We start from the raw sequence: 276,911 nt of genomic DNA on the forward strand, positions 1-276,911 counted from the left end.
AATCCCTTTGTCTTGCATTTCCAATTTGCGAGTCAGTTCTCATGCTGGACGAGGCTCTGACATTTCTTTTGGATGGTGAATGTGAGCCATAATGACAGTGTTCATTTCAGAACCACCTTTCTTGTCTTTCTGGAATGATGAGTACATATTGAATGTTCATTGCATCTACATTTCGTGTGTGTGTGTGGGGGGGAGAGAGAGAGAGAGAGAGAGAGAGAGAGAATGAATCATAGTTTTGTTTATTAAAATACTTTCAATTAATATTTCTTTCAAAAAAATCGCAAGAGATGTTTAAGTAAGTAGAACTACCCACTGAAAGTTCAAACTCTTAAGAAAACCGCAACTCTAGAATAGCATTCCTAGGATAGTCAAGAGGAACAAAGAGTCTTGCTGCATATAAAACCAATGTTAATAGCTATAGGACTGGTTTTGTATAAGAAATTTCAGTCTGATTTTGTAGTGGGCACCGGTGGCAATTTTATCCAGGAACTATTTCTTTCTTTCTTAGTTGCCATTGTCATCATCATAATACCATGGAAGTTTTTCTAGCTTTCAGTTCAGTTCATTTGCATCTGAATGTAGTTTGCAGTAGTTCTGATCTCCTATCCTATAGGCACCTTTGGCATATAGTCATCTTCATAATTATATTATTCTAGTAGATGGAATAATGCAAAGATATTTAGGGAAATAGACCCATACATGCATGTGATGGCCTTCAGATCCTTTCCAGACTTATTAAAGTCTATAAACTTTGCAACCACTCACATATTCCTTGACTATATGTTTCACAGGTGGATATTAACTATGTAGAGTTTTTACATCTATTCCTTATTCCCCCATGAAAAATATTTTGTAAGCTCCAGGATGTAGGTAACCACTTAGCTCAGTAACTTGAGCCAGTCTAGTTCTTATTTTAGAGTTTCTACCTTCAGCAGAAGCAGAAACCCCTGGATGCGGGTTATTCTCCCCAATGACAAAAGTGCACTGCATCTTACTGAAGCATACTGGTTTCACAATAAATAAGCCAAGGCTCTGAAATATTTCTTGTGGTTTAAAAGAATCCTTTAAAAAGTAAGGATGACTCTGCCCCCCTCCTTCCCTGGTTAGACATCTGCAGTCTTGTTTTGAGCACTCCTATTGGGAATCCAGGTTGTTTTAACACCCAATTAAATTAGAATAATTGGGATAGAGTTGCAATTCCTTTGCCTCCAGCTGTGAACCATAATCTGTTTAGCACCTGAATATTATTTCACTTTATTTTTAGTAGCCAGCCAATGGCTTGAGAAAAGTGGTAATGAATCAAAAGTTTTTAAAGGTGAAGATCACTTATCATTAGTTTCAGTGAGGTATTGCTAAAAAAATAACCTGTCTGTGCCAAAACTAAAAAGCAGCAAACTTAAAAAAATAAACTTAACAGATGAGTTTTTAATGAAGAAAAATGATGGGGGCTGAAGAACAATAACAATTTGTGAATAAAAATAGATTGTGCTAGATTTTCAGCTAATACATGAAAAAAATCTCCACACTTTGGAGCATAATCCTAGCCCCTCACACTGTATTAATGATGGGGTGGGTGGGATCAGGGCCTTTTTTCAGCCGGAACTCAGCAGAACCCAGTTTCAGCACCTCTCAGGTGGGCATCATTGCCATTATAAGAGAACAAGGGATGCATTCATGGTGAGTTCCAGCACCCCCCCCCCCCGCAAATAGCACTGGATGGGATAGCGCATAGATGAATCACCTCAACTGGTGGAGAAAAACTCGACTGGTGGTGATGGGGCTTGCTGTAGTAGCTCTCCTATTAGTGGTGGAGTGCAAGGAGGGCATTTCAGGGCATGTAAGTATCACCATCTACTGTCATGGTCTGGTTTACAGGCGATCGAAGTCCCAGCTGGGGACATCAGGACTGGGGGCAAGATGGCGGGGTGGGAGCAGGAACAGGAGTCCAGAAGCCAGGAGTCAGAAGGCCAAAAGTCCGAGGGTCAGAGAGCCGGGATTCAAGAAGCCAAGTGTTTGAGAGTCAGGAAGTAAGGAGTCACGAAGTCAGGGGTCCGACGATCAAGAAGCAAGGAGTCAAGGAGCCAAACACAGCAAGGCAGGGAACGTGTTGCTGTGGCAAAGAGCCAAAGGGAAAATGCTGACCATATATCCCTTCACGGCTCTTGCCACCAGGTGCAGTGAGTTAGCAAGCGGCCTCACCTTTGCGGCCATGCCTTGCCTTTCCAGAACAAACTTAGGAAGGCCCCAATCCTGCAAAGCCCTAATAGTCACAGGGTCCGGCTCCTGCACACATTCCTGACATCTACTATATGGCAGTAAGACACATACAGTCTGATATTATGTATGGCCTGAAATCAGTCTTACTGAATATACATAGGACTGCAGCCTGAGGATAACAAAGAAGATTAATTATCATAATCATGTTTACTGAGCCCTAATTATCTGCCTGCATTATCTATTCAAAGACTTGAACACATTTTAGTAGCTTAGCCAAGCATTCAGGAAAATTCATGTGGTAGATGGAGTCTTTTACATAGGCTCATACCATCGCAGACACCAGGCATTAATTACTGAGAAGTATCTGCTTAGATTCACCCTAGAACATGAACAATGGCTTCAAAGGTAAATCAACAAAAAATCATGCTTTGAGCTGATGTCTAAGTAAAGCAGGCAATTATTCTTACTGCAGGTAAGCACATAGAACTCGCTAACCATAGACTAAAGATGACTAAAGACCTCCGCAGATTTCAGGTTTGCCTTTATGTAAAACTACACACAATAGCACATCCATTGGACCAGAAAGCTGCCAACAGGAAAAACAATGGATGCTTTTGAACTTTGCTTTCTAAGCAAACTGATTAATCAAATTGCAACATTGAAAGGGAATTGACACTGTCTTAATGGCTAAGGCTCAGTGGGGCCACTCCTAGGTTCGGTACCAAGTGTTTCATTATAGGAAATCCCTGTACCGTGTGAACTCTTGATTAGAAAGCTTGCAATAATATCTTAACCTGGTGTCTGAAAAGTTACTTGTGACAGAAGGTAGTTGAGAGCATGGTAAAGGTAAAGGTAAAGGGACCCCTGACCATTAGGTCCAGTCGTGACCGACTCTGGGGTTGCGGCGCTCATCTCGCTTTATTGGCCGAGGGAGCCGGCGCACAGGTTCTGGATCATGTGGCCAGCATGACTCTGGCGAACCAGAGCAGCACACAGAAACACCGTTTACCTTCCCACCGGAGCGGTACCTCTTTATCTACTTGCACTTTGAGGTGCTTTTGAACTGTTAGGTTGGCAGGAGCAGGGACCGAACAACGGGAGGTCACCCCGTCGCAGGGATTCCAACCGCCGACCTTCTGATCAGCAAGTCCTAGGCACTGTGGTTTAACCCACAGCGCCACCTGCGTCCAAAGAGCATGGTAAGAACAGATAAATGAGATTGGGCTCTTGCCTGATGGTAAATGGATAGCTTAGTTGAACTAGAACTCTGTGCATGCCCCATGAATTTGTGTGCAATGGGCTTTGCTATGAGCAATGGAAGCAGAGTAGGATTTAGGAGAGTGGGACCGGTTTGGTTGTGCTGGGCACAGAGCCTCAGGGACACAACTATTATTTAGAATGGAATGTGAGAGGTGGGTGGGTGCCACATTTTGACAATGCACAGGGCGCCACTGGAATTTCACACCCCAAGGCCCACCTATGATGGAAGAGCCACTTAAGTTAACCAAGAGTTCATTTTCTGACGAGGTTCAAGTTTTCCCTCTTTCAGCCATGGCAATTGCATTTTATGGAAAGGAGCCCCCCTCCCCCGGTGACTTTGCTTTAAGCCAAACAAGGGAATCACTGGTCCACACACCAATCCTGCTCCACCAGGAGGTCCAGATTACCCAGTGAGGCCATTTCCCCAAACTACACCCACCTGTCAATCAACTGTCACTTGGTGGTATAAGCTGATGGGCAGGGTGTGGGCTTCAATCCTGTGGGGAATGCACTTGTGAAGCAGACTGATGAAGAAAGCAGGATTGAACCCTCTGCTCATCAGCTGGTGAACACATAGTTCAATCCTGCTTGGTGCTGACTGACCAGTTCCCTTGTTGGGAACATACTGGAGAAGCAGATTCCTGCATAGAGCAGAACTGGACTTATTTTGACAAGTTTTGATAATTAGTAGTCCTTTCCAGAATTAATTCCTAGAATGGTTGTCGATGGCTCAACCTGCCATGAAACAGCATTGACTGAAGGCAGAGGAAGTCTTGACATTACCCGGCATAGTCAGAGGTTGTGAGGATTGCAAGAGGCTAGTCAGTGGAGACACATCGCGCAAATATAGTTTAAATTTAGTCCAAAGGTAAACAATTTATTTTAAAAATAGAACGCAGAAGTAAAAATAATTTGCTAGTAAACTGGTTTTTCTAAAACACCCAGGAAAAAATTAAAATAGATCTCTCTTTTTTTAAGTGTCTCTCTCATTTTAGTTCCCTTTGGTAGAAAATGTTTATTTCAGTCCACAGATGTGGTTATGTCATGTTTCCACTGTGTTTTCATTCAGTACTTGTGGTTTTCCTTATTTGTGACAAGTCTAGTAACTGGAGCCATTTGTACCTGAACAAATAATATCAAATCTGAATACTTTATAAATATTTACAATATTTGGTGTGTGTCTCTCACACATCAAATGCAAAGGAGAAGAAGGGGGGGGGAACCAACCCTGTGTGTTACCTTATAATAAATATTTACTGTACGTATTACCGACTAAACTTTCCCCTAGAGCTATTTAGGGAAAGCCGGTGGCATTGTTTATGTCAAGTTTCCTATATTAAAATTCTTTAAATGAAACTGCAAGAAAATGAAATGCTATATGTTTCGCAATGATCGATGTCAAGGGATTCCACACACCCCCTCACCAGCAACAAGAAGTGTATGTGTGGGTGGGTGTGAAAGGGTGGCGGTGGGATTGTACATATGGGTAGTGAATAAGGCAGAAGTTTGAGGTTTTCTGGTACAGCTGCAGAATTCATTGGAGCAAACCTGGAAACACCATGACCCTTCTTGCCCTCCCGTTTCTTTTCCTTCTCCCTCCCCTCTTAAGTACAGAATCTAATTGCAAACATTCTCCCTGTCCCCTGCTCGTTTCCTGCGCTGAATGTGGAGCCAGCAGAAGAACCGCTCTGTTCCTGGTCTAAAAACAAAACGAACAGCATTTGAGGAATGTAAGAATGCTCCAGAGTGAACCGTTTATTTGTTCCTAATAGTTTTAATACAGAGATGCTCACTCAAAAGAGAATTAAAATATCTCTGGTATTTTTAAAAACAAGCAAACAAACAAAGTCCCATCAAGTGATGCTCTGAGAACTTGATTTTGCACCTGTGGGCTCAGGACTTCATTATTATTATTATTATTATTATTATTATTATTATTATTATTATTCCCAATGTGTGACTGCTGTTGCATGCTGACAAATTCTAGGAGCCACAGGTGAGAGCTGAGTACAGGGTGGGGACCAAAAGTGAACAAACTACCCCAGAAGGAGCATGGTGTGTCCTTCAACAGAGGTGCAACCCTTCCATCCATCTCAAATCATAGAATTGTAGAATTGTAGAATTGGAAGGGACCACAAGGATCATCTAGCCCAACCTCCTGCTGACAGTTTGGGGCCAAAGGAGATTTTACATGCAGTTGCATGTCTCTCCCCCCCCCCCAATGGCTTAATGTTTCAAAAACAGGCAGACAGCAGTCTTGGAGCCGGCAATCAAGCGTGGAAGTGCGCTATTGAACCCTTTTCTTTCCAGTTGTTTGTGCATACAACATTGACCCTCATGCTGCTTTTCTTGCTATGAGGAAAAATATTTTTGGGGACGGGGAGCCTGTATCTTTTCTTCTGCTGGCGGAAAAGCAACTGAGGCAGGGAGCGGTTTTAAGCAGACAAATAGTTGGAGGCAGGGCTTTTTCAGCCAGAGCTCACCGAAACTCAGTTCCAGCACCTCTCAGGTGGGCACCATTGCCATTACAAGAGAACATGGTGAGTTCTGGCACCTCTTTTTCTAGACAGTGGCGTAGCGTGGGTTGTCAGCACCCGGGGCAAGGCAAGTAATTTGCGCCCCCTAACCCGTGGATTTGCGCCCCCTAACCCGTGGATTTGTGCCCCCTAACCCGTGGATTTGCGCCCCCTAACCCTAACCCCCAGATGTTGCGCCCGGTGCGGCAGGCCCCCCCTGCACCCCCCACGCTACGCCACTGTTTCTAGAGAAAAAACAACACCTCTGGTTGGAGGACAAATGATTGTGCTGATGTTCTATCACTTTTCCTGATTGCTGCCTGAAAGCCTGCCTTTCGTTACAATCTGTCCCGTCCCCCCCCCTCCCTCTAATGTGGCTAAAACCCCTTTCCCTCCCTTTTCATAGAACTGGATGAAATTTAGAAGCATAGCAACAAAGAAGTCTCCACCAGGTATGTGCCCACTGAGATTCCTTTGTGTTGCACTAAGCTGTCCCCCTGTTAATTTCCACACGTTATGGGCACTCACTGTGCATATTTGTATAGGACTACCATTCATATAAAAATTGGGACACTGTTCTCTTTCTGCTTATGATACCGTACTTGGTCTAGCAAATAGATGCTGACAGCATTTTTGCTTACTCTCCATCTCCCCACATAGATAGATAACTCACTTCACCCACAGGGAAAAAAAGAGTCCAATGGAGCTTTGGGACCCTTAGGAAAGGAGAACTCAGCCCAGAGAGCAGCTGTCAGCTATGTTTTTACCCACGGACTTCAATTTTTCTGTGATGCTAGGATTATGTATCTGCCTTAGGCCTCACACACATGGGAAGGTTGCCCCAGAGATAGATACCTGAATAGCAATGGCTAAGTATTTACAGAATGAATCTTAGTACCCCAGAGCAAACTGGCACTTGCCTTTGAGCAGTTTACTTGGTAGTTGTTAAGGAGCAAGTTGCCCCAGGGAAGTTGCTGTAGGGAAGTTGCCTGTGTGAGTGCCATTTGCAGAGAAGTCCAGTTGCCCCCATCAGAAAAACTGGAAACACTCAGAACACGAAATACTGGATGAATTCTACAATTCAGAGGAACAGGTCATTGAATTTGTGCTTACGAACTTTGGAGCAACCTTAACGTATGGTACAAAAGGCATGTCTCAGGGGACCGACTGAACTGGATAAGTGGATATTAAAACCCAACATTTGGATCATTTGGGTGGTATTCAATATGGCCACCTTCATACAGCATGTTCCTTCAGAGCCACATCTTCTGAACTATATCCAAATAGCCAGTGCTAGAGATTGCTTCTACACTAGTTAATTCTGGACGCATTCATATTAATTCTATTTCTAAACCAGGACCTTTAGCATCCAATTTCATTCAATTCTCCCTCTGGAAAGAATCATATCACTGTAAACGTTCATTCATTCCTTTTGCTGAAAGCCCAGAAGACAGAAAGGAAGAAAAATGAACAGTTAAGCTACAGGTGTCTCTTTCACTGCGGTTTTCCTTCCTTTCCTTCACCCCCAACCTCTCCCCCCCCCCAGCAAATCTTTCCTCCTGAGACACCCAGCTGAGTTCCTCCTACAAGTCCTTTAATTCCCTTGCTGTCAACTTGAGGCTTGCTGATTATGTGGGTCTGGTTCAGTTTGCAAGAAAACTTGATTCAGCAAGTTCGTATTCTTCTACCCTTGGACCTTACATCTCCAAAGCTGCATTCCCCACTGAAACAGACCTCTTTTGTCTTTATCTAAGGCTGATAGCTGTTCATTCTGAGTAGTAGATGGGAATTCATAAAGAAAGGACTGGGAACAAATCAGGTTGTCTAATATTGAGGGTCTCATTTTAGATGTCAAGAACATGCGAAAGAGACGTTGAAGAGGTTTAGCATATCTTGCAGGTTGTTGTTGTTTAGTTGTGTCCGACTCTTTGTGACCCCATGGACCAGAGCACGCCAGGCACTCCTGTCTTCCACTGCCTCCCACAGTTTGGTCAAACTCCTGTTGGTAGCTTTGAGAACACTGTCCAACCATCTCGTCCTCTGTCGTCCCCTTCTCCTTGTGCCCTCAATCTTTCCCAACATCAGGGTCTTTTCTAGGGAGCCTTCTCTCATGAGGTGGCCAAAGTATTGGAGCCTCAGCTTCAGGACCTGTCCTTCCAGGGAGCACTCAGGGCTGGTTTCCTTAAGAATGGATAGGTTTGATCTTCTTGCAGTCCATGGGACTCTCAAGAGTCTCCTCCAGCACCATAATTCAAAAGCATCAATTCTTCGGTGATCAGCCTTCATGGATCACTTCATGGATCACTGCCTTGTTGTGGCCTGGGGCTTAAATAACTCTGAGGAGCTATGAACTATGCCATGCAGGGCCACCAAAGATGGACAGGTCATAGTGGAGAGTTTTAACTAAACGTGATCCACCTGGAGCAGGAACTGGCAAGCCACTCCAGGATCCCTACCAAGAAAACTCGATGGACAAAGACAAGCATCTTGCAGGTATTTGGTACTAAACCACAGTGAGGAGGAGGACCAGCAAGTTGAAATCTCTTGGATATCTATGCACATGCTGAGGCTTAGAGATCCAGGCCCTGATAGTATGAATGCATTGACACAAGCTCCAATAAAAACAATAAACATCCAAACTCCATTAGCCTTCCCAGCTGCCAGGGCCATAGCTCCTATTTCTCAACTGGAAGCATGCACAAGTTTCATCAGTGACATCCCAAATATTTTCCTTTGCCTTTTGCTGGTACTTTTGCGCTGTCATTATTCAGCCAGGGTAATCATCCCCCACCCCCAGAGCTCCGAACCAGGGAAAACCTACATCTCCTTAATTTCATTTCATTTTCTCTCTTTTGGCACTATAAATGGTAAAGGCAGTTAAACTGAATTACAAAGAAGTTGCCTATCCAATTTCTATCTTGATTTTTAAAAACCTTTTTGATTGCATAAATATGCCACTCAGGCAAGCAAAGGAACTGATACATAATGTGTTCTTTTAAGTGCAGTTGCTGATTTACCCCCTTCTGAACTTTGTTCCCCAAAGCCTTAGTATTAATGCAAATTAATGCCAATCCAGAAGGGCTGGAGGAGGGAGACTCTTAAATCTAATGCACTAGTGGGCTTGTGCTGAAAGGGGGAAAGGTGGTGTAGTGTTTTCCAGGGTTTTTTCTTCTTTCATGGTCCAGTGTTTCCCCACACCCATATACAAACCAAGATATTTTCTCCCATATCCCATGGAGGATGCAGAGCCTTACCTGTCTCTTTCCCTTTTGCTGATACCACCATTGGAGCACTGATGGCAGAGTCGCAAAGCCACTGGTGGTTCCTATGCTTGCAAAAGGGACATGTGTGAAGATAGAGCTCCTTCTCCATCCATGGTTCTCCCTATTGGTGGGGGGAGGAGGACGACCAAGATGATAAAGTATCTGGAAACCAAGCCTTAAGAGGAACAGTTGAGGAAGTTGGGTGTGTTTAGCCTGAATAGGAGGAGACTGAGAGGAGATATGATAGCCATCTTCCAATAGCTAGAGGGCTGTCAAATGGAAGATGGAGCAAGTTTGTTTTGTCCTGCTCTTAAAGGATAGGACAAGAAAGTTACAAGAAAGGAGATTCCAGCTAAACATTAGGAAGAACTTTTTGACAGTAAGAGATTTTAGGCAATGGAATGAACGAATAAACCACAGGACCCGAAGAACTACAGATAGGTATGCTGTTTGTATGGAGTGTTGGAATCGACACTTCTGGAATATTCCAATTAAGTTTTAGAAGCTATAGTGAAATAGGGCTATTGGACAGAAATCAATAGGTGATATTTCCTCCATCCTTAATACTCCTTGTAGGCTAAAAATTCACTGCTTATGGATGTCTCATTCATATCTGTTAAAAGCCCAGAGACATTTTCAGTGAAAAGTAGAGCTTTCTTTCTTTCTATCTATATCTATCTATCTATCTATCTATCTATCTCTATCTATCATCTATCTTTCTTTTTCTTTTTCTCTTTCTTTCTTTCTTTCTTTCTGTGTGTATATATTAGGCATTGTTTTCCTTCCTTCTTCTCTGTCCGTAGAAGTTCTCTGTATGTGAAACTCTACACACAGCTGCACCCCTGACATACTTTCACATAGTTTCTGACAGAGTGTGAAAGGTTAACTTACAGTGGCATGTACAGTATGCGAGCCAGATGTTCCTGCCATCTCTTGATTTGTTCTCATGCAATTAGTTCCGTTAATGAGAAAGGTTATGGACTGGCAGACTGGGTAAGGGAAGTAATATGGGAGAGGTTAAACAGAGGCCATCACAGACCTCCATGAGCTCAGCTTACACTCTTGCGTGTTCCTGTTTGAGAATTTCTTGGGTGTGTGGAATATGCTCCCAGGGGTTAGGAATGTCTCTAGTTTTTTGCCAGGTGCCTTTCAGAGTTCTTGTATTTAGAAGGCTTTAGGAATTCTCCACATCACTTTTTAGGGTTGATAGGAAACAGGAAATGGTGCATACGTCTCATGAACCCTGACATGTGATAAGGGGAAGTTTATCTGGCTATAAACAGAATGAACATCCTAGGCCACTGGTAACCAACCATTTGATCTGGACTTGTTTGGTTGCACAGTAACCTCAACTCTGATGATGATCCGAAGAGGCCTATGAAAGCAACTGATCAGTTTGATTGGCATAACAGTAAGATGATCATCTTATATTTGGGGTGGGTGGGTGTGATTAATATAGCATTAATATAAAAAAAATATGATATGGAGTGGGAAGACAGGACACTTGGATTCATTTAGGAATCTTATAATTGCAAACATAAAGCAGAAGACTGTAAACAGAGCATTCAGATGGCCACAATTAGAGAAAAATATGTTGAGAGATGGAAAAGACTGGGTGCTAAGTGCTGTGAATCACCGTTATTAGCCAGTAAAAAGACCAGGTAACAGAAACCTGAAGCTGCTGAATGAGAGAGAGTTCTATAGCTAAAATTGTCATTTGCTGGTTTTAGAGGAAATGCATGCAAGAAAGACTTTAATGATTAAAGCTGTAGCAATATTAGATCAGCTCCACATGGCAGAGTTTCATCTTTAGCAGAATTTCTACAACATGTGATCTACACTATCCACAGACACTGTATTGGATGCATCTTGAAATCTATGTGCATCTTTTGACTCAACGTGTGACTCATCAGATGCCATTCCCCTGATAAGTTCGGGGCTATTGGTTGCACAGAACATAGAAATAAAAATCTGATCATCTCTATTCTGAATGTGAAAATCATGTTCATCCTACATTGGTCTGCATTAACAACTGTAACAAAAAGCCTTCAGAACTATTTGGGCAGTGTTTTAAACAGCCTCACGCTATAAGGCCTATTAGAGACCTATAAAGACCTGTCAATAGTCTGTAAAGACTATCAGAGCACACAAACAGCCACCAGGAAGAAAAGCTTGTGACAAGTTGTGGAGTGGTGGTGGTTATTGTTGTTTTTAATGTAGAAACTAGAAGACACTCCACTCAGCCACATCTTAATTGTTTTAAGGAAAGGCAAACACAAAAATAGCCCCTCACTCTCTCCAAACAAATATCATGGAGGAAAGTGTATCCCTTTTACGTTGCTCACAAAATGACTCTGTGCCTATCTGTCCACAATTTGGCAAGCTTAATCAACTATGGAGGGGCTCCAGTGCCTATATATTTTATCTACTTTGGTCAAAAGGATGGAGAGTTGTAGCCATTTTTTTAAAATTCCGGATTGTAGTGAATATGGGAACATGAAACTACATTTCAGTCAGAGCTGCTCAGGAGCCAAATTGCAGATAAAAATGGAGACTGGACAGTGCAAGTCAAAATCAGGTGGGAAATTTTAGACATGCATGGATACAAGGTGAATCTTGGGGCCAGAGCAGAAATCTGCGGGATATTAAGATCAGGATAGCCATACACAGTGGAGACATGAACACTAATGTCCTATTCAGGCATCCATCCTCCTCATGTGTAAGCAATCATGCAAGGGGGAGCAAAAGTGCTCTGAGAAGTCCTGCCTCCCACAGCATACCTCCTCTATCCTGTTTAGGGCCCTGCAAATGTTTGAGGGCGAAGATCTGGAGCACAAACCCTCCCTTACCTATGGATGTTTGCTGTGCTGTTCAGAGCAGGAAGTTACAAGTAGAGGATGATCTTCACTTTAGACCATTGCTGTCAAACTCATGGAAGGTTGTTAACATAATAAAGGTAATGCCCCAGGGGGAGAAGATTGGATGTGTATTCCTGCACCATTTCATGTGTTTGCTTCCATGTGGGGTGGACAAACACCCAAACAGGGCTTTTGTCTCACTGCTGTGACTTCTTTAGTCCACTAGTTTAGGGCAGTCTTCCTTAATGCAGTGCCCTGTAAGATGTTTTGGACCATCAGTCCCAGCCATCATGGTCAATGGTCAGGAATTCTTGGAGTTGTGGTTCAAGCCCCTCGTGGGTTCAAGCTCCACATTGGGTGAAATATTCCTGTACTGCAGGGGGTTGGACCAGATGATCCTTGCAGTCCCTTCCAATTCTATGATTCTATGAAAACATTTATAGGGCAAATTGGCGAGTTGACAAGTTTCAGACATCTATAGCTACAAGGCTTCCTCTGAAATACTTGATGCCCATGTATATCTTTTTGCTTGGGTTTCAAAAATCATAACAAATCTACTTTCTGAAGAAGAATGAGAATGAGTCCAAAAAAAGAATTTATCTGAGTAAGAAACTTATATCTAACATTCAGATTGCATTATTCATTTTAATACCACAAATCAATATATTTCCCATTATTTCCTCTCATATTAAGCCATCCCAAGACCTACTCAAATTATTGAAATTTCATATAGATATAGATAGGATAATTTAGCAGGAAGAATTACCAACAAAAGAAGAGTGGCAGATGAAATTGATAGATTATGCCGAGCTGCCGAAATTAACTGGGACAATTCAGAACCAGCAAGACCAGACTTTTGTGAAGGACTGGAAGAAATTCACGATATATTTGAAGGACAATTTTTATCAATTGACATCGCTTGTAGGGTTACAAGAAGTTTTGTAAGGAGAACTATATGAATTATTGCAAAAGAGGACTAAGAAGGAGTTTATTTAGGATTTGGATTTTATAGCAATAAGTATTAAAATAAAATGCAAAATTAGAAAGGAAGTTAGAAAACCATCAGTCAAGGTTGATGGAAGTCCTAGGCTGTGATAGCCAAAGGTCTGTTATGTTGTTTAAGATAGGATGCTATGTTTGGAAAACGTATAAAAACCAATAAATATTATATATATATTTTTAAAAAGATATAGATACGATAATTTAGCTGTGCATTGAAAATCTTCATCTCATTTATGAATGTCCAGACTTTTTTATAATAAAAAATAAAACACTTTTCTTTAAAGAGAAAATGAAGATTTGAGTAGTAATAGAATGTATTTTAAATCCTCAGTGACCCTTTGCTTTCAAATACAAAACCCAGCCATTTTCAAAAGCCCCCCCTGAAGTGCTGAGGACATGCCTTGACTCTGGAGTGGGAGAGAATCCATTTCAGCAGCGCTTAAGCAGAGGAAACACCCAATTGATTCAGAAGCAGAAGTGTGAAATAATTTACATCGCCAAGAGCCAGCGGAGGCCATAATGCCACTGTTCCTGAAGTGTCCATGCCTAAAAACAAGCCCAGCTGGCCATTTATAATCATTTCCCACTCTCTCAATAGGAAAACACCACATTTGTCAAAATCGTATGCTGATGCTTTCAGATTTAGTTCATTAGCTCTCATTGTGTCAACGGGGATGGATCATTTTGAACAAGCACCAAACAGCCTCCTTGCGCTATCTTAATTATATGTCAGCACCTCTCCAGCAAAAGAGTTTTCTCTCTCTTCTGTTTCCTTACCTATGCAACTTCCAAGAAAGAAACAATGGGAGGCAAAGACAATACATCTCCCCAGTAAATTGCAGGGGCTGGATCCCCCCACCCCAAATTAGACCCCCCTGCTGCCCTGGTTTCCTTCTTTATGTGTCATAATTCATCCCATTAAAAATAATTTGCAAAGATCAAATTCTGGACCCTGAATGAGTCCAACTTCCTAGGTTAGCACCAAGGAATTGGGTCATCTCTGCTAGTGCAGAGTCTGTCATCTGATAGGGAAGATAACCTTTTATTTTTAAACTGGATCTGGATCTAGGTTGAATGGAAAAACTATTTTCAATATTTGAGGAAGATCAGCTTGCTTTGAGAGAACAATCATACAGGACTAATCATAATTAGAATTAAACTGAAATTTCAGTATTCCATATTGAAATGTTGACATTTGAAATGCTGATTCCTTCCTCAGTTAAATGAAGGCTTATTACACACTGTGCATCCTTTGGATGTTCCACAGAACAAATGCTTTGGTCTAGGCTGATAAATTGGGAATGATTTTACTTCTTGTTGTTGTTGTTACACAATGTTTACAATTTCTAACATGGTTCGAATAGCTGCTATTGCAGGACAGACACTTATTGTATGCACATCCAGTTCTCCAGCTTTGCTGAGTCGATCAACCAGAAAAGTGCTGAGCGATTTGATCCAATTTCCTCCAAAATTGCTTTGCCTTCCCCCAAGTTTTGGGAGCAATATGTCTCATGAATTGTGCAGGGCTGGAGAAGATGGAGAACTAGGAAACCAAACAAATGGTAGAAATGCATCTCCTAAAATTTGAGTCGCTAGAATCAACCTAAGGAAGCACCTTTAATTGTAAAATAGAGACATAGAATTGTACAATATATAATTGATTTTATACTAGCGGTTAGCTTCGTAAGGAGGAATTGGGGAATCACATGGCCGACAGAATTCCCAACCCACAGTCCCAGCATGTTCGCACTCTTTTCTTAAGGGAAGTGAAACACTTGCAGATCTTATCTGCTTTGTGCAATGTGAGACTTCTCTTGGATAGAGGCTTGGAGGGAGGCCGTATTCTTCAGGAACTCTATTGTCCTCTATACATGCATGGGAAATTAAGGTGTTACACAGGCCTAGAGTCTCTGCATATTAAAGAAACAAAGTCTAGATTACTGGCATCACAACATGCAAGCTTGTTCACACCTCAAATTTTTTCAAGATGGTGAGTCAAGATTGGAGGTGCCATTTCAGTCCCTGTAAGGTAAAACAGTCTCTCTTGTGCACTTTTCTAACTAAAAATAACATTTATGCTATGCATTTGCTGGGATATTTGCTGGCTATAGGAATTTGTTTCTTGGCTGCCCTATTATCTTTCAAGGTTACTGCCAGTGAGCTGCAAGGCTTTGTTATTATGCTAAATTTCCAGTCTATCTGGGTTACAAACTTTAAAGTGAAAGGAAGTGAGAGCTGGACCATAAAGAAGGCTGATCACTGAAGAATTGATGCTTTTGAATTATGGTGCTGGAGGAGACTCTTGAGAGTCCCATGGACTGCAAGAAGATCAAACCCATCCATTCTTAGGGAAATCAGCCCTGAGTGCTCACTGGAAGGACAGATTGTGAAGCTGAGGCTCCAATACTTTGGTCACCTCATGAGAAGAGAAGATTCCCTGGAAAAGACCCTGATGGTGGGAAAGATTGAGGGCACAAGGAGAAGGGGACGACAGAGGACAAGATGGTTGGACAGTGTTCTCGAAGCTACCAGCATGAGCTTGACCAAGCTGCAGGAGGCAATGGAAGACAGGAGTGCCTGGTATGCTCTGGTCCATGGGGTCACGAAGAGTCGGACACGACTAAACGACTAAACAACAACAAAAGGACAGAAGAAGAGGTTTGTGTTTTAAAAGCTTACATCATAAACATAAATGTTCCAAACATGCATTGACTTACTGGGTTGCCAAATATACAAGCTGGCCATGGTGTTTCTGTTGTATTGTAGCACCCTGCTTGTGGTTAACGCTTAGCTGGAATGAAATATTCAACGCAGCAATAGAGAAATTAAAATAATTATTTATTTGTCAGACAAATAAATGAGAGGCACAGTGGTATATGGTTACCAAGCTCTGGCCTGGCTCCTGCCATTATGGCCAGCCCTTATATTCCCTTAATCCAGCCCCCTTTGCTCCTCCTGTGGCTGCCTCTGTCCAATCAGCCTGGTTGGATTTCCTATTGGCTGATTGCTATATCCAATCCTAAAAGATACACCCACATCCTCCTGTCCTTATAAGGAACACAAAGAGCTATATATTGTTACATCTATAAATGACAAATAAGTAGTAATATATCTTACATGTGTCTCAACAAGGAATCTTAATTACCAGCTCACCTCTTGCCCTCCCTGCCCTATTGCCTTCTAAAACAAATGGTTAATCTTAAATTTTTATCTTAAACATATGTCAAGGATCTTGAGTTTCACATCAACATTGAAAGATATCCTTCATTTGAAGGTTTCTAAACAAATGTCTGACAGCCATATATCAGGACAGCATTTGATGGCGTCTTCTTGTCTGGCAAGAGGCTGGGCTCAATGGCCCCTGTAGTCTATTCCAACTCTAGGACTCTATGATTCTATGAAATAAGAATCTAACATCTAAATCTGTTACTTTCTAAATCCTTTGCATAGTTACATTTAAGCCAATATATTTAAGCTAATATATTTCATACATTATCATAGGTAACCTTTTAAAAGGAATAAGGCCTTTTTAAAGTAGAGAGAGAAAGAGAAAAAAAAAAAGAAGAACTCAGTTTAAAACAGTTTCAGAAGAAGGCTCTTCAGTTTACATCCCCCCCCCCCCTTCAGCAAGCTGCTTTTCCCATTATCTGTTTAAGGAAGAAACAGCTTTAAAAAGACTTCCCAGCTAGATGCTTTAAAAAGACTTCCCAAAAAGCCTCTCTTTCTGCCAGCTAGATGTTTTTTCTCCCATTTGCCTCTGGCCTTGGAAAATACAGCTCAAGGTTTAAGAGAGGCCCATGGTATCATTTTACTATTTGCCCATTCCTAATTATATTTATCTCTGCCTTTGTTATCTTCTGTAACATGTAGGGTCAATGTCCTGCTCTTAGTCTGTATTTTCAGCTTTTACGACTTTGAGAATTGTTTTCTGCTATAAATCAAAAGGGGCCCCTTGTCTTAGGAGAATGGCCAAGGTTTTCTTAAGCAGCTAGCCTTCTTGCCTGGCATGAATCGTTTGAAAATCTTTTAAGCTCACTCTTTAATATACAAGTCCTGATCAAACATTAATAAAATGCAGGCTTATGCCTGATGCCTCATTCCCCCCTTTCAAGCTCAAGGACCTTCGTCCCAAGTGTCCTTGATAGCTTGACCTTCATCATATTCCTGAGGTAAAGCTCTGTATAGGGCCATGATATGAGGTAGAGTTTCATTTGAAACCATCTTGCTAATTGTACTTCTAAAACATGAAATGATACATGGCATCATACATAAAACCATTACCACTACTGTCAAGAAAAACAAGCAAGACAATAGTATCCCTTTGAGTCCTGTGACATTAGGTAACCAATTGGTGAGCCATCCCATATCCCATCCTTCCCATGTTTGTACTGGGACATGTGCTATATTCTCCATCTTTGTGGCCAACACACGGATTGCCTCACCATTATCTGAAATGTTAAAGCAACAGGCATTCCCTGTCAAGTTCAAGACTCCACATAGGCCTCCCTGCTTGGCAAGTACATAATCCATTCCCATTTTCAGCTGCAAAATGGCGGCTCTACTTTCATCCAACTGTTGTGCAATAAGTCTCAAACTCCGGGCCGTTGCATTGGTTACAAGTTCCACTACTGCTTGCAATCGAATTATTCTGTTTAGATTATAAATAGGATCCCGTGCCCCTTGTATGAGCTCACCAGGATTCCAGGAGGCAGGATCATAATAGGCTATAATGCGCTCTGGTGGCCAATCATCAGTACCGCTCCAACTTTGGGTACTTCCTCCTGCTATATGAGAAATATCAGCGTTTCTTCGTGTTCGCTTGGGCGAACTAGTGGGCATAATTCACATTGGTGGTAATACCCATCCCAGGAAACAAGTCCCACTCCATTTGGAGGGGAGTTTCTTGTATGCCCATTCTCCACATATCCACCACAACCATCGTGTCTGAGGTCTTTGGTACGTGGAGTACAGAAGGCGAAATAGCAAAAGAGGTAGAGAGTTCACAGTGCAGTATGTTAGATTGCCTTTTTCTGTCACAGTTATGTTCCATACTACTTTCCATGCATGAATAAAAGGAGGTGCACAGGGCAAGGCATCCCGAGTTCGATAGGTAGTATCGTGTGCCCAGGTATTCTTAATATTATCCCAAGTATAGTGACAATGAGAAGAGCCTATCATGGTAGAATCAGCTGCATCTGATGATTTATGTACACAGAATTCCCCTTGTACAGGTATAACTCGTAATGGTTTAGTTGAGTTCCATCCGGGGAAATTCTGTACTTCTGTTTGGTGTGGTATTTCGCTTACCATACCAATGGCATCTAATGGTATCGGTAATAAGGGCATACCTCCCTCTGAATCATCTGGCCCGAGAGAGCAAACAAGGCAATTGGTCCTATTTGCAACATTGGCTACCATTTCAGCTAAACCTACCCACATATTGTGGTCATGGCGGAATCCATATTTAGTCAATTTGGCCAGATTCAAGGACCCTTCCCCTTCCCAAGGGATCAGGATTAATAATAGAATCATGTTGATGTCTAGCATATGCATTCCTTCCACAAAAGATTACCTTATAGTGATAGCAAATAAATATTAGTCCCAATATAATTCCCCCAGTGACAGGAATGGGGAACCACCAAGACCAAAACATATATCCCGAGGATCCCCAATGTGTAATATCCCTGATAATTGTTCCACAAGGGGGCAGTCAATCAATTGTATAAGAGAATCTTCCCGCTCACAGTCTCTGGTTCAGACGCTCCTCAAGCTTCAGGCGTGCGCAGGTCAGCCAGCTTCCAGGTTGTGGCTGCAGCAGGCCGGTCGTCTAATGTTGCCCGTGACCTAGCCCGTTCCCGGTAGGGCTAGATACAGGGGTTTTTGGAGAGAGTCAGTTTAAGAGGATTAGAGGGGTCACCTTTGCACGTCCAACTGCCTTCGGACTTCTTCAAACGGGAGTGATGAATCCAGGGGGTCACCTCAGCTACCTTCACCGCTGTTGGAGTAGAGAGCAAGACGGTGTAAGGTCCACGCCACTTAGGTGCAAGTGGATCACGTTTCCACTCTTTCACCCATATGCTATGCCAGCCTGGAGCTGATGAATCGGCACGGCAATGCTGCACGGCGTGCGCTCGAGGACCCACCTGTTAAGAGAAACAAACAAACACGGGAGAGAGACAAAAACACGGGAGAGAGATTGCACTTGTCCCTGTATCGCATGGTCTCCTATTTGTTTGAGGTCAGTTGGAATATCCTGAACAAAGGAGGGCGGTCTCCCATACAGGAGCTCAAAAGGTGACAACTTAAGTCTTTTTGTGGGTGTGCACCGAACACGAAACAGTGTGTTATGGGTAACACATCACTGCTGTGGCTAGCATCACCATCTTTTCCTTCTGCCACTTCTTCTTCTCTTGTTTCTCAGCCTCATCCCTATTCCGATAAACTCGGCGTGCAATGGCCATAATTTGGCTCATCAGCATCCCTTCCCATCCTTCTGATTTCTGAATTTTCTTACGAATGTCAGAAGCGCACTGGGCCACAAATGTAGCAGTAATCATTCTGCTGTTTTCAGGGGCTTCAGGGTCAAAAGGAGTCCATATACGATAGGCTTCTTGCAGCCTCTCTAAAAAGTCTCCTGGACTCTCATTTGGTTTCTGTTCTACTTCTGAGACTTTAGACATATTAGTGGGCTTCTGGCATGCCCTGCGGATACCTTGCACAAGCGTCTGGCGGTAGGTGGTAAGTCTGGCCAGGTGAATTACATTGTTTGGATCCCAATTAGGATCTTCCAAGGGAAAGTTGTCTTGGAGATGACGGTCAATATTATAAATATTTCCCACTCTGGCCTGCTCACGCAAATATATCTGTGCCTTTTCAATTATGTCTCTCCTTTCCTCAGTGGTGAACAGAGTATTCAGGAGCTGGCGGCAATCTGTCCAAGTAGGACTATGAGTATTTATTATTGAAGTCACCAAGTCCATCATAGCCTGAGGTTTTTCTGCAAAAGATGGGGTGTGTGTTTTCCAATTCATCAGATCTGTAGTCGTGAATGGAATATATTGCAGGGTCGAAGTTCGAGGTGGCCGTGGTCCGAGTTGCCCGTTAACCAGCACAGGCTCCTCAAGTGCATCAAATACTCTTCTGAGAGGGGCTACTACGTGATCTTTCTCTTCGCTTTGCTCTAGAGGCCTCAAATCATAGGGGATGGTATTTGTCCCAAGGCGTTCTTTTAGCAGCTTTATACGCCTGGCTGTATTGCTTGCTGACCGATTAAGGTCTCCCTGTAACTTCTGTAATAATTCTCTAGGACTTGGATGTACAGGAGTTTGGGGTAGGCAATCAGTTGTTTCACTAAAAGAGACTGTAGATGGAGTTCTACTGGGACTCACAGGTGGAATAACCACTTCTGCTTGGGCTTTATTATAGGACTCCAATGCCTCCTGAAAATATTTTTCATAATCTATCAAGGAATCAAGTTCTGTGACTCCAGCCCCATTATTCATTCCACTTTCTTGCCTTGGGGTTACAACTGGTGGAGTGTTTGGATTAGGCTCCCTTCGATGTGGAGCATAAGGTGGAGGTGGAAGCAGCTCTTCCTCTGGTCCCTCAAAAATGGGTTTGAGTTTATTTGGCAAGATTCCTTTCCTAGCTTCGGCTTTTACAGCCAATAATTTGCATCGTTGGACTTTGCATTCCCTTATCCATGGAGGATTTTTATTTAATGTGCTCAGCCAGGAATCTATATATGAAAATTGTTCTGGGCACCCTCCAATTTCTTTGGCGATGTTAGGCCAAAGTTTGCTTACTAAATTTATATCAAAAGTTCCCTGAGATGGCCATCCAGTATTTTGCTTCGGCCACTCTAATTCACATAACGTTCTCAAGCGCTCTGGCGTCATTTTGACTCCATATGCCCCTGAGAAGGCTTTCTTAAAATTATTTAACATACATTCAAGAGGTGTATTTTCCCCTTTTGAACCCCCAACTCCCATTGTATGGCCCTGTGAAGTATCCACTCAGTCACTCACACACACGCTTCGTGGGTTTCCTTGCCCAGATGGAGTCGCCTCACTGGGAACCGAAGTACTACCCACTCCACACTCAGGTCAGCTACAGATTGCTCTGTACTTTCTCACACATACAATGCGTTAGATACTTCACCACACACTACCTCCCATTCTTCCCTTTTCCCCCACCAGATCACCATCTGATGTATCCAACCACCTAGCGTACTCAGTTCCCACTTACTGAGACGCAGAAGTTTGATCAAGACTTCTCTTCCTCCCAGTTAATTGGAGGGCCAAAAATCCCTTTGTGCACTTACCCTTGGTTGGTTCCGTTTCCCCCCGGTCCGTCGCCGCCAGTGAGCAGGGTATCAGACAGACGAGACTGCTGCGTTCCCCTGGAAAAAATTTTTCCAGTGCGCGCTGGGTAGGCACAGTTGTCCTCTCTCTTGTACCCCGTCCAGTGAGGCGAAGGCGCTGCGTTCCAGCAGACCACTTATCCGAGTCGCAGGCACCATAAAATGTAGCACCCTGCTTGTGGTTAACGCTTAGCTGGAATGAAATATTCAACGCAGCAATAGAGAAATTAAAATAATTATTTATTTGTCAGACAAATAAATGAGAGGCACAGTGGTATATGGTTACCAAGCTCTGGCCTGGCTCCTGCCATTATGGCCAGCCCTTATATTCCCTTAATCCAGCCCCCTTTGCTCCTCCTGTGGCTGCCTCTGTCCAATCAGCCTGGTTGGATTTCCTATTGGCTGATTGCTATATCCAATCCTAAAAGATACACCCACATCCTCCTGTCCTTATAAGGAACACAAAGAGCTATATATTGTTACATCTATAAATGACAAATAAGTAGTAATATATCTTACATGTGTCTCAACAAGGAATCTTAATTACCAGCTCACCTCTTGCCCTCCCTGCCCTATTGCCTTCTAAAACAAATGGTTAATCTTAAATTTTTATCTTAAACATATGTCAAGGATCTTGAGTTTCACATCAACATTGAAAGATATCCTTCATTTGAAGGTTTCTAAACAAATGTCTGACAGCCATATATCAGGACAGCATTTGATGGCGTCTTCTTGTCTGGCAAGAGGCTGGGCTCAATGGCCCCTGTAGTCTATTCCAACTCTAGGACTCTATGATTCTATGAAATAAGAATCTAACATCTAAATCTGTTACTTTCTAAATCCTTTGCATAGTTACATTTAAGCCAATATATTTAAGCTAATATATTTCATACATTATCATAGGTAACCTTTTAAAAGGAATAAGGCCTTTTTAAAGTAGAGAGAGAAAGAGAAAAAAAAAAGAAGAACTCAGTTTAAAACAGTTTCAGAAGAAGGCTCTTCAGTTTACATCCCCCCCCCCTTCAGCAAGCTGCTTTTCCCATTATCTGTTTAAGGAAGAAACAGCTTTAAAAAGACTTCCCAGCTAGATGCTTTAAAAAGACTTCCCAAAAAGCCTCTCTTTCTGCCAGCTAGATGTTTTTTCTCCCATTTGCCTCTGGCCTTGGAAAATACAGCTCAAGGTTTAAGAGAGGCCCATGGTATCATTTTACTATTTGCCCATTCCTAATTATATTTATCTCTGCCTTTGTTATCTTCTGTAACATGTAGGGTCAATGTCCTGCTCTTAGTCTGTATTTTCAGCTTTTACGACTTTGAGAATTGTTTTCTGCTATAAATCAAAAGGGGCCCCTTGTCTTAGGAGAATGGCCAAGGTTTTCTTAAGCAGCTAGCCTTCTTGCCTGGCATGAATCGTTTGAAAATCTTTTAAGCTCACTCTTTAATATACAAGTCCTGATCAAACATTAATAAAATGCAGGCTTATGCCTGATGCCTCAGTATTAGGGGTACCAGCTAATTAGAACCATATCTAAACAATCCAAGATGTATTTTGGTCATAACAAACATGCTTAGGGAGATACCTAGAATGGGAACAAGGCCGATTTCCTCTGTAACACCTGTCAGCCTAAGTATCTTGCCAATTTGTGAGGAACAAATGGAAAGCCAGATAAACTACCTTCAGTGCTAAGAATTTCTTTCCTTTGTTCTCTAATGGCCCATCACCTAGGCAATCTCCCCGAAACAAGGGAGGTAGCCTGGCTTACATTTTAACACTTGCTGGATCCAGGGGTTAGAAGGATCTAGCATATAGCATACATCTTTCAAACCCAAACTCGTAACAATATTTTGTGTATCTATTATTTGCTTGGACGACCTTTTCCCAATAGACTCTAGCAAACGAGATGGGAGCAGAGAGAATGGCCGCATGATGTAAATGGTTGCCTTTTGTGTTTTTTCATATGAAATCTAAGCTCAGCTTCATTTACTGACAATGAATTAGAGGATGTCCTGTTACACATTTTAGGCTTGTGAAACTTCATACTGCAATAAAGTTTGGTCTTCGTTAAGACATGACCTCAGCAATATGTAGTTACACAGAAATTTGCAGCTGCAGTTCATGATAGGAGGGGGGATTCCTTGCAGTAAACATGAAGGGGAGATTCCTCCCCCCTCTGGTTTGCAATGAAATTGTAAATTGGGTTGGCATTTTCTTAGCATCTTCTATTTCTTCCCAAATAATAGCTAGTTCTCTATTCTTTCTCAGTTGTGCATCTCTCATTTCATCCTGCTGGAGAAGGGCCTGTCCCTGCTCCAGTTCAGCTCTGTCTCTAATTAGGCTGAGCTACCATATCTTTAGTTCCATCTCATGTCAAGGCTGAAGTTATAATTGCAGGTGACACATTTGTGAATTCCCATTGTCATGCAGAAGAGGGCTGTGAGCAGGTTATCCTCATGGCTATGCTTGGATTATTGAAAAGCAATTTGTAGGGGAAGTCTACAGGGGAAAGGTATTTCACCTCACTAAGCCTAAAAAAAGAGAAAAGAAAGAAAATCACTCTGGTGATAGATAGCTTGAGGTCTCTGAAGCAAATGTGTTTAACAAGGTCTATTAAAAAATCACTTAGCATATCAACAATCATATTTCTAATGCATGTGCCGCTAAAGGCAATATTAGCTTTTGTAACATGTTGTTGCAGTAAAGTGCTGTTGCAGGATATGTCGTCTCTTTTAGAGAGCTCAGTGGGGAAGTCAGGAAAGATCTAGTCATGTAGCCAATGGCTTTATAGCACACAGTGCAGTTCTTCTGGCCAGCATAGACAGTTTCCTGCATCTTCATAAATGGTGCATCTAGTGCTAATTTCACTTATTTTATTTGCAAGAGAAAATGCTGGAAACCTCTTGAAAAAATACGGCCTACTCATGTGCAGAACAATTCCAGGTTAAGCATACACAGGATTGCAGCCATAGTTTTTGTGCCTTAAAAAACATGCTTAAGAATGAGTACTCCTAAGTACCCAGGTGAGTAATGAGAGCAAGGGCAAAGGGAATTCTTCTTACTCAAAGAACCCCAATTCATTATCAGGGTAAATGCAATGCTCCTCACACTTCTCTACACCCATGCCACACCCATGACTGGTGTACAGAGCCTGGGCTAAGAAAGATTCCCCAGCCTTGGCCTAGGCACAAGGGTATATTATTTAACTGGAGGAACTGTACCAGTTCAGAGCTACTGGAACAAAAAAAGGATATTTTTATTGATAAGTAATGAATTATGGATTCATTACCTTGTTGTGGCGAAGGAGCTTGAATAACTCAGAGAAACTGTGAGCTATGCTGTGCAGGGCCACCCAAGACAGACAGGTCATAGTGGAGAGTTTTGACCAAACGTGATACACTTGGAGCAGGAACCGGCAAGCCACTCCAGTATCCATGCCAAGAAAACTCCATGGACAAAGACGACAGGCATATAAAAGTTATGACACTGGAAGATGAGCCCCTCAGGTCGGAAGGCATCCAACATGCTACTGAGGAAGAGCGGAGGACAAGTACAAGTAGATTCAGAGCTGATGAAGCAGCTGGGCCAAAGAAGATCAAACTTATCCATTCTTAAGTGGAGCCTTGAGTGCTCACTGGAAAGACAGATTGTGAAGCTGAGGCTCCAGTACTTTGGCCACCTCATGAGAAGAGAAGACTCCCTGGAAAAGACCCTGATGTTGGGAAAGATTGAGGGCACAAGGAGAAGGGGACGACAGAGGACGAGATGGTTGGACAGTGTTCTCGAGGACCAGCATGGGTTTGACTAAACTGCGGGAAGCAGTGGAAGACAGAAGTGCCTGGCGTGTTCTGGCCCATGGGATCACAAAGAGTCGGACACGACTAAACGACTAAACAACAATGAAAGATAAAAGCACCAATGCATTTTCTAAAAGGACATACACACAAATCCAAGTTTCTAATCTGGCTCTGTATTGTTTGAAGTTTGCTGATCCAGCTCTAAACTCAGACAATGGTTTCCCAGGACTGACAATTTCTGGCACATATAACCTTCATTAGGTAAAAAACTATCTTACCCAAAAGGATGTTTTTGAAAGTGGAATTTTGCTTTGGGACTCTTGGTTAATCAGACTAGGGTGCTAGTCTGGTTTGTTTCTTGGTTTGTTACCAAGCACAAAAATGCCAGGAAAGGAATAGCTAGCAATTAGGATAGTCATGTCCTTTAATGGTACTTAACTGGGAGCTTATTTCTCAGTGTGGCTTCGGGAAGATAGGACATGTATTTTGCTTGAAGAGACAATAAAACCATAAAACCTTTCCTGCTTCTGAGAATGTGAGTCATGCAGCACCCTCCCATGGCAATGTTCAGGGCAGCTCTTGAATTATAGCTAGCTGGGGACTAAAAATGTATCCAACACAGATTTCCCTATCATCATCATCATCATCATTAATTTATTAAATTAATTTTATATACTGCCTTTCATCTGAAGATCACAGGGCAGTTTGCAGTATAAAAACACAACAACAGCAGCAACAACATCCCATTGCAATATGAATGGCAATAACGTTAGAATAATCAATCTTGAAAGGTGTTGTGAAGTCAAGTAAATTATAATGGAACAACTCACAATTCTTTTTGCTTTGTCTGGATAAAGACTCACAAGTACAGATGCTTATGAGAGGTTTAGCTATATTGCACATAGCTCTTGAGAAGCAGCATTATTTGGCCCAAGTTCTTGCAATAACCAGTTTGTCTTCTCTTTCTCAAATTTCCTTGTTTTCTGGTTCACAGATGTTCTGGGAAGGCAGGCAAAAGAGCCACACTGTATGGCATAGCTACACTGTTTGCTGGCTAATGCATTATCTGGAAAAGAGAATGTTCTTCAGCAGTTTAGCAGACTAGGAACTAGTTTAGAATAAATCATTGTTATATCCTAAATCCATGAGCAGAGAACATAATGGTAACTATAATGAAAGTATGGGGGGTGAGCCTTGGTTGGTGACTGTGTAGTTTATTCCTCCAGGGACTCTGTCGAAATATTTTAAAACTCTTTTTAAACCTCTCAGTCATTCAAGTACAGTCTCCTCCCCCAAAAATATTTCACACGTAGCAAGAAAGCATTTTCAGTAACTGTAATGTGCAACTTGGCTATGAAGTGTAAGAAATGTGTTGCTATTTACAAAGGCAGAACTAACAATAACAAGCACTTAAGTAAAATGGGAAATCGTTTGAAAATAGGGTGGTCAAGGGCAATGAAATGTACTTATTTGTCACTGAGAATGCTGCTCATCCTTGTCACAAATATTCATGACATCTCCTGTGACATTCTGTATGATTGCTCTCCTATTTTACTGCAGTGTATCCTGAAGTGCCTCCGACTGTATGCTATTAGCCTTTTAGTCTGTTGTAGTAGTCGCCAATCACTTCACTGTATACTGGAACCTTGACTTTGTTGGGTGACAAGATTCTTTTTCCACTTCCATTCTAGATTTTTAAAAGCTCTACTCTAACTTCAGCCAACAATAACTTTCTAGCATCGAGGCAGCAATTCCCAGGCCCACGCTCCATGGAGCAGTTATGTGGCAACTTCCTCTGCTCATTCATTTTCTTATTTTTTTTTAAAAAAAACTTTTTTATTCAAAATTAAAACAAAACACATTATCCAGAAACATAATTTTTCCTCCCTCGCCCCACCCTCCCACACAAACCCCCCAACCCCCAGCTTCCCTCAGTTCCAGTCTTTGATTTCTCTGAGAATGCTGTTTTCTGCATGTTACAAAGTTGTATAGATCCTCAAACTATTTTGCTGATTATTATCATTAAAAAGTTTGTGAATGTTTATTCAAAGCAAGCTAATAATAATAATTTTTATTTATATCCCGCCCTCCCCGGCCAAAGCCGGGCTCAGGGTGGCTAACAACAATAAAACAGTACAACAGTACAACACAACACTCTAAAATCATTCATTATAAAATTAATTCAAAACAAACCACTGGCAACCATTGGACCAGAGCTCCGCGAAGATTGCCGAGGGAGGGAGTCAGGCTGTGCCCTGGCCAAAGGCCTGGTGGAACAGCTCTGTCTTGCAGGCCCTGCGGAAAGATGTCAAGTCCCGCAGGGCCCTAGTCTCTTGTGACAGAGTGTTCCACCAGATCGGAGCCACAGCCGAAAAAGCCCTGGCTCTAGTTGAGGCCAGCCTAACCTCTCTGTGGCCTGGGACCTTCAAGATGTTTTTATTTGAAGACCGTAAGTTTCTCTGTGGGGCATACCAGGAGAGGCTGTTCCATAGGTACGAGGGTCCTATGCCGTATAGGGCTTTAAAGGTTAAAACCAGCACCTTAAACCTGATCCTGTACTCCACCGGGAGCCAGTGCAGCTGGTATAGCACTAGGTGAATGTGATCTCGCAGCGAAGACCTCGTAAGGAGTCTCGCTGCAGCATTCTGCACCTGCTGGAGTTTCTGGGTCAGTCTCAAGGGCAGCCCCACGTAGAGCGAGTTACAATAATCCAGTCTGGAGGTGACCGTCGCATGGATCACGGTGGCTAGGTCAGGGCGAGAGAGATAAGGAGCCAACTGCTTAGCTTGGCGGAGATGGAAAAATGCCGCCTTTGTTATAGCTGCAATCTGCGCCTCCATGGAGGGGGAGGTATCGAAGATTACACCCAAACTCTTAACAGACGGTGCTGGCACTAATTGCGTCCCCGCAAGAGATGGGAGTTGCCCCCCCCCAATCCCATATCGTCCCGTCCCAGCCACAGGACCTCTGTCTTCGAAGGATTTAGCTTCAACCAGCTCCCACGTAACCATCCAGCCACAGCTTCCAAACATCTGGTCAGTGTGTCTGGGGCCGAGTCAGGATGACCATCCATCAACAGATAGAGTTGGGTGTCATCAGCATACTGATGGCAACCCAGCCCAAAACTCCGGACAAGCTGGGCGAGGGGGCGCATAAAGATATTAAAAAGCATCGGGGAGAGAATCGCACCCTGAGGCACTCCACACACCAAGGAGTGGCGTGATGACAATTCCCCCCCAAGCGCCACCCTCTGTCCCCGACCAGAGAGAAACGAGTGCAGCCATTGAAGGACTGTGCCCTGGATCCCCACGTTGGCAAGGTGGTGGTCCAGGAGTTCGTGATCGACCATGTCAAAAGCTGCTGACAGATCTAGAAGAATCAGCAGCCCCAACCCGCCTCGATCCAGCTGTCTACGAAGATCATCTGTTAGGGCAACCAGGGAGTCCAGTTCAGTCCAGTCCAGGGAAACCAAGGAGTCCAGTTCGCTTTGTTGTGTCTTCAAATACTTTGTAAAAGGTTCCCATTCATCTTTAAAGTCACAGTTATCCATGTCCCATAGCTTATATGTCACTTTTGCCAGTTCTGCATAGTCCATCAATTTTTCTTGCCATGATTCTTTAGTTGGGGTTTCTTCAGTCTTCCATCCTTGTGCTATTAGAACTTTCGCGGCCGTTGTTGCATACATGAATATGTTTTTCAGCTTTTTTGGCAGATCTTTCCCTACAATCCCTAACAAAAATGCTTCAGGTTTTTAAACAAATGTTAAATGGAACATTTTCTTCAATTCATTTCCCCCCAAAATTTAATTACATTACAGTCCCACCACATATGATTAAATGTCCCCTCCTTTTCCTTACACTTCCAACATATATTTGAACTAGTTTTGTACATTTCCCCTAGCTGCACTGGTGTCGTGTACCATCTGTAATTCTCCTTCAATAGGGAACAATCTGTAAATTTTAAATCAGTTTTCCACAATTTTCCACAATTTTCCATCATAATGTTGTGACCTACATCTTGTGCCCATTTAATCACAACTGATTTTACCTCTTCATCTTTCGTATCCCATTCTAATAGTGCTCATTCATTTTCAATCCCCTGCTGGTTCTGGGAGACAGTGGTGCAGGAGAAGGTAGGGTAGCACCTGGCCCTTCAATTACCTGACCTGCCTCTTCCTACTTCTGACCCATCCTGTGCTCCACCTTCCAGCTCTGAAGCCTCCCGGGCCTCTAATTCTGCCTCTTGGCCGGTGCAGTTTTCCCCAAATCACTGACCCCCTCTCCCGTGTGAGACTTTGGTCCCCTTGTCCGCATCCTGTCAGTCCCTGACAATCAGTGACTACTAGTCATGATACCCATGTACTAATTCCAGTATCCAAGGCAGTATGCTTCTAAATACCAGTTGCCTCGGGACGCACACATGTTGGGAGAGCGCTGCTGTGCTCATGTCTTGCTCATGGACTTCCCATAGGCACCTTGCAAGGCATTCTGAAAGCAGGATGCTAGATCAGAGGGTGCTTTTCAGCAGTAAGTAAACTGTTAGTAAAGTGACTGGAATCTACAAAAATAGATTACAATGTTCATCTTTTGTGTTAGGATGTAGCACACTTTCACTCGTAAAATGTGCATTTCTCTACTTTGGCACATCTATTTTCTTGCAACCTCTGAAAGCATCAGTTTTCCAGTCTGTATAAGGGGGGGGGAGAGAGAGAGAGAGAGAGAGAGAGAGAGAGAGAGAGAGAGAGAGAGAGAGAGAGAATGTCCTGAAAATGATTTAAATATATATATATTAAAAATTACATTGAATTTTCCATAAGGCTCATCATCAACATCTAGTGTTTATTGAACATAAAACACACTTAAAACATTTTATTTGCAGCAGTATAGCTGAGTCCAGAGAGAGAGAGAAATTGCCCACACAAGATGTACATAGCTGTTCCTTACTGTATATGCTCTGCACACATCCTTTCCTATAAATTAACCTGAACACTCTTATACTTGCCCCCAGTCTCAAGCGATGCAGTCTCATTTCTTGCTCAGATTCATTCACACTGAGCATATAAAATCCCAACACTTCAGCAGTACAACTACTTCCTTTTGTAAGGTTAGCAAGAGGATCATGGTCTATCTCTTTTGAAGACTTTAAACCAGGGATGATGAACCTGTGCCTTCCCTCAGGTGAACTCCAAGTCCCATCAGGTCCAGCCAGCATGGCCAGTGGTAAGGGATAATGGGAGGTATCTGAAGAACCACAGTTTCCCACTCCTCTTATAAAACATTAAAGCTATTCCAGGCATGAAGATTCCCAAAACTAATCTTCATGAAAACCTGGCTGAAATCTCTAGGGCAAGGCAGATTGTTGTGGCGGCCTACCAGCTCTATGGCAGTACCAAAGCCACAACTCAGAGCTTAGTAGCAAACCCTTTGAATGGCAAATCAGGACCTTATTCTTATTAGAACTTGAATAAATGGTCTGTATTTATAAAAAAAAGAAGGAAGGAAGGAAGGAAGGAAGGAAGGAAGGAAGGAAGGAAGGAAGGAAGAAAGAAAGAAAGAAAGAAAGAAAGAGTAATGTTCCATATTCTCCTCCTAAAACTCGTTTTATCCACTGGTGTTTCCTGGTCCTTTGACAACAGCCTTTTGCCATTTAGGATGACTTAAGTTCTTCAGAAATAACTCTTTAGGTCACTGTAACCTTGGACCATAAATTGTTTTGTCTTTAATTCAGCACAAACAACAGAGCACCAGTAGCTCTCTCTCCCCCCTCTCTGCATTGATGCACACTGAGGTTTTTGGGGGTGGGGGCAGGGGGAGGTCATAGGCTGTATGCAGGATCCTGGATCCAGCAAGTGTTAAAATATAAGAGAATAGCTTCCTGTTGTTATGGTAATAGCCTGGGTAATGGGCTATTAAGGGAAACAAAGGAATGGGGCTCTGAGTGAGTCAGCAAATGGGTTGGCCCCCCCACCCCTCCCCCAAATTGTGGGCCCTCCCCCAAATTGTGGTTAGTTAGAAGGAAAAGCCAGAGTTGAGCTGCAGTATGTAGGCCAGAAGAAAAAGCAGCAAGTTTCAGAAAGAACAATGTCTGATTTTTGTTTGAATGCAAGGATGTGGCTGTGGGAGAAACAAGACCCTTTTGGGGTATTGATGCTGTGAACATCTCCATCATAGGCTCAGGTTGTATATATGTGTGAATAAACCAGATATCATAAAGACTCCACAGGAAGCACAAACCCTGGGTAAGAACCCAGAACCCTTGTGATCTCACACTGTTGGGAGGTTGGGGTGGTGTCCAACAATTTCATCTTCCTACCTCTTTCTGACAGTCAAGATGTTGTTGGTGAGGCTTTTTAAGTTTAAGAGAAGGGAGTTCACCATAATCATCCCTTTATTTGTAGCTGCCTTTCCACCCAAAATTATGGTCCAAAGCAGCCTACTACAGTGAGAACCATACTCAATGCAGGTAAGCGCTATGGTTGGTTTTTAATGTGAATGCTGATATCGAGGCATCGAAAGTTGGCATCCTCGTACTGCAATACAGCCTGCTGTAACATTACTTGTGTCCAAATAGCTGAGGGTTAAGTCCTGCACTTTAAGAGAAAGAGCGAAAACAAACAAACCTTCTTCCTCTCATTTAGAAGAGCACCTGTGTTCATGTAAGCGTAAAAAAAAAAGATCTTAGATCATTCTGCTAAAAAGGAAACTATCATATTCTCTTTTATCAGAAAGAAGAAAAGATGTTTCACCGAACTCTTTGACAGAGACACTCCAACACCTGTCCAAGCCAAGGTGGGTTTAGAGCTCCTAAACAAAGCCTTAAAAGACCAGACCTGGGGGTACACATTCCAGTGTATATCCTGGGGTTTTGTTTTTTGTTTTTCTCTTCTAAACAGGGAAGAATCACAAACAGACACACAAGAATCAAATTCCAGCAGCGAAAACAATCACCGTTGGTCCACCTCAGAAAAAAAAAAGATTGAATGCAAGCCTGTCAAGGGAGACTCACCCTTTTTGCACCAGAAGGGCTTTAAAAGATATCTGAGCTCTTGCTAAGTATGGTTAGGGATGTTTTTGTACATGATCTTTCTCTTCAGAGAACTAACTGATCATTTCTCCTATGTCTCTGGCCTTCTCTGTGTTGCTGGGATTTTTGCTCTGTTCCACTCAGCCCAATGATCATGTGGTTTGGGGTGGGGAGGGGGAAATGAAGAGCCAAGAATGTGAAGATTCCTTTTCCAAACAACAACTCTACTGTTCTCCGATAGAAATCGTAAATCCTAAGTATATTTATCTAATGTTATACTGCACTACATCCTGAAAACTCAGGGGTTGTAATAAATTCTTAGCATAGTTCAAAAGTCAAAAGAATGCTACAACATTATGTATGCTACAACAGCAGCAAGAATACTCATCGCAAAGTATTGGAAGACACAAGATCTACCCACTCTGGAAGAATGGCAGATGAAGGTGATAGACTACATGGGACTGGCTGAAATGACTGGCAGAATCCGAGATCAGGGAAAAGAGACGGCGGAAGAAGATTGGAAGAAATTTAAGATCTATCTTAAGAGACATTGTAAAATTAATGAGTGTTAAAATGTTGCAGCCATAGAAGTAAGCGGATTACAGCTGTAAAGATTAGGTTAAAAGAAAAGAAAGGATTATAATTAGATTAAATTAAGGGTGAGGATTTGCTGAACTAAACATTTGAAATTGGAATGCAGAAAGGGGAGGTATGAGGAGGTCGGTGAAGTAAGGTTTAGGAGAATAAGGACTTGAAATTATACTTGTTTGTTTTTGTGTGTGTTTGTTTGTATTTTATAATTTGTGAAAACTTAATAAATATTAAAAAAAACAAAAGTCAAAAGAATTTAATAATAGATGCTCACTTATCCTCCTTTGCCTATTGCTTACAGAGCACACCCTCTTTTGTTCACTGAACTAGTAGTAAAACTAGTAATTAGATATCATGGTAGTCAACAGAAGCCTGATCATTGCAGAAACAACAATCACATACCCGTAGTGTTATGGCGTATGTGCATTACACTTTCCAGTCTGGGTGCAACATAATTTGGGGTTTATAAAGTTATACTATTAATTCTAATGCAGGCAAAGGCAACACAAAAGCATTGGGGTGTGAAATAAGGCCAGTGAGGGATGCAGTCTGAGGGGTAGGGTTGTATGGCTTGGGGGAAGTTTCAAGAGTCAGATAGGCCTAGAGGACCACATTCGGCCCCTGCGCCTGAAATTATCCATCTTTGCTACGCACACTTGGAAGAAAGTTCCATTATACTTAATGGAATTTCTGATTGGACATATATAGCATTGTATCTAAATTTGCAATCCCAATAGAAGATTTTTTTTAAAAAAATTTCCAGGCAGTACATTAGAAACAAAATAAAAACAGTGCCCAGAAAGAACACCTTTGTCAGAACCAACTAAAATTCACAAAGAAACTTTGCTAATGTAAGGCGTGTCGCTGAGTCATTTACCCATGGGTGGCTGAAACTACAGTGGTACCTCGGGTTAAGTACTTAATTCATTCCGGAGGTCTGTTCTTAACCTGAAACTGTTCTTAACCTGAAGCACCACTTTAGCTAATGGGGCCTCCTGCTGCTGCCACACTGCCGGAGCACAATTTCTGTTCTCATCCTGAAGCAAAGTTCTTAATCTGAAGCACTATTTCTGGATTAGCAGAGTCTGTAACCTGAAGCGTATGTAACCTGAAGTGTATGTAACCTGAGGTACCACTGTACAGCAAAAGCTGTTGTAAATAGACAACACCATTCATACCCCTGTGTATTCCTCAATTCCTCCCCCCACCCTTTTTAATCTGCCTGTCTTTCTGGGTTTTTAATTTTGTAAGGCATGTGGGCTAAGCATTGAATTCTCTGTGGCTACAAGGAATGGGGTCTGACTGATTGTAATAAGGAACATCTAAATGAAGTGCTTGGACTTGCCTAGGGCTCTTCTAACCGCAGGTGCTGGGGAGACCTCGCCAATAAGAATAGCTCCTTGGAACATAAGTGATTATTTAGAGCTGAGCCAAGCCAAGGGCTGTGCTTTCCCTCGCAGCTCACAGCCCGTGGTCTCCAACAGGAAATGTATTTTATTTTCAAATCCCGCTCAGTGAAATCTCATTAGAATAACAATAAACATTTGCGTGTCCGCCCTCCCCATTCGGCAGAGGTGCTGGTGCTGGGGGGAATGAAGCTGGGTTTAGCTACAATTTGCTACGACTTTCAACCTTAGGAAGGATTGGGTAGTTATGTGTGAGACTCGGAGAGGGGATTCACCTTTCCCTCCCTTTCCACCTCCTTCTTTGTCAAAAGTCAATGAATCACTGATGTGATGTTTTCCAACAGTGATCGCATAGGGCTCTTTGTTTGATCCTCCTCTTTTCTCAATTTGTCATTGATTTCCCCATCAAAATAGCTTGTGCAATGACGCCCAGCTGTATCCCTGGCACTCCTCTAGCCGGTAAATAAAATCCAAATGTTAATTCTTTGGAGTAGAAGCTTCAATGCCAAGAAATGAATAATCTGTGTGAGGCTGAACAAGCAGTATATTGATGGGGAGGAGTTGGGGGTGCAGGTGGGGGGTGACTCAGGCGGAGAGAGAGACATGCAGAAGCATAAGGGCTGCAACTGATGCATCAAAGCATCTTCTGTATGAAGACCAGCCCACATGCGATTTGTTTTTTGTCCAGTAATCTGGTTACATGTTAAACTATTAATATCTACAAACGGCGACTTGGGCTTTCTTAAATAGAGAGACAGCAGGAAGGAGGGAAAGGCTATTCTTCTGCATGGCAGTATTCAACAGTGGTGTTTTAAGCAAAGAAACAGCAAGGAGAGACCAGTGCTAGGATCCTTGCAAACACATGCCTCGGCTTCTTTTGCAAACTGGCTGACTCTTAAAATTTGACATCTTCCTATGGGCAAATGTAAGGAAATTGCCAACCTAGTTCTTGTGGAACAGGGTGCTGAACTCATGTGAGGACTTTGGAAACTTCAGTCTAAATTCTCCAGCCATTTATTCTGGAATAACATGATCTGGCTGAGGTCCAGTGCCGAGGGCCTTCTGGCAGTTCTGTTGCTGTCAGAAGCCAAGTTACAGGGAACCAGGCAGAGGGCCTTCTCGGTAGTGGCACCCACCCTGTAGAATGCCAGACTTTTAGCAGACATCTGAAGGCAGCCCTGTTTAGGGAAGCTTTTAATGTTTGACGGACTATTGTATTTTAATATTCTGTTGGAAGCCAGAGTGGTTGGGGAAGCCTGGCCAGATGGATGGGCTGGGTATAAATAAATTATTATTATTATTATTATTATTATTATTATTATTATTATTATTATTATTATGTGACCACAGCCATGATCATTTGGCGAAAAATTCAGAAAAAAATAATAGAAGAAGAGAACACAAACATCTGATTCCAAGTTTAGTGTTCTATCTCCTAGACTCATAAGTGACCCATTATTAAATTAGATAAAGGACTCAGTGAACTCCTGCTAGCTTTACTAAGGTAAGAATATTTCCACAATCTGATCCACACAGGAGACAGCTAATTACCAGTTTACTCTAATAGTTCTATGTGTATCTACAGATGTGCGGCATATTGGTGAGCCTGTGGACCATAAAGAAGGCTGATTGCCAAAGAATTGATGCTTTTGAATTATGGTGCTGGAGGAGACTCTTGAGAGTCCCATGAACTAAGAAGATCAAACCTATCCATTCTGAAGGAAATCAGCCCTGAGTGCTCACTGGAAGGACAGATCCTGAAGCTGAGGCTCCAATACTTTGGCCACCTCATGAGAAGAGAAGACTCCCTGGAAAAGTCCCTGATGTTGGGAAAGATTGAGGGCACAAGGAGAAGGGGACGACAGAGGATGAGATGGTTGGACAGTGTTCTCAAAGCTACCAGCAGCAGTTTAACCAAACTGCGGGAGGCAGTGGAAGACAGGAGTGCCTGGCATGCTCTGGTCCATGGGGTTACAAAGAGTCAGACATGACTGAACGACTAAACAACAACAACAACCAACAACACTCTATATGTGGTAAGGTATTGGAGTAGTACCTTAGCTCCTTCTTTCAGGTCCAAGTTAAAGAGATAAACAGGGCTGACTCCTATGCCATTAGGCAGATACAGCCATTATGTAGAAAATGGGTCTTAGGTGCATACCTTCATATGCACACAAACACTGATCTCAGAATCATAACACCTCAAAAAGAAAAGGGTAAAAATATACACTTGGCAACTGATTGTAGCAAGACTAAACAGGACTGAGTTCTCTTGATATGTTTGGCCATTCAAAGGTTGAGGCTGGAGACTTGCACTTCTTTGCATTGTGCAATGATGATACACACAATCACTTTCTAAATGCAAGTCAAAATGTGCAAAGGAATAATTCCTTTCAACTGTACTTGAAATAGAATAATATTTATAGATTCATGTATAACATTACCACATAGAAGAAGAAGAAGAATCTTTATTTGCATCAGCCACTAGCGATAGCAATAAAATAAAATGTACTGAAGATAGAGGCAAAAACTTAACTATACAAAATATATTCTGAAGGTTTAAATCAATACTCAAATATCAGATCTTATTCTAATTGCCCTTGCTTAAGAAATTGCAGTTTTTGCTGTCACCTGATTATCTTGATCTGCTAGAAAAAAGGACACAGTAGCAATGGTTGAACGACCTGGTATGGATAATAGTAGCTGTCAACGTGTCAAAATAGGTGGGAAATAATCATACCATGGACAAAATGTCCTTATCATGGCCAAATTATTCTGTCGCTTGGTATCATATAGGCACTGAAGCCCAGTGTTAATAACTGTTGTGGTAATAAACCAGAAAAGTAAAACTTTTGGTTGACAATTTTAGTGCAAGCGCTCTCATGACAATCTTGCAATACTAAGGGTAGTAGACCGGTGGGGTTTAAATTTAGCCTAAGCAAATAATACATCAGTATTCATGTATAACATTACCACATACTTTTCACACATGCAGGATAATACTTTGTTGCCTCCAGAAGCCTGAAGAATAACACAGCTCTGCTCTTAGCCACCCAAAGAAGGTGCATGGATGTCTGGAATTCATGAAAAAGGAGTATGTCAGGGTGTAAGCTATAACCACAAGCAGTGAGGCACATTTGTACATTCCTGAAAAGCTGTGCCTATTTTGGCTTATCAGCTTCCCCATGAAGCCTACAATCCTGTACAGTACTCAGTTATCCAGGAGTAAATTCCATTGTCCCATATGTACCAATCTGGAACCTGTGACCATTCATATTCTAAGGCCCTTCTTTGTGTGCCGCTTTCACGAGAGGTTCAGAGAGTGGCAACATGAGAACAAGCCTTCTCTACAGTGGCTCGCCACTTGTGGAATGCTTTCCCCAGGAAGGTTTGCCTGGTGCCTTTGTTACATATCTTTAGATGCCAGACAAAAACACTCCTCTTCTCCCCAGCCTTTGACTAATTAAACAATCTATGGTCTTCTTAACTGGGGGGAGTTGTTATAGTTTTTGTTTGTTATTATGGTTACTATGGGATGTATTTTTTTGTTTTTATATTGTAGACCATGCTGTGACCCTCAGATGAATGGCAGTATATACATTTAATAATGATGATGATAGTAGTAGTAGTAGTAGTAGTAGTAGTAGTAGTAGTAATAATAATAATAATGGGGCAAACTTCTAAGTAGAGATGTATAGAAGTGCACGATCACACTGCTACTGTGGAAATAGACAAAGTTTTTTCTATCCCCATTAAAGTTTCTCCATTCAAACTTTACAGAATCCAAGCACGTGTTCCAGAGAAGTGGGTTAGAACTTGTCTTTTGCACCCAGGGGCAAAACTCACTAGGAGTTTAAGTCTTGGGAAAAACACCACATATGATAGAGTGTTTGAGCAATAACTTCTAAAACGAAGGGTGCTGGAGCTAAAATGTGTTTGGAAATCGTACACCGACGACACTGGGAGCTGTTTTTCCTAATCCCAGATATGCAGGAAATGATTGTGGTTTTGCAGCAGGCAAGGAACTCCACTCGTGTTCAATTGCACCCTCTTCATTACTGCTTCATATGTTTTGTGACTGAGTCTTAGGACTGAAAACACGTCCCAGCGCTAAATACTGAACAGAAATTAGAATCTTCTGCATCAAACCCTTAACCTCAAGATAGATACTCAAATATTCTTTTAAGCAGACTCTTTGCCCATCATTTTCAACATAGCCAGGCTTGAAATATATTGAATATTGTCGTTTCCCCTCATTAATCACTGCTAGTGGGAAATCCTGATGAAAATGCCTCTTCACGTACACCTTCAGCATAAAGGCCTTACTACAGTTTGTATCTTTTGGAGGCAAGTGGGAGTTTGGGACAATGTGTAGCCTTAGCTTCCAGATTATGTTTTTGTTCCTGGGGCCCTGCTGAAGCATTCAGCACAAAGTAGAGATGCTGTGCAGATACTGGGGATTCCTCATACGCCAGTCATCCAATAGCATTCTCACCGCACACGCTCAAGAAAAAGAGCCAGAGAAATACATGAAACTACAGCTCTTAACAAAAGCCAAATAATATGCTGAGCCAGGGATCCTTGTGATGTACTCTTTGAAAGCAGGTGGGCACAGAGACACCGCTACCAGCCTCTGTCATTTGAGGGCACCCTGTGCTTTGATGTGGGCTGCAATTAGCTGCAGGAAGAGCACAGCGGCCACCTCTCTTGATGGCAAAGCTGCCTCTCGCTGAAATGTTCTCTTTCCATCCCGGCCCCCTCCAGGTCAATGCTGCAGGGACATGCTTCTTTATTGATGGCAGCGGCACACACAGGGCTCATAGATCACCAGACTTATTGGCGCACGGGGGATTGGAGTTGAATTGCCTAAAGGAGGGATGCACTGGCATGCCAACCTCACTATTGATTAATGCTAATTATCATTTAATTTAACTTCCAATTAGTTTGAATCAATTGTCATACTCTAGCTTTGTCACTCTCTCGCTGACTTTTCTCGCAGATATGATTTACAGCGGTAGGGACAATTGTCGGGAGCCTTTCCCAAATGGCTAGTTGCCTCCCCCCCATTCATTTTAATAGTGTTCAGTGAATAATTCATTGCCTGAAATTAGCCTTCAGGTCTATGCGTGAGCAGCTTTGGATTTATTCATTAGTCACAAATTATTTGTAAAATAATTGAGATGAATCATTGTTCAGTATTGTAGTGGCAATCTGTTGGCAATAACGAACTAGCTGATGTACCGCCTAAGCACATGTTTTGCTTTTTACTTAGCTCTTGCTTTAGACACATGGCATAATTTTGGCTTTCTGAGTGGACATGCAACTTCGAGAGAATGGGAAATGGAATAATTTGTGGTTTTGAACTGGAAAAAAGCGTTCTGCAAAAAAAAAATCCTTAGAGTTTAGCCAGCATGTTGATAAAAACAAAGCAAAAGAAACAAGAATAGCATCTTCTGCATCATTCACTGGCAAGGGAGATGTACATTCTTTCAGTTCTGTAAGAACCAACCAGGTCCCATCCACACTATACTTTTAAAGTACATTTAACATACTTTTAAAGTACACAGCTTCCCCCAAAGAATCCTACAGTTCCAACAGGCCTACAGTTCCCAGCACCTGTAACAAACTGCAGTTTATCTGGTTCTTTAGAGGAAGGTGTGTGCTTTAAATGTGTTTGAAAAGTTACGTCATGTGTGTACCATTCACAGAAATGTGAATTTCTGTTTTCAGCTGCATTCAATAGTTTCATAACAATGTAGACACTCAAAATAGCTGTTCTTTCTTTCTTTTACACATTTCTCTTAATTGTTATTTCTTAATTTTCTGTATGTCATTTAGCTAGTGTACCATATGTAACAACGGACAATTCAATCTCAGGTGAAGTTGACGCTGACGCAGGAAATCATGATGTTACTGTTGTTTCCAGTCTTATTTTCAGCCCTTACCTAGTATTTCCTATCAGCCCAGGGATTTCCCAAATTCTCATGCTATTCCAAGTGTCTCTTAGCCCCTGTGCCAGCACTGCTACACCATCTTTGCAAGTTCACTGTGATGAAAAGAGGGGACTGAGCCAGTGAGGACCAACATGCAGACAGTTCTCCCATTAGGCCCTGTCTTCCTGACCCATTTATTGAGCACTTATCCTGATCTGCTTGCACAAAGCTTACCGGTTAGTTAGATTATATCCAGTCTTCATTGAGTACTTCTGATTTGTTCATGAGGAGGTTATAAGACAATGAATATTCATCCTGCATTCGTCTTGATTAGCTTGTGGGCCATTTCCCCATTCATCATTGGCTTATTCCATACATTCCAATGCCAATGCATTTCCATATCATTTTCATAACTGCAAAAAATATTGTTTTTAAAAAAAGTTTGTTGTGCTAGGGAATCAGAAAGTTTTAAACCTCCTTAATCATGCCAATCCCAGATTTCCAGGTCTGTTCTTGAATACTTCCCACAAAAAATTGATAACCTGGAGGCACCCGTAAAACACACCAACCCACACCCACACCAGTGATATGCCACCTTTTAACCACCCCATCCCCAAACTTTTAAGCCTGTAGAGCAGACAACTTGTAAAGGATCCTAGTAGGTTGCTATGATACTGAGCTGTTGTAACCTTTTACCCAGCACTCTGAAGAATATTGTAACAGTGAAAAACCTTCATGGAAACTTCGCTGACACCACCTCTTCTGAAAGCAGAACATTTTCAGTGCTGAGAAAGCGTCTACTGTGCTATAAGTATCTATCTCACCTCAGTTAAACAACTCAAATGAGGCTATGACTCATTTTAAGAAACAATAAACAGGCCTCGGAAATCACTGACTTCATTATAGTCATAATTCTATGTTTTTGTAACCAAATCTTTTTATAGTTATATTTCAGTGACATCAGGATAAGACCTATGGAAGCAATAACAACCGCTGCTACCTTAACTGATCTCTTTTGCTGGACTTTTCTTATTTTCACTCTATACAGTACAATTGCTCTAATGACAACAGCGACCATTGTTGCTACTAATATGAGAAGGTGTATTTTGTGCATTAGTTAGGTAACAAAAACCTGCTAATATAACTACTACTGTAGCAATATAACTAAATCATCTTAGTAACACAACTTTCTCAAATAAATTACTAATATACCGTAGGTCTGGATGGGTGACCTCTTGTGACTCAATGAACAACATCTTGGGTTCCATGACAAAATAAGGGCAGTATATAAAATGTAAGAAAATGACTTAATGGATATTTAAATACCATTCGCAATTAACATTACAAGACATGCATTGAGTTATAGAAGCAGAAGGCTGAAAGCTAGGTTAATAGAAACAGTGTAGTTGGTCCACAGTTCCCGGTAACAGTATGTCTAGTATCTGTAGTACCAGCAGTGGTGGTGCCCATTACTACTTGTTGATGTTGTATCCAAATATTCCCATGTAGAGGAAGGCATTTCTAGTCATTTATTCAGGAGGGAGGTGTTGCCAGCAGGGGCAGAGGAAGGGGTGTGTGGTGGGTGCAGACCGCCCCGGGTGTCACCACTGAGGGGGGTGACAAAATGCCAGGTGGCACTCACCGCAGGGCCTGCAGCACGCCCGAGCCACGTGTCTCTCCTGGGAGTGACACAGTGGCTTGGGTGCCCACAGGCTCTGTACTGCCCCAAACAGCCTGTCTGCCACCTCCCCCTCAGCTGTAGGGCAGCTGAGTGGGAGGAGGCAGGCAGACTCCTCGGAGGCCCCGTGGAGCGTCCTGCCCTGGCTGGTCCTGCCCCGCAGGCAGCTGCCCCTGCCCCAGGCACCCAATCGGCTTGCTCTGTCGCTGGTTGCCAGTTAAACCTCCTCCCAGGCAAGAGTCTTTCACACAGTCCACTGTTGGGGGACAGTCTGAAGCAGCCTGTGATGCAGCAAACAGGAAGACAATCAGCCAGGACACACACACATTTTATAGGACAAGAAGTGTCTCCACTGTGCACAGAGATCTTTGGAGTCTACCCATAGTGTCCCCCCATCTTCATAAATCTATTTTGAGTCTCCCTTTTTTCCATGCAACACTTTTAAAAGATCAGGTTACATGGAACTGTTAAGGCTTAGAAATTAGAATTCACCTAATCTGACCAAAGAAAGTAAATAAGCAAAGGACTACAATCAAAAGCAGAATTGCATCCAAGCAAATCAAACTACTGGTCAACAGAAATGAAAACCGATCCTGTATTTGACCTTAAACATGATGCAAGAAAGCGGTAACACTTGTTTTGTTCAAATAAACTGTTGACTTTCAGACTGACTTTTCAGAAAGCTTTGACTGGGCAATAGAAGAAATGTGAGCTTTTGTGCAACATTCCCTTGGCACAGCACGGTGCTTTCAGTCTCATTATTATTGCATTATATGTAGCACATCTGTTGCTGGTCAGAAGCCAAACTATTTAATTCTATTAGATACATCTATACAGCTAAGTGATAATCTATACCAGGTTTATAGAACAAGCACTTAATTCTTGGCAGGGAGCAGTTGAAGACTTGATACAAGAGCAACAGAGTATAAGCAGCACAGTTGTAGATCAGTGTCAGAAACTGGCCAGAAATCACTTCTGCATTCCTTGGCATGCAGGCATTCCAGTGTGGGAAACTATTCATTCAATTTATTGTTCTAACATCTGTAAGTTTTGGGTTGGGGAAAGCAAGCAAGACAGGGGGAAACATACGGAGGGGAAAACATTTACCTAACATAATACTAACTCTTTCAGGGACTTTCACGTCAGCACTCTTTAAATAATGTCATTTTTCCAATGGACATCTGGTAATATTTAGCCAGAAAAGGTACACAGACACATATTTTGGTCCATAACATCTGTGGACATGTAGCTCATGGACATGCACTTTCTTGCTTGTTGCACTGTTTTATTCCAAAACGGCTTACTTTGTGCATCTTCCAAAATGTTGGTTCTGCTATACTAGCTGTAGTGCTTGTCATGCACACATACAAATAGTGCATTCTAATCTCATGATAACACAAAGATCTTCAGCCTGTATACCTTGAATTATGACTAACGATTACAACTACAGATGCAGGCCAAATGCCTGTCTTCTAATCCAACTCTGTGGGTTTTTTTGAGGGTCAAACCTGCCACTCCGCAATGAATTCATAGAACCATTTTAAAGCAGTGTGATGCCTAATGGTAGGGGCCAGCCCTGTTTCTTCTGAGTGGGTTGTGTGATTGCTTATGCACACTCACAGATGCAAGTTGTCTAGATTTTTAAAAGGGGGGTGTGCTTTCTCAGAATTGTATATTTCAGCCCTTAACAGTTTAAGATTTAATCATGCTGACTTAGATGAGAATCCCAACAAGGTAAAGCTCTATGGATCTATATATCACCCACACAAGAATTAAGGATGAATATAGCAAACAGAAATTATATTTTGACATTTGGTGTATTACTCTAAACTGAAAATCCTATATTTCCTTCTGCTGTGTAACTAATTTCCATATGGTTTTTTTATTATTATTTACATGCTGATCATGGCAAGTTTGTGTATTCGATATATGCACAAGGGACAAATCACATTTCATGCTATTACCATAGCCACTATTGGAATCCCAAGCTGGATAGCTGCTTTCTTTCAAAAGGTGCCCACATTGACTGGGTCAAACCATAACTATAAAAGGAAAGTAACCCATTTGGGGAGAGGTTTTGGGTGGATGGGCATGGTTAAAACAACAGCAGCAGCTAATGATGCAGTGTGTTACCCAAGTAGTAGCAGGATGCCTGTGGTGCCCACGCTGATCTTATATGTGACTCATCAGCTTGTATTTCTATGATTGAAAATCTCTGTTTGGCCTATTATTTGGCCAGAAAGGAATTTTTTTATTCAAAATGGGGGAACAAAGGATGTGTTATCTGAACACTGGTGCACAGAGAGGCAGAGTGACAAGCATTTAATTTCCAGGACTGTTCAATGGATATGTTTTCATCCAGTGGGAGAGATGATGTTGTAAGTGGAATCCCCCAAGGGGAGTAGCTTGATATAACTTACCATTAAGCCTGGATACCAGATGGAATAGCTGTGCTCAATGTTCCACTCCCTATACTGATCTTGAGCACATTTCCTTTCCTCTCTTTTTTTCTGCTGCTCCCTTTCTCTTCGACTTACATGGTTGCGGTGCTGAGCTGATTGATGCCTACTCCTCGTACCACATTTCCAAAAAGGAAGGTGTTTTGGACACTCCTTGCTGTCAGTCCCAATCTATTAAGACAAGATGTAGGAACACAGAAAATGAGGCAATTTCTGCAGAGTTCACTGAAACTGTTCTCTCAGCATGCACAATAAAACGTTCCCAGTGATAAAGTACAGTGGTCCCTCAGTTTACGAACTTAATCCGCTCCTGAAGTCCATTCTTAAACCAAATCTGTTCTTAAACCGAGGTGTGCTTTCCCTAATGAGGCCTCCCGCTGCAGGTGCCCTTCCACCGTTCAGCTTCCATTCATAGATCAAGGTAAAGTTTGCAAACTGGAACTCTACTTCCGATTTTGCAGAGTTCGTAAACCGAATAGTTCGTTAACAGGGCTGTTCATAAACCAAGGTACCACTGTATGTCCAAGAAATGTTTTGTGGACTCTGGTTCCTAATATAGCTTGCTAAGCAGCAAGTGTCAATTATCCATTGGGGTTGATGAACTATGAAAGTGTGTAGTACTTAAATAAATAAATTGTGCTTTAAACAGTGTTGCCTATGTAAGGTAACTAATAAGTAACTAGATCATTAATTGGAGGCTCTGAGCCAGTGCTGATTCACAAGCTCATGAGCTCAAATAAGTTCGTAGGGCTAACTCCTAGCCTGACTGTCCATGTGAAGGATGCTTATGCAGTGCTCAGGTGATTTCTTCCATATCCATCCTTTCTAAAGTCACTAAGTCAGTGGCCATCACTTTCTCTTGCAACAGTAAATTGCACAAATTAACCATGCATTTACAGGGTCTGCCCTACCATTAGGTAGAGTGAGGTGGCCATGTCAGTTAGCATCAACTATTTGGAAGATAGAGATCTGTGTGCCATGTAGCTTTTGCATGTGAGATGGTGTGATACCATCTTGTTTTTCATTTCAGTTGCTGGTGAAGGGCCTGAAGTTCCCAGTTGGTGGTCTGTGGACCCCAGGGGGATCTGTTGCACCATTCACATAACAAAAACTTTCATAGAGATATAAAAATTTTCAAAAGTAGGGCTTTTGAAAAACAAGGCGTCTGTAGTACTTAGCTCATTGAGAACCACTGGTCTACCTCACTGATTTGTGAAGGTTCTTCAGTTAGGTTTTCCTGGAAATTCTAGGAGAGAGGATGCCATGGCACTGCAGAAATGTCAAATCAAAGGAGTGATATAATTTTTATTTGGAATTCAGTGCCCACCCCTACAATATAATAAATTTGAGCCCTTTGACAAGTCACTTCTCTCTCAGCCTCATTCTGTGAAATGGTGATTGGTCTTTGGGGCTCAAACAGCATATCTTACCTGACTCTCACACTCAGTTTTGCTTCCTTGGCTTTCTAGCCCAGGATCCTTTTCCCAATGGTATATGGGTAGCTTCCAATCAGGGCATGAAGGCAAACCTCCTCCTTGATTGTATGCCCATAACATCTGTTATTCAGAAGTATACTATTCAAATTAATTATCATGTTGCATAGAAGGGCCTTCCATGGTCAGAACAGAGATAGAACAGGCAGGAGAACCTATGGAAGGGCAGGGCTATCATGTGTCCTACTTTACAAAAGACAATAGTCCTATATTTGAACAAGTGTTCAAGGACATTCTTCTGTTTGAAAGATTGTCCAGTCCCAGTTCAAAACCATTCACAGATAAAAATTGTTAATTAAGTGAAAGCAGAGGTTTGGAAGTTCCCCATCAAGAGTTAGTAAATGGACAGGAGACCAACAGACACAAATACTTTTTTGTTGTTGTTGCAAATCTATGTCATCTTTTTGTGATGGATTTTCTTTTTTTCACAAAGCATAATTTGCCACCCTAAAGCAGAATGAGAGAGCTGCCTTTTAACACTCTCACTTTGCAGGTTGTGGCATCACCAACAATTCCCAGACTTTTGTTTATGGATGATATTTGTTTTACAGTGGTACCTCAGGTTACAGACGTTTCAGGTTACAGACTCCGCTAACCCAGAAATAGTACCTCGGGTTAAGAACTTTGCTTCAGGATGAGAACAGAAATTGTGCAGCAGCGGTGCAGCAGCAGCGGGAGGCCCCATTAGCTAAAGTGGTACCTCAGGTTAAGAACAGTTTCAGGTTAAGAACAGACCTCCAGAACAAATTAAGTTCTTAACCCGAGGTACCACTATACTCTTGTTTTTTATTACTGTTGGAGAAACAGGTGGGCCAGGAAATTTAAACATAGATATAAAATTAAGAATGGAAAACCACACCAGCAAAGGTTTTTTGAGCCTTTGCAATGTGGTAAATAAATGTTCGTTTTATATTGTTCTGAATTCTGGTTTGAGTGGCTTTCAAACTCAAGGTTTAAGAGCTTTAAAGTTAGCATTGACTTTACAGTACACTTCAGTCCAACCTTCCAGTCACTGCTTGAGGAGAATCTATCACGGAGCTATCAAAAATATAGAAGTTTACAAAAGGCAGAACCTATACTTTCCCAGTGACAGCTCCTGGCATTTCTGGTAGGTGTCAGGGCTCCAGCACCACTGCCCACCATTTTAATCTCCCATAGTGCCCAAAGTGCCATCACTCTGAGGCAATGTGGTTAAAGTCATGAGTAGAGCATCTTTCCCATGGCTTCTCCCAAACCTAACCCCACTCTGAACTTGTATTTTGAAAACACTAGCATACTGGGCCTAAATATTTCTTAATAATCCATTACTAGCTTTGAAAAACACAGAATGTTGTTTCTTTTTAAAGTTCAGTACCTTGGGAAAAATGGGAAGTTTGTGTGTCTGTGTGTGTGTGAAAATGAGGTGAGATGGAATGTTTTCCTAGAACTATACGCATTTGCATTAATTGGCCGCTGTCTATAGCCTGGGTTTATCGCTCAGCTTTTAATTAACTGTTTCCGGATTTAATCTCACAAATGTTCTATCTTCGTCCTTGTTTAATCCCGCGTTCTAACAGTGAGCTTATTTATGCAGATCAATACTGTTTACAAACATGAAAGCTGCCTGTCCGTTTTTGAACTTTAGAAGGGATGGCATTGGTTATCAATAGCTAAAGGAGCCTCAGCAGGTGGCATGTCAATGTGCAGGCAATCAATATTCACAGAGCAGAGAAGATTAAAACTTTTCGGGTAGGGGAAGCAGAAGGTGCTTCCTGAACTCCTTGCCACATTGTCAGTTAGGACTCATTCTGCCATGTTCAACCCACCATCCCCCTTCAGCTCTGTCCTGTTTTTTATTTTTTTATTTTATTAATGGCCATCTGAACATCTGAACATTTACTAATTTACTAATGAGCATAGTAGGCTTGTGCACAAATAGTTGTCACTGCAGTAGGAGCAGAAGAAGAAGAAGAGTTTGGATTTGATATCCCGCGTTATCACTACCCGAAGGAGTCTCAAAGCGGCTAACATTCTCCTTTCCCTTCCTCCCCCACAACAAACACTCTGTGCGGTGAGTGGAGCTGAGAGACTTCAGAGAATTGTGACTGGCCCAAGGTCACCCAGCAGCTGCATCTGGAGGAGCGGAGACACGAACCCGGTTCCCCAGATTACAAGTCTACTGCTCTTAACCACTACACCACACTGGCTCTCAGGGAGCAGGGAGAAAAAGGCAAAATCGAGCCTGCTTTTCAAGACCCCCAGTTGGAACACCCATTAATTTCTCCCTACCTTCTCCTTTACTGAACTGCATATGGTTTTGACCTTTTATTGTCATTGTTGGTTTTAGATTTTATTTGTCTTCTTGTACCCACCTCTGGGAGCTTGAAAGGTGAGTGGGCTAAAAGTGCTCTAATACATACAGTGTAATGCTAAATAAAACTAGAAAACAGGAGGGAAGATTTTACTTCAACTTAAGAGAGAGAAAAGGCAACATTAATTGCTTCAGTGCAATTCACATGCATTTTTTGTTATGTAAACAGCGTTCTGTAAGGAAGCATGAGCAGACTTGGGACTTTGGAGGGGGTGTTTAACTCTTTCCTTATCTGCCCCTCATTTTCCTCTACAGCACATGCAGAAACCACCTTCTTGACCGATGGACCCGCTATTGGTGTCATCCGCTGCTAACTCCACTGAAGCCTTTGGGGAAGTCCCAAACTCACTGAGGGTTTCAGACCCATCGGCTATGCTGGTTTAGCTGGCCAGTCAAAGCCATTCCTGGAGCGTGGCTACTGTTGCATGCTGACAAGAGAAGGAGCATGATGTGTTCTCCACCAGAGGTGCAAGTCCTCCCCTCACTTCCCATCTGCCCCCTGTTTAAAATACAGTGGTACATCGAGTTACAAACGCCTCAGGTTACAAATGCTTCAGGTTACAAACTCCGCTAACCTGGAAGAGTTACCTGGAGTTGAGAACTTTGCCCCAGGATGAGAACGGAAATGGTGTGCCGGCAGCGCAGCGGCAGCAAGAGGCCCCATTAGCGAAAGCATGCCTCTAGTTAAGAACAGTTTCAAGTTAAGAATGGACCTCCGGAATGAATTAAGTTCGTAACTAGAGGTACCACTGTACAGAGAATAAAAAGAGCACAGCATTAATAAAGTCCTTCCATTTTTAAAAAAATCAGTTCCCAAAGATCGGTCCTTGCCTGCTGGCGGAAAGAGAACAAGGAGACAGCCTCTCAGACCCTATAGTCTCATCGAGAGATAGGACAGCATCAGTGCCATGATTACTTTCCCTTCCCTATAGAGAATGACTTGCCAGTCAGAAGGAAATATTTCACTTAATTCCTCTGCAATTTATTAATTCTGTGGGCTTCCCCCCCCCATCTGTAAAATGGGAAAAGCAATGAGTTATCTCACACACTTTCAATGCTTTCAATCAGTATTAGTAATAGCAGCAGCATTTCAGTGCATCATGAGGCATTAACAGAGGCGCAGCAGTACATAACACTCTGCAAAAGTTACTGACTGTAGAAGAATTTGATCCAGAAATAAAATGCCTTTAATATCTCACAGGTTTTCTTCCCAGTTTTCCACTCCTCTTCTATTCCTGTCACTTCTCGCTTGCTCTTCATCGCCTCTCTCAAATCATAACAGAGCCAATGTATCAGATGCCCAGACACTTTCCCTTTGAATGTGACCTGGCAGTAGCCTCCTGGAACTTATGAACTGCTAGCTGTCATATTCTAAGAGGAAGAAAAAGAAGCTGAAGTATAATGACTGCTGCAATATATATGACTTAATGCAAAAGTCAAAATGTTTTCAGGAAAGATGTGTGAGGAAAATGCATCTACTGTATATTGGTGTCCGTATGGCAGTCATCACTAGGGATTGACAAATCCATCGATTCCGGTTTCTCATTTTTTCAAACCTAGGTTAGCCACATCTCCACAACAAGTTGCTAGAATATTTTTGTTTTTAAAAGTCCCCATGGAAGTTTGTTAGCGTTTTAGTGTTTCTGCCTAATATGCACACTGTTGCAAGCAATTTCCCCATATGTAATTGCTTTCTTGTGTTCCATTTTCACTAATGTACACATTTTTATGACCCCTTAATCTGACATGCACATTTTGCGCATGCTTTTGCGTAGGAGGATTGCATCACAAAATTCAGTGAAGTACAACTTTTGAAGGATAGCTGTGTTTTGGTTCACATTAAAAGTCACAGATACAAGGATTTTCGCTAGCCCAAATTACATAACTGCCACAAGAGTAAAAGACAAGAGTAAATACAGGAACACAATTCCCCCCCTTTCCCCAAGATCTTAGCTATAGCCAGTCTCCATTAAGGTGCGTCTTGCTGGAGCTAGCTGTGTCTTCGCTTCCACCTCAGCTTCCACTGTGATCTTCTCCAAATGGGTGCCAGAAAAAGAATAACAGGCCCATATAACAACAAAGACACCAAAAATAGACAGAAATGTTTAATTTTGAGGAACCTCGCACATCATTTTGAATATATCACACACACATATAGACAAAATAGCTTCACACCTATCTGTTTTCAAGGCTTTGGGGTTTATAGAAAGGAAACAGTGGGCATCATCCAAACAGTTCTGAGTTAATATATGCTAGATGTCCATAAGCCAGTTATGGCTGCTTTCTTCCTCAACTCTCTAACTGACCATGTGTAGTTTTGTTATAGTGATTTATAGCAATGGGTTACAATTGCATACAGTTTCCCCCCACATAATTGTGATATGCTGATCAAGCCCTACTGCTTGCATGGGGTACATGCTATTGACTTGCTAATCCCTGCATTAGTTATATTAATAAATTTATATGATTATTATTTATATTACCAACAATTGATCTAATAAACGAATCCCTAGCATTGTTCAAATTGTTTGTTAAGACAATGGACTCCTTCTCCTAGGTTTGTGACATAGGGGAGTTTGTGTATAGAGGAGTCAATGTTTTACTGTGGTTTTATATAGGCGTCATATAAATATATTAGTAGTTGCAAGGCTGTACTCCTGTAACCAATTATCATAGAATAAACCTCAGTGAATTCATTGGAGTTTTTTTCTGAGTAAACATGCATAAGATTGTGATCCTCACAATAAACAATTGACCATCCTACCTGTTCCATAAACATTTCTAGATTGCTTTTTTAAAAAAAATAAAATAATATTTAAATGAAACAAAAAGTCCACGAACACTTAAGCCAGAAACAATAAAGATCTCAATTTAAACAACAATAAGAGGGGGGGAAATGGTAGCTATTATGGTTATAATACGATAAAACCGGGAAACAACAAGTAAAATGTTGTCTTCTAACAATGACAAAAAAGGTTGCTGCCACCTTTCATTGTGAGGAAGGGTGCAGAAACAGGAGGCCACATTGGAAAAGGTTTCCTCCCCAGTGCCCAGGAGAAGGGCCTCTGCTGCAGAACTCCTTTCCCCACATGGCCCTTTGACAATCACATATTATGCTCCTTGGAAGTCTCCCCCTGTGCTGTCTTCCAGTCTGCATGATTAATCCTTAAACTGGCGAAACTCTTGTTGCCCATGCCTTCAAGCTCCTGATTTGAAGAGATCAGCCTTTCCAGGACATTTTTGGCTCTACAATCCTATAAATATAGGGTGAGCGGCTGGTCACTCTTTTTGATGGCAGTGAGGAATTTTGAAACAGATCAAAACCAACATGGAGGGGACGCTTCTTACAATATCACCCTTTTTGGGGTGTGCAGGCCTTCTGAAGATACAATGTTTGGCTTCCCAGTTCTGCCACTTGGGGGGGGGGGGCAAGGGAAGAGCTACTGAGCCGTTCTTTCCCCTCAGTTTATCGGTACTGAAACAGGAATGTGCATTCTTCATTTTTATTTATTTATTTTTAAAGAAAGAAAGCCAGCACTGTCCTTGGGGCTGTACAACACACACACAAAGGCATTTCTTGCCCCGAGGAGCTTGCTGCTTCTTTGCCAGCTCCCTAGGGTGCCAGGTGGCTTAATGAATTAATTTTGCCAAGCGCTTTGAGATCTGGGGATAAAAGCCTCCACAGAAGTGCAAAGTATAATGATTAATTGCCTTTTCTTGGTGGGAAGTTGCCATCCCCTTTTTTCACTTTCTGCAGCTCGCAAACCGGAGGGAGTATTTAACTTTTTTAGATATATAAAAAAACATCTTTACAAAGTAACAAATTAAGATGCAAATCGGGAGGGCTTTTTTTCTGTCACTAATTGGCTGATAATTAATGAATGTGGAGCTGACTGAGCAGATGCTCCCCTTGAAAAAAAAGAGAGAGAGGCAGATTTGGAGTTTCTCTATCCTCATTTTTAAAAACACATCAAGAAGACAGTAACATGTGGCAGGTCAGGAATTAGGCAAAGGTAACTCTGTAGACTATAAAGGAGAGAGAGAGAGAGAGAGAGAGAGAGAGAGAGAGAGAGAGAGAGAGAGGAATATATATGTGTGTGTTTTTCCACAGAAAGTCCCACTCACATGCTTACCACCTTTTTATTATTATTAACTTCCCTGTATCAGTATGTGTATGTATATATTACCTATAGAGATATCTATAGATAATATATGCATAGATACATCTATAGATATGTGCACATTCTGTAGCAGCTCATAATTAGCAGCCAGGCCTCTGGGACCTAATTAACCAATTCAATTAACAAAAAAAGCATACAAGTCACCCTGACATTTGTCAGCCATTAGGAGGGATGTTGGGCTGGCAGGTTTTGTCAACGCATTAATGGTGATTAGCTAATTTGCAGCTCACTCTTACCCCAGGTGTCCACCTGGAGAGCCTGGCAAAAATAACTCTGCAAAGAGACAGAAAAGAGGGGCGGGAGGGAGGAAAGGGAGAGGAAAAGAAGGGAGCTTGTTGGAATGACGGTGACCCTCAAAGGGAGTCTTGACCTTTCATTGAACGCATAATCAATAAGGGTGTTGGTTTTCCCCCCTCTCCCTCCCTTAGTTAAGAGAACTACTGTCCCCTCAGCTGGCTTTGGCTGTTGAGATCCTTTAGAGGCATGGTAGCCTCTGAGAGCCAAGGGACTGGTATTTGCTTGGAGGCCTGAGCAGCCTTGTTTTCAGCTTCTTCAGTGGGAGATGCTTCTACCTCACAGACATCTCCTTGTCAATAGCACGGCTTGCTAGCATTACCTCAGCAGGGCTCCTTCGCTTGGCAGGGGCTGTTTCTCCGCTCCAGCCAAGGTCTTTGTTCTCGGGGATTGATTAACTATAGCCCTCTATATAATATAAGGAGATATTTATATAGCTTTCTCTTCTGATCTCCCTTAATTGAATGCCGTTTCCCCGCCAGCTCTGATTTAATAACAAGTTGCGGATTGTGAAGGAAACAAAACGCCCCCAAAACACAGGGGGTCAAGATCTTTTGCCAGGGAGAAAGGGGGGAAGCACGTTGTTAGTCTCCCCATACCTTCCAATGGATCACCTGTAACTTGTTTTGTTTTAAAGCAGGTTGTCAGTTTTAACCTGACTTCGGTCTGTTTAAATACAGCTGACTCCAGTTACAGTATATATACTTGCTATAAACAGCATTCTGAGAAAGGAAAGAGAAAACCCCTGCCAAATTATGTGGCAATCGCAAAAATTCTGCAAAGATTGTGGTCATGCTGCGGGCTGCTTTATACAGTCCCCTTGAGGGCTCATTTTCCCTACGTGGTAACTTTTTTAAAAACTCATTTTTAATTTTATTTCATTTAGACAATCTATATACCACTAAATAACAAGTGATGTACAAGAAATACAAAACAGAAAAGGTGAAAAGCTGTAAAATCAGACTTCAGGTGCCTGTGGGAATGGGGAAAAAATGTCTTCAGTAGGCACTAGAAGTTCAACAGGCAGGATGTGGTATAAGCACACCTATCTTCATTTAGAATTTCAGTTTCGTCAAAACAGGAATTTACAGTGGTATGTTCTGCGTTAAGGTGTGTTCAGGTGGCTTCTTTATGAAGTCCCTATCCAGGCAGAAGGGGTGAAAATCACATTGTGGACCACACTGCATCCAGGTAGACTCTGGAGGACTGAGTTGACTCCTGATAATTCTGGACATAGCTGTCAACTTTTCCCTTTTTAAAAGGGAAATTCCCTTATTCCAAATAGGATTACTCACAAGAAAAGGGAAAAGTTGACAGCTATGTTCCTGGAGAAAGTGTAGCAACAAACCTTCCAGCCCATCATTTTTCTGCACTATGTTCTTATTTCTCCAAAGTGAGGATTTTGTAGCCTCTGTATTGGGCCTAGTTCCATACATTAAAAAGTATGGTTTGTTTCTGAGAACATTTCCTGCTGTTGATGTGAACTGTCACCTCACTACATTCAGGGAAAGTGTACCTTATATAATCTCAGGGTATCTCTCTCTCTCTCTCTCTCTCTCTCTCTCTCTCTCTCTCTCTCTGTGTGTGTGTGTGTGTTAGCAGAGAAAATACATGACACAAGTCAAAGAAATGCCCACCCACATTTTAATTTACTTTCATCTTAACTGCCCTTGCATATTCACTAATTGTATTGGGATTTTTTAAAAAAATAAAAAATCCCAACATGTATCAGGAAGCCTCTCTCTGTGGAGATGGAGCCAAACATTTCATACAGGAAAGCTACAGAGGGCAAGATAACTATATAGAAATGGGACTATTCATGTATTAACAATATAGCAGTGGCAGCCCTTTATTGTCACACACATTGTTAAATCCACAAAGAGCAACTGGTAGGTTAAATCTATTTTAGCGCGGAAAGCTTGACAAAAATCCTTGCCACCGAGCATTTGATACTGATCACAGTGTCACATCAGGGAACAAGAGCTCAAAAGAAAAAGTCATTTTTTTATTTCTGAACTTTAGACGCAACGGCTTCTCCTCTGCTCTGGCTCCCCAGGTCCTAGTTCTCTTAGTAGGAGGGTTTTTCTTTTTTTCCTCTCTCTTTTTTTTTTGTACGCCACTCAACAAGAGTCAGATTTTTTTTTCTGAAAAGAAAGAATCACAATACCTCACAGAAGCAACAGAGGTGAGCTCAGAACTCATTTGGTGTTCATACTGTGCTCTCGAGGGAAATCAAATCAAATCCAAACCTGAAGAATTACACCAAAAGGTGTGGCTGGAGGCTTTTCCTCTTCCTGTTGTGTTGACACTTCATGGCACCATTATGAGATGCAACTGGAGATTAAAACTACAGATGTGCACATGGCTTACTATTTATACATTTGAGCCTCAGCAGTTGAGCGAGAGTGCAGTGATTTGAGTTAGGGCACTTTCAATGGGTTGGCAAGAGCCCTTGACTTTCCTGCCCCTAGTCCTGCTACCTGCCTACAAGACACATGCTTTTACATTAGTTATATTTCGCATGTACAGGAGAAACTCGAAAAATTAGAATATCGTGGGAAAGTTCTTTTATTTCAGTAATTCAACTTAAAAGGTGAAACTAATATATGAGATAGACTCATGACATGCAAAGCGAGATATGTCAAGCATTTATTTGTTATAATCACTCATCCTTTAGCCTAAATCATGGGTAGGCAAACTAAGGCCTGGGGGCCAGATCTGGCCCAATCACCTTCTAAATCTGGCAAACGGACGGTCTGGGAATCACCATGTTTTTACATAGCAGAATGTGTCCTTTTATTTAAAATGCATCTCTGGGTTATTTGTGAGGCCTGCCTGGTGTTTTTACATGAGTAGAATGTGTGCTTTTATTTAAAATGCATCTCTGGGTTATTTGTGCGGCATAGGAATCCGTTCATTATTATTTTTTCAAAATAAAGTCCGGCCCCACACAAAGTCTGAGGGACAGTGGAGCGGCCCCCTGCTGAAAAAGTTTGCTGACCCCTGGGGCCCTAAATCAATAGGAAGCAACACACCATTCTGAACTGGCGAAGAGAAAGTGTCTATTTAAAAGAACAGGACCCCTGAAAAACTTTCATAGTGCATTTCCTGTACACAGGGTGATTTTGCAGTTGCATCCATCACCCATGCCCACCCCACCAGCCCAAAATGGGTCTTTAAAATCACGCACAGGAGGTTTACTCAATGAACTCAGCCGCCAGATAATGATGTCCTGTGATGCTTTGTAAGAAGGTGTTTCTAGAGAAAGGGTCTATAATGGAAACATACCACTACTCTATGCAAGGTAAGTGGGATAAAAGCACCAGGGTTCTGGAAATGAGTCTGTAGATATGAAAATGAATTTGAAAGTATGAATACTATATTCAGTGCTTTTTTTCTTTAAATAAAAAGTTTAGGGGTACTCTCATTTTCCTACTCATATTGAAATACTGCCCCTCAATGAGGCCAAACTTAGATTCACAAAATGTTTAGGGGTATGCGTACCCCCACGTCCCCCCAGAACAAAAGCACTGACTATATTATGTCTGAAATATATGTTTAAAGCGATCAAATTCCTAACCTGAAGCCACACAACAGCATTAGCAGAAAGAGAGTAAGAATCCTGTGTGTGCCTGTGTTGCCTGTGCAGGAAACATCTGGCTACCAGTGAAGCAAATATTTTCACATGAATTCTCAAAGCCAGCCAGAGCTCTGGAAAGAAGGCTGGTGTTACCACAGTGCATGTGTTATTGCATACTCCCTGAGATATTCAGCAACTCCTCAAAGGGCTGATTGATCAGCAGACCACCAAACCACTACTGAGAAACAAGGTGTTTGGCAAGACAAACCACATTAAGGGACTTGGCTAATAACACATTGTTTGTGTTTAAAAATATTTATTTGGTGTTTATATTGCGAGCTGTTTGTTATCATTTGAATTTTGTGGTTTAATTCACCAGGAGGCAGGAACCCACCCATGCTCCATTTGAGCTGCCCTCTTAGCCATAAATTTTTTTATTTTTTACAAACGCACACATTGAAACAAGCTACGTGTAGTTATCTGAAACATCTAGGAATCAGACCTTTGATCATACCCACCATTTCTTAAAATAGGAAAACATGTTCTGGATCAATATTACAATTTTGGCAGATGGGTCTGGTATAAATAAGCCTGTGATTTTTGAATAGTGAAAATATTAATGCTAATGAATATCACCTTTATTTAATTTATTATATTAATTTGCAGGCGGCAGTCCAGGCCTGAGCAGGCCTGGTCATCCTCTTATATACCTGCTGGGATTGACAAGGCATCTGACCCTCACCTGAATCTCATAGCTCTCCTGTAGCTTCCTCTGATTAGTTATCATTTAACTCTTGGGGAAAATAAATAGCATCACATGTCATGTGCATGGAAATTGCCGAACCAATTAACCAACTAGAAGCATTATTGTTAATAGCACCAGTTTTCCTATAATTCCCTATATTGCTGGATAGTTTTGATGAACTGCAGAAGCATTTTTAGTTTACTTTCTATTGCCACCCTGGAACTTTTCTTTATTAGTGCTACTTTGTTTTGTAAGATTCCTTGCAAATGAAGGAAAACAACTTTTCTGCTTATGTATGTTGATAATATAATTTTGTTTACTGAGGACAAACAAGATTGTACAAAAACAAGATGCAGGCCTGGCAGGACATAGGCTTCCTGACTGTGACAAAGGTGTTCTTGCTTGCTTAACAGCTGTTGGGAACTTCAAGGTCCCTGCTCTCCCTTCTTATGGACTTTGTACTGGACCTGGAGACTCTAATAGAGAGCATTCCATGTCAAGAAGGAGGGCAAGTGGGCACTCTATCAAATGACAGGGCAGGAGTTACACGGAGCAGGGCTTTTTCACTGGTGGTGCCCATTGTATGCCTCGCTCTTCCCAGACCTGATCTCTTTTGGCCCGTATTTTGGAGCTTTATAATTTAGGAAGACTTTGGAAGAACTGGTTGACAAGTCTTATCAGTTGCTGACGTATGAGCGGATTTTATTTGCTGCTATTCTGTGCTTCTGGTGCACCAGGGTTTATGGCCATGCTGTAGTGTAGTGCTTATGCAATTGTGAATAAAAGGTGGCTGGGCTCATTGTCTCAGGGTTGGCGGGGGGAGGTGACAAAACTGATTTCCAATAAGTGCCTCCCTTTATTTTCATAACAAGTCCTAGAGTCTGTACTCTGAATAGTGACACCAGGGACCTAGAAGGTGCAGGGCTTGTCAGTCCAACCCCTGCACAGTCTCATTAGGGCTGACCTTAAGGCAATTGGAGCAATTGGGCCAAATTGGACCCCGCGGGCTGCTCCTAAGGGGGCCCCCGCACCAGGGCAATCTAGATGGATTTTATTTATATCTATAAGATTTTGCAGACTTTGGCTGTGAACTGGGGCCCTACAAAAAAAAAATTCAAGTTGTGCCCCACTGCTTCAAATTGGGCCCCACTGGCTAGCCTTGAGTCTAATAGCTGCTGTGCCTGAGTTGCCCTGCCCTTGCATGAAGTCTTGGGTTTGCAATTTTGGGAGAGGGGAGACTGCCCGCTGGGGAGTGGGTGGGTGGGCTGGCGAGTCCCCTTAGATTTAGAGGCCCTAGGCTTCAGCCTACTTAGCCTATACATAAATCCAGCACTGCTGCAATCTCCCCACTTTCCACAAAGGCTTCTAATATTGTATAAGAAGATTGCACTTTTTAAAAACTGAGTGCCACCTATCCACCCATCCACTTATTTGTTCCTTGGTGCCTTCTTTTTTCTCAAAACTACAAACTTATTTGTTAGATGTAGTAAACTGCCCCAGATTTAGTGGTGGGCAGACTAATACTGCCAGTCAGCAGTCCTGCATATATAGCTGGAGTAGGTTTTTCACAAGTCTTTGATTTACATAAAACTTCATATGCTAATTAATAGATACACTATGCGCCAAATCAGGATGGGTTGTAACTGTGCTTTGCAGTGTACTCAGCTGCCTTCTAAGCCGTTAAAAGGGTTTTTCAAATGAGAGGAAAGAGACAAGAGATCTGGGACTTGGTGCAAAAGGCCTAATTTTGTATCCAATGGAGTAATCCCATTAGTACAAAGCCTGTTCAATGGGGCTTCCTCTCCCTCTCTTCTCCCCACATCTCCTGTACCCCCGAAACTTATTCATTGTTTTCCCCACTAACCCTGTGGAACAGATCTGGAACTATGGGGTGCAAGGAGATGGAAAGGAAATTCTGTTGCAGAGGTGGTAGTCATTGCATTAACATGATGACTTTGTTGGATACTATCCACAGGGCTCAAGACCCCTAAGCACATCCCTGATTTGTACCCATTCACTCCCCACTTACATCATTCAGGTGAAGTATGGACTTATCTATCTCCAATGGTTGCTGCAGGAAGTGATTTTAGCTGCTGTTCCTGGTGGCAGTGATTTTCACCCCAGAATACCCTGGATTTGGGGCATTCCTGAGCATTCCTGCTTAGCTTCCATTTCCCCTTCTCCAAAATGAGAACTGCAGCTAATGAGCCTTTTACTGAGAGAAATTAATGGAGTAACACACCAAAATAGAAATCCTGTACACACCAATGGTGTAAGAAAACATGCCTGCATGGCCTGTCTATAACACAGTTCCTGATCTAGTTAGGGATTTGCACAAAAAAGTTTGCTCAGAGTGATTTTATGCGCAGTAGTATTCCCTCTGCTTTATAATCCCTACTTTCAACAACATACATAATTGAGAATGTGGAATGTTCTAATTTCTATAATATAGTTTGTTAGGAGATCTTGCCTGAGATGTTTTGGGAAGCCTTGGGAAGCCATGTTTTTATTCCTTTAACATAGAACACGCACATCCTGGTGACTGTTGAAGAGTTTGTTATATCTAAATGCACTTTAATCAACATATGTGCTTAATTCAAACTGAACAAATTTTAGTGTCATTGATATTTGACCATATTAAAAATGACAAAAATAAAGAATGGGTTAAGAGAGAGAATTGAAATATTGGATTCAAAGGCAACCTGAAAGATCATGAAAGCAGTTCTTTTTTTTCTCTTTAATAACATAAAATAGAACTCTGATGATCCTTTGAAAAAGCAAAATGTGCATGTTCTGCTTCTGTTGTGGAAAAGTCATCCCCATAAGACAGTTCATGGTTTATTTTCAACCTTCATTCTCTTGGCCCTTTGTTCTTCTTTTTTAAAAAAATCTGTGCCTGAAAAATCCCCAGGTTGTTTAAATCCATGTCAGAAAAAGAAACAGAAGTCTTAAAAAAAAATATTGAACCTCCATTTGAAGGGCAAACAGTTTAGCAACTGACCAAAAGGAACTCACTGACTAAAAGAGATGCTAATGTGTAGCTGAAGAAGGCATAAGGTTTTCATGCCAGGTCGGGAAACCTTCCCCAACCTGATGCCATATAGATAGTTTGGACTACAATTCCCATCAGCCTCAGCTGCCACAGCCATACTTATTAGAACTGAAAGGATTTGTAGTCCAGAACATCTGGAGGGCACCAGGTCGCGGAATTCATTGAAAGAAACTGTGGGTGATTTATAGAATGTAAAGATCTGAGAAAAGAGTGGCAAAGCTACTGAATAAAGTATAAGTAGAACTTACAGAGCTAAACTCTCTAATTGTGGCTTCAGGCGCTACTACCATGGAGAGAGAGAGAGAGAGAGAGAGAGAGAGAGAGAGAGAGAGAGAGAAGAGAGAGAGAGAGAGAAGACACGTTGGACTATTTTCACATACAGTTTTGCAGCTGATGGTAAGCACTTCCCATCCAATAAGCAATTTTTCAAGCCATTTTGTTAATTAATGTTTAATATGTCCACTTATTATGCCAATATTAAGCCTTGTTAATCACCAATTCTTAATTTTAATGGTGAGCTGATGGAGGGTGGCCACTTATTTACCACCAAAAAAGAAAAAAGAGGACACCAGTTCTGCATGTGCTAATTTATATTTATAGATGCAAACTTACAAATAATTTCTGTAATTTAATTTATACAATGCATCCCACCATAGCTGAAAATACTTTGAACAAGCAACTTCAAGACCCTTCAATCCCATTTCATGGTTCTTTGTTTTTAATCCAGATATGGACCAAGCAGCCCTTCAAGCAGACGACTCAAATAGAGGTCTTCATATAGAAGACTGTCCTTTAACTGTCCTTCAAATGGAGTACTGTACTTTGTAAAGCAGGGGATATGGCAACCATGAGAAGAGAGACCTTCTATCTCAGAGGAGAATTCCAACAAGCTGCCCCTGCTCAAAGAGCAGCAGAGATTCCTGAAGTGTAACCTGCAAATTTCTAAAACCACCAGATTTTATCAACCTAGGATACAACTACATTTTGTGCTGGAGTTCCATCACTGGAAATTCTAAGTGGTTCCTCATATTCTCTCTCTCTTTCTTTGTGTGGTGTATTTTTGTGTGTGCCTGTAACCCTGTAGCTGATTCGTGAATGGGCTATTAGATTGGGAAATTATTGTGGGGAGCCAAGGATGAACCCTCCCTGCCGAACCCTACTTGCCCCATGTCTTTGTGAAAGAAGAAGATGAGTCATGAAACATGTAACCTGTAGCTTGTCCTAGACTGAAGTCTATCATGTACACCTCTTGTGGGGAAAAACAACAACACTGAAATGGATGGTGGGAGCATAGCAACAGATTGTTGGGCACAGCACCATTTTAGATATAGGCCCGATACCCTTGATTCACAAGAGATCTCACTGAAGTCATTTGGTTTACTCAGGGGAAAGGAATGTTCGTACTGAAGCCTCGGCAATCAATCAATACTTACCCATGAATGCATTTTCAGCATCCAAGTCTGCATAACCATAGGCTACCCATCGTGGCTTATAACGAAACTGTCAAATTAATTACATCTCATTTCACCATGTAGTGACAAGTAACAGTATGATGTGTTGCTTGCACACATGCTTGTAGATAAAAAGAAAATTTAATAGGCATTTTCAGTTTTATCCGCTCAGGAATGATTCATTTTATACATTTTTATCCCTTGCTTTCTAAAAACAAGCATAAGAAATAGATTCACCTCAGGCTACATCTGTTTTAAAAGTGTTTACTATAGTCCCAACAACACCAGACCCATTTTTATGTATAAATCTACATAAAGGGCTAATTTTTGCTGTAGGCTAATTGTGAAATTACATTGGATGGTAGTACAAAAAAAATTTTATTATCAATTCCTTAGTGGAAAAGAGAGAGAAGGAAAAAAGAGAGAAGCAATGTTTGAGTGAAGGCTGCTCTGTCCTAGATGTGATAATGTGAATGTTATAAAACAAAACCAAAAAAGTTGTTAAAAACCCACACCAAACCCACTAGAATACTTTTATGAAATTAGTTAAGACTTTGCTGAAAAGTACAGCTAAGACACATAATATTTATTGAAGGAAACAGTACTCCACCCCCTATTTTTTTTTAATTTCTAAAATTTGTCTTGCACCCCTTTCTCATGGGCCCTAACAACTTTATGAATCTACAAGCTTTGCAAGTTAACTTCTCAAACCCCTTTGAAGTATAAACTCAGGGAACTTTACAGCAGCTCCTAGATCTTTTTTTGGTGGGGGAATTCTGTTACTGACCTTTGTATTGTGAATATTTACTCCAGGCAATTTGCATTCCTAATGGTAAATTTCATCTCATGTGACCAACAAGCAGAAATTAACAGGCTAGACTTTTTCCGCTTATATTGATTTCTGCACAAAGGCTTCTTTACCAAAACCTTTACCAAAACCTAGTCTAGAAAGGATTCCGGGAAGAGTCGTAGGGCTTTTAACCAGGACCAAAATAGATTTTTTTTAAAAAAAAATATTTCTAGAATAATGGAAATACAAACCATTATTCCAATAATATTCCCTGAGACTCAAAGATCAGATCACCACAGACAGCAATGGAACATCTTTCTGCACAGAGAGCAATTATCGGGTACAATAGCTTTGGCCTTTAATAGATCATGGGGTTTACTTAGTTTCTTGTTACTTAAAATGTAACTAGTCTGCTGAGATTGTAGCAAAAGCATCCCATTACAGTAGATGGAAACTTCTCTTCTGCAACACTCCTTGCCATGCGACTATAGCTGTGTGGATTGGTTATTGTCAGCCAGACTGAGCCCATGTGGGATCACAGTGGTCTGCAGCTGGATCAGAAAGTTTGCAGTAGTACATGAAATCCTCTAAAACAGAAATTGCACCTGCCCCAAATAAATATACTTCTTTAAATTGTTGGCAGGTATAGAGACAGGCTGTTGGATAGGAAGGTCTTGCGCTGAACAGAATTTTTCTTTCTTTCTGCCAACAGTTTACATTGTTTTCATGGAGCCAACAGTCAAAGTAAAGAGCTCTGCATTTAGCTCCAATCCTATCCACTGATGGGCGTCTTTCAATAGTGTTTAACATGATTAAACACCATTGTTTACATTTTGTGTTTGCAGCTGTTAGCATGTACAATCCAGGCTGTGTAATCCAGGATTTGAATCTTACATTAGGTAAACACATGTTTAAACGGGGACCTTTATAGATGTAGGTTATTTTATTATCCCCAGGGGCTGCAGCAGTTACACTGGAGATGTTAAGAGCTTAGCTTTCCATGCAGAGTCAAGTAGCTAATAATCCTTTACAGGGGAAAGGAAATCAGGTTGCTGTGCACATGCCAGAGGGTTTACATGCAGTTATTTTCCCTTCTGTGCAAATGTTTTGCCATCCACTTCTCTCCAAAATACCTTCACATATCTCATCGCCTAACACCTTATTTTAATCTCTTCCCACTTCAGGCAATGCCTTTACAGGGAAGGAAAGATTGATTTATATTAGAACATGAAAGGTGTTGGGCGATTTCTTCTCCTTGCTCCTTTCTGTCTGTAGATGTTTTATATATTATGATGCCACCTGAGTCAAGAAAAACAGATTAATGTGAAACTAAAAAGCAGTCAGGTAGAAGAAAATCACTACTGTGGTTTGGTTGGAGGATTGCCAATGTTTTACAGATCATGTGTCTTGATCCACATAAATTAGTACATGACAATGCTTATCTCCTCGCTGTAAATTAGGGCTAACTAACCTGTGGCACTCCATATGTTCTTTGACAATTTGATGTATTGTATGGTATGGTATTATAAAACCAACATATTATAAAACCATCATAAATATAACGTACTCAGTGGTTAAAACCAATTATCCATCAAATAATAAAACACAGCAGCCCAGAGTAAAATCCTAACATCTTGTACAACCAGTCGATTTCCTCCAAAGGCCTGATAGAATAGGTAAGTTTTAACTTGGCAGGAGACTCCAGACACTGTGGTCATCAACTCCTACCATCTCTGACCAGCAACTTGTGCTGATTGAAGCTATTGGAAGTCCAATAATATTTGGAACTTTTTAAAACTGCCCAGTGGCATGTGATTGTAATTAATGCATATTGTTATAACTCACCTGTGCATTTTCCTTGAGTGTGCACACATTCTTTCTTGCTTAGAAGCACTCTGCATGGAAAGCTAAGCTCTTAACATCTCCAGTGTAACTGCTGCAGCCCCTGAGGATAATGAAATAACTGATTCCATGACATTTAGAGGCATACTGGAAATTTGTGCAATGATTAGCCCAAATCCATGCACGGGGTTGAGGGAAACCCCAGAACAGATTGGAAGGGTCAGGAGAAGGAGAGGGGGAAAATGTTCTATTGCACAAGAAAAAATCTTTGCACTGAAAGAACATTCACTTTAGTGATATACTGAATACAAAACGGGTCTTCTTTCTGCCACGGTTTGGGAGCATCACTGGCCTTGTCCACTGCTGTATGGAACCTCAAAGACTTCCTGGGTTGTTGTTGTTTAATTCTGTGCAATTGATGTCTAGGACTTAGATTTAACAAGGCTTGAGTAAAAACTGTTCTGTCCTCAATTTACTCCCTACACAAAAAACAGGTAGTGTCTCTAGATGATGGAAGCCACTGGAAGAACCCGTGGAATTGCACAAACATGAGGCTTGGCGCATACAAGAAAGAGGTTTTTGCCGCTCACTTTGTGTTACTTAGAAAGAATATGAATCAATTTAGTCAGCTAGCAGAAGAAAGGGAGCTGGGGGGGGGGCAAAGACAGCTAGCTTGCCTCTCGTGCCCTTACTTCTCCATAGCCAAGGGGCAAGCAGATAAAGGGAATACGGAAGGAGCAAGACCACATCAGCCCACAGCATGGTTTAAAGAACATCAAGAAGCAAAAACCTTGCAAATTATTTCACTTATTCGCAACACTAACAATCAAAGTAAGGGTTAAAGGAACATGGTCTCCTCCACTGTACGGAGTGGAAAGGAGCGGGTGAACAGAGGTCCACTTAACTCAGGCATCACTGAGGTTCATTTCTTTATCACATCCGTATTTGCTAGTGAAAGCATTATTTAAGGATGCCTTCATTCTGTGGGAGCAGATCTTGTCACTGCGTATTAGATGTCCTTTTGGAGTGTTAAGCTTCCATTTTACAATCACTTTAGAACAGCGTGCTTCCGCACTGACTGTTTTCTTTGGAATTGTCATCCTTCATTTTCTCTGTTATTACAGAGAACTGAGACCTAACATCATGCCCCAAACACTGGCAATGTTTTTCCTATTGCTCTCCTGTCTTTTCAACACTGAGATTGTGGCGACTTTTAAGACTTTCAATGCAGTTGCTGCAGGAGCCTTTCTCCTGTGTAATGGCGGAGCATTAATGATACACCCAGTAGGAGGAGTGGTCCATACTGATGATGTGGCCTCTTTGAACTCCTTGCCCTGCTTTTTCTGGTTTCATTGCCTGTATTACAAATGTGGACCCCTTTCAAAAAAAGGTGAAAGTTCCACAGACATTTGGGAGAGGAAGTCCTCTTCTTTTTCCATGACAAACAGCTGACTTCCTTCTGGAGTTACACTTCCTGGACTTCTGTCATGCAATACTTTGAGGACACAGAGAACATAGAAAGATAGACAAGAACTTTGTTGCCTCTCTCCAACAACAATGAAACAGCACTGGGGAACTCCTGTTCCCACCCAGACAAAACTAAGCTCAGTGCCACAAACTACATAATGGCACCATCCACACACCTTCTTATATTTTCATTTCATTTTTGTTCCGAAGTGATTTAATGCTAACATAAATAAGCAAATGTTCATTATTTTTCTCCTTGGGATCACTACAGCTGGTGCAGTATTTTCAGGGGATGTGGCATGCTGCAGGGGGGCAAAAGTCCTATTTCACATCAGTATATATTTTGGAACATACCATAGTTTGGAAGATTTAGTGTGTGTATAGGTTAACCCCAGGTTCTATGTTTTTGAAAAACAAACAAGCCCTAATTTGTAAAATGGTCCCGTCAGCAGTTAAGCCCTCTCTATTCCATTCTTGAAATGGTTATGGTTTACCAAGAGGATGGCAACCCGGATGGTAAACAGTCTGGAACCTAATTCCAATGAGGAACAGTTGAGCTGGGGGTATTTAGCACAGGAAAGAGAATTCTGTGAGGAGATATAACTACAGTCTTCAAATACCTGAAGGGCTGCCATACAAAAGATGTAGGAGATGTAATATCTGTTGCTCCAGAAGGCAGAACTCCAACCAGTGGGTGTAAATTGCAGGGAGCAAAGTTTGGCAAAACATTCACACTAGAAACTTCCCAACAAACAGAATGGTTTGAGAATGGGACAGTTGCAGAAGGTGGTGGGCTCTCTGTCTGAGCAGAGGCTGGGTGACCATCTCTGTTGCTAACAGGGATAAAATTAACTTTGAAATAGACTCCTCACTTACGAAGTTCCTACATGATGTTAAAATGGTTTTTAAACTCTTGGTGATACAAGGCAAATCCACCAGCCTTGCAGCTAACAGGACACAGTCTTCTAGCAGAAAGTTAATTTTATCCCTGTTGTTTCCTAGTATACCTGTAGTTTCATCTGGCATTGCAGGTCCTGCATTGAGCTGCCGTTGAATCAGACAACCTCCGGGGCCTCTTCTAACTCTACAGTTCTACGATATATGCAGAACCGTTGTTTACTGCTTTGTTTTGAAGCAAAAACTTCCCCTCCACATGTACAAAACATCCCCTCTGAGTGTCAAGCTGAATTCTTGTGAAAACATTCAGGTCTGTCTTCAGTAAAGATGACGGAGAGGTAAAAGGAGAAAGGGGCAGATTGGATTACAAAGAGCTCCATACAGGTTGGGTTTCAGTCTACCACATCGGCCTACTGGACCACCCACCGTCTAGCATGCAGGTCTATTGAGCAGAACGTTTCCTGTGTGAATGAGAAGCAAAGCTTTAGTGCTCTGTGGCTGCAGTCAGAAAAGTATTCTGCCAGGTAATGAATGAGGAGTTCAGTGGGGACACAGTATGTGTGCACACAATAACAAAGGACGGTTTTCAAAAATCAATGTGTTGCTGCACAAGAGGGTAACTTGGTTGTATGCTGTGTCCAGTGTAAGAAGGGAAATAAAGCAAGAGGTGTTAGGCCTTAGAGAGCTGGTCACTTACCCCTTTGGAAAGGGGGAAAAAGGAGAAAGATAATAAAAGGTTCAAAATTAAAGATCTTTCTTTTGCTTGTAACCAAAGGATGGGAAATAATGTCACATAGAGATGGGGAGTTGTGATACAGTGAGTAAAGGCTGGTTTCTCTAAAGCTTATGAGGATTTCAACTGCAAAAAAGAGGAAGGAAAATGAAGAGCTTTGCAGTTGATTTTTTATAATGTGGATTTTCCATGTTTTGTTGCATATGGTATCAGCTACCCGAAGCTCTTGGAATGAGGTGCAAATTTTTAAAATTTGCAGCTTTTAAGCATCACAGGTCAATTATTCCATTTTTATATGATTAGTCATTGCTTGGGTGTTTTTTTTTTTTAGTGTATAGTATGTAAGCCACTTCAAGCCAATGGATTAATGAGTAAATCAATCAACAAACAGGATAATAATACAAATAATACTTCCCTGCTGTGGAAGTGTCATTGTGAAAAACTGGAATTGGCACTGAAACATTTGTACAAAATAATCCAGAATTGGAAGTTCTATACTCTTATTATTTAGCAACATTTTTGTAGCGTTATCTTCTTTCATTGCTTATGTTTTTTAGCTACTACTTGTACTGCATTGATACTAGGGCTGTCCACAGTGTAGCCAACCCAGAAACCCAGTCAAGGGGCCCCAGATCACACTGACCAAACCCAGCGTCTAGGTACCAACCACCCAGAATTCCCCAGGAAAGGTGCTTGCAAAGGAGCAAAAACCTACATCCAACAGGGCGAAATATTTTGCTTAGTAGGTGATCAGCAAAGGATTCCACCCTGCACAGTGCATCTCCTTCATGAGGGCCTTCGCTGGATGGAAGCCCTTTGTGAAGGTGAAGCAACCTGCACACTGCAGGATCAAGCAAGAGGTCAGGCAGGAAGGAGAGGTTGGGTGGGAAAGCCCACAGCCTGGCATCCAGAGACATCTACCATGGTCTTTCTTGTGGTTTCTCCATCCTCCTGCCCAATGCATGCCTCTCTTTCTTGCCTGATGCCCTGACCCCTGACAACTCAGGATTGCACTGGGCTACCTGACGCATGGCAATCTGGAGCTGTGATGCCCAGATCCCCCTGAATCAGCCAAATGGGGTGCACGGCCCTATTGGTTAACCCATCATGGTGCAATCCAAACCCAGCATTTGCTAGGATGTGCGAGTTTATATTTGGCAGGGGTTGGGCTTTCCTGGATCTTGGGTAGGATCTGTACCTCAGCTGAGATGTGCCAGAATAAGTCCTTTGCACAAACTCAGCTGCTGAAATGTATGCTGGCAAACCTGATCCCAAAAAGGACCATTTTAGGGATGTGGTAGGGGCAGGACTAGGTGATTTACACCTCTTTCAAAACCCTTTCAACTCAGTCATGTGATTCATCAACCTGTTGGAACTTAGCCGGCAAAAGCAGTAGTATAAGTCAATTTCCTCCTGAAAAGAGTTTGGAATTGGGTTAAGTAAAGATGGGGTGCATTACACTGGCTTTCTACAGTTAAGATTGCTCTGCATATGCGTGTGTTTAAATATGTCTACAATATTTTTAGCCACATTTTTCCATTGCTTTTGGTATTGTTGGGCTCTTCTTTTTCTCATGATTTCTTAGTTTTTCTATGTTTCTCTTTTTCATTTTTGGTTAGATTAAAAATATGACCAATTGATTACATGCAGAACTTGGTAAAGTTATCATAACGGTGAGCTGTATTTACCTTAGGTATAAACCACAGCAGCACCTCTTATTTTGCTCTGTGCCTATTGTGGGGAGTGTATGGCCCTTGCTTCTAGCCTTTTTGAGGAAATGAATAGCACATGCTATTGCCAATTGTGATAATTGTTTGGGGATTCCATACAACCGTCTGCATACCTGTTAGCTGGATAAGTTGATAAATATGCTTATACCTATTTGACGGAAATTGAAAGGGCACAGGTCACCAAGAGAGATATCCATGCTAGCACAATGAATAATTGAATGAGGAATTAAGAGGTAGAGAGACCTGTATTTATTTGATATCCCCAGTTCATCAACTTTATTCCGTCCTCCCACACTTCTAAGTGTCAGAGAGGATATTCATTGCCTCAGCGGCCTATGCGTCTCAACTGCATCATGTCGGCAGATCTTTTCCAGCTTGACACTCAACACTAGATAGGGCTGGTTTAAGTTTTCCATGGGGAAAAAATGAAACCCATCTGTACCAAATTCAAACCAGGGCTGTGTTGAAAAACAACAATAAATATTGATGACTTGAGGCATGCTTAGCTTTTTATGATGTTTGATGACAACTGGTATCACTTATAGAACTTGCATCATAAAAGAAAACACAATGATGCTGCATGTCATCGGACTCCATTAAATGTCAGGAGAAATGTGTTTTCTCTTTGTGTTTCAATCCAAATTTGGTTTGAGTATCTACATGAAAGCTAAACATTCTGCTGTTCATAATACCGTTTTATGCAAAGTGTTGGACTGCCCAAAACACACCCTGTTTGTTGGCAGGCATAAAGGATTATTGAATTAATTTGTGCCCCTCTAACGTATTATAGACACTTATTTATTCATGTCCACTAGAGAAACAACAGTCCTGTATACCGAAATAGCTCCATTAGATATGTAGAAAAAATCCTGTAAAATCAATTAAATGTTTATTAAGGGCAATGCTGTATGGTTATATTAAGCCATTGTGAGTTGGGCGGGGTGATTATTTTTAGCACTGTGCCGAAACTTGTCCCTCGGTTTCCTTAAAGTTTTCTTCCCCCACAAAAGAGGCTTCCATTTTTTTCTGCCTCACTCTCAGGGTGCTTGAGAATTCCTTTAGGTTTTCTTCTGAATTTTGGCAAGTGCAGAGTTGAGCTTACCTTATCACTACATTATGACTCAGGGTGGTTGTGTGTGTTGTTTTTCTTTCTATTAAACCTTTTTCTAGCATTCTGCAGACTCCCCATTTGCACATGCTTCCTAATTTGAAAAAAAACCTATGAGAGGACATGGTAGCTTCCCATGGGTTTAAACTGAAGGGCGGGAAGGCACTTGTGATCAGTATACTCACTGATGCTGGACTTTGTTTTGTTTTTTAAAGGGAAGTCCTTCCTTTTTCTTTTTTGAAAAATCCACACTAATTTCTTTAACAGTAAAAAAGGCTTAAACAACAATAACAAACAACTGCCAGGTTCATTGTAAGCCTTTCTGTACTTCCTGTCTTCCAACACCTACAGGAAATCCCAGTTGAAGATAGCATGGGATTCTCAGAAAGCATGGGCAACCAAGTTTACAGAATAAAGGCCACCCAAGAGATTACTTGTAGAATGAAAGAGCGAACAGTCACAAAACCCTTCAACCAACTCAAAACTAAGGTGAGTGCAACAACAACAAAAACACCACTCATATCCTTCCCAGGAGAATTTCACCTAAAATTTTCCTTTCTTTTGATAATCTTCAAATGTGACTTCTTTTCTCATTAATGGATTTTCAGCAGAACACTAAGATTTCTTTTGGTTAAAAAAATGGATTTATTGTAAAATTTCAATATAATTCCATACTTATGGATTACAATCATAAGCATTTGTTGTTTACTTTTTACTGTGTATAGGAAAATAAATAGAAAATGAGCCCAATGCAATGTCATTGTTCTTTTATTCATAATTGTTCCATGTATTTAAATTACAATTGGAGTAAAATATAAACATTAAAGCACTGTATGATATTAAGGCTGCAATTATATCTTACCTAGGAGTAAGTCTTGCTGAACTCAGATGAGCTTACTTTTGAGTAGACATGTATAGGATTGTGCAGTAAAACAACATTATTTTGTATCAATAATTTACTACATGTTTCTGTTTTTCAGAAAAGAAGCAATTCCTTAATATAGTACAGCAATCACTGTTTGCATCTGAAGTTACAGTCAACATCTCCATCTCTACCAGCTGCATCACTGGCCTTCATGCACTGAGATCAACATGCTTAGTTCAATCTTTACAGTATTGGTTAAATACCTGGCATGTTGTCCCTTTCAGAGAAACAGCTATGACCCAGGAGGCCAGCTCCAGGAGAGCTGACTCAGAGGTATGGAGTGGCAAGAGAAGTTTCAACTCTGTGCAGCTTTCCAGGCCTCATCATGAGTTTACAGTTTACTCAATCCACAATTACCAATGTACTCAGCTTGTAATGTGTTCACACATAAACAGCAGAAGACAACACACTTAGAACTCTCCGTATCATCATCAGCCCTCCATAAAAGGGATTCCTGATCATGACAGCTATTGTGTTAAGAAGTTGAATGTGTTAAGAATCCCTCTTCAGATCTTCTGCCCAGTGCATAAAGGGTTGAGTATGCAGTCATTGTAGATGGGGTAAATGGATATGGGGTGGGATATGAAGTTCTTCTCCCTCCATACATTTTCAGATGAATGTCATAATAGGACTTTTGATATTAACAGCAAACCATGCCCTGTAATACCCAGGTTAGATCATTTTAACAGTAGCCTCTTCTTTTTCACTGGTGCGACAGATCCTAGCCCTTGCAACCACAAACTACACCCAAATGCTGCAATTTGACTGAACATCGTGGGAAGTCCCATTGATTTCAGTGCAGGTTATACATATTAATGTACTTAAGACACTGTCCTTTTGCTGCTTTCAAGTTAGTTCCACCACTGGGAGAAATGATTGGCAGCCTTTTACCCCAAACAAATCGAACCCATGTGTGTCATAATGAAATAATGTGCCTATGTCTTTGGTCTGATATATTAGGACCTTGGTTCCAATTAGGATCTTTGTTATGAAAATTCACATCATTCATATTCAAACTGAAAGAGCAAACAGAGTGTCTCTGTCTCTCTCTGTGTGGCATACACAATAACCCTTTGGGTACGCTTTGGATTTTAAGTGGCACTCCCCAATGTAAGTCCATTTGTGTTGGTTTAAATGTCCTCATCAAGGTATGCATTTGGATGAATTATGCACCTTCAAATATGACATTAATTTAGAATTATGCTTGGGGAAGTGTATGGATGACCAAGATTATTTTAAATAACTTTATAAACATTTTTCACATTGTAGGTCCAAGAGAATATTATTTTATTTAATATTATTTTATATTCTGCCTGTTAAGACAATGCTTAATTAGTTACCAATTTGGCTGAGAATACAGTGGTACCTCAGGTTAAGTACTTAATTCGTTCCGGAAGTCCGTACTTAACCTGAAACTGTTCTTAACCTGAAGCACCACTTTAGCTAATGGGGCCTCCCGCTGCTGCCCTGCTGCTGGAGCACAATTTCTGTTCTTATCCTGAAGCACTATTTCTGGGTTAGTGGAGTCTTTAACCTGAAGCGTATGTAACCTGAGGTACCACTGTAGTTGGTATCCATCTATCCTGAGAGGTGAAGTTAAACCACTGTGTTAGCAGCACTGAAGTGACCTCCCTAGGGCACAACCTGGGCAGTGTATATGAAGATCTCGGGCTGCACAGACAACAGGATGTCCCTCTTGGGCTCACTGATGTGGTCCAAAGGAAAGCATAGCAATACTTTTGGCACCAGCTTGGCTGCAGGAGTTGCCAGAAGGAGGTGTACAAGGTCCCTTCCAGCAGCCCTAGGGACTCCACTCTGGTCTGGGTAGTGTTTTTACTGATCCTAAACCTCTGCTATCTTGTGGGACTTCTTGGGAAGAAAACAAAAAAGACTAAGGAGAAAGAGTTTTTCTTCTCCTAGATGGGTTCCCTTTCCAGGTTGATGAGCCCCATCTGCCCCTCACTTCCCTTTACAGCATGTGAAGAAACCGCCTTCTTGACCTTTGGACCCACTATTGGTTTTGTTTGCTAAATCCACCAAATCCTATCTTCACATGCAGTGGAAGTCCCTAATTCACTGAGGGTTTGAGACCCATTGGCTACCCTCACCTGGTTTAGCCAGCCAGTCAAAGTCGTTCCCGGGCTATGGCTGCTGTCGCATGTTGTCGCATGCTTCTAAGAGCCACAGGTGAGAGCTGAGTGCAGGGTAGGGACCAGAGGTGGACAAACTATCCTCAGAATGAGCATAATGTGTCTCCCAACAGAGGTACTGGCCCTCCTCTAACGAACACCCCATACACCCCTGAGAGCTTATATGGTTGAGAGTATATATGTGGTTTCTCAACGCTGTCTTAAGAAGAGCCATCAATGAATTTTTGCCTTTGTATAAACACAACCCTGAGCGACATCTATTCGGAGTGGAGGTAGATGTTACTATAGCCTTTACCTTTTTGCCATGTAATACCCATACAATCCTGCGGTGGACTATGATATACCATTTGGGAATCACTTGCCTACACAAGATGAAAGGGCTTTTCCCCAGAAACAACCGGCTGCTGACATTCTCTGCAGCTATCTCATTGTGACAAAATCCAATGACAACACAGAGGCCATGTTGTAGTGGCAGGATGCTACTGCTAGTGAAGGAATGCATCCCAGATTTGTTGTGTTCACTTTTTCAGAGTTTTATCACAGGGTTTTATTTTTGCCTTTAGAATTCTAAACTACCAGGTATTTTTTCCCCTTCACCAGAAAAGTCCTGGAAAATAAATACTTGGAAAATAAATAGAGCCGTTCTTTGAATTCATTGTCAACATTAGCAGAAAAGAAAGGAAAAGAAGCCTGCCTTGGGCTGTACTAGTGGTGCTTACATGTTTATTTCTACAAGATCATTTCCACCTCTTTAGCATAAGAAGTGCTCAGTCCTCATTAAACTAATCATACTTCCAGTAGGAAAAGAGAGCCTGAATCTGGAATGGATGAAAATGCCCCCAGGTAATCCATCACTATAGTCTGGCTATCATGGTGCCACTATGATTTTATACAGGACTTGCATTGGGTTTGCACCACAGGGAACCTGCAGAGACCCACACTCCAGGAAAGGGAGCTTATTGCCAACCCCTGGAGGAGCCTAACTGTGCTCCTCTTCCTTGCAGTGCCTACCTGCTTACTTGTCTCTACAGCAGTGACAGGATCAAGGAACTCTGCCCTCACCCTGACAGCAGCAAAGACCACTCAGGAAGGGTGCTGTTATGTACTGAGTTGAATAGGATCCAAAAGGCAGCAGTCTGATTAGTCCTAGAACAATAGGATTCAGAATGCAGCAGTCTGGTCCTAGAACACTACAACAGTATGATAGGTCCGCAGGAGCCACCCAATCCAGCTCCAGGTGGAAGTGAATCCATAACCTGATTGGCCTACAGGAGAATCCCAGAATTAGCCAATCACGTGCAGCCCATTGTGTAAATAATGTATATAAAGCAGATATTTTGGGAGAACTTTCATTCCTCACTACTATGAGCTGAATAAAGAGCATGAAATCCACATTCGACTCCGAGTATATTTCAGGTGCCCACTGGTGGATTGTCCTTTGCCCACAAAACCTGGAACTAGTAATGATTTTACCTGTGTGTGTATTATTTTTATGTGATGCCCTGCCACAGAGGTGGGTAATCTGTGGCCCTGGCCAGGAGGTCTGTCTTCCACGTGTGAAGTTGTTGTTCTGTGCAAGAATTTTGGCTCAAAGAATAGAACAATATAATCTGATACAAATGTCCATAGTGTGGACAGGGGACAGTGGTGTGCCCACCTCCAACATCATTGTGTCTACTGACCATTGCTATTTTGAATGGGGAAGGTGTGCGGGGGGGGGGGGGTTAGCACATTCCCTAGCTGTACAGAAGGTTTTACTTGCATGGAAGTAAAGCCAAGCAGAAGTCCCTTGCAGACTTTTCTGACCATCTGATTTTGATGGTTGTGTGGGACAGCAAGTGGCAGAAAGTGAGGAGGAATTAAAGAACCTTTTATTGAGGGTGAAAGAGGAGAGTGCAAAATATGGTTTGAAACTCAATATCAAAAAAATGAAGATCATGGCCACTGGTCCCATCACCTCCTGGCAAATAGAAGGGGAAGAAATGGAGGCAGTGAGAGATTTTACTTTCTTGGGCTCCATGATCACTGCAGGTGGTGACAGCAGCCACGAAATTAAAAGACGCCTGCTTCTTGGGAGAAAAGCAATGACAAACATAGACAGCATCTTAAAAAGTAGAGACATCACCTTGCCAACAAAGATCCGTATAGTAAAAGCTATGGTTTTTCCAGTAGTGATGTATGGAAGTGAAAGCTGGACCATAAAGAAGGCTGATCACCGAAGAATTGATGCTTTTGAATTATGGTGCTGGAGGAGACTCTTGAGAGTCCCATGGACTGCAAGAAGATCAAACCTATCCATTCTTAAGGAAATCAGCCCTGAGTGCTCACTGGAAGGACAGATTGTGTAGCTGAGGCTCCAATACTTTGGCCACCTCATGAGAAGAGAAGACTCCCTGGAAAAGACCCTGATGTTGGGGAAGATGGAGGGCACAAGGAGAAGGGGACGACAGAGGACGAGATGGTTGGACAGTGTTCTCGAAGCTACCAGCATGAGTTTGACCAAACTGCGGGAGGCTGTGGAAGACAGGAGTGCCTGGCATGCTCTGGTACATGGGGTCACAAAGAGTCGGACACGACTAAACAACAACAACAAGGAGGCAGAGCTTGTGAATCCCGCCATGCAAATGCCTGAATATGCCTAATCTTGCCACTTTATCTATTGGTAAAGATCCTCAGAAGTTCAGAATATGTTAACAGAATATGGCGAATAGCTCTATTGGAGAGATTAACATTATGGTATATCCAAATAGGATCGGTGTGCAGTAACATAGTTTATCTTCTACTGTATGTGAATGCAGTGACTTCCTTAAGAGGTATGTCAATGGTTAACTTTTCCTAGCTGTTAACATTTAGTTATCCCTTGTTCAGGGAATCATGTATGCAAAGCCAGTATAACTTGAAACAATTCAAATGGCCACAGCTTATATCCCAGTTTGCTGGTTATTGTGGTCCATGTGGCACTCCTGCCACTGCACACTGACCTTCTCCCACCTCCTCTCACCCCAGACAAACAGCAGTGACTTCACTATGGATAGGTCAGGGGAGCACTGCCACCCTACCCCACCTGATTGTGTTTGTTGTGACACCAAAAAGTTAATAAAAAAACTGCATTTATCCCCTGCAGAGAACTTCTGGATCTGAGTAAAGGCCTATCTAGTCCATCATCCCATTGCCAGTGTGGCCATCCAGATGTCTTTGGAGAGCCTACAATCAGGACATGAGGGTGATCGGTATCTCCCACTGTTCTTCCCCAGAAACTGATAAACCAGAGGTGTCCTGCCACAGCACTGCATTCCATTGAGAGAATACAAATGCAATGCTCTCAGCCCCTGCCCCCCAATACCAACTGTTGAAAAACTATTTTGATAAGTATGTAGGATCTATTCTTCTGGATGCTCTATAAAAATACAAATGGATTGCCCTTCACAAAATCTCTAACATACACATATAGAGGTCACCCCAGGTTAGGAATGCCATATTTAATCAATAATAATAATAATAATAATAAATTTTATTTATATCCCGCCCTCCCCAGCCACAGCCGGGCTCAGGGCGGCTAACAACAATCAAATAATCAGTCAAATAATCACACAATCTAAAAATATTTCATTATAAAAATTAATTAAATCAAATTGATGGCAACCAATTAAGCAGAATTATGTGCAGGTTGCCAGAGGAGGGAGTCAGGCTGCGCCCTGACCAAAGGCCTGGCGGAACAACTCTGTCTTGCAGGCCCTGCGGAAAGATGTCAGGTCCCGCAGGGCCCTAGTCTCTTTTGACAGAGCATTCCACCAGTTTGGAGCTGCAGCCGAGAAGGCCCTGGCTCTAGTTGAGGCCAGCCTAACCTCTCTGAGGCCTGGGACCTTGAGGATGTTATTATTTGCAGACCGTAGGTTTCTCTGTGGGGCATACCAGGAGAGGCGGTCCCGTAGGTACGAGGGTCCTAGGCCGTATAGGGCTTTAAAGGTTAAAACCAGCACCTTAAACCTGATCCTGTACTCCACCGGGAGCCAGTGCAGCTGGTATAATACCGGATGAATGTGGTCTCGCAGCGAAGACCCCATAAGGAGTCTCGCGGCATTCTGCACCCGCTGGAGTTTCTGGGTCAGTCTCAAGGGCAGCCCCACGTAGAGCGAGTTACAATAATCCAGTCTGGAGGTGACCGTCGCATGGATCACAGTGGCTAGGTCAGGACGAGAGAGATAAGGGGCCAACTGCTTAGCTTGGCGGAGATGAAAAAATGCCGCCTTTGTTATAGCTGTAATCTGCGACTCCATAGAAAGGGAGGTATCGAAGATTACACCCAAACTCTTAACGGCCGGTGCTGGCACTAATTGCACCCCCGCAAGAGATGGGAGTTGCCCCCTCGATCCCATATCGTCCCGCCCCAGCCAGAGGACCTCTGTCTTCGAAGGATTTAACTTCAACCGGCTCCCACGTAACCATCCAGCCACAGCTTCCAGACATCTGGTCAGTGTGTCTGGGGCCGAGTCAGGATGGCCATCCATCAACAGATAGAGTTGGGTGTCATCAGCATACTGATGGCAACCCAGCCCAAAACTCCGGACAAGCTGGGCGAGGGGGCGCATAAAGATGTTAAAAAGCATCGGGGAGAGAATTGCACCCTGAGGCACTCCACACACCAAGGAGTGGCGTGATGACAATTCCCCCCCAAGCGCCACCCTCTGTCCCCGACCAGAGAGAAACGAGCGCAGCCATTGAAGGACTGTGCCCTGGATCCCCACGTCGGCAAGGCGGTGGTCCAGGAGTTCGTGATCGACCATGTCAAAGGCTGCTGACAGATCTAGAAGAATCAGCAGCCCTGACCCGCCTCGATCCAGCTGCCTGCGGAGATCATCTGTTAGGGCGACCAGAGCCGTCTCGGTCCCATGACCAGCGCGGAAGCCGGACTGGAATGGGTCCAGAGCAGATGTTTCATCCAGAAACCTACCAAGCTGTTCAGCAACCGCTCTCTCAATCACCTTACCCAGGAATGGAAGATTCGAGACCGGGCGGTAATTGGATAGATCTGAGGGATCTAATGATGTTTTCTTTAAGAGCGGACGCACCACCGCCTCCTTCAGTTCCCCTGGGAATATCCCGGTGCCAAGGGACAAATTGATGATATCCCCCAGGGGGCCCCGCACCTCGTCTGGACACGCTCTAATCAGCCATGACGGGCACGGGTCAAGAGGACAGGTGGTGGGCTTTCCAGCTTGGAGGAATCTGTCCACATCGGCTGGAGATATCCGGTCAAAGTGGTCCAATACTGGACCCGAGGACAGTCGAGGGGCCTCCAGTTCCTTTATTGTATCCAAATTGGCAGGGAGGTCATGGCGGAGCAACAGGACCTTCTCCGCAAAAAAGCTCGCAAATGCCTCACAGCTGTGTGTCAGATTGTTATTTAAATTTGCTGTCCTTCAAGGGACGTTAAAGACCGAATTATACTAAATAATTGCACCGGGCGAGAGCTAGCGGATGCAATGGAGGCCGAGAAGTAAGACTTCTTAGCAGCCTTCACTGCCATCTCATAGGTTTTCATAAAAACCCTATAAGATGTTCTTGAGGCTCTGTCACGGGCACCCCGCCATACTCGCTCTAGCCGTCTGAGGTCCCGCTTCATTTTCCGAAGCTCCTCGGTAAACCAGGGAGCCCGGTTTCTGCGGGGTCGCAGAGGGCGCTTAGGTGCGATCTCATCGATGGCTGCCAGGAGCTGGGTAATCCAGCCCTCAACAAGCTCAGTCAATGAGTCGCCAGGGGGAGCAAGGTCCCGCAAGGCTTGACGGAATCTATCCGGGTCCATCAGCCTCCGCGGGCGAGCCCAAATCGGCTCGCCACCTAAGCAGGGTGGGGGTGGAAAGTCAATCCTGGCTTTCAGAGCGTAGTGATCAGACCATGGCACCTTCATCGAAGGAGACATGATCACATCTATACCGGCGCCAAAGATCAAATCCAGCGTGTGGCCTGCTTGATGTGTGGGGCCCGAAACAAACTGGGAGAGCCCTAGTGTCGCCATGGAAGACACCAGGTCCAGAGCCTGTGAGGAGGGAGTGGCATCAGCGTGGAAGTTGAAGTCTCCCAATACCAATAGGTTAGGGAACTCCAAGGCCCAGCCGGCCACCGCCTCCAGCAGGCCTGACAGGGTGGCTGCTGGTGCGCTAGGTGGCCGGTACACCAGCCAGACAGCCAAGCTCTCCTCGGAGCCCCACACTAGGCCAACACATTCAATGCCGGGGATCGATGGCGATGGTAGAGCCCTGAAAGAACAATTTTCCCGGATTAATACTGCCACCCCTCCCCCCCGGCCCACAGTCCGTGACTGGTGGAGGACGGAGAAACCCGGGGGCGCCATCTCTCGTAAGGTAACAGTTACCCCTTCGCGCACCCAGGTCTCCGTCACACAAGCCAGGTCAACTCCCTGCGAGATAAAGAAATCTCGCAGGGTAGCGGTTTTGTTGCCTATAGACCTGGCATTGCACAACACCAGTGAAGGAGGTGAGTAATCCTTGCTCACCCTACCCTCGTCTCTCGGGATGGGGCGCAGATTGGAATCAAGAATGCAAGCAGCCATTTTAATGCATTTGTGGACACCCCACATCTTCCTCTACAAATGTGCCCAAGGTAACTCTCCTTACATTGTTGTTTTATAAAGTGTTTCTCTTCCCACCACCCCTTTGCAGCGGTTCTGCTGCTTTTGACAGATACTCCAGTAAAGAGAGACCCTTGAGATATATTTGCTGGTTAATTTGTCTTCATGTTTTGGTTTTCCTAATTCTTCTCCAAACTGAGAATGATTTTCTCCAGAAAGGTGGAAATCAATTAATAGTGTCCTGCCTCTTCTAGATACATAGGTTTTAAAGAACAAACTAATCTCTTTTCCAGCAATTAAAACAAAAGGTAGGGAGTGATTATTATTGCTCCCTCTCTCTTTCTCTCTCTTTTAAAAGAGTATTGTGTGTATGTTTTTCCCCCACACTAGAAAGCTGTTCTGCCTTCAGCTGTCTTTACCAACTAGGAATTCTATAAGAAAGAGGCCATTAAAGTTTACTCTACCCAGTTTAAATTTGGCACAACACACATTCACTGCCAACTTTTCAGACTCAACAGCTTAGTAAATTCTTCCTGACAATAGTTAGTGACAAGCATGTCAGAAACAACAAACTCAGTCACATATAAGGCTTATCAATAATTTAGTCCTTCCCCCCCACACCCCCATGAGAGCCTCTGTGTTTTGCAATAATGAAATATATGATTTTAAAAATAAATAATAGGCTGTTGTCAGGCCGATTGTAGCTAGAAGTTATGAATTTGATTGATTGATTGAACATTTGACTTCATTCTCTCTAGCAAGATCAAAGAGAAACTCTTCCATTTGCCCACGGCCACTTGCAATTTATTTAGAGATTGTGTTCATATCCCAGCAGGTAGCAATATTGGACTGAGGTACACAGAAAATCAGCTCTTTGAGGTTTTTTCTAAATCCAAGGGATGCAACAAATGAGATTTTTTTTAGTTCATTAAATCATTAACCACTTAATCACTAAAAACAAGCCATTAGTTGTTTCTTCTCTTCCTCCCCCTTCCCCTTCCAAGCTTGTAATAACCAGGAAACAGGCATTTTCTTAAAATGTAAAATAAAAATGGCTGTTTTAAACACAGATCCCTTTTCCAAATGTGACAGAGAGTAATTTTTTATTTATACAGCTATTTTCCCTCTGCCTCCCTCCCTCCCCCTCTCTCTTTTTGTTTGCTTTTTAATCAGCATGGCAGGAGCCAGTGACACCCGAAAATGACAGGCGTATGAATTGCAATGAGGAGCCATACAGCAGCAATGCAATGGAGACGGTGGGGAGAAAAGACACACACACAAAAGCACACGAGAAATGTTTGTAGAACAAATCTTGCAATTACCCAAATGAGAACAATCCCATAGAGAATGAGGTGAGGGCTTCTGTGTGTAGTCAACATTAATCAAAGAAACTTGGCTCCTTCCTTTTAGTTTCCATGGGGCCAAGCAGATGGATTCCCCACCCCCCACCCCCAGGTTTCCTGGTCAAAATGGTTGAACGGCTGCTGCCTGCTCCTGTTATATGTGCAATGCAAGGACTCACTGCCTTTCTAGCTACCATCTCAATCTTTCTATTTATCTATCGATCTGCATTAGAAGCCACCGGGGTGGCAATTGGTTGGCAGGGCCAGGATGTGCATACAAATTGGCAGCGAGCTTTCTGTTGTCAAGTTCACAGCACAGGACTGCTGCGAGGGATGTACAAACACAAGGATTAGGAGGGAGAAGATCCTTCCCCCCCCCCAAGATGCTAGATTATCCCACTTCATAAAGGAAGGTTCATATTTATCAGATTACTAAAAATCTGCATTCGTAAGAGTTGCTGCAGTAGTTGTCCAGTATCCTCTAGCTTAGCCTTGGAAAGGCTTTGACAGTGATCAGGGCAATGACCAAGTTCCCTGAGACTTGCGTCCACAAACCAGTCATTTGATGTTTTCTCCAACTATGCTATTTAGAAAGTCTTTTCTCACTTTGTGCACATACGTAGCTGATGCTCACTGAACTGACCTCGAATTCCTCATCAGGTCACAAAGCCAATGTGAATAGCAGGGGCAGAATTGTTCAGGGCCAAATACAGTCATACTTTAGAAGCCAAACGGAATCCATTACGGAAGTCCGTTTGACTTCCAAGGCGCTGCTTCTCATTGGCTGCAGGAGCTTCCTGCAGCCAATTGGAAGCCGCGGAAGCCGCGCCGGACATTCGGCTTCCAAAAGAACGTTTGCAAACCAGAACACTCACTTCCGGGTTTGTGGTGTTCGGGAGCCAAAACATTTGACAGCTAAGGTGTTCATCAACCAAGGTATTTTCCAAAGACAATCTACACATCACAAACTAATAAAATGGTAGACTGAGGAGATTAAATGATAGAGATTGTACCATGAAGAATACATGGCGTAGTATATTCCTGCTGACAGTAAATGATCACAGCAAGTAGGGAGACTATGCTAAACTTTTCATTTTCCTTTTTGTATGTGCCAATTTACTGTATAGGCAGCATTCAAAACCGTGGCTCTTTCTCCCTGCTCTTTGAAACGATACTATCTGAAATTTTACCACATCCTTCAGTGGGATGTGCAAATTGATTCCCCCATCAGCATCATGTTCACTTTTCCTGGTTCCTTACACAATAAGGCAAAAGCAGGAGGAGTTGCAGGGACTGCCTAGCCAAATCGCATGGTTAGGTCACACGGTTACTTAATGCTCAGTTTTGTGGCCGTATATAATCAGACTTGTAGCACAATATTGATCTTTCTCACCTCGCACATTAGTGCTCAGTGCAGGTCAGCTCTTTTCCTCTGTCAACAGCAAAACTATCTCCTAAGGCAGAGCAGGCAAGATGGTGCAGCCATTTGCTCCATCCTAGAAAAAGTCTGCACCTCTCTCCCTTCTTTGTCAGTTAGTTTGACTGAAATAGTCTTCCCTTGCTTCAGCATCTGGGATGGAGGTTCAGCCTCCCTTGGTCTGGCTCCCTCTGCCCCCATGTCCCAGCATTCCCTAAAAATGTTTGTATATACTGGCTATCTATCCTGATTTTTTACAATCTGTAAATAATTTAATAGTATATTTGCATTATTAGCATATATAGTGTGTGTGTGTGTGTGTGTGTGTGTGTGTGTGTGTGTGTGTGTAAAAGGAGAGAATGTGTATCTACAGCTTTGCAGTCATTTGTGAATAGCCGGCATGGTCAGAAAGTTTGGTCATTCCTGATACACAATTCCTGAAAACTTAAATTCTACACACTCTGCTTCTGTATTAACCTCGGTTAAGCTTCATTTATTTACCCTTGCTGAGACTTCTATCGGTAAATTGGCAGTTGCTCTTCGTCATTTTTAATTTTTTATCCCTTAGGCCTTTCCTTCGTGAAGTGCCATTTCCCACTTATTTCTCTTTTTGGTGGCATAAAATAAATCTCTATCCTCTTATGGACGCAAGACTTTGCTATCTGTAATTGCAAGGGAGAAAACTGGATTATGCAAATATGCTTATTACGCTAAGGTTTGTTGTTAAGTTTGGGGCTCATTAGCACTCCAGACAGCATAGGATTTTGGTGCTGTTTCAATAGCACATCTTGGTCACACACACACACATTTCTGCTTCCCCTTATTTTTTTCTGTCTCAGTTGGATACACTTAGAAATAGCTCTGAAATTCTGGGTCATTTCCTTTTCCCTTAGGAACACCAGTCCTTTCTCCCTAGTCTCTCACAGCAGCCCTTGGTTGCAAATGGTGAAGGTGAGCTAGCAGTGTATCTGTCACTGTGCATGTGCACATGTGCACCTTACAGTGAATGTCCAGAATTTGATAGATGTCAATACTGTCATATGTAAATGCTGCCAATTCCAAAAAATCAAGAAAATGTGGATAGTCACCAAATCTGCCCTGTGATATAATGTACTATATGCAATATAATATTATCTGAGGAGGGGGCTATCCCTTACTGGAGGTCATCAAGCAGAGATTGGACAGCAGTCTGTTGAGGATGCTGTAGCTACGGGTCTCTTGCATCAAGCAATGGCTGAACTAGATAGCCTACACGAGCCTGCCTTCCTCTATGATTCTATGGCGTGTATGTGTCCTATATTCCATTGTGGTTTAGCCGTTAGAGTAATGGACTAGGATCTGGGAAACCAGAGTTCAAATCCCCACCAGGCCAATATGCTCCCTGGGTGACCTTGGGCCAGTCACTGTCTCTCAGCCTAACCTACCTCACATGATTGTTGTGAGGATTAGTTGAGGAGGGGGAGAACCCTGTACTCCACTTTGAGCTGCCTGGAGAACAAGTTGGGATATAAATGCAACAAATAAATAAATCTCAATATATGTTCTTGACAATTTCCAAAGAAATTAAAAGCAGGTGCTTGCTTATTTCTCAATGTGCTGTGCTTTAACAACATTCGGTGCGGATCATGGTCATCAGTCCCCATGACAAAAGGGCCAGGCAACCTTCATATTTTTGTTTACAGTATTTTAGACAGATGTCCTTTTCAGCTGAGAGATAAGGCTTTGCTAAGCATAAGCATGATTTCAGAAGCACAGTTGTTCTCGCCACACACTTCCACTTGGGAGCTGTTTATTGGATGATTATAATAGCTTTTAATTATACCTGGGAGCCAATGTATTCCAGAAGCAAAGTACAAAGTACCTTATGTGTTGTTTTGTCTAAAAGTTTTTGTCCAGGTCTTTGTCCAAAAGGATAAAGAAAAACAAAGTTCCCTCACATTATTTCTGGGTAGAAACGATGAGATCCTTTTCATCTTGGTGAGGCAGGAATTAGGACCCGAGGATGGTGTACAACAAAGCAGACATCTACCCAAGTCCTTAAAATTTCAACAACACATTTTGTGCTGAAGGGCAGTCCTATCCCATTCACCAACAAGAGCATCTCTGGCACTGATTATCCATTCATTCATTCCCTTGATTGTTTAGTACGTTTCCTAACATTTTAAGAGTTTGCTGGTGGGACGATATCATTTCTTCCCCCCAATAGCCCAAGTGCAGTATCTTTCTGATTAGACTGGCAAATTTGAAGGTGCTTCCTTTGGCTAACTGCCCTGATCAGTGACAGAGTTTGACACTTAACAGCACCTAACAACTATAGAAGAAAATCAAACCAATCTGGGATTACTGCAATGCGTGGGGAATATTGCTTCCCAGTTCTTTCCATATTCAGTACAAGATTCCTGTCCTTTCTTTTAAAGCTATTCACAGCCTTGCCTCACCTTATTTTTTCACTCCTGTTTCCCATTGTCTGACCTCCTCTCTGTCACCCTCAGCCAACCATATGTTTTCTGTGTCCTTAAGCTACACCTTCCCATTACTCCTGCTTTACATGTACACGACACCATCTCTATTCTTTCCTCAAGTTCCTCCTCAAAATCCACCTTTCCATATTATTTCTCCCATTAATGCACAACCCAGGGGCCTAATTTGGCTTTTAGGCCAGAGGTGCTCATCCATGCTTTCGGATAAATTTAGGCAAGTTGCATAGATGATTACCTCCAATGTGCTTTTGTAAATTTAATCCATTGAATTGTTGCTTTCTTAATTCTATATAATTTTTTTAATAATAAGGCACTCTGAAACTATACCAGAGTCTTTATACGGATGTGTTTTCTAAAAAGAAAGCAGGAATGTACCTCATGTTTTGTACTGACTTTGCCCAGCATTGTACAATCTATGAATTTCATAAAGAAGAATGTGTTCTCCTCACTTCCACCTCCAGTGGTAAAGAGTGGTGCTGCTGTAGAGATAATCTGGTTTGGAGTCAGACTACTTTTATCAGTGTTAAACTCTATTGACTCAGACTGAACTGAAACCTCCTGTTTGAAAATGTCCAGCTCAAAATTGGATACTAGCAATATTCTTGCCCCCCAAAATAAAGGGGGGAATTGAGCCGAAGAGGACCAACTTTACTGCAGTCAGTAGCACCAGAGCCCCTCTCAGTTGGCAGTGACTGGCAACCTTCTAAGGAAACGGCACTGCCAGGAAAATGGCTGCATACAGGTCATTTGAGGGGAAATGGCAGAGCTCTGTTACTGAAAGGCTCCCCCCAAAACCTGTTGCTTGTGAATAGGATGGCAAATTGGAGGCATTTTTGTTCAGTTGTCTTCCCTACCCCTTTTTTTCTTTATCTGCATACATCCTGAGGATGTTTACTTACAAAATAGCCTTTTAATTCAGCATTTTCTGATTTGGCTGCCACCACTCAGTTATTTCCTGGTGCCTTTGTTAGTATCCAGCAAGCTGCAAAGACACATTTGGCATGGATGTCATTATCCCTGCAAAGACAGATAAAGCATGCAAACATGTTATAGTAATGTTGGCCAGTGCTTTCCTAGTATACATCGCTGCTGTTCTTCCTTACCCATATTTCACTTTCCCAAACTTTACCTTTTTTGATTGGATGGCATGCAATAAAGAACTCCTTACTGCCACTGGTGGGGCTTGCTGTCCACACCTATCAGCTGATTGACATTGTCAGTGAGTCCCACTGTAAAGGAAGATTCACTAGCACAGCCTAAGCTCCCAATTGTTCCTTCATAACCATGCCCTTAACTGCCCCAACCAGGCACTACATATGGCATCAGGTGGGGGGCAGGTTGACTCGGGAGCCAAATTGGGAACCATGCCAAACCTAATTAGCCCATGAGTCATAAATTCCCTCTTTCTCTAGGGTTGTGACAATTTCAGTCCTGAATTACAGAAGCCCCTAATCACAGCTTGTGGGGTGAACTCTGAGCTATGGAGGTCTGTGTGCTCACCCACCTTGAGGTAAGTTGCTTTGATTTGGCTGTATTTGGCAGGAGGTGAATCAGAGCTCCAACTGGATAGTGCAATCACATCTATCTATCTATCTATCTATCTATCTATCATCTATCATCTATCATCTATCTATCATCTATCTATCATCCATCTATCTATCTATCTATCTATCATCTATCTATCTATCTATCTATCTATCTATCTATCTATCTATCTGCAGAAAGCCCAATTCTTGGGTGCTTTTTGAATGTTGGGAAATTTAAAATTATTACTGCCATAAGAATTGGGTCTCCCATGGTAGTGGGAAGCCAATAAATAGCTCTAGAAAAATACATACTTGTTCAGAGTGGGTGGATCATTTCTCCAGTGGGTAGATCATTCGTTACTGCATCAATACTCGTTCAAACAAAGGCAGTGATTGAAACAAACCGATAGAAAATATGAAGTCACAGTGTCTAGCTCCATGCAACCCTATTTTTCAGTGTGAAAAATTAGTAAAATATTTCTTATTTTGGGGGTTTTTAATTTTCTTTTTAAAAATAATGAGCTGTAAAATCCCAGGGTGCTTTATTGAAACCAGAGTTTTAACATGCAGTCCTATGCATATCTATTTGGAACCAATCTCCACTGAGTTCAATGGGACTTGAAGTAAGCATGCTGATGTATCAACAAATTGATCCAGTGAAACCAAGTTGAATAAAGCTGAGAATCCATATGGCAAAACCGTTTCACCTCTAACTAGTGGGTCAATTTTTGGTTTACAAGGTCAAATCACTGTACCTCTGCAGCCATAGAATAATCTTATTAGTAATCTGGGGGAGGAGGTCATGCTCCTAGGTGGGCTTAAAATGACTCAAAAGGGGTAAAATAATCCACGGTTTATGTTAGGAGCTTTATTTAAACACGTAGGACTTGTTGCATTCAATTCTTATGTGTTTGAGAGGCTAGAGAGAAGTCAGATTAATGGTAAACTTGGTCTTTTGCTTTCATACAGTAATGCTTACAACTCTTTCATTTAACATGGGACACAATAATGGAGTGGTTTGGTGGCGGTTTTATTGATTAGAGAATATTATTTTTCAGTGGGGTCAACACCTCAACCCTCTGGAGCAGATTTTGTGGACACACAGGGAGATGCACAGGAGAGAAGAGGAATGGAAGGTTGTGTTGCGTAAGTGGAAGTCTGTTCCTCAGGCAGAATGACAGTGTTGGATAAAGCTCACTGTTTTGCATTGTGGACTTTGGATAGGGTTGTAAACTTCTTATCTGACCACAAGTCCTTTTCTTCTGATACTCTTTCCTTCAATTTCATGACTGAAATCAGAGATGGGATAACTTCAACTCAGCTGACATTTACTTGCAAGCCTAGATCATTCATACTTTCTGGAACAATACACAATCCAAAACAGAGTCACTCTTCAAAATTCATGTCTCAGAATTTTGCATTGCAATTCTCCAGCCAAGTAATATGTACAAAAAATGCATATACTAGGATAAAATATGCATAAAAGCATGCATAAAAAAATATTTATCTTAGGGGATATTGCTTTGCAAATGTGTATGTGAGGCAGAATTACATATCAATGTGAATATTAGGAGACATTCGCACTAAAGTGCTGAAGAATTTTCATGAGGGGAGGGCGGGTGGAAGCAAACTGGTGGGAGAATGTGGAGAACTTTAAACGAGGAACATAGATTTCCGTTAGTATTGCTTCTGAAGAGAGAGAGAAAGGGAAACCATGACCACAAAATTGAGACCTGCTTCGGTTCATTCAGTTCAGTGTTGTTCTCCTAACTCTAATTATACAAGGAGTAATTCTGCATACACACACACACACTTTTAGTTTTTCAGATTTACAAGCAGTCATCAAGCAGACAGATAAAACAATTTCCATAAGTTCCCCCGGACTTCCTTCCTCCCCTTTTGTGGGTCCTTCCGCTAACTTTTTCTCCTGCATCTTCTCTGTTAATCCAATTCTGTTAAATCTCAGATAGAACCATAGTCCAACTTTTAACTACAAGCATCATTCCAATCCTACTAATAATTTTAATTGTTTACAATGTTTTCTTTTCTTTTTTTGGTAAATTATATATTTTTCCCATTCCTTGTTGAAATTTTGGTCTTCCTGATTCCTAATTCTTCCGGTCAGTTTGGCCATTTCTGCATAGTCCATCAGTTTAATCTGCCATTCTTCTCTGGTAGGGACTGTGCCTTCTTTCCATCTCTGGGCAGGAGTAATTCTGCTTTTCAAAGTGCTTAAAATGTCTGCTCTCCCTTCTTCTTTCCCACATAACCTCCATAAGAGAAGTATGCAAAACAAATGCTACTCTTTTACCTAAGAGCTGGAATTGGCATTTCATTTAAGTGAAGGCAGGAGCGAAGGTACTGTGTAGCCTGAGAGGAAAAAATTATGCTGTGCAGTAAGTGTGAAGTGTAATGAATGAGGCATTTTGACTTTTGAATTATCTTCATGAAGTCATCTGCATTTGTTAGTAAGCCTTTTGTCCTGCATTTCAAAAGCAAGCTTTCAAATTTCCACTTCTTTGGTGAAAGTAAACATTCCTTAATTAATTATCCAGGTTTAAAAACACACTAGAACCCAGCATTTTCAAACTGTGTTTATTAAATGTATCTCTCCCTTTTTTTAATACCATGACTCTGAGGTTCTTTGGTGCTATATTAGAATAGAGAGAGAGTGAGAGAGTGCTAGCTCTTGGAGAAAGCTGCTCAAAGTCAACACCACCACAGGCAAAATGAAGAACTAAATCCTGTCCCTTTTTAAGTTAAGAAGCTTCCCTTTGTCTACTGAAGGAGGTTTTTGTCTTGCTTTGGGGTGTGATGATGAGCTCACCGCGCAAGGCAAAGGTAAGCTGAATGGCAAGAGTACAGCTGATTCTGAAAGTATGAAAAGTTAATTGCATATTCAGTTCTCTGAAACCTTGCAGACAATCAATCTAAAAATATAGGTTTCCAGTGCAGCCAATCCATGATTTCCAGTGGGAAATTGTACTTGATATAGAATCATAGAATCATAGAGTTGGAAGAGACCACAAGGGCCATCGAGTCCAACCCCCTGCCAAGCAGGAAACACCATCAGAGCACTCCTGACATATGGTTGTCAAGCCTCTGCTTAAAGACCTCCAAAGTAGGAGACTCCACCACACTCCTTGGCAGCAAATTCCACTGTCGAACAGCTCTTACTGTCAGGAAGTTCTTCCTAATGTTTAGGTGGAATCTTCTTTCTTGTAGTTTGGATCCATTGCTCCGTGTCCGCTTCTCTGGAGCAGCAGAAAACAACCTTTCTCCCTCCTCTATGTGGCATCCTTTTATATATTTGAACATGGCTATCATATCACCCCTTAACCTCCTCTTCTCCAGGCTAAACATGCCCAGCTCCCTTAGCCGTTCCTCATAAGGCATCGTTTCCAGGCCTTTGACCATTTTGGTTGCCCTCCTCTGGACACGTTCCAGTTTGTCAGTGTCCTTCTTGAATTGTGGTGCCCAGAACTGGACACAGTACTCCAGGTGAGGTCTGACCAGAGCAGAATACAGTGGCACTATTACTTCCCTTGATCTAGATGCTATACTCCTATTGATGCAGCCCAGAATTGCATTGGCTTTTTTAGCTGCCGCGTCACACTGTTGGCTCATGTCAAGTTTGTGGTCAACCAAGACTCCTAGATCCTTTTCACATGTACTGCTCTCAAGCCAGGTGTCCCCCATCTTGTATTTGTGCCTCTCATTTTTTTTGCCCAAGTGCAATACTTTACATTTCTCCCTGTTAAAATTCATTTTGTTTGTTTTTGCCCAGTTCTCTAATCTGTCAAGGTCGTTTTGAAGTGTGATCCTGTCCTCTGGGGTGTTAGCCACCCCTCCCAGTTTGGTGTCATCTGCAAATTTGATCAGGATGCCCTTGAGTCCATCATCCAAGTCGTTGATAAAGATGTTAAATAAGACCGGGCCCAAGACAGAACCCTGTGGCACCCCACTAGTCACTCTTCTCCAGGATGAAGAGGAACCATTAATGAGCACCCTTTGGGTTCGGTCAGTCAGCCAGTTACAAATCCACTGAGTGGTAGCAGAGTCAAGACCGCATTTTACCAGCTTCTTTACAAGAATATCATGGGGCACCTTGTCAAATGCCTTACTGAAATCAAGGTAGGCTATATCCACTGAGTTCCCTTCATCTACCAGGCTTGTAATTCTGTCAAAAAACGAGATCAGGTTAGTCTGACATGACTTATTTTTCAGAAATCCATGCTGACTATTGGTGATCACAGCATTCCTTTCTAGGTGCTCACAGACTGTTTGCTTAATGATCTGCTCCAGAATCTTCCCTGCTATTGATGTCAGACTGACTGGGCGGTAATTATTTGGGTCCTCTCTTTTCCCCTTTTTGAAAATAGGGACAACATTTGCCCTCCTCCAGTCTGCCGGGACTTCGCCTGTTCTCCAGGATTTCTCGAAGATGACTGCCAGTGGTTCTGAGATCACATCTGCCAGTTCTTTTAATACTCTTGGATGCAGTTCATCTGGCCCTGGAGACTTGAATACATCTAAACTAGCCAAATATTCTTGTACTGTCTCCTTAGTTATTCTGGGCTGTGTTTCCTTTGCTGAATCATTTGCTCCAAATTCTTCAGGTCGGGCATTGTTTTCTTTATCGGAGAAGACTGAGGCAAAGAAGGCATTGAGGAGTTCAGCCCTTTCTGTGTCCCCTGTTTGCATTTCACCATCTTCTCCTCTGAGTGACCCCACTGTTTCTTTGTTCTTCCTTTTGCTACGAACATACCCATAAAAGCCTTTTTTGTTGCTTTTAACCTCTCTAGCAAGCCTGAGTTCATTCTGTGCTTTAGCTTTTCTGACTTTGTGTCTACACGTGCTGGCTATTTGTTTGAATTCCTCTTTGGTTGTTTCCCCCCTTTTCCATTTTTTGTACACATCCTTTTTTAATCTTAATTCAGTTAAAAGTTCTTTAGATAGCCACCCTGGCTTCTTTAGGCACCTTCCATGTTTCCGTCTCATTGGTATTGCCTGACGTTGTGCTTTTACTATCTCCCTCTTAACAAACTCCCAGCCATCATGAACTCCCTTTCCTTTTAGTATTGCTGTCCATGGGATCTCACCCAGCACTTCCCTAAGTTTTATGAAGTCGGCTTTCTTAAAGTCAAGAAATTGAGTCCTAGTATGCTTGGCTGCTCCTTTCCGCTGTATAGTAAACTTCAGAAGAGCATGATCACTCGCGCCTAATGATCCTTCCACTTCTACCCCACTAACCAGGTCATCAACATTGGTTAGGACCAGATCTAAAATGGCTGTTCCTCTTGTTGCTTCTCCCACTTTCTGGACAATGAAGTTGTCTGCAAGGCCAGTGAGGAATCTGTTTGACCTTCTGCTCTTGGCTGAGTTTGACGTCCAACAAATATCCGGGTAATTGAAGTCCCCCATTACTACTATCTCCCTTCCTTTTGCATGCTTGGCCATCTGTTCCAGGAAGGCATCATCTATGTCCTCCGTTTGGCTTGGGGATCTATAGTAAACTCCCACAATGAGGTCTCTGTTATTCTTCTCTCCCTTAATTTTGACCCAAATGCTCTCACATTGGCTTTGAGGTTCTAAATCTTGGATCTCTTCACAGGTATACACATCCCTGACATATAACGCCACTCCTCCTCCTTTCTTGCCTGGTCTGTTTCTCTGAAATAGATTGTATCCCCCCATTATTACATTCCAATCGTGGGACTTATCCCACCAGGTTTCAGTGATGCCTATTATGTCATATTTAGTTTGCTGTACCAAGAGCTCAAGCTCATCTTGTTTATTTCCCATGCTTTGCGCATTAGTGTACAGACATTGAAGTCCATTAATCATTCCCCCGTGTCTCTTATTTAAGGATTTTTTCCTCCCACCACTAGGTCCGCGTGCTGTTTGCTCCATTTGGTCTATGACATTTGGATGATCATCTTCATTAATTGATAGACTCCTACCTTCAGGAGCACTGTCTCCCTCCCCCACATTAGTCAGTTTACTGACTAAAAGAAGAGCAGCTCGGGGTTTCTTCAAAACTACTCAGCATTCTTTAGCTGCTGGTGTTCTCTGAGCATCTTTCCAAGAATGCTGTTCACCAGCTAAAAGAGAAGAGGTTAAATATAGTTTGGGTTTTGCTCCAGCTCTCTCCATTCTGTAGAATAAGTACTTCCAAGTGCTCTTCTCAGAAAGTCTCTTTCACGTGCACACTAAAGAGTGAGGAGAGACAGGGTATGAGGGACAGTATAGAGTTGTCCTACTCATGGTCAACCCACTGAAATGATATCCATGACTAACTTCAGTTCATTAATTTCAGTGAATCTACTCTTATACAACCCATGTTGTTGAGGTTGCACCCCATCTTTGGAAACCCCTGCTCCTTGATGGCTCTCCAGTTACTAAAACCGATTTTACAAAATGATTAACCTTTTTTTTTATTTAAAAGATAGCTATTTAATGTGAAATTATTTATTATGATTGTAAGAAACCCGAGGCCCCAAAAGGAAGATTTGCAAGCGCCAAGCAAAGGAAGCCAGGTTTGCTTTTCTGTATTCTTCTTTCTGAACCTTAATTGTACACCATTTGAAATCCCTTGTCATATCCTTCGTATAACTACCTGGCTGTAAGGAGAGGAGCCACGAAGGGATATTGCAGCAACAGAGGCATGTGGGATTAGAAGATAAATAAATAAATAAACCAATCTCCACCATTGTGTCAAACTTGACAAGTATGTCACTGGGAAAAATCTGACGCCTCTTTCTTGTCAAGAAATATTCCAGTAAGTACCTGTGAGCGCTCTAATGAGAGCAAGGAGATCCATGCCACGTAAAATGGTCACGATAATGACAACACAGCGTCGAAACTGCAGCCGATTGTGGACTCTTCAGAGCAAGCCTCCCTTTTCGGGTTTGGTGAACTTCACAAGTCAAACATGTGGAAGAAACCCCCTGAGAAATCAACAGGGCTGACCAAATAAAAGGAGAAGAAATTTGAGGATGCAGAGATACTGTCAAGTAGCCTTCTTTCATCCATAGTGTGCTATGAGAGCTGTCCCTGGTATGCTGGGTAGCAGTGATCTGATATCTCTCCTTAGACTATGTAGGCTAGAGGAGAAGCACAGCAACTCTACTTACTTCCTGCCATCATCTGTTGATGAAGCAATTGCTGCCACAATCTTGCACCCTGTCATCTCTCCACACCAGCCTCTTTCTCTTGTCAAGATCCTATAGGCCTGTGAATGATGTTGTTGTTTTTTGTTTTGTTTCATTTGAGGGGAGTGTTGGCCTGTTTTAGGCAGTCCTCCAGAGAGTTTCCCCAAGCTATAAAGGTTACAGCAGCTGTATTGATGTATGTGGAAGTATGTAGAAAATTGTATGTATGTATGTATGTATGTATGTATGTATGTATGTAGAAAATTTCTTAATCTCCTTATATTCAAAAGAACCTCAAAATGATGTACAAAACAAAAATACTATGCAATGGAATATATCAGTGATTAACTATAAACCTATTAAAATAACATTCTATTTCCCAAAACTGACAGTGGCAAGGCCAGAATTATCCTTCAGGGAAGGTCTGTTAGAATAAAAATGCTTTCAGTGGGTGGCAAAATTTCCCAAGGGTTTGTGCCTGTTAGGGATAGGGAACAAAATCTATTCACTTTGCATTTGAAGGTGTACTTCCCAAACTGGTACTTTTTGAAACTATATATGAACCAAAACATTCAAACTCTGCACTTCTCCAAATTTTCCGCTGCAGTTCTCCAGCCAAGTATTGTGTACAACAATAATTCAGTAAAGTGTGCATAAAAATGGACATGTTTGTGAAAAGAATGTACACAAATACATTCTGTTAGGGAAAATACCTTGCAAAATTGTGTATTTTAACCAAAACTGAATACAAAATCATGTTTCTTAAGGAAAGTTCACACAAAAATGCTGATAAATTTTCCTGAGGATTAAATGAAAAAACACAGACATGTAGAAATGTGAAGAAATGAATTTTGGAGTGGAAAAATGAGGAGCTTGGAGAACCCTACATGAAACAGCTGTCCTTGATACTTGATGTTCTCAGCCAAGGGCTTTGATCTTCTGAGAGTAACATGCAGCTGTGTGGTTGTGGGTGTCCTTGAAAATCACCTGGAAACTTCAATCACTGCAGAATGTTGCTGCAAAGATCTTGACTGGAGCAAAGACCTAGGATCATGTGAGCCCCTCACTTGTATCAGCTTTCCTGACTTCCAGCCCATTTCTGGATGCAATTCAAGGTGTCAGTTGTTACTTATAAACTTTGCTGTGCTTGGCACCAAGTTCCTTGAAGGACCATCTCCTCTTAAAATGAATCTGCCTATCCTTGGAGAGCTTGCAAGTATTATTGCCTTTTGAGGAAAGATTGGTGGCAATGCAGCAAAGGGCTTTTTCTGTGTCCGTGCCCCTTGAACTTGGTAGTCTGCCACAAGAGGTCAGTTTCTCTTTCTCTCTATTTTCATTATTCTGGCTGTAGAAAACATTCCTTTTTAAGCAATGTTTTTATTCTCTTGCTGTTTAAGGTGCTAAATGCAAGTGCTGCTCTTTTCTTTTTGCCACAGTTCTTAGTTTGCAAATTTGTGTTTTAATAGTTGAATTGCTGTTTCTATGTTTTGTATTTCTTTCTTCAAGCTGCTTTGAGCACCTTCTTGTGTGGAGGGGGAAAGTAGTGTGTGTGTGTGTGTGTGTGTGTGTGTGTCATAGCTGGCAACTTTTCCCTTTTTTTTAAGGGAAATTCCCTTATTCTGAATAGGATTCCTTGCAAAAAAAGGGGAAAGTTCACAGCTATGGTGTATGTGTAAAATAAATAACATAGTATTATATAAACAAAGAGAAGAGGGCCTTGTGCAAATAGGGTAGGTATCTGCCCAGAATATTGCTTCCAATTCTGCAGAAGTCAAAGACTCAAAATGCTCAGTTGGTCTTGAACAGGCAACTTGAGGGATAGAAGAAAAGAAATCAGCCTATGCATCACTATCCAGTTCTAGCCAAAGAAAGAAACTGCAGGGAGTGTGCAGCCACACAAGCAGTGAAATATTTCCTGACTCCTTTAAAGTCTTCATTTAAAGGCCAGGCTTGCTCATTCATCTGAGCAACGAGGGACCAGAGCCCAGTGGCAAAGCATATACTTTGCTCACAGATGGTCCCAGGTTTAATCCCTGGCATCTCCAGTTAAAAGGATATTTGAAAGACCTCTGCCTAAGACTTTGGGCAGCTGCTACCAGCCAGAGTGGACAACACTGACCGAGATTAGCAAACAGTGTGACCTTGTACAAGACAAGCTTCCTAATGAGAAGATACTGCTGGGCACCATCTTTGCTCTGTGAACATCCCGTGACAGGACAGGGAATGGCCTTACCATTTCCATGTCTAGGGGCCCATTACTGGCAGTCGTGTCTGGTGTCATATAATCCATATTTTACAGATGGCAAAAGTGCTGCAGAGAAAGTGACCTGCTTAACATTGCACAGAAAGCCTATTGTAAAACCTGATACTTAAATCTGACCACCCGGGAATCACGAATACTAGCTTTTTTTCTGCCTAGGATCAGATATTACAATGGGGGGTGGGGGGTTTCAAGGCAAGGAAATTTTATTAACTTATAATATCAAACTACACTTACTGGCTGAATATAATTTGGTGAGTTGCACAGCTAGCTGCACTGTGGTTATGATGTACATTTAAGAGAAAGAAAGGAGTTGTTTTCATATAACTTTGTACCAACTCATATAAGGAGTGAAAGCAGTGCCCACAACAGTAGATAAAATTACCTGTTTAAGAAGCTCTGCATGAGTTTTGGAGAAGATGCTCCCAGGATTCAGTAAAAGTCTACTAAGATCAGTTCCTTTAGTGTGATAGCACCCGCCATTTGCAATGTGCTCCCAATGAACATCAGACAGGCATCTATAATACTGGCATTTAGGCATCTACTTAAAATATATCTGCTCATCCAGGCTTTCCCTGAGGGGTTATCCAGTTATGTTGATGTAGCAATCTGATCTACGGATCAGTTATGCATTTTATTTTTCTTTATGAATGTAATTGTATTGTTGATTTTATGCTTTGCAGTGCCAGGATATTTTCTTCTTAAGGCTGGTGTTATAGAGATTTTTGTTCTAGGTTTTTTTTTTGAAAATAATAATAATAAATGAATAGCTTTGTGTATCACATTCAAAAGATGATGTTCCCACAGTGTTGATCTTGAGCAATCTACCAGCCTCACTGGTGGTACGTTCTTCATGTTTCATGTGCTTTACAATGGGAACCCTTATCTCACCCAGCAACACATAACATTAATTTCCTTTATAGACTATCCATGGAAGTCCATAGTTGTATCCTGCATGGATGTAGCACAGAAGACCCAAGTGTCTTCTCTTCTTTGTCCGCTAGAAAAAACGAATAGTGGATATATTCATTAGCCTTTCTCTGCAGGATTTGACCAGTAGTGGAATGGAATAAAAGACCAATGACATTCTGAAAAATGTTGACATTGCAGGCATTCAATGGCAAATTGTTCAGGATATTTACATATTGAAAGATATGTAGCTGAATGAGAAGCTATACATTGCCAGGTAATCTGTCATTTTCTGCTCAAAATTACTTACAAAATTACTTATATCAGGCCCATGCAGAGCTTGTCTGAGGCCCTGGGTGGGAGTCTTATTCTTGGCATGACAACAGAAGTCCAGCAACGCCCTGGCAGGGCCACCCACCCAGCTTAGCCCAATGCCCAATGCAAATGTACCCGGCTGCCCCCCCCTCTACACAGGCCTAACTTATATACTTCCAGCTTCCACAAGGTCCATTGCCTGCAGCCAAGCCCTACAATACAACTGCAACTATTCAAACTTGTCCGACAGAGACCCACAGCTTAAAAAGTTGCATTAGGCATTCATCAGAGTCAGACCAGTGCTTCTTCTAGAAAAAATGGTGTCAGTACTCATCAGGAAATTGTTACAGTAAGTGCCACATTTTTAACCAGTGCTTTTTGTCTAGAAAAAAAGGTACCCTTGAGTAACCCCCCTCCAAAAAAAAGCACTGCATCAGACCATAATGTCCACCCAACAAACTGCAATCATTACGGCATGATTGGTAGCCAGGAATAGACTACTACAAGATAGCCCTAAAAGAGGAAATGATAACCCACCACTTATTGTCACTTACAACTCCCAGTTAAAAGCATTCAAACGTATCCTCAGTGATCTACAGCCTATCCAATATAATGGCACTTCCTTCTCACAGGCCTTGGGTGGCAGGCCTGTACTTGATCACAGGCAGCCTTGCAACCTAAAACAGCTGATGACCAGCGACAAGAGGCAACAACAGGCCTACAACAAGGTTCGTTTATCTGCTCATCTTTCAGTCTGAGAAATGCCATTGTCTTCCACCAATGCTCTTTTGCATTCTACATACAGGCCAGTCTCTACGTTCACACAAATAAATGGGCTTAATCTAGCACAGCTACCCCACTGAAAATTATTGCATATAGTGAAGATGCAATTTACTGTTTTCAATAATTAGTAATCCCATTTCCCTTTTGATTCCGGGGAGGTCTGTGCATCAGCCCAAGCACAATAAAACTAGACATAGCAATATATGATATTGAGTCAAATGTGCAAGAGGTCAGTTTCCAACTGCAATGCCATCAAAGAGTTTTTGCTTGGTTTTTTAAGCAGATACTTTCAACAGTTAAGTAGCAAAGTTTCACTAGCTGTTAAAATGTCTTTCTGTGTATGTGCATGGCTCTCTTTTAGCTAATGAAACTGAACCTCCCTTTCAATTCTCCCATCTAAGGTTGAGCTAGCTGAATTTTCCCCATATGAATATTTGCAATAAAAGAAATAGGAAAGCCATTTTGCTAGTTAGAGCTTCAGACTGCAGTGCCCCCCTTCCTTCCTTGCCTTTCCCTTTTTCCTCCTTTTTCTTTTTTGGTATGGTGCCTCCTGTTGGGATACAATCTAATAAAACTTCCATTTTCACGTTGAGATGAAAGCATTACCTATCTGATAAATCTGGCTGTAGACACTAATGCTGCTTGGCTTTGTTTTCATATATTATATGCACAACTAACATTAATTGTCACCTTTTTTCTTGAGTCTTTCCTGTACGTTTTTAATCTCTGTGGGCTGTATTGATTTTCTTCTCTGTTGAATCTACCGTTGCCACCAGGACCTCCTTGTAGATAAGGTGTTTCAATTCTGTGTGTGATATTTCATGGGAAAACACTTTTTAAAAAAGTATTCCCCACCCCCACTCCTTTTTCAACGTATTAAAAGGAAGATGCTGTAAAAAAAGAAAGAGAGAAAGAACTCAGAGCACAAAGCAGAGACTTTTGATGCCCTTTCTTTTTTCGTAAATCCTTTTATTCGACTGTTGGGAATGAAGCAGTTTTGTTATGGCAAATGCAGACTTGTGTTTTACAGCCAAAGCTGTTTAAAAGGTTACACAGCTGGTCTGCAATGCTGAGCAGGCCTCCAGTATTGGCAAGAAGGAAGTGGTGCTGCATCACTATCTCTGTAGTAAAGAGCTATCTTTTCTCTTTCATTTTTTCCCCTCCCTTCCTCTCTCATTTATAGCCCAGCGGAGTTGATAGGAGAAAGTGTTAACATGGAATCTTGAACTGACATATTCTGGGAAGTTCAAGGATGGTTGTCCATGAATGAATGTAGTGACATCCATTCTCCCAACATGATGGATGGTGACTGATATTCTACTATAAATAACCAATTATAGAGAAAACAACTTGGAATGGGGGCGGGGGAAGGGTCCGATTACTGGAAGAACATACATTGGAAAATCATGGGATGTATTTCGCAAATATACCGCATTTTATTTAAGAAGCAAAAACTTGAAATGAATGCCGCTTTATGGAAGTGCATCATACTGCAAAACTTTGTTCAGCATGTTTGTGGGCCAAATTAAGTAAACCACAGAGCATGTTTCCATATGTCTGCCCTGAAATCTGGTTGAAATCATAGAATCATAGAATTGCAGAGTTGGGAGGGAAGCTGATGCTTCTCTAGTTCAACCCAGTGTGTCTCCACCCATGCTTTTCTCAATTTTCTCTCATTATTTGACAGTGAGAAGGCAGCAGCACAGAAATAATAATTTTTAAAAGGGTATTTAAAACTTCGCCCTCTTGTATACCTCAGCTGCTTCATATGAGAGTGATAAATGATGCAAAGCCCTCAAATATTCCACAATACCTTCCTACAATGTATTTCATTCCTGGTACCATGTGTTCTCTTTAGCATGAAGCTCCAAACTCAGTGTAGTAATTTAAAAGAGATACTTTATTAACAAGAAAAAATACACGTGCAACATCGATAAACGGAACTTAACCTTCTCCAACAGACAGACAGACTTGCTCTTAATATTCTGTTCCTCTTAAAGATACAGTAACAATTAGCAGCCTGGGATGTGTGCATAAAGGAGGGGTGCTGAAGAGGAGAGAGGATAAGGCATGGAAATGGGGATGTAAAGAAGAGTTGGGAAAAGTGAGGGGTGTGGAGGGGGAAAGGGGAGTGAAGGTGAAAATGGGGTGTAAAGGAAGAGATATGGGAATGGGGTTGAAGACGTAAGTAGGGGCATGAAAAGGTCTGAATAATAGGAGAGGATGGTGGCTTTATAACTGAGTAGAAAGTGAAAAGGTTGCTTAGTAGTTGCACTGAAAGGGAGGAGAAAGACGCAGGAAATTACCACAGAGGGGCTTTGAGTGCAAGAAGAAGAAGAAGAGTTTGGATTTGATATCCCTCTTTATCACTATCCTAAGGAGTCTCAAAGCGGCTAACATTCTCCTTTCCCTTCCTCCCCCACAACAAACACTCTGTGAGGTGAGTGGGGCTGAGAGACTTCAGAGAAGTGTGACTGGCCCAAGGTCACCCAGCAGCTGCACGTGGAGGAGCGGAGACGCGAACCCGGTTCCCCAGATTACGGATCTACCGCTCTTAACCACTACACCACACTGGGTGTCCACAAAAGGACAGGGAGGCATGGGAATTAATGGCGGAGAGGCAAGAAGGCTAGTGAGCAGAGACATAACACCTAGAATATCTATGTCTGCATTAATATCAATAATTCTTTCTCCCTATCGCTGTGTTACAATGATTTATGATATTCATTTGTAGGAAACTGGATGTGGTGAACACTGAATTCCCTACAACAAATAAACAAAAGTCTCGTGGCTCATTGCAATATTCGTTCTCCACATGAACGTTGCCATTGTATTTCCAAGGATGAATTTGCAAGGAATGCATTTCTGTATTTCACAAAGAAACATTAGGAATGTAGTGATGACACGGAAAATAAAGCAATTTGAATTCAAATTGTAATCTCTAGAAATTCGGCTGTTGAATTATGTACGTTTTTCTGTCTTCTGCATAGGCCATTTATCTTGCAGTAGAAGTGGTAAACTCCCATTAGCCCTTGCAAACATGGCCAATGGCCAAGAATGACAGGCTTTGTAGTTCAACAGCATCCCCACACCTGTCTCTCAGAGACATGGCCATATAGCATCAAAGCTGACATCACAGATGAATGAAGAATACCCTGGCCTAATAAAATGATCAGCTGACATCCTGACTTGGCTTAGTCTTGTAATACAGCTCTAGTTTCTATCCTATCAAAACTTCTTATTTAAAAACTATACCCCAATGAAGTTAATGGGTTACTGCAAAGTAAGTGGTATAAGGACTGGGGCTTTTGAAGGCAAAACACCACACCACACTGTCTTGAGCCAATCGGAATGTCTTTGCCAAACAAATCACATTTTAGGAATAGGGAAAAGGGGATCCTGTATCCAAAACTGAACATACTAGCAACAGAGAAGAAATATTTAGCCCTACTGTAACCCCTGTTTCTAGGCTGCACCATTAAAATGATTTGGATGAAGCTTCCACAGCTGTTACAGTCCTGTCTGACTAGCTCAAAATTCTGCTCAGGAAGCAAGCTAAATGCAGCATATCCACCCCCACCGGGTAATTTCACAGTTTGTAACAAATATACTATTACTTTAAATTCCATCAGCTCCATCCATATCAGTGATGGAGCAACACAGATGCACAAATTGCATTGCTGCTTCTGAGCCAAACATAAGCAAAGCAGGCTGAATACAGAAACTCTCTGTAAAATAGAGCACCTCTGAAAAAGTTTGAGCAGAAAGTGAAATGTTTTGCAGTTTTGTTTTGCTTCTGGACTAGATGACTATTGAAGTCAGAGCTGTGCAGGAGAACAGTTTAACTGGAAGAAAAGAAAAGTGGAAAGAGTTAGAGAAAAATACCAATACCTTCACGGAGAATTTAAAAGCCTTCTTTCTAAAAGGAGTCTGTGTCCAAAGAGCTGGTGTTTTCATATTTGTTCCTGATGGGAGGAATATTGGTCTATAAATCTCCCAGTGATGCAAAAGAGGGTGGGTGAACGCATACTGAAGTCAGGAATGTTTAGCAGTTGTCGTTTAGCAAAGACATAATTTGTGTTAGGGAGAAAATGGTTCAAGTGTTTTCTTCTGCCTGCACTGCAAGATATCAGGGTGATTTAAACTTGGTGCATGCTGAATGTTCTGCAAATAATCCAGTCACTCCAGGAGAGAGAAAGATGATTTAAAGAAAGATAGTTTATTCTTCTTAATATTGTAGTTTCCTTTAGCAGCAAAAGCAATCCTTCCAGGTTTTAAGACAGGTGTTTCTTTCTGATTTGTTTTTGTTTATTTCTGCTTTGCATTCAGGAATTTTGTAGTGTGTGTGTGTGTGTGTGTGTGTGTGTGTGTGTGTGTGTGTGTGTGCACGCGCACACACACACAATTAATTTAGAAGGAAATGGCAAAAGTACTGCAGACAAAAGCAGAAAGCAAATCTGGCCTATGGTAGGTCATTTATAAGAAGAAAAGTTGTGGAGCTCGGGCCAGCCATAAGCATAACATCCTTGTTATCCTTGTTTACTCCTAATCCCACATATGTGAGGACAAGGTGGGATTACTTGGTGATGAAAAGAAAGCACTTTGTATATACTCCTCTTAGTTTTTACCATACTTCCAGGACTGAATTCATGGCATTCCATTCCAATTTAATGTTTCCAATTCAGCCCTCTGTGTGCACCAGAAAGATAGTCCCAAATCTGCAAAACTGGGTTTCAGATGATCACAGGTCAGGCATGCAGTCTTTATTAGCATGATATATATGTAATTTTCTGTAATCTTAAGAAGCCCCTAAGCTGTCAGCAAATATGGGTGTTCACCATATGACTGCTGTTGAATCACTGGCCTCTCCTGCTTTCCTGATAGAATTCCCCTTATTAGTGTAGATAACATAGGTAATGGGCTGTTTGTCCAGCTGCTATGCCTCAGTTCTTCATCTATAAAATGGGGATAAGAATGACATGCCTCATAGGGTTCTTTGGTAAATGAAGGAAAAGTCCCTTTTAAAAGTGGCCAGACGTATTTATGGCAAGCTAGCACAAACATATGAAAGTTACCATCTGAATTCTGCCCCCAAATATAACTGAAGAGAGAAAGAGAAATGAGAGAATATTATTTTGATTATAAATCAAAATGTAGTTGTACCAGACAACATTGTTTTCTTGGGATGCTGGCCACACACAGAAAAAAGAAAAACCAGCCATTTGGGATTCAAAATATAATACAAACTTCATTGTATAATAAATCAAAGCAAATTCATCAGAATTGGCATTTATAGATTAGCCAAATTTTTCTATCTTCTGAGAGTTACTCGAACGGAAATGGTCCCTGTATGGTGACAATGAGAAAAACGTGGCAATTGAAATATAAAATTTAGCTGTTAAGTGCTGCCGATTGACTTTAGACACTCTCATGGTGTCCTAGATTCCTATTCAGATAAAACATTCAGATTGATATCTGTGTCATTACTTCTGGGTATTTTAGAATACCTTCACAAAGAAACAATGTGGAAGTATCTTGATCAAGTGTTTTCTTTACTTTTATTAAATGAAAGGGAACTCATAAATTACTCCATACTCCTTCGGATAACCAACATGTGATTCAGGAGATCCATGACTCAATTGTCCCAACATTTTAATTTTAACTTAAAAGCAGCTGTGGAAAAGTGGGGGCGGTTCAGATGGGATTGGCACAGCCGTTTTTCTCTCCACCCCTGTGGTTACACTGATCTAAAGCATATCTCAGTTGAAATACCTGTATTTTCCCAAAGCAGAGCTAATAGCAGTCTTGGTAACTAGGTAAATGGCTTGAAAAAGGAGGAAGTGTTCAACAAACTATCTCCCAGCATCTCTGGTGCTATATATATGCTCCAGTTCAAGGTTTGGGACACATCAACACCATATATTTAAAGCACTCTTATAGCACTCCAACAGTCATAGATGTCCCCAAAGGATCCTGGGAAATGTAGTTTGTTAAGGATACTATGAGCTGTTAATCACATCACCCTTAACAAACTACAGTTCCCAGAATACTTTGGGCAAAGCTAGGATGGTTAAAGTAAGAAGTGTGCTTTAAAAGTAGGCCCTAAACAACTTGGGTCCCACATACCTAAAAGAGCAATATTGCCTCCCATGCCTCTCATGGATGCTGTATTCATCTAGTGAGGCTCTGTTAGCAATTCCACTACCCTCAGAGATTCAGTATGTTGAAGATGGTGCGCTCAAGTTATATGCAGCTTGATCGTGGACCACTCATATTATACGTAGCTTGGACCCAGCATCCCAGTATTGATCATTTTGCCTTAAATTAACAAAATTACATTCTATAGTTTTTGTTCAAGCTGTTCATTGTCAATAAGTATACGGTAATATAAATCATTTTTGCATGGCAAAGGGCATTTAGAAATGACACTGTGAAAACGGTTGTGGATATTATTCATGTGAAAGTAGGGAAGAACCATTTAAAAAACTGGATGTTGTATTACATTCACTATCACAGACATGGGGAAGATTTTAGAATCATTTATGATAATCTCTTCACTCCAAGGCAGCCAAAATCGGTACTATTTGATATCATAGGTACCTTCTGGTCATGATAATGTTCTTTATATTTTCTTTTCTTCCATCACTTGGAATCCTTTCCCCCCTAATGTTTCCTATAAAAACCCTAACGTTGTTTCAATATAATAAGCCGGGAAGCCAACTAATCTGCATAAGATACAAAAGAATTACTCTAAAAAGAGGCATATCGCAAAATCTTTATTATTTGCTCTTGCTGATGTTATCTCTGGAAGAATTTCAGGTGGTGTTTCATCACTTCCATTTCAGAGCTGACTTTGACATTCCCATTATGCTGTACATATTTTGCATTATATTGGCAGTGGTTTTATTTAAACAGCACAGTTGCTAATTTTTTACTCTGCCAGAATTGTTGCCTCAAATGCAATACCATTTTAAATATGTGTGCTTTTCGTCTTCCTTTCTTTTAATAAAAATTCTATGAGAACTGTGTTAGCAAATCAAAAAGATAGCTAAAACACACCTATTTAGATAGATCTAAATACAGCTACATATATATACTTGATTCTAATTCTTTACTTTATAGCATGCATAAATTGTTGCTATAATGTTGTAGCTAATAGTAAATATACAGCAACAAAAACCAACAGAACTAGAAAACTTATATTATGAGCATTTTGTTCCTTTAAAATAAATTTCAAATATATTTTGCTGGTTGTAGTTTTTAAAACAGTCCAATGTTCTATCAAGTACAAGCTTGCTTTGCAAAGACGCTTGTATAAATGGAAATGAGCACTAGTTTTGTTTCAAACTCCTTCTTGCAACTGGATATGTAGTAGTAAATGTATCTATATGCTGGTTCTTTCCCATTTTTAACTGAAAATATAACTGTAGAAAAAAGAATAATTCATATCAGATTGCAGGTCAATTCCTCATCCCCGAAGTGGACAAGAGTAGCTCAACATATATTTTTTAAAGCGGAACTATTTCAGCTCATGTAGCCTTGTACTTTAGTGTCCTCTAGTGGCTGAATTCACAATTTTCTGTTGTGATGTGAGAGGAGGGGTGAGAATAAAGAAACTAAAACATTCATTATTGGGCAGAAATGAACATTTTACCTCACTGTGTATAGCCAGAGGGACAATGCACATAGCCATTGTTGGACTTTCCCCCTAGCTGGCTTCTTTTCTACACAAACCTGGTCTAAGCCCAGCAAATTAGTCCTATCAAGTGGCAAGAACAGATAGCTAGATGTGCGCAGTTTCATATGTATGTATATTTTTCACCTCACAAAAGCAGCTTGAGTTTTATGGTGACTGAGTCACCATGCACATATAGATACTGTAGGTATTAGCAAATTGAAAGAAGTCAAAATAGAGGGTTTAAAGAATGACTTTTGTTGAGTTAAATCATCGGCTAATCTGGTTTTCTGTTCATTCTGACTAGTAGCACATTTTCAAAGTTTTACAGAAAGGTGAACTTCACCCCAGCTCAATTCGAACCAGCATTCCAGAATGCCCTACATTTATTCAGGAGAGTCCACCTCGCAGTTTATACAGGACGGGTACGGCAGTATATGAAAATGAACTGGGAAGGATTTTTCTATATGTGGATGCAAGGTGCCCTAAATTCCTGGAACCAATAGTACTATAATTTAACTAAGGCTTGGAGTATTAAAACCTGGAAATAGCCAGACTCATGTGTATTTAGGATAGAGTCATGTGTTTATTTGAGTTGTGTACTAGACACTTCAAATTCTCTAATTAGTGTGTTTGAAAGTCTAGTTACGTTAGGCCAGGGTTTCCCAAACTTGGGTCTCCAGCTGTTTTTGAACTACAGTTCCCATCATTCCTGACTCCTGGCCCTGCTAGCTAGGGATGATGGGACTTGTGGTCCAAAAACAGTGGGATGTTATAAATAGGGGATAGTTAACTGTATCCCTATTTTCATCCATCAGGCATTGGAAGGTGTGCCAGCTCATCAGAGATGTTCTTGTGGGTTTGGTAAAACATTCAATCCCAAAATCTGCCACGGTTTCATTCCAGACCTGAGGAATCTCCTTCAAGTGTTGTCTTAAGCAGTATTCAACAGCAACTCTGGACATTTTTTATATACACACATGTATCTATAAATAATCATTCCTACACAGAGGTCATGTACTGTTGATTCTACAGGGTTCTAAGAGAGTGTATGTGTATGTTCCAGTGGGGAAAAATCTGTTCTTCCTTTTTTCCATTGCTGGGAGAGTACACTTTGCAGCATGCACAGCCAGACACCATGGGAATTGCTATTTATTTATTTTTTTGGTAACAAGTGTAACAAGATCAGTGCATCTTGTTACACATGCCCATAACTACATGTCCCAAACAAATATACTTTTGTCCAGTTGTAACCACAAAGGCATCCTGTTTCAAATTTCTTTTCTCCAGGGTAGTGTTATGTCAGGAGGATGTTGCACAATACACTTCAATTAACAAGAACAACCCAGTCATGGGTTGGGATAGCTCACTTGCCTTCTGAACCCTAAGTGCTGCTGTCAGTTCCTGAGAGGATGAGGGGTAAGGTGAACTCAGTACAGCCACAGCCGTGGAGCCAATCCAATGCGCCGGCCAAATCCCTTTCACTTTCCTCCATTGATCACTGCATGGGGCTGACCCAATTGTTGCGGGATGACCATCTTTTATAATGCTAAGACTTCAAGCTATATACTTCAGAAATATATTCAAATTCCTATACATTTACCATTAACAATTTCTACCTGCTGTAAATACTGAGCACTAACTGGTACGCTAGTCTCAGAACTACCAGCTCTATTTAAGTCCTTCTTCCTTTCATGCTCATCCTTTCATGTTGCTGCTTGGGGGCCTCCTGTCTCCACCATCTTGGATCTACAGACCTGCAGCTGCTGAGAGTAGTGCAGGGACTAGGACCCTGGGCAGGCAGGCAGCATTGATAACACTTGCTGTTCCAGCTAGGTGTGGACCAGCTGCTGGGGCAGAACTATAAAGCCTGCCTGCCTGCCTTGGGGACCTCCATGTGCCTGGACCTGCAGCTGCTACTTGAGAACTTCCATCTGTCTCCATGCACCTGGGCCTGCAGACCAGCAGAGAGTCATGCACGAACTGGGACCCTGGGTGGGCAGGCAGCACTGTTAATACCTGCTGACCCAGCTAGAAGTTTACCAGGTGCTGGTGTACCAGGAACTCCCACCTGAAAGTGTGCCTGTGGAGCCATACAGGGTGAAAACGAAGTCAAGGCTAAAAACTATGCCAGATCTTGCTGCCTGGAAGTGTGCTACCTGTGGCCTGCTGCCCTGAAGAAAATAGAGACCGCTTCTAAGAGAGGATGCCGTCTGCCACAGGGTAGGTGCTCAGCAGCTCTTTCTGATATTTTGAATTACTATGAGTTTATTGAATTGCATTAATCGTTTTGATGAATTTGTCATTTGCTTTGTGTGCTATTGTGTTTGATAGCATAGTGACTGCAGTGTTTGTTCTTTCTTTAACGCTGTTGTGATTGTTGTGAGCTGCTTTCAGCTCGGCATTTGGTAGTGGAAAAGTGAAATACAAACATTAAATAAAACCATCAAGTGCAGCCCGTTCAGTGCTTGTTCTAATCCGAACTCCTTTGCAGGTGTGAGGGCGTTAAGAGACACCACACATTTAGAGCACGTGGCTTTCCCCCCAATACTTCTGAGAACTGTAGTTTAAGGGTCCTGAGAATTAAAGCTCTGTATGAGCAAACTACAGTTCCCAATATTCTTTGGGAGAAGTCATGACTGTTAAAGGGCTATAAATGTGCTTTAAATGGACGGTGTGGGTGTGAACAAAGAAGCTACTCCTTCCTTCCCATTACCATTCCAACATATGTAAATAATGTGCTTCCTGTAACAGAATTGCTTAACCAAACATTTTGTAATATAGGGAGAAAAGGCCAGATTAATGGTTAGCTGTGTGCTAACTCAGACTCTGACCTATCTACTGCAAACAGATCAGCTGTCATCACCACACACACACACACACGTTAAAAGTGCAAACACACCTGGTAACACACAGCTTTTTAGTGTGGCTTCTCTTCGATTAGCAACACTACAAGTGATGAATGGTTTATAAAATCTAAAAATGCCTTTCAAAAGGTCTGTGGGTGGAAAACAGTCACTGAAAGTTAGCGGTTATGTATTTGAATATAATGGTTATATATCTGAAATTTGTCCCTTCAAATATGACTTGAGTGTACACAAATCTATTGCATGTGGATGTAAATTACATTCACACATCCATCTAGTAATACTAGATTCATTTAGATTATATCGCCCTAATTTATCGCTCCATTTCTGGAAATATATACCAAAGGTTTCAACAGCATCTTAACAGTATTTTATTGGGAACACACTTTACTGCGTTAAATTGCATATGTCATTGACAACATTACATATATCTATATGAACAGCCATTAGGAGATTTTCCCACTAGTAAGCAGATGACACTCACACACACAAAAAGTAAGATGATGACACTAACTTCATGTTTTCTTTTACGTCTGATTCAGTGTAGCCATGCAGGATGAGGGTCAACAGATTAACCTGAACCTTGACAAGATGGAGTTGATGTGGGTGAGTGGTTCCTGGATCTAACAGTCCTGAGAGGCAGAGTCAACTAATGCTAGTTTTGTCCCCAGTGTCCTATCTGCTTAGTTCTCCAAGGGCAACACTGAGACTAAGGACCAGGATGCTGGCAGGCAGCGTCATCTTATGGACTGGTTGCAAATAAGTAGGCAGGGAGGTGGGAACTGGCTGAGGGCAGACTGAGGTTGGTTGGGCAGAGCTCCATTCAGTCCAGTAGACCAATCTCCACTACACAGTGGAAGTCATCTTCTCTCTCCTTCCCCAGAAATTCAGCACCTACTACTTACCTTGTATGTTAGAGGTTTTATAACTGTTACATCATTTCAGGAGGATTTATCTTGAAGTCAATAAAGCTGAAAGTTCTTAGAAGACTCTAGGTGTAATTTATGTGCAATTAATCTGATTTTTCCATTTTTAGCAGCTTCAATTCTTTTGGATCCTTTCACCTTAGGTTTTAATTTTTTTAAAACCCCATATAAGTAATTCAAGTAATGCCACTGTCATAGCATACAAAGGGGTTATGAGATCTAATGACAAGTCCTAATGAGCCCTCTGACATTGGCATCACCAGCGTGAATTGCTACAATGGCTCTCTCAGCATTTTCACCAATAGCTTTGACTGAAACGGGGCAGCTAAACAGTCCTTGAAACTGCTACTCCAGCTGTTCCTTTTTTTGCCAATTCTATCATTGGATAGATTGAAAATTCTGTTGTCAACTTCACCCTGTCCAAAATGAGCAATCTTAATCCACACAAGCAATGCATAAAGACATATACTACCTAGCACCCTGCATTCCGTGTTTACATAACTTATCCTTGTGTTATAACTTTGCTGTAACTCTGATATGGTTCTTGGGCATTGCCCTGAGGGCTCATGCAATTCAAATAAAATGCTTTATTGAAATAAACAAGAAAAAGCTCTATTTTTGCATAACTAAGTTGCAGAACTGAGATGAAGTAAAAGAATAGGGTGAATCAGCAGGGGTGCAAAAGCTATTGAATATATTCTAGAACCTAGAAGGGTAGAGTGGAAATCTGCTCTCTGAAGCTCATACCAAGAAGACTTCTACGATTTCAGTTAGATTCTTGGCTCTTACGTAGTCAAGCTTCTCCATATCCTTTCTTCTACACATGTTAGCGTTAATGCCTTAGCACCTTGGAGAAAATTAGGGTTTGAAAGCTGCACCATATCAATGTATGTTAGCAATATTGGACAGCTCATAAAGTGACAGCCATTTTGCATCCTAGGCGTGAGCTGTACTTTGGGCATGATTATTAGTTTTGGTCCAAAATGTGATATGTGTACATAACCAGATGAAACAGCTAATAGTAGAATGTAATTACTGTCTTTCCTATATGAGGGAATAGTGATCTATGCTACATATGCACCTCTTCTTTGTGGCATCTGAGGCAGAATGAAATTCAAAATGGCGGCCACTCTATGACATCCAAGCACTCCAAGGATGCTTTTCTAAAAGGTAGCTGCCAACCTCAAGTAGCTTGGTGTCTTCAATTCTTGAATGAGATTGTGTCTCATTGACGTCTGTGAGGCTTACTTCTGAGTAAGCATACAAAGGGTTGGGCTCCACCAGTAACAGAGGCCCTATCCTCACAAGGGAAAGCACACAGCTACATAGCCAAGTGTATCTCCAGCTAGCCGGGAAATCTTTTTATCCTCCTACTGCTCTTCACTTGTATGTTGAGGTGAAGGCCTCTAGCTTTTGATAGCACTTTCCCTAACTCTCAAAAGAGGTCCTTTGATTTTGACGTCCATTCTTCCCAGTTGAGAAGCCAAAAACATAGATCAGACTGTATGGAGATTCCCTCTTTCCCTCTTCCAACCCGTGGCTCACAAGATGCAAATCTCAGGCCTATTCTTTTCAAGTGTTGCTCCTAATTCCTTTAAAACAGTGTTCCCGGTGATACACACCGCCATAACGAACATTTTTCATGTATTATTAATGCATGAAATTTCTTTGTTCGGTGTTCGAAAGAAGGAGGTAAAAAAAAAGTTTTGATTTATTCCATACCTTAAACCCAATGTGACAAAATTCTGAGATGGCAGCGGGCTGCCTCTTTCTTTCACCAAGATTTGAAAACTGAAGTTAAAAGTCTGGAATTATACTCAGATGCATTTCTCTCTTGTAATATTAACATTTTTTTTTTTATTACCTGAACTATTTCCCCTGTCTCCCTTGACTCCCACAGCAGGGACTCTCATATTATTTCCCGCAGCGTTCCACCTCCACTTTCAGAGACGTGGATTTCAGGAGCTGCCCTACCGTTTATCAAAGCTTTCCCCTTGGTCATCAGAGAGAGAAAGAGAGAGAGAGGCTTGTCTAGTTTGGGCTGGTATGAAATTGTCGGCTTCTACTCTCCCCCCCCCCCCAGCTTTTTCTTCTTCCTCTTCTTTGTATTGAGTTATCTGTTCACAGCTGAGTAATCTCACTAGAACTGCTGGGATGATGATCTTCATTCAGCACCTCTGGCAGCTAAGCCTAGGGCTTGTAATAGTGCAGTGTATTAATAGCTACAAACATAAAACTGGGCATGCAGCGGTAAGATCCACAGGATACATTGCATTTATCACACACCTTTGACCACCACACCTACTCTTTGGCCACCAGTGCACCTCTTCCAGGAATAATTACCTCAGGAATTGAAGCCACCAAGATACTTCATGTTGGTGGCTGTCTTCTGAAATTCACCATGGCAAAACTTTCTGTAGGGACATAAGAACACAAAATTTGGTCTCCCCTAGCAACTAACCTGATGCTTCTGAGAAGCCCACAAGTTGTCCTTCCCCAGCAACTACAGGCCTTGTAGTCACTAACAACCCACTACTGATGGCCTCTTGTAACCTGCTGCGATAGGTGAGCCAGGAATATACTGATAATAAAGCCATTTCTTTAATGTAGGCATATTAAAGAAATATAAGGAGCTCCTTAAATGTTACTCTAGCCATGTTTAAAATGCTTATACAGGCCTTCCTCACATAATTGCAAAGAAAAAATGATCCAGCCTTCTGGCAGGCAAGATACCAATTGCACCAGGCCCTATAGTTTGGATTTAACATGGGCAACAAATTTATTAGATAACAAGAATCTGGAGAAGGGTAAAAGAGCTAGAGAGAGAGAGAGAGAGATGTGCTTGGATTATATATGCCTATGTCACATCTAACAATGCAACCCTAAACATGTCTACTTAAAAGTAAGTCCTGTTGAATTCAATGGGGCTTACTCTCAGGTAAGTAGGGTTGGGATTGCAGCCTGAGTCACCATGTTAGAGGATGCATTCCTTCTCAGTGAGAGAAAAGGTAGAATACTGCTGCTGATAGGGGTCTTGTTACCCAGTTTTTGAAAACAATTGGTTTTTAAGCATATTTACATACAAAAAATATAATCAGCCAATTAATTGGGGGACTTGTTTTTACTTGATCAGAAATTAATCAATTAGGGCACAATACTATACTCTTGACAGGCATCCCAGGGATCTACCCCTCTGTGGGCAGAGAGGGGTCTGACCACATAGTAGAGAGATCTTGTTGTGCTCCCCCATCATTGGTGCTTTGGTGTCAGAAAGGGCAAAAGTGGGCATAGGTGGTGGTGGTGGGGAGATCACAGAAGGCTATGGATATGCCAGATACAATGCCCTCTCATTCCCCTAACACACACCCAAAATGAGACAAAAAGTACACAGGCCCTGGGTGTCCTTAAAGAAGAGAGGAAGAAACACTGATGTAACAATCATGCCATCCCATTCCCCCCCCCCTTGCAAGGACAAAAATACAAGTTTTGGCGGTTCATCCACTTTTGATTCCCCCTCCCTTGCCAAGATCAGATTGGTCTGTCCATCTAAACCAAACACGGCAGCTGTCTACATGTAATGTTTTCCTTGCCACACACACATTTAATTGATTACACCGGAGGGTAGGATGTTGAAAAGAGGAAGTTTTGTGGTGTTTCACATGAGCAAACATGGTGCCAAGGCAAAATGAAGTTCTGTGTTTATGTTTCCTCTAGGAAACCCAGAGGTATCTGATCAAACTAACCATTTGGCCAGAGAAGTAAACATTGAGGTGATTGCAGATAACTTTAAACATTTAAAAGCTTACAATGTATGTGGCAGTTCTCTCTGTAAGCTCCAGCCTCCAACCATAATTTTCAGCTCATCATTACCTTTCAGCCACCTGCAAGGTGAAGGGGGCCTTAATTCCAAAGGCTCGAATGCATGGACAGGATAGAAATGACAGTATTGATGCCAGGCAGTAAACTTTTTAAGTGGGTACGTATGGCTCCTGGATCAAGTCTAAATTGGCTGTCAGCTTGATGTGGAGCAACATTGTTCTGTCAATGCGACAGACACTAAAAAAAAAGGGTGTTCCTAAATCCCAGCAGCCATTTGGTTCCAGGTGGGCTTTTGACAATATAAATTTAGAAGACATTTCCTGTGATAGCATTTCTCTCCCTCTCTCTTTTTTAAGCTGATTCCATAGATCTTAAGCAAACACAGTGGCACATTCTCACCCTCCTTTCATTCAAGTACTCGGAAAGGAACAGTTTATGCAGAGGTGTTTAACAAATCAAAGAGACTCTTACAACAATGTGAATGGCTCAGTCTAGGTGATTAGTTTTTTGTGTGTGTCTTTTTAAGTTATTAGAAAAGGAGACCAGAGCATGTGGACTAGTCTCTGTGTACAAATGACTGATAGAATGGGGAGAGATCAGAAACAATATTGCAGACAACAGATGAACACAGAATATTTAAAAAGCAAGGAGGGAAGAGAGGAGCCCTGCTGAAAGATTAAAGAAGAGAGAGAAGTACAAATGAGCAAATCAATTATTGTGTGAAGATTTCTAGGATGTTGTTTAATTCATAGTGGTCTGTGCTATATTAGGCTCCCTCACAGTTTATTTTCTGTTTTTTTATTGATGTTTCTTTTAGTTCTGTCTCTGGCATCTGATTCTATGGGAATGGGTAATCCTTTGAGGGTAAGTGTTATGAAATGGAGGTCTGATCCTGAGCATCAATTCTGAGGGTGTTAACTGGGTTCATCCACACTGTCATATTGATTTCCACAATGATGTGGAAGTAAGTGATGCTAATATGAGAGAACCACAAGATTAGGCATTCAGGATGTGGGGGGCTTAAAAGAGTCGTGCTTTCATGAAGCTGAAACTGAGCAGAAAGTCAAATGAACACAGATTTTTTGAGGAACAGACTTCACTAACTGGAGGCAACTTTCTGTGATTTTTCATGTACATACAAGATGCAATAGGCCCAACATGCCCCCATGTTGGGAATCTACTGGCATTTATTTCATGTGGGCTAAACAAAGGAAGTATGTCTCAACAAAACACATGCAGTAATACTATAGAATATTTCGTTTGTTTAGCCCAAATGGGGACCAGGAAAAAATTGTTGTAGCTGTTAAATTCACTGTATTCCCCCACCCTCACCACAATCCTTGTTTGTTTATCATTGTGCAAATTTCATGGGCCCAAATACACCTAAATAAATACATTTTTTAAAAAAAAAATTATGAAAAGCTGCATTTCCAACTCTTTAACAAACTGCAACCCGCTTAGGAATATCTCTCCACTTTTCAATTTTTTTCCCGCAGGGAATTCTAGTAGAGAATTAATGTGGACAAAGTAAAAAGGAAGTGTCATCCATTTCAAATCTGAATATTTTAACCCTTCCAATATTTTACATGAATTTCTATCTATTCTCTTCCATTCAGCTGATACTTTCACTTGGTAAATGCCTACGAAACTTTGATTCAGTATTTCAGATTTTTAAAAATCACCTCTAATCTTCAACTAAACTATCCAGTTAGGATACTCCTATAGAAACTGTCTTTGTACATCTCATGTAACCTACCTTTTGAACACTTCTATTTTGCCATTTCTATATGTACTTCAAAATCAATGGTATATATTATTCCATAATTTCCACCGCTGCTGCTGCTACTATTACAGTTGTATCAAAGTTTGTTGAAGGCATTACACAAAATCATAAGCCACAAAGATCTTCTGTGTCACACAGATCTTACAAATGCATTAGTATATATTTTTCAAAGGCACCTTGGCTGTTTTGTCATCCAAACCTCATTGACATTCACAACATTTCTGTAGGAACTGCTGTAGTTCAGTAGCTAGCATGCATGAAATGGAGTGAGTCACAGCCATGGGGGAGGGGGAGTCACTGACTGATTTCTCTCTCACTTTCTCAGATATGAAATGTAAAATGGTACCTTGTCACACCTATGCAGGGTAGCTCAGTTGGTAGAACATGGGACACTTAATCACCCCCTTTCTGCACAAAACGATTCCTATGCTGAAGAGGGTTGCTCTAGATTACCCTTGTAGTTCCTTCCAACTCTACAACTCGGTGGTTCTATGATTCCATGACCTCTTTCAACAGCGTCTTAAAAAGCAGAGACACCACCTTGCCAACAAAGGTCCATATAGTTAAAGCTATGGTTTTCCCAGTAGTGATGTTTGGAAGTGAGAGCTGGACCATAAAGAAGGCTGATCGCCGAAGAATTGATGCTTTTGAATTATGGTGCTGGAGGAGACTCTTGAGAGTCCCATGGACTGCAAGAAGATCAAACCTATCCATTCTTAAGGAAATCAGCCCTGAGTTCTCACTGGAAGGACAGATCCTGAAGCTGAGGCTGCAATACTTTGGCCACCTCATGAGAAGAGAAGACTCCCTGTAAAAGACCCTGATGTTGGGAAAGATTGAGGGCACAAGGAGAAGGGGACGACAGAAGACGAGATGGTTGGACAGTGTTCTCGAAGCTACCAGCATGAGTTTGACAAAACTGCGGGAGGCTGTGGAAAACAGGAGTGCCTGGCATGCTCTGGTCCATGGAGTCGCAAAGAGTCAGACTAAACGACTAAACAACAACAACAAATTTCCCACATATCACTTTGTACTCTGCATATTTAGTTACCAAAGTCACAACAACTGTATGCTAGGATTGTAAATAGATCCTAGTCATGACTCAGGGAAATTTCACTCAATAATTTTTGAGGATCAAACATTTCTCCTGATCAACTGCCCAATGACCACCTTAACATAAGGCTGATTTATGATACATTTGCCCAACCTAATGCTTGCATAGTACAGACAAATCTGTGCAGTGTGACCAGTTTGGCCCACACATACAAGAAGCAGGATTTTTAACTATACTGGTATCAGCACGACATTATGTTTAGTGTGTACTATATTATTTTTGAAAAGAAGTCACTGAAGTGATGCACAAGGGCACATCTTAATAGAAAGCAAAGGAAGTGGCATCACCCAAATATGATCTATATTTCACTTGATCAAAGACTTTGCAGGGGGAAATAATTAAAAAGTAAAAGCCTTACGCAATGAGATTTAAAAGAAAACTTAGGAGGCTGACAAGATGCATCTGGCACAACTTCAAAGTCCTTCAAAGTACATATAATCAATGTTTGTCAATAGCAGTTTTGCATCCTTTAATTTATCTTTCATGGGTTTAAAGCATGTTGTTATTAGGATCCAGTCCACACTTTAATTCTGTTTGAGATTTGATGAATCAGGACTTTATTAAAATTCAGTGCACCTCATCTTTGTCAAGGACAGATTACATAAAGCTGTGCTTTATTACATTCCTTTCATCTTCCTGTCTTTCTAGCTAGAGAAAGTTACCTTATTTATGGAAACTTTTGTAAGACAGCAAACACTGTTTGGCAGTGAGCACCTCCACATGAACGTGTGTGCTAAGACCTGCGTGGATTAATACAAGAACAAAAATATAGCCATACTGGATTGACATAATGGTCCAGTGTCCTGTCTCTGACGTTGCCTGAATCAGGATGTTTCAAGAATCGTAGCATTACAGAAGAATTACTTCATTCTCTGACAGTGCTTCTCATAATATATTCTGGGGAATATGAGTTCTTCCGTAGCTGATTTGGGGGGTTAGTTCTTTACAGTGAAACAATGTGGACAAACATCTCTGGAAGAGAGCTTTCCTACCACTCTGTCCCAGTGGCCTCAACACTATCAGCCATTTTGACTGCTCCTGGAATCTTTGGTATTTCTCTGGAATGATAGACTGTAGTGGCAGGGGAGATTGGTAGGGCAACAGTTGGAAAGCAGTTTAGAAGAGACTTGTTAAGCTTTAGATGGCCTATAAGCAATGCCTCTGCTAACTGTACTTGTTCAACCTGTCCATCTTATGCAGCAGTTTTTCCTTCACAGGAGGGATGGGTGTGTTGTGCCTCTGTACAAACTGCCACAAATTTCCTATCAATTGGAGAAAGATTGTGATACAATACAGTGGTACCTCGGGTTAAGTACTTAATTCGTTCCAGAGGTCCGTTCTTAACCTGAAACTGTTCTTAACCTGAAGCACCACTTTAGCTAATGGGGCCTCCTGCTGTTGCCGCACCGCCAGAACACGATTTCTGTTCTCATCCTGAAGCAAAGTTCTTAACCCCAGGTAATATTTCTGGGTTAGCGGAGTCTGTAACCTGAAGCGTATGTAACCCAAGGTACCACTGTAAACAAAACAACTGGAGATTGGCCCAGTCTCCTTTGCCTCAATCTTGCCCGTGTACATCAATGCATTGTCTCACTGGTGCATCATTCAATGCATCTACTCAAAAGTCCCATTGTATTCAAAGGGGCTTCATCCCTGGTACCTTGGTAGGTATGGCAATGCAGCTTTGAAAGTTTAAACAGAAAGGTAGGCTGTGAATGCTGGGCAAAGCAATCCTAAATGAGGGGCAGAGATGAGAAGACAGAGAGAGATTCTGTGGTGGAGAATCACCATGCCTATCAGTCTGCCTTCTTGCTGCAGCCGTAGGGCAGGGCGAATAGGATTTTTCATTTCTCTTCCCATTGACTTTGGGGTGGGGGGGTGTTAATGAGTTCTAGGCCAATTTTATGGGTATACCAGGAAACTGAGAAGGGAGTTGGATCCAGTGGATCTGCCACCACACCTGACATACCCACTTCCCTGGAAGGCCCCAGTATGGTCACCACCAGCAGAGGGACATGTATACTTGTAGAGTTCTTTTCAGGCATTTGGGTGTGGTGGGGGACACCCTGGCGGTGTAGATGTAAACTTGGATTTCCCTTTCTGCCAGCAGAGCTGCACTTATCCCATTTCTTTTTATTTTGGAATAATGTCTTAATGGTTGTTTTGATGATGTATGTGCTCCACCCTAGTGGTCCCAGGCCCTAAGGAAGTTAGATTGGCTTCAACCAGAGCCAGGGCCTTTTCAGCACTGGCCCCAACTTGGTGGAACGCTCTGTCTCATGAGACCAGGGCCCTGCAGGATCTGATCTCTTTCCGCAGGGCCTGTAAGACAGAGTTGTTCCGCCTGGCCTTTGGATTGGAACCAATTTGATTCCCTCCGCCCCCCTTTTTCTTTTTTCTTTTCCTTCTCCTGCAATGAGGCTCCATTTTAATATTTTAATGTTCCATTATTTTAATGTATTTTATTTTTGTTTTTAAGTTGTAATCACTCATCTTGTTTTTATTATTGCTTGTAAGCCGCTCTGAGCCCGGCCTTGGCTGGGGAGGGCGGGGTATAAATAAAAAATTATTATTATTATTATTATTATTATTTTGTGAAGGGTGAGTTATAAATAGAAATAATAAATAAATAATGTTTCTTCATTATATCTGCTGGCTGTAGGATTGCAGCCTTAAAAGCAATAACTTAATAAAATATGTGCTTAATTTTGGTTGGATTACGACCTTAGACAGCAAGGACATTTAGCTTCCTGAAAGAAAAATGAGGAGTTGAAGCAACTCTTAGATCTTACTGTGGACCTGCTACATCTCCCACTGTAGGAATCAGATGACTGAAACTAGTGATAAATACAGATGAAAAAGAATAAAGGTTGATAAATAAACAGCTGCAGTGTCCCTTAATATATGCCATAGAGAAAGCTCAGATTGGGAAACTCTCTAGCAATAGTACTTCTTGGGTCAGGATAATCAAAATGGAAAATGTAGTTAATAATTTGCAATGCGTAAACCTGTTCTCTAACTATTTAGATTGACTTAACAGGAGGGGGAATTGGAAAGAACGAAAAGCTTGTTCACAAAAAGGGGGGGAAAGCCTTGTGAAAATAAGGATGGTTAACTCTTTTGTCTGTCTGTCGATTTTTCCCCTCATTGTCTTTGTTGGAAGAGCAACTGTTTGTGTAAGTATATCTATTTAAAGAACTTCTTTAATGTGGATTGATGAATTCATGTCAGAAGAATATCAGACTGCTCATAAAGCTGAGCCTTTAGATCAGCAACCAAGCAAAATACATAGCAGAATTTTATGGATTTAATATTTATCAGAACATTATTAGGAAAATATGTCCCTAATCCAGTGGAAACATGGAAAAGGTTGGAAAAGGGACACATCACTTTAAAAATGTAAAATTAGTAAACACATTTTCCAGCTTTGGCATTTTCTGTTCCTGCTTCTTCCATGATTCTTTTTCTTTCTTCCTCAAAACAAAATCTGTATCTGTGAATGCCAATAATTTATGCAAATTGTGGGTTGCTACTTGCTTTACAAGGTGCATATTACATATTTTGTTTACTCCTGTCCAAAAAGTTGACCAACCACTGTCTGGAATTCAACATTCATGGAAATATAGGGTTTTCTTACTGAAAATCAATTAATGTTGCTAAAATGCAAAGCAATCACAGAGAAAGAACACAGCAGAATATGCAGCGGGATAGTTTTTAATAAAACATGGTGTTTCATTGTAATTAATGTAATATGAACTTCTTGGAATAAATCCTGCCGGGAATGTGTTGTGATCACTTGATGGCAAATATGTTGTAAGCTGACTATATTCTTGGCCATGGAGGCCCTTTCCAAATAAGATGTGAGAAAACATCTGTTGCCAATGTAATTCAGTTATGAAATGTGTTGTGTGCTGGGAGACCTTGTGATCTAGGAGTAGGTGTGTGACATGTTCTGGGTAGGGTTGCGTTGAAAGTTCCGTCTAGAAGGCAGTAAACAATGACTGTGTGGGCAGGTTGACTTAGGGATGCATGTAAGAGAGGAGGGGAATGAGAGAGAAAATGAATGGATGAGAGGTGAATTGGGTCATTTTGTTTGTTTGTGTGTGTGTGTGTGTGTGTGTGTGTGTGTGTCAGCATGCAGAGGGTTGCAAGGCCAGCTGGTTAACCCCAGCTGAGTCATCTCCTTCTAGCTGTCCCACTGCAAAGACCCATCAACCTCTGCTCAGATGTACATCAGCGACCCGGGCTTCAAAGCCAGGGCACACTATTTCAGCAGAGTGAACTGCGCACACAGAATAGGCGTGAGGCTTGTGGAAGCATACTACAACTACTGATTTATTAATCATAAATCAGGACAAAGAAACATGTCATCTCTCTTTGTCTTCTCAGAGAGAAAGAAAGAAAAGCAAAAGCTATACACACAACGGAAGTTTCCAGCATACTGTGCTGGAATGTAAGCAGACATGTGACACGCAACAGTCCCATGTCTGCTCCTTAAGGTGGAATGGAAATCTCAACAGTGTGTATATATTCTGTGTGTTTGTGCCTGAAAGCATGGGAAAGAGAGAATAGGTGTTTGACTTAATGGGTGGTGGTGGGATAGGGAGAGTGGGGGGAGGAGGGTGTTTGCATTTGATCCACCCAGTTTCAGCCCCACCCAACTACTCCTCTAAGAGAATGCAGTCACTGAGTAAATAATATTGATGTTGCCATTGCTGAATTAAGGAAGTATATAGCCTGAATGTATTTATGACAGTACCAGCAGTTCATAACATTTAATACAAGAAAAGTCATAGGTTTACGTCCTGGGGTTAAAGGTTATAGTACACACAGGGCATTAACAATGTCAAGTATTCTCAGGACCAAGCCAGATGTGTGGGGAATGTAGCAGATATAAAGCAGCAGTGTGAATCTAACTCTTTACATAATAAGAAGCGTGGAGGACAGCAGAATCTAGAACCATCTCCTCTCTTATTTCTCTGCTTTTAAGCAGCTTTTGACCAGCTTGGCTCTGACACTAAAGGTGGTGTTGCAAGCATGTAGAATAAGGCTAAAGTTGGTGCAATGAGGTACAGCAGAGGAAAGGGAGGCAGGTTTTGCTCCTTTCTTTACATGCTTTCTTTTCTGCTAAGTATAGACATACACACACAAAAACTTGCTATGCGAACATGACAGACACATGTTTAGCTTGCACACAATTGGCACTATGTATACTTATTAGGAACTAAGCCCTGAACTTAGAACTTACTTCTGAATAGAACTGCTTAAGAGTTGGCTGCAAACATTTACAAAAGGAGTTTGCTCTTTAAAATGATCGCCAGGCATCTGTTCTGTGCATGCGAGAAAATGTCTTCTGTTCTGCTGCATTGTAACCTATTAGTCTCTAGAGGGGGGAAGCAAGTTGCCAATTCAGCATTGTTCATTGATCAAGGAAACCCAATATGCTCTTTTTACAGGATGGGTCTGGGTCTGCCTGAAGCTACAGGATTGCAAAATGTCTTAGCTAGATGCATTAGCAAATGTTGCACTGATCTCTTATAGAGGGAAAAATTCTTTCTGACCCCTGAAGGCAATCAGCATATGCCCTGAAGCATGAGAGTTCCCTTACAGCTAAAGAGTCTTAATGGGCTTCCATAAGCTTTAAGTCGAGCTGCATAACCTGCATTCTCAGCACAGATAGCAAAAGGTTTGATGATGCAGAAATCTTGTGTCAGGCTCATCGGAAGGCCTGCCTCTTGAGCTGTAACCCAACAGGCTTTGCTGTCCCTGTCTAAATGAAATCTGCCCTGTCAAAGGGACCAAGTACGCAAGCTCAGCTGAAATGGTGCAAAAGGGTGTAAATTCTTGCCGTAAAATGAAATTAAATGGTCTGACTTTGGGATAGGGTGAGAGAGAGAACCTTAAACCTGGAGGTGCTACTACTTACAGGATATTTTTTTAAAAAATAAATGTTTCACTCTATTTTGAATTCTACAATATTTTTATGTAATTTTCTGATTCTTCAGCTTACCCAAAGTAATTCTCTAAGCCTTAAAATTGTTGAGCAAAGCAGGAAAAAGGTGCTTCGGTGCTCAAGGTTACACTGTAATGTTACTGCAGCATCTGCCTCATTCACATGAAGGTGACTGGTGGTGAAATTTTGTTGTATTTTGATTTTACCTAATTTGCAGTCCCTGAAACAATACCTGAAGAAAAACCAACTATCCTTTGAAACTCTGTTTAGAATGTCATTGTATGGCTTTAAATAAACAAAAAACAAAAAAAACCCAACCATCACACTTTTCTGAATTTTGTAATTTAGTTCGTCAATGAAATAATGTGTTAAAAATTATGTATATTAGGCAGGCAGAAGTGGCTCATGGGGTGGGGTATAACTGCTATGCTAGCTTCCCAACACTGCTGCTTAAAGGGAGGGGAGGCAGCAGGGAGGCTAGCATGGTGCAAAGGCACCAGCAAGAACCCTGGAATGGCCCTGCCAATGTGTTTGCACCAAGGCAACTTCCTTGCTACCTCCCCGTAAGCAACAGCAACACACCTTCTGGGAAGCTGGTATAGCAGCTCTCCCCTCATCTGCTGAGCCACTTCTGTGGGTAGGAACTTGTATTTGAATGACAAAGCAAGTTTTATTTTAATGCCAACAGCCGGGGGGGGGGAGACCAATACCTACAGTTTTGCCATTCTCTCTTATTATTCCCCAGTACTGTGGAATTGTTGTTTTCATTTAAGTAGTTTATAAATATGAAAAGGTTGGAAATATTTGTGGTGAAACTTACTTCCATTTTTCTTTTCCTCGGTTGCTATGAAAATACATTTTCTCTTTGCTTTGTATGGCAGACTTTTAAGCACTTTTTGGGTTTCATCTCTTATACAGTGGTACCTCTGGTTAAGAACTTAATTCTTTCTGGAGGTCCGTTCTTAACCTGAAACTGTTCTTAACCTGAGGTACCACTTTAGCTAATGGGGCCTCCCACTGCCGCTGCACGATTTCTGTTCTCATCCTGAAACAAAGTTCTTAACCCGAGGTACTATTTCTGGGTTAGCGGAGTCTGTAACCTGAAGCGTCTGTAACCCGAGTACCACTGTAGTTCCAGACTGAAATGACCTATACTAGGGGAATTCTATTGCACGTCTACAGGTGAATGTGTTACAGCACACAACTCTTAATTTTGCTGTTTTCATTCTATATTATGGCCTGATCCAGAACATGGAAAACTTGAGCTTTTAACAGGACCCCAAAACAAGCAAAGAGACCAATTTTCTACCAGCGTAGCAATAATCTAACTGAGCATGCAGCACTCTAAGGCTGTTGCATCCACTGTACATTTAATGCACATTTAAAGCACACCTAGCCCAAGAATCCTGGGAACTGTAGTTTAAGTGTGCTGAGAACTTTACCCCTGTGATTTGTAAACTACAATTCCCAGGATTATTTTTTTTTTTGGGGGGGAGGCAGGATTCTGCATGGTGTTTGTGCAGCCATAGAGGTCAGAGGCACCTTGAGTCTCTATGTCACACCCATACCAGCTTTAGGGTGCCCATTGGCCACCTTGCACACTTTTAGAATTGAGGAGTAAGATAGAAATATACTGAATGAATGAATGAAATAGCACCAAATTCCAGGTGCTCAGAGTATTATTATTTTTCATTACCTGCGTCCTCCAGGCTCTTTTAAACAAAAATACACCAAATTCTCTAGGGTACAAATTATTCTCTGTAATCTTTGGCTTCTTTTACCTGAGCAACACTGTACTTTGGAAAACGTCCCGCATGTTGTCAGGTGAAATTAAGATAATTCCAAGTTTTGACATTTTGAACTGCAACCATTTTTCAAATAAAATTCCAATATATTAATATAGGCTCAGGAATCTCAAAATGATTCTAAAAACAGTTGTTTCTTGCATTTTTGAATTAAGTGTTTTTGTCATTGGTTTCCTGAAATAGTGCATTAAAATAAAGCTCCCCAAAGTCTCTCAAACTTCAAAATGAATATTGTCTCAGCTGATTACAGAATTAGCATGTATATTATACAAAATTATACACAATTGTGGTATTTAGTATATTTGTCCCTTAATAAAAATGCAGTATCTAGCTACGCTGGATAGCAGAAACAATTGGTTTTGTGAAATACAGTATCAGTACCTATTTTTCCGTTTCCTTTCAAACTTTGAAAGACAAGCCCTCCCTCTTCTGGCAACGTAGAACATAACAAGCAAAAAAGAAATGGACAAGCAAATGAAAGATTGCAGGCTTTAAATGGTGGCATATGTACTAGCTTGTAGTTCAGTAGTAAAATACTGGTTATATATATTCAGGAGCGTGCTGAATTTATATACAAGAGTAGCAAGCAAGTGGTGGGTGTCTTAACTTGCGCAGTTAAGCATTCTAGGTGGCTTTAACATGGACTCAGGTGGTGCTGTGGTCTAAATCACAGAGCCTATAGGGCTTGCCGATCAGAAGGTTGGTGGTTTGAATCCCCGCGACAGGGTGAGCTCCTGTTGCTCGGTCCCAGCACCTGCCCACCTAGCAGTTCGAAAGCACATCAAAGTGCAAGTAGATAAATAGGTACCACTCTGGCGGGAAGGTAAATGGCGGTTCTGTGCGCTGCTCTGGCTCGCCAGAAGTGGCTTAGTCATGCTGGCCACATGACCTGGAAGCTGTACGCCGGCTCCCTCGGCCAATAAAGCGAGATAAGCGCTGCAACCCCAGAGTCGGTCATGACTGGACCTAATGGTCAGGGGTCCCTTTACCTTTACTATAACACAGAGTAAAACAAGCCCAATAGTTATTTCTTCTCATAAGCCCCCCTGGAAACTGTAGTTATCTGGCAGTGGCTCTTCTCCTCCTTAAGGTGTTTTCCTTAAAGTTGCATTTGTGTATTTATTTATTGCATTTGTTTGTTTGTTTGTTTGTTGTATTTATTTCATTTGTGTATGTATTTATTATACCTGGCTAAGCAGTTCTCCCCAGATCTAGTGCTGATACTTTCCCCTTGTTTGTGGATAGTGTCATTTTGAATTAATCAGCACTCAAAGAATGAGTTCACTATTAGTAAATAGGATTTATGGGAAGGACTATAAAGCATTTCAGAGAAGTGGAGTCCTAGAAATCGAAATCTATCTCTCTTCTCCCCTCTGAAATGATCTATCCATTGTCCAGCAGAGATTCTCCACAAAACATAAAGCATTTGTTGAGTTTGTGAGCTGCTTTTAAAATTGTTAAGAGAAAGCTGCATAGAGACGATTTTAAATAAATAAATGTGCAACTTCGTCCTTGAAAACTGCACAATATTACCGTCTGTATTGTTCAAATGCATTTGCTTTGAGTAACAAGGAAGGGTTTAGGATAATCCAATTTCCAAATGGAGCAGCTTTATTAAAAGGACTTCTCAGGCAGTGCCTAAAATCTGACTTAGTTGGCTTTATACATGTCCATTTTTCTTCTTCTCTTGCAGCTTTCTTATATCCTGTCATTTGACCAGCAAGCTGGTAAGCAATACAACTTCTTCTTTTTCCTTTGTGGCAAATACTTCAGAACAAGTGCACTATCATATAGCTAAGGAGGCTATAACTTAACTGAGCAAGAAGCATAATTGAAGGTTTGATTTTAAGCAGCTTAGCAAATCCACTGATTCTGGTGGAATAAGACTTGAAACTTTTGCTGGCAGTGTGGAATATTAACAGCACAATCCTATGCTTGTCCTTTTTCAACTGCTCTTTTAAGTGGAGATTTTTTTATTCTAGGCTGTATTTGCTCTGGGTTGCATCCAGTGCAACGCGGTGCGATTTCCCCCTCTCTCCTTTCTCAGGTGCCCTCAAAATCTGCTCTGGAGGATCCTTCAGTCCTCTGGAACAGATTTTGGGGGTTGGGGCAGTAAGCTCTGTAGGGGAAAGAAGGAGGGGAAAGTTTGGTTTCACAGACAGAAATCTGCTGCACTAGCAGAACAGCAGCACTGAATAAAACCTGTTGGGTTTGAAATTGTCTTTATAGGAAATTGTTTGAATTTGTTTTTTATATATCAAATTGTTTTACATATATTTCTATTACTGATGTTTCTATTGTTCAATTACTTTGAGATGTTTCACAGGAAATGATTCCTAAATGGGAATAAGTAAATAAATGTCTACTCGGAAGTCAGTCCCATTGAGTTCAATACTGCATACTTCTGAGTAGACATGCATAGGAGAATACTGAACATTATATTCTGGTGGTTAGTAAGTCTGATACAAAAGCAGTAATGAATTAATAGCAGATAAAATGTGTATTACATGTTATGGAAAGTGATCTGCTTTACTTCCTGTATTAAAGTTTACAGAGTTTGGAATAAATTTATGTCAAAAACGATGTAATACTTCTCTGAGGTGCCCTTCACATACTATGAAAAATATGTTTATACGGAAAGTATCAATCTTTACATTATTTTGGAATGACACAAAATATAATGTTGGGCCATTTTCTATTTGTCATCTTGTACTTTTTGAAAACTATATTATATACAAAATGGTACAACTTTGTACAGCTGGAGACCTTTACTAACCTTAGAAATAAACAGTCCAACTTCTTGGACTAGGGATGGAGAAGAATTTCCACTCAGTTACTATTTAAAGGCAAACCTAAGTAATTCAAAACGGTACAATAACTGAAATCCTTCAAAATTCACACTCCGAATTTTGCAATGCAGTTGTCCAATCAAATAATGTGTACAAAAATGCAAACGGTAGGGTAAAATAAGCATCAAAAAGCATATATTAGTGAAAATAATATGCACAAATACATTGTATTGGGGGGACATTGCTTTGCAAAATGGGTCTATCAGGATACATTTGTGCTAAAAAGCTGGTGAATTTTCATGAGGACTTAGTAAATAAGGGATCTCCAAGGTGGCACAGGCTTCATTGGGATGGTTCAGAGATATAACAGCAGTTCTCTATGGTAGAGTGGTTTGTTTCTCTGGAACAGGGTCTCTATAAATGAATGAATCAGAGAGTATTGATCAGAAATTCACTAATTGATTCACAGCTCAAACAACATACAAAAATGCAGATGAAAGTATAAGCAGTTTAAAAGATCGTCCAAGTCCTCAAAGCTAATTTCAAGCTTTTAAAGTCAATCTCTGCCTATCAACTACAGTAACAGAGAGGAGGGTCTTTTTTGTACTACACAGAAGAAAGTTATGCTTTGAAAATACATGTAGGATGTCTCATTTAATTTTGTGTAATAGTCACATTTCAGTGACAAATGTCAAATCACTGCATCTTTAAGTGTGTTAAGATTTTTCTGCATTTACAGAGAATGAAGGCTGTGATTCTGTAATATGTTAAAATAAGCCAATGTATCAGAATTTGAGTGTTAATTATGTGCTTAGATATATTTTTTTTAAAAAAATGTTGCTTTTACTTTACAAAACCAATGGCTTGTTATGAATAATTTAAATGAATGGAACAGACACATTTCTTAAATAAAAGATATTAGATCCACAAAGTTATTTAGTACTGAGGAGCTAGAGAAGAGGAGTAATAAAAAATGTTTCATGGAATGTATTCCAATTTGCCTTCATGTGTGAAGGTCAATTTCACCTATCAGTAAAAAGAGGATTTTTATTTTTCACAATAAAACCCTGGCTTGGCAACAGAATTTATGCCAAAGGGAAAAACTAAGGTACTGAGGTTGCAATCCTGCACACACTGTGGAGTAAATCCATTTTTAAAAATTATATTTACATTTGAATAGACATGGTCAGAACTGGAGTGAAACGCTATGAAGTAGTGTGCATATGATACTACACTGAGACATTCTCAAGGTCATTTGAAAGAGGTAAAATATAAGGAGATGTCCCTGTAAAGGGGAAGGAGAAGACAACTATGAAGAAGGAACAGTATTCCTATCATTAGCAGACAATACTGTGGGATGCCACTGTGTTGCTGCTGCTTACCGGAAGGTAGAGGGAGAGGGGGAGACAGAAACAGTTGAGCCAATCTGGTGCTCCTGCCATTACATTTGCAATATACTGACCTCACTGCCATCTCACTCCTCCTTCTAAACCTCCCAGGAAGTAGCAGTGGTGCAATAAACCAAAGGTCAGGTGAGTGTCAGCATTCCACCATGCTGTCTATTGATTCATATTTATCGCTGCTCCTGAGGTAAAACTACTAAGCAGGACCCACCTTTGTAATCGTATAGCTTAAGAATCAGGTTGCAATTTCCCCCAATCACTTTATGCTAAAAACATGAGGGAACGTCATCATCTTGAGGAATTATATGATTCACACATTCAAGTTCTTCCTGTCCAAAAGAATCCTTATTGAAACCTAATCCTTCTGCAGTTTGACTCAGGGCTGGTTTACGTTTTATGGCTGTCATGTGGAAGCTACTGTAGTCATTCTACAGTGGTACCTTGGTTGTCAAATGTAATCCACTCCAGAAGACCATTCGACTTCTGAAACATTTGACAACCAAAGCGCAATGGGCGGTCAGCAAATACAATTGAGAAAATTGAGAAACATGCCTCGGAAGCCGTTCGACTTCTGAGGCGCGTTCAAAAATGGAATCATTCACTTCCGGGATTTCAGTGAAAACCAAAACATTATGCTTCCCAGACGCTGGAAAACCAAGGTACCACTGTATATGGTGCCTGATATCACAAAGCAAGGCAGTTTTGTTCAGAAGCTCATCAAATGGATAAGGGAAGCAGTTTTTTCTTGCCATACCAATGGAAATGTTCCAAGAGGAAAGTTTAACTGCCATGGTGAAATCATCTACTCATTTGTGAGCACATTTGTGGATGCTACACAGAACCAGTGACTTTCATGTGATACTGCCATGTGTAAACAGTTGCCATAATAATGAACCTATATTTCACAACAAATTCATAGGTTCATCATGCTTATTAGAGATGTGCAACTGATACAGCTTGCTCCTGAATTGATTCCGGACAATGTGGACAAAAACTTTGCTTGTTAAATGCAAATGGACATTGTTTGCCCAGATATATACTCTTCCCTTATCTTAATACCCATTTGTACCTTCAATAGTAAAGTGGTAAATTAGGGAAGTATACTGTTTTTAATCTTATAAAGTTATACCCATTATTAACACCTTAAATGAATTTCTAGCTTTAAAGATAGTATTTTTATTTCCTACCTGACTGTGGAAGTCTGGTGAGATTGGCTGCTCCTAAATTGGCATTTTAAATTAGTTCAGGCTCCTTGAAGTGAATTGGGTTAGAAGCTAATCCTTACATTTCCTAGGAACAATGTGAAAAAGGAATCTTCTTCCCCATGAAAATGTTGTATTTCACCCCATCTCTGGAGAACTGTTGTTCTGTCATGTGTATATCTGAATCCTATCCATTTTTATGTTTTAGAATCAGCTCAGCATAATGCCATCAGTGTAGAGCTAGACATAGAGACAGAAGTATTTTAAAACTTTTTTGTGTGTGTTTTTTATCAGGTCTGCTCTATTTCAGCTTTTCCTATCTCTCTAAAGATTAGCAATTAAAATACACAAGAGGGACTTGTTGAAAATATTAACATATCAAAGTGCTCCTATTCATGGTGCCCGCCGCGCTCGTTTGCAGGATACTCAATTTCATTTTCCGTCCTCCATTTTCTCCACCCACCCCACCAGTCAGCCAGCATTCTGTATCCACTCAACATGCTCATTCTTCACTGGGCTGCTTTGGGAATCTATCCTGACATAACTTTTCTAAATGTTTTTGTACTTCTTCTACCTTTAGTGTTCTCCCAAGCCTGTGGGTGCCCCTCTCTTTTGTACGTCTACTGCTGTTTTGGCTATGTAGGGATCCACACCTAGAGAACATGTTTCCTATTAGCATATAGGATCCCTGGACTCATATACCATAGACTGGTGTCATTCTGCAAGTTAAAACTCACCCAGTGAACCTAAATGTTTTGAAACATTGCTGACTGTAAGAGGATTAGCTATAGGATCACCTACTTCCAAGAAAATTGCTGGGTGGGGAGGAGGCAAGATTATATTATATTATTCTCTGTACATTTTTACCATATAAAGATAAAGAGAGGAGCACTGGAAGCTAACAAATGTCTGAGATATGCCTCAGGAGTAACCTCAGTCCAAGTGCATGACTCTGTAAAAAGTGGGAACCTCCAGTCCCATCAGGTGAAGTGTTGAGTGGCCATTCTCTAACCTAAAATAGATTATCAGGCCACATCCAGGCTAGCAAACAAATGGTATGGCCACTTGACTACTTTCACTTCAAAATTCACAGTTAAACAGAAGAAGAAGAAAACTGTTGGGCTTGGAGCAGAAAGCCTGGAGCCCTACTTATGTAGTTTTTTAATGTATGAAATAATGTAAGAGGGTGTATCAAAAATGAATGAATCAAAAATGACTTTCATTAAAATTTACCTGCTCAAAGAGAAGATTTGTTTTGATGATAATTATCAACCCTGAAGAAGGAGTTTTATTCAAAACTCATTGGGAGTCTCAAATATTGACTCAGTTACCTTTCTGTCACTGTTGAAGATTAAAGTCCATATCTGGGAGCCAGTTACTACCAATGTTCAAATGGGCTTCACTTGTCCCTTTTAAAAAAAAACACCTCACACCTATATTGGCAAGTTACATATACTGTATTATCTTATAAGTACATGCTATTCATTTCTAATGTCTGTTCATGATATCTATTCATGGGCTTCCTATTGGAATGATTAATGACTCCCCTATGTGCGTAATCATAGATTTAGAACTAGATTAAGCAGACACAGCAGATTGTTCCTGTCAAAATTAGCTGACTGAAATGGTCTGAACCCAGATATAAACTTCTCTCTGCTTCTGCCAGCTTTGTGGGTTGAATTTTCATTAGCAATTACTGAACAAAATGATCCAAATAGAAATGTTCACAGAAAGAGGAACAAAGAAAGACCAACAACTGTGTGAAACATACTGAAATAGAAGTTCTGAATGGCTGGTGCTATCATGCAGCTGGCTCAAATGATGTCACCCAACATTTCATCAGGAACTAAGAAACGCAAGTTAGACAAAAAATAATAATAATCAAGGAGAAGTCCTCAAGGGGGGAGAAACTATCAAGATGGCCTCAAAGGATCCAAAAATGGATCCTTTGTTCAGAAAAGGGGAAAAGTCCTGTTTGTTTCATCTGTACCGTAGAATGTCTGGATGACATGCAGATGTTAAAAGTACATGTGGAGCCAAAGGCACCTTTACTTAGATGAAGTTTAATAAATAAACAGAGGAAAATCTAACTTCTTGAAAATCCTCCCACGCGATGTCAGCTTGAAGTCTCCCTTTGGTTTCCTCTGCTTTTCTATTGTATCACATTAAAGTTTATTTGCTCAGTGAAGACAATGGCCTTATCTTGGAATGAGATCCTTATTCCTCCGCCCGGCGTGCACTCCTGCAGCACTTTCATATTGCAAAGACTCAACTCTTGTGAAATAATGAGCGAAGAAAAGAAGTCTTGACTTGACATAACGATAAATGAGGTGAAACTTTTTTTTTCTTTTTTTGCCGTCAAGATACCAGGGTTGGCACATAGAAAAAAAGAAAGTACTATTTTAATATGAAATATAAAGCATCCATTGTACAAAAAGTATTTTTTTTTCATCAGAAGCAAAGGAAGAATAAAGATAAAGGCTGCAACAGAATGAATGAGTTGAGAAAACTAAGATAATACCGTTGATAATCAGTTCAAGGCAAAGCGCTATCCACCAGGCCATCAGCCCAGCCCTAGGGGAGAGCTTTTAAAAGTGTCCCTGTATGCTTTTTCGCTCTCCTCATTACCATACCTGCTCTTTGAAACTCACCGGTGGTTCCAACAAACTGCAGTGACACCTGCCGGAAAGAGCGGATGACCCGTCTTAATCAACTACTTCTGTGAAAAGTCTATGGAAAGAACTGCCGTCCCATCTTCACTTTGCTGTTCTGAAAGCTATTTGTCAATGGGTATCCTGAGAGCCATGGCTATGAACAAAGATCTGTTTCTGTGCATTGGAAATGTGGCACCATGATCAAAGCTAAGGAGAATCTCCCACTTGTTCCCTTTGTTCGTGAATATGTCCCTTCTCTTATGCAGCTACGAAGACTGGAATAATTATCTGTACTTTATCGTACTACTTGTATTCTAGTAGTGTGATTTCGGCAGTCCCTGAGTGGGGTTGGGACCCTAAAGCAGTCTATATACTTTCTCCTGGCCCAAAGACCATTAGCAAAGTTGCAGTGACCTTGCAGGAGTATGCGAGTAGTCTCGACTTATGAGGGGGATAAAAATAAGCTGGCTAGACAATGCAGGTAAAGAAAAGAAATGAGCATTAAAGTTGAAATGTAAGTGCTAAAACCAATAGAAGCTTTGTCATAGACTGGGATGGAATATGAACTGCACCCTATGATGGAACTGTGTTCTTTTAGCCATGTGCTAGGCAGACTAAAAAATATACAGATATAAATATTTAGGATAAGATTGCTGTTTAAATGGAGGTTTCAAAATGTCACATTCTTTGTTGAAATTCCATTTTAAATAAAAATTGTAAATATATATTTTATGTGTGAGGTAAAGTACCATTGTTTTGAGCAGATCAGGTTGGTAAATGCCCATGTCTTCAGTCATCACAAGTGTGTTTGCAACTGCATGCACATTCACATGACCATAAGACTAAAGCCCACTTCCAAAGATACAACTGAAATTGCCACATTAATTCTGTATGATGAGTATTTTCTTTTTATAAGCTCTCAAAACTGCTATCTATTTATAACACATTCATGTGAGCTCTAGTTATTAAGAATTCACCAGAAAGGATAAATATACTAGCTTTCATCAAATAATAAAGACAAATATTCAAACAAAGGATGTGCCATAGAAAACTGACACAGTAAGAATGAGCTTATGTGACTTCATCATGTTCAGTATTGTGAGAATTGAACTGGAGTCCCATTGTTCCCTATGGGATGCAATTAGATACATTGTCTCAGTAGCAAAATAATTAGTCTGGATAATGACCTCTGTGTGGAAGATTTAAGGTCAGAACCCTGCTCAGCCATAAAACACATTTTGTAGCCTAGGACATGTAATTTTCTCTGAATCTCATCTTCTGTTGTAAAGGTAAAATAAATTAAGGATGTATTGATGACCTGGCCTGAGCCTACAGCGATGATGGGAAGAAAATTTATAAATCACCTGGACTTTATGTATTGCATTTATTTTTTTATTACATGTATATTCTGTCTTTCCTCCAAGGAGCTCTAAGCAGTGCCAATACCCCAATGTTATCTCCAGATCAACCAACCTTTGGGGTAAATTAAGCTTAGAGATAGCAACTGGCCCAAGCTCATTCAAATGTAGTAGGACCTCTTATAGAAAAAGTACTTCCAGTTACTTCTGAGGTCCGCTACATAAGTATTTTCTGAAATACTTCTTGAAATGCTATTTCATAATTCACGTAGTAGTATGGTCTATAGGTGCAGCTGACAGCTATTACTATGAATACATCGATGAAGATGCACAGCCAATGCAGGATAATACCAGATATGGCCTCCCTGCTATACATCCTGACTGGTTTCATGAATACGTCAGTTATGAAGGTATTTTACTGGGTCACACTTTGTGATGGGGAAATGGGGAAGTGTGGGGTTGGGGAGAATTGAAAACTACTTCCAGGGTAACAGTAATTGCTATACTGGTTGTTATTAATGGATTGTCTATTACTGTAATACTGTAGTAAAGGATCTAAACTTCATCTACTGACAGAACAAATTCAGACTCTGCAATTCACTTTCGATTCTAGCAACTTTTAAATAGCTTCATTCTTTTCAACTTAAGCTCCATCTATACTTGTAACACAGAGATATGTGAGATATAGTTATTTCTGTGTTGATACAGCTCCTAAGATCCAGCAGCTTTTATTATGAGTTAATCTGTGTCCTTTTGTGATTAGCATGGGGTGCTACACCATGGTTTGTGTCATATGTAGAAAATCTGAATGGAGGAAACCCTTATATTTTCCACAAAATGTCCGATACTTTTCTGAGATTGTATAGAGTTCTGTCTAGAGATGGTAGCTGTGGATGAATGCAGAGATGGCTAGTGATCTACTATGTGTTCTATGCTTGTTCCACTATTTGACTGTGCATACTAGTTGACACCTGCAATCTAGATGTTCTCTGTGTAAACCAACCATTTTGGCAAATATTATTGGCTTGAACTGACTGTTAAATAATAAACTGGGTAATCCAATCCATGACTGCTTTTAGAAAACCTTAGTTGCACACATGCAGCAAGCTAATTGTAAAATAAGCTTCATCTTTCCACTCCATGTACTAGAAAACCCATGCCTGGAGATGCCATGCCAGAATAATGGTGTATGTGAAAGGAAAAGAAACAGGTATATATGCCGCTGCCCCGAGCCATATGAAGGGTCTAAGTGTGAGAATGGTAAGCAGAATTTTCATAGTGTTAGATAAAGCTGAGTGGGACATTGTCTTTCAAGGAACTTGATAGCTACTTTATTTGAATTGTTATGGTCACAAGTCCATACTTACTGTATTTATGTTTTGGGCAGAAAATATTTTATTTGCATTCCAGCTTAATATGACAGTATGGTTTTATTGCAAATTTAGGAGACTTGCCAGGAGCTTCAAGCTTAGATCTATAGTTTTTTTTTAATTATTATTCTATTGTATTTGTCACATTCCCCTCCCCACAAAAAAAGAAAAATCACAAAAAAAGAAATCCCCAGTGCTGATCTCCAACATATATAAAAAGTCACCTATATATATTTGTTGAATATATTTCTTTGGTTGTGGGTGGTTGCTATCTTCAATGAACTTCATAATAATGTACTCAGATGTGGTAGACAATATACTCCTTACTTTATTCAGCTGAATGCTTCAAGCTCTTGCCATGCAAAATCAGGTCCGCAGAAGGATCAAGGCTGGAAAGGAAATGGAAGGGATCCAAACCACAGAGAGCAAAGGCATAGTCCTAGAATAATCTTCATCAGCCTTGTACCCTCCAGGTTTTTCATAAGTCCCAGACACCAGGTTGGTGAAGGCTACCCTAGAAAAAAGATGATAAAGCCTGGCTTTTTTGGGTGGCAGCAGAGGGGTGGTATTTATGGTTTCACAGAGATAGGAGCAAGGACCATGAGAACATTTATTGGGAAGGCTTCCGAGTAAATACATATTGAGTTTGACAATGAATGAACAACAGAGAGATAACCTTAACACACTTGTCCATTTTATTTATATCATGCAACATAGTGAAGAACACATGTGAAAGGATCAACTGCAATAGAGGAGATTGCCTTATAAGCTTAAGAGCGCCTTATTATCGATGCCATTGCAAACACCCCTACAAAGCACCATTCTGTGACAAAGGTGAGTACCAAACTTGAGGGATATGGTTACTATCAGACATTTGTCTTACTGCTGCCCTATATGCCTAAGAATGAACCAAAGAATGAATCATCACCTTTGATCTCCAAATTTGCTCACCAAATTGTGGCAGTTGCTTCCTATCCTGTTAGTATTTCTAAAATCCAGACAGAAGTACTTCCTCCTTTTTACAAGGGGCTCAAGAAGGCTAGGGTGAAGCTATCTCACTGTGTAGGGATGATTGTAGGGAGAGTGATAGCACCACCTGGTGAGCTTTGATGAGGAATTTGATGGTGGGCTTCCCACATCCATACCTGTGCAACTGTGCTTTGCTTTGCTTTGCTTTCCTTTTCTGCCTATAAAGGTATTTCTTCCTGGTTAGCGCTTTGTTCATGCAAGCTATGAATCTTACTTAAATGCTCTGTTATGTTTTGTTTTCTGGAAACTAACAGCACAGTCATCTTGCCGACCAAATCCTTGCAAAAATGGGGGCATCTGTCAACGGCATCGGATAAGGTCCAAGTTCAGCTGCAAGTGTCCTGAGCCATTCAAAGGAAGGCTTTGCGAAATAGGTGAGGGATCCAGTTCTGGCCTGTTGGCTATTTTCCTACGGATTTACCAAGAAGAGGGATCTGTGAATGCCTCTAAGCACATATGACCGTGCTGCAGAATTTGGCACATGGAAGTTGTTTGGTCCTTATTCTTGTTGCCATTGGCATGCAGGAAGTAGATTCAAGATGCCCAGATTTGCACTTTTATGAAAGCCGAAGGTCAAAACAACAAATTGAGCTATAAATGAAGGAGGAAATGGGGAAGGAGTCTGCTTAAACGCTGTTAGGTTGGGTCTGCTTAGATGAAATGAGAATCACTGTGAGATAGTCGGTCAGATCCACAGCATACATTTAAAGCACATTTATACCAGCTTTATCTGTTGATGGACAGCCACCCTGACTCAGCCCCAGACACACTGACCAGATGCTTGGAAGCTGTGGCTGGATAGCTGCATGGGAGCCGGTTAAAGTTAAATCCTTCGAAGACAGAGGTCCTCTGGCTGGGTCAGGACAACATGGGGTTGGGGGGCCAACTCTCATCTCTTGTGGGGGCTCAATTTGTGCCAGCACCTTCTATCAAGAGTTTGGGTGCAACCTTTGACGCCTCCCTTTCTATGGAGGCCCAGGTTGCAGCCACAGCAAAGGTGGCATTTTTCCATCTCCACCGTATTAAGCAGTTGGTCCCTTACCTTTCTCGCCCTGATCTGGCCACAGTCATCCATGCAACGGTCACCTCCAGGCTTGATTATTGTATCTCACTCCACACGGGGCTGCCCTTGAAGCTGACCCAGAAACTCCAGGGTGGCAGAATGCCACAGCAAGGCTCCTTACGGGGTCCTTGCCACAGGATCACATTCATCCAGTGCTTTACCAGCTGCACTGGCTCCCGGTGGAGTACAGGGTCAGGTTTAAGGTCTGGTTTTGACCTTTAAAGCCCTATGCAGCCTAGGACCCTCATACCTACGGGACTACCTCTCCTGGGATGCCCCGCGGAGGACCTTAAGGTCCATAAATAACAACACTTTGGAGGTCCCGAGCCTCAAGGAGGTTAGATTGGTCTCCACTAGGGCCAGGGCCTTTTCAGCACTGGCCTCGACTTGGTGGAACGCTCTGTCACAAGAGACCAAGGCCCTGCGGGATTTGACATCTTTCCGCAGGGCCTGCAAGATGGAGCTGTTCCGCCTGGCCTTTGGCTTGGACTCACTCTGACCCCTTATATGGGATCTGGTATATAAATTTTCCCTTGGCTATTTTGCTGGCCCATGTAGGACCAGCATGGATAGCTGGCTCGGGTGAATATCTGATGTTTCCTCCCTTTATGGTCTTGATTTATGTGCTGCTACTAAACTGAGGCTGTATTTTAAGCCGTATTTTAATCAACTGTTTTTTTTTTCTTTTTTCTTTTTTTCTATTATGTTTTATTGTAATTTATATTCAGTGTTAGCCGCCCTGAGGGTGGGGTATAAATAAAATTTTATTATTATTATTATTTTTATTATTATTATTATTATTATTATTAATTTAATTGTCATGGCTTCACCCAAAGAATTGTGGGAACTGCAGTTTACTCACCCCACAACTATGGTATCCAGCACCTTAACAAACGACAGGTCCCAGGTGACTTTTCAAGTAGTGTAAGAGTGCTTTAAATGAATGGTGTAGGGGTGGGTGGGTGAGAGAGCACATTTATTTAGAAGGCAATCCTTTTGTAGGACCTGATGACTGCTATGAAGAAAATGGCATTTCATACAGAGGAAATGTTAGTCAAACAATTCTCCATAAGACCTGTCTTCACTGGAATTCTCACCGTCTCCTGGAGTGGAATTATAATGCATTTATTGAAGATGCTGCCTCTTATGGCCTTGGTGACCATAACTTCTGCAGGTAATGTACTGCACATTCATCAAGGAAGGCCTTCTTTCTCCCACTTCCATGAATGTCAATGCCATGCACACAAATACGTCTGTTCCTCCCACTCCAAAAATGCAGTATCTGCATGAGCTATATCAGTGTAATTCAATTACATTTCTTTTCTGTGATCTTCATTGCAAATAATTACTGATTCTTCTTGGCTACCAAGACACCAAGGCTATTACCCCAACACTGTGATGGTTGTCTTTACGACTTCACCTTGGAAATAATGACCACTGTCATAGGAACTAATTCCTAGGAGCCGAAGGGACCCCACCCAAATAAAATATTTCAGGGGGCTGCACCCCTCAAAGCTGATGGTCATTGTCATTCAAATAGGGTGTGTGAACCATGTCATGTAATCAATTATGTGGAGTGGGGCTTAGCTGCCCCCACCCCAATATTTTATTCAAGTTGGCACCCCTGACCACTGTTGTTTATGAACCGCCGCCCTAGGCTCTGTGGTTTAAACCACAGTGCCACCTGCGTCCCTTGAGATACACATTACCAGGTAGTTATTAATGCTGATAGGTTGCTGGCAAAGATGTATGTTATGCATTTACGCAACTCAATAAGTGATGCCAGTGTTTGTTGGTTGTACAAAAACTTATCACTTACAGTGGTGCCTCGCAAGACGAAAAGAATCCGTTCTGTGATTCTCTTCGTCTAGCGGTTTTTTTCGTCTTGCGAAGCAAGCCCATTGAAGGATTAGCGGATTAGCGCTATTAGCGGCTTTTAGCGGCTTATCTGCTGATCGGATCAGCTGATAAGCGTCTTAGCAGCTTAGAAAAGGGGGGGGAAGGGGAAAAAACCAGCAGGAACTCGCAAGACATTGTCGTCTTGCGAAGCAAGCCCATAGGAAATTCGTTTTGCGAAGCACCTCCAAAACGGAAAACTCTTTCGTCTAGCAAGTTTCCCGTCACTGCGAGAAGTGAAGCTACAGGGAACCAGGCAGAGGGCCTTCTCGGTAGTGGCGCCCACCCTGTGGAACGTCCTCCCACCAGATGTCAAGGAAATAAACAACAATCTGACTTTTAGAAGACAACTGAAGGCAGCCCTGTTTAGGGAAGTTTTTAATGTTTAATGCTGTATTGTGTTTTTAATATTTGGTTGGGAGCCGCCCAGAGTGGCTGGGGAAACCCTGCCAGAGGGGTGGGGTATTTATTAATATTAATAATTCTTGATGGTGATGATGATGATGCTTGTGTCCTGCATGTAGTTTTTTGACAGGCATGTGGTTGGCCACTGTAAGAACAGAATGCTGGATTATATGGGCCATTGGTCTGATCTAGCAGGCTCTTCTTGTTTTTTTTATGTTCCTAATATACCACAGTATACCGGTGACCCTGTAAAAACAATGGCCATAGACAACACCCTAAAAAGAAGGCATGCTATCCCTCAGGCACAGTTTTTGCTTAGGGGAGATCTCTGGATCTTTTGTGCTTTTGTGAGAGCATTTCCCAGTTCTCCTATCTTTCAGAACTTCAATTAGTAACTTTCTTTCTTGAGACATTATGCTCTTCTGACTGGTGAATTTTGAAACCTCCTCCTCCAGGAACCCAGATGGTGACGAAAAGCCCTGGTGCTTTGTCAGTGTGAATAACAAATTGAAGTGGGACTTCTGTGATGTATCCGCGTGCTCAGAAACAGGTACGATGGGTAATAATATAAAGTGGGGCAAAATAAACGTGAAAGGTGTAGCAGTAATTCAGATTGACAGGCATTGTGATTATTCCCCCACCCCGCCCTCCATCCATCTACCTTTAAGAACGCAGCCCACAAAACTGTAATGACTCTAGCATGATTTTTTAAATAGTCTTCTTGAAGCTCTGCCCAAGAGTTTAGTGAAATTGTAGGATCTGTTAGCTTTAGAGCATGGAGAAGTATGCCAAACAAATAACAGGTATCGGGATATCTATTGTCAAGAGATGTAAGAGGAAATGAAATATGAAACAGTACAGCAGAAAATAAACCATTCACAGAATGAAGGAATAATATTCTACATGGATCTTTCAGGAATTATACTCATGCACTGAGAGAGACAGCTTTGATGCTGCAAGGTTCAGTTTCTGTGGGGAGCTATTTCATAATTGAAAGGTATATTCAGGAACATAGGAAGAAGGGATTGCTTCTATTTATGCCCCATTCACTTAGGTTCCTGAATATGGCCCTGTCTTCTGTATTTGTGTGCTTAGCTATTGTTGTAGTTTCAGGATGGCTACACCAGTGTGATTTCGTTATTAGAGTTAGGTAAGGGCCTGAGAGATGTCAGGTTCCACTCAGCGATGAAGCTTATTGGGTGGGCAAGGTCCTAGCCTGTCTCACAGGGCTAATGTGAGGATTAGAAGGGAAATACAGAAATGTGTGAGAAATAATTGTAGTATATTTGAAATGAGAGGTTTATGAAATGTGAATTAATATATTGCTATTTTGCAATGGGGAATTCTACGAAAAGAAAAGAGGGGAGAGACAACAACAACAACATGTTATTATTTTACCCCGCCCATCTGGCTGGGTTTCCCCGGCCACTCTGGGCTGCTTCCAACAGGATATTAAAAACACGATAAAACATCAAACATTCCCTAAACAGGGCTGCCTTCAGATGTCTTCTAAAAGTCAGATAGTTGTTTATTTCCTTGACATCTGATGGGAGGGCGTTCCACAGGGCGGGCACCACTACCAAGAAGGCCCTCTGCCTAGTTCCCATGTAAAACCATGTATCACATCTTGAGCTCCTTGGAGGAAAGGTGAAATAGAAATGCAATGATGATATGAAAGATGTTGCCAATTATTTTGAAGATATAAACTTTTTCAGAATTAGGACCAAACTTCTATATCATAGCTCATAATACTGCAATATTTTCCCAATTGCCTTATCAAGCCTTGAGTTATCATATTGGCCTGAATATAAGCCGCACCTTTAAAATTGGAGGGGGGGGGAGAAAAAATGCCCGGATATAAGCTGCTCCATTCCTTGCTGCTCCTGGCTGCATACGGGGGGGGGGGGGTTGCATTGCTGGCGACCTTTCCCCTTCCTTCCTCGCTCTCTCCCTTCCTGGCCTTGGGGGAGAGGACGGGGGACTATGCGCGGGGGGGGGGGGGAGCTGCTTTGCCATGCTCCTGCCGCTGTTTGCCCCACACTCCTGGCTGCATACCATAAGATCGCGAATATAAGCCTCACTCTAACTTTTCACGGTCAGAATTTGGGGGGAAAGTGGGGCTTATATTCAGGCCAATACGGTAAGATGAAACTCTAGTGAATGTGCTGTGTCAGTGGTCAAAGCACAGTGTGCAAGTCTTGCATGACACTTAGAGAATCCAGATCTAGCTGTGCAGACTGCCTGAAGTGTCCTCCTGAAAAACAAAATTGAAAGTGTAGGAAGGAGGAAGGGTCTGTTTATGAGTTGTTAGGTTAAATGACAAAAAGTTGGACTGAGAGAGCCTTTGTAACAGAGACAGTGCCATTATACCATTTCCATATCCAGTTGTTTCTTTTGTATTGCAGCACAGTCCTCTGGGAATACAGTCACCAAGAATTCTGCAGCGGAGAGAAGACCTAATACATGTGGAAGACCAGAGACAGAAAGACCATTAAAGAGAATCTATGGCGGTGCCAAGTCAACTCCTGGCAAACATCCATGGCAAGCCTCTGTTCAGAGGAAGGTTTCAAGGGGCATATTTTTCCCCAGAGGACACTTCTGTGGAGGAGTACTGATTGAACCATGTTGGGTTCTTACTGCGGCGCACTGTGTTTTGTAAGCAAATTCATCTTTCATTTCTGACACTAAGAGTTGTTTGGCAGTGGAATGGTCTCCTTCAAGAAGTGGTGGGTTCTCCTTCCTTGGAGATTTTTAAGCAGAGACTGAATGACCATCTGACCTGTATGCTTTAGTTGAGATTCCTGCATTGCAGGGGGCTGGACTAAATGACCCTCAGGGTCCCTTCCAACTCCGCAGTTCTAGGAGTCTATGAATAGATCCTTATTGGTATGGTTTATGTGTGATTATGATTTAGCCAACATTTTTGCTCAAAATGGCAGAATAGAAATAGCAGATATATTAAATTCAGATATAAAAACAGCAATAAATTGAAACTAAAATACTTACCAAAATATATACAGTGGTACCTCAGGTTAAGTACTTAATTCGTTCCGTAGGTCTGTGCTTAACCTGAAACTGTTCTTAACCGGAAGCACCACTTTAGCTAATGGGGCCTCCTGCTGCTGCCGTGCCACCGGAGCACGATTTCTGTTCTCATCCTGAAGCAAAGTTCTTAACCCGAGGTACTATTTCTGGGTTAGCGGAGTCTGTAACCTGAAGCGTATGTAACCTGAAGCGTATGTAACCTGAGGTACCACTGTATATTTAAAAGGAGCATATCTTGCCTACCCCACTTAAAGCATAGACATAGAAAAGTCCACATTCATGCATTCAGGTTCCCATATGGTAGATGAGAGTAGCTCTACATAACTTGGATCTGATTGGCTAGCAGTGCTGTGCCAAAATCTGTCTTTTGGTTTCTTGAAAGGTTTCCCCACCCCTCTGAAAACGTGGTTTCCATTTTTTTCTGCCTCATTCTAAGGCACTTGAGAATTTCTTTAGAGTTTTGGCCAGTGTAGAGTTTTGAGCTTCCCTTATCAATGCAAGGTTGTGTGTGTGTGCTTTCTAATATACATTACTCTAGAACTATGCAATTTCCTGGCTTCCTGGTCTGAGAAAGGCCTATGGGAGGAGCTACTTCCTGATGTCTTCTCCCAGGCTTTAGCTGAAGTATGAGTACCCAGGAAACCTGCCGAGTGTTAAGTCTAGTAGAGATAGTTTCCATGATGGAGAATTCCAGTATACGTGTTGAACTGGATTATCTTTGAAATCTCTTGAGGTTCTATAATTACAACTGATCATTCTTTGTGACATTTTTCTCTCTTTCATAGGACAGATGCCCACACCCTTGAAGTGGTCCTTGGCAAAAAAGATCTCCTTAGGAAAGAGCATTATGAACAGAAGTTTGATGTGGAAAAGATAATTATACATGGACACTATGAAGAAATTGAGGATGTCCCATACAATGATATTGGCAAGTTGCTTACAAATGTTCAAATCACTGTCAGTGTGGTTACAAGATGGAGATAGTGGACATTAGGCTCAATAACTTTGATGTGGGCTAAATATCATGGATAAAATAATTCTGACTTGAGTTAAGCAATGGAACAAACATTCAAATTCCTCGAAGCTTCAGAAAATAGGTTTAATTACTGTATTTTTCGCCCTATAGGACGCACCGGCCCATAGGACGCACCTAGGTTTTTTTGGGGGGGATAAAGAAAAACAAATTACCCCCCCCCAGCCGTGGCTTCAGTGCACCCCGCGCTCCGGGCAGCAGACTGTTATCCGTAGCCTAGGGAGCCCTGCAGGAACTCCCGCAGGGCTCCCTAGGCTGCAGATATCTGCCCGAAGCGCGGGGCGCTCTGCTTCAGCGCGCCCCACGCTCCGGGCTGCAGGCTGCTATCCGCAGCCTAGGGAGCCCTGCGGGAACTCCCACGGGCTCCCCAGGCTTGCTGATAGCTTCCTGAAGCCTAGAGAGCGAGAGGGGTTGGTGCGCACCGACCCCTCTCGCTCTCCAAGCTTCAGTGAAAGCCTGCATTCGCCCCATAGGACGCACACAGATTTCCCCTTCATTTTTTGAGGGGGAAAAGTGTGTCCTATAGGGTGAAAAATACGGTAGTATTTCCATAAAAATATATTGAATTTCTACATTTTGTATAAAAAAGAAGTGGCAAGCCTTTCAGGGATGCTTTTGCTCACTTAACATTCCCAGGACAGAGAAACAAGTTGGATGAGGTTGTGAGAAGCCTACAAATACTTAGCTGTATCTGTTTGAAATCAGGGGAAATAATGCTTAAGTTTGATGACAGATCTGGTTGCTTCCTTAGCTAGCTTTGCATGCTATTGACCTAGATTTATTTCTGACATAAGACTGGCAGATCCATGATACTTCCTTAACCCTTTCCCTACCTGCTGTCAGCTCAAAACCACCCCCTTCTCCCTGATAGTTTGTCACCTATAGAAGAAGAGAGATGTTAACTTATCTTCACCACAGGAAGAAAACCAGCTGGAGATGATTTTCAGTGGACTTTGAGAAGGGAAAGGGGTCAAGCTGCCAACTCCTCTGCCAACCGTCTGATCCCATTTTGGCTCCCAAAGCTGCTTTTCGTATTTAAAAACAATCAAGAGGAAGAATCAGGGAACACGTGTAGCTTGGTGACCCTAAGATAGCAACAGAGAAATGAAAACCATTCTATAATTTCAAATTAAGTAGTCTAACAAGCAAGAGTATTCAAATAAGAAAGCTTGAGAATATGTTATTTATTACTTTCCTGATACTGTTCAGAGTTAACATGTCATCGGCTTTATTGCACAAAATTGTCTTCCATTCGGCCCACAGCTTTGTTGAAGTTGAAACCAATTGATGGCCACTGTGCAGTGGAAACAAGATACGTCAAGCGAGTGTGCTTGCCTGATTCTACTTTTCCTGATGACACAGAATGCTATATATCAGGTTGGGGAGAAACTGAAACAGGTAAGCTATTGTTTAATGGTGCAGTCCTTTATGGTTAATACATTGACAAAATCTCTATTAATTTTTGTATTCCACCTCCTCTCTTCTCAATTTGGCCTCTGCTGCTGCAGATAGGAGGGTCGTCGCTGTTTCCTAGATGGACTAGAATTACCACCCTCCTGTACCAGTAGACTAGAATTACCAGTAGGAGAACACTTCAATCTCCACCAGTAGGAGAACACTTCAATCTCCAGCAGAACACTTCAATCTCCCAGGACATTCTATACAAGATCTCAAAGTAGCTGTTTTACTACAAAGGAATTTCAGAAATAGACTGGAAAGAGAAGCTGCTGAATTGCAACTCATTACCAAACTTAAAACCATGGAGAGACCTGGTCTGAACAGAGACATTGGATTCTTATCTCATTATACATGACTAAGCCATTTCTCACCTTCTCACCCCTTGCCTTTTCCTGTAAGACCTATTACAGTCGTTAAGAGTCGTCAACAGGCTCATCTCAGCTATCTGCCAATCTCCCATTCCCACCACCCTTCTGAGTAATACCCCTCCCCACCTTCTCACTATATAGAAGGATCTGGCAACTTCTGTTTCAGTGTATCTGAAGAAGTGTGCATGCACACGAAAGCTCATACCAAGAACTAACTTAGTTGGTCTTTAAGGTGCTACTGGAAGGAATTTTTTTATTTTGACTATGGCAGACCAACACGGCTACCTATCTGTAACCAACACCCTCCTGTAGTCTGTGTTTTGCCAAGGTTGTCTCTCCATAGCGGCTGGCTGGGCTCTGTTGCTGTCCTGGCTTCTCAACACTATGGGTCACTGCTGCTTACTGAGGTGCGCCAGTGTGAGAACAGGATGCTTTACCTTTCGCAACACTGAGAGATATATGATGTCAGAGGATGCTTCTCTAGTATGAAGTCACATACCTTCAGGTGTCCATGTTTCTAGAAGGATATAGACATCCACTTAAGCGTTTACACATTTAAATCAAATGGATGATTATACCTGGCTGTTCTCCCAAACTCCTGATTATATTTGGCTGTTCTCCCAAATTCTTGGCTGTAGATAAGATGACTAATTGTCTGGCCAGGGAACATGTTCAGGAAGACCAACCACCCCTCATTATTCCTGCAGAACAATTCAATCAGAGAAGATATGCTACAGATTATGAATAGCTATACCAGGCATTTTAAAATCAAGCAATTTTTGAAAACAAACTTGGTTAAAAATTCAGAATGTGCAAATCTGTTTAGAGCTTTTAAAAAATAAAAGAAGTAGTGGTATTTAGGGCAAACCTCCCATCAAATTCCTTGTCCCTTTCTCTGTCATATGCCACTTATCATCTTAACTTCATTCAAAGAATCAAATCAGAGTGAATGAGTCTATGTGCTTCCAGATAAAGATTCTGAGCCATATCTCGGAAATAAACCCAGGAACTTTGACAGTATTTTCCAGCCTATTGGTTTGGATAAGTTTTTGATAAGCAGCATCTGGATTTCTGGATGCATATTGAAACAGAACTGCCAAATCTATTCAAGTTCAGCTAAACCTCTGTGACATACTGTGAGTTCCTTGGAAGGAAGAAATTATTCTTGTGCTTAAAAATAAGATAATGAGACCTTTCTGAAAAAAAATGCAGTTTTTCACTTTTCACTTAATGAGTTGCTGTAAAATTGCAGGTGGACAATGTGTCAATCATGTTCCCAAAAGTACCCTTATGTTTTATGAGCAATATAATCTAATATGAAGTATATACATCTTTTGATATAATTCATATTGAAAGTAAGAAGCATCTGGTATGCAGATTTGATAGATTAGGTGCTGATGATACGAGTTAATAAAACAGCATTCTTCCATGACACAGTCTCCTTTGCAAACTACCACATTCACAGTCCACTGTCTATGAATGCTGCCCAAGAGTGAATAGCTGATCTGTTTTGATGCCAGAAATGACTCCAATTTAAAAAACATTTGCTTGTATATCCTGCCCTTTCCCTTAAAAAAATCTCACAACAGCCCATGACTTAGCTGAAGTATAGAGCTAGTTTTATGACCAAGACTTCCCAGGGAGCTTCATAGTTGAGCAAAGAATTGCATTTTACACACATAATTCATACAAATCCATTGTGTCACAAAAGGCCCGGTCAACCAATGAAGACATTAGAATTGCAATTCAAATTTGCCTTGCTAATTTAAAATTACGATGTTAAACTCAACTGTGCAAATATGTGGCTAGATCCATGACTGGAAGGAGAGCTCTATTCATGGAAGGGTGATCTTGGGCTAGTCACACTTCCCTGAAGTCTCTCAGCCTTACTCACCCCACAGAGTGTTTGTTGTGGTGGAGGAAGGGAAAGGAGATTGTTAGCCGCTTTGAGACTCCTTAGGGTAGTGATAAAGTGAGATATCAAATCCAAACTGTTCTTCTTCTTTCTATGAATGAGAGCTCTTTAGGACACATCCCTTTGCCTTATGTCAGGGGTTCTCAAGTGACATCTTCTGATACATGCAAATTGAGACACTTTGGCTTCTTTTGATTAAACCAGGAAACACTTGCATGGCATATGCTAGCAATAAAATATTTTGGGGAATGGGAAGCGCGAAACATCTCTGTTTCCATAGATATTTCCAACCTTCTGCTTGATGGCATCAGTGTATTTATCTGCAATGGTCGATATGTGTTTGTTTGCAGTGCAAATCCTAATCATTATAGCACACCACATTTATGTGAATAATGAAAGCAAATAATGTTCCCCACTGAACAGCACAGACATCTCTCAGATGCGGAGCTGAATAATTCTTTTGCATAACATGCATAATTGACTTAATTGCTCAAGATTTTATGGCTCTAGCCACCACTTGTTTCATTTGTGGATCTAGTGGTAATTCTCTCAAACCTGTTTCCTGTTTGTGACATCTGCAACAGCAAACACACTATTAAAGGTGGGCTATGGAGATAACTTGCAAGCCTTATTATATAATTATATATAATTATAATGAATATAATTATATTCATGGATCAATACATGGAAATTATTGATGTAACGATCCCAGAGTAAACATAACAAATGTCAGGATTTGACTCAAACAGTTCTGATTTAACACACATTTGCGGTTGTAAAGTCTACAGGCCAGAGTCTTCCGAGGTCAATCAACATCTTGCAAATACAACACAGTGCAGGTTTTTCAAAGGCAAAACACTATTGAGATGCCAAACTCCTATGCAGCAGTAACAGAAATTCACTGTCAAAAGCTGTTTTTAGCTTGATAGCCTTCTTTGGGCTTGTTCATTTCCTAACCCTGCTCTGCCAGAGTTGTGGCTTTCCCTTGCAGCAGATGATCATATCTTAGGCCCAGGCACAATTCTATTATCCCATAGATTGAAAAGAAAGATTTAGCAGAGGGAAGAAGGGAAGTTAAGAGTTTCTTCATTTTCCTGCATCCTGTAGGTGAATCATCTCATCAGCTGTTAGATGCCAGAGTAAAGCTGATTTCCCAGGTGCGGTGTAACGCACGAAGTGCACATAATAACAGACTGGATGAAAGCATGCTTTGTGCAGGAAATCTTCAGAGAACAAGCGCTGATACTTGTCAGGTCTGTTGCTTTTTCAGTATTTGAACACTAATTTCTCTTTTAACAAAATGTAAATAGGCTATGCAGAGTAATGTCTGGCAGGGTACTACATATGTATCTGCTTCTTGTATCAGATACATTACAACAACTTCCTTCCTTTCAACATGATGTGAGAGGCATGTCCTTCAAACAAACAGCATCTCTTCTGGTGACAGGCAAGCCTATGGGAGACGCAGAAGTTCAGCTGCAAACTTGGGAGTTTTGTCATTTGATAAGGCCTGTCCCAATACATCATAGGTGCATGATACCTGCACCTCTCCTTTCCCCAAACCACCACGTTTTATGTTCTTCAGGTTCTTTGTATTGCTAGCCTGAGATATCTGTGGTACTGAATATGTGCTTTATTTACTTATTTTTTTTCATCCGACTTCTACCCTGCCTTATCAAATTAGCTCCAGGCAGCTTACAAGCAAATCATGCAATCTACTAACACTTGAAAATATCAAGAAAAGCATATACATCTTCTGAGGTCTGCAGAATTTAGCGGGGCAGCCACAGAAGGGTATGTGTGTTGTCCTCTGAAGAGCATAGCCAGAACTGACCCTCCCGTTTTGTGAATGAATGGAAACTCGCTGCATCCCCCCAGGACTCCTTGAAACATGAAAGGTCTACCACCACACAAATATATCATGCTGGAAATTCCACTACTAATAAAACGTGGGCTCTGCACCCCAGGGTGCCAAAGGAAGCATTGAATCTCCTTCTCCGAGGGCATCGAAGGAGCCATAAGGAGTGCCAGATTCCCACTCCTGCCACCAATGAAATTTTATGGCCCTTACTCTATTGATATCAGAGCTCCAAGGTCAGTAGACCTGGAAATGGAGTGTGCCACAGGGCCTGCCACTGAAGAACTGGATTTGCTTGACGTGCCCCCACATCATAGATTAAACTATGCCAGACCATTTCTCTCCCATCATTTCTAAAGGAAACTGAAAAGAATGGAGTTGAATAGTATTCGTCCATGCTCACTTTTGTCCTGCCGGCACTGGATAACGTAGATGAACCACTTCTGTCTCCCTCAGCCATCTTAGAACTGCAGCATAAGTGCAATAAAATGGAGAATCCAAGGCCAGGGATTTAATATCCTCAGTTTCCGAAAAGACCACCCAATGGCTAGGTCCATCGCGGACAACTGCCCTCCACTTTCGCAAGGGCCACTTACTGTGCTGAGGACAAAACAGAAGAAGAAAAGTCTGGGCCAGGAGTCCATGCCATCAGCTCCAGAAGAGACCTCAGGTTTGAGGTCTCCCTGGTTTAGGCATTAAATAAAACTACTGTTGGTCCATATTTGAATTTCAGTGGTACCTCGGGTTAAGAACTTAATTCATTCCAGAGCTCTGTTCTTAACCTGAAACTGTTCTTAACCGGAAGCACCACTTTAGCTAATGGGGCCTCCTGCTGCGCCGCCAGAGCACGATTTCTGTTCTCATCCTGAAGCAAAGTTCTTAACCTGAGGTAATATTTCTGGGTTAGCAGAGTCTGTAACCTGAAGCGCATGTAACCTGAAGCGTATGTAACCTGAGGTACCACTGTACTTAATTAAATGACCTATTTTATTTGTTGCTAGGGAGATTCAGGAGGTCCTCTAACCTGCGTGAAAAATGGCTCTTATTATGTCTATGGAATTGTGAGCTGGGGAGAACACTGTGGGTTAAGACAAAAACCTGGAGTCTATACCCACGTGATAAGATTTCTCAACTGGATTCGTACAAAAATTCAACGCGAGTCTAGCTTTGATATCTAGGAAAACCCTTTGAAAAATAAATAAAGGTAAGCCTAAGACATACTGATATACCTTCCTATTAATCTCAGATAAGGAAGTTAGTTTTCCAATTATCTTTTTGGCATTACGGTTGAAATCTTATACACACCATTTAACTGACTTCCTTCTTTGTAGAAATGTGTGGGATGATTATGCTTCCACCAGCCACACACCAACCTCCTCCTAGGAATCTTCATCAGAGAAGTTCTGGACTTTGGGGTCTAGGAGTATACAAGTCATGGGGGGGGTTGTTTGTTACTACCGCTATTAGTTTTAGGGTTGCCTTTGAATATTAATTGGCCTGTGTGTTAATAAGCTTTATGCTTAATTTCCTTTGACATCTTTGAATGAATTGTTGAACTCTTTGCTGTAGTGATGTTAAATTTTGAATTGTGTATTATGGTTACTGTACTACTGTATTGAATGTTCATTTTGGTAAGCCTCTTTGAGCCACAAATCTGTGGGAAATGTGGTATTTAAATAAATTGACTGTCTGCAAGACTATATTTTCTGAATAGGATTTTAAGCACCGAGAATTGCAAGTTCCACTGGATAATTCAAAACATGCCATGTTTTATTCAAAATGCAAACCCTGACACCCTCTCTTAGGATTTAGAGTATTGGCTTAGCTTTCACCAGTTTATTATACAGTGGCATGTGTAACCACATAGCCTACACTTGGAACGAAATGCCATTTTTTTAAAAAAAGTATCTGTTATATTTTTATCCTCCAATGTGTTCAGGATAGCAGACCTAATCCCCATTTTATCTTGAAAAATGAGTCAGATTCGTAGGCTGAAATGTAGTGGCTAGCCCAATATACCTCAGGGGAGCTTAGCAGCTGAGTTTGAATCTGGAGCTTGCTTGTCCAAATCCACCACTCTGTCTGCAAACATTATATACAACTTTCACATCCCATTCATAGAAGCTCAATCACACACTCAGGAACTCATTCTCCTCCACTTAAAAGGGCCTATAACAAAGCCACACATCAACATTTCGCTTGCTCTTACATGCTCACCCATTCAAAGATAATAAACTTTAAATTATCAAGAGTCACATAGACCACTTTACAATGCTCAAAGGAATGCAGGAAATAAAGGAAAATTTCATAAACCAAGGAAACCCTATAATTAAAATACCAAAACAAATTATTTATGGAAAGCGATTCCTCTTATTTATTTTCAATACAAATAATTTTACGTTCAACAAATCATGTTCATTAATTTTTAGTACAAAGTTGAGCCTGCCAGTCATCTAGTACTAATTTCATTCGCTGTCAGAAATAAATACTACATTTCATAATAACATACACTTAAAAATTACTTACATGCAAAAAAAATATAAGAACAATATTAAATTATTTGCGTAAGGTTTCACTGTTGTTTTTTCTTTTAGCAAATTCAACCGCTTTGGTGCAGCCTATGCTTCGGGGGGGGGGGTTCTACTTGCACAGCAAGCTGAAAAAAATTATGCATTTTCTTAAGGCTGATGTCTGTGTTTCAGTTCATTCCTTGACATCATTTTTCTCCGCCTGACTTGCAAGATCTCTGTCGCATCAGGATTGACTCTCACTTCTTGGGATCCTTCTCCAGCTGCCTGTTCCTGCCAGCCAAAATAGATACTGAATGTGAGCTACTTACGAAGACAAATTTGCAGAATTCCCATTTATTAAAAAGAAACAGTACTTTATCGGGCAAAACATTAAAGCTCTGCTAATGCCATCTTTCTGTGGTTGGACAGGTTTGTTAGCTTCAACATAGTCTTACTTCTAGGGAAGATGCAACTTCTGGGTTACTCCAGCTTCCTCATCCAAATGCCTCTGTGAGTATCAAATGCTTCTTGTAGATGCTTCAGATCAGGTGTTGCTAATGCAGCATCTGTGTGTGCACATATCTCCACAAAGGGCTTCTCAGTTACCTGCAAGCTGCCCTTCCCCACTGAAATTAGGCTTGGAAGAACCATTGTATTGAAGCCAAAAGGTTGTGGGTGTGATATGCATCCCATAGGCACGTACCTAGCAGTAATTCCCATTAAACCTCTCAGGAGGCTTGCACAGGAACTGACTTTGCAACAAGCGCTAGACTTGCAAGCCTTATTCACATGTCAGAATGAAGATTTGTGTGATGTAAAAACATAATGAATTCTTCAACTATTGTGCGAGTCTTGCTTTGCAACTAAAATGTTGTATGCCAGCTGAGTCTCGTCCCTCCAGCCATGATTCAACAGGCTGCCTTTTTTAAAGCTTGCAGGACCCTCTACATGTCCTTTATCCATTAATTTGTTGCCTTATTTTTAGAGTGGAAAAAAATAAATAAAATAAAATTGGTGACATCAGGGTAAACGAGCCATTCAGTCTATTTCTGCTGCAATCTTACAGCAGAATCTTTTTGCAGAACTCAACCCTAGAAAGAGATGTGTGCTTTTGGTATGATCAGTCATTGGGATGGGCAAAGAGTGTCCTCTAGAAAAGCTCCACTGCTCTAAAAACATTGTGTGTGTCTGCACGCTAAGAGCAGTTAATTCATTTCCCTACCCAATATTGTCTGTGTCTGTTTGGGTGTACAGTCGAATCTCGAGTGTCAAATGTAATCCGTTCCAGAAGCCCGTTCGGCTTCCAAAACGTTCGACAACCAAGGCACAGCTTCCAGTTGGTTGCAAGAGCTTCCTGCCCTCAAGTGGAAGCCGTGTCGGACGTTTGGCTTTCTAAAAAACGTTTGAAAACTGAAGCAATAACTTCCTGGTTTTCAGTGTTCAGGAGCTGAAACGTTCCAAAACGGAGTCGTTCAGGAACGGAGGTTTGACTGTATAAACTTTATTCACATAAATTTTTCTACTGTTTTTTTCTAATAGTAGAAAAAATACTTTATAAGGATATGGGCATTAATTAAATCTCACTGCTGATACCTGAAACTGCCTTGTTGAGCAATTGCCACTAAACTGCTTTTCTATATGACACAGAGTGGGAAACAAGCACTCCGCCTTATGTTTGGGATTCTGCATCCTAGGTGCTTAGAAGGAAAGGGGCTATTGGTTCACGTACAGTTTTCAGATTGTTCTGATCCAAAGTTCCTTGAGCATATGCCAGCTCGGCAGCCCTCCTGGCCATTTCCACTTTGTAGGAACCTGGAGGTGTCCAGCCAACGCCTCTGATCCAGTTCAAATCAGATTTGTACTTGACCTGCAAAACAAATACACAAACCTCACGGAATTAATAAACCGCGCACACTTCAAATCAGATGCGAAGTAAATTGCATAGAACAGCACCTTAGCTTTCAGTTTCCTTCACTGTCAGGACTTGATTCATTTATTTCAAACACTAAGAATTCTATAATGATGAGATGTTTACAAAGTAAGAAGTGAATCGCAGCATGTACGAAAGGCTGTGCATTTCCACAGTTTGTCAACATTTCCTTCCTTATTATTAACTGAACATCACTTCTAAAACCTCAGAAATCATATGAGGGCTACCAGAAATCCAAGGAACAATGGGACAAGCATACCTATTGTATCTTTCCGTTTTTCTCCAGAACTTCAAATTACTTACTAGTGTTGAGACCAAATGGTCCCACTACTTCACAACTCCCTTTGCAAGCAGTGAAAGGAGATGTTCAAATTTTTCAAGGTGGTGGGAAATTGCAAGGTAGGAGAGCAGCTATTCACCCTTAACTAGCCCTCCCCTTTTCTTTCTCCCTCCACCTCCACTTTTTTCCTGCCACAAGCTGTGGTTAGTAGCAAATATAACACTTTTTTCAGCAGCTCATGAACCACCATTTCCTTTCCTCAAAACTGCATAGAAGCAGCATTGTTCCAGGGCAATGGAATGCAGGGGGATAGCTAACTCACTCCTTACTGGCATCTTTTGGTCCTTCATTGGCATTTCTTTTCTACCAGCCAATTCTTTAAAATATATTCTTTTTTAAAAGGGGGGCACTTTACGGATGTTTCAAGGACAGAGTACAGAGCCCTGGAACGAGAGACTAGCCAGGCACCCCCAAACTCAGCCCGCCAGTTGTTTTGGGACTACAATTCGCACCATCCCTGCCCACTGGTCCTGTTAGCTAGGGATGATGGGAGTTGTGGTCCCAAAACAGCTGGAGGGCCGAGTTTGGGGGTGCCTGCTCTAGCCTATAGATCAATGCACTTACATCACTCTGGAGGTTGTGTGCTTGCTTAGCATGCTTCAGGTTCAGCTGTTCTGGGTCACAGGTATACTGATGCAGGTGCTGCCTGTAATTGACGTCACTTATCAACTGTTGACTTTTCTTTGCATGGATAAATCTTGGCTGGTCAATGTGGCTCTTGAACTGTGCTCTGTTTCTGACAAAATCCCTCTTGTATTGGTTGTCACTCTGGAGGTAGCCCATCTTGAGAAAGTGCCTCATTTTGGGGTCATCATTCACATTGCGAAATCCAATCTGCTGCCCCCTATCCCTCAGGAAGGCCTCTCTGTATCTGAACTGCAGAGTAGTGAGACAGAGCAAAGACAAAAATAATTTTTATTCCCTTATTGTATTATTTTTGTATAGAGAGCTGTGACTTCTATGTGGACATGTAACTTTGCTAAATCAGAGTACTAGCATCTACATCCAGAGGGCAGAGCTGCCTTGTTGGAGCAATTTTTGACTGGAAAGAAATGGTCATTGGATTTACAGAATATACACAGTTTTATTATCAATAGTGTTATGTACTGAGTTGAATAGGATCCAAACTGCAGCAGTCTGATTGGTCCTAGAACAATAGGATCCAAAATGCAGCAGTCTGATTGGTCCTAGAACAATGCAGCAGTATGATTGGTTGGCAGGAACCACCCAATCCTGCTCCAGATAGAAGTGAATCCACAACCTGATTGGCTTACAGTAGAATTCCGGAATTAGCCAATCATGTGCAGCCCATTGTGTAAATAATGTATATAAAGCAGATACTTTGAGGGGACTTTCATTCATTCCTCCTCACCACTATGAGCTGAATAAAGAGCATGAAATCACTTTGCGACTCTGAGTATATTTCAAATAGCATACTTAATGATGAATACATTAACAAGCATGTGGATGAAATGGAAACCAATGGTGTAAGGCAGCTTGCACAGTTCAAAAAATGTGACCCATGACTGATGTTCCATTAAATCAATGAGACTTCAGAACTTGAAGCTCATTAATTCAACAAAATGTATGTGCACCTAAATTCATCTGGACTGTACTCTGGCTTCCTAGCAGTTCCAGATTGGCCTGAAAGAATTTGAGTGCACGTTCCTCAAGTCTTTGGATACCAGTGTCTCCATTTAAACTGCAAAGGAAAAGTCATGGGTTGCATAGGAGCCTGCCATTCCAATAATCTTGTAATGGGATGCTAAGATGAATCTTGAATACATACATCACTGGCAATGTCTCTGGAAGCTTTAGCCGTCTGGAAAGGGATGGCATCCAGTCTGAAATCATAGCCAGCTGCCCGTGTCTCCTCCCAAGATGTTTTATAAAGTTTCTGCAGGAAGGAGTTAAGAAAGATGATGCCTTAGTTTACAAGTCTATTGTTCTTATAGTAATAAATATTTGATTCTAATGGGACCATTTGTGTCTGGGCCAGTCATAAAGGCCTTTAAGATTTTCCGACTGCCCTGCAGCCCTTCAACATCCCCACCTACAGAATACTGTACATTGGTTAGAGTCTTATTGGTGGGGAGTCAAAAATACCCAAATTGAGATTTTGTTTGGCATTTCATGCATACATTGATTCCAGCTTATTTGGTTTCTGTTAGACACTTTGATGCATCAGCCACATCAATATTGCATCGACACACTGCCCCTATTCTGTCTTTTGAAACATCTCCTAGTAGCATCTTGGGTTTTACAGTGTAGGAATGTCAGTGCTACAAGTCTCCACTTTTTGTTACTTCAAGCACTTCTAATGCTTTCTGTGCTAGCTCCATACCCTGATGGTTTCATCAACTAATCTAAAATAATGAGCTGCCAGATAAAATATTGGATATGATTTATATGAGTAAGATGCAAATTTTGAAGATAACATGTCTCATTTCAATCCCAAGGGTTTATATTACAGTGTCTGAAGTTATTGTGATGTCGCATCGTTGTCCTGCCTGAGAGATGTTTCTCAAGTTTAGCCATTCAGCTTAGGAGAAATAAAATATTTTTGTACATAGGTGCAAGGATGCTAATGAGCAGAGACATAGCCTATTTTGGTGAGGGTCTACTTTGGTTAGGGCACATTCTCTAAAACAGCGGTTCCCTAACTGTGGCCTATGGACCATTGTGGGCTTCATTCAGATGGCCCATGGCATGTCTGCATTAAATATACATATTGATTTTCGATTGTATTTGTATTGCTTATTTTACTTCTTATGTGGTATTTTATTGTATTGCAGTTTGAATTCTATGGAATGCAAGTTGTAACACAATCAAATACAATGTAAGAAAAAAACAAAAACAAACCCTATTTAAAAACATACAGCATCTAGCACAGCACGTACAAATCACTACAACAGGCAGAAAAAAATCATTACGTGGTCTGCCAACAATTTTTTAAATGGTCTGTGGGAAAATTAGTTTGGAAACGACTGCTCGGCATGATAGTAGGTAATAATCTCAGGCCTCCAACTCATATTACTTACTGAACAAATAATGTTTATTTACTATGAGACTGCGATAAAAATGTACCTCTGAAGACATGGAGAGTGAAAATGCAAGAAATGGGACATCCACACTTCCCAGTGGGCTTGCAATTTCTGATAAACATACTTAGAGCACCTGATCTAATTCTGGAATTATTTCCTCCCAGATCATGACAGTAGAATCCAAAATTATCCCAGATGAGATAATATGGGAGGCATTCCATCCAAAAATGACCACAAATGGCATATTTAAAGGGCAAATCCAGATAAATCCTTAAATTTATTTAGAATAATCAGGGTATGAATATTTGGAGTAACAAGCCCTTTGGGGTGGAAGGGAATCAGGTGGGCTGGAAGAGCCGTGCTTCCTCCTCAGCTGTGCCATAAGTCCAAATCTGGAGTGTCTCTTGCCATGGGAGCTTCTATCGTGCAAGCACCAGCAAGTCCTAGCCCTTTCCTACCTCTTCCTCTCTCTCTTTTTAATCTGCCAAAGCTTTTGCCTTGCTGTTGCGGATCATTCTGTAACATGGGTCCTTTGATCTGAAACCCCATGCATCATTTTACTTTATCACAGTTTGCACAGCTTTTGCACTCATCCTCACACATTACATTCATTTGATTTACAGCTATCTTTGCAGTTTTACAAATACCAATGTGGTTTTTGTGTGTGTTGTAAGGTCAGTCTCTCTCAACAGCTTTCTGTGTGTGGCATCTGATCCAATTGTATATCTACCAAAAACAGTTTCATTTTTAATGAGAGGCCCCCAACTCTTCCATCTCCCCATGCTCTCCCTGGCTGTTTCAGTTCAGATACATGCTGGTCCATTTGAATGTTTTGAGAAGAAAGGGTACATATCAGACTTACAACTGTGACATTCATCTGTGCATGGCAATACAGTTCTAACTGCATGAGCAATACATCTCACTCATTCTTTTCTTCTAACAGGAGAGTAAAGGTTTGTCAATGCACAATGCTCTTTCTATTTTGATTTCCAGTAGCTGACTAAATGCACCTTTTAAGGTAATTTAATGAAACACAATTCCTCTAAAATTACCGTAATTTGTGCATGAAATAAAATTGTGAATTAATACACATGAAACGACTATATTCCATTTCAAAACAATGCAACCTAGGCTAAAAAGAAAATTATCTACAAACTGGAATTACTGGGACAAGTGACGGCCGGACGTATTCCTGGTACATATGAAATCAAAATACAACTAATTGTAGCTATGTTCATTCGCAAAACCCATTACCCTAAAATGAAAAGATCTATCACTTACATCACTGAGATGGAGCGCATTGAGACGTGCCCTTATGAAGTCAGGGTGGTCAGGAGGCAGAGTATATTCATGCATGGATTCCAAGTGTGCGGCTCGGTACAGCCTCTGACAAACCAAATGACACTTGTTACTTTCACAATTTCTATAACGATAACAAAAATCTATTTCCAGCAAGAGCTACAGTACAAAATGCATTTAATATTAAATTATGCCTATGCTTATTAAAGGTGCCTTGACAAGATGACGCAGGTGGTGCTGTGGGTTAAACCACAGAGCCTAGGACTTGCCAATCAGAAGGTTGGCGGTTCAAATCCCTGCGATGGGGTGAGCTCCCGTTGCTCGGTCCCTGCTCCTGCCAACCTAGCAGTTCGAAAGCACGTCAAAGTGCAAGTAGATAAATAGGTACAGCTCTGGTGGGAAGGTAAACAGCATTTCTGTGCGCTGCTCTGGTTTCACCAGAAGCAGCTTAGTCATGCTGGCCACATGACTCAGAAAAACTGTCTGCAGACAAATGCCGGCTCCCTCGGCCTATAAAGTGAGATGAGCGCTGCAACCCCAGAGTCGTTCACAACTGGACTTAACTGTCAGGGGTCCTTTACCTAAGACAAGATATTGCTTGACTTTCAATATCACGCTCTTCCAATCATTTCGCCTGTCAAGCAGTTCAGTTTGCCAGACAAAAACCACCACCACCCCCCACTTTCTTCCCCCTGTGCTCCATTCTGGGGGTTCTGTCCACCCCCACCCCCCAGAGCCAATTTCAGGGGGCACATGGGAGGAAAGCTTTGTTGCGGGAGTGGAACTCCTTGCACAGGGCTTCTGTTAATAGGGCTCATTAGGTAAATCCTGCCATAAATATTTGCACTGATTTTTAATTGTACTTTTAACGCTGCTTTTATTTCTTAGGCTGTATTTCACTGCATTGCAATTTGAATGTAATCAGTAATTCGATAAAATACAATGAAAGGGGGAAAAGAAGCAATAGAATACAATCGTTCACCATTTAGCACAGCACACCTAAATCGCAACAACGGGCAGAAAAATAATTAAGTGGTCTGCCAATACCATCAACAATTTTCAAGTGGTCCATGGAAAAATAAGGTTTGGGAACCACTGCTCTACATGATAAAAAAAATACTTAACTTACATCATTGCACTGAAGGTAGCTATTCTTAGCATGGAGGAAGTCCAGAGAGTCGGTCACTGTGGTGAACTTGAGTCTATCTGGTTTCTGACGATACTTTGTCTATAAGTGTAATATAAAACATGCAATAAAGACTGGAGTTAAAAACAGAATATTTCATATGTGTGGCAGCAGATGTAGAAATAATACATAAATGTGTGTTTTAATACATATTGTATAGAATTTTTTAAAAAACCATTTAAGAAACATTGAGAGAAGGTTTGTTCTATCTATGTGTCTGCTGAAATAGCTTGCCCAAAATAAATGCATATATAATTTGGCTATATCCAGAGATCCCCAATGGATTTCGTTTTGTCAAAAAGATATACAAATGGGAAAATGTCGTTTTCAACACTTGTCTTTACTGTGCAATTGTCCAAAATGATTTCAATATGTTATGGCAGTGATGCACAGAGAAAAACACATCGTTTTGACTGGGCAAACAGAAATCTGTATCCAAAATGTCATCCTGTTAGATCTCCAATCCACATTTAGGACATTTTCTCTGTTAATAAGTTATGCTGATCACGATAGAATCACTCTCCACTGACTTTGCTGTCAGTTTCAAGTATGCAATTTTCAAAACTATGTTACCAGCTGCTTAGCATTCCATTGCCGAGTCTGCCGTCTTTATTTATTGCTATGTGTTTTTGTTGTTGAGAGTCTCCTGTTCAGGGTAGAAAATATGCAGCAGGATGTCACAGGTGGACTCCTATCTTGTGTACTGCTCTTTGGTAACGTACAACCGTTGTATAAACAGGCTCTCACATCAAAAGGAAATGCTAAGCTACATCCATAAGTGTCATGTAACAAGGAGCCTTGATGGTAAACAATTCCTACAGACGTACCATCCCATGAAAGATTTATCAGTACCTCACTGATGAGTTCTCCAGCCTTCTTTACATTCTCTATCTGAGGGGATCTCAGAGCCATCCAGCTAACCCCCTTCATGAAGTTCAGGTCTGATTTGTAGCGAAACTGTCAAACAAAAACAAAACAAACTTAGACTTCGTCAGATTTTTATTTTATTTTTTGTTTTTGGCCTAGTGATGACTCCTCGAGTTGTATTAAAATTTTTGTCTTGTCTTTTCCACGCATACATCATCTCATAGAGCCAAGCTTCTTTGCATTCATCCGTTCCTTTTGGAATTAAATAATGCATCATATACAAGATACAAAAGGAGCTCCCACAACTGAATCAACATAACCGTAAGCAAGAAGTGATGCCACCTGTTGGTACTGAAACCTGTACAAAGCTATTTTAAAAGGAAGGACCTATTCAGGGATGCAAATTATTTTGCGCAAAACCAACACAAGTATTCGTAACTCGGTTTCTCAGCTGCATTACAATATTGTGGTTGCTTCTTATTAACAGTGGAGATTTTACAGCAAGCTAAAAGAAATTGGGGTGACAACTTAATCCATATGCTAGATGTTGTACAATGTGATTTAATAAGATTACCAGGAAGCCCTTTCTCAAGAATTCCATTGATGGGGCTCCTTAAGTGTATCCCACCCTCTACCTGCGGCCTGAAGCCAAAACTTGGATAGTTAAACTGTTGGCAGCATATCCTTTTTAAATATTCTGTCTAGTAGTTAATATCCAAGTGTAAAAGTCCATGTCTCTATCAAAGCAGAGCAGGAAGAATTTTGAAGCCCCTCTTAATGCAATAGCTAAACCACATGTTAATGGGCGGCTTTATAGTTTGGGATCTCCCAGTTTCTGCAGCAGATTGCCTTTGTCTCACCTCAGGAAAAGAACAAAGGCAATTGGTACATTTGTTACACTTAGAGGAAAATCCAACAGGGATTCTTCCGTTTTCTCGGAGGCTTTCATTGAAGAGATAAAGCATACAGAGCTCTTTCAAGTTGCCTTTTGTTGCAATATAGAGTTGAGTCTTACAGTAAAGTAAGGCAAACAGGTTGCAGACACGCTTGGGCTTTGATTGAGGCCTAGGTTCCTATCAATGGCATTTCCACTGTTCATCTAGACAGGCTTCTGCGATTGGTTTTGAATGGAACAATAGCCGCCCCATCACATTCTGAGCTAAATTAGCAACAGAATCCCAAAAGCCATGTAGGCATATGTGGGATGTGACAGGCACATTTTTGAAGCAAATAGTTGTCTTTCTTTCTCCCCCTCCCTTTTTTTAGCTAATCACAGTCACAAAATCAAACAGGCCATCACCTTGTGAGTACTATTGATATTAAGGTCTAAGCAGTATCTTTCTTTACCTCGCTCTGCAACAGGTGGGCTCTCTTGGCCCACTTCATCTTCAAGTCCTCGGGGAGCACCGTATATTCGTGCAGCCTCTTCCTGTAATCCTGGTCGCTCGCTAGATTCTGGGCCTTCCTGGCATGGACCAGGTTCACCATGTCCAAAGGCAGGTAGTACTGAGAACTGGTATCTCGGGATCCTTTCCTGTACTCTTGCTCACTCTGTAGCTTTGCGGCATACAAGCAGTGCAGCAGGTTGGTATCATCCAAAACGCTCTTGGCACCTATGTGCTTCCCTCTCTCCTTAACAAAGCTATGCTTATATTGAAGCTGCAAAAGGAAAGGAAATGCTGTTTAGCTGGCATTCATGCTTTTTAGATACTTTAAAAGCAGGTATTATGCCTAGGTAACTGTGAGATAGAGAGAGGTGGAAAAGAGAATTAGCAATGTCAAATTCAACGCAAGAGACACATGCCATTCACATTACAGGTCTATCTTTCCTTCCGTTGCATCTTTCATTCATGGCTCTGAACAACCATATTCTGAAACAGAACTTTTTCCCCTTTACATGGTCTAAAGCTAAGAAATGATAGTTTAGAAAATATTTGGAAGAAGAAAGAGTTTTGCCATTGTTACAAGGCTAGATTGCGCGTGCATGTTTCTGCATGGCCATTGTCACTGGAGCATTAAAAAAATAATAAAAATTCAACCGTGGCATTAAGGAGGTATTATGTTCCAATGAACATACTACACTGTGGCCCAGCGTGCCCTATGTTTTAGTGAAAGTGGTATCGCTACAGCCAAAACACTAATTCTTTTAACGGATGGATTGGGCAATATGGGACATCCCATGTTTAGATAAACATGGAACAGCCAGGTCTGGATGTAACTTTCCCTACAGTGAGACAACAGTTCAAGAGTCAACAGACAGAGTCGACCATTCTTACGGAGTTCTCTCAACAAACAAGTTTCCCGTTGGACTTTGGCAGCAGCAATGGGCTCAAAGCTGGCAGTCCTATGTATGCACACGACTTCTGGTGTTGCTCAGCCCAGGTAGAACTGAACCTCAGGGCTGAAGTCTAGGGCTGTACCACATGACCACCCAGAGTATTGTGGATGACAGACAGTTCAGCATCAGCACCTAGGTTGGCATACGCATGCAGGGCCCACCAGAGCAACTTCTATTTGTATTTTCATATATAACGTTTTATACTCAGGTGACATCCAGTTAGGCATGGACATGATTAAAGAGTCTCATTTTAATATTTTTACTTTAAACGATATTCCGTATCTTTTCTTATAACAAAATGGTACTCGTTCCCAAATACAAGCAAGTAGCATCAGGAAGGGAGAAGCTAATACCATTTTATGTCTGCAGTCATGGCAGTGATATGATTTAAGACAGGGGTTTTTTTAATGCAAAAATGCTCAAAATATATCTATGTTTTGTTTGGTATTTTACTGTAATGTATCAGGAGTTGTGAGGCATGGGCTTCAATGTGTGGAGGGGGAGAAGAGAAATGTTAGTTGTGTGCTTCACAACTGAGGTAATACACATGGTCATCTAAAAACCCCAACGCCCACGCAAGACCCTTAAGCCCAGAGTCTAAAATCATCTAGATGTATCACTGTTTGGGTGCAGCCTAAATGCTTGATTTTCTAAGAGATTTTTCAGAAAAGTTGAAAATTACCTTTGGCCGCTTAGTATCTCTAAATTCATTGGTATAAAATGAATGCAGAAAGACATCCGAATGGATACACCAATACTCTGAGCCCTTTCATGCATGCTTAACTTTATTTTTCTTTCGTTGCCCCTAATTGCTTTGGTGGACTATTCAAGGAAACAAAGGAATGGATTAAATATTTGCATAGACAGGTAGTATTTTGGATACTTTGGATAAATTGGAACTGAGTATCCAGAGATACTTTTTCCTTCTCCAATTCCCATTGCAAGATCTTCAGCATGCCTTGGCTTCTGATTAACAGTGACTCTTTTTTTTTTAATTCACACAAAGAATCTCATTCATAACTAATATATTCTGTCTCACATCCTTGTCTCACATGATTATGGTGCTGCTTTAATTCGGTATAATCTGCTTTAGACGATGTATTACATGAAGTTAACAAAAATCGGGCAAGATGGAAGGCTGCATAATTCAACTCACATCACTGGCAATTTCTCTTGAGGCCTTGGCAGTCTGGAAAGGGATTGCTTCCATTGTCAGCTTGTAGCCTTGAGCGCGGAGATTATGCCAAGACTCCCTGTATTTTGCCTAAAGTGGAAATGGCAACTTTAAATTTTAAAGTGCAAGTAAATTGACAGAATAAACCTTCTCTTGGTTGTTGAATAGAGTTAGCAAGCACGTCTAGATTTTGTTTTTCCTTTTCTTTTTTACTCTATTGTAGGAAGCCCCAATCAAAGCAAATACAGTCACAACAATGCAATTAAAAAATGACAACCGTTTGGGCATGGTATTGTCCTTGTAGCATGTGTGCAGAACAGTAAGTGCCAACAGCTCTGTAAGCAATGATGACTCAGGCGAAGGCTTGACACAGGGCAAGTGAGGCAAGCCATGACCAGCTTCTTAATGCAAGGACCCCTGCACATCATGCCAGTTCCTCACAACCATAAAGGTGGGACCTGAATCAGGGGAAGCGGCCAGGAGGGAATCTTATTGTCCTGAATTATTGAGCTGCATTCTGTGCTGGCATGGGGATTCTGCCTCCACAACTGGGGTTTGGGTTGGGCATCACAAAGAGAATTCTTAGCAACCATATAGCCAATATGACAACATGGGCCTGTACTGGATCTTGAAGATACTGGAGGTGTACTACTAACCCTCTCTATCATCCGGAAGCCATTAGGTAAGTAAACAAAGCCTGCCTTCTTTTCTCCTTACTTGTCCTTTGCCTAGTGCAGTCTCCATCCTCTCATGTCAAGTTTATTTATACAGTCTGAAATTGCTGCACTAGTTATGTATTGAATTTATATACTGCCCTATACCCGGTTCAAAGAATAATTGATACCATATCATAATTATAATATCATTACAATATCATAATTCAGATCATTACAAAAACTATCATCAATGAAGTCTTTAATTTCTAGCCACACATTGCACCAGGAGATATTGATTGATTGATTGATTGATTGATTGATTAATTACATCTATATACCACCTTTATGTTCCAAGAATCTCAAGGTTGTGTACATGGTTCCCCACCTCCCTATTTCATCCTCACAATAAACCTGTGTATGTGATGGTGACTAGCCCAAGGTAAGCTTCATGGCTGATGGGGATTTGAACACTAGGTCAAATCTCCCAGGTCACAGTCCCAACACTCTAAAAGTCACCATTTGTTTACCCGACAAAGCAAAAATCATTTGCAGAACTCAGCACCACCACCAACACAAATTAATTATGGTGCCCATATGATGAGAATGAGAATGTTAAAAAACCACACCTGAAAGCAACAACACCCTCTCAGATTCATCCAATACTGAAAAACACAAATTCAGCAGCAAATATAAAATGCAATTCATATATTTCAGCCAGATGGCAAGGTAACATCTTACCGCTTTGAAAGTCTCAATAAACAATTAATCAACTTGAACAGTTCTTCAAGACTGCAAAATACAGTCTTTGTGGTTGTACACTTACCACGCCTACAATAGGAGGGATGCCCAATGATTTCAGGGCAAAAAACGAGGGGTAGGATAGCATAGATCCAGGCACTTACCTCACTGAGATTGATAGCATTTGTTCTCGCCCTTTCAAATTCAGGAAGGCCCAACGTCACGGTGCAGTGATGCAAAGTGTCCTCCCCTGCTGCCTTGTAGAGGCGCTGGGATAGATTTAAATGAAAATGAATGAATATATTTATACTAGCATACTGGAATTCTTTCTTTTTCTGAGGAATTATCTGACAGTGCAGCTCTGTGCGCATCTACTCAGAAGCAAGTCCCATTAAGTTCAATGGGACTTACTCTCAGATGTCTATGTAAAGAACTGCAGTCTTTTAGAGTTGAATGTTTCACCATAAAATTGTTTTGCCTGAAAAAAATCTAGCCACAGAGGGTGCATATTAGTCAGCCGGATGTTTTTGGAGCCCAACTTCCACCAGCCCAGCCAGCATGGCCAACTGGACAGTTGATGAGAGTCCAAGAGCAGTTGGAGGGAACTAAGTTGTCTACCCCAGGATAAATGATTGCATACACCCATCCCTATAAACATTCACAGGTAAAACCATAGGTTTAAAAAGGTAAAAAAGGAAGAAGTGTTTTTAAGAAGCACAAGGTTCAATAGTGCATGGCAAATATCTAAAAAGCTATATAGCCCAGCTAAGGTCGGCATTGTGATAAAAGAGGCGCCCCTGCTTTTCTCTCATGCAGAGCAGACAGCTTACCAGCAGTTCCCGCACACAATCCAATATGACTTCTGCTGCTGGTAGAAGTACTTGCATTGGAAGTAATCTGGGGCACTATTGTAGTCCATCAAAATGCTTTAATTAACTAGTCTAACTGATGCCACAAAATGAGTTGCTAAGGGCTACCTACAAACCTACCAAAGCAAGGCTGACTTATGTCAAACACTGGTATGCGCCAGCTTCAAACTGGCAATAATAAATAGAGCTCTGATGGCAGAGGATGTTAACGGGTAACATCCCGTTAACTCTTAAGAGCCTTATTTGATGACATCTCTAGGAACATTCAATATTGCTGTGAAAAATGCCATGAACATTTTCTTTTAAAAGGAAGTTCACAGTTTGGAGCATGTCAGCTCCCAAATGTGATTCCACCCCCCCCTCTTTTTTTTAATGGCATAATGAATTTGCAAGGCCATCTGTATGTTTTTGAAAAATCAGAAACAAGATTCTTGGCCTCAGGTGCATTAAGTGGGTTCCTGAACGAATTATTCAGCACCTCACACATTAACCATCACGAAGACTGTCCTCCTTGTATGCTCCTTCTTTGCATTTCTTTGCATTATGGCTGCTTTCAAGTACAAAAAGAAAGCCAGTTGCATGAATTCATATCAAATGGCTGCTCTGATTTTTATTTTTATTTTTTGCCACTGTTTTGTTTTAAAGGAGCAAATCTGATTGACAAAATGATACTAAATGTTTGTCCAGGAATAATAAAAAATGATCTAACTATGCTAAAGGATAAATCGATGATGCCTTCTTCTCTCCTTTTGATGTATTATATTTCTCAGAGCCTGCTTCCCTACTCCCTCCTCAGCTCATTGCATTTTAAACAGCATATTTTCTGATCCACGTTAGCAGAGCCTACCTCATTAGCAATCATATTGCTGAATTTTGCATGAAGGAGGCCAGGAGAGTCTGTCACCGATGTGTACTTGAAGGAATTCGGCTGCTGACGGTATTTACTCTGAATTCACACACAAAGGAAGAGGAATGCAGAAGCTAAGTTACATTTTGAGATGAGGACATTGTATTTTTAATGCTCCTGGTGAGTTAGACTTTACAATGGGGTCAGCAAAAAAAGATTGGTTCGGTGACCTCTATGCCAATTTAATCCCATGCTCCCAACTCACTGCTGGGTCCATGTCTATTTATTAAGTTCAGCAGAGACCCCATAAATGCAAGGACCAGTTGGCAGTACCACTGCTGAAGTGTACTCGCGACCTGTCTCTGAAAGGTGGTTATGGCAGATATATATGGAAAGAAGCAGGCACTTTTAGCTTCTGGGATATTAAAAATGGCAGGGGCTACTTTAACTATATTGTACTGTGAATTGCTCTGGAATCTGTTAGGATGTAGGGTGATTTTTTTATTATTAAAAAAATTGAATGAGTAATTAATTAAATAAAAATAAATACGAACTGCTCACGTGCAGCTACCTGGGCCAGGGTAGAGTCTCAATGTGAGAAGAATGTTTTATGTTGTGAGTTTCATTTCAGCCTGAGTCACCAGGAATGTTGGTTCATAGTCCACCAAAGGAATAGAGAACGGCAATATAGAAATAGAAATACACTATTTCCCACTGTGTATTAACTAACTGTGTCTGGTAAGCTCATGGCTGACAGGGTGCAATGGGCTTATGAAGGGCATTTTGCTGGGTGTGCCTTCAGGCCAAATGGCCTGTTCAGCAGTACTTTTTGTGCTTTGTTTTAGATTTTAAAATCTGGGCATTTTTATTCTGAAAAGGAGAAATTCTGGCTTTCATTGCAATTATCAGCTTTTTGAGAATGCAATGAGGAACTTGGTTTCAGTGAAGTTAGGACTATGTCATAGAGATATGTCTTGTGAGCCCAGACAGAAAATGATGGCAGTTAACAGCAAAGAGGGAAACCTAAGGAAATTCCTGACCAGAAGTATAATATAGCTCAGCTAAAACCAATGGGAATTTTGCTCTTCAAGGTCCGTGCGAAGCTTGAACTTGTGTGTGTGTGTGTGTGTGTGTGCTCTGCAAAAGAAAGAAGTCCCAGAAACAAAAGAGACATATGTGATCATTGGAGACAAACTCAGGGCCAAACTAGATGTGATGAGAGTTAATAAAGAAAAAGAAAAAGAACAGAGATGGGGAGAAGGAGAAATTCTCTCTCCAGGCCACTTATATGGAGCCACCTGGGTTTTGAGAAATGTGATTCTGTGTCTAATAACAGAACACAGCCTCTCTTTCATCTGGAAAGGAACATTTCCTTCTATAAAGGTTCACCCTAATGTACCAACCACTTGGGTCCTGATTATAGAATAGAAAGTTTGTGAAAGTAGTTAGCAAGGTCTGAAAAACCTTGAACTCCATTGAGTTCACCCAGGACATGAATTGAGTGATCAAATAAAGAGGGAGGGTGAGGAAGGGAGCCCACCCTTAATCCAGGGAGTTACTTTGCCAGCCCAGTTTTACACAGACATCTGGCAAACTCTTGTTTGTAGTGAAAAAATCAAAACCCTCTTTTGTTACCTCGCTGATGAGTTCAGAAGCTTTCTTCTTTGCTTCAATCTCTAAGGCCCCTGGTGTAATACAGCCAACTCCTCTCATAAAGTTCAAGTCAGACCTGTATAAATTCTATGGGAAACCAATCAAAAGTAATTTACAATGTGGAATAGGAGAGGCAATATAGCCATCTAAATGCATTCGTTAGAAGTAACATCTGCTACTCAAGACGTCTGTATCATTCGAGCATATTGGAATTATATTTTCAGATTCTGTGTTCATGTGTTTACTTTGTACATACTTATATCTATTACAGAGAGATGGGTGGAGGGAAAGAGAGGAAGAGAAGCTCAATATAAATAGTCTATAAGAAAATTGTAGATTATTGCTGTTTTTACCCCCCAAAAATTTCAAATGGAAAGACCATTAAAGTGAAACTGTGCAAGAAAAACCATTTCTGGTCACTGATACTGAGAGACAGACATACAGATAGTACAAAGCATAAAACCAGAGTGTCACAGTCCCCCCCAATGTTAAAGGCTTCATAAATAACTTCATTTACCTCACTCTGTAATTTATGAGCATTCTTGGCACACCTCAGCCTAACATCTTCAGACAGAGAAGTATAATCATGAAGCCACTGTCTGTATTCCTGATCACTGACCAAAGACTGGGCTTTTCTGGCATGTACCAGATTCACCATGTCTAAGGGCAGGCGGAACTGAGACTTCTGAAGGCCAAAAGCTTTCCTGTAATTTACCTAGGGAAGGGAAAAGAAGAAGGAAGAAATACTGTTATTTCAACGCCATGGCTTAAACCCAAACCTGCTTAACATTCTGTTGAATTTATTTGCTTACAACACATACACAGAACAGCAAAGAAAAGTCAGGCAGCCTCATTCTACAGTGCCTATTGTGCAGTGTGCACATTATACAGACCTCTGGATGCTGACAGTGAGATGGTTAGGAAATCAGAAATGTCAGGTGTGGCTAGTGTGTATTTATTTACTATATTTATTTAAAAAATGTATATATACCAATATATATATATATCACATCACAGTGGTTTTCAACAGGATAAAAACATAAAACCAAACAATAAAATCATAAAAAGTTAAAATATATATTAAAAACAAGCATCAATAGACCATTGGGGTGGGGCAGGCAGTGTACTCTTAATAGCCTGTATTGACAGGCCTGGAAGAATAGAAAAATTTTCACCAGGCATTTTAAAGTTGGCATCTGCTGAATCCCTATTGGCGGGTTGTTCCAATGACACTAAAGGCTCAGTTTCTCGTTGTTGTCTAACAAGCCTCACCAACACAGTGAGCCAAAGTTCAGCTATAATGATATACCATTAATTGCTCTGAAAAGGAACTGGGGATGGTTTGGAGGAGAAGGTAAGAGAATAACCATACAAGGGGAGCCGGAAGACACTTATAAGCCTGCAGGCTGCTTCTCCAATAGCCACTGTTAAGTCTGGATTTTAGTGCCTGCCCATGGGAGGGAAGCCCTCTGGAACCGGCTTCCACTGATGGGACTCCTTAGGTGAGTCCTGCCCAATATGGATAAACAAATTGTGCTGCTGTTGTGAGAGTACTGCCAACTCAAAAGGAAGTGCTCCATCATTCAAACTACCTATCAAAGGTCATCTGTCGTGCTGAGCTATGTTTATTCTAGGTTCATCTTCCATGCCCTGTGATACTCACATCACTCTGCAGCAAAGCTGCATGCACAGAATGAGAAATGTTAATATCTTCCAAGCCACTGGAGCCAATCATCTGTCCTTTCATTTTCTCAAATGCTTCCTTGTATTTGTACTGAGGAAAGAGGGGAAAATGAAGCAAGGGCATGAGGATTTACAGAAATATACTGGCCACTACAGCATTACTTTTTCTTGTCTTGTCAGCCCGCAAGTATTTTAAATAAAGATCCAAACCTGCATTAAAATAGGTATATTCTGCTTTTAAAAAAAAGGATTGGGAGTTTGAAATTTCAGTTTATATCTACTAAGTAGAAGAAACTTTGTTTCACTAAGAGAGAGGCCCTCATTAAAAATGACACCTGCCAATTCAATCAATGTAGGGAGTGGAGCTGTGCCAACTAGCCCTGCCCCCTGGCATCCACGCATTCAGTGGGAACGTCTGTAGCAGGGAAGACGTCACACACACTCGCTCAGGCTCCTTGCGATCTAGACCTTTCCTTGACTATGGTTCCAGATGACACAGAAACCTTAGAATATACAGCTGTACATGTGAAAGGCTTCCCTACTGCAAACATTTGCACTGCATGCGCAGCAAACTCTGGTGGGCAAAGCTAGTTGGCGCAGCTTTCATTCGCATTCAGGCATCGAATGAGTGTAGGTTCGTCATTTCTGAAGAGGGCTATATTTTCAGCAGAATCTGCAGAAGGATCATTAAAAAAACCCAACATGCTACCTGGTTTCAGGCACAATGAATTCATATACAGTGGACGCTCGGGTTGCAAACGTGATCCGTGTGGAAAGCACGTTCACAACCCGCAGCGCCGCGTCTGTGCACACGCGGGTCACGATTCGGTGCTTCTGTGCATGCGCAAGTGCCGAAACCCGGAGGTAACCAGTTCTGATACTTCCAGGTTCAGCACGGTGCGCAACCCGAAGTGTCTGTAACTCGAGATATGACTGTATTTGAATTCCAACCAAATACAGTATCATATGGCACTATTTTTGATTATATGAGTTTTTGATCTACTGTTCTTATCTTGGAATACTGCTGAATTGCCTCTTTTGTACAAGTGTCTTGTTATATTTTTCTTTATATCTTTTGCATCAATACCTTATACCTGACCATGCTCAATTGTTGTTTTTTCTCTTTTGTTGAATTTTCAGAATACTCTGTTGGTTGCGTTTGTTATACATTTAATAAAATAATTTTATTTAAAGATATATATTTATTATTTAATAAAACCCAAGAGTTCTTTTATCCCAACAGGCCATAAGAGAGAAGGCTTCTCCATTCAGGACTCCTTTAACATTATTTTTGACTGAAGGGATATGATTATTTCAAAGCATGGTAGCAAAAATACTTTTCTGTGTTTATCTTACAGCTCTTGAGCTAAGGAAGGATGCAGGTTATATGCTGCTTTATTTTCTAGCCTGTCCAAGACCCTTGTTAATGTTCCATTTGGCTTTGCTACACCACTGCACATTAGGGTCCTATTTTCACTAAACCCCAGGATTTCTTCCCAGTTTAATTGCAGCCAATTTGTTAATGTGAATTTGATCATGAAGGACGGTAAAGAAATATTTCAAGTAAGTATTAAACTCAGGAAGACACGAATTTATCATTATGTACCTAACACACATCAGGATACACTTACTTAACACTGAATTACGTCTGCTTTTTTAGTCCAGTCACACAATTTGTAGAGATCATCAAGAGCTGGTTGTATTTTCCCTTCAAACATAAAACACAGGCTTTCTTTCTGCCTTCCCACTGTCCACGCCAATTGCACCCCGGAGAATTTTATCAGCTAAGATCTCCCATTTTGTACCAGTCAATATTGCTATTAAATCAACTTACATCACTTATAATCTCAGTGGAAGCCTTTGCTGTCTGGAAAGGAATGGCATCCAGTTTCAGTTTATAACCCCCATCTTGCATCTTCTTCCAGGATTCCTTGTAGCAAATCTGTTTTAAGACAGTAAATGGGAACAGTTTGAAGCTCTCTCCCCAATCATATGCATATGAACCTACGCCGAGAAAGAAACCTGCATTAATTCCCTTGTTCCTAGTTTTGGCAAATATACCTTTAGGCTCATCTTGTGCACTTCAGGGTCACAACTCTCTTCCAATGCTGCACTTCACTGATGACAGTGTGCTGGATCCAGGCCCAGTTATTTGAACTAAGGTTACAATGAAATCAATAGGGCAAATGCCTTAAGCTCTACTGGTTTCTATGGGAACCCAAGTCCAACTATGTTGGTCTGGATTTAATCCAGTAAGTTGAAACGGAAAAATCAGGGATACAACCCACCGAGTTTTGATTCCATGACTCCATCTGTAGGCAGCAACACTGGGAGGCCATATTTTCAGAGAGCACTTGCCTTCAGCAGTGGCAAATGCTTTTTCTTTCGTGCTTCATTTTGCTGCTACCACCAGAGGCAGTGGCAATAATATGGATGTTTTCTTAAACAAAATACTTCAGATGCAGTACTGTTCCAAGGCATCTTGGGGGTGGGGTGGGGGGATGGCAGCCAGACACTAACGGAAATGGTAATTGCCGGTGTTCATATGGGGGCACAAATGTCCGTGTCAGCTGCCATTTCCCTCCCCACAATGGCCCAGACTGATGCTGTACCAGAAGCATCCTGATGTAAAGAAAATGGTGGCCAGTCACTGCTGCTGCATATAAAAAAAATGAAGTAATCCCTCTCCCTATGAACCTGTCAGCAAATTTTTCCACTATACCCCACCCCATTTAGGGACCTGAATTTATTCTCAGACTCACATGAAGATTGGAAAAATTATTTTTTCAGCAGTTTTCACCTCAGCCCTAGTTCTTCTGCGTCTTCCTAGCAAGTCTTTTTAGACCAAGTCACAGAACCTATAACACAATCCTGTGCTGCCTTTGCTAAAAGTAAAGGAGGAAACTAAGGCATGTGGGCATGGGATAATGCTTCAATGACAGTCCTTGCATGCGGGCTGAGATAGTCTTAACATGATCACCCTCCGGATGCAGAAATCTAAATGCATTGTTATCAATTCCAGCTATGATGAGTGTAAAGAAGTCTCCAAGAACAATATGCTATTGAAAGTGTCACCGCAAGACACGGCACAAAATGAAATCTCACCTCACTGATATTCACAGCATTTTGTTTAGCTTGAAAGATCTCCGGAAGTTCTGCCGTTTGGGTGTAATGATGTTTTACATTCTCTCCGTGTTCCTTATATATCCTCTGCAAAATACGAAAAATACCATATAGGACGCTTGCTGCATATGCCACAGTGGTTCACACAGACCGCTAAAAAGTTATATTGTGTAAAACAATTCTTACTACAATTACTAAAATTATTTGAAGGATCAGCTCTCCCAAATGAAGCTGTCTGAGCACTTTGATCTTAGAAGAGCCCCACACCAATAATAATAATAATAATAATAATAATAATAATAATAATAATAATAATAATTTATTATTTATGCCCCACCCATATTAAATAAATTATTAAATAAGTAACACGGTAAAGCTAAAGGTACCCCTGCCCGTACGGGCCAGTCGTGTCCGACTCTGGGGTTGCGCGCCCATCTCACTTAAGAGGCCGGGGGCCAGCGCTGTCCGAAGACACTTCCGGGTCACATGGCCAGCGTGACAAGCTGCATCTGGCGAGCCAGCGCAGCACACGGAAACGCCGTTTACCTTCCCGCTAGTAAGCGGTCCCTATTTATCTACTTGCACCCGGGGGTGCTTTCGAACTGCTAGGCAGGCGCTGGGACCGAGCAACGGGAGCGCACCCCGCCGCAGGGATTCGAACCGCCGACCTGACGATCAGCAAGTCCTAGGCGCTGAGGTTTTACCCACAGTGCCACCCGCTTCCCTAAGTAACACAGTAGTGGTGTTTAATACTACAAGATAAGGCATTTCCCAACATGCAATTGTCCTCAGGCATGGCCATGCCTATGACCACATGGGAATAATTCTCTATGAAGCAGACCACACATTTTCACAGGGTGTAATCCACTTGGTGCCCTTGCACTCACAGAAAGGCTTTTGATCCAGCAGTGGTACCCACCAAAATGACTATTGGAAGAGGAATAAAGAAGATGTTGGTAGAGTCCCCTTCCCCATTCAGAACCCAACTTCCCCTGAAAAATGCCTTCAGATAGTTGGTGAACCCTCTAGAACAGGATGGAAGGTGGAATGAGAGGCCACATGGGGGAATCCATAGATATCACCACCCCTTCATTAGCCAATACTTCTGATGAATCAAAAGTCTGTCCATTAGTGCAAGGGAACTTCTTGGATCCCATTCTCATTGACTTGAATGAGTGTGAACTTGACTGCTGGAATGAATTTTTCAATACCCAGTTTGAGAATATTATTCATTCAGATTTTTGGGTTTAAATTTGGAACCTCCCAAAAGAAAACAATACGGCACTGGTCCAATTACAGATTGCAAATATTCTAATTCACGGATATAAAATTTTATCAGTCAAAATACAGTTGAAAATGCATCTGTACAAAAGTTCATTTATGTTAAATGTTCTATACAAGGGTTTCCACTGGGCTCTGTGGAGAATGGAAGGTTTCCATTCTGATTAAAAGTGGCCTTTGTAAGGTTCATCTGATTAGAACACAAATTTCTTGGTTCCTAGGAATGATCTCAGTGACAGGGAGTGAAAAAGAAAGCCTGTGTTTCAATGAGGTCGTTCAAAGAGGATACCACTCTTATAATCATAATGTATATACATTATAACTTACATCCACAGCCTGGTTATAACTAATTCTAGCCTGGATCATCTCAGGAGTGTCTTTAATACTGGTAAACTTCAAAGCATATGGATGCTGACGGTACTTCGTCTGTTGAGCAGAAAAAGATCAAAGCTGTGAATTTTGTGCTGCTCTTTCATGCTATTTGAAAGAAAAAAAATCATAGGTTGCTTGAGATTAGAGTGAATTTGTGAACATAATTATTATTCCTCTTTCCTTAGCTTCATCTCCTAGGAACTTTCAGATTAATATTTGTTTCCATTTAACAATAACCTTTACCTATTAATCCTTAAAAGAAATCTCACTTAAATTTAAGGAAAATATTTCAGGATGATCTACGCCTACTAAAATAACCAAGGTCCCACGACTGGAAAATCTTTTTCAAATGGCCTGAAACACAAAACAGCATTTTGTATTAACAGGGTCTTCTGGAGGCAAAATAATTCAACAATAGGAGGCAAAAGAGCAATATTTCCCAGGAGCTGTCATTCAGGTGTTGAAAATGCAATGACCTTGTAAAAGAAGCGCTACAAGAAGGGAAGATGCAAGGGGCATGCTTTCATGGGAAACTGAAGCCAGTAACGAACAATATTTTCAGAGAGTTGAACTCAAGTGGGTATGAACGTGCACTTTCATTTATTTTGCGCCACCATGGCTAAAGCACTAAAAACTTCCTACAAGACCTATGTTCAGACTGAGACATTGATATACTTCTTATTGTACCGTCTTCACCTCTCTGTCTTCAATCTGAGTGTGCATAACGGCCTTCTTAGCATAATTAATATAATTGTCAGTGATGGGACCCTTTAGAATCTCAGAGGTTCTAACTGTGGGTGATGCAGTTTAATTGTGTTCAAAATCATCACCAAGCTGCATTGTTGCTCTTTGTTGAAGTGTGTGTGTGTGTGTGTGTGTGCGTGTGTGTGTGTGTATGAGAGAGAGAGAGAGAGAGAGAGAGAGAGAGAGAGAGAGAGAGAAACCTGGTTAAAAGTAGGTTCTCTGTGCCTATAAGTACACCTTATAAGGCCTTTTCTTGATTCACTTCATTAAAAAACCTAAGCTAGTGGGGTAGCAATTGAGCATTGTTTGATTGCCATTATTATTCATGATATCATTTGTCACCTACTTTGTTTTTGCAAAGGCTATATGGACTCCTACTGTTTTGTGTTTGGTATCTGGCTTCCCTCTAATTACGAGTCCTATTCCTGGTTTTGAGGGCTTTCATGTGGGATGCCTTTTTCTTTTCCCCCTTTGAGTGGAAATTATTTTAATTTTATACAGACATTTTGCACGCATTATGCGGCAAGTTTTGTTATGTGCTGTCATGAAATCTCACCTCACTAATGAGTTCTCCTGCCTTCTTAGCTTGCTTCACATTTAATGACCCAGTGGCGATCCATCCGACGCCTTTCATCCAGTTCAAATCTGCTCTGTATCGGTTCTGACAAAAGGAAAAGAAAAATGCCCCATTGTTGCTGCTCGCACATTTAAAATGCCACCTAAAGAATTCACACATCAGAACACCAGCTGAGCCAAATTAGTGGCTGCTTTTGTTTTATCCACTTCTTTGCAGTTGTGGGTAGAAATGGGAGGGGGGGTTAAGAAAAGAGATGGTGATATCACCAACAGCAAACATTTCTGCTATAAGATTTAAAAGAAAAGGTTTTTCAAAAGCTTAATTTTTTTATATTAAAAAACCCTCCTGTTAGAGCTTGCTAATGGTTTGTGGTTAAATCAACACTGCAGGGATATTGAGTACTAAAAACAGTGCAGGAATGTTCCGGAAGATTTCTCATCAGACATTCCACTCTATCCTGTGCATGTTTACTTGTAAGTAAGTCCCGCTTGGTCCAATGAGACTATTCCCATGTAAGTGCAGACATGATTGCAGCCCTAGGGTGGATGGTAGACATTTGCCAGAACTTTTGATATGTGACAACAAAGGGGGGGGGGGACAGGCATCTCCATAGGCGTGTGTTTGTGGTTTACCTTTATCTTGCACCTATACAACCAAATATGGGGGAGAAGCATAACATTCCTTTATACCAGAAGTGTGAAAAGCTGCAGTAGCTTCACAACATCCAGGGCTCCTTCATTTCCTGGTCTAGCATAACATTATATAAACTGCTGGGTTGGAGGATAAATGCAGTGGAGGCTGGTTCCTCAGAGCAAACAGGGCACTACCCCACCAACCTCAGCCTGCCCTTAACCAGCCCCCATCTGCCTGACTCCTTACGACAACAAGGCAAGAAGGTAGCCCTGGCTGTCACCTTCCTCCTTTGGCCTTGCAGAACTCAGGAGGGAGGGAGATGGGAACCAATCCACAATTGGTTGGCTCAACCTGTTATTGGCTCTGTCTCAGTCAACTGGTGGTTCCCATCTACTATTGGCCTCCCTGTCTTCTGCACTACCAGTTCCAATGGGTACCAACCACCACTGAACAAATGTAATCACTTTTTTGGAGGGTCTAAAAATGAAAAGGACAGCTTATCTGGTCCTTTGGGCTTTAGCTGGAGCAGAAGGGAAAGGGCAGATTGCTTCAGTCAACCTATCACTGAAATATGCTCCATACAGCCAAGCTACAATTATTTTAAATTTCTCCTCAATTTAAAATGTGGCCATACTTTACCCTGTTATGGCTAACAGCCGCCATGTTTTAAGCTAGTAGTGATTTTGAACTAGACCAGAGTAGGGACTGGCATAGTCTGTGACTCTTTCATATAATTAAATACTATAGCTCAGGACCCTGTGCAACAGTGTTCTTAGCATAACAGTTAACCTGTATTTGACTGTGCATGCGAGTTCTCATTTAAATTGCTTAATTTATTTGATTAACCCAGAAAGGCTTTTCCATATGGTGATTTAATTGGTATTTTCTTATGAATATTTTATTCTCTTTTATGTAAACTATTTAGAGGGTTGTTTTTTTAAAAAAAAGTGGTATATAAATCTTAAATAATAAAAATTAGAATAAATAATTAAAAAATAGACGGTGTAACTTACATCACTCTGCAGGTCATATGCCCGCTTTGCCCATTCCACCTTCATATCTGTAGGCAAGGCAGTATAGCGATGAAGAATTGTCTTGTATCCCCTATCAGTGGCCAAATCCTGAGCTTTCTTGGCATGGACAATATTTATCATATCCATAGACACATTATACTGGGTCTTTACATTCTCAAACGCCCTTTTATATTCCAGATCACTCTGCATCTTCGACATATGAAGCGAGTGAGCCATCTGCGAGTCTTCGTTCACACCCTTCACCCCAATCAACTTTCCTCTCGTCTTCTCATAACTCTCCTTGTATTTTACCTGTTAAAGAAGGGGGGGGGAGGGAATGGATCGTAGTTACAAAGAAAGGTAATAAGCTCAAAGCCATTGTAAGCAACAGCATCGGGTTGAAGTAAACGGAACATTTCAATAAACCGGTTTAATAGGCTACTTCAGAAAAGGCACTTTGGCCTCCTGCAAAACTACTGACAAGCACACTTAATATGTCTAAGTACAACACATCCGTACATCAAAAGCATACTTTTCCCGCTCAACAAAAAGCAGAAAGCAAGTAATAAGGACTAACTTTTATATGTGGTTGAAGTGCACAAAATGAGGATGCTTGCATGCTCTTTTTTAATGTTTCCAAAAGGAGCATCTTTTTCATTTACTGCTTTGTCCCAGGGGCAGGGAGCCTTTGTGTTACTTGAAAATGCATGATATGATTTACGTTTTATGTCATTATTAGCACAGTCCTATGCATCTAAGTCCTACTGTGTTCAGCAGGGCTTATTCACACTAGTAAATTTGTTTAGAACCACAGTCTAAGGTCCTAAACACATTTCTCACTGAATACACTGAGATTCGCTTCCAAGTAAAAATGCATAGTATTGCATCATTAGAGTGTTGCACCTTCTTGACTGAACCAGTAGCCCCAAAGAACAACACACTTGGCAAAGAAGTGAGGTAGATGCCTAGAGGGGCAGCTTCTGCACGCCATGAAAGGGCAGCACATTTTCAGTGTTTGTTTTTTGTATTATTATTATTTTTTCTGCAGAAGTCATAGCATCTTGGAGTGGTACTGGGAAGCTGCAGCTCAAAAGGTCAAGTTGTGCTTTTCAGCACTAGCACAAGCTAAATAAAATGTATTGTTTCAGGTAAAGGTCAGTGCAGAGTTACGGAGTTCAGGTAATATCTACACTCAGAGGCTTGGGAATCAGATCCGAAGACAGGCTTCCTCAACCTCAGCCCTCCAGATGTTTTTGGCCTACAATTCCCATGATCCCTAGCTAGCAGGACCAGTGGTCAGGGATGATGGGAACTGTAGTCTCAAAACATCTGGAGGGCCAAGGTTGAGGAAGCCTGTCCTAAGACCTTTCATAGTGGCAAGAGTTTAGTTCTTCCCCTGAAATTTTTCACAGAATTGTGTTTGATGGTAATTCAATAGCTTAGTTTTCTTGTGCAATACATTTTTTACAGAGCATTCCGCCTCACAATCCTGTGTTTTGAGGGATAAAAGTGTCAATATCTGATAATGTGGGAGACTAAATACTACTTCTTGCAGGATGTTGGATTAGTAAGTGGGGCAGCCAGATGAGACCATCGTACTGCTGTACTGGTTGCCAGTGAGCTACTAGGCCAAATTCGAGGTGGTAGGACTAGCATATAAAGCTGTAAATGACATGGTATCCAAGTACTTAAAAGAATACCTTCCCGGATATAAACAATCTCAGCAGGTGAGGCCTTGTTGGTGGTGCCGCCGCTGAGGTCTACACAGCTGGCGGAGACACAAGACAGGGTCTTTTCAGTAGCAGTTCTCTGTGGGATGCCCAGGAAATTTTGTGGGTTTTCCAGGAAAACAATTAAAAGCATCCCCATTTACTCTGACCAGCAGGCACTGCCCCTGACAACCCTGAGAATTGCTCACTGAGATAATGTTTGTAACTTTTCTGAGATCTTTTGTGTTTGTTTGCTTTATAATTTTCTGTGCCCTTCTTTCAGGAAGAAGGGTGAGATATGAATCAAATTAATATAAATAAAATGAACAACAGCAACATCTGGAACATACAGCAAAGGTCATTTCGGCTGGGGTTTATTTGTTTTGGTCAGCCCTCTGTACTGTGATTTGGAGCTCAGGTAACATAGGGGTGAGGAACCCATGATCAGTCCCAGCAAGCATAGCCAATAGTTAGAGGTAATGAGAGCTGTATTCCAGCAACATATGGAGTGTCACAGGTCCCCCAACCTTGCTATAGACTACACTACCCTTAAATTAGATCCTAAGACTTGCTCACAGGGGCACACTTTAGCTCCCTAGAGGAACGATGGACCAGATTCAACTAAGCTGCTGCACAAGCAGAAGCCAGTGTAACAGGACTTGCCTCCTCTTCCCCCTTAACCATCCCCAGATCTGCTCAGGAGGGTAGAGAGAACGCCCCTCCCCCAGGACAGCATACAGGGGGAGGAGAGGGGAGATCGTTCCAATGCTTACACAGATGGAATGACTGCCTTAGGGTGACACTGAATCCCATCTTGTGTGTTCAGCTTGAATCGGTACTCACGTCACTTGCCAGGTCCCTCTTTGCTTTGGCTGTCAGGAATGGTATGGCATCAAGATGAAGTTCAAATCCCTTCTCCTTCTGGCTCTCCCAACTACTTTTGTACAGTTTCTAAAAGGATGGTCAATGCCGCAATTATTTTTTTTGTTACTATGCACTGTTGCCATAACAGTAACACCCAAAGTTTCAAATGGTACCAGAAACCTGTGGCTTTATGAGCTATTAAAAACACACAGGATAAAACTGTTCTTATTCTAACCTGCATGTTGCCTACTGCTTAAATTTAGGAGTTCCTCCATTAGCATACCAATACAGTGGTACCTTGGGTTAAGAACTTAATTCGTTCTGGAGATCCGTTCTTAACCTGAAACTGTTCTTAACCTGAGGTGTTACTTTAGCTAATGGGGCCTCCCGCTGCCACCGCATGATTTCTGTTCTCATCCTGAAGGAAAGTTCTTAACCCGAGGTACTATTTCTGGGTTAGCGGAGTCTGTAACCTGAAGCGTATGTAACCTGAAGCATCTGTAACCCGAGGTACCACTGTATTGCATATGTTAAAGGGCTGAAAGAGCAGTTTAAGGGCATAACTACTATAACACAGAGCAAAACAAGCCCAATAGTTATTTCTTCTCCTAAGGCCCCCTGGAAAATGTAATTATCTGGCAGTGGCTTGCATTCCAAACACTCTTATTAAACTGTAATTACCAAAATTCTTTGTGGGAAGCAAAGATAGTTAAAGTGGTAAAAATAAACCCCAAACAACCATATATTTATAGTATATATGCATTGAACCACTCTTGAGAAAACATCAATTACTAGCCACAGAATAATTGTTTCAATAGCATGAAAGCACAGGATTCCCATCCATCCATACCTCACTGATATTTGCTGCATTTCTTCTGGCTTGTATGAAGAGGGGCTCATCTTTGCTGATGCTGTAATTATGAAGAAAACCCTCTTTTCCTGACCTATATGCAACCTGTTTACAAAGGCAGACCAAACAGTATCAGCACTGGGCATATTTGTTTTAAGAAGCAATACGTAACAATTTTCAAAGGTAAACTTCCTGGATACTTACATCCAGTTAGTGTATGGTTTGTACCGTCAATTACTTTTTTTTTAAAGTTGCCTCAAAATCAATTTATGTTTTAGACTGAACAATTATGGTTGATATCAAAGAATAAAATGAAAAGAAAGATGAAAGAGCATGAGTGCTAAAACACTTGTGGAATGACTGGCTATCTGACTGTGTCTTTTACCTCAGTCTGAAACCCTCACTAGACAATAGTTTCGCTTAAATTGAGGGTTGTGCCTTAAAAGCACGTTTGAAGCACAGTCCACACACACACACACGGGCACTGCAGTTTGTTGAGGGTTGCTGGGAATTGCTAACTCTGTGAGAGATAAACTACAGTGCACATAATTATTTAAGAGAAAGAATGTGTTTCAAATGCGCTTTAAAGGAATAGTGTGTACACAGACTTAGATTATCTTGTTCAGAACGTTAAGAAGGGATGGGGGCCTACTTCTGCCATTTCCCCAAGCACCAAGACAGGGATAGTGAACACTCAGCCCTCCAGATGATGTTGGAGTCCATAGTAACCAATGGTCAGAAAGGGTGGGAGTTGTAGTCCTTGGAGGGCCAATGATTCCCCACCCCTGCTCCGTGGCCTCACTTGTGCCAACTACTGGATTGTAAGCTATATTATACAGCTACACTACACTACTAACCTGTATTGGTGAAAGCAAAACAGTGGTGCGGAGCCTGTGGTGCTCCAGAAGTTGCTGGACTACAACTCACATCAGCACCAGCCACCAGCCAATGATAAGGGATGATGGGACTTGTAGTCCAGCAACATCTGGAGGACCACAGATTCTCCACTTCTGCACTAAATAAAACATTGATTTCCCTTATTGTGTAAAGGCAAAACACTGGTCTAAGGGGAATGAAACTGGATTATTATTATTATTAATTATTATTAAATAAAGTCTAAGCAATGGGAAGTATTTTAAAATGAAGCCATGTGCAGACAATCTAATCCAGGTACCACACAAGACAGGCAGTGCATTTTTAATGACAGAAAGAATAGCCTCACTGAGGAAGAACAGCCGCAGAGGTCCATGCAGATGTTCTAAAAGATCCAATTTAGTCTTTTTCTCTCTAGTTAGGTACATGGCCTTTATCACCATAGTATCTGAAACCTGGTCAGCACGCCTCTTGATAACCCTTTGGGTTTAAAGGTTTTCTACCTGCAGAAGTACAGGGAGTTCAAAAAAATCTTAGAAGTACACCTCAAAACTATGTAAAGCAATGACAAATTTCTGTGGCTGGATCCTATTGCTTTTTCAGTGGTGGTGCCTGTCCCCAAGAATTACCCGTTTTAATGATAAAGAATCTGTGTGGAGAGAAGGTAAAGTAGGAGACTCACATCACTCTGCAGTTCCTGGCTTTTCTTCGCATGTTTGATCTGGGAACTGTCTGCCACACTTGTGAACTTTAGAGCATCAGCCTTCTGTCTGTACTTTTTCTAATTGAAATGCATTTTTTTAAAAAGATGGTATAGATAACATTACCACATTTCTCAAAGGTAAAAAAAAAAATTGACAAGTTATGCCTTCCACTTACTCCCAGCACTAGCAACAACAACACAATCTTTTCATGTTAAAACCAACTCAGAAATTGAGGCAAGGTTACTCAGATAACACAGTGGTGGAGTACATAAAGTGGAATAACCATTCTGTTTCCCAACTTTTACGCTATTATTTTACACTGATTAATTACCCCCCCCCCCATGGATCATTTTACCTATTTGGTTTCAACATGAACCAGGTTCTTTTTTTGTCCCCCCTCCCCAATGCCTGCTTCACAAGTTGTTTTCAACTAGAGCCAAGCTTAACTATGGTTTATAGTTCAACAAACAGCACAATGGTACACATGGCAAAAATCATCGCTGCTTTGCTCCTCGTGTGCTCCTGCTGCACTGCTGGGAGCTAAGCCATGAAAAATGCAGCCCTGAAAAGTTCACAATCTGCATTGCTCTTCAACATCTGTGGCAAATGCTCAACATAACAGAAACCATGTTATTTCTGAATGAGGCCCGAATTTGTTGTTGTCAAAAACACCGTAAGATAAAGAAAACGACAGCCTTTTCACAGTAATGTCTGTTGATAAAGAAGAGGCACATTCTTTTGCATACTTCATGTGATTCTCTTGTACTAACAATTCATCAATCAAACACACAACCACCTCCAGGGTATGCGTTACATGCATGCCTCAACTTGGCATTTCTTCAGGGAAAGACCCTGTCTCAGAGCAAACACACCCACTCTTGCCCTGTGATGTTCCCAGCTGAAAATAAGACTGAGATTGATTTATTTTCATTAAAGTGCATAAAGATTTCAAAGAGATACTCATTATTCCACATTCAAGATGCGGGAGAGAGTGAGGCATATTAGGAACGAGTTGTTTTCAAAAATTATGTTCAGCTCTATATGATGTCATACAAAGAATAACAAAATGCCAAGTCCTTGGCTGGAAATAGAAGCATCCAAGGTATGTGTTAGTTTTCAACTGATATACCTTTTATACAGTTCAGAGATGAAGAATTGTGTCACCTGATCATGGCTGGGTTCAACATTTTGACAATACTTTGACAATAAGTATTTATGTGGCAAACCCCAGCAGTAGATGTCAATTTGCTCCCTTGCAAGATATTAGATCTGAGCACAGCTGTTTCTTCCTGCCTCTACTTCAGAATACCTGCATAGCCTGATGTCAAGGATCTACAGTATCAGAGTGTAATCACTGGCAACTTTAAATAAGCCAAACTAGCTCCTATTCCTTCCTTTCACTCTTACATATCTTCTAATTTTCTTTCTTTTAATTTCTGTTTTTCTTTGATAAGTTAGCAGAACTTGTGACCGAAGAAGCCAAACTCAACCCAACAGCAGTGGCGTAGCGTGGGGGGTGCAGGGGGTGCCGGACGCACCGGGCGCAACATCTGGGGGGGGGCGCTCGCAGCTCTCTGCCCCTACCTGGCTCACTCACTCTCTCTCACTGCAGTGCTGACTGTGCGAATCCGATCCGAGCCGCTGGGTTGCCGCCCACTGTGGAGGGGGTGGGTGCCAGGCGTGCGGTGTGGAGAGAGAGCGAGGGACTATCTGGGGGAGGGACAGTGCAGCGGCCGCCCAGCGCAGCGCTGAGCGCGGGAGAGAACCACACCAGACCAGACCAGGCAGCAGCAAGAAGAAGCTGGCAGCGGCAGCAGGTTAGGGGGCGCAAATTACTTGCCTTGCCCCGGGTGCTGACAACCCACGGTACGCCGCTCCCCAACAGGCATGTATGACAGTTCTCCAGGGACTTGATAAACCATCCAATTATAATACAGTGCCATCATTTCAAAATATTTCAGTCTGCTTCCATCTTCCAGGAAGGTCCTGCCAGACTTTATTATACTTAACAGGAAAATCAAGAGACATACCTCACTAATAAGTTCTCCTGCTTTCTTTGCTTGCTCAATATTGAGACTCCCGTCTGCTATCCACCCAACTCCCTTCATCCATGTAAGGTCTGTCTTGTACTGAAGCTGAAGACAAAAGAAAGCTCATTATTTCACAGACTGATTAGGTAGGCAGGCAGCAGGGCTAACAACTTGAATAAAATATTGGGGGGGGGGACAGGTAAGCCCCGTCCCATATAATCGACCACAAGACGCAATGAATGCACTCCATTTGAATGGCAATACCCATCTACTTTGGGGATCCCAGCCCCCTCAAATATATTATTGGGGGGGGGGGCAAATGGACCTTGACCACAAGGAGTTGGCTCCTATGGCAGGTAGGTAGATTTAGTTGTATCACAAAAAGACATGAATTTGCCAGCCATGGGTGACAAGTCTTTAACTTATAACCTTTGGTATTACCCACAAATTCTATTTCACACAAATACTGATAGCAAGCTTTAGTGTTCTGCTTAAAGCTATCTTCCTGCAAAGTCTTTCCACTGAACGTTAATATCTTCTATTGGACAAAATTTAAATTGGATTGAATTTGACACTTGAGTTATCTGCATTCCCATATGAGACCCATGGATTGGTTTAATATAATATCTGGCTTGTAATGACAAAGAGTTGAGCTACTCGGAAACAATAGTAGCGAACAAGTTGCCCTCCAGATGTTCTTGGACTACAATTTCCTTCGTCCCTGCCCTGGGGCTAACAGCAACATCTGGAAGGCACCACATTGGCTACCCTTGCAGTCAATAAATTCTGGTAACACCACTGTCAACATCAGCTTTCGACCTTTGCTCCTACCTCACTCTGTAGTCCATAGGCTTTTTTGGCCCACTGTGTCTTTAGGTCTTCTGGAACCACCGTATATTCATGAAATTTCTTCCTATAGTCAAGGTCACTAGCCAGAGTCTGGGCCCTCTTGGCATGTTGCAAGTTTATCATGTCCATTGGTAAGTGGAAATGAGCTTTATTCTTCTCAGATTCTTTTTTATATGCAATCTAGTGAATATCAAAAAATTGCATTCAACATTTTACAAAAAGAGTATAGGTGAAAACAGCAGGAGAATAATAGCAACCATCTCTACTATATATTCAACAGTCTTATTTAGAATATAATTGCTGTATACAGATTCGTGCTTCCCTGATTGAGGCTTGAAAAGACTGAAGTTCTGATCCAACCTTTATGCCCTGGTTGTGAATGCTTCTTTCAGATACCTGTAGCGGCTCACTGTTTCTCAGCATCACTCAACATACATTTATCATTCATTATCATTATGTATAGCATGTAAAATGTTTTATGCTTTATCTCCACACACAAAAATGTGTCGGTGTTCACATTAAAGTTAACAACATAATGATCTTATGTATATAATCTCAGATGTAAATCCCACTGATTTCAATGGGGTTTACAGTAAAGTGCATAGGCACAGAATTGCAAGCCTTGTTTATTTTTAACAAAGATTTCAATGCAGTATTTCTTGGAACTAGGGCCTGGTGCAGGGACACGGGTGGCCTAGGACTTGCCGATCAGAAGGTCAGCGGTTCGAATCCCCGCGACGGGGTGAGCTCCCGCGGCTCGGTCCCTGCTCCTGCCAACCTAGCAGTTCGAAAGCACATCCAAGTGCAAGTAGATAAATAGGTACCACTCCGGCGGGAAGGTAAACGGCGTTTCCGTGCGCTGCTCTGGTTCACCAGAAGCGGCTTAGTCATGCTGGCCACATGACCCGGAAGTTGTACACCAGCTCCCTCGGCCAATAAAGTGAGATGAGCGCCGCAACCCCAGAGGCGGTCATGACTGGACCTAATGGTCAGGGGTCCCTTTACCTAGGGCCTGGTGCAGAACCAACATTATCAATTTTCTGAACATGCACAAGAGATTAGGAGTGCAAAGTGACCGCATGCACTTTCTCCCTCTCCACTCATCTGTGTGAATCTATTCACAACTGTTAACCACGGTGCAACATTACATCTCTGTTGGTGCTAACCATGGTTAGTTTTGCAAACCCTGATTAAGGTGAACCATTTTTAAGAGTACGTTTATTATTTTCTGTTACGACAATAAACTGTAAAAGCTTTGACAAGCATTGAAGGACTCATTTTTCTTTTTGAGTTCTTTATTGGCAATAACCATGGCAAGCGATGGTCCAGATGGTCAGGAAAAGAAGGGGAGAAACTAGAAGGGCCTGGAAGGGGAGAGTTTTTAATGAGTCTGTGACATGCTTCTGCTCGCATAACAACCAGATCCAACAGGAAGAGGTTGTTTTTTTTACTATGTGCAGTGAAGGATATATAAATCCCAAGGTAATAATGAGAGTAGGAGTTTCATCATTAAAAACAAAATTTAAAATAGTAATGGGAAGCCATTTACCTCACTGCTCATTTTGGCTACTTGTAAAGAGTGAATAAGTCTTGAATCTTTGGTTGCCATTGCTTTTCCTTTCGTTTTCTCATATTCTTCTTTGTATTTAATCTGTGGAGAAAATAGGCAACATTTACTGAAAAGACAGATAAATGCCAGCCAAACTGTATCTTTCTTTTAAAAGTACTCTTTAAAGAAGAACCTGTTCCCCTTAAATTTTCTACTGACAAAAATGGAAAGCCAACTGCTCAAATCTCATCCAGTTTGTCTGCCAAGTAATACACTTTCTGTTGCATTTTAAACTATAGCAAAAAAGGGGGGGGCTCAAAAGGAACAACTAAACTAACGTGGGAAGAAATTGAGAGATTACGCTGGGAAATGTTAGATTCTTCAAATAACTGCAAAGGAAGATAAGTTAATCTTGTATAAATATATAGGTAGTAACAATGTCTAGAAAATATAGTCTTAAAAGTAAATATAAGTGAAATAAATAAAGCAGACTACAGTGGTACCTTGGTTGTCAAACTTAATCCGTTCTGGGAGGTCCGTTCGACTCCGGGAACTGTTCGAAAACTAAGCCACGGCTTTTGATTGGCTGCAGGAGCTTCCTGCACTCAATCGGAAGCTGCGTTGGACGTTTGGCTTCCAAAAAACGTTCGCAAACCGGAACACTCTTTTCCGGATTTGAAGCGTTCAGGAGCCAAAACGTCCAAGTATCAAGGTGTTCGACAACCAGAATGACACTGTTTGAAAATATTGTAAAATGGAGGAAAAGAAAATGGGTGACTTACATATGTGGCCCTCCTCAAGGACAACACATTTCTTCTCATGCAACAGGACTTTCCCTTCCTCTTCTCCTCCTTGCAGCCACCTGTGTACTCCAAATCTGCTCAGCAGGTCTGAACAGCTATCCATAGCAGACTAGGGAGGCAAGGCTGAGATGAGGAAGGGGAAATTCCATTGGGTGATTGAAAGTCTGCTCTTGCAACAATGGATGCCATCCATTCTTTTGGCCCTTGAGGATGAAAGCATCACTGGCCCATTAAGATATTTCAAGCAGCAGGTCAAATTTTCCAATCTGGAAATATATTCACTTTATAACTATTTATTTTAGGTTTTAGGCAATTTAAAGACCCACTTTCAAACACTAAGGTATGTCAGATAACTAGAATGTTATTACATTTCTCCATTAGTTTATCAGAGTTTGTGACAGATTATTTTTTAAGGAAATTTCCATCTTAAAGCCCCACCTCAACATGTTTTCATTTCTCTATATTATTTTAGACGTCTCTTAGTAATATGCCCCAGATAAATACGTATAACCTACATCACTGGCAAGATCCCCTGAAGCTTTGGCAGCGAGCAAAGACATGGAATCCAAATTCATTTCAAAGCCGTGGCCCCTGCTTTTCTGCCAGCCTTCTTTATACTTAATCTGAGGGAAGGAAATATAGTAGTAAGTCATTAATGTGAATAAAGATAGGCAAAAAAACTAGCAGGCAATTCGTTCAACAAACTATAAAATCAGCTAGCGTAGCATGTGACTTATGTTTCTAATGAAAATCACATCTTTGGGTATATTATGCAAATGTATATTTGTAGGTTCCCTTACCTCACTGTATAATTCCGCATTGGCTTTGGCCTTGACTAACTGTGGGACATCCTGTGGCAAAGTATATTGTGTTTTGGTTTTCTCATACTGGGCTCGGTAGTTCAGCTGCCAAACAATCGAAAGCATATTCAACATGTCAAATACAATGATATTTAACGGCAAGAGGAGTGTTAATTGTTAAAAGCTATTCTTAAAAAGTTGTTAGGAAATAAAATCTGAAATTATACGAAGAGTGACTATGACTACTCCCTAGCTTCTTTCCCCCCCCCCCAAGAAATGTCTGAATAATAATAATAATAATAAATAAATCTGCCTAAATGTGAGGCTGCAATACTTCTTAAGGGGGCTCTGAAACTGACTCTCCAGAATGCCTTTTACTTGCAAAATGTTATCCACGGGACAACTGCAAGATACCTTCTTATTTATGTAATACTTCTCATGCGTTGGGGTACAATGGAAATAGGACTTACATCACTAAGCTGCTGAGCATTGATTTTCGCTTGAACAATCTGAGGTGTGCTGGTAACAGAGCTGTATTTCAGCTTGTCTACACTTTGCTTATAGTTTACCTAAATTAAAAAATGGAGAAACACATTATGACTACCACAAAAGGTTTAGTAAAGCAATTCTCAAGGTAGCTTTTACTACAAATGGCAAATATATCGTTATCTAGAATATTCACAGCAGCTAACCAAAAGCTGAAATCTTGTGGGGTTTTGGTTTTTTTAACTACAGTGCAATTTCATTGGTGTGGTATTTATATAAAATTAACAGCTTTCTTTCTGTCTCTTGCTCACTTTTATTTGCCAGCATTTTTAATTGGTTAGCCTTATCAATTGTGTTAAATTGTGGTTTTAAATATTTAAAAATATAAAGGGAAATCATTAAATAGAAGAAGCTATATATGCAGAGTGTCGTGAAAAATCTTAATAAGGCAAAAACGTTATTTCAAAGTGAGCGACTGATAAGGTCAGAGCCCACTAACTTGCTAATATATGAAGGCAGCAGTAACAATACGAACCCATACAAAGCAGTATATTAAATCCACATTATGCAAGATAAAATGTCATGGTGAGGTTTCCCTTTAAGCCTATTCTTCCCAAAGACCTCCATGTTACACTACAGGATACAATTATTATTCTCGGCAGGCTTTAATTAATATTTGCCCTAGTTAATTACCTTCTCACTAAAATGCAAATTGTATGCTACTTTAAAGTAGTTGATTTAGTGAGAGTTTTTTCCCCCACCTTCTCTTTTTTTAAAAAAAAAGGGGGGATGTGGCATCCAAATTTTATTTGATGCTATGGAGTCCATTCTTACATATTTTCCATTAAAAAATGTATCTTATCTAATATGATCAGTATAACTGAAACAATGAATTCACTGTTTCTGTTTTGATGTCCAGTTCTCACATCAGCAGATGATCTGGAGTGTTCAATGCAATTTTCTATTGATATTCCATGTTTTGTTTTGTTTTAAATGGATGAAACAATGAAATTTGGGCTGGCTGTACATGGTGGAAAGAAGGGCAGGACTCTCTAGTAATAAACCGTTGTTTTTGTTTTGTGGAAAAGGAACTGTGGCTATGAAAACCACTTGTGTAGAACAGGACATTTCAACAGATGCCACTTTATAGATCCTCAAGTGTCAACGCTGCACCTCTGAAATCTTCTCTACAGAATTCTAGTTTATAAAGGAAATCTCTACAGCTCTCTGCATGGTCATCCTGCTGTCTGGCACTTTGTCACTCAAACTGCCATATACCAGGGCTTGGCTGAACTTGAGGTGCAGGGGCTGTCACTTGAAAGCTATACACGTAACATTTTTCTTTACATATCTAATACAACGCCACTCTTGCGTGGACTGCTCTGCTAGCAGAGCAAAGCACATGATTGAGCTGTTGACCCCATGAAATCTCCTCTTAACTTACCTTTGAATTCTTAGTGTAATTTAGAATGTGTAGAGGGTATTTTTTAACCTTCTAAATAAATTTGGAGTTATGTGAAATGCTAAGTGGTAGAACATGCAAAAGGTTCAATCCCTGGCATTCCCAGTGCTGAGCTAAATGGACCAAGGTTTGAAATGGCATGCAGCTTATTTGGCACAATGTTTTCCTAAGCTTCAGTGCCCAGATATAATAAAAGTAATGGCTGTTCTCCAGTTTACATCTGCGATGTAGCTATAGCCTTAGTATTGATCCTGTTCCCAGTGGAATAAAGTAAACATCGGAAATATGTAGCATCAGTGGTCTACAGATAATCAATAAGGTTAAAAAGGCAAAACCTGCAAAGCCTGTTTTGTCCTATGTGAAATTCATCCTCACACAACAGATGAGGATCCCTTAGGCATTTGCAGACATGTTTTTCAACCGAGCCTTAGTGCATGCCATCAGATACTCTTTCTAGTCAGGTGTAACATAAAAAGATAGGAAGTGACCAGAAAGAGGGAAATAAGGCTATAACCAATCCCTTGTTTTTGCTCTTTGAAGTGAGAGTTAAAATGACTCTTTTCCTATCGTCAGGGAATCCTGGGACCTGTGGTTCAGTAAGGGCAGGCTTCCTCAAACTCGGCCCTCCAGATGTCTTGAGACTACAATTCCCATCATCCCTCACCACTGGTCCTGCTAGCTAGGGTTCATGGGAGTTGTAAACCAAAAACATCCAGAGGGCCGAGGTTGAGGAAGCCTGAGTAAGGGGGTGTAAGGAATTTTAAGAGAGTTTGCACCACTTTCACCCAAATATATTTCTCATGGCATGCTTTAAAGGCACAAGATGCAAAATCTAAGCAAATCTGATTCTGGATGGGAAACTGTCTGAAAACTTATTCAGAAGTAAGTCATTCTGAATTCAAAGGGACTTACTCTCAGATGGGTGGGGTGAAGACTGCAGTCCAAGTCCTTTTTTGGGAGAGGTTGTTAAATTAGTATAAAAGCAATATACATTTTGTAGTGCAGAACTACCACCATGGGAAGCAGTAGTTCAATAGACCCGCAAGCTATGCAGGGGTTATGTTCTGGAGATTGCTCATAAAGCCAAAATTGCACATAGTCAAAACCCATTGGGTTCAATGGCGGGTAGGATTGCAAAAGTCATTTTTTCCTGAAACCCTGCCCCCTTTCCACCCCTTTTTTAATTTATTAATTTTTTTGTCACATATGTAAAGCTGAATGCACATAAATTAAATGGATGCAAATTGTGGGATTACTGTAATCACTTTGGGATTACAACAAAAAAGGATTGACACTAGGGACAGCTAAATGCAGGAGGTTAGATATCTCATTTCCAGTGCCCTGAGAATTTATGAGTCTACCAACTGGAAAACAACTTTTATCTCTTTCTTTCAGGGCGCTGTTATCATCAGCTATATTTGTCACTGTAATTAAATTACTGCCTTATACAGACCGCAAATCGTACTCCATCCCATGCAAGCAGAAGGGTGAGAATTCAGAAGGCTATTTACATCTTTCAAAGGGATCAGCTTCCTTGTTGTCTGGTATGAAGGAGTGAGGGTGGCTGGGTAATTGTAGTCAACATCATCGTGTGTGTAATCAGATTTATAGGCTATCTGGAAGAAGGAGAACAAAAAGAATCAACCTTTTTTAAAGCTGTCATTTGTTCTGAATAATTATCAGACAAGAGAAAAGGGGGGGGAACCCAGTAATATTAATATTAAACACAAGCAACAAAGTAAATTCAGTGGCGTCAATGCCAAAGAAAATGAAATTATTTGCATAGTTTAACTGCTAATTGATTCTTTTTCAGCTGCACAATTAATCCAGTGCCAACCGCAGAAACATTACCTTAACTTCCACCTGTGACACACTGCTTTTATCTTCATGCTTACTTTTTGTGCTTCTCACAGAGCTTCAAATAACGCATTTCAAGACATGGTACACAATGTCTCAACGCAGGCACCCATCATTCAGTACAGGAACTCCCTTCCCCTTAAGATACAGTTGGCACAGAACCTTACAAGCTTTTGATGCCAACTATTTATTCATCTAGGATTTTAGTTGAACCTATGTCACTGCATGCTGTGATGGTTATTTTACTGTGTGCATACTTCCACCTATTTACAGATGGTGTGATTTTATTGTGTTTTATTGTTTATTGGACCCTACTTTGGGATTATTTTATAATGAAAAGTGTGCAGCAAATTTTATAAATAAAAGTAATAAATAATGAAATGGCACCTCAGTGAAACCAATAATAAATAAACCAAGACAAATGGCATGGGCACTGGAAGATGTTGTGTGACCTTAACAACCAATAGCAAAAAAATGCCCAGTCTGCTGCAGAACAATACACAAGCCTCTTAAGGCCCAATCCCATAGCTCACTGTTATAGCAATTAGTAAAAGGTAAAGGGACCCCTGACCATTAGATCCAGTCGTGACCGACTCTGGGGTTGCAGCGCTCATCTCTCTTTATTGGCCGAGGGAGCCGGCGTACAACTTCTGGGTCATGTGGCCAGCATGACTAAGCTGCTTCTGGCGAACCAGAACAGCGCACAGAAATGTCGTTTACCTTCCCGCCAGAGCAGTACCTATTTATCTACTTGTACTTTGACGTGCTTTTGAACTGCTAGGTTGGCAGGAGCAGGGACCGAGCAACGGGTGCTCACCCCATTGCGGGGATTCTAACCACTGACCTTCTGATCGGCAAGTCCTAGGCTCTGTGGTTTAACCCACAGCACCACCCGCTGTGTAAGTAAAAAGCTACAAACCGTAATATTACACTAGTGATCCAGTAACACAATGCAGGCATGCTGTCCAATTCATGCAAAGTTCACTGGTAGCGTATAGATACTTCAATATTATTTACAAACACAGTCCCCCCCCCAATTTTCATATTTCCTGCTAACGCTTTCACCTCCCCAGAAGTAATCAAACCTATGGCTGTCCTTCATTTGACCCTACTAAGATGAGAAGCCGTATCAAAATAGTATATCGCTGAAGCATTTACAACAACTTACGTTGCTTGCCAGACTTCCAACCTTCATGGCATGTGCTGTGCGTCTGTCTATGCCAACTCCTTCATAATGACCTTTCTGGTTCTGGTAATGCTCTCTGTACTTGAGCTGCGTACAAAAACAAGCCTCCTCTCAGACCCAGAAGTTCCCTTCTTTTATATTGCAAAGAAAATGAGCAAGGCATAGGGCAGGATTCACCTCATGAACCCTCTCAATGGAAGTCCTACACAAGGACCTCTGCTCAGGAGCAATGAAAGTGCAGACAGCGGCCCCAAGGCTGGTAGAATTTCAATAAATTAAATGGGCCACAACTTTGTTGATTACAGAGGGCAACAGGTTTGGCGCAGACATTGTATTTGTATCCTGAATCAACCAACCCATCTGCTGGTTGATTATTTTTTGGCAGGCTTATCCAAGGTTACGGATTGCCCTATGACACACACCAAATCAGAGTGAACCTGTCCAAGATGACGTGGATGCAGCCATGGTGCATCAGCCCCAGTCTGGGTGTCTGGACAGAAACATCTCCACCCTGGATCCCTTTAATGGGACAACCTGCTTCCTTGGGCTGGCGGTGGTTCTGACAACATCGTCCAACTAGGATACACGCCTATGCCTTATCTCCCATCAAGTTGTGACAATTGCTATGAGGTAGGCAAAACTCCCAGACAGGCCCAATTTGTCTGAAGGAAAATTCCTCCTTGGTCCCAAATACAGTGAACAAATCCTTCCATAGCAAGGTCTTAAGGCAGGGCCTGCTTGCTTACCATTGGGCAGCCCTGCACAGAATAGCGCACAGGAGGAGGTGAGCAAGGATTGCCCCATCTAGGATACTGATATGTTTGCACACATGGAATGTTTGTCATAGTGAATCCCACCCATAAAGAACTTTCCTATTTTAGTGTCATACCACAGAAATGGAAAGCAATTCAACTTTATTGTTTATCAAGTATATATTTAGTGTAGCCATGGTTGACTTTTTCTGCCCTTTAAGGATATTTTGCCTTACCCAGTGCAAAATGTCTATACAGTGCTACCTCCATTTATGAACTTAATTTGTTCTGGAGGTCTGTTCTTAACCCGAAACTGTTCTTAACCTGAGGCGCGCTTTCGCTAATGGGGCCTCCTGCTGCTGCCGTGCTGCTGGCACACGACTTCCGCTCGCATCCTGGGGCAAAGTTCGCTACCCGGAACACCTACTTCCGGGTTAGCACAGCTCGTAACCTGAAGCGTTCGTAAGGAGGACAGTACGTAACCCGAGGTCCCACTGTATCTGAAAGTTTAATTTTCAAGCTTAATTCTTAAATTCCATTGATTTTAAAGGGACAGCAAATAAATGATACTAAGAAGCGCAATGTATCTACTCCGACACCTTTTGTTTATAAAGGATAATGTGTTGAATTCAACTGCAGAAATATAATGCACTAGGCAACAAAAATATCTTCCTATATCTGAAGTTATAAACAGATGACTTGGTCATATTCTGCTCTGTAATTTGCACTCAGACAGTGTTGTCTGAGGTGACCTGGTGGTGTTAAGAACCCACCAAGAAACAGAGATGAGACCATAAACAAATAACAAATAACTGTTTGATTGGATTACTGATAAATTAATTGTACTTTTTCTTCCCTATAAAGATTTCTAAATTCAAACACCCAGCCCTGTTTTTACCCAGATTTCCTGTTCTTGTCTTGAATTCACATATGTATAAACTGCAATCCCCACAGTGACTACATTAAGCTTTCTCAGAACTGCATGCAAATGACTGAGGACTTACATCACTGGTGTATTTTGAGATCTTGCTAACATTCCTGAACTGAGGGGTCTCGCAGTAGTTAATACTGTGGCCTTTGCTGCTTTCTAGATCCTTCTTATAGCCCACCTACAAAATGAGAATTTAGAACAGTGAGAAGTGAAAATATATTCAATGGCTGGCTACGTATTTCAGTTACATCCTGCAATAAGCGAAATAAGAAGCTGCTTTATTGCATAGCAATACTCACTCTCATAATAAACAAAGGGGACGAACATCACGTTGCTAAGCATGAAAGAAATCTGAAATGTCCTGTATGTCATGAGGATATGGTGTCTATTTCAAAGAGAGTTAGGCAGGCAAAAGTCCTGCTGGGATTCTGGTCACATCCACGCCATACATTTAAAGCAGTCATGGAGAATTTGAGGGAACTGTAGTTGGTGCTAAGAGTGCTGGCCTCACTGAGCAAACACCCTGAACAAACAGCGATTCCCAGGATTTTCCATGACTTTAAACTGGCATAAGAGCTCTCAGATTGTTTGGTGTGGATGTGATGTCAATCTCAATTACGGTAAATGCTTAAGGCACACTTAACCAGGAGGAAGCACCAATGAACACCATGGGACTTACTTCTGAGTAGACATGCATCAGCTTATGCAGTAAATCCCATCAAATTCCATGCAATTTGTTTCTCTGACAAATCAGTGTGGGTGTCTTGATAAAATTTACATCTGGCCTTCTTACCTCACTGTACAACTTGTTCACATTCTGGGCTTGCTTAAGAACTAGGTTTTCTTGGGCAGAAAGAGAATGGTAGTGAGCTGCTCCTTTCATCTTTGAAAAATCCTGCTTGTATTTTATCTAGAAAGAAAAAGGCAGGATCAAATCAAGTTATAATGGCTACTGGCTGGCCACACTTTCAGTTTTCTTTACTGCTGCTCCACGGTCAGCATGGCAATTGGTTTTGCTGCCCTGCTTTAAGAATTTGGTTGCTTCCTATATGCCCTGCTCAAGTATTTATAAAGAAACAGTTATTATAAATACATCACACTGTATATCCCCAGCTTGCTCCTTTACAAAGAAAGAAACCTTATAAAGAGGACCGCCCTTGAACTTCCTACCACTTAGAAAAGTGTAACAATTTATCACTGTCCAGATAGCTATCATTATACACTGGTACCTCGGGTTAAGAACTTAATTCATTCTGGAGGTCAGTTCTTAACCCGAAACTGTTCTTAACCTGACGTACCACTTTAGCTAATGGGGCCTGCCATGCCGCTGCCACACAATTTCTGTTCTCGTCCTGAAGCAAAGTTCTTAACCTGAGGTACTATTTCTGGGTTAGCGGAGTCTGTAACCTGAAGTGACTGTAACCTGAAGCGTCTGTAACCCAAGGTACCACAATGATTAATACTTGGACCAGTGTGGTGTGGTGGTTAGAGTGCTGTCCTTGGGGTCAGAGGGCTCCAGGTTCTAATTCCCTGTTCAGCCACGAAACTCCTCTTAGTTCAATCACTGGTTTCATTCAGACTGATTATGTGATAGGAACCGTCTCATTTCAGAAGTCAGCCAGCCCAAAACTTTTAATATTAACTGGGGTTATTATTAGAAGCTTGAACTCATGTCTGCAGATTAGCTGGGATGCCAGGACACTAAGCTAGTACTAAATAATTCAATAGTTACCCAGAGTTTAATATTACATTTCCACTCAGAGATAGACGGTGAGCAAAGCCTTGTTTAAACAGGAATGAAAATATTGACGAATAAGGAGTAAGGGTCCTAGTACTGAATGTTTGCCCTGGTAAAATTGCAACGGTGATTCATGATGACTCCATCATCTGCCTGCTTTTTGTTGCTGTTGCTATTTATGGCATGCATACATTTTTTGAGAAGCCGCCGAATGAAGGTTAATCACTCCAGTGCTAGTTCCTTGAGTAAACTAATTAGACGGGACACAAAGGTTCCCTCTCTGGAAACAGAGCGGGCCATTCTGGAAATGGAAAAGCATGTTGGGATCCAAGCAATTATCTCTTTGGAATTTGAGATTTAAACTAAACGTTAGGAAGAACTTTCTGATGGTAAGAGCTGTTCGACAGCCGATCAGACTACTTTGGAAGCTTGTGGATTATCCTTCACAGGAGGTTTTTAAACAGAGGGGTTTTTTTTTGGGGGGGGGGGAGATCTGCCAAGGATGTACATTGCAGGGGTGGGACTAGATGGGCCTTCCAACCCTACATTTCAATGATTTGCTCAAGCAAATAAGATTATATATACAGTGGTACCTCAGGTTAAGTACTTAATTCGTTCTGGAGGTCTGCTCTTAACCTGAAACTGTTCTTAACCTGAAGCACCACTTTAGCTAATGGGGCCTCCTGCTGCTGCTGCCGGAGCACGATTTCTGTTCTCACCCTGAAGCAAAGTTCTTAACCCAAGGTACTATTTCTGGGTTAGCGGAGGCTGTAACCTGAAGCGTATGTAACCTGAGGTACCACTGTATATGCACGCATATATGTACACATGCATACAGGATACAAATATTCAAAGCAAACATATAGCAGACAAACTTATTTAAAGACAATAGCCCATGCGCAAGGCTGCCTTTGGCATCCCAAAGAGCTTTGGTAGACACTGGTAGATTTTGTACTCCCCACCCCTTTCACATAGCTGTTTTTCAAAAGTATCTTCTCTGTTTTGAAAGTGGTTTGGGGACACTAAAATGGGGGCTGTTGGTTGAAGCCCTCTCAGTGGTGCACTTCTTTGTATCCTTCCTGATCATTATAGAAATCATGACTACTTTGCTCACTTTTGATACCTAAGCAGAAAAGGAATGTTGTGGTTACTTTGGGGGTGACCCTCTAGAGCTAATTCCAATTGAGAACAAAGTTTGATCTTTCACAACATACAAACACATATCAATACTTCCATTTTTGAGGTCCTCTAAAATAGTGCGCTCAGTCATAGACAGCTATATTTGACATCATTGAATGTGGTACAAGAACACCCAGAGTCCTAAGGGGTCTCACTCCTTCCCAAATAATATGACACCAGAGAACTTTCTGGTTATTATAAGCAACTTTTGCGTCTGGCCCACGCTGACCTAGACCTCTTCTTTCATACTTACATCACTCGCCAGTTCATTTGCCTTCTTAGCATTGAGATACGCTGGCGTGATCATAGCAGGAAAGCTCCCTTTCCCTCGGTGCTCTTCATATTCGTCCATATAATCCTGAAAAACATCCAATAGTTTACTTATCATTTACTTATCTTTAACTTATTCATTTTGGTACACTTCTGTCTACAGTCTTCCTAACAAGCAGGCATACTTCACAGTTTCCATATTTTATAACACAACTCCACACCATACATTTAAAGCGCACCTGACACACATTTTAAACATGTTGCTTCTTCCCAAGAATCATGGGAACTGTAGTTTTTTATGGATACTGGGAAGTGTACTTTTGTTAGGAGTAAACTACAGTTCCCAGAATTTGTTTTTGGGAGGAGCCATATGCTTTAAATATATGATGTGGATGTGACTGATTCGTCTCTTCATCCAGTCTCCTTTTCAAGCCATCTCATTCAATTTCCAACTTCTGAGTTTTTTGTTTTATGCCTCTCAATGCCCAGTCAGCATTCTGTGGGATGCTTTTTTTTGGGGGGAGGGCTTCCTAAGGCTGCCCCCCAATTAATATTCTTGTTCTTTTACAAACCTTATTACTCTTCCGAGTCTACTGTTATCTAATTCTTCTGTGTGGTTGGTATGGCTATGGCTACATAAGAGCAAGCCATCAAAGCCTTGAGATCAGTATCCTTACATAGATGTGAAGAGAGTCACATCAATATGCATGAATTAATATATATAGATGTGAATACTTTTGCATTGCTCCTTACCTGACTAAACTGATTCACATTTTCGTTTGAGGCACCAACAGAATGACTTGCTTTTCCTTTAATCTCCTTTTCATATCTTTGATGATACTTCACCTGAGAAAGCAATGGAGGTGAAAAGGATGTGTTTATTCTGCTGATCTTACAACCTAAACAAATTGCATTTGTTTGCTTTTAAAGCCCACGGAGCTCATTTTCCATACAAATTGCTCAAAGGGCCATACAGTAGAAAGGCAAACTGAAAGAATCCATCTTTAAGAAGTGGGCAGGGGAACAATGCCAAACCATCATGCTGTATAAAAGGGTTGTCCTCACCCAACTTTTCCAAATAATGAGAAGTTTTGCCAAGGCTGTTTTCTTTAGAAGGAGGTCGCTGGAGGTTTATGGCATTTTGTAGTATACAGTTTGAGCACCGAACAAACACTCCAACCAACAGCCAAAGGCCACTGCTCCAACTTTAGAGTGCCACAGAGGGGTGAGGTAACCAGCATCTTATGATCAGCATATTTCCTTCAAACTTCAGTCTATCCTTTGTTTCATTAGCAGACACTTATTTTCAACATAAGTTTGGACAATGCAATAATGCTAAAATACAGAGAAGTCTCCACTCCTTAACAGTGGAGATTTTTTGACCTAGCAATGTCAGGATTTTTCTCACAACAGGAAAGTGGCCATAATTTTGGAAGACCAAGTACAGATTTTTCTCCAATATGTGACAACATATAGACCACACTTTTGAAACTTACGTCACTAGCTAATTCGTTGGCTCTTTTAGCTATCTGGTAAGCCGGAGTGATCATCGCAGGGAAGCTCCCTTTCCCTCTGTGTTGTTCATACTCTTCTGTGTATTTTAACTGGAAAAATCAGGAGAGTTTAAATCATACAGATATAAGCAAGCAGAAAGTCTATCTACTTGGTCTGCTCTTCTGTTCTACTTACATCACTCGCAAGCTGCCCCCCAGCCTTTGCATGAATTACATCTGGAGTATCCGCAACACTGGTGAATTTGGAAACCCGGTCTCCATGCCCTCGTTTATATTCCATCTATTGTGGAGAAGCAGAGTCAAAGAACATTTGAAAACTATGAAGAACTGCCATCTTATCTCTTGCAATCAAGCATCAAATGACAGTAAAAATAGATGATCTTTGGATTTGCTAATATAAGTGTTTCCAATATTTGGCCCTGAATTTAAATTCCTTGGTTGCAAATGCAAATGAAACGGCAGTTTCTTATTGATGAAAAGAGGCTGGAATAACAACATATTCTGGCCTTATTTGTCAAAATGTTCTGCTCCAGTTTAATTCACCCCAAGCCCATCAGTTGCCAAAGATGTTTATTTCATAACAAGTAAATGGCAGCGGAGGAGTAAATGCATTAAAGAGCTCAATCTAGAAGCCTATTAAAGCCTGTTAAATGACTAAACTAAATGGAAATGCTGAAATTTTTATTTGGGTGAAACCGCTTTCTTGGACACAAGCCCAGCATGCCTAATCAATAACAATCTCACATGCTTTCATTTTCAATCTCTGTTGAAGCATTATACATATTGCTTGGAATAACAACTAGAGAACTTTGCTTCATGATCTTCAAGGTGAATCTTTTCTGGGCTTCCTTTTTCTTTCTCATCATAAACGACATGTGTATTGTTAATTAAAATAGATTTCTAGATTGTTGCGGATATTATACCCTACAAAGAAAGCGGGCAGGTAGTGAAAACATCAGCCAATAAAGACTGTTAAACACAGCTGAGCTAAAGAGGTAGGGGAGAAGAAATACTCCTGTTTTTCAAACCCTGTGTAATCCTGCCTCCAAATCGTTGATATCTCTGGTTATGAAGCATTTAAAAAGTAATCACAACATGTACTCAAATGGGTAGGTTGTATCAAACATAGCACTAAATCCAAGTGAAAGGGAAAGCACAAGTACATTTTTGTGAAACTGATTGCACAAGAAAAATCAGCTGCTGTACAAGTTTTTGCTAGCACAGTTGTTTCATTTAATTCCTTTGTTGCACAACTTTTGCCCGCTGCCGTCTACTAGCACACGGGCTCTTATGCTAGCAGACTAAGAACACTAGATATGGTCCACATTCTTTTTCTTTTCTTTTCGGCAATTTAATCATATATCAAACTTAGACCTTTGACTCTTGCTGTGAATATTGCCCCCCTATGCTACAATCTCTTTGCCCTCCCTCAAAAATACATGCCCCAGGAACTTACGTTACTGGATAGCTGAGAGGCCTTCTTGGCTATTTGATAAGCTGGAGTGATCAGAGCAGGAAAGCTGCCCTTTCCCTTCTGCTGCTCATATTCCTCAGTATATTTCAACTACAACAGAGAGAAAAAAGGTGTGTTTAAACTTTGTTCGTCAAACTAATTCCTCTGAGGTAGGAGAAAAGGGGGAAACTTTTCTGCCATGAATTTTCTTAAGTTCACTCATCTAAGGATGCAAGTCCATGTGGATGATCTCTCCTTGATATATTTAACTCACAAATAAGGACGCAGGTGGCGCTGTGGGCTAAAGCCTCAGCACCTAGGGCTTGCCGATCGAAAGGTCGGCGGTTCGAATCCCTGCGGCGGGGTGCGCTCCCGTCGTTCGGTCCCAGCGCCTGCCAACCTAGCAGTTCAAAAGCACCCCCGGGTGCAAGTAGATAAATAGGGACCGCTTACTAGCGGGAAGGTAAACGGCGTTTCCGTGTGCGGCTCTGGTTCGCCAGAGCAGCGATGTCATGCTGGCCACGTGACCCGGAAGTGTCTTCGGACAGAACTGGCCCCCGGCCTCTTGAGTGAGATGGGCACACAACCCTAGAGTCTGGCAAGACTGGCCCGTACGGGCAGGGGTACCTTTAAAGCTGTCATAAATTGGAGGTTCACTTACATCATTGTCCTGTTCTTGAGCTATCCTAAGCATTTCCGCATCTGGGATGGTTTCTGAGTACCATGATTTGCCTTCTTCATACGCAGCACGGTAGGCTTTCTAAAAACAGAATACATCATAAAATGAGGAATGGGCACAGTGGTAAACACTTTTGACTCCATCTCTAAAGATCAGGGGATTAGACTCTTGACAGGATATAACCTATTAATATGTGGCTGGATGTGACCACATTCCTTTCTTAGGTGGCTCCTGCCCCAAACCATGCGGATTCTCTTTCTACTTTTCTAAAGCTGGTGGCTGCATGGGAAAAGTTCCCAGCAATTCCCTGCACTTTTGCACCCATAAGCTGCACATGAAATTCTGGCACCTTAGTTCTGAGCACAGTGAGCCTCTTTCATTTCAGTTGAACTGACATTCCAGTTAATTTTATTTCATCACATCTAGAGAGGACAAGATCCTAATCCTATGTGCCTGGTGTGTTTGCCCATAATTGCAACATACTATAATTACAAGGTAGTATAATCTATACTTTTCTGAAAGTGAGTAGGCACAGCTTGAAGAACTCCACTGCCAGTGCTTTTTTTTGGGGGGGGGGGAGGTCAGGAACCACTCAAGGCACTTTAGTTGGCAGCCCTTTCCTCTAAACTTCTTGAAATTATGAGTGATCCAAAGGAAGGTTACGCAAAGGGAAGGCCCCAGGCAAGAGTAGAAAAAAGCATCTTCCTCTAACCACATCCAATTCTCTTGAGCTGTTACAGATATAATATAAGGAGGAAGAGGGGATAAAGTAGTGGGGTTCTGGAAGTAGTGGTGCTATGAAACACAGACTGCAACTAGCACAACTTTTTGCTGACCTGGGGCTTTCCTTCCCCTCCCCCTTAATTGTTTTCTTTCTTTCTTTTTAAACAGAATTGCAAATATCTAGCTAATTAACAATGAAAACCGTATGGGATTAAAAAAAAGCAAGTAAATTGCATAATACATCATCCTAAGTATTTGCATGAAGGCATCATAAATCTTCAGATTAAGCTACCAGTATCTTAGCCAAAGACATGTACGGCCTGAGGTATAAAGCATTCTCCTGGCGCTGTTTTCACAGAACCAGATGAGGCTTACACCCAAAGAGTGTTTGGGATCCAGGTCACAGCATTCCAATGGCAATAGTCAGAATAATTGGAGACATATTTTGAAAATGGCTTCCAAACCAAATGAAAACATAAAGGGGTCATTTGTATTACAGTAATTGTTGTTGTTGTTTAGTCGTTTAGTCGTGTCCGACTCTTCGTGACCCCATGGACCAGAGTTAAAGGCATAAAATTGCAGTTTTGTAAATGGCGCAACCTAGGAGCCTGGAGGATAGCAGAGCATCTGCTGAATGTTCACTAGCAAGTAAGTTATCGATACGGGTCTCCTACCTGACTGCTTAGCTGCTGCATCTTCCTCGCAGCCTCCATGTCTCCGGATTTCACATTCCAGTGAAAAACAGATTTGAACTTCTCACCCTCTTCTCGGTACTTAATCTGCATAGACAGAACCCAAAATGTTATTTTGAAACCTGTTTCAGTGGATTATATGCCAGCCTTCATATCCAATATTAAAGAAAGATAGGCTTCCTCTTCAATCTGTTCCCTATACAGTGGTACCTCGGGTTAAGTACTTAATTCGTTCCGGAGGTCTGTTCTTAACCTGAAACTGTTCTTAACCTGAAGCACCACTTTAGCTAATGAGGTCTCCCGCTGCCGCCGAGCCCCACCGCTGGAGCATGATTTCTGTTCTCATTCTGAAGCGAAGTTCTTAACCCGATGTACTATTTCTGGGTTAGCAGAGTCTGTAACCTGAAGCGTATGTAACCTGAAGCATATGTAACCCGAGGTACCACTGTATATTCTGAATTTCAAAAGGAAAATCCTGTCGCAGCCTCAGAATTTTTTTTGGGTATAATTTTCTCCACTTCTGCCTGAACTACCAAAATGAATGGGTTAGAGCTGAAGTCACTTGAAACAACAAAAAGACAAGGCAGCAGGTATTGGGGAGGGGGGGGGGATTCTGAAATAAGACATGGTCTCACGTGCTTGAAGGGATACAAATGGCAATACTACCAAATGAAAAAGACAATCCCATTATTTTGATATGCAAACATTTGTATAAAAAATATAAAGTAGAAAATACTGTCTTTTGAGCCCAGTACAGGAAACTGGGCATGTATTGGCTTCTCTTGGTACCTTTGTCAGTTTCCCAATAAGAATTTACTGTGTACAAAATATTAACATGAAAATTGAGTCTTATAAACCACTCTATGAACCTCAAACTTCCTTTTGTGATTGAAAGGAGCAGGGTGTTTCTTAAGTGACAAAAGAAAAGGAAAGTGATCTAGCACTCACACACACATATATTGAAGTAACTGGATCTCTTATCACAGCCATCAAACAGAAATAGAAATTGTTGTTAATCTCAAACACATTCCAGAGCAAATCTGTCATGCACAGTTTAGAAGGAAATGTATTTGTTGCTGTTGTTATGGCTTTAGTGAGAGATACTGCAAATCCTGCATGTGTGTTTTAAATACGTAAGAATTTTTCATGAATTATCTTGGAAAAGCACAATATAGAATGAGGCTGGTAAAGTTGTGACAACAATATCCCCGATACAGTGGTGCCTCGCAAGACGAAATTAATTCGTTCCGCAAGTTTTTTCTTCTTGCGAGTTTTTCATCTTGCGAAGCACGGTTTCCCATAGGAATGCATTGAAAATCAATTAATGCGTTCCTATGGAAACCGCTTGCCAGGCTGGCGGTGCGGAGAAGGGCTTTTCTCCCCACCGCAAGCCTTCAGGACAGGTACGGGAACAGAGGGGAAGGGGCGCAGCGCTTCTCCTCTGTTCCCGGGGCTTGCGGTGGGAGGAGGGTTTTTCCTCCCCACCGCCAACATTCAGAACAGGAGGTTCGAGGACAGTGGGGAAGACGCGCCGCGCTTCCCCGCTGTCCCGGAGATTTCCCTATGGGCTTTCGCCTTGCAAAGGAAGCCCATAGGGAAATTCGTTTTGCGAAGCGCCTCCAAAACGGAAAACCCTTTCGTCTAGCGGGTTTTCCGTCTTGCGAGGCGTTCGTCTTGCGGGGCACCACTGTACTTCAGAGGAAACAAAAGGTGTGTGTGTGTGTGTGTGTGTGTGTGTGAGAGAGAGAGAGAGAGAGAGAGAGAGAGAGAGAGAGAGAGATCCTATTCTTATCATACATTCAGACTGCAATCCTGTGCACACTTACCTGGAAGTAAACCCAAATGAATGCAGAGGGCTTTACTTCTGAGTAAGCATGCATAAAATTGTTCTAGGCATCAGCTCTTTCTACTGTGAAAACTGGGGCAAGATATAAAAATTTAAATCTAGAAATTTGGAAGAGCTGTAACTCGGAAGGAAGTTTAAAAAAAATAAAAATGAAAGCACAGAAGGGTTTCAGATTTCCAACAGCTAGCAGCCCCCTGACATTTCACCAAGTTTACCCAATGCAACCATGTAAAACTCACTCGACTTTACAATTTTGTTAAAAACTCAGATCCAAGTGCCAGGTTCATCAGAGGTTTGAAAAGTCTTTTTGTGTGTGTGTTTAGCAAACCTAGGTTCAGATTCTAATGAATCTGCAGACACTTTTTGATTTGGTGTCAAAGACTTGACAGTTTCAGCGGAGTTTTCCTTTGAGTTTCCTGGTTCATTTGAAATGAAATTTCAAAGGATGACATGGGACCGTGAAACAAAGCGGCAGAAACCGTGCGCACGAACTCTTCTAACTGACTGAACCCGGCATAGTTTCCACACCTTAGATCAGCATCCCTAGCAATTTTTTGGTGAGGAAGAACGTAGATTTTCAGTGGCTGAAGGAACCACTAAGATGTTCTGCAGTTCTTATTTAAGTAGGGCTCCTTCAGAGATGCACTTTGTGAGTATAACCAGGTTTTTAAAATGCACAGACATTAAAACTTGGAGTTTTCACATTGTGTCATAAGCATAATCATTCAGTTCTGCAGTTCCTTACACTTGAAGGGTCTTGGGTGGACAAAACATATGTCAATGTGCAAAATAGGATCCCTAGTCACTACAATGTTGGGGGCAGCTCTGAATGTACAGCTTCACTGCATGCGTGGAATTGTCCTTAGAACTGAAATGCTAACACTTGGTTATGCAACTGCTTTGTACATACATTGCAACAGCAGTGGTACTATTTGAATTGGAATGGACTCCCTTGGAAGGTGGTGGAGTCTCTTTCATTAGAGGTTTTTAAGCAGATGTTGGATGGCCATCTGTCATGGATGTGCTAGTTGAGATTCCTGCATTGAAGGGACTGGACTACATGGCTCTACAATTCTATGAATGGCACGCTTGTTTGACAGCCATGGACAGGAAGTCCCTACTGAGGGTGGTGAATACAGCACATGACATCATGGGCTGTCCTCAGAGTTCGCTAGGTGACATCGCAGGAGACCGCTACCTCAGGAGAGCGAGGAAAATTCTCAGGGATGACTCACACCCTGGCCAGCACCTCTTTAATCTCCTACCTTCGGGCAGGAGATACAGAAGTATAGTCAGCCGCAGCAACAAGTTAAAGAACAGTTTTTATCCGTGGGCTGTTGGGCTGCTGAATGGAAAAAAATAGCGGTGCAGTTGACTTCCGACAAGCACACAGAGCGCGAACAAGACTGAGTGTATTGGGGGGGGGGCTTGTTTAATTTCACTGCACACAGGTGGTGTAGTGACAATAAAGGTTTGTTTATTTATTTATTTATTTATTTATTATTATTATTATTATTATTATTATTATTATTATTATTATTATTATTTATTAAGAATCAGGCTGCTAATGTATTTTTTTCCCTTCTGCCTTTACAAATGTAAGTCCACAAGAGAACCCTGTGCAGTCCAGTACAAGCCCATTCCTTCAACTCTAACCTGGTGTTTGAATGGATGCAGAATTCATACCATTGTGTCAAGGTCAAGCCTGAGAGCAGTCAGTTTGCCCTTGTGTGGCTTCCACATGGGGTTTAGTTAACTGAGATTTGGCTAACACAGGTTCTATCTTCTGTTACAACCTTCAGAAGGAAATAGGATGATCCAAGAAAGGGACCCACATTGTAAACAACTTCATTGGCACTGAAATACCCTCCAATTCATTTTGAAAAGGCAGCATTTGATAGTTAAATTCATTTTTGATGGCCAGATATCTGATTGGCTAGGATCACCCATATGATGAGTATAGGAATCATTACTCTCACTTTAAAGGTAGCATTTGTGCTTAATAGGGCACATACAGTATGTGATTGCTGACTGGCTGAGATCGCTTTAGAAGAAATGAAACTGGGAAAAGAGAGGGCACCAAAGCAGCAGCAGAGGTGGGAAACTGCATACAGATATGAAAAAAGGAGGATGAAGGGTTTGGTCCATCTATCATCACCCTAAAAAGTGTATGGGTGGCTATATGACTGACAAATATTAAACACATTAATTCCTAAGGTATCTTACCTCGCTTACGGCTTCAGTCTGTTTTTTCACATTTATATTTACTGGTGTCTCAAAAACACTTGTGAATGTGTTGTTTTTTGGATTATGTCTGTAAAAGAAAGCAGATACAATTTGGAAAGAAATAATCAATGTCCCTCAAAAAACCAAATACAGTGGTGCCTCGCAAGACGAAATTAATTCGTTCCGCAAGTCTCTTCGTCTTGCGAGTTTTTCGTCTTGCGATGCACGGTTTCCCATAGGAATGCATTGAAAATCAATTAATGCGTTCCTAGGGAAACCGCCTTCAGACCAGGTCCGGGGACAGTCTGTCCCCGGACCTCTTCTGAAGGCTGGGGGGGGACAAGGGCTTTTCTTCCCACCCCCAGCATTTTAAAAAACCCCGGGACAGCGGAGGACTTCTCCGCTGTCCAGGCGATCTTAAAATGCTGGCGGGCGGCATTTTAAAATCGCCCCGGACAGCGGAGGACAGCGGGACAGGGGGAGATTTTAAAATGCTGGGGGTCGGCAGCGAACGCTTCGCTCCCGACCCCCAGCATTTTAAAATCTCCCCGGGACAGAGAAGTCTCTGCTGTCCCGGGGAGATTTTAAAATGCTGGGGGTCGGCAGCCCCCCAGCATTTTAAAATCTCCCCGGGACACGGGGAGATTTTAAAATGCTCCCGACTTCTCTGCTGTCCCGGGGAGATTTTAAAATGCTGGGGGTCGGCAGCGAACGCTTCGCTCCCGCCCGCCAGCATTTTAAGATCGCCCGGGGCAGGCGGGGGGGAAGGCAGGCGGGGGGGAGCAAAGACTTTTGCCCCCCGCCGGCCTTCAGAAGAGGTCCTCTTCTGAAGGCCGGCTGTGGGCGAAAGTCTTTGCTCCCGACCGCCAGCATTTCCCTATGGGCTTTCGTCTTGCGATGCAAGCCCATAGGGAAATTCGTCTTGCGAAGCGCCTCCAAAACAGAAAACCCTTTCATCTTGCGGGTTTTCCATCTTGCGAGGCATTCGTCTTGCGGGGTACCACTGTACTTCTTATATGTATGTACATATGTTAAAACACAGAACTGATTGCTAAAATACAAGTAGCATCTCACATGCAAAGTTTAATTTTGCATAGTTATCTACATCTTCAAGTTTCATTCTATCAATGTTGCTTTTCTAATAACAAAAGGAAATTGCAGAATAAAAAAATCCAAAAAACAGAAGCCACTTCTTCATTTCAGAACACTGGAGAAAAACTGAACATACTGACTTGCAAGTTGAAAACACTGTATTTTACTTATCTTTCAGCTCTAACAACCACACTTATATTAAATTATCATCATATGTAACAAAGGTCAAAATGCAGTAACCAGGTTATTAATATTTTATCTTTCAAATAAAAAAATCAAGAGGGCATAAAATGATCCCAGTTTAAGGAGAATTTCTTTCTCTTTTTTTCTATTACACCACATGGTCCTTTTCATAATCAGTGCTGCACATTATAAAGATTTTGACTAAGGAACCTTGGGGTCAATTAGTCTTCAATAAAGTTGCTACATAAAATTAGCCCCCCTTAAAAAAAAAGTATTTACAACTATCTTGTGGAATATCCATTGATCCCAGATGCCTGCCACCAGATAAACTGAGCATCATTGTGCCAACTCTGATTTCATAATATAATGGCTATGTGAGTGCTCCATCACACGCTGAAAGCTTTTTGCAATTCAAAATGAGATTTTATTGCACCCTGACAGGCAAGCCTCATAAACTGTTTTTCATTACTACCTGGTGCCATGTAAGGTATACAGTGCATAACAGGAAGCTGGACAAAAACATTATTTGTATCTCAAACAAGAGCAGAATGGAGACTGCTGATATCACCCATATCTAGCTATTGTATGCCCAATGCCACCTAGTGATTAAACTATATAACAACACTATCCATCAAGCACCAAGATGCATTGAAGCCAATATATGTCACTGCACACAGGGTACATGTTTACAACATAAGGATTATTCCAAGTTTCTTACAGTAATGTAATAACTGCAAATGACTAGCAATGTTTAAATGTGCATTTAATCATCCCAGAGACACTGGTGTGTATTGACTAGATCATAGTTGTTTTTTTACTAAATCCCGCTCCAGCTATGGGACTCAAAACATGGCCTTGGACAAGTCATGTTGTCTTAGACAGCAATTTACCGTATTTTTCGCTCTATAGGACGCACTTTTTCCCCTTCAAAAATGAAGGGGGAATGTGTGTGCGTCCTATGGAGCGAATATGCCATAGCCCCGCGACCCTCTCCCGGCTGGAGAGGTGACGCGCGGCTATGGCAGGAGCCTCTATAGCCGCGCGTCACCTCTCCAGCCGGGAGAGGGTCGCGGGGGGCTGCTTTAGCCCCGCGCGCGCTCTCCCGGCTGGAGAGGTGACACGCGGCTATGGCAGGAGCCTCTCCGCTGCGCCTTTCCGCTGCTCCCTGACGTGTTCTTTGGGGCTGGTGGTGGGCTTCCCCCCGCCAGCCCCAAAGAGCAGGTCGAAAGGAACCTGAAGCCTGGAGAGCTTCTCGCTCTCCAGGCTTCCAAGGTAGCCGCCTGAACGCACCTTAAACGGCACCTTGTTTTAGAGCGGGAAAACAAGAGGGGGAAAGTTCACTGAAGGGGCGCTGGACAGAGAGGGGGAGAATTTTTTTTTCTTGTTCTCCCCCCTCTAAAACAAAGTGCGTCCTATTGTCCAGTGCGTCCTATGGTGCGAAAAATATGGTAATGTGTTGTAGGAAATCTATGGTTATTTTTTCTCTTTTGGATTTAAAAAATTGTGTAGCAGTCATTGGGAGGGTCTGATTAATTTTGGAACTGTGACACTATGTGTATGTGCGTAAATGCTGTTGCCTGAATTATTTTCCTCATGAAAATGAGCCCAAGAAGTTGCTACTTAACTTACCGGGGGGGGGGGGGGGACACACAGATACAGTTCAGGTACTGGAATATTTCCCCTCCACTGAGCACATAGCAACTTCAAGATGGGGGCAATTTTATTGGGTATACGACATGGTGGAAAGGGGCTGACATGGAGATAGAGATATAGATATCTAGCAATGAGAGATACCTTAACCATTAACTCAACAGATAGGCCACATCACATCTAGCTGGGCTCTTAACCTAAGCAACAACTACATTGAGTTCCTTGGATTTAAAAAATATAATAATCTGTACCAAAGTATGCTTTTACACAAGTTAAATTTACTCAGCTCTGATTCATAAAAGTTTTTCTCACAATATGTTAAGGTGCCGTAATCCTGTTTTCAGGACTTGACTTTTCTTTTTGGTTGTTCACTGTGTTAAAGTAATATGACTACACCTCAGGAGTTTCCTACAGTTTTTCAGAGTAAAAACACTGAGAATAAAGCAAACTAATCTATGGGGTGGACTGATAATCTAAAAATGACTTCCATAGTATCAGAATTCAATCCAGACAGAACCTGTTGATGGATAATATAGGCATAATGTTGCCTTGCTATATATCTGGAGAAAAACTTACGCTTGACAGTAAGGCATTTTCTGGTGGCTAACAAAGTTATTCACGGTAAGCATCATCTTGCAGACCTCGCAGTGAAAGCAGGCTTTGTGCCATGTCTAGAAATAGCAAGGATAAAAATACAGTGAAAGTTGCTTGTGTCTCAGATTTTATTAGTCTGTTTTAAAAACGTATAACTGATTATTCTTGGCAGTCTAATAAACATCTCTTCTCACAGTCTGAAAAAGCATATGCCAAAGATCAAGTTCCCACGTGTAACCTTTAAAAGACGTAAAATGTTTCGCCAAATTACACCCTTGGCAAAGTTCAGTTCTGACATCCAATTTACCCGACATGAATTAAGATTATGAAAGTGTAGAATATTTTCTACCAAGTTAAATTAAAGGAGATGCAGGTTGTCTATCTGAAAGCATATTAGTGGATTATTTATGTAAGATTTTTTTTTCATAATGGTGAAGAATAACAGCATCTACTGACCTGATCAATACAGCTAATCTTCTCTGCAGGATAAACCCCATAGCCACATCTGGCACAAGGCTGAATATTCATCCTGAAATTATCGAAGGAAATAGAAAAGACTGTATAAAAATTTCAAAGGAAATTATAACTTTAAAATGCCTTGTTTCCTATAAATCACACTCCGGTCTTGTCACGCCAATCCACAGTCCAAAGCTTCTGCTTGCCTACTGCTGAGCTTCTACTTCGAACTCAGCTGTTGTCTGGTTTTTAAAGCTGCCAGTTACTAAGAGGGGCTATTTTGGCAACTGTGTAAGAGTTCATGGAAGGGAAAGAGACGGGAGAATTCAGCAACACCTTTCTCTAAATAGAAGAGTGAACTCACAGTGAAGCATCATGGTCATATGAGCAAGAACATCTAATTGTTAATATTTAAGCTATGGGGTTTAACGTTGAGTTGCCAGAACCTCAGGATGGACTTCTAAATATATGTCGCTTCATCTTTAGATTATTACCTATTCGCAGAGTGTCATTATTACAGAAAGAAGAGCAGGGCAAGGCAGCTTCCCAAGAGAGTTCTGTACACAACTTGATTCAGTTTCCAGCACTGACAGGAAATGGAATACAGTGCCCACAATATACCCCACATCAAGACTGTTCCTCAGAATATACACTATCTGGCCACAAAATGCTATGGCCAGTCAGCCTTAACGGACCCTGCCCAACTGAAAAAGCCTTGTTTAACAGCATATATTTCTTTAGATGAAGTACCGTATATACTTTTATCATAACTGTCAACTTTCAGATTTGAAAATAAGGAATCAGCAGCCTCAAAAAATAAGGAATCAGCAGCCTCGCCTGTCCCGGGGACAGTCTACGGGATATCTAACAATCTGGAATAGCAGTGGGAAGCAGCGGGAAATGGCGCTGGAATAAGGGACTTTCCCACAAAAAAAGGGAAGGTTGACAGCTATGACTTTTATTCCATATGTGCAGAATACCATACATTTTGAGTCAAAAACTGCGTTGTAGTGATTGGGACAAATTTGTCCTGGAAGAGTTGGCAGGGATTCTCCTCAGTATCCCCACATCCATCATTCTAGACCAGGGCTCACCAAACTTTGTTCTGTGAATCTTCAGTCAGCTGGTCTGTAGTGTGTCTGTGGCTTTGTGGTTGAAGACAAAAGATGGCATATCTATGGTATTGTAATTTATCGTATTTTTCCATGTATAAGACAATTTTTTTGCTATTAAAAAAATAGGCAAAAATTGGGTGATGTCTTATACATGGATAGTGAATGCAGAGAGGGGAAGTGCAATTAATGGCAGCAGCAAGCAGGAGAATGGCAGCAGCGATTGGGCGGGTGATTGGTGGCTGTGGCAAGATGACAGGCAATTGGCAGCTGAGGCAAGTGGGTGGCTGCGCTGTTGGTGACAGCGAGCCGGCAGACAATTGGCGGTTGCGGCAAGGTGTGCAATCAGCAATGGCTGTGGCAAGTAATCGGCAGTGGCGGGCAGGCGGGTGAGCGATTGGTGAAAGTGACCTCCCCCACCCCACCCTAAAAGCTAAACAATTTCTTAATTTTGGGTTAAAAAAAATAGGGGTCGTCTTATACATGGGGGCATCTTATACACGGAAAAATACAGTAATATTTTAATAGTATTGTATTGCATTTTATTTCTTATAATGTACTTTATTGTATTACAATTGGAATTCTATGGACATGGCCTGGGGAGAGGGCGGGTGGCACAAGAGTCCTGAGGAACTGATAGAGATCCCTGGAGGGTCACATTCTGCCTGAGGTTCCCCATCCATGTTATATTTATTTTATTTTATTTTAAAAACATACCTATAGGACTTATATCTATTGAACTATAAATATATAAATATTCCTATATTTAAAGCCCTATATATTTATAGTCCTATACATATTTATATAAACATATATATATATATATATATATATATATATATATATATATATATATATATATATATATTGCTTTCGTAGATTTTCACGGGTACAGGAATGCAGGTTTTGGTGTCTTCGGGTATCTTCCCGTGTAAGAGTTGGGGTGTCTAGGCGACGTTTCGACGAGGTCTCACTCGTCATCTTCAGGCTGGTGCTTTCGGCTTCTTGTTACTAGAACAGAGCCTCTGTTCTAGTAACAAGAAGCCGAAAGCACCAGCCTGAAGATGACGAGTGAGACCTCGTCGAAACGTCGCCTAGACACCCCAACTCTTACACGGGAAGATACCCGAAGACACCAAAACCTGCATATATATATATATATATATATGTAGGTTTTGGTGTCTTCGGGTGTCTTCCCGTGTAAGAGTTGGGGTGTCTAGGCGACGTTTCGACGAGGTCTCACTCGTCATCTTCAGGCTGGTGCTTTCGGCTTCTTGTTACTAGAACAGAGCAGGATCTCAGTGTTTGAGTTCCTATAAATACTGTTGAGGGGGTGTGGTGTATAGCCTCCAACGTTCTGGGCAGAGAGGAAGTTCCTAGGTTAATGTGCCTTTTCTTCTTTTGTTCATTAATTACTTGAGGGATATCTTGAGTGATTACTTGAGTGATATTCTGAGTACCACTTAGGAGGGTCATTAGGTGTGGATTAGTTGCTAAAGCTTTCGTGTCTTGACCTCTTGACCTTGTAAAGAGTTTTTCTGAGAAGATGGCTGTACTGCACTTAGTTGTGCTCTGGCTTGGCTTCGTGTATAGGGGCGAGCTGTGGTTTTGTGCCCTGTGCCAGCCAGATCTGTGTAGGGATTGCAGGGGGGTGCAGCATCCGGAGGTGCCACTATGGTTTGGCTACTGGATGGTGTCTGTAATTTATCTGTGGAGAGGGTCTGGGTTTGGGTCTGGTGTGGTTGATTGGAGATGGCGTTCTGTGTGCCTCTGGTTCTGGTGTCGGTTTTTGTGGGGAGGGCTAATTTCCAGATGTCTGGCAGGCGGGACGTGTCGTCACGCTTGTTCATGTTGTGAGGGTGTTTCTCTATCTCGATGGCTTCCATGATTATTCTCTTGTGGTGATGTTCCATGTTAAAGAGCAATTTGGAATCTGCAAAATTAATTTCGTGTCCTGTTTCTTTCATGTGTTGGTAAAGAGAGGAAGTTTTTTCTTCTTTTTTGACGGCATTCTTGTGTTCTGCGATACGTGCATTTATTCGTCTGTTTGTTTGTCCAATGTACCAACACATGAAAGAAACAGGACACGAAATTAATTTTGCAGATTCCAAATTGCTCTTTAACATGGAACATCACCACAAGAGAATAATCATGGAAGCCATCGAGATAGAGAAACACCCTCACAACATGAACAAGCGTGACGACACGTCCCGCCTGCCAGACATCTGGAAATTAGCCCTCCCCACAAAAACCGACACCAGAACCAGAGACACACAGAACGCCATCTCCAATCAACCACACCAGACCCAAACCCAGACCCTCTCCACAGATAAATTACAGACACCATCCAGTAGCCAAACCATAGTGGCACCTCCGGATGCTGCACCCCCCTGCAATCCCTACACAGATCTGGCTGGCACAGGGCACAAAACCACAGCTCGCCCCTATACACGAAGCCAAGCCAGAGCACAACTAAGTGCAGTACAGCCATCTTCTCAGAAAAACTCTTTACAAGGTCAAGAGGTCAAGACACGAAAGCTTTAGCAACTAATCCACACCTAATGACCCTCCTAAGTGGTACTCAGAATATCACTCAAGTAATCACTCAAGATATCCCTCAAGTAATTAATGAACAAAAGAAGAAAAGGCACATTAACCTAGGAACTTCCTCTCTGCCCAGAACGTTGGAGGCTATACACCACACCCCCTCAACAGTATTTATAGGAACTCAAACACTGAGATCCTGCTCTGTTCTAGTAACAAGAAGCCGAAAGCACCAGCCTGAAGATGACGAGTGAGACCTCGTCGAAACGTCGCCTAGACACCCCAACTCTTACACGGGAAGACACCCGAAGACACCAAAACCTACATTCCTGTACCCGTGAAAATCTACGAAAGCATATATATATATATATATATATATATATATATATATATATATATTTAAAAGCAGGACTTTACAGCAAAACATAGGGACCTGTCATACCAGAATCAGACTCTTCCAGTTCAATAGTGTTTGCACTGCCTGGCAGCGGCTCCCCTGGATTTCTGGTAAACGCCTGCTGAAATACATCAGGAATGGGCATTTGAGATTTTTCTTGGGCTGAAAATAATGAGACACAATAGGAACTTAGGAATCTGCCTTAGACCGAGTCACACCATCAGTTCATCTAGCTCAGTATCGTCTACACTGACTGACAGCTGCTCTTCGGGATTTCAGACAGGGAGCATTCCAAGCCCTACCTAGAAGATGCTCAGGATTGAACCTGGGAACTTCTGCATGCAAAGCAGACTCTGCATCACTGACCTGCAACCCTTCCAAAGACCGGAGACCCACTCAGAAGATTGAACAGGAGGATAGCTCAGTCAGCCTAGCTAGGAACCCCTACTGCATACACACTCCAATCTCCACTAAGCGGCTGCAGGAGATTCCAGGAGCTCCAGGCACTTACCCAGAGTTGTGTTTCCGGTGGGAGGATCCAAAGCAGTGGAAACTAGTGCCTTTATTCATTGACACCTGGAAGTCTTCACTGGAGGTGGTGCAGAACATTATGCCCCCAGAGTGTCTCTCATCGCCCATCATTGCTTCAGCATGGGACCAAAGCAGCAGTTGGTCATGGCTCCAGGTGCCTCAATGCATCCTCCTTCAGCCAAAGCCAAGATGGTTCTCCCTTTATTCCCCATCATCTTCCAGAACACCTTTCTCCAAAAACCAGAGCCTCTTGTAAGTTGACACTCCCCCCCTCCCAGCAAAGCCTGCTCCCTCCCATTTTCCTACTAATGGAAGCTGACATTCTACACCTTTCTCCAGACCCAAGGACCCATCTTTAATGTGATAATGACCAGCAATCAGCTTATCCCCAGCTGGCAATGGGCTTGTGATCCTAAACTTTAATGCAACAGAGCTTGACATAGTTTTAACCACGTTGCTTAACTTGTGAGTTGATGAGCTTGCCCATATTCTAACCCTTTAATGAATCTAGAAATTATAGGGAGTCTGTCGCTCACCCAAACTTGTAACAATACATCTAAAGCGCACGATTCCTCTCTCAAAAAATCGTAATAACTGCACTCCTCACGGGCCACAGCTCCTAGCACCCTTAAACTACATTTCCCAGGACTCTTTGGGAGGCATCATGTAATTTCAATGTATGGTGTGTAGCCAAGCCCCCTCAAAGCAGGTGGTGCCAGCAATAGAGATATATTATTATTTTTTATTTCATTTTTATACCGCTTTATATTTTTAAGAAAAATCTCAAAGTGGTTTGCTGCATATTAAAACATCAATAAAACAATCTGAAGAAAGTCAAATACAGCGTATATAGTCAAAGCAACATAATTAACAGAAAACTAAAATATTATCTTAAAGATTTCAAAATAAAACATTACAAAGGAGGTCAACTACAGAACACTGTACATATTTAACACAAACTTAACAAAAAAACAATTTTTAAACGTTTCCCAAAAAAATTGCTAAGTGAAGTCAAATATATATTAGCTTGAATCTGCGGCACAGAATAGCCACCGGGTGAGCTTCCCACCTGAGCAGGGATTCAAACCCAGCTCAGCTCCAACATTCCCCAACCACGCAGCTTCCCTATCAAGGCACGTGCTGGGAGAGAGAAGCCGGAGGGAATTCCCTTCCTGGGATTTTACTTCCCCCTCGCCTTCCCTCGGGGCCTGCCTGCTTGGGTGGAATCTATGGGGCAATCGGATAATTTTAGACTGCGGACTGAAGTGCCGCCCGCCTGTCCTCCCTTCCTTCCTTAGACGGCAAAGGAGCGTCGCTTCACTTCCTTGGAAATGTGGTTGCGCGTGGGGCGTATGTGCCCGGACAACACCCAATGAAACGGACCCGTCCTCTGCCCCGCGGGGTTGGCGTGTCGGGTGCGCCTAGAAGGAGGACGAGTGCAAAGTGACTACAGGCCATGAATCAACAGCCTTATTAATTTCCAAAGGGCTGCCGGGGACGCGGAAACTCCGCTCTGGGACCTTCGCCCGGGCGGGGGCGCTGCTAGGTTCCTGCGCCGCCCAGGCGGGACCTTTCGCTTTCACTTTCGCGGCTCCACGTAGCAGAGCGCCGGCGGAGAGGGACGCCCCGCTTGCCCCTTCCTCACCAAGCGTGCCCAGGCAAGTTTCCCCCGGGGTGGGCTGGAGGGGACGCTCGGCCCGCCTCGCTTGCCTGCCTCTTTGCGCGCAGCTGCGCCCTTTCCGACGCTTCCCGCTTCGCTTTGGCCCTGCCTGCCCCGTCGAGCCTCCAATTCTTGGCGTCTTGCGCTGGGCTCCGTCCCGTTTCCTTTTCCTTTGAAGTTCTGCGCCTCGCCCATTTCAACCCTTTGCAGCATTTATTGATAACCTATTAGTTTCCAGTATCTTCCCCCCACTTCCTGTACTCGCGAGTGTCTCAAAGGTGAAAGCAGCACCCCTAAATCATGGCTACGCCCATGGCATTCCTGCCTGTAAAAACAACAACAGCCCTGATGGATTTCTGCTTGCTGAGGAAGCTGCCAATTGTTACAGAGGCCTGTTGACCTGTCACTATTTCTAGGCTGGGGGGAGCTGACCTTGTGGAAAGAAGCCTAGGAAGCTGTTGACAATTGAGTCGGTATTACCAGCACTGACTCCCCTGGATTTCAGACGGGTTTCTCCCAGTCCTACCTCGAGATGCTGGGGGTTGAATTTGGGACTTTCTGCCTGTGGAGCAGGTGCTCTGTCACAGAGCCTTAAAAGATTGTGGAGGCTGTCAGTGTCTGAGGATTAGCTATAGTGCCACCAAACTCTCCTTTCTACCCTTTTCAATTCTAATATTTTTGCAGCTCCTTCGGTATCCTGTATGCAAGGTCACACACTTTAATTCTACTACTGTACTCGTATCACTCGTCACTTACGTAAATTTAAAATAAATTAAAGAACGTTAAGCAGATTCGTGGGTGATCCTGACCTATGTTGTTTCCTCAGGATTGCATAATGCAGACTTGTTACCACAAGATTGCATGATGCAGATTATTTTCACTATTCTGTGAAATGTAGCCGGATACCGGGGTTTCTCCCTGCCCAGTTTGCATCCTACAATTTGGCTAGTATAGATAATGACCACCTTATGGAGCCTAGAGAGTGATTCCATTTTGTTCAGAAGGACCTACAGTATAAAATTTCTGTACAGTCTACCCTCTCATCAGGAATAAAGAAGTTGCCTTTCTTTATTCCTGAAACGAGTTGCATTACATCAGAAAGGAGTTTCAGATTTAACCCAGGGGCCCCAAAGCAAGTGTGAATAGGAGTGCAGCCTTAAAGGTTCTGAGCACAGTCTGTCTCTCTTGTACACAGATCTATGCATGTGGGATTTCCTTGCCAACAGCACACCTCTGTGTGTAGATGAGTATACAAGGAAGGGAGGTGGTAGGTACCGGTACTCAAGATGTCTATGGATATTTAGTTTTGAAAAGCATCTCTCGTAATTTGAACATCAAAAGCTAAAACTCTAAAATTCTAAAAACTTCCTGAATTTTGAAAGAATTTTTTAATTGGATCTGAGAACACAGTTTTTCTGTAATTCTGAAATGGGCAAAAAAATTGCATTTTTAAAAGTTAAAAGTATTTTAATAGCATTCTTGTCATTTGTTTCTCTAAATAGTCGGCAGATCCTTTGCCAACAAAGATGCAGAGCAATGATGAAAGAGACCATGGTGATGTTCCAGATGCAAAGCCAGATAGAAGACAGCGATCTTCACTCTTTTCAAAGTAAGGCACATGTTTGTTAGCTTGTCCAAAAGAAATTTATCTTGACTTTGTTCTGGATCCACTGATAGAATTCTAATGGGAAAATAGCACTGGTTGTGCAACAAGTTTCTGCCAGTGCAGCTGTTGTGTTTGGTTCCTCTGCTGTGCAGCCTTCAAACTCAGCCGTCCAATAGGAAGGAAGCATTGCATACAGACCTATAAATGCACTACATACTAGAAATGAACCTTACACCTGTTCCACATGGGGGGAATCTAATAATTTAAACTTTTCCTTTTCCTTTTAAATTGAATTCTGAATATTAAATTCCAAGAATAGCTGTTAATTATATTTTATATTTATAACCATTGTCAGTCCCAAGTGGATGTTTACTTCAGTTAAATTATTCACAGTATTCATTCACGAGTTAATATAAGCTTGTTTGTTAAGGGTGGAGAAACAACACAAGCGGATTGTGTGGGGCGCACTACCTGACTTCCACTGGTCATGATTGCTAAGATTTGGCCAACTGGACATGATTGGCTTCTATTTTTAAAAGAGCAAATATTGGGAACCTGTAGTGCAGCCTATTTTAATTGCAAGTGTGTATATTTAATTTCTGTTATCAAGTGGCAGCAAGTTTGTATATTTTGTGTGTGTCTGCCTTTAGGGATTCTCAAAATCATGGTAATATTTTTTTTTTACCTATAAGAGGTCAAATTAAATGCTAGTATATGGATTACTCAACTTTAGTAGATAGAAAAGTATAATGATTGTTAACAAGGAATAACGTTTTAGGTTTCAAAAGAAGGTGAACCTAGTACAGTAGTGTGTTCTCATTCACTATCTGTTGACTTCTGTTCATGCTGCATCTGTAAGAGGCAGGTGAGTGAGTACCTGGTTTAAAACATGGTTAGAGAGCTAGAGAGACATTTTATGATGCATTTCCCTGGCTCTGTCTCCTCCCATGTGGGAACATCTCAAGAAAGGAACCAGTGAAATAAAGTTGACTGCCACACGTTTGTATCCAGTCCAAACTGTGAGGCTGGGCCTTGCCTTAAACACTTACCGTATTTTTCGCCCTATAGGACGCACTTTTTCCCCTCCAAAAATGAAGGGGAAATGTGTGTGCGTCCTATGGGGCGAATGCAGGCTTTCCCGGGCTTCTTGCAGCTCCGCGCCACCCTCCCGATCCCGGCGCGAAGCTGCGCGGAGCTCCGGAGGGTGGCGCGGAGCGTGCCTGTGCTCCAGGGCTTCTTGCAGCTCCGCGCCACCCTCCCGATCCGGCGCGAAGCTGCGCAGGGCTCTGGAGGGTGGCGCGGAGCTGCCTGCGCTCCAGGGCTTCTTGCAGCTCCACGCCACCCTCCCGATCCCGGCGCGAAGCTGCGCGGGGCTCCGGAGGGCGGCGCGGAGCTGCCTGCGCTCCAGGGCTTCTTGCAGCTCCGCGCCACCCTCCCGATCCCGGCGCGAAGCTGCGCGGGGCTCCGGAGGGCGGCGCGGAGCTGCCTGCGCTCCAGGGCTTCTTGCAGCTCCGCGCCACCCTCCCGATCCCGGCGCGAAGCTGCGCAGGGCTCTGGAGGGTGGCGCGGAGCTGCAAGAAGCCCTGGAGCACAGGCACCTCCGCGCCACCCTCCCGATCCCGGCGCGAAGCTGCGCAGGGCTCTGGAGGGTGGCGCGGAGCTGCAAGAAGCCCTGGAGCACAGGCACCTCCGCGCCACCCTCCCGATCCCGGCGCGAAGCTGCGCAGGGCTCTGGAGGGTGGCGCGGAGCTGCCTGCGCTCCAGGGCTTCTTGCAGCTCCACGCCACCCTCCCGATCCCGGCGCGAAGCTGCGCGGGGCTCCGGAGGGCGGCGCGGAGCTGCCTGCGCTCCAGGGCTTCTTGCAGCTCCGCGCCACCCTCCCGATCCCGGCGCGAAGCTGCGCGGGGCTCCGGAGGGCGGCGCGGAGCTGCCTGCGCTCCAGGGCTTCTTGCAGCTCCGCGCCACCCTCCCGATCCCGGCGCGAAGCTGCGCGGAGCTCCGGAGGGTGGCGCGGAGCGTGCCTGTGCTCCAGGGCTTCTTGCAGCTCCGCGCCACCCTCCCGATCCGACGCGAAGCTGCGCAGGGCTCTGGAGGGTGGCGCGGAGCTGCCTGTGCTCCAGGGCTTCTTACAGCTCCGCGCCACCCTCCCGATCCCGGCGCGAAGCTGCGCGGAGCTCCGGAGGGTGGCGCGGAGCTGCCTGCGCTCCAGGGCTTCTTGCAGCTCCGCGCCACCCTCCCGATCCCGGCGCGAAGCTGCGCGGGGCTCCGGAGGGCGGCGCGGAGCTGCCTGCGCTCCAGGGCTTCTTGCAGCTCCGCGCCACCCTCCCGATCCCGGCGCGAACCTGCGCGGAGCTCCGGAGGGTGGCGCGGAGCGTGCCTGTGCTCCAGGGCTTCTTGCAGCTCCGCGCCACCCTCCCGATCCGGCGCGAAGCTGCGCAGGGCTCTGGAGGGTGGCGCGGAGCTGCCTGTGCTCCAGGGCTTCTTACAGCTCCGCGCCACCCTCCCGATCCCGGCGCGAAGCTGCGCGGAGCTCCGGAGGGTGGCGCGGAGCTGCCTGCGCTCCAGGGCTTCCTGCAGCTCCGTGCCACCCCCCGGATCCCGGCAAGAGGTCCTGCGGGGTCGCAAGGCTTGCAGGCAGCAGCCTGCAGCCCATAAGCTCGGGGGATAGCAGGGAGGCGCAGCGCCGCCACCCCGCTATTCCCTGACCTGATCTGAAGGCTGGGGGGGGGAGCAAGCTTGCTTCTCCCCCCGCCAGCCCCACAAGCTTGGGGGACAGCGGGGCAAGCCGCTGCCCCACGGAGGCTAGAGATGCTGTCCCTGAAGGCAGAAGAGGGAGATGGAGCGCTCTGTCTCTCTCTTCTAGCTTGGGGATGGCTGCGCAAACCTGGGGGGGGAAATAAATTTTTTTTCCTTGATTTCCCCCCAAAAAAACTTGGTGCGTCCTATGGGCCGGTGCGTCCTATAGGGCGAAAAATACGGTAATACGCCAGTGCCTTCCAAACTCCTCCCCACCCCTCATGGACTGCTTGTACATTGCTCAGGGTCTTAGCAGACCATTTAATTTTCTGCCTATTTTAGCAATTGTAATGCACTAGTCTAGATACTGTTTATGTTCAATTGTATTTTCATTTCTGCCTTCATTTCTTACAGATTGTATTTTATTGTGGTACAATTTGAATTCCATCAAATTCAAATTGTAATTAAATGAAAAACGATATGAGAAATAATAGAAGCAATAAATATACAATTAAAATCTTATGAATACTTGAGCAAAGCTTCCAGATCACAATTTGGGAATCCTCATCATAGTTTGCTCCCCCTTCACTCTCTCTCTCTCTCTCTCTCTCACACACACACACACACACACACACACACACACTTTTATTTTGACACCAGAGCTCACATTTCTTTTTATACTGCAGGAGTGGGGAGCGTGTGGCCCTCCAAATATTGCTGAACTACAGTTCACATCTGGACCAGGCTAGGCTGATGGGTGGTTGTATCCAACATCTAGAGAGCCAGTGTGGTGTAGTGGTTAAGAGCGGTAGTCTCGTAATCTGGGGAACCGGGTTCACGTCTCCGCTCCTCCACATGCAGCTGCTGGGTGACCTTGGGCCAGTCACACTTCTCTGAAGTCTCTCAGCTCCACTCACCTCACATAGTGTTTGTTGTGGGGGAGGAAGGGAAAGGAGAATGTTAGCCGCTTTGAGACTCCTGAAGGGAAGTGAAAGGCTGGATATCAAATCCAAACTCCTCTTCTTAATCTAGAGGGTCTTGGGCTCTCTGTCTTTGGTTTAGTTTTAAGGCAAAATTGTATTTTGAGATAAGTCGTCTACTGATTGGATTGGATTTTTAAACCAGTGTTTCCCAACCGGTGTTCCGCGGCACACTAGTGTGCCGTGAGATGTTGCCTGGTGTGCCGCGAGATGTTGCCTGGAGGGAGGCGGGCGAGGGCGTTTGCTTCCCGGAGGACTTGTGGGAAGCCGCCCCTTCCCTGGGCGACGCGCCGCCTCGCGACTCCGGAGTCAGTCCCGAGGGCTCTCGGAGGGACTCGCGAGCGACGGCGCGGCGGCTCCGGGGCGCGCTCAGCCGGGCCGCCGTGCGCCCCCGCTGCAGCTGCCCGGCGTGGAGCGCGACGCGGAGCCGGCCGGGCTTGGAGGCGCCCAGGTAGGGCCGAGCCGGCGGGGGCGGGGAGGTCTCGGTCTGCTGCGGGCGCAGGAGGGTGAGCGGGAGAGGGGGAGCCGTCGGGTCTCCTGGAAGGAAGCGAGGCGGCCTGGAGGGAGGCGGGCGAGGGCGTTTGCTTCCCGGAGGACTTGTGGGAAGCCGCCCCTTCCCTGGGCGACGCGCCGCCTCGCGACTCCGGAGTCAGTCCCGAGGGCTCTCGGAGGGACTCGCGAGCGACGGCGCGGCGGCTCCGGGGCGCGCTCAGCCGGGCCGCCGTGCGCCCCCGCTGCAGCTGCCCGGCGTGGAGCGCGACGCGGAGCCGGCCGGGCTTGGAGGCGCCCAGGTAGGGCCGAGCCGGGCGGGGGCGGGGAGGTCTCGGTCTGCTGCGGGCGCAGGAGGGCGAGCGGGAGAGGGGGAGCCGTCGGGTCTCCTGGAAGGAAGCGAGGCGGCGGCTGAGGGGGATGCAGCCCCGTCCCCAGCAACAGGCGCTCCTCAAAGTGAGGTCACAAGTCGGGGCTCGGACAGGGCCTGGAAGCAGCGGCTCCGGCTCTTGGGAGTGGAGAAGGGGACTTCGAAAGCGGCCTGGAGGAGAAAAGCCCCGATGCAGCGAGAGCGGGGAGCGTGCTGCCTTGTCCAGGCCTCCTCGCTTTGTGCCGTCCGCTGCCGGGAGCAGGACACGGGGGCTCCTCGTTCGCATGCTTTCCCGGGTGATCGGTGAGGGTTAGGGTTAGGGTTAGGGTCCCTCAGTCCCTCGCTTTGCTGCCTCCTCCCCCCCCACCCCCAAAGCTTGGAGGTTCCCCGGCAAGGGGGAGGGAAAAAAATTGAAAACTTTCACTTTCGTGCGTCCCTCCCGGCGTGACACTGCGCGCTGACGTCACGGGGCTGTAATGGTGGTGTGCCGTGAGATTTTTTTCATCAAACAAGTGTGCCCTTGCCCAAAAAAGGTTGGAAAACACTGTTTTAAACAAACCTGTATATCTTCTTCCCACTAGATGGCAGATGAATATAACTTTTTGCTTGTTAGATGTCAGAAGATCTTTGAGATCTGTTTTTACTTGTCGCAGCTTAAAAGTTAATGCTTATTGTATTACATTACTGTAAATGTCACTGAAAGTACAATGAGAAAACAGAAGGTGAGGAAGATTTGGCAGCAGGGGGGAATCTTTTGACATTAATTTCCTTCTGTTGGATTCCATTATCTTTCTTTCATTTAGATTAAATCAAACTAATGGCTCTGCTACACAGTTCTGTGGGCCAATCAACATCGTGCTCTCAGCATAATTCAATGAGGGTTGATAAAATGTGCAGTTAGGCACATTTAGCATGTCACAAGCAATCCACTTCTAGAGCATTTGTTACCTGATGGTGTGTATGGGGCCAAATTATTGGTACACAGTGAAACCATTCTGCGACCACATTGCCACAAGATTAATTGCAGCGGGAGTGAGGCAACTCATATTTCATCACAAGGATAGGTGAATCTACAAGTATACACACTCCAAATAAGAAATTGTCTTTTAGATTACATCCAGCATTGCGATTTGTGTTGGTGATGTGTTGACTTTCCAAGAACAGCATTTCTAAGCAGATTTCAACTAACTTAAAGGCATCAGGACTGTGACTTCAATGTTAGTTGGATCCACAGCATGTACACCCAATTAGGGATCTTACATATGCACTTTTTTCTACCATGCCTACACCATGCACATGGCATGTACACACACCTGTGTGACAAGTTGTCTTTTCCACTGTTTTTCATCTGGGGCGTGGAGTAAAAAAGAGTCAGAATTCTTACAAACTCGGTATGTAAGCGCGCCTGCACGTTTATTTTATTGTTTGCATTTATATCCCACCTTTCCTTTAAGGAGCTCACATGGCTCTCGCCTTCCCCATTTTTATCCTCACAACAACCCTGTGAGGTAGGTTAGACAGAGCTAATGACTGGCCCAATTCATCCAGGGAGTTGCATGGCTGAGAAGATTTGAAACTTGGTCTCCTAGGTAAGAATTCACCTCTACATCACCTTGTTTGCTACCCAGGTGAGGAGCAACCACATTTTGAATGAACCACAGAACCCGGGAAACTGTTTCCAAGTCCAGCATCCAGATTTAAGGACCCAGCTTTATTATAGCTTTGCAATAGGACAGAGCTCACTCCACTTAGTGTGCCAGTTGAGAAGGTCTGCCCAGAGGCACTTCAGAACCCAAGCTCATACAGTAGTTCAAACACAGCAAACAAAAAGTCATAAAACATATTCATCAGGAAAAAGGTTACAGGTCGTGAGAAGTAAAGCACAAATGGCTCCGTACAGGTATCTTCAGCCCCACGTCACCTTGGAGTGGCCCCGGTGTTCCCAGGCCATTTGACCATTTTAGGTCTCGGATGTCCAGCGTTACCCTGGCAACCTAGTCTTCAATGAAGAAAGAGCATCATATCCTCTTCCGGAGTCTCTGATAGCTTCAAGGATTGCCGATTTATACTGGTGCTAAAACATCCTGCCATTTGTACAACTTTCACACAGAAAGCAAGCCTAATACCTTCTAAAGGGTTAAATTAAAATAATAAAAATAAAATATACACCTGGAGTCTCTAATTCATAATCCAGCACTAACCATTTTACCACACTGGTTCTCACTAACTGGGCAAATGAGCATGCATATAACATCCATGTTCAACTTTATGAAATGCTTCTGATGTGGGTGCGCATGGCATGCACAAGAATCCTAGTTTGGTGAATGCCTGAATGCATTTCTTTTAAGCAATTTAGATACAACACATTAATATTCGGCATATTTCTGAACTTGCCATATTCTGATCCACACTAATAGTTTGGGGGTTGCTCTTGAATTGTTACCCAAAACTGTCGTCATCCAAGTTCTACTTTTTCGGGTCATTTCTCTTTTCAAAAGCTTGATCCGCTGCGTGACTTCCGTATTTTGCTGAAGAAAAGGAGCCTGGAAGACCTTGTTCCAGAGGCCTTGCATTCTTCTTTAATGGTGCTTGCACATAGCTTAATAACTACTTACGTTGACAACTTCTGAGATGTAACGGAAAGGGGAGGGTTTCGTGCCAGCCTATTTCTGTTACCTGTCTTGTCTTCCACCACCCCCTCTCTTGGTTGTTAATTTCCACCAACTTTTGATGGCTGACAGGTTCCTGTCATCTCTTAGAGAAGCAAAACATGCATAGCAAAACTTATTGGGGGGAAATTAATTAAGTTTGCACTCATTTGTCCTCTCCTGATCTAGGCATGTTCTGCACTCTGTGCTGCTGAGTCCTTTAAAAGCTGACTTCTGTGAAATTAACCTTCATTTCCAAAGAGCAGAACATTGCTTTTTTGCACAGGGGAACAACTCACAGCCTCTATGTAGCCAGGCACAGGTTACTGATCCCCTTGTCGCTGAATTCATGCTGTACTCCCTGCGATCTATCAAGGACGTGGGGAGGTACACTGTGAGATTACTGTACCTCCTCAATGCCCAGCTGAACTATGCTAAGAAGCTCAGACTATCACTTAGGCACCATAAGCTTTTAGGAATCGCTAATGTAAACATTTGACTGGTTTTTCTACCTATTTGAGTGGGTCGTGGCTGTTTTATTTTGTTCCTTTAACTTTCTGTATCGGTTTGCATTCATTATTGTCTGTTATAATTACCCAGTTGTACTTTTTGTTTTTAACTGTTCTGTTAGCTGCTGTGAACACACATACATTTCTATTGAGGTTGCAGGATATAATTATATAAATAAATTCAATCCTTATTTTAGCCATGATTATATACGTTTATGGCCCCCGCTCCAGAGGCCGATTGGCGAGTAGTCCAGTCTTTATCAACCAGGTGCTCTCCAGATTTTTGGGACTACAATTCCCATCAGCCCCAGCCAGCAGAGCAGTGGGAATTGCAATCCAGAACACCTGGATTGACACCAGATTGACAAAGGCAGGAGTGGACCATCCAGACTTACCATTAAAGTGTCTTTATTTATTAAATTTTCGTTCCAAGGATTACAGGATGGTTTACAATATAAAAACACAAAAATACATACCATCGTAACAAACAAAAACAATAATTTCATGCACACATAGATGGTTTAATTAGCCAAAGGCCTGTCAGAAGAGAGATGTTTTTTGCCTGGTGACTAAATATATTGTTACGCCAGCAGTATAAGATCCCAGGGGCTCAGGGGCTTAACCAGGGTTCATGCCTCCTATTGGAAATAAAGCACAGTGGAGACTGTGGTATCTTTATGGTATATGGTTTATTTTCACATATCTACAACCTGAGCCTACGATGGTACGATGGAGAGGTTCCCAGCATTACACTCCAAGAGGGTCTCTCACTCCTCCCACAGGATCCAAAACAGAAATCAACCATGTTCTCTTTCTCCTGTCCCAGTTTTTTTCTTTAGCGTATCACTGCCAACTGCAATCCTAAAAAACTAACACTGGCTTTTTTGTCTTACTTACTAAAACCAGGGCCCAAGGTGAGGCTTAACCCGTTAGGCCAGGCATGGCCAAACTTGGCCCTCCAGCAGTTTTGGGACTACAATTCCCATCATCCCTGACCACTGGTCCTGTTAGCTAGGGATGATGGGAGTTGTAGTCCCAAAAACAGTTGGAGGGCAAAGTTTGGCCATGACTGTGTTAGGCTGTCTGGCACTGAATCTCCCAATGGGCCATCTGACTCAGCCATTATCACATGACTACCTCATGAGGAAACTGTCCTGTGTTATTTCCAACCTTTGCCAGATCCAACAATTTAGGGGTTGGATTAAATTCTAACTCTTTATTGAATTCAGAACAATGTGTAAGGAGGCAGCTGGCCCATTATTGTGTTGCTGCCCTCCAGACACATGAAGAAGAGCCTCAGATTGCAAGGTCTGGGTTTTCTTTCAAATGTGTGTTCAGATACATGTAATTGTCCAGCTTGGAATTTCATTTTTTTAGGGAAAGGGAAATATGGCCAGTTGGCATCAGATTGATGTTGGATAATTATATCATAGAGTTTGACAGTTTGTTCTCAAAGGGTACAGAAAGTAAAGTGCAAACCTGTTTAATCGGTCTTGTTTAACCTTAAGCAACAAATTTATTTGTGAGGATGTCAGGGGTGCAATATCAGAAGGAAAACATTGTGCATATAACTCTTTTGGTCTAAATTAATTAGGCAGGATCCCAACATCAGTTATTTAGAATTCCATATACTAGTAAATATAGGGTATTAAATAGACTGAAATGCTTGTTTTTCTACAAAGAAGTTTAAGAATTTTCAGGAACACTACTTTGATACAGTGTGAGGTTGTATATCAGAGTTAGGTGATGGTTTCAAAGGACAACAACCTTCTGCTTTCTGCACACAGAGCCACATGTGTCTATCTCTTAAGCATTTTTTTTAAAAAATAATCTGTGCATTATTCTTACAGCAGAGCAGTGATAGAATCACAGTGGTGCAAGCACATGCTTTCTGCCTGTCAGCAGGAGCGGAAGAGACCTGCATGACCTCGGCTTGCATGTTAGGCCATAGTTATGGAGGTTTCAATAGCCCTATAGAAAAGTCCAGCGTGACCCATTGCTGACACAGACAAATCTTTGGGTCTGTGAACACACCCGTAGGCTGCTTCAGTCACTAATGTAGTGTAAGCATGGTGGGATGCTGGCATTAATAGAGAACACTAAACCTACTCATCATTGCAAGGTGGACGTATTTTTCAGATGCAGAGTGGTGTACCACTTGATGAAGAGCCAAGGTACTGTACATTCTTTGTGTCGCCCTTTCACTTTCTGTAGGAGGGGGAGAACAGACTTTAGATAATTTAGCATCCTGAACTCAGAAAATGAGCATTTTTATGTTCCTGATTGGCAATCCACGGACTGGGTGCACATTTGTTTGGTGAATTAAAACAGGTCAGTAAGGCATAGAAATGGAGAAGTATTTGCTCCATTGAAAGCAGCAGTAGTCTCTTGGTACCTTCTCACATTATGGGATGGTAGCCAGTGTGGCACAGCTCCTCCTTGTGCTCAGGTAACGTGAGAAGCTCCATGCCAGGTGGGGGGAATCCACTCTGCAACTCCTCCCCACACCAGCTTCCAGGACAAGTGAGGCCATGTTACCCTTAGTGGCTGTGTGCAGAGATAGCATGATGGCATGAGACAAGCAAGAGACTAAAAAGCTGTGCCGGGTAATAGCAGTCTTCAGTTCTGACAAGAAGCACAAGAGGAGCTACATGAGTGGTATGAAGTTTGAAGCTGAAGCAAATTTGGTTTGAGAAAAGAATGGTAACAGTAAAAGTATGAATGGGTGTGTTTGTGCGTGCAAAAGATGTTATATAAATTACCAGTGATCAGAGGATGGCAGGAATACATTCAGCTGGAAGGTTGGGTTAGATCATCCCACTTATTATTTGTGATCTTAAATTAGGTACAGGGGTCGAAACATTTGGTCCTGCCTCATTTACAAAGATAACCAAGCCATGTGGTGAGGGTGGTGCTAGATTCTGTTGTTTCTCCCACACCCATACTGGCAAGAGCCTGCAACAAAGTTGTGCCATTTGTAGAACAGAACTTCACTGCCTCCTCTCCTTTTCCCCCTTTCTTGCTCCTGCAATTGCCAGATTTGTTAGGTAAGAAGATTTGGCCTAAGGAGTTAGGGCAGCTTTTCAAATAGTTTCTAAAAATTAGACACATTTCAGTTTACATGTTAAAACTCTACTCAAGGGACTTGATTAATAGTATCTGGTACAGTGGTACCTCGGGTTAAGTACTTAATTCGTTCCGGAGGTCCGTTCTTAACCTGAAACTGTTCTTAACCTGAAGCACCACTTTAGCTAATGGGGCCTCCTGCTGCCGCTGCGCCGCCGGAGCACAATTTCTGTTCTCATCCTGAAGCAAAGTTCTTAACCTGAGGTACTATTTCTGGGTTAGCAGAGTCTGTAACCTGAAGCGTATGTAACCTGAAGCGTATGTAACCCGAGGTACCACTGTACTGGAATAAAAGAATACAGAGCATGCATAGAATAAGATGTCCTATTTTGTCTGAAGGGGCTATGATGCTGTCATCTAAACTTGATTATTTGCGAAAGAAAGAGCATTGTGAGATATAATTAACTTTTATGTAGTCAGTGGTCCCAGTGAATTCACTTTCCATGGCCCTGTGTTTCAGACCTACATGGGGGCTCTAGCTAATGTGTATAAATAACTTTGCATCTGAATTATAATGTTCTGTTTATTGTTTTATTGTACTTTACCTGAAATTGTCAGTGCAATCTTATATATGCCTACTCAGAACAAAGCCTCACTCGAGTTCACTGGGGCTTATTCCCAGGAAAGTTTTTCTTTCTGCAGCAACTGAATCTGCAGCCATCTGATGATCTCCCCCCTCCCCCCTCCCCCATGCAACAACTGCATTCCAGCCTTTTTCAGAGTTCTCACACCGAAAACTATGTAGCTGCCATTAGGGTCTTTTATAGCTCAATATTTTTTCTACGTCATCTTTTTTTCATCATTGGTATTTCTTTAACAACTATTAATCTGCTTGCATTTCAGTTTTGTTTTGTTTTGTTTGCATACAGAAAAACATACAGCATATTAGGTTACTTGTTAGATGCATCCAGGAAATAAATATTATGTAAAGATTGAAACACAAAAACATGAATGAGGGAGCAGCAGTTAAAAGTGCACCACTTTTCATAGCACAATGACCTACCACAATTGATTAATGAAAATGGCAGTTCTGGAACATTTACCAAGTTGTTTGCCACTTCACAATCAGTCAGTATTGTTCAGCTGCTGGTGTAAGCTGAAGGCTGGGGGGTTTTTTGGGTTCACATCAAAGGAGCCTATTTAAACATCTCACTGCTTGCCAACCATTTCTTGCTCTATAGAAAGCTAAATCGCTTCAGCAGTAAGATACTGGAATGTATGTGTGCTAGACTTTTGGTGTGTGGTTTTTGGAGGGGGGGTGTTTTTACTGTGCAGGAGAGCTTTGAAAAGCACAGGAGGTCTCCCATAAGGTCTAACATGGTAGGACGACCTCCAGCTCATACCCTGTGGGTGGGTCCTAAAAACTATTGGTTGTTACCGTCACTCATAAGACAGGGAATGGTTAGGTGCCCCTCCTAACTAGTCAAATTCTCTGGGTAATCCTATGCATATTTATTTGGAAGCAAGCCCCACTGTTGCAATGTGACTCACAAATAAGTGTACATAGGATTACAGCCTGAGTTGCTTGCTGGTGGGTGCAGGTGTGGCTGTAGGTATACTATTTCAATCTTTGTGTTTACACTAACTTCTTAACAGAAATCTGACTATTTGCATCAAAGCTTCCAGTAATTGAGCAGTCTGACATAAAAATTTGAAGGCCTCAAATTTCACATAAATGTAAATTCATACTGTTACAATTATGCACAACGTCCTATCCAGACAACCCAAAAGAATATCTAGAAAATGATTAACAGAAAAGGCTTTTTTTTAATCTCTTGATTAAAAATGTTAACCTTGTAAGTGTTCATTTGATTAACTGTAACTTATGTACAGATGTATTTTATTTAAAGCATAGCACTGGGGGAAAGTAAAAAGGTAAACTTCTCTTGCATAGCACTGGGAGGAAATAAAAACGTAAACTTATCTTTCCTTGAAACAAAGTAAGAAGTTTACAGTCCTGCACATAACTAATTGTGCATTGTGTCAAAGAAAATGTCATGTGAAAACATTAAAGTGTGATTGGTTTATGGGAATGTGTTGTTACAAGATGTTGCTTTGGTCAAGTTTAAGAAGCAAACTGTTCATAGTAATTAATGATACAAGTTGTGTTTTGTTGTAAATTTTTACATTTCTGTAAGCAGAAACTTAAGTTTGAGAATAGATTTATTTTTCACTAAAAATGTATTGCATTGCTTTCTCTGCCTGAAGGACTTGTGCTGGGCACAAATCAAAGAGTAATATAAACCAGTGACCTGCTTTTATTATTCTCGAACAAACTAATTTATCATGATTTGCTGTGGCATGCAAATAAGGGAAATTCCAAAATCTGGTTTGTTCCCCACTACAAATTTGCTTCCTTCTTGTTCTGCCACTCCTTGGACAAGTACCAACTGTTTCTCACAGTTGTCCATCTAGATTACAGTGATGTAGGTCTAAACCTGAATCACATAGGGGCTCTCCAGCATTATCATAATAGCTTCCCCAGATCAAGAATACAAATATGAGGAAGATTGGCCAAATAACAACTGCAGCCCTAGGGTTCATTATGATAGTATAAAGGCAGAGCGGGAAACAAAATAAGTATACTTTAGGCCTATACACCTTACTTGCATGCAACGGGTTTAATGTGTTGAGGAGCTGGCCACGCAGTTTCCCTGGACTTGCGCTTTCCTTTGAATGGGCATCTGAAAAGAAACCTCTTTTCAGCTGTCTATGCAGAGGGGTTCCATGTGATCTGCACATGTGTAAAATCAGGTTGCCCTGGTCACATGGCACCCTGAGTTGTGAACAGTTGCTCACATGCAGATAACTCCATTTCAAACACCCACACTCAACATGCAGGTGCCAGAGGCAAGGCTGGTGTGGGGGCACAGGGTCAGGGATGAGGCCAACAGGGCAGACCCTCTCTGCTTCACCACATGAGTGAATGCGTGAATAGGCAGAATGGTAGATTACCAATTGTTTTCCTGAGACCTCAGGTTCCTCAGCCAGCTTAATCGGGGGCTCCCCTTTGAGATCAGCCATAGCCTACAAGCATGGAAAAACAGCTTTCCTATCCCTAACAATCTTCCCTTAGTGTACAGGGCTGAGGATTAAACCTGTTCTAAAGCAGACTCTGGTTTCCTGGGTTAACCTCAAGCCCAGGCCACAGATGTGAAGGACAAGGAGAGAAGAGACCTCCAAGGTGCACTGAAATTGTCTAGCAAAGGCAGAGGCCAGTTTTCTTGTATTTATTCCACGTCTTAAAAATCCAGAGGCTTAATTCCACCTGTAATCTACAGGAGCCCAATATCTCACACCATTATTCTTTGCTGCACACTTACTCTTCATAAGTACACATAGTTTCTTAACTTGCTGGTCTAGGATAGCAGACCCTGTTCTTCATAGTTCAGGCTCAGCCCTAGAGCTCTACCCTACAATCCTTTGCAACATAAATAGGCATGCTAGGGAGACAAGTTTGATAGGGAATGGTTTTCTTAAACATAGAAAGTTGGAAAGACCTATCCTAGAGAAAGAGGCTTTCTGTACTCAAACCCAAACCGTGGCAGACTCCTTTTCACAAGAGAAGATTAGCATCTACAGCCCGTTATGCTGCTTCAACAGGGACAACCCTACAATTGGGCAGAGTGTCTCAGATGCTGGAGATCAGCAGTCCCCAGCTGTTTCTCTTGAGCCCCTCAGCCATTCCCCTTTGTTGCCATCCTCCCCCAATTGGCCTGCTGCCTCAGGTGTGGTAGAGGACACTATGCTGTTAGCCATGTTGCCTCAATCAGCAAAATGCCTTGGTCTGGCCTTATGCTTCAGAAGGCTCTGCACTTCCAACTCTCCTAAGAATGATTGGTTCAACAAATAGGATCAACTGATCACCTCATCAGGTTCAAAACTGTTTTTCACCTGACGATTTGAGCTCTGAGTGGCCAGAGGAATGAAAAAAAATAGCACTTCTGCCTTGAGAAGGACTTTAGAAACGCTTCCATTTTTTATTTCCCTGTCATCCAAATCTGAGAAATGGTGGTTATGCTTAACTGTGGTTTGTTGAAACAAGCGAACTGCTTACCATAGTTCAATAACCTGACTTGTTTCAGCAAGCCCTAGTTAAGATGCACTGTAATTCAGGGCTTGGATAATGCTAAACCATGGTCAGTCTGAAATAGGAGCAGAAGCTTTTCATCTCTTCCGCCCAGCCACTCCAAAGAAGAAGTGGCAGATACAAGCCAAAGGCTTGCTGTGGCTCATTCTTGTAATTTTAAAACATAATTTGGTGTGTGAATCAGGCCACTGTTTCTTGATGTGTTTGTATAACTCTACTTTTAAAAAATAAACGCAAATACTTCCTTTTCTTAGAGTTCTTTATGACAGGAAGGAAATATAACACCACAGTTTCACTACAGTCATTTTCCCCCACACACATGAATTTGGTGTGTAGGTTGTTTGTGGGTTTTTTCATCTAACCCTCCCTCCCCCAAAAAGTTAATAGATTTCAAGCAGCAGCAGCAACAAAAAATAATCCTAGTTCAGGTTCTGTAGAAGGCTTTGTACTTTATTGGCACAAATAGCCTGCCTGTGTAAGGCAATGAGATGTAAATGAGGCTTGCACTAGGTAACACACACAAAAATAGGGGAACTGTCTTAAGGATTGGGGGGGGGGGTTATAAAATATCAGCTGAGGCCAGCAGTGAGTAGGAATTCTACGCACACGAGGGAAAGACATTATCCCAGTCTATTTGCTACCTAGGCCACAGTATTGGTAAGGAAATGTTGCTGTGGCTTCACTCTTGTACCAATGTTCATTGGGACTAGATTAATAGAAGCACTTTTTCTGTCTTAAAACTAATCATACTTTTTCTTGTGTGGTATTAGTAGGTCCACAGCAGGGTGGTTAACTTGTGCACACACACACCCAAAAAACTAGCCATTAAAAATACATATTATTGCTCACTCCTGTGGGTTTGCTTCTATGATGCCAAAATGTTTTAGGTGTCTCCCCAAAGACTTTCCCTACACTTGTACAACAACAACAGATTTAAAATAGTGTAGACTAGCTGTTGGAAAAAGCTTTTGAAGGGCAGGCTTGAAAACTGCAGTTTTCACCACACCCCCACTTTCATACTTTGGCCGCTTTGACATTTGGCCCGCAGAGGGTTGACCATGTGTCATTCCTATTCTTGGCCAAAGAAAGGTTAGCTACCCCTGCTGTAAAGGTTGTCTTTGGTTGGTAATAGCATGCTGTGACCAAGAACTTGCAATCACTTAAAAGTTGGGATGTGTGTCTTAAAGGCACAGCCTGGGAGCAGTTTACTTGTGCCCATTTAACTGCTTTGATCTGCAGAACTAGCCCTGTTAACAAGCGCCACATTATACACGTTCCGAAGTTGTAACAAAGTATTTCTTAGTGTGTTTGAAACTCCCTGTTGATTGACATCAGGAAAGATACTGTCGTTTACTTGGTCATTTAAGAATGTAAAATCAAGGCCCACCTCTCAATAAATTTGTTTTCTTGATTCCAACAATGCTTATTAGTATGAATCCAAAAGAGAACTATTTTAAAGCAATATTCCAATGGTATTTAACTCCACACAGAATTAGACAAATATTTGGCCAAAACATGCACGGCTAGAGATACAATAGAATTAAGGCGAATTTAAGATATATCTTTTGGAACTGTAAAAACAAACATTTCTGGACAGAAGTATTGAATAATATATTAATAGGTACGGGCTATGATCTCCCAAGGAAACCTAAAATAACTCTTCTTTTGAGTTATTCTTCATCCTGCAGTCATTAATGCTGATTTACAACTGATTACTGCTTCTAACAACAACAAAACAGTGTACTGCACAAAAATGGAAAAACAAACCCTACCATAACTGTTTGGTGGAGGAAAATTTGGCAAAATATCTTAATGATAAAGCTTACATACAAGAGAAACACAATACTTAATAATCAGTTAAGCATCAATGAAAATTTGAAATGCTTTTGTGTTCTGTCTATGAACATTTAGTTACATTTCCACAGAAAAAAGAATGGACAGGAAATTCAGCCAGAGACCTCTTTCCCTAGCCGAAACCGAATTGTTCCTCCAGAATTCCTGTATCGTATGGACTACAAGAAAATTGGAAAATGTGTTATTGTAAACAACAAGAACTTCAAAGAAAGTACAAGTATGTTTTTCACATAATCTTAATAATAACTCTGGGTGGTACTTCTGTTAGAGAGCAAGAGATCTATACGTGAGAGCAGTGCTTTTCAAGACAATATGCTAATATCTAGGGACACTCTTCTCCCATATCAATCAGCCACATTTGATGGGAACAAGGGAGAGTGACTTTTCTATTGCTAGTTTCAAATTTTGAGACCCTGCTTTGCATGTTCTTTTTTGGCCTTCAGCCATAAAGTTAAAAGCTTTCTGTTAGAAAGGCTTTTGTGCTTTCAATGTCTGACATAACCACCTTGCGTATAGTGTTCTCTTAGGAGGGGCTTTTTGCAGTTTTAAAGGGATATGCTGTTGATAATGTATTTTTTATTACTATTTCTTAGCATGCTGCTTTAGTGTTTACTTTGCCTGGGGGGGAGGGTTGTATTTTGCTGTGAGCAGCCTTGAACTTTTACAAAGAAAGAGTGGCCATACCCAGAAAATGACTGAGCCCACAAAAAGCGCGCCGTAAAATATTGTTAGTCTTTATGGTGCCACAAAACATTTCTGCAGTGGTCTTGACAGGGGCCCCTCTCTGGCCATTGCTTGGGTCTTTGTGAATATAACAAGCTGTTTCTGAATACTGCTCAAAGGTTTTAAGTTTTTAAATCATTTTCTCTCCCATTGGGCATTCACACAACCTGTAATAATAAGTACGCCTCTGCACAGTCAGCATCAATCTTCTTGTGTTTCTTATCAGACATGGGTATACGAAATGGTACTGATAAAGATGCTGGTGACCTGCTAAAATGTTTTCGAAGCATTGGATTTGATGTTTCCATCCATAATGATCTCACCTGTGAAGCTATGGAGAATAAACTCAAGGAAGGTAACAATGACCACCAATTGCATTAGGTTCCCTGTTTAGATAGTTTGCTGGTTTACTTAAGAAGACCAATTGTGTTCTTCCTTTGGTCATTTGAGAAGCTGAGCTTTTAATACATAATTTGGGTAGTACTAAATGAACTGGGTTGTTGTCAGTGTAGCACTAAGGAGATTTGTTTCTGTTTCCTCAATGGAACCATCTCCCCGCATTCACTGTTCTGGGGGTTCTAACCATCTGGAGAAGATTTGGAGGGTGGAGTTCCATTGCACTAGCAGGCATCATTGAACTGGCTTCCTCTAGCACAACAATTTTGTTGAATACAGTGGTACCTTGGTTGTCGAACTTAATCTGTCCGACTCCCGAAACAGTTCGAAAACCAAGGCACAGCTTCCGATTGGCTGCAGGAGCTTCCTGCACTCAATCAGAAGCCACGGAAGCTGTGTCGGACGTTTGGCTTCCAAAGAACTTTCACAAATCAGGACACTCACCTCCAGGAGCCGATTTGTTCGGGAGCCAAGCCATTCAACAACTAAGGCACCACTGTACAAGCACTTCCTAGTGAGCAGTTCAGGCTTAGTCATGCTTAGAATTGAGCCATTGGAAACAGTGGGACTAATTTAAGTTCCATTGATTTCAAAGGGTCTCTTTTAAGCATGACAAAGATCCAACCCAGTGGGAGTTATTTCTGAGTAAACATGAATAGGATTGATGTTAGCCCTTCTTTTAATTGTGCAGAAAAAAGACTTGCCACGTATAGTTTTTGGTAAGTGGCATTTCCATTATGTGAGAGGAAATACGTTTGATTTCCAGTTGCCCTTGAGAGCCACAGTGATGCTGCTTGTTTTGCCTGCATATTATTAAGCCACGGAGACGAGGGGTTTATCTATGGCACAGATGGAGCTATGGCAATAAAGGAGTTGACAAGTCTTTTCAGAGGAGACAAGTGCCCAAGCCTCATTGGAAAACCTAAGTTGTTTTTCATTCAGGTAAGGTATTTGATGCAAGCTAGCATGTGCTGGGTAGAAGCTGTTTTCCAAAGTTTAGCAGCAGGAAGCTAGAATTGGAAATAGTGGTCCAAAATGGTTGCAAAGTAATGCCTAAGGCAGGCAGATACGAGAGATATTTGGTCAGCTTTTCTTGAGAACGATGCTCAATACTTGTCTTTTTTCTGTTTTCTCAGTTTGTGTCTCAAGCACTACTACCCACTTTCATTTCCTTTTATTGTCCTCTCCCTTTTTTTTGTAGATGTTACATTATTTGCCCTAGAGTAATTTATTTGTTATTAATTAAAAACTGATTTTGAAAAATTCTCATGTATTGAGTATTTTGGATAACTGCACATAGAAACACAAAATGTCAGTTTAAGGCCAATATTAGGCACTTAATAAATAATGAATAGCGTGCTCACCAGCAATGGCATGGCCTATCTGTGTATTCATACAATTGACTGCAGCTAATAAATTTAAGCTGTAGCCCTAGGACGAATATGTTTTCCATAGGGTTGATGCTGCTGATCCTAGTATAGGTCATTAATGTACCATATTTCATTTACAAGGTTCAAGTATATGTTCAGCTATAATGTGAATCTGTTTCAGTTACAAAATTATCATAAAATTCCATAACTCCTTTAAATTGTATGTGATTTATGTGTACACTGAATTATTTTGCTCACTTTTTATATTATGGTTTCAGGCCTGTCGAGGTTCTGAATTTGATGAAGGGATTCAGACAGATGCAGGTTCTCCAAATAACGATCTGGAAATGGATGCCAATCCAGGATGCAAGATTCCTGTAGAAGCAGATTTTTTGTATGCGTATTCCACCGTGCCAGGTATAAACGGGGAAAGTGACAAACTTGACATACAAATGAGTGAGAGTAAAACAAAATGTCATATATTGGGGAAAATATAAGCATTGGAACTTAAATAAAAATGGAATGCTATTTTATGGGGAAATGTATTTTCTTTACATTGAATTATGAACCAGTCTTGAAAGTTTGAAGCACAGCACTTTATATTTTCACATATCAAGTTTGTTTCCTTCTGAAATGTATATAGGCTTTTCAGTGTTCTAGTTTGTGTGTATAATCAGGGGCGAACGAAGGCTAACCGACACCTGGGGCGGGGCAAACTGCTGGCTGCACACGCGTTGTGCCACTACATATGACGCATGCATGGCATTGTTACGCAGGGCACATATGCAGTATCGCTACGTACAGCACATGCGTGCAACACTGTTCATGCGTTGTACGTAGCGGTTTGCCGCCGGTGCCACTTGAATGCCGTATGGATGGTGGCAGGATCCTCTGCTCGCAGCTGCAGCCACAAACGGAGGATCGTCCACATGCAGCTACAGTGGCACAATGGCTGCTCGCGCCGCCATGCCCGGGGTCACCCCCCCCCCGACATGGCACCCGGGTCACACCACCACCATCCCTTGTGACGCCACTGTGTATAATTAGTGCTAAGGATCATATGTGAGCTACTGGAATGGCTCCTCTTGACATTCTGCTGCTAAGCCATGGATTGACTCAGCATGGCATCCAAACCCAGGCTCATGGTTTAGCTCTCTCCATATAAACCATGTGCTGTAAACAAGGTTTATCCTATGGTTTATAGCTCATGGTTTGTCTGGGAGAGCTAAAGCACAGTCCCAGGTTTGGATAAAATACTAAGCCAAACCATAACTTAGGGCAGCACAGCAGCAGAATGAGCAGAGGACGAGCAAAGCAGCCACAATCTCCTCTGTGGGATCCCACACATTTGTTGTACATGCTAAACTGTGGTGCTAACGATATCAATGTCCTCTTTTATTTTTAGTTATCTTTCTCTATTTCAGCTAGCTGGAAAAGTCTTAACAATTCCATATTTTTAATAAAGGTAAAGGGACCCCTGACCATTAGGTCCAGTCGTGGCCGACTCTGGGGTTGCGGTGCTCATCTCGCTTTATCGGCCGAGGGAGCCGGCGTACAGCTTCCGGGTCATGTAGCCAGCATGACTAAGCCGCTTCTGGTGAACCAGAGCAGCGCACGGAAACACAGTTCATCTTCCCGCCGGAGCGGTACCTATTCATCTACTTGCACTTTGACGTGCTTTTGAACTGCTAGGTTGGCAGGAGCAGGGACTGAGCAACGGGAGCTCACCCCATTGCAGGGATTCGAACCGCCAACCTTCTGATCCTCAAGTCCTAGGCTCTGATTTTTTAAAAAAATAGCCCTATTTACATGTATCATGATGGTCCGGGGTCATTTTAGTTGACACAGTCCAGCCCTGTGTACTTTTCGAGAACGTTGCATATGCATAGGTTTCCACGGCAAGCACTCACACTCTTGAAAAGCAAAATGCTTTGCTTGCCTCTCCAGCAATGCAAATGATTGTGACAAAAACCTATAGACCCAAATTGGTTCCCTCTTTCACTTGTACGTATATGGCTTGGATTATGACCCTATTTGTAATGTGCAGTAAATATCTCTTTCACCCTTCATTATGGTAAGGAGGCTTTTTTCCCTTTGCTCTTGCTTACAGGTTATTATTCTTGGCGGAATCCAGGGAACGGCTCCTGGTTTGTGCAATCTCTTTGTGAAGTTCTGACTAAGTATGCCAAAGAGCTGGAGATCCTGCAGATGCTCACCATGGTTAACTACAAAGTAGCAAGAAACTATGAATCGCAGTGTGATGACCCACGCTTCAATGGGAAGAAACAGATTCCTTGTGTGGTCTCCATGCTAACGAAAGAAGTTTACTTCTGAAATCTCATTTGTTTGGGCATATATCATCTGCCCATCTTCCAAAGAAAGATTGAAATATACAATGGGGATTTTTTTAATCAAAACATTTCAAATCAAACCACTCTGGATCCAGAGCTTCGTCAAGATAATCTTTGAAATATGCAATATGACGATTACCTCAGTTGATAGTTAAAATCCTTTTCAACATGCCACCTTGACTGTTTATGTGTATTTTGGTAGATAATTGTGGTCTCTTGTTGTTTCTGGCCACATTGAAAAAGAATGCCTCTAATACCTCTCTTGTTTGACCACATCTGGAGTCGTGTGTGGGTTTTTTCTCATGGAAATTCCTCATATTTCCCCAATATTAACTACTTAAAATATGTTGGCATTGTGCTATGGCACTGAAACATTTTTCTTAATTTCTCAAATATAAAAGGGAGGAATCACATAGGAATATGACCAAGGTATACTGGAGTTTTCTGTGGTTAAATGGTGGACTTGATATCATTGGTATTTTACATATCAGAGGACATATCCATTCATAGGTCTTGCTTGGTCTCAGTGTGGGTTTGAAATCATAAGCCATTTACTTTTCAAAATCACTCTGTTTAAGTCTGTTTCTGTTTTCCTTACTTCTCCCTACATTGGAAAACTATCCTTATAAAACCTAGGAAATACTTGAAATGCTTCTTTTTATCCAATATGGAAATACCACTCCAGTTTTATCATGAGAACACTGAACAGTTAAGTGCAGCTTACGGCATTTTCAGCGCAATAACAATTTGATAACAAATATGGGCTGTGTAGTATATAGCTTTCAAACAGAAATAACAGTGATGCCTGTACGTTGTCAGTTAGATCAAAGCACAATTATTCCACAAAGCAATAAGTAAAACTATAGCAAACTAAGTTAAATTAAGAGTTTCTACTTCCTTGTAATGACTAACTGCTGCTGAGTTGCCACACAGTTCTTTACTTTAAATGCCTTAAGCTTGATTGTGTTGCCCTTTCTGCATGATTAGACATTGCAGATTCGGTGCCTACATATTCACTTGAAGGCAAACCACCACCACCCCCCATCATTCTTGATCTTACACCATAAATTCACATTTTTCTGTATGTCACTTTATAGTACCAGTTTCTTGTTTCTAGATTTGTTTCCTTGTTTCTAGGTTTACAAACAGTATTGTACAATTGTTGAATTTCTTGTTATTATAACAAGTCCACAGTATACCCAACGCTATGGATGTATTGGCCAACTTTCATTTCATTACCATAAAGGCGCTCTTTCTTGGCTTGTTCCGTGCTGTGGCTATTTGAAGTAAGCTTGAGCTATGAATCCTAGCTACTCATGGAAACTTGATTTTGTATCAGTCAAGTCACCAGTACAAAGGCAATGTTTATGTAGTTTTCAAGCTTTAAAGCAAGATAGGAAAAGAGTCTGCTGAATTTTAACTGGGGATAGACCACATCTTACACAACATCAGGTAGGAAATATTTCCATCACTGCAAGAGGAGATCTCCACAGAATGCCAATAACTTCTTAAGAAATCCAGTGCACTATGGATTCTACAGTGAGACAAATTGCGTTTCTGGCATGATGCAAAAATATAGCAGTAAGATCTCAGGTAGTGACAGCTGCAGGACTAGGCCTCACCATGAAGTGGGAAATATGCAATCCTATGAATTTATCCTGGCAAAGACCTGTATGTTTCTTGAGCAAGAGAATAAACTAAATGGTAGCATCAATGGGAGTCTTGCCTTGCAAATGGTTGTGAAACAATCTCAGTTAATCATAACATTTTTTTGCACTTAAAGAATTAATAAATTCTTTTGACATAACATGTCTGTCCAGTTATATTCAGACAATGAAATAATAGTAAAAACTATAAACTAGTAGTTCAAGACACCGAAACTAATCAGCTGTTTACATGTTGACGTTAATAAACTGTTTACATATGATGAAAATGCATAACTCCTTTGTTCTTCAGGGAATCGTCATGGAAAATCTCAATTAAGAGATCAATATATATTTGATGCGAATATAGCCAATCTATAAATATTTTAATGGTTATTTTAAAGCAGCATGGGATCATCTTTTTTCATTTCAGAAACATTAGCTAATTCTACAAAGAAATAAAAACAAATAAAGATAATTTTCTAACCTGCTTGTTTCATTTTTCTCTCTGTGGGAGGAATGAATGTATCTTCTGAGCTCTCATCCACAGAAATTATGGGTGGTTTTCTGTAATCAGCCAAGGTATTTCTTGCAAAGCTGAATTCATCTGTTAGAAAATCTGGTTCTATATGTTTTCTTTTAAACGGGTTTGCTTCCAAGTGTGTTAGTTGTTCTTAACAGTGCTTGTAAGAAATATTGTGAACTGGGAGCCCTGCCTAGTTCAGCATTCTGTGCCTCACTAGTCAAATGTTTTTTATTCAGCCACAAGAAAAATATTAAGGCAACAGCCCATATTCATTGCCTCTTGAACCTGTTTTGCTAATAGCCACCATCTTAAATGTAGTTGTCATTATTTCTCAGCCACCCTTCACCATCTGATCCTAGGGCTGCTTAGAATAATATAATGTAAGTTTATAAAAACAAAAACAGTTGCAATTATAAAAATATCCATTCTAAACAGCAATATTGATTGCTTAAAAGAAGGGGGTCCTGCAAAACAAATGCCTTAACTGTCAATTTTGAGAGAGCCCTCCCCCTTTGCCACCATTCTCCACACTTCCAAGGATAGCAGAATTACCAAGAGAACTCCTTCTGCTGATCTTAACACCCAGAGGTTTCTGTAGAGAAGGATGTGGCAGGAACTGAAGGAGAAGCTAATAGCTCAACAGCCTTCTTCTGATCAATCATCGGTGACAGTGGGCCCTAAGTGGTTAAATTTTCCTCTTCTCTCCCACTTCTGAAGATCAACTGCAGTGTAACGTGACCTGTGCTTCTAGGCACGGGTCCAAGCAGCTTCCCTCTTGCCCTGCTCCTCAAGGGAAAACCCCAATTGCCATTTGCTCTGATGGAGCACTGAAGAGCAGTTTTTTCCAGAGGAAAGCAGTGGGACAAGAAGTGTCGAGAAACCCTCACTGGATTATCCAGTGAACGTTTGCAGAGCAGGTCAAATAACTTCCTCTTCTCTTTCAGCATTGGTTTATGGGAGAAGATTAGCATACATTTAAGATTCTGATGGTCATTCCCAAAAAAAACAACTGGTTGGAAATCCCTAAATCTTGATCCCTTTGGAATGCCCAGGTTAAAGCAAGCTGTGACTTTTTGTTGCTTGCATGAAAGTCTCAAAAAATTACTGTGCTATCCAAACCATTTCTACTCAGTCACATTGAATTTAATATGTATTATTTTCAGGTAAGGGGGGCTAGGTTTGCAGGCTCTGTGTTGATTTTTAAATATGCTGCTTGGCAGGGAATATATATCACATTGATTCCTTTTGTTGCTATGATCATTCAAAATAAAGCACAATTCTTTTACTACAGTATTTCCCCCTATTTCTCTAAGGAAATAGGGGACCGTAATATATATAAGCAATATTTGGGGAGGGGCATGCTGTTTGTAAGGAGAAAGAATCAAAACCATTCTCTTTCCAGGATGTGTTTTGCGACTGAGTTAAATGTAAGCTTATTGCTATGTCTGTTTCTCAGGTGTAGCACATTAGCATGCTACCCACTTCTGGTTTTCCCCCATTTGAAACTTCTTTCAGCTTGACAGGAGGTTGTACATTTGCCCTGAGGAAAAAGCTTGGGTATTTCCTTATGACTCATAGTACAGCCTATGTTTTGCGCACTGGTATAAGGAGGTAGTTGCTATTTGCTCAACATTAAACTAAGAGCAACGGACCGCTCGGAAAATATAACTTGTCGTGGTTTGACATTGTGGATCTTCAGTTTGGCAAACACCCAGTGCCTGTAAGTACCCCTACAAATGTTCATGTTCATTTAGAGTAAAAGTTAGCAGTATCATCTAATTTCATCCTCCTCCTGTTTCACACATACACTTTTCTTAAGTGGCTTGTTTTGATTTTGTTCTAAAAAGGCTAAACTGTACTATTTTAAATTCTGAAAACAAAGCCTCCTTGGCTAAGAGTTGTGCAATGTAAAAGCTCTTTCTTCCACTAAATCCAGTTTCTGGGTGAAATTGTGCTGTGATTTAAAGAGTGGCCACCCCTCTCTTCTAATCATATATTGACATTTTGCAGTGACCATTCTCTGCTGTAAGTTAATAAGTCTCTGCTGTAAGTTAATAAGTTAATATAAATTCACATTTATATTGCCTTGCCTTGATCTTAATATATTTTTAATTGTGGTATGTAGCACTGGTTTATTCTTAATTCTGACAACTTTACCAAGACCAAGTGTGTGTCTGCTCAGACCCAAGTGGTAACATAGAAAAATTTTATACTGTCTTTAGCTTTAAAAAATACTTGTTTAGATATCTTTTAATTCAGGTAAGTCATTGATGTCACAAACAACAGGTAGTGCAATCTTTTGCAAGACTATTCAGAAATAAATCCTATTAAGTTCACTGAGCTTAGTGTACATAGGATTGTATTATTAACCATCATTTGTTCTGTGCCTTCTCTACGAATGCAGAATTGCAAGGGCTCATCACACTAAAAGAGGGGGATCTTTAAAAAATAAAATGAAATCACCAAATGCTACCCATTAGATTAATTTGACTGGAATACAACTGAGGGATAATATAAGTAAATAGCAGCAAACATAGGTCAATAGGAGAATAGGACATTAACTGAGGTAATGTGATTAGTCAATAGTAGAAATGGGATATTAACAAAAAGAGCAATATAATTACCAATCTTTTGAGTCATTCAGCTTGATGGCAAGTAAAATTGAATGCATATTGATTGAATCTTAGGGGAAGTATTCCTGAGACTGAGTTCTTTAGAGAACACCTGAATCAACTCAAGTTTGTTCCGAATACAGCAGGAAGTGAGAGGCAGAGTGTGAGTTTGCATGGAAGTAAGATCGCCCTCAAACTTGCTTTCCAAAAAGTGAAATAACTTGACTAAGGCTAATGATCAGTCCTCAAATAAAATTGCCCCAGAATGGATTTGCTGTTTTCAGAATTGTTTGTGTCAAACTGGGCAGAAGAGGAGATAGGGAAAAGAAGACAGAGCAGTGGAACGCCGGGTTTAAGCTTATTGCTCAGCTATAGTGTTTTCTTCTAAAAAATAGCTATCAGTATGTTTATCCTAGGAGGCAAAGAGCAGCTTGGGGAAGAGGGAATTGAATCATAGACTTGGGGGTTGTATTGGCATAGGAGCACACACTGCAATGCCCTCATGGCTGCCTCCACTCTCATTTTTCCACATGGGCAGTTCACAGAGAATGAATGTGTGGATGGGGTGTGTATGCATGTGGATAGGGTGTGAGGCAAAGAAAGGGGGTATCTTTGTTAAGTGTAAGGTGTGTGTGTGTGTGTGTGTGTGTGTGTGTGTGTGTGTACTAGTGGTGGAAGTTTGGGTTGATAGGTGCAGACAGACAGCCAATTTTAAGCTGTCACCTAATTCCCTGCTGGCAACCCCCCCTCCCCCCACGGAATGTGGGCAATTCTTGATCCAGCCTTTGGGCTAAAGAAAGGCCAAAGTGTGTATGCGTATGCATCACTGGGGCATATTTTAAAGGCCTAATAGTCTTCATTTCATCTATTTACTTGGCTGCATATTTTGTGATTTTAAATCTCTGCTGAGGTTCTCTCACCAAATAGTACTTGCCCAAACCTGGATCTATACCTATTTATTTGTCCTTGCACCAACAAAAACAAAATTGATCAATAATTGCATATTGCATATATTTCTTGCAATATCTCACTTTCCTTTCAGGTAGGTTGATTTGTCCTCATCTGGATATGAATGAACAACACATCTTGTTTGGGTATGGTTGCAATTTCGGGGTTGCATTTTAAATCAATTAATTTACAGGCTTGTGTTAGTTCAGCTGTGCATGTATAGTCTCACAAAGTAGTTGGATGCAATGTGTGTAACCTATTCCATCCACAATATAAGAATTTCTGTAGCGTTTCTATAGTGCAAGTTCATCTTCCGATGGGCCTAGCATCAGGAGCCAACTGACGATTCCCAGGTAAGATCCTCCCCCTGTTGTGTGGGCAGGGTAGTCCCTCCCCCTACCTGGCCTGATCACCTTGCCAACACCTCCCCAGGCAGGATTGGGCAACTGGCTGAGGTAGGCAGAGACCTCCAGGTATCCCACTTGGGGAAGGCGAAGCCAATCCTGTGCTAATGGTGCCGCATAGGGTCCAGGGGGCTGTGCATGACCACACAAAGGGCACCCCCCATTTAATGTGGGGAGCGGTCATTGTATCTGCCCTACACTGGTTGCTCTTGACATTCTTTTCTTAGCCCAAATTCTAAGCTGCTTCCCAAGTAAATGGCTGAACCAATGAACTCTGGTGGGGGGAACATAGAAAGTTCAGAGTCCCTTTCTTATACACTTTTGTGTTGTGGTTACTGCTAATAAAACCTTTCTCCACTTTTAGGAGCAAATGGTGAGTACAGTAGTTGCATGAAATAAATGGATCTCTTCAGGCATTTGAGGTGAACACGTGTAGGCTTAAAGAGGAGAGAGACACCACCCCCACACCCCATTTCATATGTGACAGTGCTGCTTTGGGTATAACCTCATGCCTCTTATCCCTCTGATGTTACTTCATACTTCAGCCCACACTTGTTTCATTTCTACCAAACCAAAACATTCTAAATCAGAATCGGTTTTACCAGCATTTTGGAAAGTATTTATTTGTTTAATTAAAATTTTCAAAGTTTCATTGGTGGGAATCAAAGAATTGTAGAGTTGCAAGGGACCCCAAAGGCACAACCGCCTGCAAGGCATCCATGACAGGTGGCCATCCATCCTCTGTTTGAAAACCTCCAATAAAGGAGAGTCTATCCCCTTCCAAGGTAATCTGTTCCACTGTCGAACATCTCTTACTGTCAGAAACTTCTTCCTAATGTTTGGTGGGAATCTCCTTTCTTGTAACTTGAATGCATTGGTTCAACTCCTACCCTCTGCAGCAGAAGGAAACAAGCTCGCTCCTTCTTTCATGTGGCAACCCTTCAGATATTTGAAGATGGCTATCATATCGCTCCTCAGACTTTTCTTCTTCAAGTTAAAACCCCAGCTCCCTCTAGCATTTCACATAAAGCTAGGTTTCTAGACCTTTTATCATGTTGGTTGCCCTCCTCTGCATACATTCCAGCTTGTCAATATTCTTAAACTGTGATACTCAGAAGCAGACACAGTTCTCCAGGTGGGGTCTGGAAAAGACAAAATAGAGCAGGACTATTACTTCCCTTGATCTGAAGAAGGTATTATTGTAAGCAGTACACCCATCCATTCATTTCAAAAACAATTGTTGATCTAATTTACAGTCTTTTGTTGCCCTTTTTATGCTGTGTAAGTTCTTGGAATGTTAATTGTATTTTATTGTTCAAAACATTCAATGGAGCAAGTGGGAAGAAAGGACTGTAGGAATAAAATATTGCTGTTCTTTATGTTATATATTCATTGCATCGTTTTGGGAGAATTATAAATTGAGGGGGTTTTTTGTAGTTATTTTCTGGCACACAGTCACCATCTACATCTATGTTAATATTTTGTTAACCTAGTTAATGGGTACTGACAAATAACAAATATTCGTTAACATCTGATAAACTGCTGCTTGGTTACAGTTTCTGTTTATATACCGCATAGCAGAAGAACAAAAAAGAAAATTAAGTACTTCTGTTCCTCATAATATTCTGTTTATTTAATCTGAACAGGAACTGCAAGTACTTACTGGAAAGGCAAGGTGTGGTTTATACAAAGTCCTAGATTATAGTGATGGTGCACTGGGGCAGTACATATTAAACATGAGTTAAAGTGGTCTTTAACCCTCACTATTTGTTTGTTTACTAGGTTGAATTAGCAATCAAAATGGATGCTCCAAGAACGATGTGCATAGGTATGAGATGGAGTCTCATGAGTTTATCCAGACAGCAAGCCATACCCGTTTCCCTGGCAATTTTCATGTTTTTCTCAACATGCATTGTTCCTTTTTTTAATGGATGCAATCAGTATGTGACTCCAACCAAAATTAGCATACAATTTTATGGCCCTGCCATGTATTGTCTTGTTATTAGGCTGGCAGCTTAGCCGTGTCCCTGTTCCAAATCATGGCAGAGTCTGCATATTTGGGCAGGGATATTCAGGTCTTGAGCCACATTGGAACTGACACATTTGCACTTAAAGCCCTGCCCTCTGATCCAAAGATATGGGATGGACTCCCTTCACTCAGTGTTGTAGAAAATGCATTCTGCACATGCATAGGATTGTTGCTGCATGAGTCCTAGGGATGAGGCTTGGCTGAGTTAGCCTGAGATCAAGAAGCCCTGCTTCTGATTCACCATGATGCTCCACCCACAATCTTTCGTTTCTACTGGGTGGTATTTTTCAAGTACTTGATTTGGGTTTTCCAGCAGCAGCATCCATACAGACTGTCCTGCTCCCCGACATAGTTTTAACCATTTTATCTTGGATTGTGCCTGCCTGTCCAGTAGTAGATGTGCTATGAGTTGTAGGAACAAAGGGACCACCTCCCCTTTAAACATTCAGCGTATATTCAGGTAGATCTTCCAGTCTATATTCTGATTTCAACCAAATTTCTGAATTGGATTTTTGCTCCAGCTGCTGGGAATTGTTACACTGCCTTGATATTTTATGTGAGTGGGAGAAACATAAGCACTTCAATAAATAAATCAAACTGGACCAATCATGGTAGGACTGGTCAAAAACAATTTCATATTTTACTTCAAACACAAATATCATTGATTTTTGTCATTTTGAATTGGATTTCTCTCCCTCCTTGACTATGGGTCTGTGGCTAAGGGATACAGAAATCCACTCTTCAGGGGTCTTTTCCTATGAAGGTAACATGGAATGTTTCTTACTGTTATCTCTTTATCAGGAAATTGTAGTTATGGAGATGTCTGCAAGCATGGTTTCTTCATCAAATCCCCACCTCCTCATCTTTTCTCCAATCAGGTACTGTTGACATCATAATAGCCATGATGCTGCTGCTATAATAATGATGAGCAAATAGCAATAATAATTGTAGCTATAATGTGTTACTGTATTTCTAATTCCTTGTCTTTTACCTTTCTTCCAACAGAACTCCTGGAAAAGGAGACACTTTATCCTTTCCAAGTCTGGCAAGAACGATTATGTCCTGAGGTATCTTAAAGGTGCCCACTTAAAGGGTTACATTGAAATCAATGAGTAAGTATCTAGCCATGTCTCAGAATGACCACTCCCCACATTAAATGGGGGAAGCCCTTTGCGTTGTCACGCTCAGCCCCCTGGACCCTATGCGGCACCATTAGCACAGGCTTGGCTTTGCCTTCCCCAGGTGGGATATCTAGATCCCCGGCGGGGGACTGGGAGGGATAAATGCCCAATGACTGAGCCAAGGTCTACCCACATCTGAAACATAATAAAGTTGTGGCCAATTTTAATCCCATCGCATGTTGTCTTGAGTCATTATTCCACATGGGCTGCCCAGGGTTTGGGGGACTCCGCCTGTCCATGCAAAGCTTCTTTTAACAGGCCCTGACTGCCTGAATTGCCGCTTGCTGGCCCCCTCAAAAAAAAGTTCTGCTCCAGGTTCTTCCCAAATGCATGGTGGAGCACCATATGAAATTGAACCACCTCACAGGTTAAAAGCACTGCGAGGCAGTGAGCAAGACTTGCCCCCTCACCAGCCATGTATTCAGCTCTGAAAAGGGGTCCCACACACTTCCTGATGTATGCATGCAGAGGTCCTCCATGCTACAGGGAATCCTGATCAGAACTACTTATTGCACAAAGAAGCTCTGATGGTATGCATATAGGGACCCTGCAGCTGGGGTTGGGTGGGGTGCCTGAGGGGTGCATTGGTAGGACAGTGGCTAACCCATGTGGACCTGCAACCCCTTCACAGTAATGCGCTTTTAATGTGTGAGAACCCATGCAGCTGTTTAGGGTTCTATGAGTTCTAAAATGGAACCTCAGCCAGTCATTTCTCCCGATGCTCTGAGGTAATTCTAATCTGCTTTATTGTTTTAAGTTTTGTGTGTTTCCTTGATTTTCCTTGTTTTATCTTTTGTAAACCGCTTTGAGGTTTGTTTGTTTGTTTTTGTTTTAATTGAAACAAAAACTACTACATTTTCAAAATTCACAAAGAAAGAATAAAAAGAATAATTTGATCTTCAACGACATATTCTAGGATAAAAATAGGTGTTACAAAATACACGGTAAAAGTATTTAAAGATCTATGATAAACAGAACAACATTGTAAAAGAAAAAAAGAAAATCTCAAAGCAAAACGACAAAAACTAGAAAAAAACGAAAAAAACAAAAATACTTTTCTTAAACAAACATTTTTTAGGAAGTTCAAACCAATACTTGAATATTCTCTGCGCAAAGTCCTTCATACTGGTTTGAGTCCCCTATGATTTTGTTGACCTCCGTCTATCTCTCCGCGGTTTCGACTCATCTATTACAGTTAAATAATCTGTGCTTTATTGTTTATCCAAAATTGCTTTCCTTTTCTGTGAAATTAATCTAAACAGATTCATTTCTGCTTTGTGGTTTTTGACAATTCAGCATTATATACAATTTGAGGAATGAATGAATGAATAATCTGGCTGCAGCATTTTAGACAAATTGAAGTTTCTAAGGTGTCTTCAAAGACAGCCCCATATAAAGTATAAATGGTATATGGCAATAATCCAGTCTGGCAGTTACCAGAGCATGGAATACAGTGGCCAAGTCTTCTCTGTCCAAGACGGGCCATTGCTGGAGACAGGATTAATATGGTTTTAAATATATGTATCATTATATCACATTTGTCTACCCATTTAAAACCTCATGTGATTCTCTTTTATATAACTAGTTAAAATAACCAAGCTTTGTGAGTGTGCTATATTCGGAAAAGGAATGTACCAGAATGCATTAGGCTGCCATGTGGCGTAATTTAAGCAAGGTGGAATATATAGTTCTCTCCCTCCTCATTTAATCCCCACAACAACCCTGTGAAGTAGGTTGAGCTGAGAGATAGTGACTGGCCCAAGATCACCCAGTGAGTTTCATGGCTGAGGAGGTGTTTGAACCCTGGTCTCTCAGCTACTAGTTCAACACTCCAACCACTATACCACATTATATTACACATTACATGCTTTTTATGACATGCACAAGATTGCAGTTTATTTCATCTATTAGAACTCAATAATCAACCACGGTTCATAGCGGTGCTACAATATATAGACATATTGAAGTTTAGTTATGTTTCATGTCTCCGAGGTTTTTTGTATCTATGGATTAGGCTAAGAATTTGGGACAGACAAGTTCTTATTTCGCACTTGCTTTTCCCATTCTGGATTATGTAAGACCGAAACACTTGTTTAGAAATGACATGCAGTAAAAACAGTCTCATCACTCGCAAGAACATGTTTTACAATGCTAGATCATTGCCTATGACATCTTTTAACACGATGAGCCACATAGACTGTGTACATCTTTATATATTTACCTAACAGAACTTCAGAAATAGAGATTGGCATAGGTGACCCTGAGAAAATGACAGTTGTGAAGAAGATGTTTAAATGCAAGCCTGCAGAAGTAATGACCATCAGAACAGAAAATAGGGTTTTCTATCTTATTGGATCAGACAGGTATGTTCACCATTCTTTACAGATATGTACGTATAGCTTTCATACCTGCTAGTATGAAGGCAATGAATTAAAAATGTTAATTCATTAACAACACCAGGATCCTCAAACTGGTCATAGCACATCCTCAAAAAATTATCACACAAGCCATCATATATATTACACAAAAAAGGATTCCCCTTACAATGTTTACAAAGCTCGTGAAATACATTTGAACAGCGAGATGAGTGGAGGTGAAGGAAATTTAAGGAGCCACCATAGCTTAATAAATCAAGAATGGTTTCCCTACTGTGATTCCTTTCTTGCCCAGTTAAGCCACTTATTATAGTGTGTTTCCCTTCTGAAAAATCCTTGCTTTAGAGGCTGTTCCGGAAGTAGAAGAAGAGCTGTGCTACAAGGTAAATTATGAGGGAATCCTTATTTGAGAAGAATCAGCCACAGAATAATCTCTTTTGGCATTACACATGCGGCAGGGATTTTCCCAGAGTCAGAATACCTAGAACTTGTGAGAGAAATCAGTGCTGCTTGGAAAGAGATAATGCAAATCCTGTTAGGTACCTTTTTACCTTATACTCTCCTCCCCTTATTCTGTACATTCAATACCCAGCAGAGACTTTGGCACTGAAACAAAACCAGTCTGACCTCAAAGAAAACAAATATCCTTTGTTTGTTTTCGGTAACTTAGAATGGAGTGCCAGTTTCCTTAAAGGCTACTTTGAAAGATTCTAACCACTCCTGCAAGGCAGTGGGTACAGAATTTTCCTCAGGGTTTACTCCTGAAGGCCTTCCCACGAATGAGTTTAGCTGCAAGGCAGCAGAGGTTTAGAATCAGAGTTTTCCTTCTCCTAGATGGGCTTCCTTCCCAGGTTGACAGCCCCATCTTCCCCTCATTTCCCTCTACAGCCTACAGCCACATATTAACAACAACTAATGGAAAAGGTGGTGGTTGGTAGAAACATTGTTTTTTATATAGATATCACAGTCACCATCTGACAGGTGAATCTCATCCTCACAAAAAAGGTGGGGCAGAACCTGTGTGGTCCCCAGTGGGTGTATTGAAATGCCACCCTGCAAGAGACTGGTCTGGCTATCTCTGCACTTGCCTTCCAGTGTGCCTTCTGTATGAGCTTGGAATCCAAGTCAACAGCACCATCCTGACAGTGTAGGAAGCCTGGAGCCTTAGTGCGAAATGCCAAGGCTGCTAAGCAAACCATAATTGTCTTGGTTAGAAGATCTAATCCTTTTCAATGTGTGCAGTCACCCTGCTCCCATTCACATAGTATGCTCAGGCCAGTGCATGGATATGCCTTTAAACACTGATTAAAAATGCTTTTGTTCAGCTAAAAGGGTGCCCAAATAAAGCAGATAATGGATTATTATTTTTACTGCTCTTTATCAAAGTAGTGCATATAAAGCTGCAGATGTACATTACATGCAGGTCCCACTATCTAACAGAATGCATTTGCAGGAATTTGTTTCATAAGCAAACATTTGCATAACAAGTTGACCATTTCCACTGATCTCTTTGGGGAAATGTGTTCCCGACCACAGAATATGACAAAATGTCAAAAATACCTGGGAAAGCCCTCTGAAACCTTGCAAAGGCAAATAAGAAAAGAAAAAAATGCTCTTATTTGTCTGATCTCTCCCCCTTCGTCCTCGCTTCCTCCCACCATGGTTTCTGGTGAAATGGCTGCCGTGGACCAGCAAAACACAAAAAGTAAGGCTTCTTTAAGGCTGCTTATTTGTTTTCAGTACTACACTCAGGTCCAGCTCTATGGCTCTGTGGTGTGTATAATTTGCATACTAATTCCTCATTTTTGGATAAGTGATTTTTTTTATAACAAGTGTTTGGATAGCGGGACCTGTGTATATTTAAAATAAACTAGGGTTTTGCTTCAGTGCTATTGCTTTGACTCCTAAATTTATGCAGATTTGATAAATTAATTTACTTAGTTTGCAGTCCTAACCATGCCTAATCGGAAGTATGTCCTATTTGGGTGACTATAGAGAATGAGATTTGAGATTCTTTTAAAATTTGAAATCTTCTACAGCTATGGAATAAAGGCATCCCTGGTTATATGGTGAAGGATTACCAGTGAGAATCTTGAAATCATGGGTGATTAACTTTGGCCTTCCATATCTTGCCAAACCACAACCCCCACCACTTCTGACTATTGGCCAACTGCTGGAGTCCAAGAATGCTTTAGATGTTTTCTGGATATACCCAGGGTGGTATTCAACTCTGAGTAAAACTTACTTGAATATCACCCAGCAATACAGTGGTACCTTGGGTTACATACACTTCAGGTTACAGACGCTTCAGGTTACAGACTCCGCTAACCCAGAAATAGTGCTTCAGGTTAAGAACTTTGCTTCAGGATGAGAACAGAAATCGTGCTCTAGTGGCGCGGCGACAGCAGAAGGCCCCATTAGCTAAAGTGATGCTTCAGGTTAAGAAGAGTTTCAGGTTAAGAACGGACCTCCGGAACGAATTAAGTACTTAACCCGAGGTACCACTGTATTGCTCATGCCAGGGATTATGGAACCTTAAGCCCAAGGCTCAAATATGGCCCTTGAGGCCTCCATATCTTTCTCCCAGAAGTCTCCCCAAGCCATGCTCCTTCACTAGCCCTGCTTCCCTACCTTCCTCATCCTAGTTTTTCCTGTCCTTGAACTGTCTTGCCTGCCTGGCTGAAGAGATGTAGAGGGTAGGGTGTAAAGACCTCTGACTTTTGCATAGGTGGGATGTAGCCTACCTGACAAAGTTAAAAGTCTGATTTGTTACCACTTTTGCCTCTGGTCACAACCATCACTGGCCTGTGACTCCCACCCTCGATGTTTTCCCATGAGGCAATGCAGCCCTTAGGCTGAAAAAGTTTCTCTGCCCCTTGGCATATGGGGAGGAGGCCCTTGAGCACCTTGAAGATGCTGCTCAAGGATTTGGTTCTTCTTAAAAGTAAAAAAAAACAAACTTTTTTTCAGAGGAATACAATCTCATTCCTAATATTTTGTTTCCTTATATGTCTCCTTGAAATGTAATTTCACTCTCTAGCAAGGATGTTGAGGACTGGGCCACCTTCTTGTTTTCAACCAGAAGAGAAACAAAGGTCAGTGGTTGCAATGCTGTTTTAATTATCGAACATCAGCGATTGACATTTTTAAAATAATAATAATAATAACAACTGTCTTCATCATTTGTTCGACTAGTGCTCAGTTTTCTTTTCTAAACTGTAACTTACAACTGGAGTCTGTCAGTTTTAGTTCTCTCAAGTTTCTAATTTTTCCAGTCTTAAATTCAGTTCTCCATGTTTTGTAGCAATTGGCACATTTTAAAAAATCCTCATGGAAATTTACCAGCATTTTAGTGTAAATTTCTCCCAATAAGCACATTTTATATGCAGTTTTGAGAAATGTACACATTTGCGTTTTTTCAACCAATTTCCCCTAGTACAATGCATATTCATTTGTTATTTTCACCAATATATTCATTTTTTCTTGCACACTTTCCTCTAGTATATGCATTTTTGTAAGCCTTCTTTGGCTGGAGAACTAAATACAGTAGCAATATTCATGTAAAAGTCAATTTCAAAAAATAGTTACACTTTGGTTTCGTAATGTTTCGTAAAGGTTTTAACTATGTGAAATTACTCTGTTGCTTCATTTCTTGACCCAGAAACCAGAAATGAGAGGTCGGTCAAAATCTTCACCAGCTTGTCTTGATGAAGTAGCTGCTGACATCATCAAGAAGGAACCGTGTCCTGACAATGAATATGAGGTGGTTGTTATATACTGTCTTTTTCATTTTAAGGGTGCCTCCAGGCTGTCAGTATTTCATGGGAAGGATTTCAAGGGCATACAAGAAAACTTAGGTTTGCGCAATTAACTTAGGTTTCCCCTGGTGCCACAAATCCATCTAAAAAAGGAACAGTTTTTTTTGGCAGTAATTGGAAAATGCATTGAAAATTGAGGGATGAATGAATGGGAACACGTGTAAACACCATTCAAATAAGTCAGGATGAATCCAGGATAGGTACTCATTGTCATATAACTTCCGCACAAACAAATCAGAATAAAGACTAGGTATAGCCTACGTAATTATTGGGTACGTTTTGTGAAAGAAAATCAGGATGAATGTGCAATAAATAGCATGTCTGAACAAGTGCTAAAAATAAAATAAAAATACTATTCCTTTTCTTTTCCACACCCATAACAATTTTAAAGTAGAAGCACAACTCAAGTACCTGATTTTGCTTAAATGTGTTCTATCAGCAGAAAGAACAGGGCTGATTTCTAGTTTTAATGAATCACCCTGAAATAAAGCTATGCTTTCTTTTGTTCTGTTTTGATCCATTGCGCTGCAGGATATAGGAACATCCATCTCCAAGAAGAGGCCCTCTTCAGAGCCTCTTACTCAAGAATCCTCCCAAGAAGCCCCTGTTTATGAGCCACTGACAGTACGGCAGCTAGTGAGTGTTAAAAGTGGGACTGGAAGAACAGTATGGATAATTCGAAGCAACTACTGCATCACTTCCATGCATTGTGTAGTGGAGAAAGTTGCATGAAGCATTGCTCAGTTATTTTCTAAAATAAAATAAGGGTTTGCTAGTGATTAAAGGTAAAGGTACCCTTGACCATTAGGTCCAGTCGCGGACGACCCTGGAGTTGCGCGCTCATCTCGCTCTGTAGGCCGAGGGAGCCAGCTTTCATCTGCAGACAGCTTCCGGGTCATGTGGCCAGCATGACTAAGCCACTTCTGGTGAACGAGAGCAGCACACGGAAATGCCGTTTACCTTCCCGCCGGAGCGGTACCTATTTATCTACTTGCACTTTGATGTGCTTTCAAACTGCTAGGTGGGCAGGAGCTGGGACCGAGCAATGGGAGCTCACCCCATTGTGGGCATTTGAACCACCGACCTTTCAATCGGCAAGCCCTAGGCTCTGTGGTTTAGACCACAGCGCCACCCACGTCCCTGCTAGTGATTATTTGCTACTAATTATTTCTTCATTTTCTGATCCTTCCTTTTCACACCCACTTGCCTCTCCTTATCCCTGGCTTCCACACAGTTGCCCATAATGCTTCCATTGCAGAAACGTGCCTAGAAACTTATGTCCATGGGCACGATAATATGATTATAATTATAATTATAATATTTATTTATAGCCCATATAAATATATAGAAATATATATTTATTTATTTTCCCAGGCCAGGACTCAAGGTGGCTTGCACAAATTAAAAAAAAAACAACCACAGATAAAATACAGAAAGCCAAAAACATACAAAATATAGTAGTTTAAAAGTAATTAAATTATAATAGAAATGAAACAATTTAGAAACAAATCTATCATAGGTCAGCGGGTTTGAGTACTTTCATACCAGCTGTTCTCCATGTTGTTATGGCACATCTCTACATTCCTCATAAGTGTTTCACTTCTGATTTTCTTGTGGGGCAGCAGGTCTTACTCATTGCTGCTTTCATTTGCCAAAAAGAGCAAGTGTTTGCACATTATCCATTTTGACCTTTCTCAGAGCATGATGAGCAAAGAATAATGACACTGTAAATATGTCTGTACTTTTATTTCAGCGACACCTGACAAATCATCAAGAGTCAGAGGAAAAATCCGAAATGGAGGAATACTATGCATGTCCAACAAATATTCTAGCTACGGTAACGTAGATATCATTATTTGCTCTGTTCTAAATAATGAATTAATGCTTACATCTCTTTTTAATGTGTGGAATACTTTATCTTGTGTGCAGATTTGTTCCATGCCAGCTTAGTCTCGTAGCACTGTATAAAGCTTGCGTCATACTGAGTCAGAACATTAGTCCACAGAGCCCAGTATTATAAATTCCGACTAGCAGCAACTTCCAAGGGTCTTATTCAGAGGTCTTTCCTAGCCCTTGCATCTGAAACAATTTGTTACTAGAGCTGGATATTAATCATCATTATCATTATATGATGATGATGTATAACCCCGTCCATCTGTCTAGGTTCCCTGGTTTACAGGAATTTACATTTCAGGGTAGTTGAACTAGAGGACCCTTAGGTCCCTGCCAACTGCAGAATTCTGTGATTCTACGCCTGGGAACTTTGGTGTGCAAACTGCGCTTTACAGCAGTGGCTCTCACCTGTGGTAGAGATTTACCCAAAGCTTCCAGATGTTTCGTGACTGTCTTCTGCCTCTAAATCAACCCTCTTCCCCCTCTAAGATTTGCAGTTGTTCCAGTACTCAGAATTTCTTCAGAAATTAAATGGTTGTAGTTTGCTGAAACCAAGTCTTTCATGAAGCAGTAAGAGTTATCTTATTTTGCTTTAGTGACATATCAGTTTAATCCAGACAGACTGGACCAAATGTATTCGTCGGTTCAATAACAGTCCTGACAGCACTGCTTTTAACAGAGTTGAGTTTTTATTTCCTTTGGATACATTAATGTACTTTGCATATGCTTTTTACTTTAATAGCTGAATGAAATGCAGGATAAATTCAGCACCACAGAAGAGACTACTAACCCAGATAAGGAAAAGGTTGGTGAACCCGAAGAATACATGCCCATGGGACCCATGTGAGTACTCAAGCATGGTGCATTTTGCTCCTAAATTTATCTGAAGCAATTGTTCATGGATTTCTTTTGCAAAGCTTTTGCTAGACCAGGATTCCAATCCCATCAACTCCAGCCAGCAATGCCATTGGTCTGGAATGATTGGAGTTGTAGTGCAGAAACACATGGAGGGGAACAGGTTCCCCATCTCTGTGCTAGGCCATCATTGGTTCATCTTTAATGCACATGGGGGAGAACATTTTAGTCTACTGTGGCACTCTGTTTGTTTCTCACAACAAAGTGATGTCTACCTTTAGGTGTTAAATTAACATAGCCAGAAAGATAGTATTATTACCAGTAACTGCTGGTGCAAATTGATCACTCTTGTAATCTTGCATAGATTCCTTTCTTCCTTCCTCTTCTCAGAAGCAGCTACTTTGTTTTAACCAGTCTGTGCCAATTTCCAAGCCCATCAGCCCTGGCAAGGCAGTAACGTACATGCCAACAGCAATCACATAATTCCCCCTGAATCAGCTTTTGGCATGTTACTGTAGCTGCTCAAAGATTGCCAGGACTTCTGGTGCCTCAAAGCCCTGGAAAAGGCCATAGTACAGAAGCTGGATAAACACAAAATATATTAAAATCCTCCAAGACATTGGCTGGGTACACTCACGGCTCATTGCCAGTGAGTAAACCACCACACAGATTATTATTTTTAGTTGAACCAGTAGCCTGAATTCATTGTATGGATTCTGTTGCCATTCAAATTCAGCGAGGATTCAAATAATTGTTAAGGTTTTATTCCAGGTGTTATTTTTGTGGGGAGGTAACACTATAGTATAGCTTTCAGTTTCATGTTTGGTTTAGCACCCAAACTGCTAGACAGTCATTGTACCATTTTTCATGGAGCATTCCTCAGATCCTCTAAGAAACCCAACTCATGTAGACTCAAAAGCATGCTATAGAGCTGTTTTAAAGTCCATTTCAGTGATTTGGGGTTGTCGTGGCAAGTCCTGTCCTGGCTGAGGGCTGTAGACCAGTGTAACCTGAGTCCACTTGTTCCATCTAGATTAGAAACCTTCAAACAATAACTATGTCCCAGAAAGTGGAACAAGCTGGACGTTCCTGTGGATTGTAAGCCTTTCTGGGCAGTGGCTGAGGTCAGGTTTCCCTTCCCCACAAGCAAGACAGACTCACAGGAACTCCATGCAGACTGCATACCATCACTATGCTGGTGGGGTAGTACAGTGGTGCCTCGCAAGACGAAATTAATTCGTTCCGCAATTCTCTTCGTCTTGCGGGTTTTTCGTCTTGCGATGCACGGTTTCCCATAGGAATGCATTGAAAATCAATTAATGCGTTCCTAGGGAAACCACCTTCAGGCCAGGTCCGGGGACAGTCTGTCCCCGGACCTCTTCTGAAGGCTGGGGGGCGGGACAAGGGCTTTTCTTCCCACCCCCAGCATTTTAAAAAACCCTGGGACAGCGGAGGACTTCTCCGCTGTCCGGGGGATCTTAAAATGCTGGCGGGCGGCATTTTAAAATCGCCCCGGACAGCGGAGGACTTCTCCGCTGTCCGGGGCGATTTAAAAGCCCCTGGGAAGGCAGGCAGGGGGGAGCAAAGACTTTCGCCCCCTGCCCGCCTTCAGAAGGTGTTCCCACCCACCCGCCCGGCTTCGCAGCAGCGCTACGAAGCCCGGCAGCTGGGGCAGCTGTTCCTGCCCCCCTCCCCCCTTCGGAACATCGTTCCGAAGTGGGGCGGCTGGGGCAGCTGTTCCCGCCCCACCTCCCCACTTCGGAACATCGTTCCGAAGTGGGGCGGCTGGGGCAGCTGTTCCCGCCCCCCTCCCCCCTTCGGAACATCGTTCCGAAGTGGGGCGGATGGGGCAGATGTTCCCGCCCCCCCGCCCCCCTTCGGAACATCGTTCCGAAGTGGGGCGGCTGGGGCAGCTGTTCCCGCCCCACCTCCCCCCTTCGGAACATCGTTCCGAAGTGGGGCGGCTGGGGCAGCTGTTCCCGCCCCCCTCCCCCCTTCGGAACATCGTTCCGAAGTGGGGCGGATGGGGCAGATGTTCCCGCCCCCCCGCCCCCTTCGGAACATCGTTCCGAAGTGGGGCGGCTGGGGCAGCTGTTCCCGCCCCACCTCCCCCCTTCGGAACATCGTTCCGAAGTGGGGCGGATGGGGCAGCTGTTCCCGCCCCACCTCCCCCCTTCGGAACATCGTTCCGAAGTGGGGCGGATGGGGTAGCTGTTCCCGCCCCACCCCCCCACTTCGGAACATCGTTCCGAAGTGGGGCGGATTGGGCAGCTGTTCCCGCCCCACCTCCCCCCTTCGGAACATCGTTCCGAAGTGGGGCGGATTGGGCAGCTGTTCCCGCCCCCCTCCCCCCTTCGGAACATCGTTCCGAAGTGGGGCGGCTGGGGCAGATGTTCCCGCCCCACCTCCCCCCTTCGGAACATCGTTCCGAAGTGGGGCGGCTGGGGCAGCTGTTACCGCCCCACCTCCCCACTTCGGAACAGCGTTCCGAAGTGGGGCGGATGGGGCAGCTGTTCCCGCCCCACCTCCCCCCTTCGGAACATCGTTCCGAAGTGGGGCGGCTGGGGTAGCTGTTCCCGCCCCCCCTCCCCCCTTCGGAACATCGTTCCGAAGTGGGGCGGATGGGGCAGCTGTTCCCGCCCCACCTCCCCCCTTCGGAACATCGTTCCGAAGAGGGGCGGCTGGGGCAGCTGTTCCCGCCCCACCCCCCCACTTCGGAACATCGTTTTAAAATGCTGGGGGTCGGCAGCGAACGCTCCCGACCCCCAGCATTTTAAAACCTCCCCGGGACAGAGACTTCTCTGCTGTCCCTTGGAGATTTTAAAATGCTGGGGGTCGGCAGCGAACGCTTCGCTCCCGCCCGCCAGCATTTTAAGATCGCCCGGGGCAGGTGGGGGGAAGGCAGGCGGGGGGGAGCAAAGACTTTTGCCCCCCGCCGGCCTTCAGAAGAGGTCCTCTTCTGAAGGCCGGCTGTGGGCGAAAGTCTTTGCTCCCGACCGCCAGCATTTCCCTATGGGCTTTCGTCTTGCGATGCAAGCCCATAGGGAAATTCGTCTTGCGAAGCGCCTCCAAAACAGAAAACCCTTTCGTCTTGCGGGTTTTCCGTCTTGCGAGGCATTCGTCTTGCGGGGTACCACTGTACTGGGTTCATGCCTGCTGGCTCTGTCCTGATCTCCACACCTTAGTAGCATCACATGCACAATGCCTGCACTTGTAAAAGCTGTTACTCCCCATGTCCAATCTTTACCATGTGGTTTTTGTTGTGGTTTTGTTTTTTTAAAAAAAAAATACAGGTCTCATGTCAAAGGTCTGTTTCAATCATTGGGACTTCAGTGGGGCTGAATAGAGTGGCAGAGAAACATCCAAAGCTCTCCCACTTGTGCTAGCCATGGAAGAGAGGCGGCTGTGAAACTGCAGTTTTTCCCTGCACTGGCTTCAGGATGGTGCAGCAGAGAAGCCCAAATCAAGTCCAGCATCAGTAGCTGGAGTGGCTTAGGATCCAGCAGATACTTGGTGGACCCTTCTCCACACCATTCTTGTTACCCCCCCACACCAAAACTCTCAGTTTGGGGGCTTCCCATTAGCTAAAACTGGCAGAGATACTTCCAACTGTAGGTCTGTTCATCCACTTATAGTGGGGACCTCTGTGGTGGTGGAGGCCCCCTGTTGGCAGATTGCAGTGGAGCCAGGACACCATCACCACATCCTAACCCCCTCTAGCATGGCAGGTTAGGGTTTCTCTGCCCATCTGGATCCAACCCAAAGGCTGGGCATGTACAACTTGCATGTGTGTTGGTTTTCTGCACAAAAAATGGCCCAAGTCTGGAGGTCTGTCAGGGCTGATCTGGCACTACAATTCTGCTTCACTTCCCTCCACCCCTCCGTTCATACACTGATTGTGCAGCTTCAGTCTGCTGCCCAGGCTAAAGTTTCTTTTTTAAAAAATTGATGTGGTTTTTATAGACATGGTTGATGCATTTCCTTTTAAAAGTAACATAATTTACTCATTAGAGTTTCAGGGGTAGCGGAGGTAAAAATTGAACCTACAAACAATGAATTGACGACCCTTCCCGAAGGCCAGGAAGATAGCACGAATCTGCAGGTGATAGAGGACAAGCCTTTGAAACCAACACCACTACCAAGGACCTGGAAACCAGAAAAAACACCAAAACTATCAGTTCTGTCTGTGGTTCAGTTGTCCATTATTCTCAGGTGTGGATATTCTCAGTGTTTCCTGTGGATAGTGATGGTTGGATACATGTGCATAATTTACATTTTCAATATATTACTAATTATGTCTGTATTTCTCACAAACTCCCTGAGAGCAAAAGAAAATGCATTTCTATTTCAATGGGTTTTCCATTGTCCCAATTTCCAAGTGATACGATCAGTCCAATAGTCAATGTCAATGCTTTGATGTTAGTTCTTTGCTCCATTATGTGAACCAGAAAAGAATACTTAACCTTTATCTCCCCACCATGTGAGCCTTTTGAATTCATTCAAGTGTACATTGGACTTTGTTCCATTGTTCCATGTAGTTTGCAAAGGTGCAGGGGAAACGAATCACTATGATTCTTGCTTCGACAATAATTTGATTCTGTTAAGAAATGAGCCCTTTCTTACACACTGCTTTACAGCTGTATTCGAACGCACACTTACGTCACCTTGAGTTTTGAAAGGGCAGAATATAAGTGTTTTGAAAAGCTCGCTATTTTATATAAGAAGAGAAAGAAGTCAGATATAGAATGTTGTAAGACTGGTTGTGTGGGTTATCATGGAACATATTTAGACTGTTTCTAGCTCAGTAGTGACTGGCAGTGGCTCTCATTAATAGCAACAACTTGCAGTGGTACCTTTCTGGTTTATTAGCCACACATTTTGGATTTCACAACATGCCTTTCCTCTTTTCAGTAAAGTCAGAGATGACTGCAAATTGGAAGAGGTGGATATTCTCCTTCCCCGGAGTGATTTCACCAACTGCCTGACACTTGTCAAAGCCGCTGGGCGTATATGGTAAGGCCTCTTATTTTCATGCTGGTTTGTACCTTCAGCTCTTAAAAAGCAATCAGGTTTTTTGGTGAGTTCCAGCAATGTCACTGCATCACTACTGATCAATTCCATAAGAGACAGCTCAAGTTAATATTAACCAATTGACCCAAATTAAGGCTCACGCACACATGCTCCAGGCTTTCTAGGCACAGGGCTGAGTTTTCCCCTGTCCCAGGGCTTTCCCTGGGAAAACACATGTTTTAGTGCTGAATCGGAGCAAACAGCAATCTGGAAAACCCTATTGCTGTTTACTCCCACTCGGCGGTAAAATGCAGGTTTTCCCCAGGGAGAGCATTGGGGGGGAAAAAACAACCAACAACACCTGAACCTGGAAAGTCTAGACCTGTGCCTAGACACCTGGAGCAAAGGTAAGTGTGGATGAGGCCTAAGAAGAGCCCTGCTGGATCAGGCATAAGACCCATCAAGTAGTCCAGCATCCTATTCTTACAGTTGCGAAACAGATGCCTGTGGGCAGGACCTGAGAACAACAGCACTGCTGCTATTGATCCCTTGCAACTTGTATCCATATGCACAGATGCATAGATGAACACATGCACACATGCACTCATTCACACTTCTTTATTATTGTTGGCCTGCTCTGTGTGAAATCTCTTGTAGCTCTTGCTGTTGTAGCTCATGCTAGTCTTTCTCAATACAAATGATATAAGTGTGAAATGATTGTCCCAAAGAAGATTGCCAGAGCCCTGCCTTGTAATCTATCTAAAATCTATCTTTATATTTAACCTTTTGAGTTGACCTTTTGATCAGTCTATTTTTGGGTGTGAACTTTATTTTGCATTTTTAAATACGTTATTTAACATCTAGCTGTTATTGTTCTTGTTTGTTACCCTCTTCAGGTTTGCCAAGAAATAACAGTGGGATATAATTTTTTTCAAAAGCAACATCTGTTCACTGTCACTGGCAGGTGAACAACATACTTATATTAACTTGTTTTTATACATACTTCATATGGTGACCTGTCATTTTGCAGTGTTCAGGAGAGCTGGCTATATAGGTCGGTTAGGGAATGCTAGTTTTGCATTCCTGCCAGAGACCAGAAATGAATTTGTTAAAACACTGAAAACTGCTGCTTGGCAGTTTAGGTTTTAATTTGCAAATCACCAACTTAGTTTTTATGTAACACAAAACAGAAGTTTTAATCCCCACATTTCTCAGTATATTCTTCAGTTGGGCATTCCAACTGAAGTTGGTGAGAGAGTTGAAATAAAAATAAATTTACAAGCACATAAAACTGCTCCACAGTCTTTGTGGACCACAAGATGTCACACTTTCTCTACCACAGTTTATTCCATATGACAAACAGTCTGGTGGTATTATGCTTTTGCATCCATATATTTCAGTGCAAAGAAAACACAATGCAAATGTTGGGGGGGGGGGAGAAAAGTCATCAGTTACATACTGTTTGCAGACTATAAGGACACTGATCATATTCACCAGATAAGACTTCTGTTCTGTACATGGGACAAATAAGTGAACATTGGCAATTTCCACTCCTATTTTCATGGATATCCTACAACATTCCCAAGAGGAGGTTAAGAAAGTAGAGAATTTCCATTTTCTCACATATTTTGCAGAGGCAGTAAGGAAGTTAGTGTGCTTCCTAGAATATCAGTATCAGTGACTGAGGAAAGGAAGGGAGGGTGAAATGGACATAGATTAGAGGTGCCTAGAGCTCATCTCCTGCTGTGCCTTCCCTTGTGTACTCTCTAGTGCTCAGTTGCAAGTCTGACTCTCTCTGCTCTCCTTTGATGTACTTCACATGCCTGCTGCACACTGCGCACAAGAAAGTCACTTTCTCAGGCCTTGTCAGTGATGGGAGGAAATTCTTCCCAATAAGTTTCAGAGAGGAAGTCCCCCTGTCATGGAAAGCTGATGGGCATATTCAGATTAGTAGAAAGAAGACTCCTTAAAAAAAAATTCCAATATTTAAAAAGTGCTGGAAAGAAGGTGGAGAACAATTGCTGGCTACATTTACCAAGGATAAAGCAAAGAGTAATGGAATGAAGTGACAGAAAAAGAAATCTACCTTAAAATGGCCTATCAGACCAATTCAGCAATGCAGTAAGCTACTTACAGAGATGGTAGAATCTCCCACTTAGTGCATATAATGCATGTGTGCGTGAATATGTGTGTGTGTTTAAATAGATAGTGCATTTTGGCATGTGACTGGATAATCCAGGGAATTCTCCTTGAATCCATAATTCTATATGAGTTTAAACTTCCAGGGCTAGGGCTGTGTACTGGAATGCCGTAATAAAATTGCTCAACCAACCTAATAGGCCAATTATGTTAGGTCTCTGGGCTGAGATAAACAGAATACCCCCAGATTGTCTACTGGAATTTACGCTGGACTTGATATGTGTACAAAGTCGGAGGCTTGAATACTTGATATTATTCATTTTAATTTAAAGATGTATCTTCCAACTTTCAGCAGCCTTAACTGCCAAAGAGCAATTTAGAGAACTTTCTCCCCACTCAAAGAATGAATTCAAATGTAGTACAGTACAGTAATGTAGAATAGAAATCAAAACCACAGGGTCAAAATCATTTTGTACCTTGATTCATATGGATCGTTGGCTACTGGTTCCAGTATCTTTAGGCTGGCATACTACCTTTAATTTTTTTTTTTTAAAAACAAGTTGTTCACCAAAACCTGTTAGTTTTCAGGTTCATAACAGGATCACAATTAAGAATTATCTCTGGTTTCTAAGCTTCCTCTACAAGATTTGTGACCCCATAATAGACTGCAGATGAGTACCCATAGATCACCCTAAGCTCTGATAGTGTATTTCCATTTAACCTCCCTGCTTGGAAGCTTTAATTGATATCTACTGTTTGATTAGATTATCTGCTTAGCTATCAATTTCATCCCGACTCTTCAGTATTTTTGAATGCCAAACTGCTAGATATTCCATGGATACTTCTCCAGATCAGAAGCCATCACCAAAGTGAAAAAGAATCCTAATCAGTCAATGCTTCCCCCCCCCCTTTCCTCTTCTCCAATTCACTACAGTGTCTCCCAGTGGAAAGACCTGCATCGCTTGGGATGCATATTTCATCAAGGGGATTATATAGTGGCTGTGAATGACCTGCATGCAAAGAGCATAGATGAAATGTCTTTGTTCATAACTAGATCCACAAGAAAGGAGGTAAGAGACAGCAATGTAACTAATTTAACTAATTAGGATCACCAAGCAGTGAATTAGGTAAAGGTAAAGGTACCCCTGCCCGTACGGGCCAGTCTTGCCAGACTCTAGGGTTGTGCGCTCATCTCACTCTAGAGGCCGGGAGCCAGCGCTGTCCGCAGACACTTCCGGGTCACGTGGCCAGCGTGACAAGCTGCATCTGGCGAGCCAGCGCAGCACACGGAATGCCGTTTACCTTCCCGCTGGTAAGCGGTCCCTACTTATCTACTTGCACCTGGAGGTGCTTTTGAACTGCTAGGTTGGCAGGCACTGGGACTGAACGACGGGAATGCACCCCGCCGCAGGGATTCGAACCACCGACCATGCGATCGGCAAGTCCTAGGCGCTGAGGTTTTACCCACAGCGCCACCCGCGTCCCTAAGCAGTGAATTACCGTATTTTTCGCTCTATAACACGCACCCGACCATAACACGCACGTAGTTTTTAGAGGAGGAAAATCCGCAGGCATGCCACCCGTAGGCATTCCCTCCATAACACGCACAGACATTTCCCCTTACTTTTTAGGAGGAAAAAAGTGAGTGTTGTGGTGCAAAAAATACGGTAGTTTGTGGCAATTAGCTGTGGGGCTTATCCGGGCACATTTGTTCAGACAAAAGCATGGCTAACTATTATTATTATTATTATTATTATTATTATTATTATTATTATTACTACTACTACTACTACTATTGCTGCTGCTGCTGCATACAATCTCCCATGTGACTACCCATATGTTGGTCTATTGTGTGCAGCCAGTAATTTCACACCAGGGTAAAAAGTAGTAGTGGATTTCCTACCCTCAGCAACCCACTTTAATCTGAGCATGGACCTTATCCAAGGAATATGTTTCTAATGATTTTGCTCTGAAACATAGTGGAAGACAGTGTAACATAGGAGCCAACTCCTAGGGGCTGTGGGGGCTTCGCTCCCCCCATAAAATATTTGAGGGGACCAAGGCCCCACCCCCAATTTGATAGGCATTGCCATTCAAATGGTGTGCATGCACAGCGTCATGTGATCGATTATGTGGGGTGAGGCTTACCTGGGCCCGCCCAATATTTTATTTAAGTTGGCACCCCTGATGTGTAATAAAACTCAAGCATCTTAATCACATCAAGTTTCATTAAAAGCCATTAATAAAAATAGGCACACACACACCCCCAACAATAATAATAGGTTTCATAGTAGAGTATTCATGAGCTGGGCTACCTGCTTAGAGGGACAGTCGGTTAAATGCAGTGCTAGCAAAAAAATACAAGCTGTGTGGGAAGTGTAATTTGGACTAGAGCACGAGTCTTGCAGAGTGCCCAGGGACAGCATGGGCTGATCTGTTGTTGGGAAGAAAAATGTACACAATGAAGAAGGGCAGAGCAGACAAGCAAAATGAAATGTGAGCAACTGAACCATAAGGGGCCAAGGAGGCAGAGAAGACAAAGGGGAAATTATCTAGTATGTGGAAAGCTGGAGAAAGCAATGGAAGAAGCAGAAGTGTAGTGGAGAACAGAAAGGTAAGTGGAAGTGATGGAAAACTGAAGACAGGGTCAGGGAATTTAGGGAAGGTGGGGCTAATGAAAAAATAGCACTGGGTGAAAATTCTTCACACTGATCTTGGGGACAAAGAAGACTGGTTATGTGTTGAAAAGGAAAATGGAGATTTGTATTCATCTCCTGTTGAGACTCCTGTTGGTTTTAAGGCAATTCCCGTCTTCTCATTTCCATTGACTTGTGACCATTTCCATTGTACGTAAAAGGATTAAAGAGATACTGCATCACTAGTAATCATTTACTGTGGTTCATGTTAGGTGATCATAGGTATCATGGGTTAGTTGGCTATATTGGTTCAAAAACAATTGGCTTAACACTGTGCATACTGTGGTAAATAACAGTATTAATAGGCTTAACACTGTGAATTCATACTGTGGTAAATGTTAATGTGTAATCTCTCCCTGTTTGGCACACATTGCATTATTATGAAGTAGCTAGATTGTGCAGTTCTTAACCAATCACCAACTCCTAGATAACCATTTTGCCTATTACACACACACACACACTTCTGTGTATTTGATATCCCAGGAATTAGTCCACCTCCCTAGCCCCTATACCACACTACCTCAAAGTTTATTTGCCACTGCCTTGAAATCACTTTACCCAGAGATCTTTCATATTGTATTGGTGCTGGCAGTTGCAGGCTCTACATGCTTTTCTGTGCCTGGCTGTCAAAACCATTTGTGGAGAACCACTCATTGTAAAACCTTGGATTTCTCATGGCTCGCATCAGGATTCTGTGGACACCCAACTTCACAAAGCTGTGCGGTACTGCAATTCACCCCCAAGATTAGATAATTTTAAACCTGCAAAGGTATATGGGGGAAAGATAAGTTTATGAATTGTATATACAAAGTTGCTAATCACTATTATATTAACACAATGGTGCAGGCTTGTAAACTATAAATAGTAACGTGGTAAGTGCTTATCTCTCCTTTTTCCCCCCAAAAGGTGAAACTGACTGTATGTCGGCTTCCAGATTCAAAAATTTTACATGCTCAAGGCTGCAAATGTTCCTAATGGAGAAAAATGTAAGTGTGTGACGAACCTACCTACTCTTCTATGCAAAAGTCATCAACAACTCAGTTACATTGTAGTAAGTAGGTTTAGTTTTCCATGATGAATGGAGTTTTAATCCAAGTATTCTGATTTCACTGGCTTGTTATCCCATTTCCTTCTAGAACTAGATGTTACTTATTCCAGAACTAGCATGATTTGGACTTTTCTATCATGCCTATTATCAGCACTAGAGCGAAAACACAGGATCCCCCATCCCCTAAATTGGAAATATACGCTATGAAGCAAATCTACAGTTCCCAGCCCACATTTGCCTCATAATGATGGTGCAGAGATTTTTTGCAATGGGAGATCAATGCTTTGCATTCATACTTTAACAACTGAACCACCAGCAGCTGGTGGCAATTAAAGAAATTATTGCTATATGATCTATTGGAAATGTTATTACATTCAAAATGAAACATATGAATTGGTGGGTAAATAAATATAGTCAATGATGGGTAGGGATACATGCCAAAATCCAGCTCAAACTGGGCACAATAGCATGGGTTGCGCATACAACATGTACAAGGGCCTACAGCCTATAAAACAGGATATCAGATAACTATGCATTGGCAGCCAGGTCAAGCAGCCATTCTCAGAACAGTGGTTCTGGAATCAGCAGATTCTGAAATCCATTCCAGACATTTTGTAAATCAATTCCTTTGAGGTTCTTAGTGAAAAGGCAGGATCCACATGTAATAAAAATATTTTTATTTGTTACTTGTTGCAGAATCTTCATTGGCCAAGATCTTAGGTCAAATACAAATGAAGACTTGAAAACAGTGCCCCCCCCCAAAAAAAACCCACCGTGAAGACACCAGAACTTTGTCTCATAAAAATGTAGCATGGTGGTGGTCTCTCCTCATGTAGCACTCAGTGAACCGCACCAGACTGGGACAGGACTATTCCTCTGCAAATTTTGAAATGCAGTGGTATTCAGAAGAAATGGTATTTCACTGCTGTGAATATCCATACATGTATTTAAAACCCTTTCAGAGTTTCTGCGCTGCTCCAAGAACAAAGATGCTGCCATTCCACTGTGGTATCAGACATTTGTCTTTCATTTTTCATTTCATTTTTCTTTGCTTTTCTATTATATCATATCTTCACCACATACTGCGTTACAGTCCAACATAAGATAATAAGAAAGGAATAGCATAAATATAAGACATATGTAAGTGAATAATACTAATAACAACATAACTTATTCCTCCATCTTATTTAACTCTTATGTATCTTAACTCTTATGTATCTTAACATTCTCTCATGTTGTAACATCTACTGCTGAGTGTTTTTTATCAGTCTGTTACGATTATTTTAATGTTGTAATATTTTTTCCATATAACCTATGTATAATGTCCAGTCTTCTTTTAGACTTAGCATCTTTATTTCTTAATCTATTTGTCATACAGTCTTAAGGTAAATGTTTTGTTGTTTATTATTTTTTTGCCAATTTATGGACCAAATGCTTTTCTGATTTATTGAGTTAGTTATGTACATAGTTAAGAAATCCATGCTTGCACATCAACCTCACCTTTTCCTTCAGCAGAGGTTTATATTCTTGTAGAGATTATTAATATCCAAAAACATATTGTGCTAATTCATGTGCAATGCTAAACCATGGTTTTAACACTACATGCACAAGCTAAAGTAAGCCCAAACAAAATCTCTGGTTGTATGATTCCCCTATTCTGGCCAGGAAGAGGAACTTGCTTCCATTTAATTACACTTTCCAAACATCATATGAACCAGTTAACATGGTTTCAAACAAACTCTAGTCAGTTTCAAAGCAAGCCAACGTCAAGCCACACATTATAAGTTGGCTTGTTTAACTAACTAAAGTTTCTTTTAAACCACAATATCTGGTTCATACATATCTTCAAGTGCTGTCTATGAAACATAACATCTTATATGGCTTTAAAAGGTAAAGGTAGAGGACCCCTGACAGCTATGTCCAGTCGCGAACGACTCTGGGGTTGCGGTGTTCATCTCACTTTACTGGCCGAGGGAGCCGACGTTTGTCCACAGACAGTTTTTCCAGGTCATGTGGCCAGCATGACTAAACTGCTTCTGGCAACACCAGAGCAGCGCACAGAAACGCCTTTTATCTTCCCGCCAGAGTGGCACCTATTTATCTACTTGCACTTTGACGTGCTTTTGAACTGCTAGGTTGGCAGGAGCTGGGACCGAGCAACAGGAGCTCACCCTGTTGCGGGGATTCAAACCGCCAACCTTTTGATTGGCAAGCCCAAGGCTCAGTGGTTTAGACCACAGCGCCACCTGCGTCCCCCTTATATGGCTTAGGCCTGGGCTATTTAAAGAATGTATTATTCCATACAAACCTGCCTGGGCTCTCTCCGTTCTGCCACCCTGGCAGCCATGTTGATGGAGATGTGAGAGAAGGCCGTCCCAGTGGCTGCTCCCAGTCTTTGGAATTCCCTTCCTAGAGAGGCTAGAATGGGTCCTTGCTTGCTTTTTCTTCCACCAGCAGGTGAAGGCTGTTTTATTTCAATAGACTTTCAGGAACTGACTGTTTTTAAGAAAAGGGCTCTAAATAGTTCTGTGTTTTGCCGTTTTTACTATATGTATATTAATATATATATATTTATATTGTTTTCATTCTATTATAGTTCTTTTAAGTGATTACCTTTTGTATGTTTTTAGGTTTTTGTATTTTATCCATGTTATTTCAGTTTTTGTAAATGGCCTTGAGTCCCAGTCTGGAGAAGAGGTGGGATATTGAGGATCAAAGAAGATTTGTGGAAATTAAGTACAGTTCTTCCATCTACTTGGCAGCATGAGAGGGGAGGGGCTTTGCTCAAGGTCATTATAGCTTGTACATTATTTAGTGTTATGTGTGAATCAGCCCTTTGAGTAACCATTAAATCAAGGTTAACCTATTTAAATAAGCACTCAGCTTTACATAGAAGCACAGGTCCTGTTCCCTTGGACAACCAGGATTTCTAAATATTATACAGTGGTACCTCAGGTTACAGACGCTTCAGGTTACAGACTCCGCTAACCCAGAAATAGTACCTCGGGTGAAGAAGAAGAAGAAGAAGAAGAAGAAGAGGAGGAGGAGGAGTTTGGATTTGATATCCCGCCTTTCACTCCCTTTAAGGAGTCTCAAAGCGGCTAACAATCACCTTTCCCTTCCTCCCCAACAACAAACACTCTGTGAGGTGAGTGGGGCTGAGAGACTTCAGAGAAGTGTGACTGGCCCAAGGTCACCCAGCAGCTGCGTGTGGAGGAGCGGAGACGCGAACCCGGTTCCCCAGATTACGAGACTACCGCTCTTAACCACTACACCACACTGGGTTAAGAACTTTGCTTCAGGATGAGAACAGAAATTGTGCAGTGGTGGCGCAGCAGCAGCAGTGGGAGGCCCCATTAGCTAAAGTGGTACCTCAGGTTAAGAACAGTTTCAGGTTAAGAACGGACCTCCAGAACGAATTAAGTTCTTAACCCGAGGCACCACTGTATTGTATCTTGCTTCTGATGTATAAGATGTAGACAGGAGAACCATATGTTCTATTCTACAGAAATATGCCAAATTATATATTTCTGGTTTGGATAAAATGATGACAGTAACAGTTGATGTTATGCTGAATCAGTTAGCTTCTGGTGCAGGGAAAACAATAAGAATGTATGTGTATGCAGTTTCTACAGAGAAATGTCATCAGAAGGTGACATTACCCTTCAGTTCTTTTGTGGCTAGTCACTTAGCTACTCATGGTCGGCTCAAGACATTTTGCTTCATGAGGCAAAGGACAAGATGGCTCCTCCCCCACCATCGAATGCACAAAAACATTGAGGAGAGCATCTCAATGGCATCTCAAAGTAGGGCTGAGAAAGATTCCTGCCTAAAAGCATGAGGAACTGCGGCCAGCCAATGTAGACAATACTCAATGGACTGACTCAGTTTAAGGCAGCTTCCTACACTCCTGTGTAACCAAACTACTGTAGATTGGTAGCTAAATTTACCTTCAATGCTGGCAATGGGACAGTGCCCTCCACTGCACCTGTACTGGGTGACTTTTAAGCCTACAGCAAGAGATGTCACAAAGGAGGACAGGTCATTGCTACTGTGACAACCCACCCACCCACCTTGATCCTAGGCCAATCCGTCTCCTGAGCTGTGATGTTTCTTCAGAACTTTGTGGTGACTACTATCCTGGCTGCAGAGATGTTGAATCACTCTTTGCGATCGTATCTCCATTTCTCTCACAGATCAGATTACAGTGGTACCTCGGTTTAAGTACTTAATTCGTTCCGGAGGTCCGTACGTAACCTGAAACTGTTCTTAACCTGAAGCACCACTTTAGCTAATGGGGCTAACGGCTGCTGCCGCGCCGCCAGAGCACGATTTCTGTTCTCAACCTGAAGCAAAGTTCTTAACCTGAAGCACTATTTCTGGGTTAGCGGACTCTGTAACCTGAAGCATCTGTAACCTGAAGCGTATGTAACCCGAGGTACCACTGTATTCACTATCCCCCCCCAAAAAAATAAATAAATTGAGGGATATTCATAGCACAGCATATAGTCAAATGATAGTCAAGGTCATAGCTTTTAAGCACTTGTCAAATTTGGCTCTTTTATTGATATTACTGTTCGTTTTCTTGGGGAACAATAAGGAGCTTTATTTCAGCTAGTATATGGGGCAACTATTGTTTTCATAACTTTCAAGGTGATAACACTGTAACATGTAACAGGTTTCCACCCATAGCCGTGCATTTTAAATGAGATCATCTCCCACAACCTTTTCAGATTTTTGTCTTATTAAAGACTCTGCTTTAATCAGATGAGTCCCACAGGCAACTTGGAACGTATGGAGCAGTTCCTAGAAATGCTTCTGGCATTTCAGGTGTTCCTTGAATATCAAATTTATTGATTTTTCTTTTCTTTTAAGGGCTGCTGCCAAGAGTTCATATTCTCCAGATTCTCTGAACTATAACAAAATAGATCCCATCTGTGCCCTATGAAGATATCCATCAGAACAGATTGATCTGTTGGGAAAAGGCAATAGATCAAAGCTTAAGCATCTGTATGGCAAACAGATGGTCCCAGGTTCAATCCCTGGTATCTCTAGGTGGGTCTGGAATTCTGCAGTAATGTTTCCAGTCAGTGTAGACACTGTGGAGTTAGATTGACCCAATAGTTTGACTCAGTATAAGCCAGCTTCCTATACAGTGGTACCTCGGGTTACATACGCTTCAGGTTACAGCCTCTGCTAACCCAGAAATAGTACCTTGGGTTAAGAACTTTGCTTCAGAATGAGAACAGAAATCGTGCTCCAGCGGCACGGCGGCAGCAGGAGGCTCCATTAGCTAAAGTGGTGCTTCAGGTTAAGAACAGTTTCAGGTTAAGAACGGACCTCCGGGACGAATTAAGTACTTAACCCGAGGTACCACTGTATTCCTGTTTTTCAGAGTTAGGGTTGCCATATGTTAAAAAGTAAAAATCAAGACACCCCAAAATTGTTGAGCTTTTATTTCCGGACATATGACAGCCCTACTCATAGCTGCCTTTTCCTTATAGCGCACACATTGCTTGATTTGGTAATTGACTATTTCCTAAGCGCAACTTCTTTAGGGTTGCCAGAATGCTGCCTTGATACAATGGGACACAAGATCTCAATGCAGCTTCTGATCTTTTTCTCACTTTACTGCTGGGATGAGCAGGCTTTCCAAACAACCTCTCTCTTCGCCACTTTCGGCATTGACTTTCTAAGGAGAGCACATATACTTAGGGAAGCTGTTTCTTCCTTCAGTCAGTATTACAAATGCTACCATCTCTATTTTGCTACAACCAACCTTCCACTTTTCATTACCTCTGTGGACATTTTGGTCCCAACACCTCTGAATTCTCCATCCAGGTAAGCAAGATACACTATCACAGTTCAAGGGCACTTTCCAGACAGACAAAAACACTCAAGGTCGGTACAGAGTATGGTAAGAGATGTGGCCTGGGGAAAAGGGGTGTAACCTGAGAAGACACAGGTTAGAGAAAGTCCCAGGGGCCAGAAAAAGACACCCAAGAAGCCACATTTAGCCAGTAGGACTGAAGTTTTTAGCTCCTGCTTCTGCTGTGGCCAACCAATCCAAAAGCAGGACATGAGAACAATTGTCACCCTTCTTCTGCTGTTATTTCCCAGCATACTGCATCTGATCCTAGAGGTAGCATATAGCCATCATAACTAGTACACCTTGATAGCTTTGTTCTTTATAAAATTGTCTTATTCCCTTAGATGAAAGTTGTGGGAACTCAAGACTCTGGCTTGTGATATCAGTGGTATGCAACATGGTGGAAAATAAGATGCAGCTAACAGCTGCTAATCTGGAATGCAAATGTCACCATTTGTTCTGTTCTGCTGCTTGGTAAACTCTACATCTTCAAATCTACCTAATTGATTAAACATCATTTTTTATTTACGTGCTGCACCCTTCAACCCTTTCCAGTCCTTATTGGTTAATGTGAGGGAGCTGCAGCTTTTAATTACATTAAGCTTTGTCTTCTCAAAAGTTTCTCGGCTGCTTCCTGAACCAACTCTCCCACGTACCTTCTGGGCTGGCGCCACGCCAAATGTTACACTCCACCACTGTAATAATTATTATTCTGAGGGTTTTTATTCATTTCAGTCCCTTAGTTATGTGATAAAGTCTGTTCATGCATTCACCGGATGTAGAG

The 276,911-nt window shown here is 41.9% G+C and overlaps 4 protein-coding genes across 9 annotated transcripts; 3 read left to right on the plus strand and 1 right to left on the minus strand.

Annotated features, from left to right (window-relative positions):
- Positions 1-119,157: 119,157 nt before the first annotated feature.
- Positions 119,158-152,252, plus strand: HABP2 (hyaluronan binding protein 2). 3 transcript variants are annotated; one of them, XM_081192997.1, is made up of 14 exons: positions 119,158-119,284; positions 125,560-125,593; positions 133,548-133,682; positions 134,422-134,532; positions 135,360-135,476; positions 135,926-136,045; positions 137,737-137,908; positions 139,491-139,585; positions 141,441-141,690; positions 142,866-143,008; positions 144,377-144,511; positions 147,962-148,107; positions 149,714-149,916; positions 151,415-152,252. In XM_081192997.1, exons 1-13 carry the CDS (start codon positions 119,216-119,218, stop codon positions 149,888-149,890), a joined length of 1,704 nt encoding a protein of 567 aa, XP_081049123.1. In that variant the 5' UTR covers positions 119,158-119,215; the 3' UTR covers positions 149,891-149,916; positions 151,415-152,252. The 3 variants fall into 3 exon arrangements, with proteins under 3 accessions (XP_081049123.1, XP_081049125.1, XP_081049124.1); XM_081192999.1 differs by having other exon boundaries at positions 133,560-133,682; XM_081192998.1 differs by lacking the exon at positions 151,415-152,252 and adding an exon at positions 150,044-150,409.
- Positions 151,113-211,821, minus strand: NRAP (nebulin related anchoring protein). Its single transcript, XM_081192829.1, has 42 exons — positions 211,590-211,821; positions 211,116-211,210; positions 207,615-207,702; positions 203,525-203,629; positions 202,110-202,208; positions 201,452-201,559; positions 200,171-200,275; positions 199,978-200,085; positions 199,235-199,327; positions 198,465-198,569; positions 196,088-196,204; positions 195,368-195,472; positions 193,594-193,698; positions 192,080-192,184; positions 189,091-189,189; positions 188,621-188,725; positions 188,336-188,443; positions 187,018-187,119; positions 185,451-185,648; positions 184,620-184,724; positions 182,568-182,666; positions 181,013-181,117; positions 180,142-180,249; positions 177,590-177,901; positions 175,923-176,027; positions 174,578-174,676; positions 172,952-173,056; positions 171,681-171,788; positions 169,827-169,937; positions 168,681-168,878; positions 168,146-168,250; positions 166,511-166,609; positions 164,959-165,063; positions 163,383-163,490; positions 161,236-161,547; positions 159,874-159,978; positions 158,965-159,063; positions 157,818-157,922; positions 155,282-155,389; positions 154,057-154,368; positions 152,952-153,089; positions 151,113-151,513 (listed from the first exon to the last, which is right to left on the minus strand). The coding sequence occupies exons 1-42, from the start codon at positions 211,659-211,661 to the stop codon at positions 151,391-151,393; spliced, it is 5,196 nt and encodes a 1,731-aa protein (XP_081048955.1). The 5' UTR covers positions 211,662-211,821; the 3' UTR covers positions 151,113-151,390.
- A 5,364-nt stretch (positions 211,822-217,185) lies between these two features.
- Positions 217,186-243,014, plus strand: CASP7 (caspase 7). The gene is made up of 7 exons (XM_081193069.1): positions 217,186-217,831; positions 219,336-219,442; positions 236,313-236,458; positions 237,191-237,319; positions 238,127-238,302; positions 239,009-239,147; positions 240,841-243,014. Exons 2-7 carry the CDS (start codon positions 219,360-219,362, stop codon positions 241,062-241,064), a joined length of 897 nt encoding a protein of 298 aa, XP_081049195.1. The 5' UTR covers positions 217,186-217,831; positions 219,336-219,359; the 3' UTR covers positions 241,065-243,014.
- A 1,717-nt stretch (positions 243,015-244,731) lies between these two features.
- PLEKHS1 (pleckstrin homology domain containing S1) lies at positions 244,732-271,648 on the plus strand. 4 transcript variants are annotated; one of them, XM_081193027.1, is made up of 15 exons: positions 244,732-244,970; positions 248,997-249,042; positions 250,045-250,121; positions 250,249-250,355; positions 252,653-252,787; positions 255,840-255,894; positions 256,461-256,562; positions 257,149-257,253; positions 258,371-258,454; positions 259,253-259,353; positions 263,377-263,577; positions 264,277-264,378; positions 267,449-267,584; positions 270,117-270,196; positions 270,955-271,648. In XM_081193027.1, the coding sequence occupies exons 2-14, from the start codon at positions 249,015-249,017 to the stop codon at positions 270,183-270,185; spliced, it is 1,302 nt and encodes a 433-aa protein (XP_081049153.1). In that variant the 5' UTR covers positions 244,732-244,970; positions 248,997-249,014; the 3' UTR covers positions 270,186-270,196; positions 270,955-271,648. The 4 variants fall into 4 exon arrangements, with proteins under 4 accessions (XP_081049153.1, XP_081049154.1, XP_081049151.1 ...); XM_081193025.1 differs by lacking the exon at positions 244,732-244,970 and adding an exon at positions 245,011-245,275 and having other exon boundaries at positions 256,461-256,568; XM_081193026.1 differs by lacking the exon at positions 244,732-244,970 and adding an exon at positions 246,938-246,956 and having other exon boundaries at positions 256,461-256,568.
- Positions 271,649-276,911: the final 5,263 nt, after the last annotated feature.

Source organism: Podarcis bocagei, assembly GCF_964188305.1.
Source record: "Podarcis bocagei genome assembly, chromosome: 4".
NCBI classification, from domain to species: domain Eukaryota; kingdom Metazoa; phylum Chordata; class Lepidosauria; order Squamata; family Lacertidae; genus Podarcis; species Podarcis bocagei.

Bases quoted from the DNA above. Each gene is read 5' to 3' on its own strand.
- HABP2 (XM_081192997.1), top strand. From the start codon at position 119,216: ATGGTTAACTCTTTTGTCTGTCTGTCGATTTTTCCCCTCATTGTCTTT. The intron at 134,533-135,359 runs GTAAGCAGAATT...CATGCAACATAG, and splicing joins AGGGTCTAAGTGTGAGAATG to TGAAGAACACATGTGAAAGG. The intron at 143,009-144,376 runs GCAAGTTGCTTA...TTCGGCCCACAG, and splicing joins TGTCCCATACAATGATATTG to CTTTGTTGAAGTTGAAACCA.
- NRAP (XM_081192829.1), bottom strand. From the start codon at position 211,661: ATGAATATTCAGCCTTGTGCCAGATGTGGCTATGGGGTTTATCCTGCA. The intron at 211,211-211,589 runs GTCAGTAGATGC...TGCTATTTCTAG, and splicing joins AGATTAGCTGTATTGATCAG to ACATGGCACAAAGCCTGCTT. The intron at 193,699-195,367 runs GTAAGTCCTCAG...TTTTGTACGCAG, and splicing joins TCTCAAAATACACCAGTGAT to CTCAAGTACAGAGAGCATTA.
- CASP7 (XM_081193069.1), top strand. From the start codon at position 219,360: ATGCAGAGCAATGATGAAAGAGACCATGGTGATGTTCCAGATGCAAAG. The intron at 237,320-238,126 runs GTAACAATGACC...TTTGATTTCCAG, and splicing joins GGAGAATAAACTCAAGGAAG to TTGCCCTTGAGAGCCACAGT. The intron at 238,303-239,008 runs GTAAGGTATTTG...TTATGGTTTCAG, and splicing joins CTAAGTTGTTTTTCATTCAG to GCCTGTCGAGGTTCTGAATT.
- PLEKHS1 (XM_081193025.1), top strand. From the start codon at position 249,015: ATGGATGCTCCAAGAACGATGTGCATAG. The intron at 252,788-255,839 runs GTATGTTCACCA...TTCACTCTCTAG, and splicing joins TATCTTATTGGATCAGACAG to CAAGGATGTTGAGGACTGGG. The intron at 255,895-256,460 runs GTCAGTGGTTGC...TTCTTGACCCAG, and splicing joins CAACCAGAAGAGAAACAAAG to AAACCAGAAATGAGAGGTCG.